Source organism: Leptodactylus fuscus, chromosome 5 (assembly GCF_031893055.1).
Source record: "Leptodactylus fuscus isolate aLepFus1 chromosome 5, aLepFus1.hap2, whole genome shotgun sequence".
Lineage (NCBI taxonomy): Eukaryota > Metazoa > Chordata > Amphibia > Anura > Leptodactylidae > Leptodactylus > Leptodactylus fuscus.
Genome location: NC_134269.1, coordinates 120,842,902 through 121,131,259, shown reverse-complemented (window position 1 = coordinate 121,131,259; position 288,358 = coordinate 120,842,902). Strand labels below are relative to the sequence as shown.

The 288,358-nt window shown below is 41.3% G+C and overlaps 6 protein-coding genes across 8 annotated transcripts in view; 2 read left to right on the top strand and 4 right to left on the bottom strand.

Annotated features, from left to right (window-relative positions):
• GRAMD4 (GRAM domain containing 4) overlaps positions 1–9,879 on the bottom strand; it is a 99,368-nt gene extending 89,489 nt beyond the window's left edge. The window contains 1 exon segment of the mRNA XM_075274158.1: positions 9,598–9,879. Coding sequence (XP_075130259.1) covers positions 9,598–9,626 — 29 coding nt within the window. The 5' untranslated portion in view covers positions 9,627–9,879.
• Positions 9,880–56,834: 46,955 nt separating this feature from the next.
• Positions 56,835–171,959, top strand: CELSR1 (cadherin EGF LAG seven-pass G-type receptor 1). Of its 2 annotated transcripts, none has more exons than XM_075274157.1 (35): positions 56,835–60,250; positions 106,678–107,316; positions 114,384–114,606; positions 115,815–115,930; positions 122,917–123,005; positions 141,660–141,817; positions 141,967–142,130; positions 142,967–143,092; positions 143,366–143,532; positions 144,434–144,619; positions 144,751–144,864; positions 145,145–145,319; positions 146,742–146,883; positions 147,039–147,159; positions 148,913–149,096; positions 149,874–149,975; positions 152,884–152,978; positions 153,905–154,114; positions 155,235–155,418; positions 158,135–158,278; positions 159,826–160,015; positions 160,931–161,098; positions 161,351–161,477; positions 161,929–162,129; positions 162,930–163,104; positions 163,942–164,054; positions 164,601–164,683; positions 165,179–165,305; positions 166,038–166,163; positions 166,686–166,822; positions 167,727–167,830; positions 167,989–168,156; positions 168,645–168,887; positions 170,212–170,476; positions 171,305–171,959. In XM_075274157.1, the coding sequence occupies exons 1-35, from the start codon at positions 56,905–56,907 to the stop codon at positions 171,312–171,314; spliced, it is 8,922 nt and encodes a 2,973-aa protein (XP_075130258.1). In that variant the 5' UTR covers positions 56,835–56,904; the 3' UTR covers positions 171,315–171,959. The 2 variants fall into 2 exon arrangements, with proteins under 2 accessions (XP_075130258.1, XP_075130256.1); XM_075274155.1 differs by having other exon boundaries at positions 171,272–171,959.
• Positions 171,960–181,347: 9,388 nt separating this feature from the next.
• Positions 181,348–198,635, bottom strand: TRMU (tRNA mitochondrial 2-thiouridylase). 2 transcript variants are annotated; one of them, XM_075276286.1, is made up of 11 exons: positions 198,488–198,635; positions 195,842–196,007; positions 195,554–195,660; positions 194,831–194,953; positions 194,553–194,725; positions 192,605–192,658; positions 192,454–192,520; positions 191,589–191,689; positions 189,987–190,131; positions 187,097–187,179; positions 181,348–181,763 (listed from the first exon to the last, which is right to left on the bottom strand). In XM_075276286.1, the coding sequence occupies exons 1-11, from the start codon at positions 198,567–198,569 to the stop codon at positions 181,629–181,631; spliced, it is 1,236 nt and encodes a 411-aa protein (XP_075132387.1). In that variant the 5' UTR covers positions 198,570–198,635; the 3' UTR covers positions 181,348–181,628. The 2 variants fall into 2 exon arrangements, with proteins under 2 accessions (XP_075132387.1, XP_075132385.1); XM_075276284.1 differs by having other exon boundaries at positions 192,454–192,658.
• An 18,506-nt stretch (positions 198,636–217,141) lies between these two features.
• On the bottom strand, positions 217,142–235,739 carry GTSE1 (G2 and S-phase expressed 1). Its single transcript, XM_075275866.1, has 11 exons — positions 235,724–235,739; positions 234,637–234,694; positions 233,888–234,548; positions 232,586–232,753; positions 227,305–227,446; positions 226,821–227,201; positions 226,650–226,722; positions 224,865–225,104; positions 223,193–223,370; positions 222,963–223,112; positions 217,142–217,231 (listed from the first exon to the last, which is right to left on the bottom strand). The coding sequence occupies exons 1-11, from the start codon at positions 235,737–235,739 to the stop codon at positions 217,142–217,144; spliced, it is 2,157 nt and encodes a 718-aa protein (XP_075131967.1).
• A 19,755-nt stretch (positions 235,740–255,494) lies between these two features.
• Positions 255,495–263,244, bottom strand: TPRKB (TP53RK binding protein). The gene is made up of 7 exons (XM_075276283.1): positions 263,170–263,244; positions 263,023–263,080; positions 262,127–262,216; positions 260,200–260,358; positions 259,431–259,553; positions 256,562–256,738; positions 255,495–255,629 (listed from the first exon to the last, which is right to left on the bottom strand). Exons 4-7 carry the CDS (start codon positions 260,338–260,340, stop codon positions 255,543–255,545), a joined length of 528 nt encoding a protein of 175 aa, XP_075132384.1. The 5' UTR covers positions 260,341–260,358; positions 262,127–262,216; positions 263,023–263,080; positions 263,170–263,244; the 3' UTR covers positions 255,495–255,542.
• Positions 263,245–265,451: 2,207 nt separating this feature from the next.
• On the top strand, positions 265,452–288,029 carry ALG10 (ALG10 alpha-1,2-glucosyltransferase). Its single transcript, XM_075274154.1, has 4 exons — positions 265,452–265,573; positions 272,686–272,871; positions 281,027–281,218; positions 282,683–288,029. The coding sequence occupies exons 2-4, from the start codon at positions 272,707–272,709 to the stop codon at positions 283,727–283,729; spliced, it is 1,404 nt and encodes a 467-aa protein (XP_075130255.1). The 5' UTR covers positions 265,452–265,573; positions 272,686–272,706; the 3' UTR covers positions 283,730–288,029.
• The last annotated feature ends 329 nt before the right edge of the window (positions 288,030–288,358 follow it).

Here is a 288,358-nt window from a genome sequence, read left to right as displayed (position 1 = left end):
GTAGCTTGTAATAATCCACAGTAGGGGATACATTATCCCATCTAGAACAATACGTTAATCATGGAATAAATATACCTGTGACCTCTACAAAGCACAATTATAACCTTGTTCAGTATCGCTGCTTCTGTCTCCATTCAGGAGTCTGTCTCTGAAAATTGGCAGTGAGAAGGCAGAAAGTGTTCAGGATGTAACAAAATATGGAGAAGATAATGCAACAGAAACCTGTATAAAATCTTCAGGCACAAAGCAACAGTGGCCCCTAAGGAATTTTAAAGATTTCAGAATGAAAAAAAACTTCTAACTATTTATAACATATAAAACTGAACACTAAGGAGAATCTTAAAGAACCACTTAAGGCTGGAGGCCCCACATTGAGGAATTGCAGCTATTTTTATTACAAATTTTGTCGCACTTTTGAATCCAAGTCGACAATGGCTAAAAAGTAATGGAAAATATATAGAAATTTCTTATACTTCTAACCTCCTGCTCAATTCACTCCTGGCTTTGGCTCAAAATAGCAAAACCTGCAGTAAAAAAAAGTTGTCTTTCCACAATGTGGGGTCTCAACCTAAAGCGGTTTTCAGGGCTGAAACAAATGCAGAAAGCAGCCAGAAGTAAACTACTCACACTGTGTGTGCTACCTTAGCCAAGTCACTGCTAAAAGCTGGCCACAACACAGAACAGAGGTATAGGCATCCAACTCAGCCACTGCCAATTGTATGTACCTCAAAATAGCATCACTAAAAACTTCCAACTCATCGTGCAAAAAACAGGTTACTATATGAATACATGGGGGAAAAAAGAATTATGGTTTTTGAGATGCAGCAATGAAAAACAAAAATTTCTCTGAAGTCCTGAGAGTGTACTGTGTACATTTACAGTGTCAGTGTCTGGAAAACCCTCTGGTTTCGGACAGTCCTGCCTAAAGCTAGGTTCACACTTGTGCTAGCAGACCAGAGAGCCCATCCGCTAAAACAGTGGTTATCTGCGGGCCCCATAGACTCCGATGCAGATATGATCCTAGCCTGACACTGGATGAGGAGGCAAGTATGACTTTGTAAACTTTCCAATTCCAGGGTCTAAATGTACAGAAAGTTTCAATTACTATTCTACTAAACTTTTTCATTACTTCCTTCTTTTTACATCATTAAAAGGATTTCCTGGCCATAAATAAAATTAAATTATCTATTCTAAGAATAGGCCATCAATATCAGGTTGGTGGGACCATGACACTCAACACCCATATCAGTCAGCAGTTGATACAGAGAATGGAGCACAAAGCAGATGGAGCCGTTCTCTTTGTAATGTTCAAACCAAGGTATTACAGAGCAGCTCTCATTCACTTCAATGGGAGCTAAGCTGCAGTGACTGCGTTTGGCCATTACACAGAGAACATAGCTGTCTGCTTCCTGCTCCAGTCTCTGTATCAGCTGCTAAGAACAGTTGATGGATGAAGGTATTGGGTGTCAGACCGCTACCAGTCTGATACTGATGACCTATTTTTAGCACAAGAAACCCTTTAATTAAAGAACACACTACAGCACCAAAGACAAGTGCAGTGATTCTTCTCAATCATCTGCCACATGATTTAGATTACCGACAAAGCAACGTTGAATTTTCACAAGACTGTGCTCTGAAAATATAAAAGAACCTTCTCAAAATAGTTTTAAATTATGTCTCAAATGTGATCAACACTATTCACACTAAATTACCTCTGATCCACGATTAACCAAAAAAACATGGATGACCTAAGAAACATTAGCAAAGGAGCTAGCACTCACCAAATGGGAAATTCCTTTGTTTTTATACTTTTAATAAACGGAAAAGAAAGTCCTGCATGCAAGGCTTCAGTTACAAAAGTAAACAAATATGTCGGAAGACAGCGTCCATCGTGTTGTTTATATTAGAGTCAATGGGAACAGATACAGATGGAGAGAGCTCAGCCCGTGTCAGTCACTCCGTGACCTTAATGAACTCACCAGCTACCAGTCTACATTTCATTTGGAAGATATATGTAAATAATCTATCTATTTGTTGGCTAAATGTATATACACAAGATTTTTGCCTGCTGAACTGACTGATCTCAAGCATTTGACTGACAATTGCTCATCTGCAAACCTACCAACAACATACGACTGACCAGAGACTAAAGTCTACCTAAATACAATTGGTTTTGAGGTTTTTTTTTTTACTTATTTCAGCCATTGTTTGACTATAATTGTATGCGACAGCCTGGCAGTCTGTTGGGTGATGGATCACAGGTATGCATATATAGGATGTTTGACCCAGCACTATGTAATTGGCAGTGGTTCCAAACATCTGTATAGAGACATGCACTAATGAACAGTAGACACCCACGAAGTTGCATCACGTCCTTAGACCCACTTGCTTTACTTCATCCAAGTCATCTGGAAAGACACTACATTTTTGGGGTCAATGACCTTTGCTGTTTCTGTGTTTGGGATAAATGACCATACAAACCATTCGCTAAACGATCAAGCCGCTGACCACGGACTGGCTAAAACCTTGTGTGTCCAGCGTATTTCACAAGATCTCACTCTATTTTAGCAATCACAAACCCCTACTTTTTGCCACGTTTCAGTGATTTACAGATTTCTAAATAAAAAGACCATTACCTGTGGTTGTTAGGGTATGCTTGCAACAGCTGGAGACCACAGCTCTATTACCAATCCTTCCTCTAGAACAGGGGTAGGGAACGTACGGCTCTCCAGCTGTTGCAAAACTACAACTCCCAGCATGCATACTGGATCTGCTGTTCTGGGAACTCCCATGAAAGTGAATGGAGCATGCTGGGAGTTGTAGTTTCACAGCAGCTGGAGAGCCAAAGGTTCCCTACCCCTGCTCTAGAGACTAGATGATTCAGACATACAAGGTCAGAACTCAGGGACACCCTTATATTTTTTATTAAAAGGAGTAAAGTCTATGGACCCAAGCAGTATGTATATCAAAACTACACACTAAATGAGGTACATCATCAACGCAACGGCTTCATTCAAGTCTATGAGACTGCCAAAGGGCTGAGCTGAGCACTGTACTCATCTATTTCCAGCAGTTCCAGAGTGCACAACCTGACACCTGATTCATTTGGGTCACACTGGCCCCAAGTTCCTTAGAAACTAATGTGTGACCAGGGGCTTGTGATCAGTGAGTGTTCCACTCCTACTAGTCATACAGTTATGCCCTATACTGTAGATATGGGATTACCTGTAATTATGGGAATAACTGTTTACTAACAGACCTGCTACATAACCTGGCTAAAGTCTTAGCTTAGCAGAAATACAGTACAGGCATTTCTTAAGGAGCCCCATTATGGCTCTGTACAAAACAAAGCTGTAAAACACCAACGTGCGTAACACTTTAGAGATATTTCCAGCTGTGGACATTCAATTTTTTAAAATCAATTTTGTTATAGTAAACGATTCAAAGATCCAAAGCTCAATGCCCATTCTAAAACTTGCACAAAATACATATAGTTTACTATATATTATCCTTCATAAAGTAGTGAAGAACTTTAAGGTTATTTAAGACTGGGATAAAATCCTATCTGCCATGAAAGATTATTAATTATTACTCTTATTATTATTATTGCAGTGCTGACCTTTAGAGATGAGCGAGTAGTATTCGATCAAATACCTCCCCGCCACAGGTATCCGTGTAAGCGGCCGAACACCAAGGGGTTAAGTGCATCGAATATTTGATGCGTTTAACCCCTTGGTGTTTGGCCGCTTACACGGATACCTGTGGCGGGGAGGTATTTGATCGAATACTACTCGCTCATCTCTATATAGTACATAGACGACTTCATTTGCCTCTCACCCGAATTGCGCCAAGCATTAGGTACAACTGAAAGGAATACTCCAGTAGTATACAGCACAGCTCTGTACAGACCTTTTCCCAATTTGATATTAATGATATATCCTAATGATAGGTCAATTAGTTTGATAGTACAATCACTAATGATAAAAGTCATAAATTTATGTATAGACTGAATTGTAGAAGCATCAGATTATTGATTTGGATGGATTCTGCTGCATCAGTATAACAAATCGTTTATCCACCCTTAGTAAAATGAAGCATACGTAGAATTAAAAATAAAATGGAAGACTAGGAAGGAACCCTGATACAGGTTATGTTTACATCTGCATCATAGGTTCTTTCTAAAGTCAAAGATGAAAAAAATCCAGCATGCAAGACTTTATCGTCTGGCAAAATAACATATGATCGACTGAGCCTATTATAGTCAATGGTGTCCATTACCATCTGTCCGTTTCTGTTATATGATGGAGCTATCCCCAGTGGGAATTCAGTTTTTCTTTTCCTATATGGAGCAGAAAAATGAAATTGTGACAGGAATGTGAGCAGCGCCTCAGACTTGATATGCTACATCATTACACTTTTACAAGGCATTTACACTATATATGCATACAATAATTATAAAATATATATATATATATATATATATATTTATTTATTTATTTTTCCTTTATTTATTATCAGTATGTGCTATACTAATAACACATACTAATAATAGTTAAAGGTGTACTTGGTCTGCATCTATCTTCTGGAACAAAGTCATTTATGATAAAAGTGGCGCAGGCGTTCTGTAAATACGGCCCTCAACCCTATCACTTATACTGCAATATATTGATACCAAAAAACTAGTACAAACACATTACAAAAAGTCTGCTCCACTGCTGTGGTAGTACACAGACAAATCTACACGTACAGAAATACATATTAATACACACAGTCTCTAATCCACGGCCTACAGAACAATCACCCACTTTGCTTGGTTCACCAGAGGAGCTTCTCTTTTCTGTCATTGTTGGAGCTTCTGCAGCACCCCCTACTGACTGCCTAAAGCCCTGCCCAAGTGAGTGCATCAGTGACTAGTGGAGAACTACACAGTCCAGTCACATTAATGTGACCACTTGTCAAAATCCAGAATAACCACTTTTCGCAGAGCGGACCGCTGTGAGACGTGCAGGAAGAGAGGGGATGTTGTGATGACAATCACTGGGATGTTGAGCCATACAGACTCCAGTGCTAGGTTACACGGTTGAGAATCCATGGCGCGAACAACCTGATCGAGGTGGTCCCACAGATTCTCGATTGGGTTCAAGTCTGGGGAATTTGCTGGCCAAGGGAGTACGGTAAACTCATCCTGGTGCTCCTCGAACCACGCACATACACTGCAAGCTTTATGACACGTCGCATTATCCTGCTGGTAGATGCCATTATCCTGAGGAAAAACAATTCGCATGTAGGGGTAAACATCGTCCGTAAGGATAGAGGTATACTTGTGTTGATCCACTGTGCCTTCCACAATGATGAGTGCACCCAGATGGCTGATGACACGTGCCTTCTGCAATTGGTTATTTAACGTTGACGTCAAAAGTAGGCGGTCACGGCCGGACCCGGTCTGACAGGTTTCCGTCTTCTGCATGCAGAAGACGGAAACCTCAGAACGGAGATCGAACGCTGGTGTGAACCCAGCGTCACTTCTACATCCGTTCTGCAATTGAATGCAGAGGAAGTGCACAGTGCTATGCTGTTTCTGTAACTCTCATTGAAGGAAAAAATGGTTAGGAAACAATTGCCTGTTTCTGTAATCTTGGCCTCCTCTGCAGTCAATCTCAGGGCTCGTTCACACCAGCGCCCGGGCTCCGTTCTCAGGTTTCCGTCTTCTGCCAACGGAAGACGGAAACCTGACAGACCGTGTCTGGCCGTGAGCGTTTTGTGCTCTCCACGCCTCAACAGTTTTTTTTAAACCAGACACAAAGTCGGACATGCAGGACTGTGTGTCTGGTAAAAAAAAAAAAAAGTTTAGCTGCGGAGAGCACAAAATGCTCACTGGCGCTCACGGTCTGTCAGGTTTCCATCTTCTGTCTGCAGAAGACGGAAACCTGTAAACGGAGACCGGGCGCTGGTGTGAACCCAGCGTCAGAAGGCCAGAAACCACCTGGACATTGTTTAAGGATTTATATTCCTAAAATTGGTGCGGGTCACAAGGGAAGGACCCCCATTTATCACAATTATGGTATATCCTGTGGACCTCTTAGACAAGAATAGCCTTTTAAGTTGGGCCTAGCTGAAAGGTGGCACCCTAGGAGGGTTCCTAACTAGGCCTACCCTACTCCCTGTCTAAAACATTCTCTTCTGTTTTTTCAAAAAGATGCTGCAATGATCCAGTAACTCCGGTAGATCTCCACACAGTGAAATCTAGGAATTTATGATAAATCGCCAAATAAGATATCAATATAGCAAAACAAAGATTAATTGTATTGTCATTTAAAAAAATGACCATTCGTCACCTCCTCTGATTGTGGCACATTTGAAATTTTTTTCTCAAGCGCTCTCAGTTCTGAATAATCAATGCTGTTACTTTTAGCACCCAATGGACTACATTTATTATTGTGCTTATAGCTGGTGTATCATGGTGCAACTATAGCACAATGTGTCACATCTAGCTTGTGCTAAAATTTTTCGACCTGCTGGATTCCTAGAAGAACGCACCAAAATCGTGTGTTATAATTCTTCAAAGTACCGTATATACTCGAGTATAAGCCGACCCGAATATAAGCCGACCCCCCTAATTTTACCACAAAAAACTGGGAAAACTTATTGACTCGAGTATAAGCCTAGGGGGGGGAATGCAGCAGCTACTGGAAAATTTCAAAAATTAAAATGGCCGGAGTTTTTGGGTGCAGTAGTTGCTTGGAAAGGGGAGGAGGTATTTTGGTTGTCTGTCTGCCCCTTCCCTGAGCTTCAGGACTGGGTTTTTTCTCCCCCCCCCACTTGGAATTCAGTCTGGCTGAATATAGGGTATCTGCAGTGCTTCTATAAACCCCTTCCCGACGGAACAGGAGCACTGCAGATCTCCTATATTCAGTAGACCGGGCACTTTCAGACACAGGGATACCTAATGTGTATGCGTTTCACAGTCATTTTCTACTTTTGTATGTATTCTAGGAAAAGGAGTGTTTTAGAACTTTTATGTTTTTAAAATCTTTTTTTTTTTTTTGCACTATTTTATGGGAGATTCTATACATTAATATTGTGGCTGATCATAGACCCTCCTTCCTTTAAAAAAAAAAAAAATTTTTTTTTTTTTTTGCTGACTCGAGTATAAGCCGAGGGGGGCTTTTTCAGCACAAAAACTGGGCTGAAAAATTCGGCTTATACTCGAGTATATACGGTAAGCCAAATAAAAGGGAGGTATAAACTTAGACTAGACAGTCTAAAGGTACAGCAGATTTATTAGCCAGCACCAGCCTCTGATAAATCTGGTGCATTTTCAGACTGCCCAAGTTTCCAGCATCTTGGTCAACATGTTAAACTAGACTCTATTATCTGGTGGTTGGTCCTGAGCAAGAAAAGAAAGGCAGGCACCACCGAGCTGACAAAAAGCAGACTAAGTAGAATATTGGGTGCTGAAACTAACACCAAATTTGCTCAGAAACAGTGCACCAGAATCAGTGGGTCAGCACCAATTGAAGGATATAAAGAGATGATGTTGGTGGTGAAAGGTAGCCTCTCAAGGAGTTGACAAACTCCTGTCTACATGCTTTATTAGTGTATATGGATGTTCTAGATGGGTGAAACTTACTTGGCACTCTGGCAGATCTAACACATCTACACATGACTGCAAGTCAATTATAACCAGTTTTGACAGAGGAAATGTAAGCCACAGTGCAGTTTTGCCCAGCAATCACATGATAACCAGTTGTCTGCCATAAAATATATAACAGTATATAGCCAGATGATTACAAAATATGCTAAATTATAAATTCAATATCCAAAAACATGCTGCATGTGCTGCTACAATTTATGCCAAGGTTAGTCTAAAAATGTTGTAGTTCAAGACCAGAGTCCCACGCAGTGGAAACGCCTGCGGTGGAAAAAACGTGGCATTTTACAGTCACAGCAAATTGGATGAGATTCTAGTGAATCCCATCCCCACTTTACAGAAAAATACATGTAGCGGACACACTGCCATTTCCAACACTATTGCGGTTTAGGAAATCGCAGCATGTCAATTATACCTACAGAAACGCCTGCTGTTTTCCTATATGTATAATTGAAACAGAAGATCTACAGGAGTATTCCTTTCTGTGCAAAGCTCTGCGATAAAGTGCAATCCATTGCCACTACGGTTTTTCCTGCACCACTTTTTAGCTGCAGGACAATATGTGGGGCCTTAACCTTAACCCATTTATACCTAGAGTTCCATTATTGGAACTGAAAAATCTATAACCTCCGGCATAAATAGGTTAAAGAGGTTTCAGAAAGACGGCAGCAAAAACTGACCTGCAGCTGTGTATTGGTCGCAACATGCAAACAGAGCGTAAACTGGCTTCTGTTCAATTGACCACTTGCTGAGAACTAATGAACGAACTGAACTCCACTCTTTTCCATACAATCCAGGGCCATGACAGAGAGGGGCAGAGGCATCTAATTTAGGTTTTAGATCATCAGATCGACACTGTCAAGCTTTACCAACACTGGAAAGTACACATCACAGGAAGAGAGCATGTGTCAAAATGCTTCACTAACAACCCACTCATTTCCTACCAGTCATAAAAGCCGGGACTTCACTACACCCCAAGACTTTCCCAGTCTAACAACAGGGGAGACAATGGACAGAAGACTAAATGCTGTGACCCAATAAGTTACATTAGAGGCCTGCCTTGTGCGGCATACATACACCTACAAAAGTAACAGATAAAAGACATGTTACACTAAAGATCAATTTACAGACAAACATTGCATAAACCTAAGACGTCTGTGCCCCCATACAAGGAGGAAATAAATTAACAGCTCGGCCTCTTCCTACACTTTGGAGTAGTAGATGTTATTGTAATGGATAACAAAGGGAAAACATGCCATACCCAATACAGATCAATCAGTACATCATGAAGGATCCGTCAGATTACTAAAACTGATCACACCCTCTAAAGTATGAAGCCTTGACACCAGTGTGAACTGAGCTGAAGACCTTTTAGGCCTAAAACTCTAGTGAAAGCTTAAACTTTCTACACAAGGTCTGCTCATACTAAAGCAGGGCTTGTGACTGTAGGTGTGGATGTGTAGGTCATCAATGAGTCCCAAGAGCTTGCAATCTGTCAGCAATGTATGAGCTAAAGCAATACAGTCAAGGCAGGAGAAGATGGCTTATAACAGATGACAGTAGCTGCTTTCACCAGTTTGTAGGTGTGGGCAGTCATGTAGCTACACATCCACACCTGGGTCAGTACAGGTGGGGTGCCGCTCCTGTGTGCCATCTCAGAGAATGGCACTTTGTTATAGAAGAGCAGGTACATGAGAACAAAGAGAGCCTGTCTCCATCTCCCCTTCCCCGCACCCTGAGGCACAGTATGGCCAGGGCTGGGGATGAGCTTGGAGCAGGTAACAAGTGTGCAGCATGTCAATTATTTAGAGCAGCACTATAGAGGTGAGAGCCAGGTGAGCGGATGTGTGCCATCACTACGTACACATCCATATGGAGGAGGAGGAGGAGGCACAGGGCACAACAGCCTCATCATTAACCCCTGCCTGCCGGCCAGCCGGCCTTACCCTGCTCCGACATCCGAGCAAACTTTCATCCAAGCAGCAGCTCCCGGTGCCCCCGGCACAGCGCGCAGCCCTCGTCTTCCCTCTATGTAGTGCGGATGTCTAGTGGCCGCATAGAGTCCTAGGATATGAGTGAGATGCGGTGTGTCGGCCCCCGCCTAGCACACGGACATGAGCCGCTTGCACTCTCCTTATCCCCCGCTCCTATTCCGCCACCTCCCTCTCTCTCAGCCGCTGGCCCCGCCACCTACTGACAGCGCCGGGCACAGACCCCGCTCTCCGGCTGCCTGTGCTGTGGTGACGTCACCGGAGCACGCAAACCAGCAGCGCCAGACACTCGGCCCCGCCCCCTGGCCGCTTCTTCTATTTTTAATGCCTGGCCGCTCCTCCTCCGTGTCCTGGACGCATACTTACTCACCGTTCACATGTACCGGTACTAAAATATAAAAAACAAAAAAAACTTTGCAAGTCTTCAGTAGGTGATACCTTTTTTAATGGCTAACTCATAATGACAGAATATGACGTTTCGAAGCTTTCCTCTGAGCTTCTTCTTCAGATATAACTAAAAAACACTTTCTAGAGGCTGCATATTTATGTACAACAGGACACAGGGCTAGGATTACAGGAGGGAGGGGGGGAAGAGGCTTATTACTATATACTTATAACAACAAACAATCAATTGCCAGATCCCCCAGTTCTTATCTTAATGGCTGTCTTAATGATGTGTATAAAAAGACATAAACCCAAGATCCAAGATCGGAGTTATTAAAATACAATACCAAACAGGAGAACACTCGGGTACCCCTGGTTGTCACATACAACCCCCACCTGGAGACGCTGAGAGGAATCACACGCAAATTACATCCACTACTGCAAAAAGACAACTGTCTAAAATCCATATTTTCTGACCCCCCTCTCCTATGCTACAGATAGCCACCAAACCTCAGGAATATGATTATTAGCAGCTCACTGTCACCTCCAACTAACAAAGGAACATTTCCATGTGGACAGAAGAGGTGCAAGACCTGCCCGCACATACTGACCACTGACAGGATAGAGATACCAAACTCTAACAAGGAATATAAAATCCCAGGTACGTTCACCTGTAACACACCTAATGTGGTGTATTTGATCATTTGCACCAAATGTTCCACTGAAAATCTGTATGTTGGAGAGACTGGTCAGAAACTCAGAATGAGAATTAATTCACATCGCCATACAATCAAACAACAGAGAACTGATCTTCCCGTGCCAAATCATTTTTGCCAGGAAGATCATAATATCACCAATGACATGAAAATCTTGATCTTAAAAGGGAACTTTAAATCAAGGAAACAGCGCCTGATTTATGAGTACAAGGACATGACCCTATTCCAGACGTTGGACAATGGGATGAACATCTCACGTGGGTTTATGTCTTTTTATACACATCATTAAGACAGCCATTAAGATAAGAACTGGGGGATCTGGCAATTGATTGTTTGTTGTTATAAGTATATAGTAATAAGCCTCTTCCCCCCTCCCTCCTGTAATCCTAGCCCTGTGTCCAGTTATAAATATGCAGCCTCTAGAAAGTGTTTTTTAGTTATATCTGAAGAAGAAGCTCAGAGGAAAGCTTCGAAACGTCATATTCTGTCATCATTATGAGTTAGCCATTAAAAAAGGTATCACCTACTGAAGACTTGCAAAGTTTTTTTTGTTTTTTATATTTTATAACCACTGGCTAACACGGTACCAAAACAAACATTTTCCATGTACCGGTACTGGCAGTCACAGCCTAGTCACTGGCTTCTTCCCGGTACCGCACGTGCCAGCTATCACATGCGTCTCATCCATTTGCCGCACAGTCTCCTGGACTGGAAGAATCTAAGTACAGATTTGTCTGCCTTGTATCCCCTGCATGTCCCTACGTCTGTGGCAGCAAACATTGGCACTCACCTGAAGATCACACTTGTTGGATACAGCTTGCTGCAAGACTCCAAAAATAACGATATTTTTCCTATAAAATGAGACAGAAACTGAAAAGAAGCTCCTCTCTCCGGGATAAATGTGAACAGCGTCATAAAGAGCCCTTTTGTGCATCTTTGCAGCTGCTATTCCCTCAAGTTACAATATTAGGCTAAGGAAGATAAATCTTGCTGCACACAAAAGGAGTATTGAAGGAATATAATGATTTATTTTACAATAGAACATACGCCATTGACACAATGCAAAATAATAGTTTTGAAAGGCAAACTAGATCAATCAGTATTGACATTTCGGTCACTAGACCTTCATCGGAATAGATCTAGTGGATAGCATTTCTTATGAGTGTGCGGTACCACATGTATGTAGAATATTAGGCTAAGGCCCCACATTGTGGAAATGCAGTATTTTTGGCTGCTGGAGAAGCACAGTAGAAAAGAACAATGTGTTTTACATTACCAGCAAAGTGAAGGAGATTTTCATTTCTTTTCTTCCGCATATTGTGGGGGAAAAGGTGGAGAAAAGCCGTGTTTTTGAAAATCACAGCATGTACAATTTAGCTGCAGAATCACAAGTGTATATTCTATAGCAGGGGTAGGCAATAGAGATGAGCGAGTAGTATTCGATCAAATACCTCCTCGCCATTGGTATTCGTGTAAGCGGACGAACACCAAGGGGTTAAGCTTACATGAACACCTATGGCAGGGAAGTTTTCAATCGAATACTACTCGCTCATCTCTAGTAGGCAACCTTCAGCACTCCAGATGTTGTTAAACTACAACTCCCAGCATCAACATACCTTGGAAGTGAATGGATCATGTTCGGAGTTGCAGTTTCACATCAGCTGGAGTGCCCAAGGTTGCTGAACCCTGCCCTATAAATTTAGACTAGGTTCACACCTACACCTGCTCTCTGTTCAGGTTTCCGTCCTCAAATCCACCTCTTAATTGTGGAGAGAAAAGTCCTGCAAGCACAACTTTTCTCTCTGCATTTTTCGTGTTGAAACCTGGCGGACCCCATTATAGTCCACAGGTAACCACTTTTTAAACAGATTAAGTTTCCATTCTTCGGGTCTTCAAGCAGACCAGAAGAACGGTACCCCAAGTGCCAGTGTGAACCTAGAATTATTAGAGGAAGAAAAAGCAGACCTCAAGGGAGGAAAACATAACAAAAACTCTACAGAATCAAACACAACGTGTTTTGGCTGCAATTTTTTCCTACAGCAGTGTCAAGAGTATTGCCTTACCAAGCTGCTTGGCACACCTGAAATCATCCTTCTTAGGGTCCATACACACAGAGTTTTTTGGAGCTGATTATGACACTGAATCCGTGTCAGAATCCACATAGGAAAAAAGCCTCCTATTGATTTCAATGGGTTCCTTTTTCTGCAGCGGAAAAAGAAACCCACTGAAGTCAATGGGAGGCTTTTTTTCCACGTGGATTCAGCGTCAAAATCAACACCAAAAATCTCTGTGTGAATGGACCCTAAACCTTCCACTCAAGTCCAGTGAGTGGACTGAGTTCTTAGGATAATATGAAACGAGCTTTAGAAATTTTATATATTTACTAGCTTTTACCTGCGACTTCGTCTGCGGTGATTTGAGAATTGGGCGGACACAGACGTGTGAAACTGTAAAAGTGCTTTAAAAAGTTTGGTGGGCTAGCAAATGTGATGTGATGTGTTATATTGTGTATGTAGTGATACAGACAATGTGATGTGTTGTATTGTGTATGTAGTGATACAGACTATGTGATGTGTTGTATTGTGTATGTAGTGATACAGGCAATGTGATGTGGTGTATTGTGTATGTAGTGATACAGACAATGTGATGTGTTGTATTGAGTATGTAGTGATACAGACAATGTGATGTGGTGTATTGTGTATGTGGTGATACAGACAATGTGATGTGGTGTATTGTGTATGTAGTGATACAGACAATGTGATGTGTTGTATTGTGTATGTAGTGATACATACAATGTGATGTGTTGTATTGTGTATGTAGTGATACAGACAATGTGATGTGTTGTATTGTGTTGTAGTGATACAGACAATGTGATGTGTTATATAGTGAAAAGCTATATGTAAATGTGAGTGAGTAGAGTGAGGGCTACTCCTGAGGTGACAGTAAGGAGTGTGCAGGCAGGTTGAGGCAGGAAATGCCAGGCAGTGTGTGTGAGTCTATAGCTGGGGCTAGGAGTCCTGCTTTTGTGAGTCTCCTGCTAGGAAGCCATGTTGTTTAGTGGCACCAAAAGTAGCCTGTGACTCAAACCTAAGGGAAAACTATGTTTGTGGAAAATTGCACGCAAATCCGTCCAGGCGTTTTAGCGTGATTGAGTAACAAACATACAAACTCACAAACATCCAAACACACAAACTTTCACATTTATATTTATAATATTAGTAGGATTAACCCGAGCAGCTTGGTACTAGCCACTAACATATACAGAAATACACATCAATGGATGGTCAAGTAAATACAGGTAAAAGCACAATACAGTACAGAAAATAATATGGGCCTAAAAGAGACAAACAAATACCAGAACAAATCTGTGGTCCAGTTCACTGAAGCCTGACTCCTAAGCCCCAAGGCGCTGGCTTAAGTCAACAGCATGACGTGTTGTACGTTTTCCTAGATCAGAACAAGTGTAGAGGGTCTTCTTGTGCAAAAGGAACACCACAGCTAACCCCTAGCTGCCTCCTTGCTGAGTGACACAGAATCTTGTTCTTCCTCTTCATAAAAGGTTAATGTCCAGGTAGTCCCTTCCTCTTCTCCCCATTGCAGGATCCTGAGATAGAGGGATGACTTCCTGGCTGGGGAAAGATGCGTGCCTGGGGTTCAACTGAGGATCATTAGCCCTCTCTCCCTCTATGGGCATCTGCTGTCTAGGGGCAATAAACTGGATGGCCAGAAAGGGCAATCTCCCATGGTATACACATAAAACCACTGAAGTAAATTAACCACCAATGTAAACACAACTTAAACACAACATTCCTAAAAGTATGTAAGACTAATATGAATAAGGAATAATACATTTCAAAGAAAGATATATAACTGAATGTGTCTCATCATCGCAAGACTGACCCCCACAATCACAGGCTTCAAGAAGGCCCTGAAGACTCACCTTTTCAGGAAGGTCTACAACCTCCAATAACACTATCACCGTACCGCCATCTGTACAGTCTCCCCCTCTTCTTCTGTCTCTACCCCCTTCCCTCATAGATTGTAATCCCTCGCAGACAGGGCCCTCTACCCCACTGTGCCAGCCGATCACTGTTAGTATTATATCTACCTGTATATTTTGTGTATTGTATGTAACCCCCAAATGTAAAGCACCATGGAATTAATGGTGCTATATAAATAAACAATAATAATAATGAAATTGCAAGCAGTTTTTAGCTATGTTTAGCTACATGGGTTCTTAGGCTTAATTGGTTCTGTGACAACCATTGTAAGGCGAAACCATTGTAACTTGAGACCATAATTCTATGGAAAATTAGTAATTGCTTACAACGACTCTAATATTTCATCAGAATTTCAAAAACTGAAGGTTAAGGATAAATAATCTGCTAATTTAACCCAGATATAGCAAATCCTTACAAATAAAAGTCAGAAATAGCTGCTGGAAGCTGTAAATTACTTTACTGATGCAACTTTGTAAGCGTGGATTCACTCCTGTGCCCGGTCTCCATTCGGGGATGGTTTCCCCCAATAGACTTGAAAAATGAGGAGAGAAAAGTCCTGCAAGCATTATAGTCTATCAGGTCCAAGCACAGGTGTGAACTTAAAGTAAGGGTTCTGAGAAGTATATACGGTGACCTAGATCTATTAATAGTGTAAAATTATAAAAAAAACACGAAAACTTGGTGATCTTCAGTAAATTAGACAGGCAGTCTGAAACTGTGCCCGATTTATCACAGTAGCTGATACTGGAAGATAAATCTGCTATATCTTTAGGCTGTCTAGTCTAAGTTTATAACATCTTTTCACTGGTTTATTTTGAGCTTTCTTTACTATTTAAGCCAGTCTATTTCTTATGCCAGAATCTAGTTCACACTGGGTTTTTTGGTCCGGAACCTGAGGCGGAGGCTGCCTCAGGCTCCAGACCAAAATACGGGTAGCTGCAACTGGATGCCGATGCAGTGCACCGGCATCCAATCGCGGCACTCCGCTCTGGATTAGGTCCAAATGAATGGGCCTAGTCAGGAGGAGGGAGTGTCTTCAGGCGGACGTTCAGCCGCAGCATCCGCCTGAAAAGTGAACATGTCTCTTCTTTTTTCCGGTAGCCAGAACAAACGGCTCGGGGAAAAAAGAACTGACCGGCTCCCATTGATTTCAATGGGAGACGTCTTTTTGGTCAGGATTTTGAAGCGGATACGGCCTCAAAATCCTGACCAAAAAACCCTGTGTGAACTTACCCTAAGCTAGTGCACTCAAAAAAATAACATGGAGCTACTCTAACCTGATGTTTAAAGGAGTATCTAATCCAGGAACAGGTGAAGAGAAATACAGAACATGTTGTACTGCACTACCGTATAGAGAGGTGTTACTAGTCAGCCAATCAGTGCATGTGTTTCACTACAACAGAGACTTTACCAGTGAAGTGAACGTGCTGATTTCTTGAAATCTCCAGCTAAGCATTGTATGTTGATTCTGGTTTCCAGTTACAGTGGTTAAGAAAAGTCCACTGTGTGTTGAAAATATTGTCTCTTAAGGAAATTGTAACTTGAGGGACCACTATATATGCATTTTTCCTGCACTGGAAGTCCTATAGAGAAGCCGTTACAAAAAGATTTGCTATGAATACAACACCTTACCCAAACCATGCTGCATTTATATATAAATAAAAAATGACAATGACCCCCTAAACCAAAATGCTGTGGACATAGACATAAAGATAAGGCTGGTAGATTATTTGAAAAATAACCGAAATCAAACATACACTAGGGTAACAGACGTGATTTTGGAAAGATACGGCCTCCAGAGCCAGCCTCATATCTTTATTGTTGCAGGCCAGCTCCTGATAACTCCGACAGCTGGAGACTTGTCATAGTAATATGATGTATTGCAGTCTATTGAGATGTGTCTTTGCTCGTTCTTATGTTTATCCCTTGAACAGTTCTTCTACACTTGAAAAAGGGTCAGTAAGACCCGAAATGCGTTGTGTTGTGAACCTCACTAAAGTTTTATGAAGCTATACTGAACATAATGGGTGAAGCGCAGTCCTATGTTTCTGGTCCTTTGCATGTATTGCAGTCTATGGCAATGCATTCAGGTTTCAAGTCCTCTAGTGGGGGGCTAATAAAATAGTAGTAAAACAAAAGTTTTAATAAATATATAAAAAAACAAAAAAATTCTAAATGTTCAAATCACCCCCTTTTTTGTAAAATACAAATAATACAAAAACATTACTGTAAAACACATACAAATTAGATATCCATGTGTCCAAAAACACCTGGTCTGCAAACTTATAAAATATTTCTCCCATACGGGTTTTTCACATCTTCCTGGCTCAGCAACTTTGCCGGCTGCCTCTTTCCTGAATTCAACATGCTGGGGACTGGTGGCTTGGACTGTTTGATGAATAGGACATTATGAAGTATCACAATAGATAAAGACTTTGCCTTTACCATGAGAGATTATTATGATTACTACAAATCTAATATAAATGCAGATCAACTTTGGATAGAACACTTGCCATGCTTCTACACAGATCAGAGCCAGTGTTATCTTTGTGTCTTTATCAGCAACCTTCAATTCACTGAACTGCTTGTTCTGATTGCAGAGCAACAAATAACAGAGAGAGAACTCAGCCCCCAATCACAGAGAGCAGTGACTCAGGTCATCTGTCCTGTTTTATCACATACAGGCCATGCACCATGGAAACATTGTGTAAACAATAGGAGCAATAATCTAACATAGCAGGCAAATAAAGCAGCATTGCTAAATTAATGTAATTAGCAAAATTCTTGAATTTACTTAAGCTAGCAGTATAGAGAGGATCCTTGATATAGGAATATGCCTTTAATAATAAATGTGAACCAAATCAGTGACTGGCACAGTGGCAGAACTGACCCTGCCTGTGGGGGTTTACAATATAGATTAGGGGCTGGAGACAACAGTATTTTAGTAGCAGCATAGTTGTTGTATGTTGTAGGCTCCTGAAATCTTGGGTTTACTCATATCATTCATTCTGTAAGCTATTGGCAGACTACTAAAAGGGGATGGCCACTTTCAGACCAATATTGAGAGACAAATGTTATGGTTTGTATAATAAAAAGTAGTACAATTTTCCAATATACTTTCTGTATCAATTCCTCACAGTTTTCTAGATCTCAGCCTGCTGTCATTCATTCTGCTTTGGTAACATCTCTGCCTGTACTGATCTCTGCGCCACCCTCTGCTCGCATGCTGCGGCGCAGGAGGCATGCACAGTTTGATAACTTGCTTAGAGTTTTTGGTTGCGTTATCTGAACACTGTCCTATTCCTTCACCACACCCGTCTCCGTCTACTCCACCACACCCGTCTCCTTCAGCTTCATTTCCTTCTGCTCCTCTAAGAGTTAAGTTTTGTTTTGCCCTGTGATTAACAGCCTGCCTTCCTATCAGGTTCAGGGCGGGTTCTTCCTCCCTATTTATTCTTGGTTCACATTCACATTGTTGCTTGTTATTGCCTCGTGCTTGCTGGCGATTTCTCTTGCTGTCTTGTTACTTGTATTCTTAATCCTGACCTTGGCTTTCCCTATTGACTATTCTTTTGGACTTCGATTTGGCACTGCATTGCTCTACTTTTACCAAACCCTGGCTAGCTGATCTCCCTTTGTTGTTGTTTGTCTTGTCTACGTATTGTGTGTCACATATATAGGAAGGGGTCATCTCCAAGTTGCCGCCTATTATACATAGGATAGGGCCTGGCAAGAGGAAGGGACAGTGGGGGGCTTCAGCTTAGGGCTCACTGTCTCTTGTGCCCCTTCCTCCAGGGTTCTCCAGCAGCTACTGGGGAATTGTCATCTACGCACTGGGGAACTGCTGTCTGCACTTCCCTATCAACTTACCTCTATTGGATATAACGCTGACCATGGTCATGTGATATACGGCCCATGGTCATGTGATGAGCACACAGGTGTACAGCTTGTTATAGTCACAGCACAGTGATCAGACATCTGCATGGTAATCAGCTGTGCACCTGTGTCCTCATCACATGACCATGGACCGTAAATCACATGACCATGGTCAGAGTTTTATCCACTAGAAGTAACAGAATGAAAGACAGCAAGCAGAGATCTAAAAAACCGTGAGGAATTGATACAGAAAGTATATTGGAAAATTGTATATCCTTTTATTGTACAAACAATAATGTTTGTTTCTCAATATTGGTCTGAAAGTGGCCAACCCCTTTAATGTGTTACTATACTATCCTGTGCCCACTGCAGTAATTCTGACATTCCCCTTAAGCCTAAAAGTTATTTTTGGAATATTCTCTTAGCTAAAGCTAATAGCAATATGTGAAGTACTTTTTGTACTGATGTTGTGAAGGTGGAGCTTCACGTTGCTTGTCAGAGCTTATTAAGACTTGACAGACTATTGTTCAATCCACCCACCAAAATGCAAATCCAATTTCTGAAGAATTCATGATAATGCCCATGATCTATGAGATGAAGAGATAAAAGTCCATGTTATCACTAGAAATTACAATATTATTAGAAATAAGTCCTTATTTTAATATTGAACCAAAGTGTTAGGCAGCTGACAATGGACATAAGATGTAGATACACATTAAAGGGGCTCTATCATTTGATTTTTGCTATTTTAAATAAACATATGCCTGAATAGCCTTTGAAAAGGCTATTCAGGTTCTGCTAATCGTTTGTTAAAAGACCACCCCGTTTTAATGAATTAACATTAAAACATATATGTAAATGAGTCCTACTGTGCATACTTTGTTCACGCCCTCCTCTCTTGGTTCTTCTCTGTAAGACCTCCTCCTGTTTTCTATTCACCACCTCCAACTGTCTTTATTCCCGGTGGTTTAGATCGAAAACTCACGCATGCGCAGTAGCGCTCCGGCGCCATTTTTGTGTGGAGAACAGCGTGACCGTACTGCACATGCGCAGCACACTTGCATCATTCTCAGGGGAACTGAGCATACTGAGAAGTCATAGGCTTCTTTATATCTGTTTTGGAATTGTTAGACCAAAAATCAAAGCAGAGTTTTGCAGCAGAAGAAGCCTGCTGATACTTTCATTTACATAGCCGCCTATGTACTCCCTGTGAAGCCATAATGGCTTCACTTCCAGGTGTACATACAGAGGAACTGAGCTACTGAGCATGCTCAGTATGCTCAGTTCCCCTGAAAATGAAGCAAGTGTGCTGCGCATGCGCAGTACAGTCGCGCCGTTCTCCACACAAAAATGGTGCCGGAGCGTGTGCAGTAGTAGTAGTAGTGTTGTGCACATACAAAGAAGTTCTACATCAATCTTATTGTAGCAAGTGAATGCTTGATATTCATTATACTGTATTGCATTACTAGTTCAATAGATTACTGAAATTATTTGTTCATAGTTGATAGTTTTAATAGTGTAAACATGTATATTAACATCCATTTTAGGCGTGGTGCACAAACGGAAACCTAATCCACATAAAAAAGCGGTTACCTTAGGAGACCCTCGCACCCCATGGACTATAATGGGGTCCGTGTGGTTTATCTTCGGTAAAAAATGTGAAGAGAAAAGCGATGCTTGCAGCGCTTTTCTCTCTGCATTCTTCATGCGGAAAGGGGAGCAGAATCCTCATAAAGAGACCAGAAGCAGATGTGAACTGAGTCTTATCCAGTAGCTATTGCTGTAAGTAATTATATTGAATAAGGGCTAGTTCACACGTGAGTATAAGGGGAGGTTTTTGACAGCGGATTTCGCGTCCAAAACCTCCCCTTATAATGGTGGTCTATGGAGACCGCCGGGCTTCTTTTCTCCGCTAGCGGTGGGCTGCTGCTAGCGGAGAAAAGAAGCAACATGCTCTTTCTTCAGGCGGAAGCCGCGCGGGCTGCGCCGCACGGCTTCCGCCCGGCTGCAGCACCCTCCATGTTGGCTCATTCATTTGAGCCGACAGCGGAGGTGAAAGCCACGACTGCGATGGTCGCGGCGGGCGGGTTTTGACAAGAGAGAGACGCGGCTCGCCGCGTCTCTCTCTGTGTCAAAACCCGCACGGGCAGTTCACGTGTGAACTAGCCCTAAGTAAGCCATTAGGCTATGGACACACAAGACATTGTCTCCTGCTTAGTTTTTCATTACTCATCCCATTCGCTTCATTGTAATGCAAATATCTCAGAATTGTCTATCATGATTATGTCAGCTAAAGGATGATGCATTTGATGCACAAAAGTACCAAACAAAACTCCATTAAAATGACTGTTGCTGTTGTAACAACCATTTCTATATACAGCAGTTTTGTATAACAAAAATCATACAACATTTAAAAAAAAAAAAACCTGATAGTCTTGTTATCTACAAATTCTTCATATTCTGTTTTCTGACTTCTGTCCTGAAGCTCTGTCTAATAGCTCAGAGAATGTAACAAGCCCATTAAAACGTTCGGCATATCTGACATAGAGGCAAGACATTCATTTAGCAATGCTTTGCATGAAGACCTTGTTATCTCCATTTCCCTACTGGCATTTTCCTGGCAAAGTTCAGCTCCAATATATTACTTTTTATAATGCAGAATCCTTTGTCAGAGGCAAGGGTGTATATACGCAACGCTTTCCTCTCACACTATATATTGGTAGATGCTCTTTGCCTGTAGGCTTTAAATGTTATATAACCCTAAATTAATCAATAAGTGTTCTGCTTACTATTAATTACGCTAATGATTTTTTATTGTATTGCAGGCTGTTTGTGGGAGACGGACATGGTGTGATCTTTTGTGTCATGTTATAGTGTAGTTTCTCTCTAGAGGTGCACTTACATAAACTGAATTGCTCTTACAAGTGGGCCCTGTACATACTGGACTCCTGTGCGGCTGTCTAAGTTTCTCATATGGCTCTATTAGTTAAGAAATTGCATGTCTGTATGTCTCTAAACTGACTGTGCACTTTAATGTTCATTTATTGTACCTAGCTTGCTCCTTAAAGAGGGTAAAATATTATTTTTCAACTAGGCCGGGGGGTGGGGGTGGGGGTAAAAATAATAAAAATACTCACACGTCCCTGGTGCTTTGGTGTCCTCCCAGTGCGGTCCAGTCCTACTGCTCAGCTGTCTTCTTTTGCGGACGTTCTCGCCTGCTGTGACGTCCTGGTCCCTTGCACTGAGGCAGTTGATTGGCTAATCAGTGGTCCAAGGGAGGTACCCAGGGAAATTACTGGAAAAGGACCGAAAATTCAGTTTTATGGTGAGTAATAAAGCATTATGAAATTTATATCACTGGAATATTCTATGTGTTCCATGGTATTCAAAGAGGTTGTCCAGGGACTGTTAGTTTAATTACCTGTCCCAGGCTATTGCAGCCGATAGACTAGGGGGTTCTGGCCACATCACAATCTCTGGATCATGTGATACGAAGCGGCCTTCAGCCTCTGAGGTCACACCTCCCCCTCCTCCACCAATCTCACTTAATTACCTGTGAGATCGGTGGAGGGAGCAGAGTTTAGGAGCAGCAGCAACGCATCGTGGTTCTTCCTGCAGTGCTTTAGACAGAAAGTTCACAGAGTTTTCCTCTGTGGACATTATGTTACAGTTACACCTATGGGGAAAGCATCTGCGATTCTGTAGGTATAATTGACATGCTGCGATTTCCAAAAACCACGCTGGTTTTCTACCACCTGACATAACTGTCTAAAATCTTTGACTAGGTCTTTTATGCTACAACAATTTTATGTAATTTAGAGCTAAAAAATTTTTTCTAAGGGTAAGTTCACTCAGAGTTTTTTGGTCAGGATTTTGAGGCGGATATGGCCTCAAAATCCTGACCAAAAAGACAGCTCCCATTGAACAAACCAGCTCCCAGAAAAAGAAGCGAGATGCTCATTCTTCAGGCTGTTTCGCCTCACGATTCGGCCTGAAGACACACCCTCCTCCGGACTACACCCATTCATTGGGCCTAATCCGGTGCGCGGCTGGATGATAGTGCAGTGCACCAGCTTTCAGTCGAGGCTACCCGGTTTTTGGTCCGGAACCTGAGGTGAACTTACCCTTACTTTGTAAGGAAACTGATCTACACCCTGCCTCAATATCACTATCACATTTAGAAGAAATATTATTTCCAGAAATACATTGCTGCAGTTACTTAAGGGTCTAGATTATGGCAAAGACGTCTTTATGCCTTTTTAAAAATTCAATCTCTTATCTCTGACTTCCCTACATGGACAACTGAGACAAAATACATCATTGCATGTTGACTGTTTGCAAATTTGAATCTTTTTATAAAACAAAAACAAAAAAATGTTGTGTTATCTGGGTTTTAGTAAAGTCTGAATACATTGATATGTTTCCTAAGAACATTTGATCATATTATTTCTTTTCTTCCACAGCATTTTTATTTCATTTCATTTCTGCATTACATGTTTACACAGCTGTTGATCTGTTGATATCGGCAGACTGAATTTACACTGCATTTTTTTACTGAAGAACTGTACATGATTTTTAATTGCAGTAATGAGTGACACATGCTACTATACATATACATCTATATGTTAACGTGCTACAAATTACCGCAATTAAAAAAACATGCGCAGTTCCTCAGCAAAAAAAAAAGCATAGATGTCTGTCAGTCAAATGCTCATTTGACTAACATCTATTGCTAATGAGGATAAGGCCACAGTAAAAGTATGCTGCAGGAAAAACCATGGAGGCAACGCATCCCAGTTTTTCCTGCAGCGCTTTTCACGGAAAGCTTCCTCTGCAGACTTTCTGCTTCTATTATATCTATAAAGAAACTGCCAACATTTCTGTAGCTATAATTCACATGCTGCGATGTACAAAACTACGATGTTTTTGGAAATCACAGCATTTCCGCTGCGTGCATTTTTCTGCAATGTGTATCCCATCCAGTGGTTTATGCTATGTGGGGCCCCAGCCGAAAGGGGTTTTCCGGGCAAAATAAATTATTTTTCAAAAAAGGTCTGTTAGAGCTATTAATGGGTTTTTAGCAGTGTTTTGAATGATTTCTGAGTTCTCTGGGAGTTCCTGAAATTCTCTGCATTTGTTTACATCTGCATCTTCCTGTTGTGTGCCTTTACTACATCCTCCGAATGCAAATGAGTTGAACACAATGATGGAGAAGGAAGCCGTCTCACTCCCTGATTCACCACTCTGCTCCTGTGTGCTCCAGCTCCAGGAGCTGTAGGTGCGATGTAATGACATGACTCACATTGCTCTTGCGGCTTCCTGAAGCCTCCAGGAATAGAAACTTCTAGAGACCAGCAAGGGAGCTAGGAGAGGTGAGTATCAATGTTTTGTTAAACTTTGGGGCAGATGGAGAGGGGACATTAAATGGAGATGTGAGATGAAGAGGGACATTAAACTCGGGGGGGAGGGCAAGTGGAGGGGGACATTAAACTGCAGAGGGACAGATAAAGAGGGACACTGAATTGGGGGGGGGGTCGCTGGAGAGGGACATTAAACTGGGAACAACTGGAGACGGACATTAACCTGGGTCATCTGGAGGAGGACATTGAACCATGGGGGAAGCTGGAAGGGAAAATTTATGTCCCCCTCTAGTCGCCAACAGTTTAAAGGGGTTGTCCAGTTTCAGACACACAGGTGCACAGCTCGTTACCAGGCAGATGTCTGATTACTGTGCTGTGACTAAGCTGTGCACCTGTGTGTCCATCACATGACCATGGTCAGACTTTTATCCACTAGAAGTAACAGAATGAATGACAGTATGCAGAGATCTAGAAAACTGTGAGGCATTGATACACAAAGTATATTGAGAAATGTTACAACTTTTTATTGTGCAAACAATAATATTGTCTCTCAATATTGGTCTGAAAATGGCCAAACCCTATAATGTTCCCCTCCAGCTGTCCCCAGTTTAATTTCACCCTCTTGCTGCTGCATAGATTAATGACCTCCTCTAGCTACCCCATAGATTAATGTCCCCAGTATAAACTGGGGCACCAAGAGAAGGACTCCACTAGAATGTGGAGGTATATAATGTTAGGGTGGCTGTAGGAGCATTATACTGTGTGGGGGCACAAAGAGAAATTAATGGTCAGGGTAGCATTTCTTACACCCACTTTCTCATGGGATTTTCCTGCATTGGTGTCGCACTTTCATCTATCGAACGTCATAAATTCAGGTTTATTTCTGGTGCTAGTTTTGCCTTGTTACTATTTGTGCATGTTGATTTATCTAATTATTATGACATTTACTTCAAATGTGATCTATTTATTACTGCATGTCATTTATATAACATTAGCCTATGTAGAATGTTCCATAGGTATTTAGGGGGGTGTGGTTCTAGAAGTATTGGTCGCGGTTTTGTGACCTTTACACTGTATGTTTACCTTTAAGTACCATATAATATGATATGATTGTTTGATATTTTGTAATAATAAATCTTAATAATTTTATATTACTTTTGGTTACCACATGTGTTTTTGGGTATTTATTTTACTATTGTACCTGATAAAGGGCTTTTTGTATGCCTATGTTTACTGTTGCACGTTTTTCTTGCTTATGACACAATGGTATGAATATTGAGGCTCCTAGAGCTCATACTGGTACTGTGAATTATGCCTTCTTGGTAGATCTATTACTCTGATATCTGGTCACTATGTTTTAAACTGGATGACATTATAATGATGTATATTAAAAGCTAAGTTTGCAAATTGCATTACCACGTACTTATCAGTCTTTAATGATGACCTTTCATGTCCTCTTCAACGTACAGTTTTGTATACTGGTGAAAACACCGTTGGCTTTCTTGGTATGTGCCCCGTTGCTGGAGATCTTGGTGCCATTAATTTCGGCACAGATACAGTTAGGGCCAGAAATATTTGGAAAGTGACACAATTTTCGCGAGTTGGGCTCTGCATGCCACCACATTGGTTTTGAAATGAAACCTCTACAACAGAATTCAAGTGCAGATTGTAACATTTAATTTGAAGGGTTGAACAAAAATATCTGATAGAAAATGTAGGAATTGTACACATTTCTTTACAAACACTCCACATTTTAGGAGCTCAAAAGTAAATGGACAAATAAACATAACCCAAACAAAATATTTTTATTTTCAATATTTTGTTGCGAATCCTTTGGAGGCAATCACTGCTTTAAGTCTGGAACCCATGGACATCACCAAACGCTGGGTTTCCTCCTTCTTAATGCTTTGCCAGGCCTTTACAGCCGCAGCCTTCAGGTCTTGCTTGTTTGTGGGTCTTTCCGCCTTAAGTCTGGATTTGAGCAAGTGAAATGCATGCTCAATTGGGTTAAGATCTGGTGATTGACTTGGCCATTGCAGAATGTTCCACTTTTTTGCACTCATGAACTCCTGGGTAGCTTTGGCTGTATGCTTGGGGTCATTGTCCATCTGTACTATGAAGCGCCGTCCAATCAACTTGGCAGCATTTGGCTGAATCTGGGCTGAAAGTATATCCCGGTACACTTCAGAATTCATCCAGCTACTCTTGTCTGCTGTTATGTCATCAATAAACACAAGTGACCCAGTGCCATTGAAAGCCATGCATGCCCATGCCATCACGTTGCCTCCACCATGTTTTACAGAGGATGTGGTGTGCCTTGGATCATGTGCCGTTCCCTTTCTTCTCCAAACTTTTTTCTTCCCATCATTCTGGTACAGGTTGATCTTTGTCTCATCTGTCCATAGAATACTTTTCCAGAACTGAGCTGGCTTCTTGAGGTGTTTTTCAGCAAATTTAACTCTGGCCTGTCTATTTTTGGAATTGATGAATGGTTTGCATCTAGATGTGAACCCTTTGTATTTACTTTCATGGAGTCTTCTCTTTACTGTTGACTTAGAGACAGATACACCTACTTCACTGAGAGTGTTCTGGACTTCAGTTGATGTTGTGAACGGGTTCTTCTTGACCAAAGAAAGTATGCGGCGATCATCCACCACTGTTGTCATCCGTGGACGCCCAGGCCTTTTTGAGTTCCCAAGCTCACCAGTCAATTCCTTTTTTCTTAGAATGTACCCGACTGTTGATTTTGCTACTCCAAGCATGTCTGCTATCTCTCTGATGGATTTTTTCTTTCTTTTCAGCCTCAGGATGTTCTGCTTCACCTCAATTGAGAGTTCATTTGACCGCATGTTGTCTGGTCACAGCAACAGCTTCCAAATGCAAAACCACACACCTGGAATCAACCCCAGACCTTTTAACTACTTCATTGATTACAGGTTTACGAGGGAGACGCCTTCAGAGTTAATTGCAGCCCTTAGAGTCCATTGTCCAATTACTTTTGGTCCCTTGAAAAAGAGGAGGCTATGCATTACAGAGCTATGATTCCTAAACCCTTTCTCCGATTTGGATGTGGAAACTCTCATATTGCAGCTGGGAGTGTGCACTTTCAGCCCATATTATATATATACACTCACCGGCCACTTTATTAGGTACACCTGTCCAACTGCTCGTTAACACTTAATTTCTAATCAGCCAATCACATGGCGGCAACTCAGTGTATTTAGGCATGTAGACATGGTCAAGACAATCTCCTGCAGTTCAAACCGAGCATCAGTATGGGGAAGAAAGGTGATTTGAGTGCCTTTGAACGTGGCATGGTTGTTGGTGCCAGAAGGGCTGGTCTGAGTATTTCAGAAACTGCTGATCTACTGGGATTTTCACGCACAACCATCTCTAGGGTTTACAGAGAATGGTCCGAAAAAGAAAAAACATCCAGTGAGCGGCAGTTCTGTGGGCGGAAATGCGTTGTTGATGCCAGAGGTCAGAGGAGAATGGCCAGACTGGTTCGAGCTGATAGAAAGGCAACAGTGACTCAAATAGCCACCCGTTACAACCAAGGTAGCCAGAAGAGCATCTCTGAACGCACAGTACGTCGAACTTTGAGGCAGATGGGCTACAGCAGCAGAAGACCACACCGGGTGCCACTCCTTTCAGCTAAGAACAGGAAACTGAGGCTACAATTTGCACAAGCTCATCGAAATTGGACAATTGAAGATTGGAAAAACGTTGCCTGGTCTGATGAGTCTCGATTTCTGCTGCGACATTCGGATGGTAGGGTCAGAATTTGGCGTCAACAACATGAAAGCATGGATCCATCCTGCCTTGTATCAACGGTTCAGGCTGGTGGTAGTGGTGTCATGGTGTGGGGAATATTTTCTTGGCACTCTTTGGGCCCCTTGGTACCAATTGAGCATCGTTGCAACGCCAAAGCTTACCTGAGTATTGTTGCTGACCATGTCCATCCCTTTATGACCACAATGTACCCAACATCTGATGGCTACTTTCAGCAGGATAATGCGCCATGTCATAAAGCTGGAATCATCTCAGACTGGTTTCTTGAACATGACAATGAGTTCACTGTACTCCAATGGCCTCCACAGTCACCAGATCTCAATCCAATAGAGCATCTTTGGGATGTGGTGGAACGGGAGATTCGCATCATGGATGTGCAGCCGACAAATCTGCGGCAACTGTGTGATGCCATCATGTCAATATGGACCAAAATCTCTGAGGAATGCTTCCAGCACCTTGTTGAATCTATGCCACGAAGAATTGAGGCAGTTCTGAAGGCAAAAGGGGGTCCAACCCGTTACTAGCATGGTGTACCTAATAAAGTGGCCGGTGAGTGTAATTGTATTTCTGAACATGTTTTAGTAAACAGATAAAATAACAAAACTTGTGTCACTGTCCAAATATTTCTGGCCCTAACTGTATCTCCCCCCAGTCAGAAGGGCAGGCCTTATAGCCTAGCACTATCTCTGGGGGGGTGATGAATGCCCCCCTCGACTGTACTCTAACATAGCTGTGTACTGTCAGAGGAGTTGTTCTTTACCACCCAGCGCAAAGACACTGAGCTGTAAGGTCCGTCCATCTGACAGCGGGGAGATAGTGGTGCTAAAATTTATGGTACCGTTATCTTTAGGACTGGAGAACATCCCATGAATTCTGAATTCAGCACATGGTCAACTATGTAGTGTCAGGGTCTGGGGTTGCTAGGTGGGGTGGCATAGACACACAAGTCCAGTTTCTTTAGTCCAAAACAAAGGAAGAGTTTTGTTTTCACTCAAAAATATAGTGTAGCAACTAAAGGAAACAATAGAAAAAAATAAATACCTGCCCGGCTAGGCTCTAACTAAACATAGAATAGGTTACCTCACCTAGAATAACAGGAATCCAAAAGCCAGTAGAATCATTCAGGACACAGCTCCAAAAAATATGACCTCTCTGTTTGCTCTCCAGCCTAACTCTGCCCCCAGTCTGTTGCTGGAGCTGGCTTCTTAAGCCTCCTTGATGAGGAGACTCTCTGCAGCTGAGTCACTGCCGTAACATCCCCAAAGTGTCGACTGGAGGGGGGTGGAATGACAGTTCCCACTACCAACTTACCTGTCATTCCTAAAAATCCAGCCCAATACTGAGCATTTTCCAAAATGCTCAGCAGACGAAAGTTGTCTACTGAGAACAAACATTCCTTCTGGAGTTTTCTCATCTCACCCACCTGAGTAGTCTGGGTGAGATGTACACCCCCTCCATTACCTGACCAGCCATCGGCTTACACTAGCTATACTGCACATTGGTGAGGGCATAAAAGCTCCTTTTTCAAACAACTGTGTGCACTGTCTGTGTTCTAGCCATGAAAAACACTGACCCATTCAAATATTCTTACTCACCTGGAGAAAAAAGGGAACACTGTGAGAATAATGTTCTTTGATTTCTTCAGTGCTTTTAACATCATACAGCCAGGGCTATTGAGGGACAAGCTGGCCCTTGTTGGAGTGTGCCACCACCTCTCCAACTGGATCCTAGACTACCTCACAAACCGACCTTAGTATGTGAAAGCCCAGGGCTGTGTGTCAGACACTGTGATCTGCAATATTGAGGCACCTCAAGACACAGTTCTTGCCCCTTTCCTCTTCACACTGTACACTGCAGATTTTAGGTGCAACTCATATAGCTGCTACAGGGAGTACAGAGAATTAAACTGGGATTTTGTAGAATTTGTCAGCGGAACCACCTCAGGTTACTGAGAAGAACGAGGAGATGGTGGTGGACCTTTGTGAGCAGAGATGTGCTCCAAAACCAGTGGTCATCCAGAAAACAGGCATTGAGATAGTCAACAGCTATAAGCACCTGGGTGTGCCAACTCTATAATAAGCTGGACTGGGTTGATCACCTGGATGTGTTGGATAGAAAGGGCCACAGCAGGCTCTACTTGCTTAGGAGGCTGAGGACCTTTGGAGTCCAGGGGGCACTTCTTTTTCAACTCTGTATTGGCATCAGCCATCTTCTTAGGTGTGGGGGAGTAACATACCAACCAGGGATAGGAATAGACTTGTGAGTTCCATACCGGAGAATATTATCCCATACATGAGACCATGATAGCACTGGGCAGTACTGTCAGTGACCGACTGCTTCACCCTAAGTGTGAGAAAGAGTGATATCAAAAGTCTTTCCTCCTGTGGTTAGGCTGTACAATTAACACCGGGCTAAGCGTAGATCACTCCATACAGAGAACTAAAAGATCCTGAAGTTCTGATATCCCTCCTACTATCTTCTTTCCTTTATCTTTTTATCTGTACCTACTGTCACTGTAATGCCTCTACTGTGGACCTTTTTGTATTTGTATGATTATTGTATTATCTATGCTGCTGTAACACACTGAATTTCCCCATGGAGGCACTATTAAAGGATTATCTTATTTTATCTTATATGGGCTGTGGGGATGGTAGCTCAGTGATGCGGACTCAACCAGTCAGAGACAGGGATGAGAATCTTGCAGCAAAAAACAGTTTATTTAAAAAACAGTAAAATAAATAAACCTTTACATTAGGCACAGGATAAGCAAAATAACATAAATCCTTAACTTCAGGCAAAAAGGAAAAACAAAACCTGCTTGTCTGAGCGCTAACTAAACAGAAAATACTAACTGTACATGTGGCTTACTACCAGCATCACGAACCAACCAAAACAACACTGTACTGTAACACAAGGCTCTTAGTGTTAGGACAGACCCAGCCACTTCCTCTCCTCCCAGGATCTGCCCTGAAGTGCAGGCTCAACAGCCTTTTATGGCCCAGTATCGAACCTATGACCCACACCTGGGCTGCAGCTTATTCAAGATCCGCCCTGGACCACACATATGTCAGGAATCTGGGGGAGATACCGTGACTCCAGCACTCTGCCTGTCACCTTCTCACAGGCCCCATAAAAACAACTGTGTATTTTAATGGTACTGTTTATGTGGCTGCTAGCTTGGAGTAAAACTCAGGACAAGTCATTGCTCATTGACAGGAAAGAACCATGGAGGTAAGGATGGCACAGGGATGTCATCTATGTGCTGTTCGCGCTGTTTACTCAGCTGTTTACTCAGCCGTTTACTGGCTACAAACACAAGTCTTAATTTCATACTGCATAAGTACTGCTTTTGTCTTATCTTTATACTGGATAATAAAAACTTTATAACTTACATAAGATCTGTTTTAGGGTGGTGACACACAGCATACCTGATATGGCAATAGCTGTACCCAGTCCTCAGATGGGGGTGCTTTCACTTTTAAGTAAGTGAAACACCAAATAATTTCAGCTGGATATCATTATCTGCTGTGTGGTAACAGTAAAATCGCATTATACTATCTTATGTCTGTGGACCAATAGGACATTATACAGTGTTGAAGTCAATGGGGGGGGGGTGCACTATATTGTGTTGGGGAACTAAGGTGACATCTAGAGATGAGCGAACAGTGTTCTATCGAACTCATGTTCGATCGGATATTAGGCTGTTCGGCATGTTCGAATCGAATCGAACACCGCGTGGTAAAGTGCGCCATTACTCGATTCCCCTCCCACCTTCCCTGGCGCCTTTTTTGCTCCAATAACAGCGCAGGGTAGGTGGGACAGGAACTACGACACCGGTGACGTTGAGAAAAGTAGGCAAAACCCATTGGCTGCCGAAAACATGTGACCTCTAATTTAAAAGAACAGCGCCGCCCAGGTTCGCGTCATTCTGAGCTTGCAATTCACCGAGGACGGAGGTTTCCGTCCAGCTAGCTAGGGCTTAGATTCTGGGTAGGCAGGGACAGGCTAGGATAGGAAGGAGAAGACAACCACAACAGCTCTTGTAAGAGCTAAATTCCAGGGAGAAGCTTGTCAGTGTAACGTGGCACTGACGGGCTCAATCGCCGCAACCCAGCTTTCCCAGGATCCTGAATGGAATACACTGTCAGTGTATTCCCGTATACCCGATATATACCCCGATACCCGTTCCAACGGTGTGCCCCCCCACCTTCACCCCAGAAATACCCTGCAAGTCCCCTAGCAATAGAATTGGGGCTATATACACCCACAATTTTTACTACTGGTATACAGTGCCATTGTCTGACTGGGAATTCAAAGAATATATTGGGGTTATAAATACCCTCATTTCTTGCTACTGCCATATAGTGCCAGTTTCTGACTGGTAATTCAAAGAATATATTGGGGTTACGTGCACCCACAATTTTTACTACTGGTATACAGTGCCATTGTCTGACTGGGAATTCAAAGAATATATTGGGAATACAAATACCCTCATTTCTTGCTACTGCCATATAGTGCCAGTGTCTGACTGGGAATTCAAAGAATATATTGGGGTTACGTGCACCCACAATTTTTACTACTGGTATACAGTGCCATTGTCTGACTGGGAATTCAAAGAATATATTGGGAATACAAATACCCTCATTTCTTGCTACTGCCATATAGTGCCAGTGTCTGACTGGGAATAAGAATATATTGGGGTTACGTGCACCCACAATTTTTACTACTGGTATACAGTGCCATTGTCTGACTGGGAATTCAAAGAATATATTGGGAATACAAATACCCTCATTTCTTGCTACTGCCATATAGTGCCAGTTTCTGACTGGTAATTCAAAGAATATATTGGGGTTACGTGCACCCACAATTTTTACTACTGGTATACAGTGCCAATTTCTAACTAGGAATTCAAAATGCGCAAGGCTCCCGGAAAGGGACGTGGACGAGGCCGTGGGCGAGGTCGGGGGAATGGTTCTGGGGAGCAAGGTAGCAGTGAAGCCACAGGGCGTCCCGTGCCTACTCCTGTGGGGCAGCAAGCATTGCGCCACTCCACAGTGCCAGGGTTGCTTGCCACATTAACTAAACTGCAGGGTACAAACCTTAGTAGGCCCGGAGAACCAGGAACAGGTCTTGCAATGGCTGTCAGAGAACGCTTACAGCACATTGTCCAGCAGCCAGTCAGACTCTGCCTCCTCTCCTCCTATTACCCAACAGTCTTGTCTTCCTTCCTCCCAAAATTCCGAAGCTTTACAGAACAATAACCCAAACTGTCCCTGCTCCCCAGAGCTGTTCTCCGCTCCTTTCATTGTCCCTCAACCTGCCTCTCCACGTCACGATTCCACGAACCTAACAGAGGAGCATCTGTGTCCAGATGCTCAAACACTAGAGTCTCCTCCATCTCCGTTCGATTTGGTGGTGGATGACCAGCAACCCACCCTCATCGACGATGATGTGACGCAGTTGCCGTCAGGGCATCCAGTTGACCGGCGCATTGTGCGGGAGGAGGAGATGAGACAGGAGTTGGAAGAGGAAGTGGTGGATGATGAGGACACTGACCCGACCTGGACAGGGGGGATGTCAAGCGGGGAAAGTAGTGTGGATGTTGAGGCAGGTGCAGCACCAAAAAGGGTAGCTAGAGGCAGAGGCAGAGGTCAGCAGCTTAGGCGAAGCCAGGCCACACCCGGAATCTCCCAAGATGTTCCAGTTCGTACCCAGCCCCGAAAAACTCCCACCTCGAGGGCACGTTTCTCGAAGGTGTGGAGTTTTTTCAAGGAATGCGCCGAGGACAGATATAGTGTTGTCTGCACAATTTGCCTCTCGAAATTGATTAGGGGCTCTGAGAAGAGCAACCTGTCCACCACTTCAATGCGCCGTCATTTGGAATCCAAGCACTGGAATCAGTGGCAGGCAGCAACGGCAGGACAAAGGCCGCCTGCCGTTCACGCCACTGCCACTGCCTCTGCCACTGCCTCTGCCTCTGCCACTGCCACTGCTGACTGTGCTGGCGATGCACTCCAGAGGACGAGCCAGGACACCACTTCATCTGCCTCCGCCACTTTGTTGACTTCTACCTCATCCTCCCCTGGTCCTGTCTTATCTCCTTCTCCTGCACCATCAAAGGCACCATCAGGCGTTTCTTTACAACAACCCACCATCTCTCAGACATTGGAGCGGCGGCAGAAATACACTGCTAACCACCCACACGCGCAAGCCTTGAACGCCAACATCGCTAAACTGCTGGCCCAGGAGATGTTGGCGTTCCGGCTTGTTGAAACTCCCGCCTTCCTGGACCTGATGGCAACTGCGGCACCTCGCTATGCCGTCCCTAGCCGTCACTACTTCTCCCGGTGTGCCGTCCCCGCCTTGCACCAGCACGTGTCACTCAACATCAGGCGGGCCCTTAGTTCCGCGCTTTGCACAAAGGTCCACTTGACCACCGACGCGTGGACAAGTGCATGCGGACAGGGACGCTACATTTCACTGACGGCACACTGGGTGAATGTAGTTGAGGCTGGGACTGCTTCCCAAACTGGCCCGGTGTACCTCGTCTCCCCGCCTAACATTCCTGGCAGGGACACGAGAAGAACACCCCCCTCCTCCTCCTCCTCTACCGCCTCCTCCTCCGCCACCGCCTCCTCCTCCGCCACCGCCTCCTCCTCCGCTGATAGATTGACCCCAGCTACGAGTTGGAAACGTTGCAGCACTGGCGTTGGTAGACGTCAGCAGGCTGTGCTGAAGCTGATCAGCTTGGGGGACAGACAGCACACTGCCTCCGAGGTGAGGGATGCCCTCCTCGATGAGACGGCAATATGGTTTGAGCCGCTGCACCTGGGCCCAGGCATGGTCGTTTGTGATAACGGCCGGAACCTGGTAGCAGCTCTGGAGCTTGCCGGACTCCAACATGTTCCATGCCTGGCCCACGTCTTCAACCTAGTGGTGCAACGTTTCCTAAAGAGCTACCCCAATGTTCCAGAGCTACTGGTGAAAGTGCGGCGCATGTGCGCCCACTTTCGCAAGTCGACAGTAGCCGCTGCTAGCTTAAAATCTCTCCAGCAACGCCTGCATGTGCCACAACACCGGCTTTTTGTGCGACGTCCCCACACGCTGGAACTCAACGTTTCAGATGTTTGAATAGAGTGGTTGAGCAGCAGAGACCTTTGATGGAATACCAGCTACAAAACCCTAGGTGCCACAAAGTCAGCTGCCTCAGTTTCACATCCATGAGTGGCCATGGATGAGAGACCTTTGTGACATCCTACGGGTCTTTGAGGAGTCCACAAGGAGGGTGAGCTCTGAGGATGCGATGGTGAGCCTTACAATCCCGCTCTTGTGTGTTCTGAGAGAATCCCTGATTGACATCAGGGATAACTCAGATCACACAGAGGAGTTAGGGATAGCATCCGATCCGTCACAGCTGGAGAGTAGGTCCACACATCTGTCCGCTTCACTGCGTTTAATGGAGGAGGAGGAGGAGGAGGAGGAGGAGGAAGAAGAGTTGTCCGATGATGTGATGGTGATACAGGAGGCTTCCGGGCAACTTCGAATCGTCCCATTGTTGCAGCGCGGATGGGTAGACATGGAGGATGAGGAGGAAATGGAGATTGAACTTTCCGGTGGGGCCAGAGGAGTCATGCCAACTAACACTGTGGCAGACATGGCTGAGTTCATGTTGGGGTGCTTTACAACCGACAAGCGTATTGTCAAAATCATGGAGGACAACCAGTACTGGATCTTTGCTATCCTTGACCCCCGGTATAAAAACAACATCTCGTCTTTTATTCCGGTAGAGGGGAGGGCCAATCGCATCAATGCTTGCCACAGGCAATTGGTGCAGAATATGATGGAGATGTTTCCAGCATGTGACGTTGGCGGCAGGGAGGGGCAGTTCCTCCAGTAGGCAACCAAGTTCTCACCGGTCCACACAAACGAGGGGCACACTGTCTAAGGTCTGGGACACCTTGATGGCACCCCATCGCCCAAAGTGCCGCCACGGAGGGTCCTAGTGTCACCAGGCGTGAGAAGTATAGGCGCATGTTGCGGGAATACCTTCCGACCACAGCCCTGTCCTCTCGACCCCTCTGCGCCCTACACGTATTGGGTGTCGAAGTTGGACCTGTGGCTTGAACTTGCCCTATATGCCTTGGAGGTGCTGTCCTGTCCTTCCGCCAGCGTCCTATCTGAGAGGGTGTTCAGTGCAGCCGGGTGGCATCATCACTGACAAGCGCACCCGTCTGTCAGCTGAGAGTGCCGACGGCTCACTTTGATAAAAATGAACCACCACTGGTAGAGCCGTCATTTTTGGGCCCACCTGTGTAAAGCACCCCAACATGAAACTCCATGTCTGTACTCAACCTCTCCAATTCCTCCGCATCCTCATACTCATCCACCATAAGCGTTGCACAATTCTGCTAATACTAGGCTCCCTCCACCCTGATTTCCCCCAACTCTGCTGGTTAGAGGCTCCCTCCACCCTGATTTCCACCAACTCTGCTGGTTAGAGGCTCCCTCCACATGAATTTGCCCAAACTGGGCTGTTTAGAGGCTCCCTCCACCATGAATTGGTCCAAACTGGGGTTTTTAGAGGCTCCCTCCACCATGAATTGGTCCAAACTGGGCTGTTTAGCGGCTCCCTCCACCATTAATTGGTCCAAACTGGGCTGGTTAGAGGCTCCCTCCACCATGAATTTGCCCAAACTGGGCTGTTTAGAGGCTCCCTCCACCATGAATTTGCCCAAACTGGGGTTTTTAGAGGCTCCCTCCACCATGAATTGGTCCAAACTTGGCTGTTTAGAGGCTCCCTCCACCATTAATTGGTCCAAACTGGGCTGGTTAGAGGCTCCCTCCACCATGAATTGGTCCAAACTGGGTTTTTTAGAGGCTCCTCCACCATGAATTGGTCCAAACTGGGGTTTTTAGAGGCTCCCTCCACCATGAATTGGTCCAAACTGGGCTGTTTAGCGGGCTCCTCCACCATTAATTGGTCAAACTGGGCTGGTTAGAGGCTCCCTCCACCATGAATTTGCCCAAACTGGCTGTTTTAGAGGCTCCCTCCACCATGAATTTGCCCAAACTGGGCTGGTTAGAGGCTCCCTCCACCATGAATTGGTCCAAACTGGGGTTTTTAGAGGCTCCCTCCACCCATGAATTGGTCCAAACTTGGCTGTTTAGAGGCTCCCTCCACCATTAATTGGTCCAAACTGGGCTGGTTAGAGGCTCCCTCCACCATGAATTGGTCCAAACTGGGTTTTTTAGAGGCTCCCTCCACCATGAATTTGCCCAAACTGGGCTGTTTAGAGGCTCCCTCCACCATGAATTGGTCCAAACTGGGCTGGTTAGAGGCTCCCTCCACCATTAATTGGTCCAAACTGGGCTGGTTAGAGGCTCCCTCCACCATGAATTTGCCCAAACTGGGCTGTTTAGAGGCTCCCTCCACCATGAATTTGCCCAAACTGGGCTGGTTAGAGGCTCCCTCCACCATGAATTGGTCCAAACTGGGGTTTTTAGAGGCTCCCTCCACCATGAATTGGTCCAAACTTGGCTGTTTAGAGGCTCCCTCCACCATTAATTGGTCCAAACTGGGCTGGTTAGAGGCTCCCTCCACCATGAATTGGTCCAAACTGGGTTTTTTAGAGGCTCCCTCCACCATGAATTTGCCCAAACTGGGCTGTTTAGAGGCTCCCTCCACCATGAATTGGTCCAAACTGGGCTGGTTAGAGGCTCCCTCCACCATGAATTTCCCAAAACTTGGCTGTTTAGAGGCTCCCTCCACCATTAATTGGTCCAAACTGGGCTGGTTAGAGGCTCCCTCCACCATGAATTTGCCCAAACTGGGCTGTTTAGAGGCTCCCTCCACCATGAATTGGTCCAAACTGGGTTTTTTAGAGGCTCCCTCCACCATGAATTGGTCCAAACTGGGCTGTTTAGAGGCTCCCTCCACCATGAATTTGCCCAAACTGGACTGGTTAGAGGCTCCCTCCACCATGAATTGGTCCAAACTGGGCTGGTTAGAGGCTCCCTCCACCATGAATTTGCCCAAACTGGGCTGTTTAGAGGCTCCCTCCACCATGAATTGGTCCAAACTGGGTTTTTTAGAGGCTCCCTCCACCATGAATTGGTCCAAACTGGGCTGTTTAGAGGCTCCCTCCACCATGAATTTGCCCAAACTGGGCTGGTTAGAGGCTCCCTCCACCATTAATTGGTGCAAACTGGGCTGGTTAGAGGCTCCCTCCACCATGAATTTGCCCAAACTGGGCTGTTTAGAGGCTCCCTCCACCATGAATTTGCCCAAACTGGGCTGTTTAGAGGCTCCCTCCACCATGAATTTGCCCAAACTGGGCTGGTTAGAGGCTCCCTCCACCATGAATTGGTCCAAACTGGGTTTTTTAGAGGCTCCCTCCACCATGAATTTGCCCAAACTGGGCTGGTTAGAGGCTCCCTCCACCATGAATTGGTCCAAACTGGGTTTTTTAGAGGCTCCCTCCACCATGAATTTGCCCAAACTGGGCTGGTTAGAGGCTCCCTCCACCATGAATTGGTCCAAACTGGGTTTTTTAGAGGCTCCCTCCACCATGAATTTGCCCACACTGGGCTGGTTAGAGGCTCCCTCCACCATGAATTGGTCCAAACTGAGGTTTTTAGAGGCTCCCTCCACCATGAATTTGCCCAAACTGGGGTGTTTAGAGGCTCCCTCCACCATGAATTTGCCCAAACTCTGCTGGTTAGAGGCTCAATCCACCCTGATTTTCAAAACAAATGTTGGTGCCAACCTCAACTTACTACAAGGGCCAAATTCACTGCTGGTGACAAGCTCTCCTCACTGCAAGTGCCAAATACACATGTTTCAAGGTGTTTTCCTACTGTCAGAGAGGTGGTATTGAGTGTGTAAAGTGTGTAGTTGTTAGGCTGTGATGTTGGGGTAATAGAGGGTCTTTGGTGTGTTAGATGCCCCCAGACATGCTTCCCCTGCTGTCCCAGTGTCATTCCAGAGGTGTTGGCATCATTTCCTGGGGTGTCATAGTGGACTTGGTGACCCTCCAGACACGGATTTGGGTTTCCCCCTTAACGAGTATCTGTTCCCCATAGACTATAATGGGGTTCGAAACCCATTCGAACACACGAACATTGAGCGGCTGTTCGAATCGAATTTCGAACCTCGAACATTTTAGTGTTCGCTCATCTCTAGTGACATCATATTCTGTAAGGACAGAATATTATACCATGTGCAGGCCAGTAAGGAGACAATACGCTGTACTGGGAACTAAAGTGGCATTATACTATGTGGGGAAACTAAAGAGGTTTCATCACTGTGTGTTACACAGAAGAGGGTGCTATTGCTGTATGGGTGTACAAAGGGACTGGGTTGGGAGGGGATCAGATGGGGTATAGGTAGGACTAAGCAGGATTAGAGGCACATCTAAACATATATAAATACTGAAGATGGTCATCTAATCTTCAGCTCTGACCTTTATCTTAGGACATATCCAAGTCTGTGGATGTTTGCTAAAAGTAGCTGAATTCACATGCACTGAACAGTTCTTAGAATAAGCATTTTATTTGCAGAAATGTTGTATCTCCATCACTTTAAGAGGTGAAACTTGAAGCTCTTGGGCTCTGATGCTAAATTTTTAACTGAGCCCTCCATCCAATTGCCAAGCTGTCACATGCTGCTGTATACAATGACTTCATTGTAGGGTGATTTCATTGTAGGAAGCATAAAAACTAAAACAGGGAAGTGTTCATTTACTTAATAAGATAACTCTGTCTGAGGTCATTTTATTATACGCTTATCATGAAATGTCATTGTACTTTCACAAACATTACTTTCTTGTATGAAACATGTTACACCGGCCCTATGTTTCAGGCCTACTTCTCATAACTTTGAAATCATAGAAAATGATTACAAAGTCCTACTTGCCCTGCCTTGACTTTAAATTCCAGTCAATACTATAAGTTATGCTTATGTATATTTGGAGCCTGTGTTGCAGATTCCATTGTGTCTGATTGAGAAATAATGCTGCATACAGGGATATTTTACTGTTTCAAAATGACAGAATCTTTTCGACAATACTGGAAATCAATAGTGTCCATTGGGTGCCATTTTGTCCATTGTGGGATGAATATGGAACTATGGCTTCTGTTGTTCAGGTCCGTAGGGCAACCCTAATAAAAGAGAGGTAGACCGTTAAAACTGTGGTAACACACATATTGACTATAATGGGGTCCATCAGGTGTTCATAGCTATAAAACTGAAAGCAGAGGGGGAAAAAGTTTTGCGTTCAAGACTTTTTCCTCCGCTGATTTTCGGTGGACATTCCAACAGGGTCTCCAATGCAGATGTGAATGTAGCCTTAACTATGGTTAAAATGTAATGTAATGAGAGCCTATCAACAAATTAATGCCAGGGCCCCACGTGACTGAAACACGGCATTTTACAGTTCCTGTAAAGTGGACTAGCGAATCCCATCTACACAGTGCAGAAAAATACCCGCCACGGTAATGCTGTGATTTTCAAAACCGTTGAGTTTTTGGAAATCGCAGCCTATCAATTATACCCACGGAAATGCTGGCAGTTTTTGTATAGGTATAATTGAAGAAGAAAGTCTGCTGTGAAAACTCTGCAGGCTTTCTGAGAAAAACACTGCAGGAAAAACGCAATGCGTTTCAGCCACAGTTTTTCCTACAGAGCTTTTTTGTGGCGTCCCACTATATTGGGCCTTAGCCTAAAATACAATTTATAACCATGTCAGAATGGGCTTTGCTCTATTTTCAGTGCCTATCACTTGTCCTGGAGGTTTCCCCGCAAATAATTTTGTTCAGAGCACTCAGCACTTGAGTAATAGATGTTCTGATAGTTGCCTAATAGCATTGCATTCCCAGCTAGATCAGACTTTATTGTGTAAAGTAGAAGATGAGACCAGTAATGAGTCAGCGATTGACAGATGCATGACATGAAAACACAAGGTCAGTGTACAATTACCTTTCCTTACTGGAGTTGGGAATTGAGGTGAGACAATAATATCCTTGGAAATTTCCAGCTCATGTATGACCCCTTGTTAACCCTTATATTGAGGAACAGGACTTTCCAACACACACATACACTCACCGGCCACTTTATTAGGTACACCTGTCCAACTGCTCGTTAACACTTAATTTCTAATCAGCCAATCACATGGCGGCAACTCAGTGCATTTAGGCATGTAGACATGGTCAAGACAATCTCCTGCAGTTCAAACCGAGCATCAGTATGGGGAAGAAAGGTGATTTGAGTGCCTTTGAACGTGGCATGGTTGTTGGTGCCAGAAAGGCTGGTCTGAGTATTTCAGAAACTGCTGATCTACTGGGATTTTCACGCACAACCATCTCTAGGGTTTACAGAGAATGGTCCGAAAAAGAAAAAACATCCAGTGAGCGGCAGTTCTGTGGGCAGAAATGCGTTGTTGATGCCAGAGGTCAGAGGAGAATGGCCAGACTGGTTCGAGCTGATAGAAAGGCAACAGTGACTCAAATAGCCACCCGTTACAACCAAGGTAGCCAGAAGAGCATCGCTGAATGCACAGTACGTCGAACTTTGAGGCAGATGGGCTACAGCAGCAGAAGACCACACCGGGTGCCACTCCTTTCAGCTAAGAACAGGAAACTGAGGCTACAATTTGCACAAGCTCATCGAAATTGGACAATTGAAGATTGGAAAAACGTTGCCTGGTCTGATGAGTCTCGATTTCTGCTGCGACATTCGGATGGTAGGGTCAGAATTTGGCGTCAACAACATGAAAGCATGGATCCATCCTGCCTTGTATCAACGGTTCAGGCTGGTGGTGGTGGTGTCATGGTGTGGGGAATATTTTCTTGGCACTCTTTGGGCCCCTTGGTACCAATTGAGCATCGTTGCAATGCCAAAGCCTACCTGAGTATTGTTGCTGACCATGTCCATCCCTTTATGACCACAATGTACCCAACATCTGATGGCTACTTTCAGCAGGATAATGCGCCATGTCATAAAGCTGGAATCATCTCAGACTGGTTTCTTGAACATGACAATGAGTTCACTGTACTCCAATGGCCTCCACAGTCACCAGATCTCAATCCAATAGAGCATCTTTGGGATGTGGTGGAAAGGGAGATTCGCATCATGGATGTGCAGCCGACAAATCTGCGGCAACTGTGTGATGCCATCATGTCAATATGGACCAAAATCTCTGAGGAATGCTTCCAGCACCTTGTTGAATCTATGCCACGAAGAATTGAGGCAGTTCTGAAGGTAAAAGGGGGTCCAACCCGTTACTAGCATGGTGTACCTAATAAAGTGGCCGGTGAGTGTATATTTACATGTATTAATAGCTGTTTTACCTGTTTATTATAGCATAATAAAACATCTGTCCGTCTGTCTGTCTATCTATCTATCTATCCATCCATATATTATGAACATTTATTTAACAGAAACTAGGCCAAAATGCAGAAGCAGAGTGTGAAAAATAACCTTAATTCTTCCCTCGGAACTAAGAGGATGAGTAGCAGTCAGGTACTGCAAAATTAAATAATTAATTGAGCATCAGCAAGTGTGACCACCATTATGTCCTCCTGCACACAACTGTATTCAGTCCTGCATGAACGCCCTATTTCCCAGACTGACCATGGTCTTGTGCATGGAACTCACTGCATAGTGAGATATGATGCAGTGAACTCCTGAATGGCCTGATCACTACTAGTACTAGATTTACAACATATCTCATTATGATGCAGTGTAGGCAGTTGGAGCCATCCATAAAGCTCAGGAATGCCAGTTGTACAGGAAAATGGCAGCCCATCCCCAAGGGTGGGAGTGGCAGTAGTACTTTAATATTAAGGAATAATTGGTCGGGCATGAGAAAGATATCACACAGCAGAGATCTTACCTGGGAGAGCCGACCAAAGAGCCAATTGAGGGGAAGGTGTGATTGAGCTGTCACAGACCTTTACATAAAGGTTGAACACAATGTCCCAAAAGGGTTTTATCATATCACATTCCTACCAGATATGTAGAAGGGTCCCTCTTTCAGATTCACAGTGATAACACCACTCCGAAACATCAGTGTAAAATTTGTGAAGGAAGTTTGGACAGCGGTACCAGCGGATCAGGGAGGGAGCAGGGAGAGGGCTTGCTCCAACATCTCTTCATGGGTTAAAACACTCTCCAATTCTGTAGGGTTGGAGGTCAGCAGTGAAGTCAGAAAGAACCGTTGCACGAGTTGGTTGTATTCTAGCCATGACAGGGGGTATCAGGGCACAAGGATTGAAATTGCTCAAAAGGAGGCAGCAGGGAGTTCCCAACAACATGATGAAGCCGCATATCGTCGCTGGCACACCGCTTCAAGAACTGGTGGACAGAGCAGCCCAATGAAAACATCAAGTTGTGGAAAAGGGGACTCAATGAGACCCTTGCAATGGAGCTCTGATGGATCACCTAGTCCCAGATAGTGAGAAAATTTTCCAAGGGAGGGAGGGAAGATAAGCTGACAGAAGGTCTGCCTCAATGGCCACCCACTGCTAGTCATGGTCTATTTAGCGCCAATCAAATAATCATTGACTTGCGCCTCCGTCACATTTGCATTATGTCAATGTCCTAAAGTTAATCCTGTTGTGTGCTGAGCCCCTTACTGCAGGTAGGTAAAGAGAGTGCAGTAGGTGAATGGGTAGGGTCTGGAACATGTACAATAGATGGGGGACAACATCCATTTTGAGGGCATTAATTTAACTGACACATGACAGCCAGAGGGTGTCATACTTTCTCAGATCCGCCAAGTTCAACTCTAATAGGGGGAGATAGTTAAATTGAGGCGGGGAGGGGGTCCGAGGGAACTTGGATTCCCAGGTAGTTAATTGATTTGAGCTTCCATCGGAAGGGAAAGTTGTTGGCTAAATGATCAACCTCATTTGATGGGAGTGTTATGTTAAGAGCCTCAGTTTTAGTCAGCTTGACCACCGCCCAACTGGATACCATGCACACTGGGGCAAGCCCACAGCGTGACTGTTAGGTGCTCGATTACAAGAGCATACAAGAGGGGGGGGGACAGGACACACCCCTGTCTGGTGCCATTTCAGACCAGGAAGGGCTTGGACCGAACTCCATTAGCTCTTACAGGCACTAATGGATCTTCATAAAGAAAGAAGATTTTTCCCAGAAAGCTGGGTCCCAAGCCTACCAGGCAAGTATGGCCCCCCAGGAACTCCCAGTGCATATGGTCAAAGACCTTTTCTGATAGCAGGAATAGCCATGCATCAGTGTAGAGCTTGGTGGACCACCGGTACAGTCTTGCAGATGTTCTCCCTAGCTTTGCAACCTTTGACAAATCCAACCTGGTCAGTATGGACCAGGGTAGGAATCAATGGGGAAATATGGTTGGCCAGCAACTTAAAAAACAGCTTATTGTCCACGTTGATGAGGGAAATCAGGCTGTAGCTCTTGCAACAGGTCGGGTCCTTTCCAGGTTACGGAATGACAGTGATAAGGAAAGAAAGAGATTGGTATATGAACGGAGTGTGTTTATTGAATACTTTTGTTGTGATGGCAATGAGCAAGTTGCAGAAACATTTTTAAAAGCAAGGGGTAAACCCATTCGAGCCAGTGGACTTCCCTGTCGGGAAGGACTGGATAACAGAGGCTATTTATTCCTCAGAGAACAGCTCTCACAAAAGGGAGAGACACCTACACTCAACACTGTGTAAGACATACCCCAGGAATACACAACAGATAGAATGTGTTATGGTAACTATTGTCAGGGTCTGGGGTTGCTAGGTGGGGTGGCATAGACACACAAGTCCAGTTTCTTTAGTCCAAAACAAAGGTAGCGTTTATTTTCACTCAAAAAGGTAGTGCAGCAACAAAACGAAATAATACAAAAATAAATGCCTGCCTGGCTAGGCTCTAACTAAACATAGAATAGGTTACTTCACCTAGAATAACAGAAATCCAAAAGCCAGTAGAATCATTCAGAACACAGCTCCAAAAAATATGACCTCTCTGTTTGGCTCACCAGCCAAACTCTGCCCCCAGTCTGCTGCTGGAGCTGGCTTCTTAAGCCTCCCTTGATGAGCAGACTCTCTGCAGCTGAGTTGCTGCTGGAACATCCCCAAAGTGTGGACTGGAGGGGGTGGAATGACAGGTCCCTCTACCAACCTACCTGCCATTCCTAAAACTCCAGCCCAATACTGAGCATTTACCAAAATGCTCAGCAGACGAAAGTTTTCTGCTGAGAACCAACATTCCTTCTGGAGTTTTCTCATCTCACTCACCTTAGTAGTCTGGGTGAGATGTACACCCCCTCCATTACCTGACCAGACATCGGCTTACACTACATAGAGCCAATGTAGAACAGTGAACAGATATTAGGATAGCACAAATCCACCCATGGCCAACATATAACATACTGAGGCTTTTTTTTCAGCGTGGAAAATTCTACACCATATTCCTCACCATTTTCCTCTGTTCGAATGGACCCTTATACATTTGATCTTTGCTTCTCAACAAAATCACAGTGGTACTATCGCTCCTCCTGTAGGCATTGGCATAGCTATAGGAGGTACAGCAATAGCTGTTTCTACTGTGCCCCTGGGCCTGAGGGGCCCTAATGGTTCATCTTTCACATAAAATATGAATATTTTAAATGGCATAAGTTTAAAAATGTCACTTTACAGATTTTGCACTGGGGCCAAGCAGCTTCAAGTTACACCCCTGCCTGTGCGTGCTGTGCTGCAGTGGTGTAAGTCGCCATATGACGTTGCACCAAGTACAGTAGGAAGCCAATGTACAGAGGTGACAGTGAAGTTGTTAGTGGGCTTATACACCTTTCTCAAAATGTATACAAAAGTATACCTTATCTTCATGTTCCACCTCCTGATGAAGGCATTGCGCCAAAACGCGCGTCGGGTCCTGGGTGGTGAGTGCCTGTCCCTGGTGGTCTGCTCTGTATTCTTACTATGGGTAAGCTCTTATTTGTGTAACATCTACATGGCTGTGTCCATTATGAATGTATGCACTAGTCCTTGATTTTAGTAGATACGCTGTGGTACCATATATGTGATCAATGGATACTTATCCATAGGATTGTTTGTAATACATGACAGGAGATTATATTATCATTAGCACGTGTCTTAAGCCCTTAGTGGACATGCTATGGTATCATGCATATGGACCTTTCACATATTTATAGAGCCTTGCTAACATCATTATATTATAGCTATATGTGCTTTTGTATTGTAGTAACTTAGCAGTACCCTCTGGGACTGTATTTCAGCTGGCATCTCACCGTACCCAGCTTTTTGTATCTGTACATTCCGTCTTTGACATTATCCAATTTCTTGTTGTATTTTGTATATTGTGATTCAATAAAAATTTGTGAATTTTTTAATCATTATACTATGTGTATTTGTGTCATAGTATATGTATACCAGATGTCCTGCTTACCCCTTTTGTTGCTTATCTTCATGTTGTAGATTTTGTTTTAAAGCATAGATCAGTGTAAAATATTTGTGAAAATGTATTTTGGTTTTGAACTATATACATGATTGTAAAAAACAAACAAACAATGAAATCATGTTTTGAAAGTAATACATGTACTTACAGTTGTCCACTTTCAGACCAATATTGAGAGTCAAATGTTATTACTTATATAATGAAGAATTGTACAATTTCCTAATATACTTTCTGTATCAGTTCCTCATGGTTTTCTAGGTCTTTGCTTGCTGTCATTCATTCTGCTTACTTCCATTGTACCTGTATGTTCATCACATAACCATGAACTGATTTTTATCTACTGGAAGTGGATTGGGAAATTGTAAAAATTTTCATTATGCAAACAATAACATTTGTCTTTTAATATTGGTCTGAAACTGGACAACTCCTTTAAGCTCTTTCGTAGGTTTCAACCTTTGCATTGCATAGATTGAAAACCGTGGGTGAAACTCACAGCAATAATTGACATGCTGTGGGTATAAAACCACTGTGCATTTGGTTGCAGAGCGTAGATGGGATTTGTAGATATCCCATCCATACTGCTGCTATCGCAAATGGTGAACCCTTAGTGCCCCAACAAAGTATAATGTCTCACTTAGTGCCTACACATAGTATATTGCCCCTTTTTGGCCTGCACTCATCATAATGTTCCCTATGTGCCACCACATATTATTTCATTATCTCCTCTAAGGCCCCTCAAGCTCCCACACAGCATATTGCCCCCTTATGCCCTTACAAAGTATAATGCCCACAGTATAATGTCCCATGTAGTGCTGCTTAGTGCCCCACCTCTTAAATCATACCGCCAGTTCTAAACAGCTATTCAAAAATAGTGCATTTGAATATAAGAAACTTGTAATATATCTTAGGGCTCCTTCACTTGTGGGCAAAGGTGGGGATTTTGACAGCGGATTTCGCTTCAAAATCCGCCCCTTTACAATGGTGGTCTATGCAGACCGCAAAGCTTCTTTTTTCCGCTAGCGGTGGGCTGCTGCTAGTGGAGAAAAGAAGCGACATGTCCTATCTTCAGGCGGAAGCCGCGGCGCGCTGGACCGCGGCTTCTGCCTAGCGGCAGCACCCTCCTCTATCAGCTCATTCATTTGAGCCGACATAGGAGGGGAAAGCCGCGACCGCGATGGTCGCGGCAGGCGGGTTTTGACCAGAGAGAGATGCGGCTCGCCGCGGCTCTCTCTGTGTCAAAACCCGCGCGGACGGGCAACGTGTAAACTAACCTTTAAGGAGATCAGTTTACTCTATCAATTATTAAGCTGTTTACATAAGATTCAGTGTTCAGCCTCACACATAGAACTTTATGGAGAAGGGAGGAGTGGAGTCTGGCTAGTTAATTGATTTATTGCCTCATTCTGTGCAATGGTAGCCTCTTATGTACAAGCATAGCAGTGTTAAAATAGCACAGAGTAGCAGAGTGTAGCTTCAGCAATTATTTGAGTGTCTTTTCTAGCAGGGTCTTACTCTTCACAGACTGATGTGTAAACAGTAACTTTACATAAAAAGTGAAGAAGAAAACATATTTCTTTAATAAGATATAATACAAAGGTTTGTACATTCACATATACTATTCTCTTATGCGAAGTTGTTTTTACCTGAAGGCACGCTTTAATAATTTTAGTATATCTCAGGTCAGCTATATACCATAAATTTCATAAATTTAAATCTACACCAGCTTGGGGCTGGTATAAATAATAAATAAACACTACCCACTTTCTGTACACTTCTAAGATAAGCGTGACATAAATAAGAAAAAAGTCTCAGTTTGTATGCCCATGCACCTGAAATTGCTACTTTTCACTTGTGTTCTATAAATCAGCTCCATCTTTTGCAATGTATTTACACCAGACAACTAGTATAAATACAACATACATTAGTAAATTTCCCCACACAGCTCTGATAAAAGTTGCTGTTACTTCTACCACTGACCCTAATAGAAGCAGTAAAAATCTCCTAACATTTGTACTCCCCATAGTGGCGGCTGCATGAAAATGCAGTGAATGTCAGGATGCAGGAAAAGATCATCTCTGTGCCCTCTCACCCCCACCATCCGCATAGCAGCTGCCTGGTCTCTCTACATCATTAGTATCCCACTCTTTCTTAAACCCTACTTCACCTTATACAAGGAGTATAAGAAGGAAGCAGTGGGTCCTCATGAAGAGATTAAGGGGAGAATGTTTTTTCAGGAGGAGCTAATGAATTCTGTTCTGGGACTCCATGAGTTCTGTGTACGCATTTGCCCAGGAAATCAACAGCACCCACCCCACCCCACAGGCCAAGTGCCAAAGCAAATGGCAGCCACCATGTAGCACCACACCATGTGAACAGATCTCTGAAAGTTTACCTTACTATTTGGTGTCAGTTGCCATGAACTGGCTAGTGGGCTCATATACCTTGATTAAAATGTGAACCTTGTGTACATTTTTGGATATAAGTTTTATGGAGGATAGCTATTTTTCTATTTAAGGATAGGTTCACACTAGCATTGGTCTCTTTGTTATTTGGGATCCCGATTCAATGTTTGCAAACTGATGAATTGTTTATTTATATGTACCAATAACCTACTTCCACCTTCCCTCCTAGAAGTCTATTCCTATGTGTCCCTCTGCAAATAAATATGCATCCTTCAGAAATTGTTTTTAGATATACCTGAAGAAGAAGCCAAGAGCTTTGAAACGTTGTAATCTGTCATCATTATTAGTTAGCCATTAAAAAAGGTATCAACTACTGAAGACTCTCAAGTTTTTTGTTTTTTTATATTTCCTACCCACTGGCTAACAAAAACAAACAGTTTCCTTGTGCTATAACTCATTGCATTCATCAAACCTCCAGTAGAGGGTGCCAAAGCTGTACTAATATACCGTTCAACTTTAGAACATTAAAGTGCACCTGTTACACAATGCATTTTAGTTTTGTTTCAGGATGAGTTCCAACGCATTCATCTTACTGCATTATCCTCCAAAAGAATGTTTCCAATTATTGCCGATTAGCATGATACACAAGAATTTACTTATGTATCATATTGTATAAAAGCAACATTTTAAATTTTTTTTATTATTAGTATTATCTTGTTTTTGACTAGCAAAATTATATTTACTCCATGTATAAATTAAAAATCTGCAATAAAAAAGTGACATTTTTAGGAGAATTTTAATCTGACTGTTAAGGGGTTCAGGGAAGTCTACCACCATCAAAATAGATCCTAAATCATTTATACCGTGTTTCCCCGAAAATAAGACAGTGTCTTATATTAAATTTTGGTTCTAAAGATATGCTAGGTCTTATTTTCAGGGGATGTCTTATTTTATTTTTGTGTGCTGCTGCCACCACTGCACTATGCTGAGATGTGCTTGCTGCACAAAGACTGTATGAAGAAAAACATTGCAGCTGGCTGAACGCTCTGTGCGGTGCTCTGTGTGCACAGGAAAGCCGACTGCTGCTGCTGCTGTGATACCGTATGTTGTATCCACTTTTCCTGCTGCTGTGCGATGAGCTGGGAGAGTGGTGCTTAGTGTATACACAGTGGGCATCTCCCAGCTCATCCTACAGCAGCAGGAACAGTGTATACAACGTATCACAGCAGCATCAGCAGCCGGCATACCTGTGCACACGGAACATCGCGCACAGTGTTCAGCCAGCTACAATCTTTGCGCAGAAAGATTATTATTATTGGGGGGTGTCTTACTTTCAGGGGGTGCCTTATATTAGGCAATTCAACAAAACCTCTGCTATGTCTTACTTTCAGAGGATGACTTATTTTCGGGGAAACAGGGTATGCTGTTGTAGTACAATGTGGTATAAAAAAAAACTATCTCAGAATAACTTTGGTGAGTTTAAAGTGTTACATAACTATTAACTATTACTGCCTAAAAAATGCTATAAATGGACAACACTCCAAAAATTATGAACAGGAGAAAAGTCCTGTAGACTTGGGACCGAAATATTGCAATGGAATAAATCTCCACCAATTTGATTCACATCTTTTTGCATTACTTACCTTGGCTCATATGCTGGATCATTAGGATTTGCACCCACCAGCCGAGTCAGGTTATTTTTTGGTGTTGCTCTGTACTTGGAATTTATTACTGCATAAAGTGACACTTTATGACACTTTTGACACTGAAGTATGACACATTTTAAAAAATTGGAATTCTGTCAGAAAGTCAAAAACTGGCTGTGGCGGGGAGGGGTTAAGGTTTAAAATAGGCCAGTCAATAAGGGGTTAAAAATACTAGAACAAATTTATTGTATACAGTACACCATGACACAAACGCAACATCACTGAAAATGTGTTTTCACTTGGACAGATAGCTTACTACGCGCCATTAGAACAGGAGAAGGCTAGAAGTGCTGTATCCTCCAGGTTACCATTAGGTGGTGATAGATGATACCAGCTAGTGACAGTGCTATGGGTGTGTTGGGAAACTCCTCCCTGGGGACGCTTCAGTGACTTACCATCACCATGGAGACAATAACTCGCACGCTTCATTCGGTGATCTCAACAATAGATTTAAACTGATGTAACAAAGTTTCTTTCAGTCCTGGGGAGCGCTCATTGGCTGTGACTGTAGCGGGAGGAGGACGCTCTGCCTGTCCCCTTTTAAAAAAAAAAAAACTTTTATGTCAGCTTCTTCATACAAAAGGGAAGAGAATATGGGGATAATATCACGACACTTCCCACTAACGACAAATGCAAACTCTTACTTTGTTGATTTTGTCAAAATAAGAATTCCCGAAGCTTAATAAAATTTTTAGCAATTTTTAACCAACCTTTCTAAGGAATAATAAACAAGTGACCGTATCCGATTATCACATAGTCATAAAAAATGGTTAAACTGGCCATGACTGCTAATAGTTAATCAGTAATGGCAAGTGAATAGCATCTCCCTGCCCCCACCCTATAGCAACCCCCCTCCCCTTTGTATCTGTGCATGAAGGCACACATGTGTGTAGCTACACATCTTGTACACAGAATACAACAAATAGTATTTATAAGGAATAAGAACTGGTCAATGCCTGCTCCCATGGTGTGTCCCCTGGGCTGAGGGCTATTCAGCCAGAGGAACAGGTGGGGCAGGCACTCTGTGTGTGGTGTGGGGGATGGAAACAAGAGGCCAAAAATACACCCAAGAAAGACCTGTAGTGCAGCATGCTAGGACATGGTTTACCTAACAACATGCATGGAGGTCATGTATGTGCTGTGTATGGCCACAACAGCTAAGGATAACTTGTACTATGTAATGCTCACAATTGTGTTGTGGTCATATAATGTAATAACCTGCTGTGTGGTGTGTTGGGACTTTGAATAACATGTTTCTGTAGTGGGTAGTGCATTTACTATCACATTAATTCCCATGGGAGGACCCCTGAATATTTTTTCTTTCCATGAAACTCGTAACTCTAAGAAGCTTAGTGAATGGGAAAGTAAAGCTTCTATAATTCCCTGTGCTATATTCTGGCTTTCCTGTGTTGACTGTTTTACCAAGTGTGTTAAAACATCTCAATGGGTTTCACATTACTTCTGTGAAAGTTCCCAGTCTTTATGGTGGATATTGTAGACTGACTACTGTGTATAGTCTAATGGTTTAGGGTCAAGGGACTTGTAGGCATAGTAAGATGATGGATATTATTAAGACAGTGTGTTGTGTGCATGCAGTGTATTAAGACTTGTATACATAGTCTGATAGTGCATGGTACTGGGAATACTGTGCGGCAAGACATACAAGAATTACTAATCTTAATAATCCTTGTGCATGTAGGTGCAACTACACTGAAATTTACGACAGTCAGGATTTCTGGTATAACTCACACCAGTTTTATGGTATGAGCCTAGATTCCCACAGCTCTCTAACCATTGTCTAAAAAATTGGTGAGAAGTGCCCAGGAGCTGAGATAAGACACATTTTTGGCCACATTCTTGAAATGGCCCAGAAACGGCATGATATTGTGTAGCGTATGTTGTTCAGGTGCAGTATGGTGCAGGATACAGGAACAGTATGCTATTTTGTGCTGTGTATAGTACTAGGTGTGATTGTGCAGGATACATGGACAGTATATCATGTGATGTATGTAGTACAGCTTGTTGTGTATGGTGTGATGATGCAAGATACAGGAACAGCATAATATTGTGTAGTACAAGTTGGCTATGGTGCAGGATACAGAAACAGTACAGTATAGTTTGTGTATGGTACAAGATACTGGGACTGTATAGTATTGTGTGGTATGTGTAGTACAATTTGAGTATGGTGAAGAATACATGGACAGTATGATATTGGGTGGTGTGTAGTACAGGATACAGGGACAGTATATTATGTAGTGTGTGTAGTATAGGTTAAGTATGATTTAAGATACAGGGACAGTACAGTATTGTGTAGTCTGTCTAGTAGATGTTTCCTGTACCATAGACAACCTGTACTACATACATTCAACAATTCTGTACTGTCCCAGTCTATTGTGCCATACACAAACTGTACTATACACACTACATAATACTGTACTGTCCTTGTATCCTGTACCATACACAATCTGTACTATAAGTTGTTAGGATAGGATGTTGATCCAGGGACTTGTCAATTTTGGAGTTGGTAAGGATTTTTTTCTCTTTGATGAGGCAATTGGCAAGAGTCTTATGGGGGATTAATTTCCCTTCCCCGGATCACACAATAGTGTGTACAGTATAAAAGCAGTATGGTAGATATGTCCTTCTAGTTCAACCTATAACCCTACCAAGTTGTTCCAGGGTAGGGCAAAAAAAAAAAAAAAACACACGAGACTTTCTTCAATTGACCCATCAGAGGATGTAATTCTTTACCAACTCCATTATGGCAAGTGGACGAAGTCCCAGGATCAATATACTATCCCAACAACCTTTAATACAGATTGTGTATGGTGCAAGATACAGGGACAGTACAGTATTATGTCATGTGTACTACAGGTTGTGTATGATATAAGATACAGGAGCAGTAGAGTATTGAGTAGTATGTGTGATACAGGTTTTGTATGGTACAGGATACAAGGACAGTATTGTGTAATACAAGTTGTGTATGGTATAGGCTATAGGGACAGTACAGTATTGTGTAGTACAGGTTGTGTATGATGCAGAATACAGGGGCAGTACAGAATTGTGTAATATGCGTGGTACAGGTTGTGAATGGTGCAGGATACAGGGGCAGTACAGTATTGTCTATTACAGGTTGGGTATGGTGTAGGATACTGGAGCAGTACTATATTGTGTAGTACAGGTTGTGTATGATGCAGCATACAGGAGCAGTACAGGATATATATGGTGTAGGATACAGGAGCAGTACAGTACAGGTTGTATATGATGCGGGATACAGGGGCAGAATTGTGTAATGTGTGTGGTACAGGTTGTGAATGGTGCAGGATACAGGGGCAGTACAGTATTGTTCAGTACAGGTTTGGTATGGTGTAGGATACTGGAGCAGTACAATATTGTGTTGTACAGGTTGTGTATGATGCAGGATACAGGAGCAGTACAGGATGTATATGGTGTAGGATACAGGAGCAGTACAGTACAGGTTGTATATGATGCAGAATACAGAGGCAGAATTGTGTAATGTGTGTGGTTCAGGTTGTGTATGGTGTAGGACACAGGTGCAGTAGAGGCTGTATATGGTGTAGGATACAGCAGCAGTACCGTACTGTGCAGTACAGGTTGTATATGGTGTAGGATACAGTAGCAGTACAGGTTGTGTATGGTGTAGGACACAGGTGCAGTAGAGGTTGTATATGGTGTAGGATACAGCAGCAGTACCGTACTGTGCAGCACAGGTTGTATATGGTGTAGGATACAGCAGCAGTACCGTACTGTGCAGTACAGGTTGTGTATGGTGTAGGACACAGGTGAAGTAGAGGTTGTATATGGTGTAGGATACAGCAGCAGTACCGTACTGTGCAGCACAGGTTGTATATGATGTAGGATACAGCAGCCATACCGTACTGTGCAGTACAGGTTGTGTATGGTGTAGGACACAGGTACAGTAGAGGCTGTATATGGTGTAGGATACAGCAGCAGGACCGTACTGTGCAGTAGAGGCTGTATATGGTGTAGGATACAGCAGCAGTGCCGTATTGTGCAGCACAGGTTGTATATGGTGTAGGATACAGGAGCAGTACCGTACTGTGCAGTAGAGGCTGTATATGGTGTAGTATACATGTGCAGTACAGGCTGTGTATGGTGTAGGATACAGCAGCAGTAGAGGCTGTATATGGTGTAGGATACAGCAGCAGTACCGTACTGTGCAGTACAGGTTGTATATGGTGTAGTACACAGGTGCAGTACAGGCTGTATATGGTGTAGGATACAGGAGCAGTAGAGGCTGTATATGGTGTAGGATACAGGTGCAGTACAGGTTGTATATGGTGTAGGACACAGGTGCAGTAGAGGCTGTATATGGTGTAGGATACAGGTGCAGTACAGGCTGTATATGGTGTAGGATACAGGTGCAGTACAGGCTGTATATGGTGTAGGATACAGGTGCAGTACAGGCTGTATATGGTGTAGGATACAGGTGCAGTACAGGCTGTATATGGTGTAGGATACAGCAGCAGGACCGTACTGTGCAGTACAGGTTGTGTATGGTGTAGGATACAGGTGCAGTAGAGGCTGTGTATGGTGTAGGATACAGCAGCAGGGCAGGTTGTGTATGGTGTAGGATACAGGTGCAGTACAGGTTGTATATGGTGTAGGATACAGGTGCAGTACAGGCTGTATATGGTGTAGGATACAGCAGCAGGACCGTACTGTGCAGTACAAACTGTGTATGGTGTAGGATACAGGTGCAGTACAGGTTGTATATGGTGTAGGATACAGGAGCAGTAGAGGCTGTATATGGTGTAGGATACAGGAGCAGTAGAGGCTGTATATGGTGTAGGATACAGGTGCAGTACAGGTTGTATATGGTGTAGGATACAGCAGCAGGACCGTACTGTGCAGTACAGGTTGTGTATGGTGTAGGATACAGGTGTAGTACAGGCTGTATATGGTGTAGAATACAGGTGCAGTACAGGCTGTATATGGTGTAGGATACAGCAGCAGTAGAGGTTGTATATGGTGTAGGATACAGGTGCAGTACAGGCTGTATATGGTTTAGGATACAGGACCGTAGTGTGCAGTACAGGCTGTATATGGTGTAGGATACAGGAGCAGTAGAGGCTGTATATGGTGTAGGATACAGGAGCAGTAGAGGCTGTATATGGTGTAGGATACAGGTGCAGTACAGGTTGTATATGGTGTAGGATACAGCAGCAGGACCGTACTGTGCAGTACAGGTTGTGTATGGTGTAGGATACAGGTGCAGTACAGGCTGTATATGGTGTAGGATACAGGTGCAGTACAGGCTGTATATGGTGTAGGATACAGCAGCAGTACAGGTTGTGTATGGTGTAGGATACAGGTGCAGTACAGGTTGTATATGGTGTAGGATACAGCAGCAGTACAGGTTGTGTATGGTGTAGGATACAGGTGCAGTACAGGCTGCATATGGTGTAGGATACAGCAGCAGGACCGTAGTGTGCAGTACAGGTTGTGTATGATGTAGGATACAGGTGCAGTACAGGTTGTGTATGGTGTAGGATACAGGTGCAGTACAGGCTGTATATGGTGTAGGATACAGGTGCAGTACAGGTTGTGTATGATGTAGGATACAGGTGCAGTACAGGTTGTGTATGGTGTAGGATACAGGTGCAGTAGAGACTGTATATGGTGTAAGATACAGGTGCAGTACAGGTTGTATATGGTGTAGGATACAGCAGCAGGACCGTAGTGTGCAGTACAGGTTGTGTATGGTGTAGGATACAGGTGCAGTACAGGTTGTATATGGTGTAGGATACAGCAGCAGTACAGGTTGTGTATGGTGTAGGATACAGGTGCAGTACAGGCTGCATATGGTGTAGGATACAGCAGCAGGACCGTAGTGTGCAGTACAGGTTGTGTATGATGTAGGACACAGGTGCAGTACAGGTTGTATATGGTGTAGGATACAGCAGCAGGACCGTACTGTGCAGTACAGGTTGTGTATGGTGTAGGATACAGGTGTAGTACAGGCTGTATATGGTGTAGAATACAGGTGCAGTACAGGCTGTATATGGTGTAGGATACAGCAGCAGTAGAGGTTGTATATGGTGTAGGATACAGGTGCAGTACAGGCTGTATATGGTTTAGGATACAGGACCGTAGTGTGCAGTACAGGCTGTATATGGTGTAGGATACAGGTGCAGTGCAGGCTGTATATGGTGTAGGATACAGGACCGTAGTGTGCAGTACAGGTTGGCCATGATGCAGGAGACAGGCACACGGTAATGTGACTGGTGTGCATGCAGTGATGGTGCAGACAGGCTGTAGTGTGAGCTGCATATTATGAGCCCCCTCCTCCTTTCCCGCACTGAGGTGACTGGGGGCTGCTGTGGGAAGCTCCCAGCAGGGCGGATAGATAGACAGAGCAGGTTTATGTTAATGAGATGTGCGAGGGGGGAGGAGGACAGAGGAGCGGCGCAGCCTGTGAGGGGGTGGGAGCCATTTTGGAATCACTCGTAAAGTTAACGTGGGACCTGTAGGTGAAGTTACCGAGAGTGCCCGGCATGCCGCCCCCCAGCCCGCGCTGACAGGAGAGCAGGAGATGTGGGCGCTGTGCTTATGTGTGCTCGGGCTGCTGCAGCCGGCGAACGGGCTGGATGTTCACCTTTATCCCGGCGCTGCGGTGAATGTGTCCCTGGGCTCGGACTGGACGTACCGGCTGCGGGGGGTGATGAGCGCCGATGTCCTGGAGACGGAGCAGGGGAGGCTGAGGCTGAGGAGCGGGGCACGATGTGAACGGCTCTCCCCGCTGTACGTGGAGCTGAGGTCCAGGAGCCGGAGGACGGTTCTCCACATCAGAATGGATGTGCAGGCACACGGGCAGCGCTGCCACCTTCAGCACCGGGCTGTGGACTTGGAGTACGAGGCGCTGCCGGGGATGTCTGGCTGTTTCCCGGAGCTTGTCACCCGGACTGAGGATCTGCTGAGGGCAGTGCTGGGGGTCTCTGACTGCAGGCTGCGGGACTCGCACTGTGCGGACTCTCCGGTGCACCTGGTGTGTCAGCCTGCTGCCTCCCCCCGGGCTCTCCTGGTGCGGGTCAGGCTAGTGTCGGGGGCAGAGGACCATCTGGGGGTATCTCATGGCCACAGGAGGCTGAAGAGGAGCATCAACAACAACCCGCAGTTCCAGCTGCACAACTACCAGGCTTCAGTACCCGAGAACGAAGCGGCCGGGACCCGGGTGACCTCGCTGCGGGCCACCGATCAGGACCAGGGCGATGCGGGCAGGGTGGAGTACTACATGGAGGCTCTTTTTGACAGCAGGTCTTCCGACTATTTCCACATTGATCCTGAGACCGGGACAGTGACCACCACCCAGCCACTGGACAGGGAGACCAAAGACACCCATGTATTTAAGGTGACCGCCACAGACTTTGGTTCTCCTAGGAGATCAGCCATCACCTACCTGACAGTGACAGTAAGTGACACTAATGACCACGTCCCAGTCTTTGAACAGTCGGAATACAGGGAGAACATTAGGGAAAACCTGGAAGTGGGCTATGAAGTGATGACCATCAGGGCCACAGATGGGGATGCCCCCTCTAATGCCAACATGCTCTACAGACTGGTCAATGCTGAAGGGGTGAATGAAGTTTTCGAGATAGACCCACGATCTGGGGTAGTGAGAACCAGAGGGCAAATAGACAGGGAGACTGTGGCCGACTACCAGCTCATAGTGGAGGCCAATGACCAGGGGAAGGACCCAGGCCCAAAAAGTGCCACCGCCACAGTGTACATCTATATAGAGGATGAGAATGACAACTACCCTCAGTTTACTGAGAAGCGATACGTAGTCCAAGTCCCTGAGAATGTCACTCCCAATACCAAAATCTTGCAGGTCCAGGCCACAGATAAGGACAAGGGTAATAATGCAATGGTCCACTACAGCATTGTGAGTGGCAACATCAAAGGCCAGTTCTACATCCATTCCTTTACTGGAGACATTGATGTTATATACCCACTGGATTTTGAGGCTGTCAGGGAATATTCCCTGAGGATAAAAGCACAGGATGGTGGCCGACCGCCATTAATCAACACAACTGGCATGGTATCAGTGCAAGTGGTAGACGTCAATGACAACGCCCCTATCTTTGTTAGCACTCCATTCCAGGCCACTGTCCTGGAGAACGTTCCCATAGGCTACTCTGTAGTTCACATCCAAGCTAATGATGCCGACTCTGGAGAAAACGCTCGCATACAATATAGTTTAACAGATACACCTCCTAACTTCCCATTTGTCATCAACAACAATACTGGCTGGATTACTGTATCTGCAGAGCTGGATAGGGAAACTGTGGAGTCCTATACTTTTGGAGTTGAGGCAAGAGATAATGGAGAACCAGTCATGAGTTCATCCGCCAGTGTGACCATAACAGTGCTGGATGTCAATGACAACAATCCCACCTTCACGGAGAAGGTGTACCAGCTTAGGCTGAATGAAGATGCTGCTGTGGGAAGCAGTGTCCTCACCATGACAGCCGTGGACAGGGATGTGAATAGTGTGGTGACCTATCAGATCACTAGTGGAAACACCAGGAACCGTTTTGCAATTACTAGCCAAAGTGGCGGTGGGCTGATCACTCTAGCCCTACCCTTGGATTACAAGCAGGAGAGGCAGTATGTGCTCACTGTCACAGCCTCTGATGGCACTCGTTCTGACACTGTTTTGGTCTTCATTAATGTCACTGATGCCAATACCCATAGACCAGTGTTTCAGAGCTCACATTACACAGTAAGCGTGAGTGAAGACAAACCTATAGGCACTTCCATAGTTACAATAAGTGCAACTGATGAAGACACAGGGGAAAATGCCAGAATAACATACATAATGGAGGATAACATACCCCAGTTTAAGATAGACCCTGATACTGGAACCATTACTTCACTGATAGAATTAGACTATGAGGATCAGGCATCTTATACCCTGGCTGTGACTGCTAAGGACAATGGTATTCCACAGAAATCTGACACCACATATGTAGAGATATTAATTCTAGATGCCAATGACAACATGCCCCAGTTTTTAAGGGACAGATACCAGGGTGCCGTGTTTGAGGATGTACCAGTTTCTACTAGTGTGCTTCAGATATCTGCCACTGACAGGGACTCTGGGATGAATGGGAGGGTCATGTATACATTTCAGGGAGGGGATGATGGAGATGGTGATTTTTACATTGAACCCACCTCTGGTATTATTAGGACAAATCGTCGTTTGGATAGGGAAAATGTACCTGTGTACAATCTCAAAGCGTATGCAGTAGACAGAGGGAACCCACCTCTGAAAGCCCCTGTGGACATCCAGGTTACTGTTTTAGATATCAATGACAACCCTCCAGTTTTCGAGAAAGATGAGCTGGATATATTCGTGGAGGAGAACAGTCCAGTGGGCTCAGTTGTGGCCAGGATAACTGCTACTGACCCAGACGAGGGAACCAATGCCCAGATCATGTACCAGATAGTTGAAGGTAATAATCCTGAGGTCTTCCAGCTAGATCTCTTCAATGGAGACCTGACAGCTCTGGTAGACCTGGACTATGAAGTGAAGACAGAATATGTCATTGTGGTTCAGGCCACATCAGCACCATTGGTTAGCAGGGCTACCGTCCACGTGAAATTGCTGGACAAGAATGACAATGACCCTGTCTTACAGGACTTTGAAATTATTTTTAACAACTATGTGACTAATAAATCCAACAGTTTTCCATCTGGAGTAATTGGCAAAATCCCGGCATATGACCCTGATGTGTCTGATACATTACATTACAGCTTTATTCAGGGCAATGAGTTAAATCTTCTCATCCTGGACCCATCCACTGGAGACCTGAAGCTCAGTAGAGACTTGGACAACAACAGACCCCTGGAAGCCCTGATGAGAGTGTCTGTTACTGGTGAGTCTGATATATGTATTATGGCCATTGCATGTAGGTTACAAGGCAATGTATATAATATTGTGTGTAACAGGTATAGCAGTTGGAGTTAGCCTGTAGGACTATGTGCTGAAGATTGACAACCTGTACTGTCTTGTCTGCAATTAGGACTGTGTCAACTAGTAGTCACAGGAGAAACCTTTTTCTCGAGTTATTTCGTGCTGTGCTGCCCCTTATCTCTCAGTTGGAGCCATGATAGCTTCTGCTTCTTGCTTGCAGCGTTTATTGGAGGCAGTGGTGAAGATGTGGATGTGTTTCCTGATGCCTTGCACATGTCTTTGCCTTGAGATAATATGGATTTTATTTTTTAATAGTGAATCAGGATGGGCACACGTGCTGTTGCTGATGGCTACACTCTCCCTACTGTAACTACTTTCATGGCTATAATGTAGCATAACACAGAAGTCGCCTTGACTTTAGTTTAATCTGCACCATTAACTCGAGATCAACTCATTCCTCAGCGATAATTTTCGATGTTTGGTGACAAGTGATCCATTTCAGCCTGAGCAGTCATCACTACATTTATTAGCTTAGTCACTGATCGGTATTAGCATATTCTAGAATTTTCCATTGGGCAATACATACATTGCATCGAAAAATCATGTGCTTCATAGCGCAGTATGTCTGTATGTATGTTTTCAGATAAGTCTTCTGGTTATATTTGATCAAAACTACAATTCCAGCAAGGGGTTTCTTGTAATCTGGATAAGGGATGCCCCGAAGACGGCAGCAGTGTGGGCTATCAGTACAGTAAGAATGGCAAACAGCCTGCAAACATCACCTGCTCATAGATGCATGAAATGGGGCAGGCAGAGCTGTCACACCAAGACTATTTAGAAGAGAAAGGGCTCCCTGGGAGTGAAATCCTTTTCAGGCGATTTGTCATTGTTGGGTATGATTGATGTGGAGGACACCTGACCGTATATGACATGATCTTATAATGAACGAGTGAATGACCCATAGAAGAGAAGTTGGATCCCATGCTTGAGTATACAGTGTGTTGCTAAGGCTTCTTTTAGCCTACACTTTTCAGTATACTGTATGGTATACATTTTTGTAACTGTATATTTTTTGCCTGGAAGCTTCAACATTCAATAGCAGCCTGTTGCTTTATTCCATACATTAAAAAAAAAATAACTAAAAAAAATCTATGAAAGGCTAAAGGCCCTAAAGGATTTTCTTTTAGCCTTTGTTGAATAATGCGGACCTGTGAATATGTTTAGCAAACTTTCTTAGCATACTGAATACTCAGTATGGTAGTATCTGCAGTATTAGGTACACACTTATTGTTGGTAATAAGTATACTTCATTACGTGAAGACACTTCTGCATTGCGCATGTCCAACCTAAGCTTAATACAGTATATACTTATTTAATATGTGTGTGTGTGTTACTGTGAGTTTTTATGCAAGTACATTTGTTTTAAGGTTTACATAGGAGTTTAGTTATACTGTTCTAACTGTATAATATAAGATCGGAGAAGATTTGCTCCTTCAGCTCCTCCGAGGAACCCTGCTTGCATCGCCATGTATGTTGATCTATATAGGTAGCTTGTGCTCGCTGCGGCATAGCTAAATGTAGATGTGTAAGCAAAGCCATCTCTTCCAATGGTCTGAATGATCAGATATTTTACAGCTTTATATTACAAAGTTTTATTAAAGGAGGTATTAGAGTAAATGAGATTATCCTTGTCTAGTTAACTAAATAAAATTGATTGACATGTAAGAACCATAGCAGATGTCTATAAGGTGTGTCGATTATATAAAAAATGCTAGGCCCTCGTGGCTACATGTGTATATCTCCATTTTTTTATTTGGGTACCTTTGGGGCACCAGAGGAAATTGTTGAGAGAGTTTTGTCTTGCTATAACAAATGAGCACTCAGAACCAAGGATGTGTAAGTTACACCTGCAGCTTGTGATCTGTACCCTGTCTGTCACCTCATGGGTCTAGTTGTGGATGGCCCATATAGGATCTTGGGGTGGGCCAGTCAAACCATGGTAACAGCTTCCACATTATAGTAGATATACGGTATACACTACCATGTACAAATGAGCCAGTATACTCGGCATGTATGTAGATGATGATGGATATTAGCAGAATCCATGTTATGTTTCCACCATGGTATAATTCATTACGTATTGTCTAAAAGGCCTGCTCTCAGGAGGGCGAGTAATGTTTGCGCTAGCAGACAGCATGCCTGTTACATTCTGCCCATAAACTTTCCCCTCTTATCTACAGACAGTGGACAGACACAGACTAAACAGAGCTACTGAAGGATTCCTGCTAGAGCCAGGATTGACATGTTAGGACAGATCGCATAGAACTAGTCTTTTGTATAATTGGATAAGGAAATTCGGGATCGCTTTACAGAGGTATCAGTCAAAACCAAGTTAATCACGAAACGCAATGCTTGCCTGTTGATTTTTTCCCTTCTCACACAATTGAGCATATTTTTCATGGGAAAAAGAGCTTTTGGCAAGCGTTGCACTCCTACAGTGAGAAGGCCTTTCTCTTAGCATGTACAATATACAATATAACTGCGAAGCCAACATCTCATTGAAAACAGACCCTAGATCCTTGACAGGGGTCCTTAGGAGCACAAACTATTCAACCTGCTGTCATGTTTTAGTCGCAAATAATTTTCTGTGCAAACAAGGCTCTGTAAATGTTATGGAATTCAACTTAAGGCGTGCCTAAACGTTCAGAAAACTTGAAATTTCTGTCAATGTTTGTGTCATTAATACATTTTGGGATACATTGTATTAACATTAACACGTTAGCTCCTTTGTATGAAATTCTGCTCTGAAATCCACTTTGTTCCTTGATTCTCTATTGGCATTAGAAATAATATTAGGGAGTATGGGTGTAATGCACGATATAATATTGATGACCTATAATAAGAAATGCCTCTGTATTAGACTGGACATAAATAGATCACATTATTTTATTTGTGCCAAGTGTGTTCCATGCTGTAGGAAAGTTGCTGTGTTTGTGTCGGGTCTACTTGGACTAGCAGAAGCCCAAAATGGACCTCTGCACTGTTGTAGAGACCAGTACTGTCACCTTACCTTTTTTGTGTTACAAACTCAATGAAAAACAAACAACAATGACCCCCAACACCACCACCACCGGAACAAATCAGTGACCCCATTCCTTCCTACCAACCAAGAGATACACAAGGATAAGAAATACCATTGCCTCAAGTCATTGACAATAGTAAAGAGAAGGAGGGATGAGGGCGCCGACGTGAGACACATGCCACATAGATATTATATAAGATCTAGTGGGTTACCAGCCCTCGAAGTATCCCACCTATGCCATCAAATGATTGTTTCAGATGTGCTGATGAAAGTCCCAGGGTGTCCACCTATGGATCATGTATCATTTTAAAATTCTTATCTGCCTTTCTTTTCTAATATACCTCCTTTTTGAGTGTAATAATATTGTTCATTCTAGCTCTATATTCCTGTATGGTTGGAGGGAGTGGCTGGATCCAACACTGGGCCCTTCACTTTCTTGCACTGTCACCTTTCTATTACAAAAGTGCTGTCATACATTTGTAATACCTATTAAACTGGCAGTATGCTTTACAAATATGATGTGCTTCATATCTAGTTCAAAAACTCGATTTCGGTATTATTTTTGTCATGGTGAAAATGGCTATGCATTATGGCTGATCAGTCCTGGCTGGGTTACTGCAGCATGAATAGCCAAATGAATATCCATGACGTATCACTTGTGAGGAACTAGTTCTTAGTGAACTAACAGGCTGTGTTCTCATGGCCGCCTCCATTGTCCCTGGGTCACATGGGCACTTAAAGATAATATGAAGGATACACCCATTTGCTATTGTTATTATGAAGCTCGGGCAGTATTTCACTAATGGGGGCAGGGTGTCTTGCACGCTCTCCTGTAAATTGCAGTATATGAAATAAAATCTTGTAGAAAGCCATAAATAATAGTTTCCTTTGGAAGTGGTTAGAAGTGCAAAAGTTGTTGAAAACTGTTATTAAATGTGATGTAAGACATGTATGTGGTAAATTACTATACAGCTCTTTCACGTTTTCATTAATAAATCTGACTCAGAGATTTTCCAGTCTTTTAAATAGTTTTTAAAGAGTTTTTCACAAGTTTGTGGTATCTACGAGAACAAGTCAAGAAAATGTGCAGTGCCCAGAGAATGCTGCATTGTGAGAAGAAAGCAATAAGTCCTGTGTACATGGTACATAATAATTTGCTGTAGAATTTAAAGGGAGTCTGTGAGCTGTTTTGAGAACAATAAATTGACGTCATGCTGTTAAGCATTTGGGGTATATCGGTAGTTTCCAAACCTGCACACAATTCACTTTCACCGGAGTCACTAAGCATCTCAATGGACCTCAGATTTCTTTGAACTTTGATTTTTACGGACAGAGATATGTTAATGGAGATTTGGACCCTAAACCCCAGCTGTTTGTGGCATGCCGGGGGCTTAGTGATCCCAAACCTTCCGATAGGTTTCCTTTAAAGTAACATGCCAACAGTACTTTTTTTTTTATCAAAATAACCACCCCATACTCTTCTATAAAACACTATATGTGAATCCAGCCTTTTTATACTGTTTGTAGAGCAGGATTTATGGGACAGGCTGGCTTGGAATGTCATGCAGAATGGATTTTACCATAAAGTTTAATACTTTCTTCTATAATTTCAGATATTTTTCACGTTTTCATAGTTCAGTTTTATGTGGATGATTTCTTTTAGTGCTATATGCATTTTGGAGCTTGACCGTGTTTCACGAGTGATCATAGGCTGTGTAGTGCCAATGGTGCAGCTGACTCAAGAGTCTTTCCTTCACAGTACTAATGTCTTAAGAAAGCCAATGGAGCTGTCATGATGAAATTCTAAACTTAGAGGCTAGTCACCTGGCAGATGAGTCATAGTAGTCATAAATAAAGAGCATCTTCATTCATTTTTCTTAAAACTTTAAGTATCTTATATATATATTATAGTTATATATTATATTATATAATATATAATATATATATATATAATATATACTTATATATATTATAGTTCAGCAACTACAAAATGGGTACCTTCACAGCTACCATGGTGGGTGTCTATCAGATTTCTGAATGTTAGTTCTGTTTAGGTATGCAGAGATGAGAACGCTTAGGAATGTATTGAGGTATGGATATGTGGAATACGTATGCAGAGATGAGATGGTTCAGGAATGTATTGAGGTATGGATATGTGGAATACGTATGCAGAGATGAGAACGCTTAGGAATGTATTGAGGTATGGATATGTGGAATACGTATGCAGAGATGAGATGGTTCAGGAATGTATTGAGGTATGGATATGTGGAATACGTATGCAGAGATGAGGAGGTTCAGGAATGTATTGAGGTATGGATATGTGGAATACGTATGCAGAGATGAGAACGCTTAGGAATGTATTGAGGTATGGATATGTGGAATACGTATGCAGAGATGAGAACGCTTAGGAATGTATTGAGGTATGGATATGTGGAATACGTATGCAGAGATGAGAACGCTTAGGAATGTATTGAGGTATGGATATGTGGAATACGTATGCAGAGATGAGAAGGTTGAGGAATGTATTGAGGTATGGATATGTGGAATACGTATGCAGAAATGAGAGGGTTGAGGAATGTATTGAGGTATGGATATGTGGAATACGTATGCAGAGATGAGAAGGTTGAGGAATGTATTGAGGTATGGATATGTGGAATACGTATGCAGAAATGAGAATGCTTAGGAATGTATTGAGGTATGGATATGTGGAATACGTATGCAGAGATGAGAACGCTTAGGAATGTATTGAGGTATGGATATGTGGAATACGTATGCAGAGATGAGAAGGTTGAGGAATGTATTGAGGTATGGATATGTGGAATACGTATGCAGAAATGAGAAGGTTGAGGAATGTATTGAGGTATGGATATGTGGAATACGTATGCAGAAATGAGAAGGTTGAGGAATGTATTGAGGTATGGATATGTGGAATACGTATGCAGAGATGAGAAGGTTGAGGAATGTATTGAGGTATGGATATGTGGAATACGTATGCAGAAATGAGAATGCTTAGGAATGTATTGAGGTATGGATATGTGGAATACGTATGCAGAGATGAGAACGCTTAGGAATGTATTGAGGTATGGATATGTGGAATACGTATGCAGAGATGAGAAGGTTGAGGAATGTATTGAGGTATGGATATGTGGAATACGTATGCAGAAATGAGAAGGTTGAGGAATGTATTGAGGTATGGATATGTGGAATACGTATGCAGAGATGAGGAGGTTGAGGAATGTATTGAGGTATGGATATGTGGAATACGTATGCAGAAATGAGAATGCTTAGGAATGTATTGAGGTATGGATATGTGGAATACGTATGCAGAAATGAGAAGGTTGAGGAATGTATTGAGGTATGGATATGTGGAATACGTATGCAGAGATGAGGAGGTTGAGGAATGTATTGAGGTATGGATATGTGGAATACGTATGCAGAAATGAGAAGGTTGAGGAATGTATTGAGGTATGGATATGTGGAATACGTATGCAGAAATGAGAAGGTTGAGGAATGTATTGAGGTATGGATATGTGGAATACGTATGCAGAGATGAGAAGGTTGAGGAATGTATTGAGGTATGGATATGTGGAATACGTATGCAGAAATGAGAATGCTTAGGAATGTATTGAGGTATGGATATGTGGAATACGTATGCAGAGATGAGAACGCTTAGGAATGTATTGAGGTATGGATATGTGGAATACGTATGCAGAGATGAGAAGGTTGAGGAATGTATTGAGGTATGGATATGTGGAATACGTATGCAGAAATGAGAAGGTTGAGGAATGTATTGAGGTATGGATATGTGGAATACGTATGCAGAAATGAGAGGGTTGAGGAATGTATTGAGGTATGGATATGTGGAATACGTATGCAGAGATGAGAAGGTTGAGGAATGTATTGAGGTATGGATATGTGGAATACGTATGCAGAGATGAGAAGGTTGAGGAATGTATTGAGGTATGGATATGTGGAATACGTATGCAGAGATGAGAAGGTTGAGGAATGTATTGAGGTATGGATATGTGGAATACGTATGCAGAAATGAGAAGGTTGAGGAATGTATTGAGGTATGGATATGTGGAATACGTATGCAGAGATGAGGAGGTTGAGGAATGTATTGAGGTATGGATATGTGGAATACGTATGCAGAAATGAGAATGCTTAGGAATGTATTGAGGTATGGATATGTGGAATACGTATGCAGAAATGAGAAGGTTGAGGAATGTATTGAGGTATGGATATGTGGAATACGTATGCAGAGATGAGGAGGTTGAGGAATGTATTGAGGTATGCATATGTGGAATACGTATGCAGAAATGAGAAGGTTGAGGAATGTATTGAGGTATGGATATGTGGAATACGTATGCAGAAATGAGAAGGTTGAGGAATGTATTGAGGTATGGATATGTGGAATACGTATGCAGAGATGAGAAGGTTGAGGAATGTATTGAGGTATGGATATGTGGAATACGTATGCAGAGATGAGAACGCTTAGGAATGTATTGAGGTATGGATATGTGGAATACGTATGCAGAGATGAGAACGCTTAGGAATGTATTGAGGTATGGATATGTGGAATACGTATGCAGAGATGAGGAGGTTCAGGAATGTATTGAGGTATGGATATGTGGAATACGTATGCAGAGATGAGAACGCTTAGGAATGTATTGAGGTATGGATATGTGGAATACGTATGCAGAGATGAGAACGCTTAGGAATGTATTGAGGTATGGATATGTGGAATACGTATGCAGAGATGAGAAGGTTGAGGAATGTATTGAGGTATGGATATGTGGAATACGTATGCAGAAATGAGAAGGTTGAGGAATGTATTGAGGTATGGATATGTGGAATACGTATGCAGAGATGAGAAGGTTGAGGAATGTATTGAGGTATGGATATGTGGAATACGTATGCAGAAATGAGAATGCTTAGGAATGTATTGAGGTATGGATATGTGGAATACGTATGCAGAGATGAGAACGCTTAGGAATGTATTGAGGTATGGATATGTGGAATACGTATGCAGAGATGAGAAGGTTGAGGAATGTATTGAGGTATGGATATGTGGAATACGTATGCAGAGATGAGAAGGTTGAGGAATGTATTGAGGTATGGATATGTGGAATACGTATGCAGAAATGAGAATGCTTAGGAATGTATTGAGGTATGGATATGTGGAATACGTATGCAGAGATGAGAACGCTTAGGAATGTATTGAGGTATGGATATGTGGAATACGTATGCAGAGATGAGAAGGTTGAGGAATGTATTGAGGTATGGATATGTGGAATACGTATGCAGAGATGAGGAGGTTGAGGAATGTATTGAGGTATGGATATGTGGAATACGTATGCAGAAATGAGAATGCTTAGGAATGTATTGAGGTATGGATATGTGGAATACGTATGCAGAAATGAGAGGGTTGAGGAATGTATTGAGGTATGGATATGTGGAATACGTATGCAGAGATGAGAACGCTTAGGAATGTATTGAGGTATGGATATGTGGAATACGTATGCAGAAATGAGAAGGTTGAGGAATGTATTGAGGTATGGATATGTGGAATACGTATGCAGAGATGAGAAGGTTGAGAAATGTATTGAGGTATGGATATGTGGAATACGTATGCAGAAATGAGAAGGTTGAGGAATGTATTGAGGTATGGATATGTGGAATACGTATGCAGAGATGAGAACGCTTAGGAATGTATTGAGGTATGGATATGTGGAATACGTATGCAGAGATGAGAAGGTTGAGGAATGTATTGAGGTATGGATATGTGGAATACGTATGCAGAGATGAGAAGGTTGAGGAATGTATTGAGGTATGGATATGTGGAATACGTATGCAGAAATGAGAATGCTTAGGAATGTATTGAGGTATGGATATGTGGAATACGTATGCAGAGATGAGAACGCTTAGGAATGTATTGAGGTATGGATATGTGGAATACGTATGCAGAGATGAGAAGGTTGAGGAATGTATTGAGGTATGGATATGTGGAATACGTATGCAGAAATGAGAAGGTTGAGGAATGTATTGAGGTATGGATATGTGGAATACGTATGCAGAGATGAGGAGGTTGAGGAATGTATTGAGGTATGGATATGTGGAATACGTATGCAGAAATGAGAATGCTTAGGAATGTATTGAGGTATGGATATGTGGAATACGTATGCAGAAATGAGAGGGTTGAGGAATGTATTGAGGTATGGATATGTGGAATACGTATGCAGAGATGAGGAGGTTGAGGAATGTATTGAGGTATGGATATGTGGAATACGTATGCAGAAATGAGAATGCTTAGGAATGTATTGAGGTATGGATATGTGGAATACGTATGCAGAGATGAGAACGCTTAGGAATGTATTGAGGTATGGATATGTGGAATACGTATGCAGAGATGAGAACGCTTAGGAATGTATTGAGGTATGGATATGTGGAATACGTATGCAGAGATGAGAACGCTTAGGAATGTATTGAGGTATGGATATGTGGAATACGTATGCAGAGATGAGAACGCTTAGGAATGTATTGAGGTATGGATATGTGGAATACGTATGCAGAAATGAGAAGGTTGAGGAATGTATTGAGGTATGGATATGTGGAATACGTATGCAGAGATGAGAACGCTTAGGAATGTATTGAGGTATGGATATGTGAAATACGTATGCAGAGATGAGGAGGTTCAGGAATGTATTGAGGTATGGATATGTGGAATACGTATGCAGAGATGAGAATGCTTAGGAATGTATTGAGGTATGGATATGTGGAATACGTATACAGAGATGAGAACGCTTAGGAATGTATTGAGGTATGGATATGTGGAATACGTATGCAGAAATGAGAATGCTTAGGAATGTATTGAGGTATGGATATGTGGAATACGTATGCAGAGATGAGAACGCTTAGGAATGTATTGAGGTATGGATATGTGGAATACGTATGCAGAAATGAGAATGCTTAGGAATGTATTGAGGTATGGATATGTGGAATACGTATGCAGAGATGAGAACGCTTAGGAATGTATTGAGGTATGGATATGTGGAATACGTATGCAGAGATGAGAACGCTTAGGAATGTATTGAGGTATGGATATGTGGAATACGTATGCAGAGATGAGAACGCTTAGGAATGTATTGAGGTATGGATATGTGGAATACGTATGCAGAAATGAGAAGGTTGAGGAATGTATTGAGGTATGGATATGTGGAATACGTATGCAGAGATGAGAACGCTTAGGAATGTATTGAGGTATGGATATGTGAAATACGTATGCAGAGATGAGGAGGTTCAGGAATGTATTGAGGTATGGATATGTGGAATACGTATGCAGAGATGAGAATGCTTAGGAATGTATTGAGGTATGGATATGTGGAATACGTATACAGAGATGAGAACGCTTAGGAATGTATTGAGGTATGGATATGTGGAATACAATTTTAAGGGTAATAGCAAAATCAGTTGGCTTTATATTTTGCAATGATATATTTATTTTTTTTTGTAGAAGAATTTGTTTCTCTCTCATACAGTATCCATTATTGTTGGCAATATATCCCCTTAATAGGGTGTGTGGGAACATGATTATTATGTCATTATTAAAGATATGATCAGCATTGAGCAAATCATCTGTCATATGATAGCTGGATGTGTTCACATGAAGCAGTGATCAGGATTGGCCATTTATGCATAGGGTCATTTGGGTTAATACTGCCATGTATAACTTAAGGCTTGCAGAAGCCATAATGATGGACTTGTTGGTTGTGAACACATGTAACTAAAAATGGGTGAATGTGAAAGATTTTAGTTCATATCAGATGCATATGTGCCTTGCATGAAAGCATGGACTGTATTAGAGAGAGGGATCATTTCTTTACTTTTGTCCATTTAGCAAGTGGAATGTAAAATGCCGGTCACTCCTGTAATTTAGGTGACAAGATGTCTGAATGTAGTAATCCCTTCAGCTATGGCCTAATTTCACCTGTGACCTTAAAACCAGCAAGTTCTTACGGGCCAGTCATGCTATATCCTCAGGACAAAACTGCCATGTAGATAAACATGTAGGAGACGACTGATGGACTTTTTATTGTGTAAAAGCAAAATGTACAGTTGGCGGTCCTTTTTATGGTTAGTAAATATGAATGGCCTCCATCTTTGCCTAGATCCTAGAAGACTGTGGTTGGAAGGAAAGGAGTTAGGGTAAATTCACACAGAGTAACGTGCCGCGTGATGTGGCACGTATACGCCGTGTGAGACTTTGCGGGCTGTATACGCTCTCATTGATTTCAATAGGAGCCGGGATCGTATACGTGGCGTTATTTTGCAGCCGCAAAATCACAGCTGCAAAATAACTCCGCGTATACGATCCCGGCTCCCATTGAAATCAATGGGATCGTAAACGGCCCGCAAAGTCTCACACGGCGTATACGTGCCACATTACGCGGCACGTTACTCCGTGTGAACTTACCCTTTAGAGGGCATTCTGTGTGTTGGTGGTAGGGTTTACTGACTGCTGCGTTGTGTGCAAATATGATAAAGCGATAGTAATACTAAATTATAGATGCCTATATCATGAACAAATAGTAGATCCTTATGTGGATTCTGAAGATTCATAGTGCTGTTACATTATGTTGTGTTCAGTCACTATATACATTCACACAAAGTCAGACTTTAATAAAGATAAGACCTGGTATTGTTATTTTCATGCTTTATGAATATACTCTATAGACCATGGAAGGGTTAAAATACCTTAATTGCCTCTGTATAGGGACTATGAGAATACCAGTTGTGTAGGGTATGAGAGCAATACTAATACTAAAGCTGCACTGTGTTGGCTGGATCAACAAGTTACCCTGCTACCATATTGCTTAGCCTTTGTTCAAATAACGTATTTTTTTGTAAAATCTGATGGAGAAATTCAGGATGGACCTGATATGCTACAGATCAGCAAGCAGATTAACCCCTTTTAATGAGGCTAATACCACACCATAGATTCTGCACAAAAGCCATTCAGTTAAGTGACTGTCACTTATTCAGGTGAATTTCAGATTGTACCACATAAACCAAAAAGCCGATTTCCTCTGAAATCAATCAGCCTTGGAATTCTCATAAAATTCAATGAAGTGTGTATATTGAAATCCATGTGAAGGTTTTGTTATGTATTTGTTTCCTTCTGTCAAAACATACTTCTGATAATATTTGACTTAAAGAGGACCTTTCACCACTTTTGGGCACATGCAGTGTTATATACTGCCGTAAAGCTGACAGTGCGCTGAGTTCAGCGCACTGACGGCTTCCCTGATCTGTGCCCGGTGTAAAGAGCTTACGGTGCCGGTACCGTAGTGCTCTATGGTCAGAAGGGCGTTTCTGACCATTAGCCAGAGACGTCCTTCTGCCTCGCGGCGCCAATCGCGCTGTGCTGTGGAGCGGGGAGGAAAGCCCCCTCCCTCTGCTCACACAGCTCGTCCATAGACGAATATTATCAGGAGCGGGAGGGGGCGTTCTTCCCCGCTCCACAGCACAGCGCGATTGGCGCCGCGAGGCAGAAGGACGTCTCTGGCTAATGGTCAGAAACGCCCTTCTGACCATAGAGCACTACGGTACCGGCACCGTAAGCTCTTTACACCGGGCACGGATCGGGAAAGCCGACAGTGCGCTGAACTCAGCGCACTGTCGGCTTTCTGGCAGTATATAACACTTCATGTGCCCAAAAGTGGTGAAAGGTCCTCTTTAAAGGCCTTATACTCACAAGTGGGAATAACAGGCATCACACATCTCCAATAAAATCAATGCAATCCTAAGGACCTATACACGTCAGGTTTTATTTTATACACTGTGTGAACGGCCCATCAGAAAACAGGACAGGTTCTATTTTGGCTGTGTTTCACAGATCATTGCTATACTCAGGCCTATGAAGATCTGTGAAAATGAATGCTACATGGATGCAAATCGGCCGTGAAAAATTACTGTTTTTTCACAGCTGATTTACATCATGAGCGTGTGAATATAGCTTAAGTGTAAGATAAGAGAAGCTTCACAGGGACACCCTCCATACAAATTCAGTGTCTATAGCATAGCCCTTCTAAATGCCCCTTGAAGTGCCAAGTAGACCAGAAGTGTGCCGCCAAGTGCAGTGGCTTTGTTAGGTCAGAGATTCGGGCAAGCATATGAATGACAGACAGGGACACAAATAGTATAAATATTCCGAATCTAACGTACTCTTATAAGGTCCATGAATAACGTGGAGAAATGAGTGCTGTACGCAAAGCTTCATGCATGACTTGTTGGCCCACACATACAAGAACAATGAAATATGACAGTTTCCTTAATCAACTTTATTAGAAATTGGCAAGTTGCATTGGCCTTGTGGACATGTTAGATTGCTGAATTTCAGTGTTGTTTCTTCATACACAAACATGTGCGCAGTGACCTGATTTCCTTTCCCTGGTGTTAGGACAGACCTGGGGACTGGAAAGGCTTTTACTGAGTTTCATGTAATCTCTTCATCTCTCCAAGTAAAAGCTTAAAGTTAAAGGGAATTCTAGCAGTTCTGTGCATCCGGCATAATATACCCTGTTGGATGCTGCAAAATAAAAAGTAATTGTAATAAATATATATATATATATATATATATATATATATATATATATATTATATTATGCTTTTTTTAATGACCGGTTAATCGGAAACAGCTTTCTGTAAAACTGACCCCCAAGCCATGTCTTAGGCCCAGTTCACATCTGTGCATGGGTTTCCGTTCTTGGGGTCTGCTTAGGGACCCCCAAATGGAAACCTATTCCGCATAAGAAAGTGTTTACCTTAGAAACCCATAGACTATAATGGCGTGCGTGTGGTTTCCACTTGGTTTCCACATGAAAAATGCGAAGAGAAAAGTGCTGCTTGCAAGGGATGGAATCCCCGAACGCAGATGTGAACCGGGTCTTAGCTCACCTCTGCCTACATTTATCATCAAATCCAGGCTCTCAGCAGCAGTCAGGTTTACAAAAAGGGCCAAGCTCACTGAGCTAAATCTTACTCTGTTTAACTTCTATGACAGTTACTGAAACATTGTAGCTCACTGAGTTTGGATGTTTCTATAAACCTTACCACTACTGATAGTGGGGCAAGACACAATGGGATTTGGGGGATCGGTTTTACAAATAAGTGGGGCTCGCATCTGTTAGATGTTTATGGTCTGTACTATAAACAGAACAGAAACCTTGTACTTTTTGCATTGTTACTTTGTTTTGTCTCTGATATCAGTAGTGTTGGATGTGAATGAATACTTCCAATGTTAAAATATTAATGCAATTAAAATCTGTATTTGCTAAATCTTATGTTGCTTTTTCTTGCTTAGCCTACATTCACATTTGTATCTGGGGTCCAGTCACAGATTCTGTCATGAATTCTGCTAAAAGTATGCAGCATATTTGTTTTTTGTTTTTTTTTTTCCCATAAAAATGATCCACTGGGATGGGAACAGTTTTCTATTTTTGTGGCAGAACAGAGCCCAGAAATACACGCAGAGATGTGATACAAACCTTATAACAAAGCCAAAAATCTCTACTATACACCTGTTATTTAAGGCAATATAGGACTAAACTATGATTTACACAGAAAACAATTAACTCTTTCTATGACCAGATTTAACCGTCTATATTACACCAGCACATTGCACAGTGATGTGCACAGACTTTATATCTTTTTATTGAAGGTCTTGTAAAGCAGTACAGAGTATTAGAGCGCAATTTACACATAAAAGTATGTTATGTTTGTCAAAGGGAATAAACCATTTCCCTGGTAAACTGGATGGGATTTGCTTTGATTTTGGTTGCAGGTTGTTCGGTCACATCACAGTTTCTCTTCTCTTGTGCTAGACAGGCTTATTGTGTACAGCCATGATAGGTAGCTGAGTTTATTCACTTTTGTTTCCCTCCTGGCACACCTTCTTAATAACTCTGCCAAGTCTGTTACTTAATCCCACTGAGAGCAGTGTCTCACAAGTACATTATCAAGCCAATGATTGAGGGAATGTCCGATATTTCATTCAACATCTCTGTATGCACTTGATGATTTCTGTGTATGGGCAGAGCATAGTATTGGCAAAGGCTTGGGTTAGATATCCTAACCTGCGAGAAAGCCTATGCTGGATCTAAATGCCAGTGACTTTACATGCCACTGGACTACTTTTTATGTTCATTTTATATACATTTGTTTGCACAGTGAGATATAGTATGATAACACTATACATTACTGTGTATATGAAGTTATTACTTTATGTTGTTAGGTAGACTGTAGGCAGTACATACATTGGAACAGCTTTTTTTGAGTTATTGACTCCGTGACCCCTAAATCCATTCCTCTTAAAGAGGACCTCTCATGTCCTCGGGCACATGCGGGTTTAGATACCAAAAGAAAGTTGACTGAATTCAGTGCACTGACAGCTTTCCCGTTATGTGCCATGAGGCAAGAGATATTGGTGCCATTACCAATCTCTGCCCACTATCAGAAGGGCGTTCCTGACAGTTTAGCCCGGCTGTGAGGACCGTCCCTCCCCCACCACCCTTCCTGACAGTACCCTTCTATAGCCCTGCACTGTCAGAAGAGGGTGTTCCTTACCGCCCAGCACTGACACTAAGCTGTGAAGTACGCCCCCACCCCCCTCCAGTACTAATCTATGGATGAGTTCAATCAGGGGGAACGTTCCTCACAGCTTAGCGTCATCGCTGGGTAGTAAGGAACACCCCCTCGGACAGTACAGAACTATGGACGAGTACTGTTGGAAAAGGGTAAGGGGGCGTTCCTCACAGCTCAGCTAGTCTATCAGGAATGCCCTTATAACGGCACTGATATCTTCAACTTCGGGGCACATAATGGGAAAGCCAATGGTGTGCTGAATTTAACGCACAGTCTGCTTTCTAGCGGTCTATAAATCTGCATGTGTCCTCTTTAAGGCTAAGCCCCACGTACGAAAACGCAGCTAAAGAAAAAACGCTGTGTAAGAAAATACATCATGCTTTTTTTCTGCAACATTTTTTCATTTTTTTTTCTTCCCATGTTAAACATATAGAGAAAACGCTTGTGAATCTGCAGTTAAATATAACATGCTGTGTTTTTTAAAAAAAAAATAAAAAAAATTTGTAGCTCTTTTTTTTCTACAATGTGTGGATGACGAAATCATTCACTTTGCTGATAGTGAGAAACTTTGAGTTTTTTGCCACTGCATTTCTGCAACATAGGGGCTTAGCTAAGGCTGAAGCCCCATGTGGTGTAAACGCAGCATTTTTACAATTCCTGCAAAGTGGATGGGATTCTAGTGAAATATAGCCACAGTGGAAATTATGCAATTGTGGTTTTGGAAATAGCAGCATGTCTATTATACCTATGGAGAAGCTGGCATTTTCCATATAGGTATAATTGCTGTAGAACGTCCACAGAGGAAAACTAAAAAAGCGCTGCCGGAAAAAACATGATGTATTTCCGCAGCACTTTTTGGCTGCGATTTCCTATGGGGGACCTTAGCCTAAAGGAATTTTCCTATTTATTTATTTTTTTTTACGCTGATGACCTATCCTCAGGAAAGGCTCTTGAGCAAGCACTGTGGCCTCTTCTTCAGCATTGTAGACAAAACCTACCAAAAAAATCTAAATGTTATAGGTTATTACCTACAACTTGTCCTCAACATGTAAAGCTAATTTTTTTCTGAATGAACTTAAAATGCTATCCGTATTCCACTTTGCCTTACTATTGTATTGGGTCAGCACAAAATTTGGGATCATGCCAATAGTATAAAAAGCCCCATAATAGGGTCCATATTATGTTGTTGCAGATGTATTGTGGCCTTAGAACGGCACATGAGTATGTTTTTATAAGTGTATTTCATATGCATGTATGTATCAGAAGCATATAAAATTCATGTGCAGTATTTTGGTTAGTAACTTTGGTCTGTACAATGATAGTACTATATACCTAAACTATAAATGTCACAAGGAGAAGTATGTTGTTATGTCACTATTGACAAGTAGCTCATTACATTGCTAAATAGAGAAAGCATTTACATATTTATATCCATAATCCATAAGACAGATCCATTCTCACAAAGGTAGGTAATCTTTTTTTTTTTTTGCCCCCAGACTGCTCCAAATGTATCCTGCTAAGTGACTACATTTGAGATTGACCTCCATCATAAAAAATGCATATGTTTCCTTTTATTGGTGTCTTATTGTGGTTGCTTTGAATAGTTTATCAATAAAGGTAAAAAAAAGAAATCAGGTATTTAGCCAATAATAATGCCAGATACAGTGCATGCCAAAAGAGGAGATTTTTGACATATACACCATAGTGTATTAATAATGACCCTTTTTGTAATATTGCCGATATAAACATGGTGTGAATTGTAGACTCATATTTCTTTGGAAACTGAGCAACTGAGAAGGCATGCAAATACCTAGGCTTATGTAAGAATATACTGTATATCCATCCGCATATTGTAGAAATGAGGCAGAGGTAAGGATGGAGATTCTCACATGCTAACATTACCAGCTAGCTGCCCTCTTTATCTCTGCTGTGACTGTGGCTCATTAAATCTTCAGGGTAATTTGACAGGCTGATTTGCTTTGGGAAAGCAATGTAGTCAATTATTAACCATCACCCAGCAATTTCTTACTTGCCCCTTTGACATTTCTAAAACTTCAGTGCATGCTGTGGATCTGTTATTTTAGGAATTCCTGCAAGAACCTACAAACTCTGAGTCTTGTTTGTGTGTGTGCTCTGGGATATAGTGGTTTTATACTTGTGTCAGGCGGCCATAGTTGTAGAGTTGCATTGTTTTCTGGACCTTTTGGTGCACAGCCTTGCAATCCTTAGTGGCTTAGTATAGGTAAACCTCTGTGGGCTTAACAGCCTGATACATTTTAGGCTTTATTCAGATCACATTTTTTTCATCTGTTTAATGGGTACAAAAAACTGATGAAGATGAGTGGCAATCAATGCTTAAAAAAAAAAAAAGGTTTTTTTTTTAAAAATTTTTAAGGACACAAAAACTCCTCAAACCATACTTTTGTATCTGTCCAAAAAATGGACAGCAACAAATCAATTTCCTATATCCAAATATTCCTTTCGTCTTCTGCACCATGGTAGACATGCATCACGGTTTTTCCTGCAAAGGCTTTTCACAGAAAGTCTGCAGAGTTTTCCTCTGTGGACTTTCTGCTTCAATTTTACCTATATGGAAAATGCTGAAGTTTCCTTAAGTATGATTGATATGCAACGTTTTTGGAAATCGCAGCATTTGCGCTGCAGGAATTTTTCTGCATTTTTGCTAGAATCCCATTCACTTTGTAGGGACTGTAAAACGCAGCGGTTTTTGTTTTGGCATTTCCGTTGGGGCCAAACTGTAGGGTTTACGCCATGTGGGTCCTTGGCCTTAGAAGTGCTTCTTGTCTTCTCTAGATAATAAGAAAAACATCTTTGGAAAATTAGAAGCAGTCCTACAAGGTATTGTTATCAGTTTCATACCGACTTTCCATAACCTTTATAGAATTTTATATTTCCAATAATTTTGGCTAAATCTGAAGTAAATTAAGGAATCTGTTTCTAATCGGTTTCATTTGTGGCTGTATTGAATAGAATTCATATAGTAAAGACTTTTGAGATTAGAAAGGCAATAAATAATATTATGTCATGATTTTTTTCTAGTCTTTTCATATCTATTGTATTCCTGTATCTTTGTGAAGAGATGTGGACATTATTATCATGAGCAGCACTAGGATGACGACTGTTCGCTGGTATTGTGGGTTCTTCACACCACTTTGGTAGAGTCTTTGCTCCTACTGGGTAAATAACACCAGGTGGTGAGGAAAGTGTAAGCCGGGGGATAATAAAGGGAGGAGGTTAGGCTTGTCATAGTTCTATAGTGAGCAGAGTACGATATGCAATCTGTCCAGAACCGGATTAAGACCCCATGGGGCGCTTGGCACAGCTGATAACACGACCGTGGGGCATGGCGTGATAATGAAACAAATCTGTTTCACGCTAAATTGTCTAGATCACAACATTTAACTTGGCTAAGGTACTGAATAAACCTAATACACTGAGAAGATGTACATTTGTTTGCTTTGGTGTAGTAGAAGTCAGAATTACATATTGGCTAGGTAAAAGTAACACACATTGAATAAATGCAAAATCATAAAATATCTCATTGTGGTGTACCATAATATGCCTAATGTCTCTACTATATTTTTTGTATGAAGGTCTGAGCCTTCTGTTTGCCTTTAAAGTGCCAGTTCAGTAGTTGTTATGCAGAGAGTGGTTCTTCTGGACTGGCAAGGAAGATGACATTTTTGGCGTAAGCTGGACCCTTCAGCTAATGGGGCAAGCAATGTATTTTCAGCTGTCTAGAGTGTCACTTTAAGCCATTTCTTTGGCCGGAGTGTTGGAGTTGAGCATTGCAGGGAAGCTGGAAGCCTAAGGTGTGACAGTCCCACACCAGTCGTGCCCCGGATGAATAGTTTTGTTAGGACTGCACCAGTTTGTTTGCTTTCTGTTACTGTGGACCTGGCACTGTATACTTATTTTCTTCATATCTCAAGTACCCTTCTTTGTCTTGAAGCATTAAACAATAACTTGAATGCATTATTACCTCACCTTCAGTATGAGCACGGCCGCTCCTTGCATGTTCTTGCAAACATTTCTAAGGATCATGGTTAAACAAAACCTGCAAAATAAATAATGGCTTCTGCAGTGACTTACTGTATATGCTGTCAGCCTACCGTGCTGTGACTGGTTTATGACATGAATGCTGAAGGTTTACCACATAGTGCTTTTCCATGACATGGGCCTCTCCATAATTTATTGTCCAATTCGCCAATATACATGTGTATAGTCATTTATCAGGGTTTATATTTGGAGATTTGTGGTGCAAGATGTAATCCCTGCATGAACTGGGATGGATCTATATGTTCTGCTCCTGTCATAGGTGAACTACAGCAGGACGTATCCAATAGGAACTAATTCCATAAGATTTGTGGTACTTGAAAAACAGGGGGTAACTTTTTTTCTTAACTCATCTGCTGTTCCAATGTTCCACTCCTCTGGGCTTTTGTCAGAATGAAAGCAATGACATCTTGACCATCATTCACATGACTGCACAGGCCATCACTGCTCTTTGTGACCCCAGAGACCACTGACTGCCTGAACAGTAATGCTGGGATGAAAGAACCTTTACAGGCCCCATGTTGTAGAAAAGCAGCTTTTTTTGCTGTGTTTTTTTGAGCCAAAGCCAGTAGAGAATTGAGCAGAAAGAAGAAGTATAACAGCTTCCTATATATCTCCCTTTACTTCTGTAAGCATTCTTGGCTCATAAAAAAAGAAAAAAAAAGTGTTTCTACACCATGGGGCATTAGCCTTAGTTAGGTTTTTTCTTTCTTTTACATACCTACACCTGTTCACCTACAGTTTAAAAAACAAACAAAACAAAAAACGGAAAACCCAATAACCTTGGGGACCCCTTCGTATTAATCCTTATGTAATCAGTTCTATGTAGTGCAGACAGGTTCATATTGCCCAATATTCACATTAAGAAACACCTAGCGTACCCAGGCTAGCATAAATCCATAGAAAATTCTTCCCTAATATGAAATCAGGAATCAATGAATTCTCCATGGTGTGCTACATACAGTATAGTTGGTAACGGAATTTCATTTATGGAGATGTAATGTAGTGCTACGCAAGACATCTGAACTAGTAATAGCAATTGTGTTGTGTCTAGTAATGCTTTTTATTCGTGGTTCTTTCTTACCCTATAGTAACATCAGAGGTCAAGTAAGACTAGGATGATGAAAAGAATGTCTTATACATCAATTATTACAGCAGCTGCCATACCAGATACAAGAGGGAAGATGTCTACAGCATATGTTTTACGGACATTAGTCTGCAGTAAGAATGGGGAAGCAGCTGCTTGCCCCACACTTACCAATAAATATTACATGAGCTTCCTGCCATTAATGATAAACCACAACCTAATCATTAATAGACTTTGTTGAGGCGCCCACCTTATATGCCTCGATTGATACGAGCACTTAAGTACTGTCATAATTTACCACTTCATTTTATGTAGAGGGCACTAGGGTATGCTACGGGGTCTAAGTGTTTTGTAGGTTCTTTTAGGATTCAGCCAGTTCAGGTTATCGACCACTCTGCAGTAGATTTTAGTTATTAGTAAAATTAAAAGGTGAAATTTACAATAACCGTACAGTATTATTGCAGCTTGTTCTACTGCAAAGTACTCCAAAATATGCTGTAGTGCTAATGTGTTCCTTATACGCATATCTACTGGTGGATTGTACTGCAGTACACAGCATACAGGAGGTAATTCCAGATAGGTTTCACATTTTCCTTGGCTGAACCTTTTATACTGTGTGAATAATGTGTGACGTCAAAAAAAAAAAAAATACACAATAGGGACAATTATGACAACAGATGGTTGTGAAGTTTCACATGACATTAAATATCAGTGCACGTAAGGCACAAGCTGCTGACTGATGTCTGTTTGTCAATGGAAAGTTAGCTGCGGATCACAGAATTCATGTTTAGCTGCACCCGGGGGAACTTTCTAGTTCAGTCTATCATGAAGAAACCATGAACAAAAACCATATGAATGTATAAAAAAAAAAATACAAATATTTATTAAAAATTGAAATAAATAACACATACAGAATAATAAAGGTGAGACATAACATCACACAAATAGAGAGATAGTCAAACTTCCACACTATACCACATTCTGCCAAATATGCACCACCCACAAAGCAATATGTGTGCAAACAGTAGTATAATAAGCTCAAAGCTTGCCCACAGACATGCTGGACTCATGGAAAACCCCAAGATAGAATCTGCAGCAAGAACCCACTTTCTACTTTCAGACCCATATTGAGAGACAAATGTTATAGTTTATTTAATAAAAAAGTTTCCAATGTTCTTTTGTGTGTCAATATTTATGGCTTTCTATATCAGAGTGCTATTATTCATTCTGCTTACAAAGTGTATAAAAATCAGTCCATGGTCATGTGATGGACACACAAGTGCACAACTTGTGGCACACATGTGAATAGATCCAAAGACATTTACTGGCTGAGGCCCCACGTTGTGATAATGCAGCTTTTTTTGTTGCAGATTTTGATTTTTTTTTTTAACCAATCCACTCCTGGCTTGGGAAAACTGCAACAACAAAAAAAGCTGTTTCTGCAACGTGGTGCCACAGCCATAAATAGCAGTAGCAAATCTTCCCATTTGTTTTAAACATTGCTAAGCACCAAGAGTAATCTAAAAAGAGTAGAACAATTGAAGAAATTTCAGATTTTTTTTCAGATGACATTGGCGTATGTCAACCATCTCTAAAAGATGATGGTGTGGCTTTTTTTTTTTTTTTTGCTGAATTCTTTTGAATGAAACACATAGAAAATACAGTAATAAAAATGCAAGTGCATACTACATCTTAAGATTGTCCCATTACAGACCATGGATATGTTTGGGGCATACAGTGGAAACATTTCCCATACTGCAAAGGCATTAAACAAGTTTCCACATATGTTTCTTGTGGAAATTGGCCAACCAGCAGGTGCCTGGCTACATAAAAGCCATCAGTACCTATGAACGTTTATAATACCAAAATGGAAGTATATCCCCAAATATTGATTTTACAGAACAATAATGAAGACCTCATTGTAATTCTTTCTATCCTTTAGTGGGCATTTCTGCACTGAGTATGAATTTTTTCTCTAGCCACCACTGGTAGTGAAGTATCACCGCAGTGAGGTGGCCTGCTGTCAAGTGGGTGGTGGTGGGACAGAGGAGGCGTGGGGTGTGATACTGAATACTTGCAGTTCTAAGCCTCGCCCCTCTGTCTAAGACCATTTGACAGTAGACAGCCTTATTAGAGAGCCAAATTTTACTGCACTGATTGTTCAGGAAAGGTGGGAACTAAAGAAAAATGACAAGTACTCCAGAATTCGTGGAACCGTGCCTATTAACAAATGCAAATTACTGGAGTATGTGGAGGTGATGAAAGGTCCTCTTTGAATCATTTTCTTTTATGCTCATTTGCCTTTCCCAAGTATTTCCCTTTTCCACAGAAGATCTGATGTGAATGCCAGAGACACATCCTGTTAATTTATGGTTTTCTTTACAAATCCAATATATGAGGTGCAAGTATAAGTTCTCCGTCTTGTAAGTTGATAACCTATAATAAATCAAACCTCTCAAGGACATGTTAGGAGCAGCATGAGATTTTCTAGGGTGTGCTGCATCTAAAATAAGTTGGCTCGGGGTACAGCTTTCATAGATATGAGTCAGAGCATGTCACGCTGAAATATGTGGAAATAGAAAGTAAACTTCTGTCAGGAAAATGCTTTAGGACAAAGGACGGTTTTATTTAGTGAGCAAGCAAATAGGGAACTACACCTACATTAGACCCTGAGCCCCTGCAACGCCTCCAGCAACTACTCAGGTGTTACATACTGTATAGTCTTTCTTTCTGAAAATGGGAATTTTTCAACAAATTTCAAAAATTACTCTAATAACATTAATTTTCTCTTTTAGATTGGTGGCCACCAGCCCTGCTTCATGTAGGATTGCTCCTGGCAAGATGGCCATCAGTCGTAGGCTTGGAACTAAACTAATAAATATGTACCAGGATTCTTGTGTTATTTGCACCAAAAATGTTTTACACCCCATTTTGTACGTGTTTTAGACATTTTATGTACTTCATATAACATGTGGGTGGGGCTTGTTGAAAAGGGGTTATGGCTTAACCCCTACCCGACATCCGCAGTAATAGCTTTTTCACTGTATGTCGGGCCTTAGCCTGTAAGTTGCATCATAATTTCAGCCATTGTATCAAATTTTTGCACCAAATTTTGTTTGGAACTAAACCACGTAACAAGTTGTGTAAAGTTAGACCTGACTTAGCCTGTAAAAGGCAACCGTATAAAACAAAAAACGCAAGGTTAGAATAATTAAAGAGGAACTGTCGTCAGGTACAAAATAATAAATGCCATACAATTTGCTTAATATTTTTGCAATCTGTCCACCCATGCAGATACGCCCACCAGAAGGTTATTTGGCAACTAGCTCTTATTTTCCTGAAATTGCACCAAAATTTGGTCAGAACTGAAGCCTTTTAATAAGTGGTGTAAAGTGAGAGCAAACAGTGTAGAAATGCAGCAGATCATCAAAGAACATTTGACACTTATGATCTGGTTCACGTTAAGACTAGTGATGAGCGAGTACTGTTTGGATCAGCCGATCCGAACAGCACGCTCGCATAGAAATGAATGGACGTAGCCGGCACGCGGGGGGTTAAGCGACCGGCCGACGTCAAAGAGGAAGTACCAGGTGCATCCATTCATTTCTATGGAGCGTGCTGTTCGGATCGGCTGATCCGAACAGTACTCGCTCATCTCTAGTTAAGACTGTCCAGTTGAAATTTTCACTGTCGAAAAGTTACACAGTATTAGTTTATATGGCCCTGTGTGGGTGTTTTTTTTTTTTTGGTAAGGCTATTGAGAAGTAGGGCCGGGAGAGCCAAGTGTTTCTTTACCCGGTGATTGTTCGTGTCCCAGTGGTCACAGTTGTCAGCAGATTTTTATGTTTCTTCTTAAACAAGTGAAGTTCTCATGGTTTTTATTTGTCTTAGTTGTCATTTATTAATAGGAAGGAATGAGAGTTCAAGCTCTGTGTGACTAGAATATTGACTGCACACGTATCACGCTTTACTTAAGAGTCTGGATCCTGTCAGACAGTTCACCTCCATCTGGCCACACCTGTTATTATTCTCTGCTTTCTCTTTATCATTTTATTTGACCTCTGGCATTGCATATTCTCTTTTACTAAAGTCATAAATATAAGATATATTACTTTAAGATGCATGACATGTATTACTTAAAATAACATGGCTGATGTACTGCTTCAGGCTGGATTCACACCAGCACTCTCTTTCCGTATGGGGATTCCGCCCCCATTGCACTTAAAAAATGCAGAGAGAAAAGTAGGACTTTTCACTCTGCAATTTTCAGGTGGAAACCCAGCAGACCCCATTATAGTCTATGGGGTCCCCAGGTTAACCGCTTTTTAAACAGATTGGGTAAGCGGATACAATACTAAGGAGGTTGTCTGTTAAATTCTTAGTCTATTTCAGGTGTACTAAGCTTTTTGCGGGAATTTTTACTATGATTTTATTTGGATTAAATGGAGATTGTTTTTGGATATGTAATATCTACAAGGCATTCAAGATTTCACATAGTGCTAGTGCAAACAAACCTTATCTCTCTACATCTGAAACCCATTTCATTACCTTTTCATGGTCCTAAGTATGTGTAAGGAGTGTCATTTCATAGAATAACTAGAACTTAAAATCAGAATTGCAAAACAAAACCTATTGCCATATGTTTGCCCACCACAAACTAAAAAGGTAAGTTTATAGTACTTAGATACAACCTATCCATACAAAACACCTGAGCAATTTGGCTTTTCTATTTCTTAAATCTGTCCACCCATTCAGAAGATATGGCCCCTAGATGGTTATATGCAAACTAGCCTTTATTCACCAAGTAGGCCGTTCTTTTTTTCAAATAGAAAATAATATGTCACCACCCACTTGTATAATCAGAACTAAATTGCACATAACCTTCCAGGGGTCATATCTATGGGATGGGTAAGAGGATTTTTACCAAAAAAAAATAGCCAACTTGCTCAGGGGCACAGTGAGAATCAAATGATATATAGCATTTAGTATTCTGCTGTACTTGGTACCCCCCCCCCAAGTATAGTGTATTTATTAGACTGAGTTTTTCATCTTGCTTTAGTGACCATATATAGAAATCTGTTAGATTTTTGAAGTGTGTTAGCCTTGGAAAGTGGTCAGGACCCTTATAAGATTTCAGTGGGATGGAATGAAGTAATAGTGTAATATCTTTTCTGGTGCTGGATTCCACAAGTTTCATTGCTATTCCCCTTCACTCTCTTGTCTGAGGGGCTTGCTGCAGGTACTGGATTCAGTATTAAGCAGGTCCACTTCTGTGTCAACTTGAATATTACAGCTCTATGGGTAAGGTGTGCTCAGTTTTTTCTTACATCAATATACTTCCTATAGCTACTCCATTTTGAAGAGTCTCTAGTATTTCTACTACAGTAGGACACATAGAAGCATGGATATTACTATTGCTATATGTTGCTTTTGCAGGTGTAAACCTGTAAATAATTGCCCGAACCTGCTGCGTATGATGTGCCAAGCCTACATGGTTGTGCATATCATTACATTAGAAACATAATGTGTGAACCAAAGCATAGAGGCTGGCAGCTTGGGATCTTCCAGTGTATAAATAGGGTGCAGATTGCCAAACGTGTAACCTCATCCATTATCTTCTTGTCACTAATGCTTTTAAGTTGGGTTTTGGCAGAATTTTGAAACATGCCCTTTCAAAAGACAATGGTTGTCTGGGTTAGAAAAAAGTGTTGGTGTAATAAAAGGGTCACCATAGTGACTGAAATCTTCACAAAAGCATTTCACAGTAAATGCAGCCTGCAAGATTTACCTTTGTAGTCCCTTTCTGAGCAGCAGACCCTTTAAATCGACGAGCCCATGTTATTGTGTTAATGCAGATTTCTGTCACCAGCAAATCAATGGTGCTAGGGAACGCTGCTTGTGCATCAATGGCCATTTTAATTACACTTAACATGAAGACCCCAAGAGAAATGAAGGCCCAGTTTCTGCTGGGCAAAGAGGTTTTCTTTTTTCTTTGATAGGAAAACCCAACATACTGCTTAAGATAGTTTTATCTACGATTAAAAACTATATTTTATATGATTGCAATAGTGATAGTGGTCATATTAAACGGATTATCCCAAATAGAAATTTCTTTTTAAGTACAAACTGTATCCTGTTACTGTAATCCCTTGCAGTCATAGGCTATATACTTCATGTGCAGTTACTATTGCAGGGATGGGGGGTAGGGTTGGTAGTATGAATAGTCAACCATGGATGTGACCAAGCTGTCAAATGAAAGCCACTGTTACATAGCGACTCTCCATTCTACCACTGGGACCCCATTTATGACATAATAGGTAACACAGTTACTCAGAGAGGTGAAAAGTCTGTAAAATGTTCTGAATTTATTAAATGAGTTTTCCATGAACATAACCAGATTTCAATTTGTAGACAATTAAAAGTTAAACATTTGTAGACAATTAAAATTAAATATGAATAAAATTTTGTGAAGTTTTAAAGATTTTCTTTAACCACCTTAGTAGTAAATGAAGAATTTTTCTATGGTCTGTAACTTTTCAGTAGCCCAGTCATGATTTCTTATTGTGGATAGGCTATTGGGCAATAAGATAATATGTCCACAATAAGGAAATCATGGCTGCCTTCCTGACAATTCCTAGACCATAGAAACTTTCTGCATTCATGGTTGTTTCCATTGGCAACCGATCAAGACAAAAGACTCCGCTGTTTGGATAAAAAGTTTAAAATTCTGCAAATTTTTAACTTAAATTTGTCTACAATTTTAAATCTGGATAAATTCATGGGAAAATCCCTTTAAGAGGAGCATCTGCTGTTAGTCTGTGGGCCAGAAAGTTACGATTTGTTCATATATGCTGCATGTTTTGTAGTGTAAATTATAGGACATCTGTTGGACCACAGCTGGCTCCTCCCTCCCACAAGTCCTGACCCCCTTTTTTCAGAAAAGTACCACAAGCAGGGGTAAAATGGCAAAAGTTACAAATTTATGTGCAAAACGTTTCATGCAAAAATTGCAAGTTTGACACCAGAAAAGTAGCACAGAGGGCTTGGTAATTTCCTCCCAGTATCTCTGTGTGTAACATGTTCATGTTCTATGTAACCCCTGGAATTCTTGCTGCAATATCCACATAAAGATAAATATAAAGATAAATTTGCATATTTGTATTTCAATGGATGAGCTATTTTATGGTTTTAATATTTTTCTATGATTTTGTGTTTAAGCAATAGCGCAGGAAGAAGTTTTCAGATCTTATTTATGTTGTATTTTTTTTTTGTTACCCTATATGATTTCATTACATACCATTTCATGAATGCCTCTTACAGGCTAAGGCCCCACATTGCAGGAACACAGTGAAAACAGTGCTGCATTTTACAGTACCAGTTTAGTGATTGAGATTCTGGCTAATCCCATGCACACATTGTGGGGAAAAAAACTGTTGCAGAAAAAAACCCAGCATGTTAAATTTAGCTGTGGAAACGCAAGGGAAGAAAGAATTGGAGCAAAAACTCAATGAAAAATACACTCCTAAAAAATGCAATTTTTTTAACTTTTTTTTTTCAACAGCATTTTTTTTAGCTGTCGTTCGCTGCATAGGGTCTTAGCTACAGTCACCTGGATTGCTTTCCTAAGAAACTGGCCTTTGTGTCTGTGTACAAGTGGGATCTTGACAGAGAGGGTACTGAATATAAACTTATTGCTTGGGGTAAATCTGCGGAATATGTCACTAATAGATATGTGTCTACTTAAGGGATTGTCTAACTCACATTTTATTAAGTAGGCGCCTATAGAATTCCCATTTTCGGCTTGTCCCATAGAATGATGAGATAATTGTACAGGCTGATAATAGCAGTTTCGCTCATCTGTCATAAGCATTGCACACTTTGTCAAGAATAAAGCTGCATTCCCCACATCAGTCATTGTGGTGTTCCTGGGAATGGAGAGAAGCGGTGAAGAATTACTTTTAACAGATTTAGTTGCTTTTATTATCGTGTTCTGTGGCTGGAAGTGTACGGTTACAAATTGTACAATCCACTGCTGGTACTGGGCATTTCAGGAATACTACTGACGTCATCTGTGTCCAGCTAGAACCACCATTAGACATGTTTCCTTTTAGCACCAGAAACTTGCATGGACTCATCCATGTGATCTTCTTGCATTGATCTCTTCTCTCCTGGTCGGACTTTTACTTGCCTTTGTCCCTTTGTCTCCACCCACCCATCAATTGGTATGCATAGTCTGATTTGTGCAATTGTTAAAGTGGTATTGAGATTAAAGTTGGTAATAAAAGTAGCCTGAACAGGATCCTTTCTATAAAAGAGGTGCTAATCTCACTATAAATAGCACTCTACAAAAGGCCACCAGTTGTGTCTCTAGCGCCTGAGCTTTCTCACCAGGAGTTCAAGTATTACACTTTAACCATTTTCTTTTCTGCCATAATAAAGCTATAACAGATAATTGGCTTTCTTTCTTTGTCAGCTCCCAGTACCTGGCCCGCTATTGTGAAGGCCGATATTCTGGAAATTAATTGGGCTACTTGGTTGTATTGTAGTTAATAATTGAGGATTATAAGTCGTCTGCAATGTGACCTTTCGGATCTGGATCATATTTCTGACTATGGCAGTAACCTACTATAGGAATAAACCCTGAGTCTGCATTGTTTATTGTTTTCTGGGATCCCATTTTACTTGCTCACTGAGTCAGTCACCGGTGTTTTTTCTGTGTGATCTTAACTGCTTAAGTGTAGCTTTGGGTTAGAGACGCTATTGGGGTATATTTACATGAGTCATATTGTAACTGCTATTTTCTCCAAAAATCCACAAAAATGACTGTAGTAAGTATACCTTAGTATAATGACATAATCTTCATGGCAAACAGACTCCACGTAGCTGCCAGGCATACCGGCATTGCAATACAGGGAAAAGATCATATTGGTCTATCCTGTAAAGCTAGAGAAATCCAGTAACTGACTCCATGTTATGGAATTGCTAGTTATGCAGTTTCCCATTATAATCATTGAAGTGATTGTAACCTGGAGCTGTACTGTAAGGCTGAACTGAAGTTTGACTTTGTGGTATTGTCTTGCTATTGGTCTTGTAATATATATTTTTTTTTTCTGGTAACCCCCTTCCCCCCAACCTTCATTTTAGTGCTTGTTCACACTACTGTACTGTACACTATATATATTTTTTTTTTTTTTACAGCTGCTTGTACACCTGAGGGTGGATCCCTAGTAGATTTTATATGGTCATGTGAATAGATACTATATCTACAATGGGGCTTGTAAAAAAAAAACAAAAAAAAAAAACTAGCACACAGCTGAGAAACCCTGTGAATAAGATCTTACTTTTGTAGTCAAATCTCATTCACACATTTAACTCATTAGAAAATAAAGTGTTTCATTCCACAATGGACCAGCCTTCATATTTTCCTCTAAGCTTTAAGGCTAAGTCCCCATGAAGCAAAACACCTCAAAAAATGCTGCAAAAAAAAACTGCAGTGGAAACACATTGTTTTTTTCCACAGTGTTTTTTATTGTGTTTTTGCAGAGTTTTCCTTTGCAGACTTTCTGCCCTTATTATACCTATACGGAAAACGCCGGTATTTCCGCAAGTATAATTCGCATGCTGCAATTTTCATAAACGCAACGGTTTTTCAAGTCGCAGCTTTTCCGATTTTTTTTTTTTCTCTGCTATGTGTGGATTGGACTAGACAGAATTCTATTCACTGTACAATGTGGGGCTTTAGCCCTAATACCGGTATGCAGCAGTGGTGCAGCTTTGTGCTGTACTGTAATGCAGTAACCTTAGCCTAAAAGTATCCATACAGCGAGCACGGCAGTCCATCTAAGGCTAAGGCCCCACGCAGCAAACCATACTTTTGTATCTGTCCAAAAAAAGGACAGCAATAAATCTATTTTTCCTATATCCAAATATTCCTTTCTTCAGCTAAGGCCCCACGTGTCGTCCCACAGCAAAAAAGCGTTGCGGGAACAACCGCGGTGGCAACGCATCGTGGTTCTTCCTGCAGTGCTTTAAACAGAAAATTCGTCAAGGTTTCTTCTGTGACTTTTTGTTTCAATTACACCTATGGGGAAATCACTGACGTTTCCGTAGGCATAATTGACATGCTGCGATTTTCAAAACCATGCTGTTTTTGGAAATTGCTGCATGTCCACAGCGTGGTTTTGACCGCAAAGTGGGCATGGTATTCGCTAGATTCCCATCCACTTTGCTCTGCTTGTAAATCGCCAGAATTTTTTCTGTGGCATTTACACCATACGGGGACCTGGCCTAAAAGTATCCCAGTCAAGACTTGAGTAAAGAAAATTAAGAACACACCCACACTACATTGGGAAGGGAGTTAGAAGGACTAGATTCTGATCAGAAAGTTATATTAGTTAAGTGTTTCATGTTATGTTCTGGTTCACCTCTGATGTCTGTCACTGTATAGGTATACAGGGAAATTATTGCCTTTTGTATCCCATTGTTTATTCTATTTACTACTTTTATTTTTTTGTAGATATATGGGGTAAACACAGTGTATACATACAAAAACTGCTCCAATACAGCAGTTCAGACGTTACTGTATTAGCTCTATAACTACATAAGAGATATAGAATGAGCTTGATAGTTGTAGTAGAGGCTTTTTCATTTATTCACTGCTTAGTTCTGAAGGAATGCCAATGTTTTCATAGATGAATGTGCGTTTACAAGGTTTTCTTCTAAGATTATCAAAATAAGCTTGATTTCATCAGTCAGAAGTAACCACAATGTTACATTATGTCTACTATGTATGCCTAGGGGTCATATAATAAGGAAGATCTCAAGCAGCACTAAACTTAATAGCATCTACTGACTGGGATGGAAACGTTGTTATTGCTGCAAAACTTTAACTAGACGTCTTCATCTAGGATTATAAAAGCATAATAAAGCTGGTAAAAATGACAAGAGTTGAGTTTAATTGAAATATAATATTTCCATTTAAATTGTGAAACTGCTTTGGTAGATTTGTTCAATTTCTGCAATTTTACGACTCATATGAATGAGACATGTAGAAATTCATATGCTAGCTGCAGAAACAAAATTTACATTATGATGTATGGAAAAGATTTTCAGTTCAAACTCCGTTGCAAAATTCCCATGGAGTGTACTCATACGTTTCAGGTGGATTGCATTTTTTTTGTATAGTATAATGACAAATTTTGATAAGTGGAAGTGAACAGTCAGTGATGTCTCTCCATTGGCCTGTTGTATGAGCTCACTGGAAGCAGATATATCAGTAACACAATGGCAACTTTCATCAATGTATCAGCTAGAAATGGGCGATCCTCTGAAGATTTGTTTAGTTTCAGGTTCAGATGGTTCGACCCAAAGACCAATATTGGGTTGAACAAGTTCAAATAGAATCAGAAGTGAAATCATTATACTCTGAGGTCTCTTCAGCCCCCAGAATATAATAGGTGGAGGCCCAGGGGAGGTGTAAAAAATAAACCGTTATACTCACCTTCCCTCACCACCTCTTGGCCTCTTTGTATGGTCCACGGCGCTCTCCAGTTCATCTTCTGCGTGATGTCATGTGCCAGGGGTCAACACTGAGGCCTGTGTTTAGGCCCCAAGCGGTCACATAGGGCGCCACAAGTGTCATGAGGTGGTGAACCTGAAACTTTTGGAATATTCAGGTCTATAATCCTTCTCATTATGAATCTGTTCACCCATATCTAGTATTTGCATATTTTTGCATGTTTTTGTCAATTGATCCAATGATGTTGACACAAAAAGCAACAAAATACAATAAAATAATAATTCCAACAACAGATTACTTTTCTCAAATATCCACAGGTAAGCTAATATATATGCGAGTAGCTTCACTGTTCCCAGGAAATGAACAGCATCAGCTTTGTTACTCTTTCTTATGGCAATAAGCAAGTATGCTTAGCTAGTCCTAGTATCCATGTTTATAGGGAGCCAATTTAGCTAGCAAGTATGGTGAGGCATCTATTTCAGGCTAGGTTCACACTTGCATCGGACTCTCTGTTGCCTAGGACCGTGGGAGGACCCTGCACCCGCCAACCCCATAGAGGAGTCTCTGACAGGTGTCTCTCAGGTTTCCGCCATTTTTATGCTGAAATCGGTGGTGGGAAAAGTCTTCCATGCAGTCTCCTACACTGACTCCGACACAGATGTTAAGCTAGCCTTATACAGCCCCTTGTATTTGCATTCCAATCTATACTGTCTAGCAATCTGTTGTCACCTGGTCACAGACAGGTTGTTCTGTACAAAAAGACTCCTATGTCTTATTATAGGAATGTGCTCAGTCCCCTCAAAAATGTTACTGTGCAGAGGATTTTACTTTTCATGAGTTTCTAGTAGCTTTCCATATAGAATATAGATTGGGGGCAAACTAGCCCTTAACAGGGGCCTCTGGACCAGAAAGGCTTTCTTATTTACCTTACAGGAGTTACACTTTAAATTAATATATTCTTCACACTTCAAGAAATTGGCATTTAGTAATGGAAAACAATGGCGTCTGCAGTGTAATAAGCGTAGAGAACACTTTCTTGTGTAATGGCTTTTTTTTCTTCTATGTCTGGCTGTAAGACATAAATCCTTGCAGATTACTCAGAGTAAAAATGCCTCCCGTGCTTTTATCTTCAGCCTCTTGCCAGTAATATTGATTAACCAGCCCGACTGGTTCAGGAGGCGTTTACGCATTGAATACAGCTATGACCCCCCACATAGTCACATTCAAATAACCTACAGGGCTTATTTTTATGGTGTTGACCAAAATAATTTTAGGTGGTTATCCAGGCAAAAAATATGATGCAGGCAAAAACAAATTCTATAAGCAGATTTGTGGCCTTCTGTTATTTTTTGACAAAACTCTCATAACCCAGACACTTTTCTAATAAGTTTATATTACTGATACCCAATTATGTAATTGCTTTAAGTACAGTGAATGGGCCTTATGTATACTCAACACCAAAATGGGATTTCTTGGGAGAAGGGTGGGGTTGGTTTCCCAGGTGGGTTTTAAGGTTCAGTTGAAACATCATCAAGGTATGTTTGGGGTTAGCAGTGAAGGTGGAAAACTGAAATAAGAGCTGTAGCCATGCTGAGGATTAAGATTTGAAAGGATACCATGCTGGGGAGTAGGAACGACAGGGATAACATCATGAGTTCCCATGCTGGGAACCAGGTATGAGAGGAGCTATGCTGGGGACCAAGACTTAGCAAAATGCCATGCTGTGGATTGAGAATGATGCGGCCATCTTGAACTAGGAAATGCTTAGGTCACCATGAAAGAGTAGGGGATCCCTATGGTTGTATGTGGATTTTTCCAGTACCATGGTTGTTTTAGGATTTTAAAATCGATCTTGAAAAGTCAAGATCGGCTCAACCCTAGTAAGGAGATAGAAAGACACAAGAGGTAAGAAGGCATGCTTGGTACAATGGTCCAGGAATCTTTGAATAAATAAGGTCAGATAACGGAAGCTGTATGAGCCAGTCACCATGAAGTGCAGGATAACCTCAGGATGGTGGTGACAGATTGAATATACTTAGGGGAGTTAGTCTTCCTTTAAAGGAGTACTGTCTCCATGACACATCTCCTTCACTGTATGTCATCATGTACACATGAAGTAATGTATCAGAGATAAGTAGCAAAGGCATTTCAGCAGCTCTGTGAACACCATCCTGTACCCACAGGATTCCGGTTAATAACAATATATGTAAAGTGCTGCGGAATATGATGGCACTGTATAAGTAAGCAAAAGAAAAAAAATAATGTTCTAGGGAAATGCAGGAGATGCAGGAGATATTCATAGGTAGACAACTACGTGTAGGGATGTGTTTTTTGGTATTTGGAGTTTATTTATGTTGATGGTTGATATATTCCTATATATGGAGCTGTTTTTAAGCTTATTGTATGGAAAGCAGACTCGATCTGAATATTTTTTACTGATCAAACTTTTCATTAGTTCTCCGTTATGCTTGAGCAGTTGCAGCTTTTAGTGCCGGCCTCCCCGATATACTTTGGACATGAAAGAGACCACAATAGACTGACTTTGATAACTCAAGTATTAATGTTTTCCACTTACTCCATACACATGAGATGACGATAGATATCTGTCCTCTGGCATTGGCTTATTTCCCAGGTGGAACATTTTAACATTCAGTATTCTTTAATTCCTTTTTCTCCAAATGGACAACATGGAGACAGGAAACTGGCAAGTTCTGTTATCTAAAGTTTATGATCAACTTCACAACCATCTTCCACTAAATCTCACAGAATGGAAGTAACCTTGTGACTACTTGTACCCAAATCTCTTAATGGGGTGTTTACATTATGTAGTTGTGAACAACAAGTGGAATCCAATCATCTAATTTTCATCGATAAGGATACAGATTGCATACAATATTTATAGATACATGTGCCAACCTAGAATTGTTCCATATTTGTCTCAGGTGTGAACTTCTCTTTAGTTGTGCTCATTTTAATTTCATTGTTCAAACACTAAGTCATCTCTGGTTTCATGTGTTTATAATGTTCTCCTATCTTAGTTGATAAAAGATTATCTGGTGTGGACAATTGAGATAAGGTGTGGAGACTATTTACCCAGCCAGCATTCTGGAGGAGTGACATACTGAAAGTCAAACTCTGAAAGTACAGGAAGTGGGATACTATGAGCTATCACAAAGTCATTTTTGCTGCAGGTGTTGGGGTATTGTAAGTAGAGGAATAAAGTGGTGTCTACTAGGCCAGGTATCAGATAAAAGAATGAAAGATTTTGTAAGGTCTTCGGACACACACAACTGCATACTTTTGTTCTTGACTTGCAAACAATGCAGTAAAGTTTTATCTAATCCCACTGAATGGTAACATTTTTAAACTTGTTAGTTATAGTTAAATGTATTGTGGGGAGGGCAGCTCAGTAGCAGCAATGGCGTGGACCCAACCAGTCAGAGAAAGGGACACAGTATTTGGTGCAACAGGTTTATTTAGAAAAAAAACCCAGCAAAATAAATAAACCTTCACTTCACGTACAGAATAAGTAAAATAAAACACGGTCTTAACTTCAGGCAAAAACGTTAAACAAAGCCCTACTCGTCCGAACACCAACTAAACAATATGAAGCTAACTATATGTGTGTCTTACTACCAACCACAAACAAACAAAATAGCACAATACAGTCTCACCAGACTCTTAGGATTTGCAGGACAGACTCAGGCAGCTCCTCTCACTCCCGGGATCTGCCCGGAGTGCAGATTCTGCAACCTTTTATAGCCCAGTAACTAGCCCAGGACCCACACTTGGGGTTGAGGCCTACTCAGAACTTGCACTGGACCACACATATGTCAGAAACCTGGGGGAGATTTACTCCAGCAATATGCCTGTCACCTTCTTACAGTATACACAGGTCAACCACATGTGACAGACAGGTGACAATTCTATAGATTTGGTAACTAATAAAGGTTATAGAAGTATAGTACATATAGAAAAGTAGAGTCCAATGTAATGGCATATTATGTATAAAATGTTTTTTTCCCAGGGCAATGCTAAAACTAGGACTATCTGAGACCTACAAGTGATAGAAACCAAGGTTAACCAGTTTCATTGATAGCCTATCCTTGATTCCCATCCATACAATGCAGAAAAATACGTACAGCGGAATTGCTGAGATTTCCAAATCCATTGTGTTTTTGGAAGTCACAGCATGCCAATTATACCTATCAAAATCCCGGCGGTTTCCCTATAGGCATAATTGAAGCAAAAGTCCGCAGAGGAAAACTCAGTGGACTTTCTGTAAAAAGCCTTGCAGGAAAAATCGCAATGTGTTTCCACTGCGGTATTTCCCATAGCGCTTTTTGGCTGCAGCCCATTATGTAGTACTTTAGCCTTAGGTTGCTGAAAAAAAAACTGATCTATATGATGCTTGGCACATTTATTATGTGTTTTAGGCTAAGACCTTATGTAGCGAAATGCAGCTAAATCGTAGTGGGAAAAAAAATATCATCTTTTTTCCTTTTTCTATTTAAATCTATAGGGAAAATACATGCTCTAGATTCAGACCAAAATTCTGACGCAGAGTAATCCACCTAAGGCCGGGTTCATACAGGGTTTTTGGTCTGGATTTTGATGCGGAATCCACGTCAAAATCTGGCTGAAAAAAAAAACGCCTCCCATTGAATTCAGTGGGTTCCTTTTTATGCGAGCGGTTTGTTCTCGTTCGCAGAAAAAAGAAGCAACATGCCATTTCTTCAAGCGGATTCCACGGCTGATTCAGCCGTGGACATCTGCCTCACGACTCTCCCGACTAGGCCCATTCATTTGGGCCTAATCCGGAGCAGAATGGTGCGACTATGTAAAATGAATAAATAAAAAAAAGTCATAAAAGCTTGTAAGAAGGCAATTTATGGTTATTTTTACAAGCCAGAAAAAAACACAAAGTTTATGGTAAAAATGTGGTGTTTGCTACTATTGTGACATACACAGTTTCAGAACTTTTACAAACCTAACGCTTAAGTTACAGTGGTCTATATCTAGGTGAAAATCTTATTTGCTGTAGAAGTTCCGAGACCGGTAACTGTAGGTTTCTGTAAGGTGATATGCAGTTGTGCCTTTTATGACTTCCCATCCTCCAAGTTTACCAAGTGAAATGAAAGTAGAGGGATTGTAACCTATCACTTTTACGGCTCTTGGGAGTTTTCCCCAGTGGCTATTTTCTTTAGTTACTTGTTATTAGGAATGTGCCCGGCCAGGTTGCCTTATTTCCCCCATGTTCTTATCTCTTCTAGTCTGATAAGAATAGGAGGTGTTTACATGAGCAGGGAAGGTAAGACATAATTGGCAATGCTTCACATTCTTCACAAATCTCCCTGTGAGCTTCTGTGATCCCAAAGCTGTGTTCTCTATCACACAGATACCCGCTTGATATAGAGAACTAGTTACGTTGGCATGTAGCTAGTATTGGTTCTGTTTCTTTAAATAAAATTGTGATGAGATGATCTGGTAATGTGCGCTTGAGTGACACCTCTGCCGCCGGTGGCCATTCCCTGTCATACCCTTTGCCAAAACTGTTTTTATGCTATTTCAATGTGACAAGTTAACAAAGTGTAACAGTAACAACATCTGAAACTGTGGGAAAGTCAACATGTATAACAATGTGGAAATATTATTATTACTACAAAATTGTCCTTTAAATACAAGACTAAACAAAATGAGTACTGTATCAGGCGCTGTAAATACAGGCATATTGTGGGATCTACAGGCGCACAAGGTCAGATTGTAGACATCATTTACCCACCTGTCCCATTCAGAGGAGCACTAACAAAATCGGTGCTTCTTTCTTGTGTAGGTTCTACCTGTCAGGATAGAGAGGCCTCTGCACCCTTTCATGACAATGTCCTAGACTCTCCTTCACCCCCTCACTAAGCCATGTGGCTGGTCTTTATGGCACAGTTTTTACGCTCTTGGTTTCATCAGTTCATGGGTATAGATGACAATCGCACTGAATGCTAACATTGTCAAACTTGTACTAGTTAAATGTATATACAGGTCAGTGACACGTGGCAGACAGGCGACAATTCCATAGATATGATAAGTAATAAAGGTTATAGACGTATAGTACATATAGGAGAGTTGAGTCCAGTGTAATGGTATTTTACCTATAAAATGTTTTTTTTCCCAGGGAAATGCTAAAGCGGTGACTATCTGAGACCTAAGAATGACCTTGAAGCTGGTTCTCTAAGACACTGCACCCTGACTTGGACAAACTCTGGCTGTATAAACAGTGAAAGTAAACACATGAAACACCTGCAGGTGGCTTTTACATGCTTACCTGTGCTTGTACTAATAACACAAACACCTTGCTTTCTGTCAGTGTTTTAGAGGTGCAGCTGCATCCATTCTATAACTTTACTGTCAACGAGGGGTTAAAAATGGCTATGATGGTCAATGTTTATTTTTAATGCCAGACATTGTCTGACCTTACTGAGCTCTGGTGACTTAGTGGGTGACTTGGTGAGGAACCCCTAGTATGCACATCTTATAATAATGCATTATGAGAACAGTATGGGGGAAGTACACTTGTGAAACTATATACAGATACAGCTACATTTGAATATAATAATTCTTCTATAGATAATATTTTTCTTCCTTATACTTGTACCCATATTGGAGGACTAGAATGACAATTATATTGTCCAAATAGTCACACTAAAAACAAACAACTATCCCTCTGTATATGTATCCAATATGTATCCTTCATTGTGTATTGCCTAAGTTCTATGACTTCACTAGACTACTGGGATAGTGACATGTAACTTTATCCCATACGCTATGTCCTGCCCCTAGATTTCAAATAATGCATTTTCCTCAGCGAGTTCTCTAGTCAGCGTTTCCTCAGTAAGTGCTTGTCTACAGGTGCCTGTAACTTTGTACCGGTTTTTCTTCCTTCAGGGCCAGACTTTAGTGAAGGGCGTGTGGAGAAGTGGCGGTTACAGGCACAGAGCGGGGTGGGGTTCAGTTCCATTTAAACATAAACTGTGGACACGTCAGAATATCAATTCTTTAATGTTCTTTGTACTTTTTTTCTCAGTTTGAAAGCTGCAAATTCTTTCTTCCATTATTGGCTTTGGCATATTTCTCTGTAGTGTTTCTTACCATTACAATTGTATCACTGCAGTCAGCGTATAACACCCTGTATAGTGTAGATATCATTATTATCAATATAGTATCTGTCTTTATTGTCAAGAGGTGGGAATATCGCTTTAACTCTCATACATGAATGAAGATCCCTGTTTGCAGGAGGTTTTTGGTGGAGATGGGTAGGCATCTAGCTGTTAGGATTTCTCTGCAGCCAAGGAAACCTATTGCATTGCACTTGACATTTCATCGTGTTGCGTGTAGTTTTGTAGAACGTGTGGGCATGCCTTTCTTAGTGGAGCTTTACCAAATGACTAATATCTTGAACTGATTAAACTTGTTGCAATCTTTTCATTTACGAGCCAGAACCATCCAGAAATTCCCATCTTTGCCTTGTGAATCTATCAGCAGCTGTTATATGACAGCCTGTATTCTAGGGCACATTGACAATTGTGTTCTGTTAACCATAAGTATTATAATCTAGGCTGAGGTCTGCTGATACGTTCTCAAGTCACCATTTTGGAACTGAAATTCTCTGCATCCTTACATATCAATGATTAAAGTGAACATGCCACTAAAGGAGGCCGCTCCAATCCTTTCTTGTTAGGAGGATTACTGTGATCATACCTCAGAAAATGCAGTGCATACTTCTCATAACATGGCATTTCTCTGACCTTTTGCCCTTTCTCTGTTGCTTGTCATTTTCGTCAGGGCTTTACCTATGGTTATTTACATATGAAGATAGCGTGCAGTGCTCACTACTTTCCTTGTAGTCTTGGCCATGTGTATTACTGGGCTCTTTGCTTTATGGTTTTTTTGCTATGCTGCTATTTTTTTTCTATTTTCTATTTGTTCTTTATTGGCCTTAAAGAAGCACTCCAGCAAAAACTATTTTTCCAACTCTTGCACCTTTCACCTGATATTCACTTTCCAGGCTTCATTCATTTATACTACCTTCATATCCCTGCACTCCAATTTCTTGGCGTTGGAACCAATTTTGTCTGGAGTCAGAGTCGAATAAAGTTACCAACTCCGGCTTTAATTGTTAATGCCCTATAAGTCAGTAAATACATAGCTTATTTCATATTTACTTTTCATAGGAATTCAATCACTGTCTTTTTAATGAAGTCCAGGATTTTTAATGCTTTGACTGACCAGGGCTGTGAGCAGGTTGTGAAGGAGTTGGAGTCAGTGTCAGGGGGTGGAAAAATAGAAGTTAGAGGTCGGCACCCAGCAAATCTGGTCAAGTACCCGGGCCCCATGCTCCTGGACGGCCCACTTGCATGCCGGGTGATGACTGCTTCACTTTATACTTTGGTCTTTCAGGCAGTATTAATTGCAGAACATTTCGGGCAACTATGCAATTAAAACTGTATGGGCAGCCAAACTTCCCCTGCACCTCTCACTCTTTGCTGCTGAATCCTCAGTTACATGGCTGTTCTTGACTGCTCCTGTATAGCCACATCCTTGCCACTCTTTGAGAGCTGCCATTTTGTGTTATCATCTGTGTCATCTGATCTCAAATCGACATGAAGACAATATGAGATAGGGGTGAACCAGCAGTGATCTGTAAGAGGATGAGTGGGGGGGGCACCTGCAAGTGAATTTGAGAAGGGATTAAAGCGGCAGTGCCTCACAGTAGCACCATCAGTGCCTTAGAGGCCCCAGCTGGTGCACCCCTTTCTCATATCTCGCTGTAGGTCCCCTTCCCCATCACTTCAGAGACCCCTGTTGCTGCACCCCTTCCTCAGAAACCTAAATCTTCCCATGCACGTGTAATAATCATATGTCTACAGTCTGTGTATGGCCAGCATTAGATTCAACCAAGAACCAAGCTTCCCAAGTATTATTGAGGAGGAGTAGCACATGGTTTAAAAAAAAGAAATATAATAATAGTTCTATATATAAATATATATAACGTATTAACAGATGAAACTATGAGGTACTACTTCTAAATCCATTTATGTGCTCGTAGATGAGGCAGGATTCCATATCTTTGTGGTTGGCTGTGGAAAGATGTAATAATGCACCCATGAGGTTTTTTGTTGCTGGAACGTAGGTACATTTAGGCCACTTTCACCAGTTAAAGAGGGAAAAGGGGCAATTGGCAGTAGCAGTGTCTGTCCGTGAGACACTTGGTCTCTTGAAGGGTACAAAGGGATACATAGGCTTTTTTATTAAAGCTGATTTCAATTGATTTTCAGTGCACACACCGGAGGGGGGAGTCAAAATCTCCCTTTGGGCTCCAAATACCTTGTCCTGGGTCACTGGGTGTATTAGTAAATAATTAGTTTTCTATCTAAGCATAGTTGTGACGCCACCCAAAACCTGTGTAACTATATCTGGGACTAGATCAACATTGGCTGCAGGCAGTGGAATACCAAGAGATGTGTTCAGATAATTCCTGTATGAGTCTTTTCCCTGCCACATGCTGTACATACAGTAGGTTTTTCTCATAAAGACGACCTTTCAGCACCTCCACCAACCCCAGCTCATGCATCCTTCAAAAGCTGCCACTCCACTGATTTCTATGCATTTGGCACTTTTTCTTTAGCCCCCACTGATCTGAGAATTAGCACCCGTTTTGCTACTTAGGCTCCATACTGTCAGTTGTGTGGTCCTGAGATGGAGAAGACAGCCTAGAACCCCCCACCTGACAGCAGCAAGCCGAATTAGCATATTGGGTGCTGAAACAGTAGGTGCTGGAAGTAAACTACCAACAGCACCCGGATCAGTGAAGGATATGGAGAGTTGGAGTTGCCGGAGGTGGTGAAAGGTCTCTTTAAATAAATAATACCCCACTTTGGCTACCTTTGTGTTTCTCCCTAACCACCCAGCTTGTCAGGTAAATGAGATATACATAACTATCTTTTCCAGGTATACAGCAGTGACCACCCACAAACCATTAAAGTGAGATTTACTGTTTTTATGTACACATAAGATTGGTGACTGCTGTTGAGTTGGCTTTTATGTTTCCTTCTTTGATCTCCTCCCTACATAGTTTAGCAGAACTCAGGTTAATAAGCACTCACCACTCATAAGTGCTTCTCTGTATTCACCGATCTAACAACTGTGAGTGGTCTACCTGCAGCTCTAGATGATGTGCCTGAAAGCATGTGCTCCATTTTATAGCAACATATTGCTACTATTGCTCTTGTGTCACCGGTCAGTCCACCTGTAGGTCACCAGTCTATAATGTGCACTGCATGTACTGTTTGGCCACAACTATGGGAGGAATTCTACTAGTGACAACTGTGTGATTTACAGGAGGGAAACAATACAGCTATAGCGACAGGTGTTCAGGGGTTAATGTGGGTGACCCATATAGTTTGGAGTAGCAGCTGCAATTCCATCAGAATTAAGTCAATGCACTGTGTAGAAGTTCAACAACTTACCAACATAACAATGTAATGTAACATATCAAATATTTAGTATTTTTATATTCACTCTCTCAGTAGTATGGGGTGGATTTGTAAGTTCAGTAGTCTAAATGATGGGAAAAGTAAATGGCTACTGATATGTAAAGGTGACCTTACTATTTAGAATAATGTCGTTCAAACCCACCAATTTCTGTTGGACTGACCAGCCGTCTAATGTAACTAGGGGTATCCCGACTTTCCCCTGATGGCAGAATGTGCTTTCAGCAGCTATCTTAAAGGGAAGGCAGAAAAAGCTGAAAAGATTGGTGTATAATTTTGTCGGAAAATATTCAGTACAGTCTTTTATCCTTTGAAATTTCTTCCCTTTCCATGCTGAGAAGTCAAAGAGGTGGGCTGATCAGTGATTGACAGCTATCTCTGTGTGCACGGTTGTAGAGGGGAGGCTGTTAGTCACTGATAGGACCATCTCCTTGTCTTCTCAACATGGAAACATTAAAGTTAGGCTCCCTTCTCCCCCCTACCACTAAACTATTCATTCATCCACTCAGGTCCTCCTGCTCTATAAAATGATGCCTGCAGATTGGACCGGTTCACTTTAGGTCCATGCCCAGTTTACGAGCAAGGAAATCCTCCATTATTCTATTCCTCACCTTCCTCTTCAAGCTGTAGAGCTGTCAGGGCTACGTCTATGAAAATGGGTCCTCTCTTCATTTGATGTTATATCTTAGGTTTTTATTAGAAAGTGAATCTTGTTACTTAGCTATATTACCAGGAGTTTATCTCCATCAAGCAAACTATGAAATGTTTATAGCTGGATTTAGGCAGTGACATGACAGCAGTCACATCTTATTTTAATGGAGCCTAAACTTACATATTATTTGCTTCATAAAATATTCATTAAAGATTTTTTTTTTACATTAATCCCTTTGCTGTCAAATTCGCCTGTAGTGCAAAACACATTATGGTTTGTTGACAGATGTTCGGTGCACACACACAGCTTGCCATTCCTTACATTTTTATTTGACATTTTAGCACCTATGTAGTGTTAGTCGAACAATGACCCCGTGTCACCCACTTCATAATGATTCTCTCGGATAATAGCTCTTAGTATTCACTAAAAATATAAGTATGGACATCTTTGAGTAACTATAAAGACACATATACAAGCCTTAAGGGCTGATCTCCCATTTTTACTTGAGGTCCTACAATCACAAGATCTTGGGAATGTTTCTTGCCTCCTTTGTGAGGATCCTAATATCTTAAGTCATGATCTGCCCGATCCGTCCCTAGAGATTTCAGGGTCCAGCTTGATTGTATTTATGGAAAGGGCTGGTTGACAAGTGCAGTTTTTAGAGGCAATGATGGTTTCACGATCCTGAATAAATTGGAGACCCCAGTATTATTACATTAGAGCCTAGGTGACATTTTGAGAGGAGGGCGTTTCTTTCTTCTACATACATGTATTATATGGCAGTAATTGTAATGTTGTTATATCCACATTTGTATGAGCTAAAACCCATCTATACTTATTTTATTTGCATGTACATTTATTACTTTTATTACTTAGTTGGATTAACCTCAGTCCAGATTCAGTACCAGAGATTGTACAGTGACCCCAGACACTACTCTGGAAAAAGATGATCTGTGATGTACAGCTGACAACAATCTCAGTGTTTCATATCTCTGAAAACAGGAAACACATTTTTCTATTGATTGAAGTGCTTATGTGTGGTTCCAGTGGCAATAGTCCAAAACTAATGTCACTTTCCCTTCCATGTGTCTAATATGATGTCACTAATGCCATGAGCTAATTCAAACAATACATGTTTATAGATTTGCTCTATTCCTAATGTCGTCGTACACCTGCTGGGTTTGCACAGAGATAGCTGCCGTCTGTACACTAAATGGATGTGTAAGGTGTGGCAGGGTCTGCTAGATTATCTGGATTTATATTTTTTCAGCCAGCATGACAAAACTTTGTAATAAACAGAAGTACACAAATCTAATGGCATGAAATATGATTTTAAAAAGTGATTTATCTTTATCTAGTGGAATATTAGATGTTTGCTACCATGCTGGAGCCTAGGCTGTGTTGTCTAACCAGACCACCATGGCGAGATTCTGCTCTCAGAAATAATGACTATATTTTTCAGGTTATTTTTCTGATATTGCCTTATAAATTCTATACTTAATGGAGTTTCCTAGGTCTTTTATGTTCATACTGTATCCTTAGGATAGGTCAGCACCCTGGACCCCCATATATCAGTTGGCCTCTGAGGCCCCAGCATTTGGGTGAGCGCCGCAGCCTCCTTGCTGAATACCAAGCTCAGCATCATAAATATTGGGTTGTGTTTCATATTGATTATTCACTTGAATGGGAATAAGCTGCTGTTGCACTATGTGACCAATGAAAGTGACATCATCAGCACAGGGAAGAGGGTGCGGTGCAAGTGTGTGAACGTAGCCTCTTCAAACAGCTGATCCAGAGGGCGTTGGACCCCACCAATTACATCTAAGGATAGGTCACCTATATAAGTCCTGAAATATCCCTTTAAGGCATTGTCCGCTATGGAAAATTGTTTATATAGAAGGGTCCTTGAAAAATAAGCTGATCTCAGGAATTTACAATATTGTTTAGGGAAACCTAACAGAAAGTATAATCCCCTTGCAGAGAAAATTAAAATACAGGAGGTCAGATGAAAACTGCACTCTATAATATGACTTCTAGTCCTCATCTGTAGGTAAAACATGAAGCATTATTTGTAGGGGATATTGACTGACTGTCTATTTTATTATGTTTGAAGAATCATATTATTTATGGTGTCTCTTTTTATCATGAACCTTTAGCCATATGAGCTGATTATATTTTTGGCTGCTCTATGTACATATTGCTTTCTGTATATGACCAGCTTTATAGACTTCAGACAGATCTGCTTTAGTAATAATAATATATTTTATTTATACCTGTACCTAAAGGGGAAACGCAAGCGTTTGAAATCGTAGCATGTCCGCTGTGGATATTTTTTTAACCAAAATCCCATCCACTTTGCTGGTTACTGTAAAACACAGCAAATTTTTGACATTCGCGCTACGTTGGGCCTTAGCTTTAAAGCCATTGTCTAGTATTTAAAAAAATAAAATCAAAGAAAAAACCCCAAAACGTATGCCTTGTTCCAGAAACAACACTGCAACTGCCTAGGATTGTGTCTTGTATTGCAGCTTTGGTCTGAAAGTGGTTGTTTTTCAGTACCATACATAACCTGTGGACAGGTGTGGCACTGTTCCTTGACAACAGCTTTAAGTCTCTGTGATATTGTGTATTCTTCTATTTTAAGAAGGGATTTCATTCAGAGTTCTTATTGATCAATAGAAAATCTTGACATATTTTGTTTTCCTGCCTTTAGATCCTTACGTTTATACAAAGTTTATGGAACTATGTATACCATAATATTGATCTGATGTTGTTTTCTCTTTTTTATAGATGGGGTCCACAGTGTTACCGCTCACTGCACATTACGGGTTACTATCATCACAGATGACATGTTGACCAACAGTATCACAGTCCGGCTGGAGAACATGTCTCAGGAGAAGTTTCTGTCTCCACTTCTTTCTCTGTTTGTGGAAGGAGTGGCCACTGTGTTGTCTACTACTAAGGAGGGGATCTTTGTATTTAATATTCAGAATGATACAGATGTCAGCTCCAACATACTCAATGTGACCTTTTCCGCCTTACTTCCTGGTGGGGTCAGAAATAAATTCTTCCATTCTGAAGATCTCCAGGAACAAATCTACCTAAACAGGACCCTCCTCACAATGATCTCCACTCAGAGGGTCTTGCCTTTTGATGATAACATTTGTTTGAGAGAACCTTGTGAAAATTACATGAAGTGCGTGTCTGTGTTAAAATTTGACAGCTCTGCGCCTTTCATAAGCTCCAATACAGTACTTTTCCGCCCTATTCATCCGATCAATGGATTGCGTTGCCGATGTCCTCCTGGATTTACTGGGGATTACTGTGAAACCGAAATTGATCTCTGTTACTCCAATCCTTGTGGAAAGAATGGATTGTGTCGAAGCAGGGAAGGTGGCTACTCTTGTGAATGCAATGAAGAGTTTACAGGTATGACCATTTATTACAGTAGCTGGATTACTCGACTTAGCTTCCTACTTGTACATATATATTTCTACATATCAAGAGAATTAACAAGCTGGTACATCAATAAGATTAGTTGTGCATGTTACTTTAAGGTCATTGGTTAAACCTTTTTCTGTTGTAAGATGGGCTGAATTGTAAAATATCGCTAAACTTAGAAATTAAAGTTCTAAAAAATAGAAGACTCCTTTTTATGAGCCCACCGGGACTATAAGGTCCCTAAACCAAAACCTGGTTGTAGCCATATTTTGGCCAAGTGGTTAATGGTAATGCGTTTTAACTTTGATACATTCTTTTAAGCTGTCTGTATTTTAGGCCCCGGTTTGCCAGTAGCTGCCATGACTCATTATGCTGAACCAGTCAGGTGTCCATGTTGATAGCCATTGAGCTGGTGATAAGTGGTTGCCAAACATATCTCTAGTGATTAAGAAACATAAGTAAATACAATATGTCTGACTAGAAGCGGATGTTAGCGGACTGTCTGCCTGCCCCTGTCACCAATTATCTAAAGTATAATTCAGGTTTGTGCCCTGCTTCTTCGTCTTTGATCTATAGACAGCAAGCTTAGAAAAATAAAGGGGTGGAAGGGGTAGCAAATTAATGTCTTCAGAAAAATATGTAGATGAGTTTTTAGCTTCATGTTATGGCATGAGAAGAATAATGGCTACTAATATAAATACTCAGTTTATTCATTTAGTAGCTTAAATGCACCTTTGGAGTTGCACTATTTGCGTAATATGGTCTCTTGTACATAGTGGGGGGATTTAGGAAATCCCTTAAGCCATAAAAGTGGACATTTTTATGCCTGCCTCGCCACTTTTCTGAAAGTTGATTGACGACATATGTATCAACATTTGCAGCACGAAAGTGGCATACATGTTGTCAGAATCTACAGCAATCCTGAGTCTGCCATAGATTTTCTAGGGTCAAGGGCTCTGGGAGAAAGCACCTAATTCATGTAAGTCAAACCTCATCATGAGTGAGGGGGCATTCACACTTGCGCCCATGTCAACCCTGTGTCATTCCTCTGGGTTTCCGTCTTAAGCCCGAGGGAAAATGGACAGGGGATGGCTTCCTGGCGGTCAGTTTTAAAACCCATTCATTTGAATGGATTTTAAAAGCAAACCACCGGTGTCCTTTCAGCCTCTCCGTGGGGAAACCGTTTTTTTTTGGCCAGACACAAATTCCTGCGTGTCCGACTTTGTATCCTTCCAAAAACACACGGTTTCCCCGTGGAGAGGCTGCAGGTGGACACCAGCGGTTTGCTTTTAAAATCCATTCAAATAAATGGGTTTTAAAACTGACCGCCATGAAGCCATCCCCTGTCCAGTTTCCCCAGGACATAGGACGGAAACCTTGTGGAATGACACAGGGCGGTCAAGGGAGCAAGTGTGAACTTCCTCTTAAGTACTCCTTGTGCTGGGACAATAGACATCAAGACTGGCATAAAATACGCTGGTACAACCATCCAGTGTTTTCTAAAATGTATCTTATGTACCAAGTGTTGGAGGTTGAGTCAGACCCAGACCCATTTTGCATCCCTAAATAGGCCATGCTAGGATTATCCCTCACATGCTGTATTCAGCCATTGCTCTGTCTGCACAAAGAAGAAGACACTCATATTGTCTTATGGATGTACTTGTGCTGCTGGATAAAGTTGAGTCTTCCAATATCCTGCTGTATGCTGTGAAGTAGTTGATGTACTCTGAAAGGAAACCGGATCAGTGTTGTCTTGAGTTAAGAAGAGCTCGCCTCATTAATATTAATTAAAAACCACAACAAAACCAGCAGCTTGTCCCAGCACCTTTCTCTTTTAAGGACAGTGTAGTTTGTGCGTCCTGTCTTGTGTATCTACGTTTTGCAGTCAGTATGTTACTTTAGAGCTTGTTTAAATCTTCTTGTTGGGGGAAGCCCCCGTGGTGACACTCGGTTCCTTTGTTAAAAAATAATCTTTGGTGTGAATTTTAGGCCCCTTAACGTTGTGTTTTAACAGTTGTGTTATCTGGGTAGCTGTGAGCTGCGGTCACTTGCTGCATGTTAATGTGAACTATTGTTCAGGCTGTGAATGAACTTGCAGTTGAATAATCCTGTTGGTGTGGTAATGCTGGATGGAATGTAGAGTCAGCCCGGGACTCGCCTTTCATATTGCCCTTTCAACAGACAGCATTTTGGAAATATGTTACTGCAAAATGTTACAATCTGTCATCCTTCTGATAAGAGTTACTAAGGACTGATGATGGAGAGTGCAACAGAGATGGTGTTCAGCGCACAAATCACAGTGGTAACCATGCTTAAAAAATCCCTGAACCATTTCCTTTGGAGGATAATCGTGGTCTAATGTCATGGTTCTTCCTCCCAATTCTTTGAAGGTCCTTGAAGGCCTACAGCAATTATCAGTAATTTATACATGATGAAAGTTTCCTTATCGTGAGAGTCTTCTGTTACCTACACAAAGGTAACTGATCCACAAGGTGCATTTTTGTGGTAATTTGACAGTAGGGTCATTAAGATTTTGCTCTGTTTTTCTAAATTATAATTCAGAAGGTAATAACTGCAGTTCATCATTGAAAGGGGTTATCCGGCCTTTGGAAACTGATGGGCTAGCCTTACAGGCTGCGGCACTTGGGTGACTAGTGAAGCCTTGATATTATTTACATTGGTCCAGGAACTTTTGGTACTGCAGATCGCCATATGTAGCAGCAGTGCAGAGTATTGCAGCATTATCCCATTTAAGATAATACGCTGGACCACTGGTACTAAAAGCTTAGCATTCTGCAGTACAGTGTCCAGACTAAAGAGGCCACAGTGTTTGACTGAGTGCTGCACTTCTTTAACCAACTGGCAATAGGGTGCAAGTGTTGAACCCAGTGATCTAGGATTGATGGTCTATACTAAGCATTGGCCATTCATTTTAAAAGGATAGATAACCCCTTCACTAATATATATTCATATGGTATTGTGTAGTTTGCAATGCCAACACAAACAGAGCAGAACAGAGTAAAGTTTTGTAAAGTTTTGTAATTGTTCTTTGGTCATGTGTTTTGATCAACAGTTTGTTTCTTAAAGGAGTATTCAACGAACATAACCATATTTATAGACTTTAAAAGTTAGACATTTTTGCAAATATAAGTAATTAAACATTTTAGGCCGGGGCCCCACATGGTATAGACCACAGCGTGTCCTTCAGCAAAAAAAACGATGCAAAGTGGCTTTGCTGTGACGTTAATCGCTGTGGTTTTTTTCTGCGGCATTTCCGCCGCATGCAAGCAACGCAAAAGACAGTCACACCACTATGATGATTTGAGAAAGTCTTTAAAATTCTGCAAAATTTTCAATTGCTCATATTTGTAAAAATGTTTCATTTTTAACTGTCTAAAAATTTAGACATAATTATGTTCATAGAAAAAGCCCTTTAATCCCTGTGATAAGGTCTTGTTCACTTGTAGATTTAAGGGCGGATTCATTTCCTCCGGCCTTTCATAAACCGGAAATGACTGTGCCATTTTTCACTGTTGTATAAATAAGCCCTTTGCCTATGTCAGCGATTTAGAAAGGAGTCGGACTGTGGTTAGAAGGAGTCACCAAGAAAGTTTTACCTAGCGCCTGGGTTCATCTGGCTAGCTTCTAAGCCACCAATATTTTGCATTCTCTATATGCTTAGCACATTTTTTCACATGTGTTTTGGCACTAGTAAGACATGTTTGCTTTTTGACATGGTAGTTAAGCTATTCAGGAGCAATTTGTGGTGTAATGTACAGTAATTAAACCATGTCCGCTTGTTGTAGAGACGTTACCTGAGGATGTTTACTTGTGGTGGTTGTGCCACCTGTTGTCGCAGATTCCCATGTCTTAAGGGATAAGTCTGCCAGTGTTCATCTGTCAGAGACTACACGAAAGTGCTGCCAGGTACACTATGACAGTACGTCTGGGATGACTTTTAAATAATGGTTATATCCTTATTTTGTCCCCTGCTTCATCAGCATCATAAGACAATAGTGCTAGTGACTGACAATCCATCAATATGAGGAATGGGATATCCGAGCGCCCAGCCTGGGACTGATAAGTGTTACTATAGTGAAGGGGTTTTGTTTTCCAGCTTCCTATTTGTAAAGAGGACATCTTGTCCTATCATTTTCCTTTATTTTCTCATTGGGCCTGAGGGCTCCTTCTAGTAAAGAGATTTGTCATTGTTGGTCTGAGCTACTCTCTCCAGTCATGTCGTCTAATGGCCTGTATATCACCAGGAAGGAAAACATTGCATTACTTTTTCCGTCAATTCCCAAAATGATATTTCAGGTTTCTATGCCAAGATTTGATGGTTTAGTTTAGATTATACTAGTTAAAATGACTTGTATGGTGCACGTTACATTTTTGTTTTGATAGGCTTTATGTTCTTGTAACTTAGGTACTAATCAATCAGGATGAAAGAGAACCGGTCAAAATGGAGAACTCTTTGTTACATGCCCTATCTGAGAAAAGTACATGATAGAGAGATAACAGCTGAGCTCTGTGATGTATGGGTCTGTGTGATTTGGAGCAGGATCTCTGAATAAATCCTGACAGGACTCCTAAGAGACTCAGTGAGAGTCCTGCTTACCCCATCCACTCCTGATAATTGATAGTTCCATATCATATAGACTTAAGGCTCGTTCACATCTGCGCCCAGTCTCCGTTCTGCAGGATTCCGTTTCCTGCACAAAACAGAGGCAGGAGACAGAAACCTGCAGGACTCTTTCTCACCCATTCATTTGAATGGGTTTGAAAGATGTGCGGCGGTGAGCGTTTTATGCTCTCTGCCGCGAAACCAGGTTTTTTTTAAATCGGACACAGAGTCGGACATGCAGTACTCTGTGTCCGATTAAAAAAAAAACGGTTTCGCAGCGGAGAGCATAAAATGCTCACAGGTGCTCACGGCCGGACCCGGTCTGTGGTTTCCGTCTTCTTGCATGCAGAAGATGGAAACCACAGAATGGAGACCCGAACGCTAGTGTGAACCTAGCGTTACAGATACAGTCCTATGAAAAAGTTTGGGCACCCCTATTAATCTTAATCATTTTTAGTTCTAAATATTTTGGTGTTTATAACAGCCATTTCAGTTTGATATATCTAATAACTGATGGACACAGTAATATTTCAGGATTGAAATGAGGTTTATTGTACTAACAGAAAATGTGCAATATGCATTAAACCAAAATTTGACCGGTGCAAAAGTATGGGCACCTCAACAGAAAAGTGACATTAATATTTAGTAGATCCTCCTTTTGCAAAGATAACAGCCTCTAGTCGCTTCCTGTAGCTTTTAATCAGTTCCTGGATCCTGGATAAAGGTATTTTGGACAAACAATTCAAGTTCAGTTAAGTTAGATGGTCGCCGAGCATGGACAGCCCGCTTCAAATCATCCCACAGATGTTCAATGATATTCAGGTCTGGGGACTGGGATGGCCATTCCAGAACATTGTAATTGTTCCTCTGCATGAATGCCTGAGGATTTGGAGCGGTGTTTTGGATCATTGTCTTGCTGAAATATCCATCCCCGGCGTAACTTCAACTTCGTCACTGATTCTTGAACATTATTCTCAAGAATCTGCTGATACTGAGTGGAATCCATGCGACCCTCAACTTTAACAAGATTCCCGATGCCGGCATTGGCCACACAGCCCAAAGCATGATGGAACCTCCACCAAATTTCACAGTGGGTAGCATGTGTTTTTCTTGGAATGCTGTTTCTTTTTGGACGCCATGCATAACGCCTTTTTTTTATAACCAAACAACTCAATTTTTGTTTCCAAAATGAAGCTGCCTTGTCCAAATGTGCTTTTTCATACCTCAGGCAACTCTATTTGTGGCGTACGTGCAGAAACGGCTTCTTTCTCATCACTCTCCCATACAGCTTCTATTTGTGCAAAGTGCGCTGTATAGTTGACCGATGCACAGTGACACCATCTGCAGCAAGATGATGCTGCAGCTCTTTGGAGGTGGTCTGTGGATTGTCCTTGACTGTTCTCACCATTCTTCTTCTCTGCCTTTCTGATATTTTTCTTGGCCTGCCACTTCTGGGCTTAACAAGAACTGTCCCTGTGGTCTTCCATTTCCTTACTATGTTCCTCACAGTGGAAACTGACAGGTTAAATCTCTGAGACAACTTTTTGTATCCTTCCCCTGAACAACTATGTTGAACAATCTTTGTTTTCAGATCATTTGAGAGTTGTTTTGAGTAGCCCATGATGCCACTCTTCAGAGGAGATTCAAATAGGAGATCAACTTGCAATTGGCCACCTTAAATACCTTTTCTTATGATTGGATACATCTGGCTATGAAGTTCAAAGCTCACTGAGGTTACAAAACCAATTTTGTGCTTCAGTAAGTCAGTAAAAAGTAGTTAGGGGAATTCAAATCAATAAAATGATAAGGGTGCCCATACTTTTGCACCGGTCAAATTTTGGTTTAATGCATATTGCACATTTTCTGTTAGTACAATAAACCTCATTTCAATCCTGAAATATTACTGTGTCCATCAGTTATTAGAGATATCAAACTGAAATGGCTGTTGCAAACACCAAAATATTTAGAACAAAAAATGATTAAGATTAATAGGGGTGCCCAAACTTTTTCATAGGACTGTACATGGTGTTGTATGTAAATGTATACATACTCCTGAATATATTGGTGGGCAGTATCTCCAGTAATGCCTTGCGGTGGGAAGGGACTCTTCTCAATGCATGTTTTGCCAGATACGAGCTTTGTCAGGAGGTTTTTATATGCATTGTATATGGTGTATGCATTACTTATGGATTAATGAAATGATTTATTTTTTCTGACATTGTGGGTATTCTTGTAGGCTAAATATTCACCTTTTCTTACATTATATTTTTTAATGTTTTCAATCCTCCTGCGGGCTTTCTCTCTAATCCGCTAATTGTTTATTTGGTTTCTATATTATAATGCAGATCTGGTAGAGCACTCATAAGGACAAAAGCAAATGTTGAGATTTATGTTCAGTCCTAAAATATTGACTTCTCTTTCTGTTTCTCAGGAGACCACTGTGAAGTCAGCTCAAGGTCTGGACGCTGTGTCCCAGGGGTTTGCAAGAATGGCGGCACCTGCATTAACCTACTTATTGGAGGATTTAGGTGCAATTGTCCCCCTGGAGAATTTGAGAAACCATACTGTGAAATGACCACTAGAAGCTTCCCCCCACAGTCTTTTGTTACTTTCAAAGGATTACGCCAACGCTTTCATTTCACAGTCTCTCTTATGTAAGTTTACAGTATTAGGAGTATTAGGCAAATGGAAGTAAATGAGGATTAAATGGATGGAGAATACATGTGATGGGGATTTCTACTAAATAAGATTTTTTATTCATGCATGTATAGTTCATGATACAAATGAAAAGGTAATAAGCATGTGTTGTACTGTAGCAGCCCGAACTCCGGATTCTGGAGTGTTCTTACAACTAGTTCCCACAATCTATTTGTAGGGTGCTCCTTTAGTCCAGTGGCACAAAATGCTCATTGTAATCGGTGAGTGTCCATGGTATTCACTATTACACTGTGGTCTTAAAAACTGAACTGGATATGCTTTAGCTAGTAACTAAAACATTTGTATTCACTGGATTGGCTACTGTTTATCATTAAGGTATATTCACACATCAGATTTGTTATCTGAAGTATCTCAATGAAGCAGTGCCTAATTCCATGTTATAGTCGTCAAAACCACCCAGTTAAAATGATTGGAACTAATCATTTAAAGGGAGAGGCCACTACTCACCTGTCCCGTGACATCAGTTTAAAGCAATGGCAGCTTCATTTGTCTGTATACAGGAACCAGACCCGTCCTGTTTGTGCTAGGGGACCACTGCAGCCAATCCCATACCTCAGCAGTGACCTCTTGAATGCTGTGATGTGCTTTTTGTGAAGAGGCGACTGCTAAGGCATGTGCCTAGCTGTAGTGGTCACCTGGCAAAAACAACCTGGGGACTTGTATATGGATGAACAGAGCTGCCAGTGCTGGAAACTGGAATAGAGGAGTTCTGGTTACAAACATGATACAAATATGACTTGGACAAATCCTTTAAGTAAGTTACACAATGATTGTGACAAGCAAGAAACTGTAAGACAACTAACAAGGGCTTGTAAAGCCTAGTTCAGTGTAAAACAACAATAGTAAGACTGCCTCACATTATCCCTCATTGCTCTGCAGCACTTTGTATAGCATTTGTGGCCTATGGATTTCTATGAAGAGAAATACTAGCTTGCTTTTACATTTGAGCATGTCATATTCTTATGAGCAGCCTAGCTTCCAAAGTTCACATCACGTAAATGTAGGCTGGTATCATCAGTAACTGCATGGTGATTTTTAGTAATGGAGGTTTCTGCTCTTATGGGGTTTCTTTTTGTTTTTGGTTGACTTTTGACCCCTTCCTCCGTCATTGAATGTAAAGAATGTGGTGGCTTTTGTATTTCAGGTTTGCTACCAGGGAACGGAATGCACTGATACTTTACAATGGCCGGTTTAATGAAAAGCATGACTTCATTGCCCTAGAAATTATTGAGGAGCAGATCCAACTTACTTTCTCAGCAGGTGAGTTATGGCCTTTACGGAAACCATTCTGCATTACAAAATGGACCATTTTCTTTAAACCATCCGGAATATTTATTACATTGCTTTTTATTGCAATACCAATAGAATCCTCAATATGGTCAAATAAAGCAATGATGTTATCAATTTGCTTTTCACTTAGGACCAGTTACAGTATATCTGTTTAAGGCAATTTAAATGTCTAGCTGCCTTTCCTCATAAAGAGGTCACAAATAGGTTTGGGAGGTTGTCTAGGAGTACGCACTGCAGGTCCAGAATGAATATGTTGGATCACTGTGGTGCTCTGGAAACCAAGGGGGTCACCCACTATGACAGAGAAGTGTCGATGGTGCATATTGATAACTTTCTTCCCCATGCATTTCTCAGGGAAGGATGACCACCAGTCTCCAGCGCTGGTGCAAGGAATTTTAGGTAACTGCTTTTCTTTCTATTTTTATTATATATATATATATATATATATATATATATATATATATATATAATCTTTATTTATTTATTTATTTATTTAATAAACCAGTGTTTTTAATGTAGAGGCGATGAAAAACCATCAAGAGAAATTATGGAGAAATTTATTAATTGTATGTACTATTTGCAGTTCCATATTGTGACTATGAGTGGCTTATAGCATACAACATAAATTTATATCATAACTGTATAAGAAAATATTCCAGAATTGTTAATAATATCTAAATTAATATTTTGTGGCTTGTAATCATTGCACGGTCATCTTGCTCTAAAGTCCAAGGTTCTGCATGGTATACAATAGAAGGCATGTCTCTTATAGTCTACACATATTAATAACTAATGATGACAGATTAAGTCTTTCATCACTGTACAAATAAGTATTCACTTCCTTATTAGGCCGAAATTCAGTTCCACATGTAAATGACCAATAAAGGTCAGCTAACTGCTGCACAAGTCAGACTATTATCACCGGATTAAGCTACTTTACCATAGCACCCTTCAGGGACAATTAGCAGGAGATTAGGTTGTAACAACAATCCTGTAACCCACCTAAGCATCAGGACAGCTACACCCCGTCACCCTAACATAGGTAAGGAATTAGAAACGAACCTAATCGAAAACTGGCTTATTTTATTCAATTAGTTGCAATCCTGTGGTATTGCAACTTTTTTTTAAGTTTGATGCTTATCTATTGCACATTTTGAGAGGTGGTTAACGCCTAGGTGAAAATCCTGTGGTGTTTCAAATTTTTTAAACACAATTTGGATATATTGTGCTTTTTAAGAGGTTTATCCCAGGGTCGTGGTCAAGTGATTTTGCATCTAGAAATACAAAATTTGCAATAGGCGCAGTTGATGAATACAACTAATTTCTCAACACTATGCAGGCCATGCCCACTTCTTATGAGTAATACAAAATATTACTAGACGGACACAAATCTGCATGAAAATAGCTTGAGGGGTTGAGGAATATGGCTGATAGAAAGTATCAAAATAATTTTTTCTTATCTCCTCCCAGTTACAAATGAAATTTGTCGCAAACAATATCATTTTTTATGGCAATCATTTGATGAATTCCCCCAATGTTCTGCTTTTGCTTGTGATAATTGTACTACTTGTATACTTCACATACATAATAGTGTCATGTTATGGAATACAAGAAGGCTGATGAGTCTTGAGAGTGGTAAAATAGCAATTGGAATATTATGTTCTTTTATACATTTTATTGTGTGTTTGCCATTTGACTATATACATTTATATTGTGGTGTATGCCTACAAAATGTTTAGCCAATATTGGAACTGAAAAATTGTCTTATAGAATAATTCTGTCTGCTTGATAATACCGATGAAGCAGCAGCCAAGTGTATAAATACTAAAGACACCGTAGTCCATGACTAGAAGAGGCTTTGGTACAAGCCAGTGCTAGACCCTTAGACTACAGGCATTGTCTGACTGTCCAGTGCTTCTTTCTCTATGATGAGCAGAGTCAGCCTGATTGTCATTCTGGTAAGGAGAGGTTTTCCACAAGCATTTGGTCTGTTTTACAATACAGAGTGGAATATTCTGACTTAACACCAGTTAGGGGCCCAAATACAATTTTTGTTTTCCTCCTTTTATGCCTCTTTGGGTAAAACACTGTACAACAAAATCCTTCTAGGTATGAAGGTAATTAGTAAAACCTATTTTTATATTTTTTTCTTTCATTTTTGTAAGCTGTAAATAAATTACGGGTGACCTTATTTTCAGTTTAGTCAACAATTAACACAGCGATATTACCCAGCTTGGGGCTTTTTTTTATTTTTTTTTTAAGAATATCGCAAACGCCAAACACTCTACAATTTTCAGTACTGCTTGTATTAACCTCTGTCATAATATTTAGACATATTTTGTGCTACATGCCGCCCCTGGATATAACGTAATTGCATGTAACCTTGCTATGAAGTTATAATTACAGAGCTTGCCTCTTACGTTCGGCATTACTGCGTGTCACGGCAAAGCCGTCTGCACTCAATTTTTATTTTTAACTTGCGTTCTGTGGTGTTTTATATTATTCGAATCCTACGAGTCTTGCGGATATTCTCCTTTTTCTGCAATTAGTTGAGATTAACTAAGATTTGTAACAATTCTTGAAAATACGGGCACTGCCATATTGTAGTAAAATGTTTTGCCTCATACTTTATGGGCGGTTTAACATGCAGAAGCTTGTTTCTGGTTTTACTAGACCCTAGGGATAATATGACACATTTATTTATCTATTGCTGGTTGAAGATTAATTTATTGGCTTTCAAGTCTAAACCAAGACTCCCAATGTCTTCTGGGAATTAGTTGAAAGCTTGTTACCATAAAGGGTGTGTGAGAATCAGTTTGACTGCATTGTTACAGGATCCTGTATCTGATAGAAGTTATTTCTATAGATCTATGGAGTTTGTGGTTGGGAGTTTATGTGGGAGGTGCAAAGTCACAACGTGAAAGGGCCTGGCTGCAAACCTGTAAGAAGTTGGAAAACAAGGTGGAGAAAAAGTCAACTGTTACGAAAGTTACACTCCGGAGAATCGGGAACTCTTGAAAAACCCTTCCAATATCATGCGTACATTGTTCTGTCACTTCCTGAACAATGACGGCTCCTTTTACTATGACGCTAATAAAATGTATCTGTGGTTTATACAGCCTTCCTGCATACTGTTCTCATCAACTTACCTAAGCCACAAAATAATACTGCTTCCAGAACTTTGGTGGGACAAAAGCCTCCAAGTCTGAAACCTTCAGACTACCTGACTAAGTTTGTAGGAGACTATATATATATATATATATATATATATATAATACTCCAGTATTCAATAAGTATATGAAGATGTTCCCTGTTGTCAGCCGTTTCAGGCTGACTGTTCTTGAAGGAGATTAATGGCTGAAGAATGTACTTTCCTCTACCCGATATCGCTTTGTTGTTATATCCTCCATTATCAGCCTTTTAAGTAACCTTAACTGAGCATGCTGTCCTATCAGTCTGCAGTATGCTATAGAACTGGAGCAAAACTGGAGCAAACTGATGTTTAGTTTAGTGGGAAAGTATTCAGTATCATTTCTATTTTATTCACCCAAACCTCTCCTCATTTTTATCTCAGGTTTTACCACCATCTCTGTATGAATATATGTGCATAGAAATAGTATTCAGTGACTATACAGTCCTATGAAAAAGTTTGGGCACCCCTATTAATCTTAATCATTTTTAGTTCTAAATATTTTGGTGTTTATAACAGCCATTTCAGTTTGATATATCTAATAACTGATGGACACAGTAATATTTCAGGATTGAAATAAGGTTTATTGTACTAACAGAAAATGCGCAATATGCATTAAACCAAAATTTGACCGGTGCAAAAGTATGGGCACCTCAACAGAAAAGTGACATTAATATTTAGTACATCCTCCTTTTGCAAAGATAACATCCTCTAGTCGCTTCCTGTAGCTTTGAATCAGTTCCTGGATCCTGGATAAAGGTATTTTGGACAAACAATTCAAGTTCAGTTAAGTTAGATGGTCGCCGAGCATGGACAGCCCGTTTCAAATCATCCCACAGATGTTCAATGATATTCAGGTCTGGGGACTGGGATGGCCATTCCAGAACATTGTAATTGTTCCTCTGCATGAATGCCTGAGGATTTGGAGCGGTGTTTTGGATCATTGTCTTGCTGAAATATCCATCCCCGGCGTAACTTCAACTTCGTCACTGATTCTTGAACATTATTCTCAAGAATCTGCTGATACTGAGTGGAATCCATGCGACCCTCAACTTTAACAAGATTCCTGATGCCGGCATTGGCCACACAGCCCCAAAGCATGATGGAACCTCCACCAAATTTTACAGTGGGTAGCATGTGTTTTTCTTGGAATGCTGTTTCTTTTTGGACGCCATGCATAACGCCTTTTTTTTTATAACCAAACAACTCAATTTTTGTTTCCAAAATGAAGCTGCCTTGTCCAAATGTGCTTTTTCATACCTCAGGCAACTCTATTTGTGGCGTACGGCAGAAACGGCTTCTTTCTCATCACTCTCCCATACAGCTTCTATTTGTGCAAAGTGCGCTGTATAGTTGACCGATGCACAGTGACACCATCTGCAGCAAGATGATGCTGCAGCTCTTTGGAGGTGGTCTGTGGATTGTCCTTGACTGTTCTCACCATTCTTCTTCTCTGCCTTTCTGATATTTTTCTTGGCCTGCCACTTCTGGGCTTAACAAGAACTGTCCCTGTGGTCTTCCATTTCCTTACTATGTTCCTCACAGTGGAAACTGACAGGTTAAATCTCTGAGACAGCTTTTTGTATCCTTCCGCTGAACAACTATGTTGAACAATCTTTGTTTTCAGATCATTTGAGAGTTGTTTTGAGTAGCCCATGATGCCACTCTTCAGAGGAGATTCAAATAGTAGAACAACTTGCAATTGGCCACCTTAAATACCTTTTCTCATGATTGGATACACCTGGCTATGAAGTTCAAAGCTCACTGAGGTTACAAAACCAATTTTGTGCTTCAGTAAGTCAGTAAAAAGTAGTTAGGAGTATTCAAATCAATAAAATGATAAGGGTGCCCATACTTTTGCACCGGTCAAATTTTGGTTTAATGCATATTGCGCATTTTCTGTTAGTACAATAAACCTCATTTCAATCCTGAAATATTACTGTGTCCATCAGTTATTAGATATATCAAACTGAAATGGCTGTTGCAAACACCAAAATATTTAGAACTAAAAATGATTAAGATTAATAGGGGTGCCCAAACTTTTTCATAGGACTGTATACTACTGCCCACTGGATTACACTTGGAATAGAGTATTACTTAAGTAATGAATTATTAGTTATGACATATCTTTTTCTATAAAGCTATATATCAGTTTGCTCTCCTCCTCACCCTCTTCTCTGTAACATGGCTCCTACATATCATGTAGGAGCCATGTTTTGGAAATAGCTCCCTGTAGGTCAGTGCATGTTTTTCCCCAAAAAATTTTGGTGTCTTTTTTAATAGCCAGTTTGGAATAAGTCCTTTAAAAGGAAATGGGTCCCATCCGAAGACAGCTGCTTTGAGGTTGTAGCCTCTCATCAGTACCGGATAGTGTACTGATTATGTGAGAGGTCTAGACATCCGGCTGCCTGTTATGCAAAGATGAGAGGCAATTACCTCGAAAGAACTATCTGCGGATGGGTCCCTCTTTCTTTTGGAAGAGTTATTCTGGCAAGTTTCTCTTTTCCACCAAAGAGATCATATTTGCATATTCGTTACCCAGAATTCCTAGCATGGCATGCATAGTCTAATAAGTAATTTTACCAACAGTGCATAGTAACATAGTAACTATTCAGTGTTTCCATACAACATGGTGATGTAAGAGCCCGTCTAGTCCATTATCTAAGTGTGTCAATGCTTTTCTCATTGAAGTGTTTATCATCTAAAATCTGAGTGATCTGAAGCTGAATGTGTTTGACTTTCAGAAAGCCTTGCCTTTATTTACCCGGTTTTCTAAGGTTCTGTGAATATTTGTATTGTGGTAGTTGTTCACCTGCAGAGCATACTGTTAAGCTGTTTGATTTGGGTAATATCTCCTGGGCATATTCAGCACACGCTAGGAACATTTCTTTCTTTTTTCCTGTTCCTGTAACCCTTTTTCCAGCAGTTGCCTCCTCTGCAGAGGAATGCCGAACATTGTTTTAGGGCAGATTTACTTAAGGTATTCTGTTCATCTGCATATCATTTTAGTGACCAGTATAGACATGTGCATGGGGGTGGCAGAGGTAGTCCATATGTGCTTTGTGTTAAATATTTTATTATCTTTTTTTAATGCAGATTGTGAGCCGCATATAGGCTGCAGTGCTAACCACTGAGCCACCATGTTGTGCCCTGTTAAATACATTTTTGTAGTATCTCTGAGCATTGAAGCCTGATGTCAGAAGTTACCACCGTTCAGAACCTAATAAACTTCACATGTGGGTCTGTCATTATACAAGTTAATTCTCAGAAATTAGTCATTGAATCATCCTTAAGGCTAAGGCCCCACGTAGCACTTTTCACAGGATGTCTGCAGAGGTTTCTTCTGCAGATTTTCTGCTTCAATTATACCTATAATACCGCCAATGTTTCCGTAGGTATAATTGACATGCTGTCTTGCAGGGAATGTAAAATGCTGCAGTTTTTGCCACAGCATTTAAACCACGTGGTGCCCTGGCCTTACAGAATTAACAATTCATAGCAACTATCTGGAATGAAGAATATATATGTTTTCTATAGCAACCTGCAAAGCTGTTTTCTCTACCTCATGTACCTGCTTTGTGTAGAAAATAAGACGTTTTAATGGAAAAAAGAATTCTGTAATAGTGCCTGTTGCCATTTTCTGTGACTTAACAGTACTGCAGTTAACAATGAATCATAAATAGACATTGTGTAAAGAAAGACATTTTATGTGAAAATTGTGTGTTAGGGTTTTAATTTTAAACTGCAAATTGCTTAATTTTGGCAGGCGAGAGCACTACTACGGTCAGCCCATACATAGAAGGAGGAGTGAGTGATGGACAATGGCATTCTGTGCAAGTACAATACTACAACAAGGTAGGAAACCCTGCTTTATATGTGGTCGTAAATCAAACCTAGTAAGTATAATTTAAAGGGAGTCTGTCACCATGAAAATGCAGTACAATCTTCAGGCATCATGTTCTAGTTTGTGGGAAAATAATTATTATGTATAGCTTTTGTTCTTTCTATACTTAGAAACAGTCATTTAGATGTGTGGCAGTTCTACTTACTGACTGACAGCCCCACGTGTAAGATTGTACGTCGTGTATATCTGGAAGTCACTGATAGGACTTTACTCATGACCAGATGACGGCTTCTAAGCAAAGAAACAACAAAGACAGAAATGAATGAATCATGTTATACAGAATCTTTCTCAACAATACAGAAAAATCTATTTGAGGCCACCAGCCAAAATTGCATGAAAAAAGTTGTCTTCTAGGTGGGTGGTCTTATGTTTAATATGAAAAACTGAAAATTAGTGACAAGAAAATAGGTCTGGGTCAGAGGGGCTCTTCTCAAAGAGGTGGTCTTTTGCAGAGGTTTCCCTGTATTGTATTTCAGTATACTCTGCTCCACCTCTCTGCTGTGTAACTGCAGAATGGACTTTATTCTCTATGTGACAGCTCCCCTTTAAAGGTGAGTATTGGTTTTCATTTTAAGAGAGATGTGTTTCAGGTTCTTTGTTACTGAAAATCCAAAATAATTCTTATTATCAGATGAGTATATGACGTTCATGGTGGTATTTTGGTAATGGTTGCACTTCATCATCATAAATACAGTGAAATTCCTTTAATTTGTCCATTATCTAAAAGTTACAGTAATTTATTTTGTGTTGACATATTATTTTAGGTTTGGTTTCTTAATGTTCTGTGACTAATAATCTGGAATATTTTATAATCTCACTCCTCTCAGGTCCTTTTCATGTAGGATTAAAGGGATTATATTCTATTTTGTTTTTAATGATTCTTCTTCCTGGAATGCTTTTCATAGGTTTCCAGGGCTTAAAAAAAGATATCTGTATTAACTGATTTAGTTATATTTTTGTATGGTATTGTGGTTTTATAACCTGGTTTATGAAAGTAGATGATAAAACAGGCAATCTCTTGGCAGACTACATACATACATACATTTATCTTTCTTAATCTAAGTAGCTAGGATGCATATACATGATGTAAAAAGTGTTGTCAAGGAAAGTTATTTTTTTAATATGATTGGTTGTAAAAAGCCAAGACCTTGCTGAACCTGCTGGCATACTGAAGTGTCTCGAAAATTTGTCTGGTTTTTGACACACAGGAAAGGTTGATGGTGGCTGTGCGTTTCGTTTCATGCTGAACAATAAGCTGAAAGCTAAGGACTGGGATGATGCGGGAAAGGTGAACAAAAGGTGTGCCAGGGCTCGTAAATAGGCCGCTCAGGTTTCACTGGCGTATTAACTAGGCATTGCCTGTGTATAGTGTTACTCCTGTACATATGGAGAGAGCTGGTAATGTTTCTGGAATGTTCGGTCCCTAGTGTTTAATTGACATTTTTTCTTGTTCTATTTTCCTCCAGGTCAGTGGGCTGCAGTCCCAAGTGATTTGAGTACAACCCCTAGTAGCAGGTCTTTGTACTGTGCGCTATATTAAACCACAATAGCCTTTGAAAATGAGCTTTTGCTAATTCTTCAGAATATTTTTTAATTAGTGCAAGTTAAGTAAGTTTCACTGGCGGTCACTGGTCCTTGACTTTAGGTACTTTTTATTCATTGCCACACAGTAGTGTATCTGTTGTTTCAGGTGACTTTGTAGGATAAACTGTTATATGTGTATGTGGACATGAGAAGTAACATTATTTCCAGTCATTACGTATATGAATTCTATTTTGCCTTTTGTTACTTACACTAGAGTCACACTTGCGTTGGCCTGTCCCTTGATCTAGTCCTTCAGAGGACTACAACAATGGACAGACAGACCGCTGTATTAGCAGTTACACACGGAGCCTGGGGACCCCTTTGACTATAATATGATCCATCTGGTGTCCTTTGTTTTAAACCTGAAACTGGCAAAAGAAAAAGTCCGCTTTTTTCATCCATCAATTCCAGGTGGACATTCAAACAGAAACTCCAGTACTGATGTGAACTAAATCTTAAAGGGCAGTACAATTATTTATTATGGTATACATGTCGGGAGAGGTGACAGGTCTCAGTTTTTTAACATGAGTTATAATAAACCAGACAGACTGAGGCCCGGTTCACATCTGCGTTCGGGTTTCTGTTCATGGAGTTCGCTTTGGGATCCCCCAAGCGGAAACCTTATCCACATAAAAAACTGGTTACCTTAGGAAACCAGTGGACCCCCTAGACTGAACCCCTAGTGGTTTCCGCACAAAACATGCGGTGCGAAAAGTCTTTACTCTCTGCACATTTCATGTGGATATGGGAACGACTGGGCAGAATGCAGATGTGAACTGGGCCTGAGCTGATGCCCACCTTGATTCACGCCCTGCTGCACCCTGTGTCTTAAAAAAGGGCAAGTAGGGTGGAAAAGCTACAAAGTGAGGCCTTGTTGGGGCAAATGTGAGCCATGCACCAGAAATGTGCCACTACCATGACAATTTTCTTGAGTATGTGTTATATTAAATCTTCCTCATTGTCTAGTAAAAATAACACAGCATTGACTAAGTGAAGCTTTAGGCTACAATGTCCCTGAAGAAATACTTGATTTTGCATCCTGCACTTTCTTTCTATGCCTCATAAATGGAGGAAATTGGTTTTTTTTTTTTTGGTTTTTTTTTACTTTTACACTTTCTATTCACAGCTTTTCAGTTGTGAGGGCACTGTCTCTGCCTATTGACTTTTGAGGGACAAATGCAGCCATGAACCATGAAAGCCTTTTTTAAAGGAATATCCCATTTGTCTCTTAGCAACTTTATCCACAAAATGAGGTCATTGTAACTTGTCTCATCCTATGAGAGCTTGCTGCTGTAAAGCCATCTTATTCTCAGTGTGGACTGTGTTATAAAGTGAAGAGGGAACTGCAATGGGAAATAAAGTGCTTTATTCAATGTTGCTTTGAAGCATGTTCCTTATACTGCATGTGAGACAATAGTTGTGTGTTGAACATGCAGATTTATAGAGCCCAGGGATCTGCTGGGTCTCCACTCTTAGCTTCTACTATCAATGGAGCTGTCTCAAGGTAGGCTTCTGGGTTACAACTCCTTGGATGGTGTCTATTTCCGCTAAGAGACATTAGTTATTACAATATGCTGCTTAGGACGAATACACACATAGTGTTATCATATCGGTGGGCAATTACTGCACCAGAAATACAAGAGTTTTACCTCAAATTGTTGCAGTACTTTTCTGCAGTTATTGGCTGCTGAACTGTTTTCACGGGTGAAATATATTTTTTAAAACATGCCTACCTATAAAAAAAAACATATGGCCAAAAACTGCTTGGCAAAGTCAAGGTATGTCACAATGATAACATGTGTATGCTACCTCTACATGTGAACCCATTTTGGCTGCCGTCATTAGAAAACCAAGATCAGTGTGGTTTTTGGGCACATCCCAAGCGCATGTCATCCGGTTTGTGTCCAGAACCCATTTTTCAGTGACAGTTTACAGCAAACAGTAATATAGTTTATTTCTGCCCTGTACTACCACCTGTATACACTGTTAGGTATGTTCAGTAACTAAATAGTCTATAGCAGTTCTTCTCAAGCCATTACACAAAAGAAAAAAAAATAGTTTGATATTTTGGACATACCGGTAGTTGACCTGTCCAGCCTGCAGGCCATAGATCATGTTTTACCCTTGAAGGTTCATGTATGACCACTGCACAAATGTGTTTCTTGTCTCAATGCGTATCATTATGTAATGTGTCTTTCACCTGTCATAAATAATCTACAAAAACTTACAAATGTGACCATTTTTACTCTTTCACATGTTCTCAGATTTGCAAAGAAATGTGGCACGACAAGACCATCTATTTAAGAAAATAAATACAGGGAATAAATATAAGACAGTGATATGTATGTAACGTGTAATACTTAAAGGGAATGTGTCGCCAGAAAATGATCAATTTTTTAATCAAGTTTTTTTATTAAAAATATTTCTAAATTACTTTTGGTGAGGTTCTTCAAAAAATGTTCATATTTTCTATATTTGAAAAAATAAATAAATTATGCAGTTCTGACTCTGGCTGCTAAGCCAAATAATGTACTGACACTTCCTGTTTTCTGTAGGTGATTTCTTTGCAGCTGCCACCTCACTTGGCACCTTATGATCACATCTATCATGTACAGTCCTATGAAAAAGTTTGGGCACCCCTATTAATCTTAATCATTTTTAGTTCTAAATATTTTGGTATTTGCAACAGCCATTTCAGTTTGATATATCTAATAACTGATGGACACAGTAATATTTCAGGATTGAAATGAGGTTTATTGTACTAACAGAAAATGCGCAATATGCATTAAACCAAAATTTGACCGGTGCAAAAGTATGGGCACCTCAACAGAAAAGTGACATTAATATTTAGTACATCCTCCTTTTGCAAAGATAACAGTCTCTAGTCGCTTCCTGTAGCTTTTAATCAGTTCCTGGATCCTGGATAAAGGTATTTTGGACAAACAATTCAAGTTCAGTTAAGTTAGATGGTCGCCGAGCATGGACAGCCCGCTTCAAATCATCCCACAGATGTTCAATGATATTCAGGTCTGGGGACTGGGATGGCCATTCCAGAACATTGTAATTGTTCCTCTGCATGAATGCCTGAGGATTTGGAGCGGTGTTTTGGATCATTGTCTTGCTGAAATATCCATCCCCGGCGTAACTTCAACTTCGTCACTGATTCTTGAACATTATTCTCAAGAATCTGCTGATACTGAGTGGAATCCATGCGACCCTCAACTTTAACAAGATTCCCGATGACGGCATTGGCCACACAGCCCCAAAGCATGATGGAACCTCCACCAAATTTCACAGTGGGTAGCATGTGTTTTTCTTGGAATGCTGTTTCTTTTTGGACGCCATGCATAACGCCTTTTTTTTTATAACCAAACAACTCAATTTTTGTTTCCAAAATGAAGCTGCCTTGTCCAAATGTGCTTTTTCATACCTCAGGCAACTCTATTTGTGGCGTACGTGCAGAAACGGCTTCTTTCTCATCACTCTCCCATACAGCTTCTATTTGTGCAAAGTGCGCTGTATTGTTGACCGATGCACAGTGACACCATCTGCAGCAAGATGATGCTGCAGCTCTTTGGAGGTGGTCTGTGGATTGTCCTTGACTGTTCTCACCATTCTTCTTCTCTGCCTTTCTGATATTTTTCTTGGCCTGCCACTTCTGGGCTTAACAAGAACTGTCCCTGTGGTCTTCCATTTCCTTACTATGTTCCTCACAGTGGAAACTGACAGGTTAAATCTCTGAGACAACTTTTTGTATCCTTCCCCTGAACAACTATGTTGAACAATCTTTGTTTTCAGATCATTTGAGAGTTGTTTTGAGTAGCCCATGATGCCACTCTTCAGAGGAGATTCAAATAGGAGATCAACTTGCAATTGGCCACCTTAAATACCTTTTCTTATGATTGGATACATCTGGCTATGAAGTTCAAAGCTCACTGAGGTTACAAAACCAATTTTGTGCTTCAGTAAGTCAGTAAAAAGTAGTTAGGGGAATTCAAATCAATAAAATGATAAGGGTGCCCATACTTTTGCACCGGTCAAATTTTGGTTTAATGCATATTGCACATTTTCTGTTAGTACAATAAACCTCATTTCAATCCTGAAATATTACTGTGTCCATCAGTTATTAGATATATCAAACTGAAATGGCTGTTGCAAACACCAAAATATTTAGAACAAAAAATGATTAAGATTAATAGGGGTGCCCAAACTTTTTCATAGGACTGTATATGTAGATAAGACACAGAATCTACCAGTCACAATAGGAGATTTTACAGCTTATCCACTCCCCTCTCTGCACAATGACCTCTGCAGAGGTCACACAGCATGCCTAGAGAACTCTCCCAAAGAAGTCAATAGAGTCTGCTTAATATCATTGTTTCTATGCCTTATGGTTCATCTCCAGAAGAGAGGATATCACAAACTAGGCTTAGTGACAAGACTTGGATTTGCAAGATTTTTAGGATTTTTGGGAAGTTAATAATAACATCACCAAAAATTCTTAAAAGTATGATTAATATAAAAATGGGATTTAAACTATAGGTAATTTCCTGGCAACACTTTCCCTTTATCACCTTATCCTTTTACTTTTTTCTTTCTATTATTATGCATGATATTGATCTATTGTTATGGTAAATCTTTAGCCAATACATTACATCACAGGGTTTTTGAAAAGAAGACAATCCTGTTAGGCACAGTAGGGGTCTGACTGGGGTCACTGGGCTATATGTAATGGTTTTCACTCTATAAGCTCTGAATTTCATATAAACAAAATATTACATATGATCTTTTTCCATATTTTATGTGTATATAGATAAAATATCATCTTGTTTGTGAATCATATCAACTATAAAATGAAAAATAAAAGGAAAAATAAATGTAATAAATTTCTCTAGTACAAAGCCAGTGATGCAGTAAAGTGGACAATGAGCTGACCAATTGCATGTAATTCATTGACCTGAATCCTAAGAGGCTTCAGATGTTTAATTCACTTTTCTACTCAAATGCCTACTGGGTTATTGTGTGCACCAGGCATATGCACTACAAAGGAGACCTGTGCGGGCTCTCTCGGGGTGACTTCCTGAGACCACTAATGACACTGCCTTCGCTCATTGCTCTTTGTACACATGCAAATAGCACAGGACATATGAGCCTCTCTATAGGAATACAATGACAGTACTAATTTTTATGCTGATCCAATTGATTAAAAATTCAGCGACACAGCCCAGCGGTTCAGAGACAGATTGCACATAGAAAAGCTCTACATATGTGTTAGTTTTCAGGTGATCCAGCACTATGAATAGTGAGAAGATGCTGGAATGATAGACTGTTATGATAACAGGTGTCTAGCTAGCAGTTTTGCACGTCCATCTTTTCATGTATTTCTCTATTCCTGGATGGTTGCATAGACAAAATTGGTTGAGAGGAATGTCAAATTTTCCTAGTTAATAATTTTCATATTAATTTTCAAGGATTGCTATCTATTGTATGTTGTGGGAAAAGCAGCTCAGGAGAAGCAATGGTGCAGACCAAATCAGTCAGAGACAGGGACACAATGTCAGGTGCGAACAGGTTTATTTAGAAAAAACAGCAAAATATATAAACCTTCACGTCAGGTACAAAAATAAGTCAAATAAAATACTGCCTTAACTTCAGGCAAAAGGCAAAACAAAACTCCTGCTCGTCTGAGCTCTAACTAGTACAGAATTAGGCTAACTATATGTGTGACTTACTTCCGGCCACACAAACAAAGAAAACAGTAAAGTTAATTCTCACCAGACTCTCCGTATTCCTGGACAGACCCAGGCGCCTCCTCTCGCTCCGAGGACCTGCCCTGAAGTGCAGGCTCTTCAGCCTTTTATGACCCAGTAACGGACCTAGGACCCACACCTGGGCTGAGGCATACTCAAGACCTGCCCTGGACCACACACAGGTCAAAAACCTGGGGCTGATCTATCCGGACACCAGCGCTCTGCTTGTCATCCTTTCACAATGTACAGTAGCAATATTCAGATGTCCTCAGATGCACCATACACTTAAGGCTACAACTCCCTTCATGCTGCTGTTAATAATCAGACACCTTCTACCATTTACCATTTTAAATGCACCATCTAAGGACAGTTATGATGACATTTATTCTGGTGACTCCCTTTGGTTCCAATATTGACTCTTTCTGGTTATAGATTACAAAAATTACAGGTGTCACTGTTTTCTACTGATCCACGGTGAACATGGCAGGATGCCTTTATCAACAGTGATCAATTTGTAATAATTTTGTATTGCAGTTCTTTGTCTACAATATTAAAGAAAATATAGAAAACAATTTCTTTTTGAAGATATCCTGATTCTACATAAAAATCTAAGATGGTGACAGAGGTGTTTGGTTATATCTGCAGGAGTTAAAAGGGCTGTAGCACAGTGTATTGGCTGTAGGATGCCTTGTGTTTTTAGAGCAACAAATACATGCGTAGAAACATAATCCAGAATACCTCCATTGTGCAATAATTAAGGGTATGTTCACACTTGGCAGATACACCAAAGATTTTCCATTCAGATTGTGAAAACCTCATCTGCACACTACATGAAATTGATAACGGCATGGCAATTTACGTAGTGTACATATCGGGAAATCTGTTGCAGGCTCCATATGTCTTGTATTTTATTTCTGTACCATTTACATCTAATGTGGACATACCCTTAAAGTAGAAGTAATGACAATTACTATTGTTACTAAGACATCATCTACATTTTCAGCAGGCAGCTATACAAAACAGGCGTTAAGATATTTTCTGTCAAATCTGATCATATAAGTACGTGTCTGCGGCTGCTTTTGAGTGATATATGTGACCTTGAAATTGATTTCTCATGTAGGAACTCCTTTGCATTTCCTTCTACTGATCAGCATAGTGATAGTCTCTATATGATAAGAGACATTATTATTCTGCTACAGATGCTATGTGGATTGCAGGGCAGCTGAAGTCCAAAGGACCTGTAGAAGACAGCAGGAGTGGGGTGACAGACGCTTCTTCCTGCCAGTGTCTTTTCACTGTTTAGATTTCAGATTCGTTTGGCAATTTATCATTATAACCAGCTGCCATCCTTATATGGTGCAGTCGGTTTCTTGAGTTATTCTGAATACTATGTGAGAATTCCTTACATAGGCACTTGGCTCTCAGACAGCCCCACAAGCATATAGCAAATACCAGGCTAATGTCATTAGATCACAGCACTGTGTAATCTGTTTGTCAGATGATTAAACATTTTTCGAGTTTTGGGTAAAGATCAAAAAGCACTTTTGCTCTGTTTTCAGGTATAACACTAATAGTGGCAAAGTATATATCTAAATATACTATGTAAGATACTATGTAACTATAAAATGTGCTAAGAAAGAGATCTTAGACTGTGAGGTTGATATCACCACAACTGGGGAAGGTAATGGGGACGTGGTGACCAAACTGTCAGGAAGGGGAGAACTATGATGTGAAAAACGTGTGCTGTAGGGAGCACATTATATAAGAAGCAGGGAGACATTGTCACAGAACACAGAAGAGAAGAATATGGGAAGTGGGGGGGGGGCAGCATGTGGATGAATCTGAGGTCATGTGGTATTCCAATATCTGCAGGCAGAGATCTCCTCTTTACACAACAATCCATTCTAGAAAAAAAGAAGTCTGAGCGTCATTGTGGAATTACTGAAGAAGGTGAAAGCAGGATTAGGAAAGACACTGCAAGTAGACAAATGTTACTATTAAGGGAATGGTCTTTCAGACAATATAATGAGTCAAAGAAAAATAATCATTGTGCCCCTATTAACTACAGCTGATCATACTGATCGCTGGTGGTCCTACAGAGATGAGATATACTCTATAACGCCTAGGCATTTTTAAGCCTGTGTTGCAATCCTTTCCTAACTACAATAACTGCAATCACATCAGCACCCACTGCACCAATAATTCTATTTTTTCTGTCTGTCTTAGGGATTTACCTTTAGATTTTTAGCTTTGGTGTTGTCATAACAAGCTAGAATAACAATGAGACAAAACATCACCCTGTAGTCTACATGAACACTGTGAATTAAATACAACCTAGCAGGCAAACACATGCCTTGGTTTTTGCCTTGTTTGAAGTTAATTACCTCTGAACAATTTATAGCGTGCAAAAGTATCATTTTTTTTCTTCTCAAGATCAACAGGTCTGTGACACCTTAGATGACAGGTCTCACTAGGCCCTCAATACAAATATAGCTGAGGATGACAGCTAGCCTACACCTTAGTGTAACACGCTACAATTGTTTTATAGCGATCATACCCATCGATGTCGGTCTGTCGGTCTGTCCAATTCTAATATTAAGACTTTTTCCCTTTTTACATAACCACATCACCCTTGCTAAAGTCTATATAGAATACACAAGAAGCAAAAGATGAAGGACCATGGACTGATTTTTATCCACTTACTAGAAGTAAGCAGAATGAGTGACAGCAAGCATAGATCTAGAAAACCATGAGGAATCGATACAGAAAGTATATTGGAAATTTTTCATTATTTAACCAATAACATCTGTCTCTCAAAGTTTGTCTAGAACGGAGCAGCTCCTTTATCTGCCTGGAGCGATGTTTTCACCAGTAAAGCTGACCATACATATCACATGCATTTTTCGATTTAGGTTTTTGACTCCCCACATCCAAAAACCATAACTTTTTTTTTTCGTTGAAAGAGCCGCATAGAAAAAAAAAATGATTTACAAAATAAAAATGTTAAAGCAAATTGAACAACAGCAAGGGGAGATCCAAAAAAAAACAGAGAATTTGATACAGAAAATATATTGGAAAATTGTATAACTTTTCATTATACAAACAATAACATTTGTCTCTCTATATTGTGTGAAACTGAACAATCCTTTTCAGGATTTATTTATTGACAATGAAATGGCCTCAAATGTATTATATCCATCCTTTGTTATGTCTTCTGAAATCATGGATTTACCGTTTCATGTGTTTTTCACGACAGTCACTGTAGCATAGAAAGACAATGTCTATTGCATTACAGTTTCATATGTATAGCTCTGTGTTTCCATATACATTAGGTCTATTGACTTTCTGCTAACATGCTTCCTGGGCTATGATTCCTTTCTATAGAAAGGGCAGTCATGTCTATTAAGTAGAACTTCTAGTGTGCAGTAAGAGTAACATCATTTAAGTGGGTTCAAAGAGTTGCGAGTATGAAAGTATATGGCAAGCTGTGCATTCTGTGGTATCACATGTGCGTGTTTTACTGATGAGTTTATGTAGATTTGGAAGCATTCCAGGTTTGGGGTTCTTACATGTATGTCCTAGACCTTTGGCTGCTCAGCAAGCTGAAACACAGCTAAGCCAGATGAGCGCTCCGAGGGGGTAATTCAATACATAGAGAAGCTACTCGTTGCTGCGCCTCCCAGTAACTCATTGGGAGTTTTCTGCCAATCACATCTGATCATCGGGGATTGTAAGAAAGTAAGTCAAAGGCCGTCACCTGCGACTAACTTGTTGTTGACAAGCACATCAGTCATATTAAATATTTCTCTGATAAGTCACTTTGCTAAATTCCATTTTGACAAATTGGCCAGGTTCTATTTTTTTTTACTGCAGATACAGCGAAGGACAAAGTAGGCCACCTTTATCATTGTCTTGTAGTATGTGAGTGATTTGCTGGTCATGCCTTCAGGTAGATTACATACCAGTGATGTTCTTATGGATAACTTGCATCTCCCAGTATCAATTTTCACTTTTTACCCGAAGATTAAACATTTTGTAGCTTTTGCTGATTAAACATGATTTAAGAAGACAATAATACAAAGTCAGGACAACAACTGTGTAGCAACCTGCGTATAGGAGCCATACCTGAAAGGGTCACAGCGTCCCCTTTCTCCCCTTAATAAGGTAATGATGGCAGTTTCTTGTGAATTTGTGGATAATTTTGCAGTTATAATGCTATATAAAAGTGCAAAATAATATTTGCCCCTTAAAAAAAACAACTCCTGGTGCTGTCGTCTGCTGAAAAGTATTTTTGTGACATTTAGCTATATGGGAGTTATCTTGGTCACCTTCACTTTATCACCTGCTGGATGATAGTAGCAAAGCTTTAGGGTTCTCATAGGTAGCAGTTACCCCTTACACCTAGAGGAACTATAGGTTACCTAAGAAAACAAGAACATGATGTGCCAGTTGCCGGTGGAGTGAGGGCCTAGCCTTACAGGCTAATAACATAACGGTGCAATAAAGCTATATACATTGTATCATGTACAGCAGAAAGTATAGCTGTGACTTCTTATTTATTGGGTATAGATTTCACATTTGGTCTATATCAAGCTTGAAAAATCACCCGTGAGGTGCGAAACGATTGTCGGTTTTACATCTAGCATGGATCTCTCCTGCTTTAATGCTTTTATTCGAAGATGCAATAAACTAACAAGTTTTTAGTACACCTTGGATAAATGCCACCCACTTTTATCTTTTGCTTGTTTATAGATTTCACATTCACTAGTAGTCCTTATAATTGCCCATAAAGTGTTCCATATTGAAACAAATTAGGATACTCAGTCTGTACGTGCCAGTCTTCATCCAGAAGATTAGGAAGGTCAAAGCTATTAAATTGATACTGTTGAGCTGTGCATGGACCAGCAGGAGGATGGATATACTGTACCTGGTATTAGGAGGAATATTTTCTAATCTTCATATATCCAATTATCAGCAAGTAATGCTGGATTCTTGTATAGCTTAAACATACGGTCTGTTTTATGTCACAGACTTCTACACTGCCAAAGTTAGTTACAAATTCTTCGCACAATGTGTTTTATTGTTGAACTGCATTTGTGTGGTGTAAAATATTTTTGTATATATAAAAAAAGGGTTAATGTATTTTAGCATCTAAAATCACATAAAAGGTAATAAGGTCTTGTGAGCAATGAAGCAGGAAGGGAATGCCTTAGAAATGAGTTTCCCTCATGCTATCTATTGGATTGTTGGGCTGAGGCCAACAGGTTAATGAAATTATTCTCCAGGGATGATTGGACAACTAATAAGCAGATTGTCTTAACTCTGGAGACAGGACGGATCTCCACACTTCTGTGTCCTGCCTGCCAAGTATCCCGCTCGTCTTCCTGTTCTATTATCAACTACAAAGTTTTTTGAATTCATATACAGACTATGGAAAACTAAACATTTTATTTTAGCATTACTACCACATTTCTGTATTATAACAAGTGATACAGTGACCCCCCCCTTCATTCAGATTTTCTGACTTGTATTCCGTTAAAATAAATATTCCTCAGCTCTGAGATTCGCCTTTAGTGTATTTGTAATAATAATAGGTGAACAAATTGCCTGATTGAGGCAGATTTCCTAATCTTCCACATTTACCACATTGGCTGATGCTCAGAACAAATCTTACTGCTTTACCAACTCAGTAACTTTGTACATTCTCTTGTATATAAAATGATTAATGATGTAATAAGATTGTATAGGAGTAATGGATCATCAGAGAATCCAAACAACACACATTAGACCTGGCTCTACGTTGCAGAAAAGCGGCCTTTTTGGTTGCAGATTTTGCTGTGGTTTTTTTAGCCAAATGAAGAAGGGGCTATAGAAGGAATGGGAAATATATAGGAAGTCCTTATACTTCTACCTTCTGCTGAACCCACTCCTGGCTTGGCTTAGAAAGAACACTGCAACATTTGCAACAAAAAAAAGCAGCTTTATATAGGGTCTTTATAAACATTAATAAGTCTCCTTTATTAGTGGGTATAAAAGTAAAGATATTCCATTTACCTCTGTCCTCATTCACTTCAGTGTTAATAAATAGAAGCTTCTTACCATCCTCTTTCCGTGAATGTTTTTATACCATGTTAGAGTATGTTAACATATTCAATCGTGGGTTAGATGAATCGTAGGACATTTAGTTTACTGCATGTGACCAATTGTAGATCTGGTACTAATCCCCTGTACAGAGGAATTCAGCCTGACTGTACTACACATGGCTGCTTGACCTGACACCTCTTTTTCATCATAACATAAACTTGTTTGGCCATTTCCATTTTCCTGGCAGAACTATTCTAATTTTACATCCTGTTTATACAGACAACAAGTGAACTTTATACTAGAACTAATAATGTCATGTCATTTTTGGCCAGTAGTGGTCTATTCCTATAGGTTTTATTAAAAACAACAAAAATACTGGTGGCATCACTGGCTCAGTATGACGCTAGTGAATGTCTATTAACTGAATAAATATTTTAGTGGAGATTTCTAATTGTACTCAAAACCACATATTAACCTAATATCCTTTGTTTTATCAGTCACATACTATTTTTCAGCACCTCTTTGTGTCTATTGTTACAACAGTAATATGTACGTGCAATGCTCTGTGAGCTAAACATAGTCTGCAGGTTTTTTACACTTTACCTAGCCTGTTTTATTGTAAGCTCTCAAGTATATTAGAAAGCAGCATTCCCCATTATGGAATGAATAAGCTTCAATTTACATAAAACTGGAAAATCTTATTAAATGCAATAATAATCCGTGAAGCGAATTTGTTTTGTTGTGACCATGCTTTATGTTAAGCAGTTTATTTTACACCTTTCCTACAAGAATGCCAAATCTCCCTGTACAGAGGAAGAAAACAATTACCTGAACACTTTGCTCTGTATTACCTGAAATGCAGGTAGGGGCAGCACAGAAACTACAGAGCGTGACTATTAGAGAGGTCCTGTTCCTCCTAGTCATGTACTATAAAAGGAGATCATTGTTCCCTGTACATTTCATTCATGTGCCTGGTACTGCTACTTGTTCTATCAAGGCAGAGCTTAGACACTCAGTGGCAGTAATCCACACACAAACATATATATGTGTGTGTGTGTGTGTGTGTGTGTGTGTGTGTGTGTGTATCTCCCTATATTATAAAAATGAATTTCTGTCTGTCTGTCTGTCTGTCTGTGCTCTAATACGAACCAAACGACTGGACTGATCTTCACCAAATTTGGTACAGAGATACTTCAGATATCCGGGAAGGTTTAAGACAAGACTCCAACTCGCTCGGACGTACCGTTGCTGAGATACAGCATTCCAAACACAATGCCACCCCCCCCCCTTAGCCAGTACAAACCTGCAAGTCTTTCACTCATATTCCAACTGCAATACACATGGTCACTCCACATACACAACCCAACACTGATATCCAAACTGAGATACATGCATCAGAGGATTAGATACACAGATCAGCACACAGTATCACACGCCAGAGGATTAGATACATGCGTCTGCACACAGTCCCACAAACCAGAGGATTAAATACGCGCTTCTGCACACAGTTCCACATGCCGAAGGATTAGATACACGTGTCTGCACAAAGTACCACACGCCGGGGGATTGGATACATGCGTCTGCACACAGTACCACATGCCAAAAGATTGGATACACGCATCTGCACATAGTTCCACACACCAGAGCATAAGATATGCACATCTGCACAGAGTACCACATGCCGTAGGATTAGATACGTGCATCTACACACAGTTGCACATGTCGTAGGATTAGATACGTGCATCTACACACAGTTCCACATGCCGTAGGATTAGATACGCGCCTCTTCACACAATACCACACAGGGGAGGATTAGATACGTGTGTCTGCACACAGTACCACACTTTGGAGGATTAGATACATGCCTCTGCACACAGTACCACAAGCCAGAGAATTACATACACGTCTCAGCACACAGTACCATACAGGGAGGATTAGATACACGCGTCTGCACACACTACCACATGCCGTAGGATTAGATACGCGCGTCTACACACAGTTCCACATGCCGTAGGATTAGATACGCACCTCTTCACACAATACCACACAGGGGAGGATTAGATACGTGTGTCTGCACACAGTACCACACTTTGGAGGATTAGATACATTCCTCTGCACACAGTACCACAAGCCAGAGAATTACATACATGTCTCAGCACACAGTACCACACGGGGGAGGATTAGATAAGCACATCTGTACACAGTACCACATGCCAGAGGATTAGATATGTGCATCTGCACACAGTACCACACAGGGGAGGATCAGATACGCGCATCTGCACACAATACCACATGCCAGAGGATTAGATACGCGCATCTGCACACAGTACCACACGCCAGAGGATTAGATACGCGCGTCTGCACACAGTACCACATGCCGTAGGATTAGATATATGCCTCTTCACACAATACCACACAGGGGAGGATTAGATACATGTGTTTGCATACAGTACCACACTTTGGAGGATTAGATACATGCCTCTGCACACAGTACCACAAGCCAGAGAATTATATATGCGTCTCAGCACACAGTACCACACATAGAGGATTAGATACACGCGTCTGCACACAGTACCACATGCTGTAGGATTAGATACGCGCATCTACACACAGTTCCACATGCCGTAGGATTAGATACGCACCTCTTCACACAGTACCACACAGGGGAGGATTAGATACGTGTGTCTGCATACAGTACCACACTTTGGAGGATTAGATACATGCCTCTGCACACAGTACCACACGCCAAAGGATTAGATACGCGCGTCTACACACAGTTCCACATGTCGTAGGATTAGATATGTGACTCTTCACACAATACCACACAGGGAAGGATTAGATACGTGTGTCTGCATACAGTACCACACTTTGGAGGATTAGATACAAGCCTCTGCACACAGTACCACAAGCCAGAGAATTAGATACCCGTCTCAATACACAGTACCACACGCAAGAGGATTAGATACGCGCATCTCCACACAGTACCACATGCCGTAGGATTAGATACGCGCGTCTACACACAGTTCCACTCGCCGTAGGATTAGATACACGCCTCATCACACAATACCACACAGGAGAGGATTAGCTACGCACATCTGCACACAGTTCCACACACCAGAGGATTAGATAAGCACGTGTGCACACAGTACCACATGTCGTAGGATTAGATACGCACGTCTGCTTACAGTTCCACATGTCAGACGATTAGATACGCACATCTTCACACAGTTGTACACGCCATAGGATTACATACACACGTCTGCATACAGTACCACATACTGTCGGATTAGATACGTGCGTCTACACACAGTTCCACATGCCGTAGGATTAGATACGCGCCTCTTCACACAATACCACACAGGGGAGGATTAGATACGTGCGTCTGAACACAGTACCACACTTTGGAGGATTAGATACATGCCTCTGCACACAGTACCACATGCCAGATAATTAGATACGCGTCTCAGCACACAGTACCACACGGGGGAGGATTAGATACGTGCATCTGCACACAGTACCACATGCCAGAGGATTAGATACACCTGTCTGCACACAGTACCACACTCCAGAGGATTAGATACACGCGTCTGCACATAGTACCACATGCCGTAAGATTAGATATGCACGTCTGCACACAGTTTCACTTACCGGGGGATTAGATACGTGCCTCTTCACACAATGCCACACGGGGAAGGATTAGATACACACATCTGCACACAGTACCACACGCCGGAGGATTAGATATGTGCATCTGCACACAGTACCACACCTACAAGGATTAGATACTTGAGTCTAAACACAGTACTACACGGGGAAGGATTAGATACAGCTTTACTCCAGGTATCCATAACAACTGATCACAGGTTTTTCACTGATATCCAAAATGAGATACACATAATCACATGACGCTTATGGACATACACACAAACCACATACAAAATACATCAGTGCAAAATTGGACATTTCTTATGGGGCCACTACACAAACATAAAATGTAATATACCCGTGCGAAGCCGGGTCCTCCCTCTAGTATATATATATATATGAATCCATGTATTTAATATACCTCCGACCTGGTTTTAGTTCACTTGAATCTTACTGCTTAGTTTGTGCTACCATGAGATTAATGTCACCGTACTCAATGTGAAAGCTAGTTTTTAGCATTCTTACGTAAGGTCTACGCACCTATTTCCGTCATTGTGAAACGTAAATAATACAGTAAGAAGCAGGCATGCATAGGGATCCATAATGTCTTATCAATAGTCACACAATGGAGGTGTCTGGTGAAAATACAAATTGCTTTGTATCTCATGCTATAAAGAATATAAATAAATAATAATAATAAAGACAGTGGACAAGCATTGCAGCGAGAAGATGAGTTTCTGGAGCTGATATGATACTTGCTAGCTGTAGGTCAGCCTTGAAATGCAATATTGCATCTTTTGTTGGTAGTTTCAATATACAAACCCTCCAGTCCGACCTGCTGCTCTGCTGAATCTCTACCCCAGTCTGATCTCTCTTGAACATTTCCTTGGTGTTCTGTAAAATTTGTAATAGTGAAAAGTAAAAAATTGATGTCTATTACAATTATAGTTAAATTCTATTTTCAGTACGTCTTATTTTTGTGCATGTAAATGATGACATATTGGCATATTTGGCATATATACATTCAAGTGTCACTATTAGGAAAGTTGTGGTAATCTGTCCCTGGAGACTATCATATTATTTTTAGCTGTCGTAAATAATGATACTGTGATAGTCACATCTATAAAGCACTGTCCCTGGTCTTTAAAGTGTGACATATAGGTGGCTCACTAACTGTCATGGCTGCTGAGCCACCAGCGGCACATATAAAACTTGCTTTACAGAGACGATAACATCAGCGTAAATCCAACAATTGCACTGAAAGAAACAGTGTATTACTGGCCGGTACTTACCTAAGAAAACATTGTCCACACCCAGTTTAACAGCTACAGGAGCCAAGTTAGTTAGTTAGTTAAACTATACTTAGCCATGCTTGGGTCAAATGTTGATATAGACAATGTATTGTAATATTTAAATACAAATGACTTGTATTTTGCATAAGTTTTCTCCTATCCTACATTGTACTGTATATTGTAGTGTAGTTGAAGGTATAATTTACAACTTGTCATGCAGTGTAACTAATATGAGTGTATTTTCTTCAAGCCCAATATTGGAAGGCTGGGTATTCCTCATGGTCCATCCGGAGAGAAGGTGGCTGTAGTGACTGTAGATGACTGTGACACTGCTGTAGCTATAAGGTTTGGGAACGTTATCAAGAACTACACATGTGCTGCCCAGGGGACCCAAAGTGGGTCCAAGAAGTAAGTTAATATTTTTATTGGTCAAGTATTTACCATAATCCATAATACTTTAGTATTGGTCAGTGACAAATGTATCATTGTAAAACATTTTCTTAATGGGATGAATAAGTTGCCATGTTTGTAATGTACAACTTGTTTTTTTTTTCAAGGTCTCTTGACTTAACTGGGCCACTTTTGCTAGGAGGCGTTCCGGATTTGCCTGAAGACTTCCCTGTACAGAACAGACAGTTCATTGGCTGCATGAGGAATTTAACAATAGACAGTAGACCCATAGACATGGCTAGTTTTATAGCCAACAATGGCACTTTACCAGGTACTTAATTGTTGGTGCAAGGTTTTGAATTCTGTTAAATTGGTTTTAGGGGACGTTCACACTACCACCGCTGTCCGCCCTGGGGATTCTGTCCTAAACCCCGGGGAAACTGAACAGGGGACAGCTTGCCAGTGTTTTGAGCATTTTTCAGTTGGGCAGCGGGCACCTGGAACATGTTCCCTTGGTTTTTGTTGGTCGAGGGCACCACAACAGGGACCTTTAAAGCATAGCTAAACTTTTTGGCAACTTTTCATTTTCTGGCAGTATTTGTGTTACTAATACATTTTGTAATATACTTTATTAACAAATTTTGTCTCCTTTCTGTGAAATCCTGCATTTTTTCACTTTGCTTTACTTCTGTATTGAGAACTGTTTCTGCCTCTCACTGAATATTACTAGAGATGAGCGAGTAGTGTTCGTTCGAATATCGAATCCTATTATAGTCTATGGGAAAAAACGTGAATGTTGTTCCGGTTTCCATGGAAACCAAAGTTCGACACCTTGGATCCTCCAAGTTCCGGAAGTAGCAGGATGAGGAGCACAAGGAGGTTTTTGCATTGAATTCAATGGATTTTTCCCGTGTGGCATTCGACCGATACGAGTATTCGATCGAATAGTCGTATTCGATCGAATACTACTCGCTCATCTCTAAATATTACTATGTATGGCGTATGGGGCTGTGTAACATGTAGAGAAAATGAGGGTATTCTTAAATGACTTATTGGCTACACCTGGCTAGTGCAGGCTGTGCTGCATTAATATGGCTCTTTGTTTCATTCAGCTGATATAAATATCACCTCTTATTAATGGCTCGATCTTCCTCACTTCATTCAAAGGTTGTTCTGCAAAGCGTAACTTTTGTGATAACAATATATGTCAGAACCAGGGGACCTGTGTTAATAAATGGAACACCTACTACTGTGACTGTCCTTTGCATTATGGAGGGAAAAACTGTGAGCAAGGTATGTTCAAGTATTACTACCATTACCACAAGGGTTAGTCTAAAATGTATATAGTGGTTTTAGTGTATTTAGAGCAGTCTCATTGTTGTTATTTTATGTTATTTAAATCCCTTGCATAGAAGAAAAAAATCCATTACGAACTCAACTTTTTTTTAAAGTAATTTAGTCTCCTGGTATCATGGTATTGTATCTCTGTAGACAACATGGTTAATAAAAACATAGTAATTAAATTTTGGTTGATTGAATTGTCTAATGTCTAATAATGTGTTTCAGTTATGCCTTTTCCACAACACTTCCAAGGGGATGGAATAGTAATATGGACAGAGTTGGATGTTACCGTGTCTGTGCCGTGGTTCATTGGGATAATGTTTAGAACGCGTCAACCTAGTGGCATGTTGATGCAGGCAAATGCTGGGTCTTCAACAAAGATTAACATCCAGGTGAGTATCCAAATATTGCTGTGTAAGTGAAGAGCAAGGCCTAGTAATAAGCAGCACAAGATACAATTAATTCCACATCCAGCTTTGGGTGTGGGGACGTCAGCATTACTGCGAATATTAACAGATTTATTCCAGTTCTCAGTTTTATCCAGCTCTATCTAAATGTCTTGACAGAATGAGAAATGTAACTTACATAAAATCATTAACCACAAGCATTTATCTGTTCATAATGGATAGTAGAAACATTAGTAAGTCTGTTAATGGATGTGCTTCTTTATGGAATACATGATGAGAAAACCCCCATGATACCACCATGTGTTGGCATACTTCCAGTTCTAAAAACACCTCTGGACGCATTTGCTTAATACTTTTTGCCTGGAAATCTCTGCGATCTTGGTGTGAAAAGTGCAGTGGTGGGAAAAACTATGATACCTTGCTGCTGTGGTTTTTCCCGCATTGTTTTTTGCTGCAGCTCACTACGTCAGCCTTAGCCTTAAACAGTTTTTCTGAGTCTAAGATATAGATGATATACCTAATATCCTTATAATCTGTCATAAATATTGATGGGGTTCCACTCCCAGCTTTCCCACTGATCAACGATGTTTGAAGAGACCAAAGCTGTGGCCTCTTCTCTACTCACCAAGCACAGCGTCATACATTGTATAGCATCTGTGTTTGGTATTGCAGCTCAACTCCATTCACTTGAAGGGGACTGGCCTTCAGAAAGGCCATATGACCAATAAACATGACATCAAATGGCCTGTGAAGTGGAAAGAGTACTTACCAGACTGCTGCTGTCAGTTTGATCAACAGATCTATAGGGGTCTATTAAAAGAAATCCAATAATACATAGCTATAGGAATGACACTAGTTGTGACATAATTTCATATTTTTTCAACAGATATTGAACAACTATCTGGATTTTGAAGTATACAGTGGCTTCAGTCTTGTAGCCAGTATGAAGATCCAGCAGATGAGGGTCAGTGATGGTGAATGGCATCACCTTCTCATAGAGCTGAAGAGTTCCAAGGATGGGAAGGACATCAAGTATTTGGCTATCATGTATCTGGACTATGGAGTTTATCAGGTAAAAAAATATTTATTCATTATGCATAAATTTTGCTTCACATTTTGTCTTCTTTTTTACAAAAGAACACAACATTTTCTATTTGCTCATACTGCTATTTGCTCATACTGCTTATCTCTTTGTATTGACAGAATTCTGTGGAAATTGGCAATGATCTGCCAGGCTTGAAACTGAAGGCCATCTTTGTGGGTGGTTTGTCTGGCACAGACGGCCATGTAACACAGGGGTTCACTGGCTGCATGAAGGTATTTTTACAAGTAGTACTAATAGCTGTATTAAATAATTCTGCTCCATTACTACAGTGTATAGTAAAACAATTCTGCATTCACTGGTGTGATGTTATTCTCAGTGTTGTGTTGCCTTTTGAAAGGATCAGAATACTTCATTTGCATTAAGACAAACCCAAAAACTTTTTTTTTTGCACCCTTCCTAATTAACATTACCATCACGAGTCACTGCATCACATGAAATCATCATTGTCATATCATGACCAATGACATAAAACTTATTTTTAATATACTCTAGGGAGTGAGAATGGGAGAAACATCAACAAATATAGCAACCCTCAACATGAACAAAGCTGAGCTTGTCAATGTGGAAAGTGGCTGTGAAGTGGACAATCCTTGTGATGCCAATCCGTGTCCATACAACAGCGATTGCAATGATGAGTGGGATAGCTATTCCTGTAACTGTGAGCCAGGTAAGACTAGCTTTTTATGCAAAAAGTAAAATATAACTGTATGAATGTTTTTCAGAAAAGCTGTTAATAAATGGCAGAGAAAAATGTTCTTTTGAAGGTTTGTCTCATGAAGAACCTCTTTTTAAATAGAATCCAGTGCAGTGACAAGCTGATCACAAAAAGTCCGGCTTCTGTAACCTCTGGTGATCTGCTTCCATCAGAGGAAACCACATACGGCCACAAGCAACTATGTAATACATGAAGGTCAAGGTCCTCTGTTTTCTACGTAGCAGAGTGTAACAGCAGCAATTATTTGAATTTCCTTTCTATCCCCCCTCCCCTCTTCATAGACTAATATGGAGAAAGCATGATTTGTGCGGAAACCACGTGGACCCCATTATATTCTATGGGGTCCGTGTGATTTCTTAGCTAACCATTTTTTAATGCGTTCCGGGAGTCCACAAGAGGACTCCCTGAACGGAATACCAAACACAGATGTGAATCAAGCGTAAGACCAGCATATTGCATATTGGTTTTAATGACCACTTTGCCTGCAGATGATTCTCTTAATTCATGATGAAGCACATGTTTTGTCATGAATTAGGGAATCCATCTTATTGTTGTAGTCTGTTCACGCCCCTTCCATCCCATTTTGAGAAAAGTGGTGAGGCCAGCACAAACTTAGCACTTGCAACTATTTTAGTAACACGTGGAATTAAAAAGCAATATACTGCAGGTTTGTAACTATCTTCTGAGAATACTAGTGGTGTAAAATTGAAAATGAATTCCGCCCAATGTGTCTAATTCATAATGACATAAGATGGCTGAGGTTCTAACAACTATATCTAGCGCTGTATGCTTTTTAACCCTAACTGGTAATAAAAACATAATCATTTAGTCTAATTGTTATGCTGCAGATAGTAGTAAGTGATCATATATAAGCATTGATTACTGATCTACATGTGTAGTATGCACTGTGCCATATTCATTCACCAGGGTGGATGTGAAGCTCATTCCTCGTTTTCAGCTCAGTTAAACTAGTGATTGTAAATGGACAATTGAACTGTCACGTTTAAAAAAATAAAAAAATAAAAATGCCAATTTCAAGGCAGAGATTCTGAAAGATTATCTGACAAAGAACTCCATTATAGGGAAGATCTTAACATATGAGGAAGATAAGGATTTGTTGTATCCTAGCAAAATATCTGTGTGTGTAAATGGTCAAATAACAACAATTTCAATATCTGTTGGCCAAAAATTACCTGATTGGACAATAATTGCCTAAATATCTGTACTAAGTGTAATGGTTGGCCATCTCGCACAGCTCTATAAAATATATATATGGCATTATCCAGTAATTCATCTAGTCTCTTGAAAGGTTTCTGCCTCTGACATGGCACCTGCCCAGCAGCACGTGTAACTGAATCCTGTACTTCCCTCTAGGGTTCTTTGGGAAAGACTGTGTAGATGTGTGCACCTTGAACCCCTGTGAGCATGTCTCCACTTGTGCTCGAAAGCCAAGCTCTTCTCATGGATACACATGTGAATGTGGAACAAGCTACTATGGACAGTACTGTGAGAACAAGTAAGGGAAAGGTTACTGCTGTCTGTCTTATTCCTGCCAAGTTTGCTTTCTTCAAACTGAGCAGTCAACACATTTTGCACTGTAGTTCTTCTGCATTGTCATATTTGCTTTTTTCAGTGTTTAGATTTGGACTGACATTTTATTTCGAATTTTAGAGTTGATTTGCCCTGTCCTAGAGGCTGGTGGGGTAATCCTATCTGTGGGCCCTGTAACTGTGATGTTAGTAAAGGTTTTGACCCCGATTGTAATAAGACAAATGGAGAGTGTCGATGCAAGGTAAGGATGTGTTATAATCTTTTCCACATATTACTGTACACCTTTTTGTATTTACTCCAAATGTGTTTATAGATACAGTACTGTGCAAAAATTTAGGCTGGTGTGGAAAAAATTGCAGTAAAGTAAGAATGCTTTAAACATTTGCACAGTTTTTGAAAGAAACCCAGCAGAGAGGTTGTTTTAAATATCTTGAAGAAGTAAGCCCAGATCTTCTGTGGATGTAGACCTCCTCGAATCCTGTCTCTGCATGTAATCCCAGACAGACTGGATGATATTGAGCTCAGGGCTTTGTGGGGGCCATATCATCACCTCCAGGGCTCCTTGTTATTTTTATTTTGAAGATAGTCAATAATTATTTATTAATTATTTTCTGTATGTTTGGGGTTGTTGTCCTGCTGCAGAAAACATTTAAAGCCAACCAGACAACCTTGATGATATTGCATGAAGGATCAGTATCTTCCTGTATTCTCCAGCATAAATCCTGATCAAATCCCAACTCCATTGCTGAAATGCAGCCTTAGATTTGCAAGGTACCTCCTCCATGCTTCACTGCTGCCTTCAGACACTCAATATGGTATCACCCTCTGCCATTTGGTGAACAAACTGCCTTAATTCATATCCAGATGTTTCACATTTTGACAAAACAGTCTACCTGTTGCCATATTTCTACACCCAGTTCTTTTGTATGCATAGTTGAGTTGTTTGACCTTGTTTCCAGGTCAAGGGTATGTTTATTTGGCCTCAATCCTTCCAAGAACACCACTTCTGGAATAATAAATGAGTGTAGCTGGTGCCCCTAACTTCTACCAATTCTAAAGGCATTGCAGGTCATCTTCTGATTTCTTAGGCAATTAAACATCATGTGTCTTTCATTTGCTGCACTAACTTTCCTTGGTAGATTACTGTCTGAAGTTCTCAGATTGCCCATTTCTTGATGCCAAAATTTGGCTGTAACAGAAGGCAGTTTCTACCATCGGGGGTTATCTAAATGGCTCAATATGTATTCTGAAGCAAGGCAATGACCACAAACGTACAGCCAATGTAACTAAAAACTGTCTTCATCATAAAGAAGACTAAGTATTCCTGGAAGTGATACTGTGCAAGCGGCCATTTTCTTGTGGCCGGCGGCCATGCGCAGTCGGCTTTGCCCTAGGCCCGAGGTCTAGAAGTATGAAGCCAACCCCTTGATGAAGATGCAAAGAAGACCCATTCCTGAAGAAGATGGAGGTGGCACTGGAGAGTTCTCTCGCAGCATTGGGGATGCCCCCAGTGCTGTTTGAGGGCTGGGCCCCCAGTGCTGCAAGAGAACTCATTTGCATACTGACAAAAACCGGATTACATACCAAATGGTGGCCTGGAGACGACGTCTAAAGGTAGGAGACAAATACCCTTTCTTAAGGCTATTCCTACAAAAAAAAAATGACTTTTAAAGATAGGATCCCTTTAACATCAAGTTTGTCTGGGATTACATGAAGAAACAGAAGGGTCTGAGCAGGCCTATATCCACAGAAGGTCTTTGCTACCTCTCCAAGATGTTTGCAACAACCTCCCTGCTGTTCCTCATTTGATCATATTTTGTAGGCAAATTTGATTTAATTTAATTTTCTTCTTTTGTGCATTCATTTTGTACTGTGTTAATAGTCAAAAATAGAGTAACACTTTTTTTTGAAAGCATTCAGACACTGTGACAAGCACAATAAAAAAGGATCAGATAAAATTCCTGTTTCAACTCGTTTTTTTCTTCTTTTTACAGGAAAATTACTACAGGCCACAAAACAGTGACACTTGTTATCCATGTGACTGTTTCCCTTCAGGGGCATATGAGCGTGGTTGTGACATGGAAACAGGACAGTGCCCATGCAAACCTGGCGTTATAGGGCGCCAATGTAACCGATGTGACAACCCTTTTGCTGAGGTCACTAATAATGGCTGTGAAGGTATTGTATTCTATCATGTCTATATTGTGTAGATATCAAGTTAACTCCCCGCGTTATGCTTTGTTATTTGGTGAGCTATATGCACACAGCTTATAGTGACTTTCCTCTATAACATTTTATGTGAATGTACTCTGAGATCCAAGAATAAACATTGACCAATTTGGTAGGTCATGTCATAGGGGTGTAGAATGTGTAGCACTGTTTACGAGCCCAGGCTTTTCTATTATGGATTGCTTTATGATTAAATGTGTAGTGTGGGGACAATTTGTAGTTTGCACATATACACACTGTCAGTGGTGCTTATTTCCAACATACATACAGTAGTTTTCCATAGGGATTTCTGTATTCCTGTGTAATAATCTCACGAGAGGAAACCATGTGTGTTTCCATGAGCGGCGTTCCTACTGATTCTGTGGGTTTTGTTATTTTAAGCCCTTTTTGGCTGGTGATGAGTCAGCAGTGAGCAGCTGCACAGTCTATGACACTTTTATTATTCTTGGCTCATGAACAGTGGAGGGTGACAAGAAATTAAATGTTATTGAGCATTTACAGAACGGCTGTCTGCCTTAGGATAGTCTTTCCCTATTGTGGTTGTGTATAATAATAATAATACAAGTGTGTACACCACATGGTTATCTTTCTTTACATTGCTGACATTTCCTTATTCTCTTCTGTTTCTGAAGATGTGATAACTTTATTACATGAGGGCAAAGGTGCTGCTATATCACAGACATAAGATGTGAATCATGTGTATTTGTTTTCTCTTTTTTATTGCAGTGATTTATAATGCATGCCCCAAAGCATTTGAGGCCGGAATCTGGTGGCCACAGACCAAGTTTGGTCAACCAGCTGCTGTGCCTTGTCCCAAGGGATCTGTTGGTAAGTGTAGCTACCTGTTTGAAGTATGAAATAAAATGAACATTTCATGGAGACAAAACAATCTTTCATCATAACTTGATGCAGAAAAGTAGGTAACTGAAGTGTTTTACCCAGTACATTGCTTTATGTATCTTACTCTGTTTGCCTGATATGGATAAATAAGTCTCCTCAGTATTTACAGCTGACTGCCCAGGTTACAGACAAGGGCTACAAAATGTTCTTGTTCCGTGCCTCTGTTATAGCTGTATGTAAATCCAGAGATAACTATGCAGTTTACAACAAGGCTTGTTGCTGGACATGGCTGAAAAGTAGGAAGAAATGAAGACAAGAGGGTAGCTGAAGTCCTGAGACAGCAAAACTGCTAAGGCCCCACGTTGCGGAAACGCAGCTTCTTATAGTGCAGATTTTTTGCGTTTTTTTGAGCCAAAGCCAGGAGTGACTACAAAATGAATGGGAAATATACAGGAAGTTCTTTTACTCCTCCCTTTTGCTCAATCCAGCCCTGACTTTGGCTAAAAAAACAAAACAAAATCTGTAACAAAAAAAGCTGCATTTCGGCAACATGGTGCCACAGCCTTAAGATTAAAAGCAAAATGCACTGAGCTGTTGCTGTGTGTAGCATAGGTGATAAATGTATAATTGGTAGAGACCCCACCTGGACCACCACGGTCACTACAACGCACATCCTGAACCCCTCATTTCTGAGGAATTTCAATGGAGTGGTGGTCACATGAGCACTGGTACGCTATTGAAAAGCTGTGCAAATGGCAATAGGTATTGAAATGGGGCAACAGGGAACTGAATGCTTTTAAAGGTTGTAAATGCCGCCACTATGGTAAACACAACAATGTCAGATATATAAAAGAACAGCCCATCTTGGTGTTGCATTTTACCTATTACAAGTCAGCCCCTCTCTAGTTTCCAATTGTGTCACCTTGTTGCCATGTCTTATTATAGGATTATCTCTACATTAATGTTCCTAAGTAACATTGTTACTGAAATTTCCTTTGTAAATCAGATCATTATGCATTTTTGAAGAGCAGTGGCACAGTAAAACATATGTGCAGCAGACACTATAATTCCTCATAATTACAGAAGGCGTTTTTCCCATCCATTGCCTGCATTGGCAGGATAGTGCACAGTAGGCATGACAAGCTAGACACTAAATTATTTACTCACTGAGTCATACCCTGCACACCTCAGACCATTCATTTCCTTAGAGATGCAGAAAGTACAATCGCAATGTAATTATTGGGAAAATTCTTTATTATAAGGAATTGGTTACACAATATGCTGTATTCTTAAGGAGAGTAAAATGGTGCAGTTTTCTGTCGATCTTTACATATTCTAAAATATCTAAGTATGGTATTGATATGTAAGGCTGGGTATTTGGACGTTAGTCCCTATTTCTGATATATAATGAGAGCTGTCAGTTTAGGTGCCATGAAAAGACTGTCATTATATTACTGCCTGAGGACAATCTGTACAGAGTAACCAGTAATATAAAATAACCAGCCATACCAGAATGCTCTAGGTCTATACTCTGACTTGACAGACGTTTGATAAATTCCACCAGCTCAGTGTCAGAAACACTTTTTTTTGCGCCATCCTACTGCCAGAGGCACTTCTCCTGCGCAAATACACGGCTTCCATCTGTTTGTATCTTCTCACTGCGGGCTTGGTCTGGTCTCCAGGAGGCTGGACTGTGGCCACGTTGTTTATTATATTGGCTCATAAAGGAATACCTTTTGCCCTCCAAGAATCAGAGTCTGACGAAGGTCCAAGAGACTGAAAACGTTTACTGGCTTTACTAGCTTTATCAATAAAATTTTCCTGTTTGACACTGCAAAAGACGTGAAGTTTCTCTTTACATAGAAACATCCATCCAATTATCCTGATGTAAATCACCATACAGCTGACCGTAACATACACATTTATGTGGCAGCTTTGTTATTTACTAGTATGTTTTATGTTCAAAGTGCGTCATTTCTTATAATAAAATATATCACTAACTTCATGCTAAGCTCCTATATACACAATCTGCATGTCACAAAGCCAAATGCTGTGGTTTCTTCTTGTAGTATTTCATTTGGGTCACACTTTATGTATTTGATGAGTATTAAGATTCTATTCGTAAATCCTCATCAAATCCACAAACACTGTATCAAATACATGTGATTGTGATTCACACTATCAATAGGCATATGCATGACATAAGGCTATGAGCCAGATGTTCAGCTATGGGTGTTCCACCTCACGCTACCACTCACAAAGGGTGTCATGGTGTACAGGCTGGAATGGAGCTCTGTCCTCTTCATTGAGGAGTCCTGCTTTTGTCTTGAATACAATATTAGCTAGAGATTCGTCTGGAGACCATCTCAGCAATGTCCCTTCATAAGGGAATGTCATACCGGTCCTACTCCTGAGATTATGGTGGGGGGTGGCATAATGTTATAATATTTATAATAATTGTCGGACCATTCCAGCCTTCATTTCAGGTACACCAACAGCTTGGTGTTACATTGAAAGGGATACAGCCATTTCTCCAAAGTGTCTGTGAATTTAGCATGGCATAACATAACACATTGATAGCATGCCAAGACATGTAAGAGCGTGTATTTCTGCGCATGACACTCATACCTGATACTGAATAAATTAAGCTGTTTTGACTATTTTGTTTCCACTTTTATATCATTTACATATTGCTATTTTATCTTTTGATCCAGTGATTTCCATAATTTTATAGTTCCATAGTTTTCCTTCTTGGTATTGCAGTTTCAATGTTGAGGTGTGTCAAATATTATCAGTCTGCTTTTCTGATGAATATTAGCATGTCTGCGGTGAGGTACCATGTTGTATAAAGTTTCTTCCTATGGTTTTGTTTAGCTTCTGTATTTGTTTCCTGTAGGGAATGCGATCCGGCACTGTAGTGAGGAAAAAGGCTGGCTTCCTCCCGAACTGTTCAACTGCACCACACTGACCTTCTTGGAACTAAAAACCCTGGTAAGAGCATTACTAAGCTGTCCGAACACCACTTCCATTTTAACATCCCTTTCCACACTCCCTCTTGCAAGCATACAATTCAAGGGTAAGCTGCATCAGATTGCACAGAAATGCTGCTAAAAAAATGGACCCTATTGTTTGTTTGCTACAAGAAGAGGTCTTGGAGTGTATTCTACTTTAACATGCAATTTGCTAATATACTATTGGCTGTGCTACAAAGCAGTCCAGCTACTAACAGATGTACAGATGTTTGGATTTCACTGGTACTGGATGCCTGCTTGTGCCTTAAATATGTTGAATTCTTTAGTATTTGCGATCTACATTATTTCTTTGCTATTTTAATTTGGATACAACTATGAAATACTATTTCCGTTGCATGTTCTTTAGCGATTTCTTGGGATTTGGTTGTTTCTAGCTGCATGTGGTGTTGGATGCCCCTGGTTATATGTAGGGTCAGCTTTAGCCTGGGTACTGCTCAATAATAGATATTCTTGTAAAGTGACTCTTATTCTCTTGCTGACAGCCTGAAGTCTGTGTACTCAGCTCTACAAACACACTTGGTTGAGATGAATGTCAGGAATCCTGTGTATGTCTTATGCCCCTGGTATACCTTTCCTATTAATTGCACAACACCATAACACTCTATGCTATGCTTAGAAGTATTTGTGCAGTAAGTGCCAACAATGGGTAGTTTTGTGCACAACTCTCAGCTAAATAGCATAAACGTAACATAAACTTGTTAATGAGCTGACCATGGCCTTTACTGTAAATTATTGTTGTTGTGTATCATAGCTTGTGTGTTTTTATATACAAAAAATATAGATTGTAAGCTAAATAATAAAAAATAATAATTATTATAACTATTCGATTACTATATACTATAACTATTGCTATAATTATTACCAAAACCTTACATTGCCTTACAGAATGAAAAGCTTCACCGAAATGAGACTACCTTGGATGGTGTCAAGTCCATAGAGATTGCTAGAGTCCTGCAGAACGCAACCAACCATACAAAGTCTTTCTATGGGAATGACATCAGAACTAGTTATCAGATGCTAGTGAGGGTGTTGCAATATGAAAGCCAACAGCAAGGCTTTGACTTGGCTGCAACCAGAGATGTGGAATTTAATGAGGTACGCCATCCTGTTGTGTATAGCAATATATAGTATTGCAAAGCTAAACTGTTCCATTCTGTGTGTGTGTTTACTTTATTGAATTCTATATTGTTATATTATGTGATTGGTGACAGTATGCATATTGGTCCTTATAAACAATATATAGAGTTGATGACTGCACAATGTGCAAAATGTCATTTTATGTGCTTTAAAATATTTACAAGATTAAACAAATGATAACATCAAATATAAATATAATGAAAAGTTATTCTTGTAAATAAGTGACTGCGGACTATTCAGATGTAGACAAGATGTATTCAGTATAGTAAAGTTAAAGATTCTATTTTGGAAGTAGATAGTCTTCTGAATATATTCTTTCACAATAGCTATATCTTATGATTATACCGTATTTTGGAACAACCACTGACTTCACATCAGAGTTTCTGAAGAAAGTAATTGTACAAAACACACTAAGGATTTATGGTAACCAAACTCTTTATGAACAGTAAATAATGGGACATGCCAGTCAGATATAAGGTAGATTGTTGACTGACAATATCTAAAGATCATCAGCGTTCCTTGAAGACAGGTTAATATGTCTGCTGCCTGGGGCTCTAAGCCTCTTTCACTCTTCTCAGAGTTTTGGAAGCCGAGTCCTAATTTCTTAACAGCGTTGAGATTTGAAGCCAAAGGAGTGTTGGGTTTCTAGTTTAATAATTACCGTAATCTCTGAACTTGGCTAAGAATTACCACTGAAAAGCTGCCTTAAGGGATTATTGGTAAGTAATGCAATTTGCAACCCCAAAGTCCATTATGAGAGAGACAAAACCACAGCAAGGCTCAGTTCTTTATCATGGTGTTACCAAATGTACCAAACCTCAAATTACCTACTTGTGACGGGATACAGGGGTGTATATCCTCCAGGCTTTACCCTCTGTCCTTAGCTGTTATTTGGCGGGGGGAGTGGTAACTGATCCGCTCACACACTTTCTGGCAGAGCAGTTCAGCAGCCCAAGCGCCTTTTTGTTGTGTTTTTTCCCCAAATGTCTATTTCATATTCAGTGCCAGAATACCATGGTAAATGCGTTTTCTTGTTGGCTTTGTAATATTAATGTCACACTAATACTTCATTTTACAGAATGTTATCCATGCAGGCAGCATAATATTAGACCACAGTAACAAAGAGCATTGGGATCAGATCCAGAGAACAGAAGGGGGCACAGCACACCTGCTGAAACATTATGAAGAATATGCTAACAACATGGCACGCAACATGAAAAAGACTTATATGAAGCCCTTTGTCATTGTTACTAAAAATATTAGTGAGTATTACACTGGTATAAAAACCCTAAGTAAAACAATATCCTGTGAATTGTGTTGCTTATTGAAATTTTCACTCCACCAAATCTGTTACCCACTGTAAACTTCCTTCTGGTATAAATTCTCCTCCATTCATCCGGTAAATACTATATCATTTTATGTATGATCTGAATGTATAATGCAAGTTACCATTCAGGAAAATGACTGAGACTCTAGAAACTGCATAAATCTCAGAACATGAGTGTCAGTCATACTAAATGATTTTTACTATTTTCTGGTGACTCAAAAACATCTTAAGCGCTTAGTTGGGAATTAAAGGAAGGGAGTGTTTGGCAGCACATTATACACACTGAAGATTAAGTCATGCCTCTGAGTTATGTATTAGTAATGTTTGGCCTAGTTGCACGTTAAAGGGGTTGTCTATGAACATGAAATTTTGTTTAAAGTTTTGCAAATATAAATTTATTAACCATATTATTGTGCTTAAATGGGCACTGTTGTTCCAACAAGCAATTGTAAGAAACTGTGTAATATATCTTATCAGAGAGAATTGCTCCTTATCAAACTGTTCCTTGCTCCCCTTCCTTATTTAGTTTCACTGCCACATTACACTGCTCCAGACAACTACATTGTCTGCAGCAATTGGAGGACCAAAACATGACTTTACTTGTGGATTGCTTGTCTAGAGATACATGTTCAACTGCAATTTGACTGTGAATTGGGAGTGCTGAGTTTCTTCTGAACTATAGAGCAGACACACATGGCAGCTTATCCCCAAAAGTCAAATGAAAAGCAACCTGTAGCATTGTCCCATATTCAGACCCCTCTCCTAGTCCCGAAATATCCACTTCATTGATGTTTCCAACACAGATGGTGAGCTTCCTCATGGACTTTGTGTCAGTGATGTGCTTGAAGGGGACAGACTGTCTTGCTCCATTCATTAAAGTGGTTGTCCATGTTTTTTTTTATGGCCTATCCTTATTTTACTGGTGGGGGAACCAACAGCCAGCCCACTACAAGCATGTCACCGACACATAGTGGAACAGAAAGTTCTGCTGAAACAAACAGTGACTGTTCTGAAACCAGAGAAGGGTATTCAGAGAGTCTGAATTAGGACATTGCTGTGGATTTCATAATTAAAGTGCATTATTGAATTTCATAACAACAACTTTCATCCAAATAACTTTTTATGTCCCTAGACAACCCCTTAATGTTATTCACAGGCTGCATGCACACGGAGTTACGCCGGGTTTGAAAAAAAATACTTATTCACAGCCGTACACGCGAGCACTGCGGACAGCTCCCGAACACTTCCCATTCACTTCAATGGGAGCGCTCGTAACGCCGGCGTTCCGAGCGCTCCCATTGAAGTGAATGGGAAGTGTTCGGGAGCTGTCCACTGCGCTCGCGTGTACAGCTGTGAATGAGTATTTTTACAAGCCCGGCATAACTCCGTGTGCATGCAGCCTTAGAAAAAGCATGTATTTACTTTTCTTGTGCAGTGTAAAAACAAAAATGGAATCTGAGTACCGTATTTTCCGGACTATAAGGCGCACATAAAAACCTACGATTTCCTCAGAAATCGTAAGTGCGGCTTATAGTCCGGTGCGGCTTATATATGGATGGAAGCGGCGGCAAAGACTGCGTGCCGCTTCCATACATACATAAAAGGCACCGTAAGGGTGCATTCACACTACTGAACGCCGGCGTGTATCACAGCCGTACACGCCGGCGTTACAGCAGGGCTGCCGGACACTTCCTATTCATTTCTATGGGAGCAGGCATGCGAGCGCTCCCCATAGAAATGAATGGACAGACACTTCCCATTCATTTCTATGGGAGCCGGCATGCGAGCGCTCCCTATAGAAATGAATGGAAAAAAGCAGTCCATTTATTTCTATGTGGAGCGCTCGCATGTCGGCTCCCATAGAAATGAATGGGAAGTGTCCGGCAGCCCTGCTGTCACGCCGGCCTGAAACAGAACGTGAAACTTACCCAGCGGTGCAGGGCGGGCGGGCGGGCATTCAGGCCTCCTCTGCCTCCGATGTTCCGTCCTTCTCCTCCGGCGCTCGCTGATAATGGCCGGGGCGCATGCGCAATATCATAATGCTTCTACTGCGCATGTGCCCTGGCCATTATCAGCTTGCGAGCTCCGGAGGAGGACGGAACATCGGAGGACGGAACATCGGAGGAAGAGGAGGCCTGAATGCCCGCCCACCCTACACCGCTCGGTAAGTTTCACATTCTGTTTCAGGCTTTTATTTTAAAACGGGGGGGGGGGGTGTTAGTTTAACCTAACGTTTACGGTTGGGCTCTATCAGCATGATTTTGCTGATAGAGCCCCTCCTCGCCTGCCGAGCGCTTCCAATAGAAGCGGCTGGCACGCGGGGGGTTAAGCGGCCGCTGGCAAAGTCTGCCTGCCGCCGCTTTCAATAAGATATAATGCGCACCGGACTGCAGCTTATAGTCCGGTGCGCCTTATATATGAACCGAGACGGACTATAAGGCGCTCATGGGCAATGCGGCTTATAGTCCAGTGCGCCTTATAGTCCGTAAAATACGGTAGTTTCTTAGCGAGACATGGTCACATACTATCTTTTCTGAGAATCACTGGAGGAACATTGAAAATGAAATAATAAAAATAATCTTCCATTAAGACATTTTGTTTGCAGCAGGAATGTAATCCAAACCTTTAAGTCTCTGTCTTCTTTCCTACAGTCATTGCTGTAGACATATTTGACAAGGCGAATTTCAGTGGAGCCAAAGTCCCCCAGTTTAATGAGATATATGAAGATTATCCTAAAGACTTGCAGTCATCAGTTGTGTTTCCTGATACTTTGTTTAAGCCCCCTGAAAGAAAAGGTAAAATTACAGTCCTTTTTCATTCATCTTTGTTAATACCCGGACTTAGCTGTATTAGACAACATTCACATATATATTTCGTGACAACTGCTGCAATATAATCTAGTTATTTTTCTGTATATTATATGCTTTTTGTGTGTCATTTAAGTTGATGTTTATTGATGATGCATGGAGTTAAATCGATATAAACAACTTCCTGTCAATACTCATTGCTGGAATTTCCAACATTATTTTGTGACAGTTTACTAAATCACCTTAAAATCCAAAATGTATGCATCAATGGGTCCACAAGTGACACAATTTATTACCTGTGATTTTAACCCATCTCTGTCAGTTTTCTGGCGTAGATGTGGCTCATTTTTGGCACACAGCCGTTTTTTGCAGACTCTGCTCACCACTTTTTATGAAAGTGGGTGGAATGGACACCAAGGTGGGCCAAGGACGCCTCCACCACACAAAATTAGTATAATATACGCCAGAAAACTTGCATGCATTATACCTGAATTATTAAGAGGCCAGGGAACCGATTAAAACTGGCATACGATTAGCCAGTCTTAACAGATTCCCTTAAGGTCCCATGTTGCAAAATGCTGCTAAAAACCCTGCAGGAAACAAAACACAGCAAAATGTGTTGCATGTGTTTCTGAAGCATTTGTCATTGAATTCTTGCTGTTTTTTCATTTGCTTTCAAATTTATAAGGAAAACCCTTGCAATTCCATGCCTAATTTTAACATGCTAAGTTTTTCATGCATGTGTTTCACGGCTCTTTATTTCCTTCAATGTGTGGATGAGATTAACTAAAATCTCATTCACTTTGCTGGTACTGTAAAATGCAGCATTTTTTTTCAGCTGCGTTTCACAGCATTCAAAAAATTTCGTTTCCACAACATGGGGCGTAAGGCTAAAAAAAAATGCAGCGGAAACGTATTGTTTATTGTTGCTGCATTTTTCTTTGCGGATTTTCTTCCCATATTAAATCTGTTGGGAAAACTCAAGCATTTCGGCAGGTGAAATTGACATGTTGTGTTTTTAAAAACAAATTTCACTTTTCCGCAGCTGTTTTTTTTCCTCAGTTTGTGCATGGGAATAGCCAGAATCGCATTCACTTTGCTGGTTTCTGCCCTTTTTTGACAGCAGGAAAAATATTTCTTTCTGCAATGTGTGGCCTTAGCCTAAAGGGAGTTTCCAAGATGAGCTGTTAATTTTTGAGGTTGAATGAAGTAGATATATATATATATATATATATATATATATATATATATATATATATATATATATATATACAGGCTTAGGCTAGGTGGAGAAATGTGGAGAAAAAAGTTGTACTCTAATAAACAGTTGTTATAGATGACCTCAGTGGCAACATCACAGTTTTATTAGTAGCTGAAAGATTTCATTGGGGAATTTTATTGTTTTTTCAGCTGACCTGTTTATGGATTGTAACATTTTATTCTCTGTGTACAGCCTGAAATAAGGTTTGACGGTTACATAATTACATTGTAATAAACCAGGTTGTTACATTCCAACTATTTGTTTTCCTGTGCAGCTTTGCCCACTGTCAAGCCTCCGAACCAGAAGTCTTCCATCAGTGATGAGGAATATGACTCCCGGCTCTCTAAACGCAAAAAGAGGCAACCAGATCTGTCAAATCAGCACGCTGTTGCTATGGTGATAGTGTATCGGTCATTGGGGCAGCTCTTACCAGAAAGCTATGACCCTGATCGGAGGAGCTTAAGGTACTTTAGGAATGACTCCTAGGCAAGATCCCAATACAGCCCTTCATGTACATGTATTCTATTATTGTCATGCAATCGTCTAGCTCTTTCTGTGTAAAGAACAAAGTATACTAGAAAATTGGTGTACGATTGTGAGCCAAATGAAATCTTTACATAGACCACTTCTTGCTGTAGCCATCGCTTTCTTGCAACAAATTCAGAAAGCTTTTGGTTCACTTTACACAATTTACAATAAAAATAGCATTGAGAAGAAATGTACACCTATGCTTAGCTGGACAGTTCCTTGAAGAATTGTGGCTTTTAAGCTGGCCATGTGTATTAGACATTGGTGAGTCAAAATAGGCTAAATCAATTTTTAAAAAAAATAAAAAATTGTCTGCCAAAACATATCTGAAGTATTGGAAATTTTGACTGTTGGTTGGCCAACAATAAGTGTATGGCATGAACGATCATTTGCCATTTTGCTCAGACTCATTTATTTTTTAAACTACTCAGTCCCCCAGTTGATTGGTCGCAGTGTGTATCTGGCTTGTATAGTTAGCTTATGGCTTCGCTTACATCTGCTTTGGAGTTTCCATCTACAAAGGACACCATAACCCTGTGCCAGATGCATCATGCATCGGACATCAACAGCGCACAGTGGGACCCAATTGTCTGTTTTATCTGTCAAACATGGCATTAATCTATGACTGACCCACCTAAGATAAATAAATATAAGTTTATGAAGTCCACAATCTTTTCTATAAAAATTAAATAAATAGTACACATTATCAAAAGTATTAACTGGGAATTTACTAAAGAGTTTTGCATGTATCCTTGGTTTTTCTTTTTCCTGAAATAGGATGTTACCAGCAATTTAGCAAATCATTGGTAGAAATTATATTAATTGGTTCTTTCATTCTCTTTCCTTCCCAGGGTTCCTAACCGACCAATTATTAACACACCCATTGTAAGTGCTTCCGTGCATAATGAAGGGGAACCACTACCATCTCAACTGGACAAGCCTATAATACTGGAGTATACAATGTTAGAAACTGAGGAGAGGACAAAACCTGTATGTGTATTTTGGAACCATTCCATCTTGTAAGTATTTAATATCCTTAAAGGGAACCCGTCGCCATGAAAATGCTTTGAAATCATCATGTTATAGAGCAGAAGGAGTTGAGCAGATTGATATTTAGGTTGAGTCCAGTGGGCGGTCCTAACAATGATTAGATTACTTTTTCGTGGTGACAGGTGCCCTTTAAGTATCTATCATTTATAGACTGGACCCATACCCAAAGCATCCTTTCCGAATTCTCAGATTAGACAACATTTCTATTCTTTTCCAAACAGAGCTGGAGGCACAGGAGGATGGTCCTCCAAGGGCTGTGAACTGGTCTTCAGGAATAAAAGCCACGTTACCTGCCAATGCAATCATATGACTAGTTTTGCTGTGCTGATGGACATTTCCAAGCGAGAGGTAATCTGCAGAAATGAAATTTTATTGAAAGAAGACATATAGTCAAATTTAGATCAGGCAACATGACAGTCAAAATTGTACATAGAGGACATAAATTAGTCAAGCATACATGACTTTCAGTATAAAAAGAAATAACATGGAGGAAAACCAGAAAAACATGGAGTGAAGATGGAAGGGGTGCAGATCATATTTGGTGAGCAGGCGTATGTAATAGGCTAGCATGTTCAGGAAACGTCAGATGCACCTGTAATACAGCCTTATAAAGGAACCAAATACTTATTGCCAAAAACTGTATTGAATTCTGTCATGTAATAGCTGGAAAACCTTTCTTAAAATATTCTTTGTATGTACTGAGCCATATTGTCAAAACCAGTTTTTTGTCTATGGTATGTATTTCATTGGCTTGGTCACATACTTACTTGAAGTGACCTGTGGTTTGTCTCCATAACAGAACGGTGAGGTGCTTCCTCTGAAGATCATTACATACACCTCTGTGTCTGTCTCACTGGCAGCCTTGCTGTTGACTTTCATCTTGCTAGTGATCATCAGAACATTACGATCCAACATCCACAATATCCACAAAAACCTAGTGGCTGCCCTCTTCTTTTCTGAGCTCATCTTTCTCATTGGCATCAACCAGACTGAAAATCCAGTAAGTGAAGTATTTTCATGTGAGTTGTGTTGTACTGCTTAATGGATGATCTCATTTTGTGAAAGATTATGTGTTCTATATGAAGAGTTTATTTCATTTGCATAGTTATTTCATTGTATATGTACTACCAGTATACAGTCTTCTATTCCCAGCAGCTTCCCATACCTGAGTTAGTTAATATTGGATATTTCACATCTAGCCCTGGTACCGTCAGGCATCCCTGGCATTGTGGTACCTGATTAATCATCTGAGTACCTGCACTTGATCTACTGCCTGACACGTCATGCACTGGTAAACCCAAGACAGTGCAGGAATGCTGGAGCTGAAATAATTCATGACTGCTTGGCTCACAGCCTGATTTATTGCCTCTGTTAGCAAACAATACTGTTTGAGGGAGCGGCCATAAACCCCCTTACAAAAGGTCTTAGGTGATTAATAACATTAATGCTCCATACGAGTTTACTTTGTAACTTTACTAGCAATGGCATCATCATCATTTGAGGTCCTAGCTGAAGAAATGGTGGAAAAACAGATTTTCCATCGCACTGAACTGTAAGCAAATATTAATACTGGAAAGATGCCCGTTCTGCCAGTCCTTTGCAGTCACAGGTTTATGATTTTACATGGTGTTCCAGTATTGGGTCCTGTCACTGTGAATGTCCCTAGAACAAGATGGTGGTAGTTCTGATCTGTCTCATGGGTATAATATGCACTGCTTAGTCTTAGATTTACCGTAAACATGTAGCTTGAGAATTTTTGCCCCAACAATGTTATTTACTGTATTTTTCTCTCTGATACAGTTTGTATGTACTGTGATTGCCATCCTTCTGCATTACTTCTACATGAGCACCTTTGCTTGGATGTTTGTGGAAGGGCTTCACATTTACCGTATGTTGACTGAAGTGAGAAACATCGACACTGGCCATATGCGCTTCTACTATGTGGTGGGGTATGGGATACCAGCCATTATTACAGGTATGTTGCCTCTCGCTACAGAGAGCATATTGCACGTTTTGTTTAATATTTTGTCATATAGCAAGCATTTTTAATATTTTGGTTACATTATTGGAGAACTATCCATTGTTTCTTATCACATCTGAGGTCTGTAATACCTGTGTTAACTGCAGTTGCTCTGGCTTATTAGTAATATCTTTCTTTGTACAATAACTCCTGGTTAGCCATGGATTTCTTACATAGGTAACAATAGTTGTGAGCCTTCATGGGACTATATACACAATTTCTTCTGCTGCTTATAAGAGTGTCTTATATATTGGTTCAGTGGCTGGGAACATTGACTTAGGATTTACCTAATTCTGTAAGTTGCTGAGTGATGGAGAACTGCAGTGTCAGATCATCTTTGTCCTGAGAGTGCCCCGGGGTAGAATCATAGAACTTACTGGAATGTTTTCACATCATCAGGGCATAGAGTATTATTATTATTGGAGGTTTTACGTCTTTTTGTGCTAACACGTACCTACAGTGTTTAGTTTGCAATAGTAGAATGTGGAACCTGTTTTACACTGTATATAACAATAAAACACAGAGCAGAGAAACAGCAGGAATTTATAAAGTAAAAATAATGTATAGACGGAACGGTAGATAGGGCAACAAAACAGGCATACATAACTCATATCTTCTTTGGTCTAATTTGTTATATATATAGTTTTATTATAATTTCAATTCTTTTGCTATAAGCTCAAGTATGTACTCTCCCTTGGGTAACACAGCTGAATAAATGTCTCACATGTCATAATGCATCTCTTTAAACTTAATCTTATACGGGAGTAAATTTTCTTATGCTTCACATCTCAGGGCTTGCTGTTGGTCTGGATCCTCAGGGCTATGGAAACCCTGATTTCTGCTGGCTCTCGGTACATGACACCCTAATCTGGAGTTTTGCAGGCCCCATCGCTGTTGTGGTTGCTGTAAGTATAAGAATAAGTTGCAAAAAATAACCAGTTTTAGTGCTGAGGCTGCCATGTGCTTATCATGGTGACCAACATATATTTAAGATAGTTTATTACCTTTCTTAATACATCTTTAAAGCCCAACATTCTTCCCGACCCCTGCATGATAGGCTTGGCCACTTATGCATGGTGAAGAGGAGAGGTTGCTTCCCTGAGAACTAGAGGATTCCTTGTTGAAAGTATTTCTTTACCCTGACATTTGTAGGACAGTCGGGAAATAGCTGGCTGGTCCTGCCAAGTAGATTGGATATAACATTCAGTATGCATTATACTATATAGGGTATATGAATCTTTATGCATCTTGCATGAATCTGTATGAACTCTAAGTCCTTTACTAGCAATTTTATCAAATGGTGTGAAACTGTGTCAGTAGAGAATAGCACTTTATTGGGACATAAAATGTGGTTTTATAGTGATGTATATGAAGGCTGTACATTACCCTGTGATATGAATGATAAGCGTACATTTCATTGACATTGAGTTACCATGATGTTTTGTTTACAGATAAATACAGTCATCTTTGTACTAGCTGTGAAGACGTCATGTGGACGGAGACAACGACGGGTGTTTGAGAAAACTGGAGTCTTGTAAGTTTGAAGATAAATTTTAACTGATTCTTTTTATGCAATTTATGCCGTTTTTAGCAGACACTACTGGCTGGTATTTGCTTTAACAGGATTTTCCACAAATGACCTTTATGACATATTCAGAGGAAATTCCATAAATGTGTGATAGATACTGGTCTCAGCTTTAGGACCTGCACCTATCTTTAAAATGACCCCCCCAAGCTTCCATCCTCGGCTTAGGTCTTCGTAACTCCCCATATAAGAGAATGCGAGTTATAGAAATAACATAGTGCGCTGTCCTATACTACTTCTGTAACTCCTTCACTTTACAGAAACTTCCGTTTCTGTGAAGCCCGACCATTGAGGACAGTTTACTAATGAGATTGTGGATATGCTATAAATGTCTTTTGTGGAAAAAAACTTGAAATATGTCATAAGTAACAGCTACAAGGGACAAGGTTTCAGTGCATTTCATTGCTAAAGATACCATATTAATGAGAAAATTAATATTCCTAGATCAACACTGAGAACAGCTTTCCTTCTGCTGCTTCTGATCAGTGCCACATGGTTACTGGGACTCATGGCTGTCAACAGCGATGTGATGACATTTCACTACTTGTTTGCCATCTTCAGCTGTATGCAGGTATTGTGTTAAACTAATATTTTTCATCTCTGCAAAAATGACTCATTCTCTCCCACATCTTACAATTCTGTGTTCTGTATTACTCTTTAGATAGTTTGTTCAGCCACAAGCCAAGCTGCCCCAAACTTTTAGACTAGCTAGTTCACGTCCATATGTATCTATCCCCTCATACTACCAGATATTAGATAACCTTTCTACCCATCCTGAGTTGCTGCTTTCTGTTTATGTCATCTGTTTTTGTAACATTGCTAGATAGTGAATGATAAAGGAATTACTTTGGTTCAATCAGAGCCTCCATCTGTCCCTACTAGGCCATGCCACAGGCTTTGCCAGACCGCTCCTCTTACATTCCTTGGGCTTATTGCACATTGCATCCATAGATCTACTGTCCTTTATGACTTATTGTATCAAAAGGAAGAACGGCTCTCAAAACATTACCTGAAGATCTTCAGAATGTTATGTGCAAGAAGACAAGTCTGAAGTCTCTGTAATGCCAGTATCTAAATAAAATGTAACTGATACCTTAAAAATGGACTATATTACTTAATATCTATTAAGATTCTTTAATGGCCAAAGTAGTCTTGTGAGTTCATGTTAAGCCTGGAACAAGAAAGCTGGTAAACCAAAGAATTAAAATGTGTGTTTTATTGTGTGTGTGGTGCTATCGTACAGAAACCTTTAATAAAAGTCTTCTATCATTTATTATATTTTTTTCCCTTTTTTCCACTGCAGGGACTGTTCATTTTCTTTTTCCATTGTGTATTTAACAAAGAAGTCAGAAAGCAGTTAAAGAATACATTTACAGGAAACAAATACCTTGCAGACGAAAGTACAACAACCAGAGCCACATTATTAACTGTAAGTCATTTCCCTGATGTCTCGCTACTGCCCTCTGTAGGTGCCACTAAGAATATTGGTGGGCATTCATAGAAAGTCCGATTTCAGTAAAAAGCTCCTATTTGTGCTATCAGTTTGCAGACCTACATTAGTTGCATACATGAATATTATACATAATAGGAAAAAATGAAGTCACAATAAAATAACATGCGCACATTGAAGAGTTATCATTAGAAAAGTATTTTTCATTATAATATGTTACATATTATATTTTTCTACTTGGTTGCCAGGTATACTGTAAAAATTGCAGATATTTTTTCCAGAACTCCAAAAACTCTGCAATCACAAAACAAGTCTGTCATATTCTAAAACAGAGATTAGTGCTGGTAGCTTTGTCAAAAATGGCTCCCAGATGTCCCTTACTAACAGTTAGGGGCTCCTCAGCAATTATATATATCATGTAGTTGGATTTTATTAGTAAAACATTAGAAAAAAAACAGGAAAATATTAATGACAATATAATAATTGTTTTGTCATTTGTAGCGGACGCTTAATTATAATAACACCTACATGGATGAATCCAACATGTACAGAACCGGCATTGGAGAGTCCACAGTCTCTTTGGAGAGCACCGTCAGGTCAGCCAAGAGCCACAATAGCTACCTTGCTTATATCCTCAGGTAATGCGGTGGCGGGTGCATGGCGCTTGGCTTGTGTCTTTTCAATAACTGCTAGAAAATTTAGCTATTGTATTAAAGTGGAATGAATGACAATAGGGAGCCAGGTCTTTACTCTACAGGCTGCATGCTGGGCTCTGTCTGCTTCACTCTGGGACCATGCAATTGAGGTCTGGGGTTATTCTACTTGTACTACAAACACGCCAATTTAGATTCACTTTCATCTTACCCAGAGTGGTCAATTTATTGGACCCTTCACACAAATTATACATTTAATATGTATTCAGATTCATTGCATGGATCTTTTTTTTTGTTTTTGAAGTGGATGTGACTTCTGTTTTTAGACTTATCCAAATTAATACTGTACAAACATGTGCTATAGTAAATTTGGATCAATCTGCTTATTTACTTGTATCGGAATACGTATCCATTGCCTTAAAGAAAACTGTATCCTGATGACACTGTTATCTATTTTGGCTGTTTGTCCGTAACTAAAAACCGATTTTTTTTTCTTTTTTGCTAAATCTAGATGATTAGGTCCCAAATGTAAAATAAAAATACAGCTACTAACCTTCTTTACATGTATTGCAAAATAAATTCTGCTTTCTGCATGGCTATCTTCCTCTATAGCACAAAATACAGATTTTGCCTTGTATGGTAGATTAACACATATTACTATGTATATGAATATGATAATAAATTATGTTCTCCTTGGCTGGATTGGGCGTGGCTTGCATGCTGGTAAGCTGAATTGACAATTGTGGCAGAGAATTTCCATATATATTTGATATGTAATAGAAGTTTTCTTCTGCTTACTGCTTGTCATAAGTAGTGCAGAAAATGGCAGGTCACGCGCTCTGTGTGTAAGCCACATTTTAATGTATTCTGCAATGGTTACTAAATACAGGGATGAAGCAGCTCAGAAGCTTAGCTTGTCTTCAGGCCAGACCCGTGCCGGTGTAACAGAAGTTGATGGTGCCCTTTTCCACCGCAACCGCGCACATTCCCATGGTGAGGAATCTGGTGCATCATTATTATTGTATATATTCTATTAATATTATCTACATTTTCATGTACTCTTGTTCTAGCTAAATTTTGAGAATCTTTTACGATAGTCTTATAAGGACGTTACTACCAGTAGTAACCATTGCTGTTTTCTCCTTCTATAGGGCAGGACTCTGACTCGGACAGTGAGCTTTCCTTGGATGAGCATAGCAGCTCTTATGCTTCATCCCGTTCTTCTGACAGTGAAGATGAGGATATTGAAACAGAGCAACAGTGGAAACCAACCAGCCCTAAAAATAATGAGCGGGGACCAGTTCATAGCACCCCAAAAGGTAAGAGTATGATATCTCAACACTTTCTAAGCACTGTTAGTACACTTTTAATACATTACAACCTCACTGTACAAAACAGGCATCGAAGTCCTGAAAATAAAACATTATAGTGGGAGAATTATACTTTTTCAGAAAATAATAAAAAACTACTTAATCTTATTTCTATAAGCAATTCCTCAATGGAAAATAAGTTGCAGAGTTTGCATATAGCACCCAATCAGATCATTTCTTTCATTTTCTAATGTAATTGGTTTTGTCCTAATACATGAGGTCTTGGGGGGTGTTTACACGTTCAGGTTTTTTGATGCAGTTTTTAAGACCTAAACCCGGAGCATATTGTAACAGCAGAAGTGCAATCTGTCCTCTGTGTGTCCTCTCTCATGATCCACATCTGGTTTTGGCTTCAAAAGCTGCATCCGAAAACCTGACTGTGGGAACACAGCCTAATATATTTACATAACAAATTCTTATCTTGCTTCTCTGTGCAGTGGATTCTGTACCAAATCATGTTAAACCCTACTGGCCTGCTGACTGTGTGACCGCCAGTGACAGTGAAGATCAGGATGGCAAATGCAAGTTGAAAGTGGAAACAAAAGTAAATGTAGAACTGCACAATGAGAACAAGGTCAATCACTGTGGAGATGCCCCTCATGATAAGGAGAACGAAGCTCAGAACAAGGATGGCAAGCTTATCAGCACCCAAAACAATCAGCAGCCGGAGCTCAGGAAAGGTAAAGCTGACCCCTACTGTAATGTCCTTTCATTGTACTGATCATTGGGTACAAAAAGTGGGATTCACATAGATCAAGTACAAGGGCTGAGGCCCTCATTGATTGATTGTACATTTTTTTTATCAAAAGCGGAAAGACTCCATATCCATATACGCAGCTGGCCTAGGCCTGGTACTGCAGCCTGTCTCATATTATGGGGGACAAATGCAAACTATTCAGATATGTTCCATTTTACACCCAAAAGGATGACTTTAACATTTCTGAATGCAGTTAAAGGGGTTGTTCAGGTTCTCCAAAAAAAATAGGCAGGAGCAGAGAATGTTGTAAAATATTAAATACACTTATACTTATACGTCCTCTCTACTGTGGTTTCAAGCACTGCCCTCTGGTCCTCAGCACTGGAATCTGTTTATATGGCTGCAAATATTGCCATATCTATTATTTTACAACATTCCCGGCACCAGTCCAAGTATCTGAGGACATTGACAATGTTAACTCTTCGATAGTTTTGCGTATGGTGAAAACATATCTCCCTTTTCTGACTTCTTCAGTCTTGTCAAGCTTATAATGTGGTTCCAAGAGATATAAAAATCTGCACGTAACATTTGTAACTAGAAGTTCAGAGCTTTTCACGGCATCATTGAGCATACTCAGCATCAGGATAGGTAGACCTGGAACATGGAATGAGCTCTTTGGGTCAGATGAGACCACTGTCTACTAAGGAGTTAATATATAGGAATGATTCTGTAATAATGAATGTAACCAATAACATAGCTGCTGTATATGACAATGATGTATGTGTTCTTTATAGTCGTCCTGCCCATTATATTTACCTAATGAGTCAAGTTTACTCAGGAGAACAAAAGGCTTACATGAGTTACTCTTCCTGTGTCACCCACGGTCCCTTCTCAAGTTTATTCTGGAGGCTTTGAGGCAAAGTACAACAGGACAAGTTGTGTGGTAGCCGGGGCATAGTGCAGTAAAGGGGCACATATATGCTCCTTATAGTAAAAGAGGTGGCCATGTTCTGTAATGTTACAATAGAGAATTCATATGACTGGCAGAAGGCGCACAGTTTCTATTTAAAGAAAAAAAATTCTAGTTGTAAAAGAAAACCGCAATAAGTTCTAAACAATAGCTTGTCTTCTTCAGTCAATGCCACAAAGTGCACCCAGGAATTTAGAGATTTTCCATACTCTAGCACTGTGTATGTGGCCACTACAGTAACACCACAGCCAATAAACCACCACATAAACACTCCAGTCAGATCATAATATGTTTTCATGCCTACCCTGTTCACTAACATTTACAATACCTTTAATAGGAATTCTAAAAAACAAGGTCACATACCCGCCACCTTTGACCGACAAGAATATGAAAAATCGTCTACGTGAGAAATTGGCAGACTATAATCAAAGTACGATCTCCTCAAGGACTTCCTCTGTATGTTCAAATGATGGCGTCCGTCCAGTAACAGACAATGCCATTAGCCTCAAAAATTCCCGGAGAGACCATTCTCGAGAACAGCTCAATGGCATAGCAATGAGTGTGCAAGTGGCACCTACAAATGGTGAAACCTCAGATTCTGAGTAAGTATGCTTAAATATGGCGCTATATCAGATATGTGGAACACTGTGCTATACAACTGGGATGTGGAAACTTGGTGAAATATCTCTGAAAATAGATTACTTCTAAATATGGGGTTTTAGGTGAGTTTGATGCATGAGAGGATCGGAAATACCAAAGCCTACGTTGTAGCATAGTGCTAACCACAGTAATAAGACTAAGTACGGAAGTGTCTCAATAATTGTCTTGCCCTAGACATGAGCCATATTTGCAGGGATGGTAAGCGTAGCACTGGTTATCCAAGTGCTAGACCTGTCATGAGTAGATGACGGCATGTTTAGGGAAGCATGCACTTAGTTATGTACCCTCCACCTTCACCACTTCATGGGTGTTAAAAAACAATACTAATAACATATTACACTGTAAAAACAAATATAACCACATTGTTAATGTAGGTTATATTTCCATTTACCTGTAGTCCACCGGATTTCCTGCTTATCCTATGTACTGACAAACTAATTGAGACAATCTGCCCTGTTTGTATCCATGTATAGGATAATAATTCTGGTTTTCTGGAGCAGAAAGTTGGTTTTTGACACAACAAATCTTTTCTAAATCGATACAAATTCTTACAATAAGTAGATCTCCTCTGCTGACTTTTGCATGGGAACAAAATTGGTGACAGGGGTATATTTGCATGCTTTTTCTGAGACTACTACTCCTTCCTTGGACATTTGCATAACCAACAGACTAACATCACATATGTATGAAGTTCCTATCTAACCCTAACCCTGCATGATGCCTTCTTTCATAAACAGCGGCAGTAATGAAACTTCAATTTGAATCATCAGGAAACTGTGAAGGCTGGTAGTGATCGGGAAACCTCATCCCAAGCTTGTGATGCCCTCAACACCTGGGATAACACAGAAAAACGCAAGTGTCATGGTCGAGGATATATTGTTGCTAATGCAATTACCTAATATGGCAGACTTGTGACTGCTTCCTAATATACATACATATCGGAAAGGCTGTGCTGTCAGCACCCAGTGCCAAATGTGTGACAATAAGCAAGGTTCCATAGCCCCAGATGAAAAGGACATCGCAGTAGAGACTGGCGGATTCCGAGAGCCATACATTGCAGAGGAGACTGCTTTGTGGTGCAGTCTAAGCTATCGACTCTTGAACTGATGTAAATACAATGGGACTACTATGTTGAAATCGGCATTCTACAGACGGCCCTTTTCTCGCAGGGGGGGGCCGTCACCGCTGATTTGCTTGTGTTCTGTCACAATGTGACCTTCCAGCCTGCTGAACAATATGCACCGGAATATGATACCAAGTGCCCTTCATTCATTTCACCACATTATAATGTGTCTTAAAATCTCACCCGATGTAAAAATCTATAACATTGACTGTAGATATTTTTATATTTTGTATGAAGGCTTTAAAAAGCTCTTTTTGTAAATTTCACACTAGAACTAGTTTGTTTCTTTGATACTCTGAGACCTGCTGATGACAGATATTTTTATATTAAGATTGCACAACGTTACTTGAATTTTAACATTTTATTTTTCGGAAAATTTGTCATTTTTTTATTTTAATGTGGAAATTTTAGTGGTGATTAATTTACAAACCTGTGCCCTACATCAAGACAAAAATCATTGAATTGTGCTGCCAAGTAATTGTTATCCTTGTCATTACTGTCACTTCACAAAGCCTTCTGTTGTCTTTGTTGGACTTTGAGGCCTTCTACAAAAATCCATCCAGTTGTGAACCTTTTTAGAGCTTCCTTTCATGTCATTGTACAGCTGAAATATGCCTTCCACCATAAAAAAGCCACAAAACGTGGTGGTTCATCGTACCTGAAATCCTCATGTACTAGAATACTTTACAGATTGTATTGTGAGAATGGGAGCCGTGGCCGAGTACGCTTTGTGTCCCTACACAATACTGGCTGCTCTAGTCCTTTAAAAGAACTTTTTTTTTATACACCTTGTGATTCGATGTCCAATAATTGAATGTATATTTTTATACTACGACATCCGTTTATTTTGGAATGAGCAATGTAGCTTTTTTTACTTTTATTTCCTAAAGGTAGCCATTTTGTACTAGGCAGAAGATCTCACACACTCAGGTTGGCGTAAAGGGAGTTGTATGTGCTAAAACTTTCTACTGTGCACCCTGTTAAAAGGTGTTCCTTCAAATCTGCTGTAGGGAACCACTGTTTATAAAGGTCTATGTTATACAGTATATAGCCATAGCCATGCAGTAAGTCACACAAGCTCCTAAAAAAAGATGATAAAGGTACAATCGCCCATAGCACTATCTACTCTCTTCCATTTTCAGTTGAGAGTTGGACTTATCATTCCTGGTGTTGTATTGTATACAGGAGGGCTCCTTCTTTAGCTGCTGTTATGCAGGTAGCCATACGGTTGGGAAGACATAGACAAGATTTTTTATTAATATATACACATGACGTGCAAAAGGATAACAATGTTATGAACTCTTGAGGCTCCATATCTCACCATCCACTACAGCTTCGGACCTGACACTACCATCATTTTATAGACAATCATCTTGGCTATCTCATACTATTTAGCACATGATTTGATATGCACATTCTTGGGATGTAACGGTCTTGTTGCTGTTTTGCTCTTACAAATCTAAATTTAAATTTTTATTATTTTGTAAATCCACCTTTGGCTTTCTACACTGCCTGAATTCTTCTGGACGTGCTCTCAATCTGATTCAAGCAAGTCTCAGCTGAAACCTGATCCCAGGTCTCTTCTACATGTTCCCAATGTTGGTGCATACTGATCAACTCACTTGGGTATGAATATAGCTTTTTCTTCAACTCTACCCACAAGTGTTCGATTGGGTTGTGGTCTGGGGACTGTGGAGGCCAATCCAACACCTCTACTTCATTGTCATTGAACCATTTCTTTGCTAATCTCAACGTATCCTTTGTGTTGTTGTCCTGATGGAACACTATGTCATCCTTTTCATACCCATAGTGCTCGAGTGTACGAAGTAACTCATCTTGTAGGATACTCACAGATAGCTCAGCATTGAGACCACCATCAATCCCGGCAAAGTATAAAATGGCGTTGGCTGTGAAACATTCCCATATCATCAGGTTTCCTCTACCAAACTTGACAGTTCCTTCAATGTCTGCATCTGTTAGCCCTCCTTTCCCTTGTTTCTTCCAGACCCATTAGAGCAAAGTGTATTGACTTTAGTCTCATCGCTCCAAAGCACCTATTTCTAATGTTCTGCCGTCCATTTTTCGTACTTTTTTTGCAAACTGGAGCCGACAATACTTTTGGTGATATTGAAGCTTTTAGGGAATGAGAGAACAGGTTGTAATTTGGAGTATACAAGAAGAAAAAGATTTTTCCACCACCAGTAGCAAAACTGTAAGAATGCAGTTACATGACAAGAATCTGCATAACTAATCATATGCTAAATAGCTACAAGTCACATTTACATATGAAATAGCCAAGATGATTGTCTATAAAATGATGGTAGTCTCATGTTAGAAGCTGGAGTGGATGGTGAGATATGGAGCCTGAAAGTCAAAAGTTTAGAACGTTGTTACCCTTTTGCATGCATTTATATTTCTTGTTTTTATGGCAAGGAGAGACAAGATAGGATTAAAGAATAATGTGATTTACAGAGGAATTCCTGCTATTTAATTTCTTCTTATGTATTTTCTACATGTTATATCTTTGCTCAGGGATGACTTTCAATGCAGGGTGTACATTATAAAGTTTTAGCACTTTAACCTTATGCTGGGGTACCCATTCACAGTGTGGCCCAGTTGCAATAGCCGTATGCAAATTGTCACTTGACTGTACATGTTTCTGTAAATTAAACTATGGCATGTATAGGTGCCACCCAGTTATCATGTGTATTACTGCAGCTGGGCAGCCTTAAAGGGGTTTTCCCAAAATCCCAGCTTATACACTATATTATACAGTATAGGTTATAAGTGTGTGATAGCTGGAAATTTGGGACCACTTATCCATTCAAACGGGAGACACAGGACTCTTATTTTCATGATCAGTGGGAGTCCCAGCGACCATACTTTATTCTGGGAACCCTAATATAGAATATTTTGTGTTATCAGTACATGTCTTGTGGTACGGCAGTAGATGTATAGCATTGTGTATAGCATGAACAGTACCATTTGGCCCCTTTAAATTGTAGATCTAGTGCACAGTGGTACTGTCACTGTGTGTATATTTTGACCAGAAAGCCTAGACCTCTGGTGGCTTTATTGAACTGCTCTTAGATCATCATAGGACTCTATGCTAATTCTGTTACGTCTGGTTTAGTAGAATCACTGGAAGTCTAGGTGCTGCACCCATAATATGAATGTCTTAAAGTGGCCTTAGTAATTCAGCAGGTTAGCTCAGTGAAAGTATTTCCCGTGGCATAGCCAAGTGCATGTGAGGTTTGCACATTAGTATAACACAACTGCTACACACATAGGTGTTTGGTGTAATCGAAGTGCCTTAGAACAAGTCACTAACTTACCTTTTGCTCTTACATGTTTTGTTGCCGGATTTTTACCCGTTTTAGAGCCCACTTTGATTTTATTTTCTAAATGTCCATTTAAGAATACTTTATACTGTTTCTGTCTTCATCAGTGCATACAGATGTTAGCGGGAACTTCTGCAACATAATATCTTATCATAGAAGACAATAAAAAGTCATTGAAATATTTTTTTTCCAATGATTTTCCATTGTATTTTATTTCATGCTGTAGAAGTTTAAGTTCCCGCCAACTCTGCTACATCTGCATAGCGGCTATTACCGGTATGCAGTATCCATGTACACAGGTCCATTGCAGAGAAATCTTGTAGAATGTACATTGCATCCATGCTCGAAAAGGCAAATAAGTGTTAAATATTGGCAAGGTGGTTTTTTTTATTTTTAAAACTATTTTTATGACAAATACTAGACACTGGATTTTTTACATGTATATTTATTGATGTACAAAACACTGGAAAAAACTGAACTGATAAGATGGAATGGTAAATTAAAATGTTGAACCAGTCCCTGTTTCCTGACCGATTATTAATGTACTATAGAATATGGCCATGAGAAGTGCTAGAAGGTAATTGAACGTCTATAGTTCTTACATGGAATAAGCTTAAAGTGGCTGAAGACTGACAATGTACAAAGAGGAAGTCATAAACTTTAAACAGTGTTCCCAATTTTACCAGGACAGTCATGTACTCGACCCCGTAGCTGGGTTTAACAATCCATATCCCACTCAAACAAGTGGTCCCTATAGTGTGAGGGCTATTATTTTTAAGTTGTACTTTTTACAGTAGGATCATACTAACATCACCTCATCGTTGTTCTGGTCCGTCGGAGGACCAGAACCAGAACAAACCACTAAAATTGCAGTAACACATGGAGTCCGATGGACCGCGTTGACTATAATGGGTCCGTTGGCTGTCCAACCTTTTAAAACTGAAGGATTTTTTTTCTTCTGCCGATTTCTTTGGTGGACAATGCAATGGCGACTTTGGCACTATTTGGAGTACATAATATTGGTAAACTGACAATATATATATATATATATATATATATATATATATATATAAATTTTGACATTGTGATTCCAGATTTGATGTTTTTTTTTTACTGTATCTAAGAAATACTGTAACATTTTAATGGCTATAACTGGACGCAGCGGTAGCCATTGTGATGGTTTTTGCCACGACTGCAGTGTATTGCTCCTGCAGTATCTTCCTGTGAAGCTCCTTTTTATTAAGTCTTAATAAAATTTATACAACAGCAGTCCTGGAAGCCTTCACTAGGTATCCGGCTGCCATGACAACAGAGGAGGGGGCTCCCTCCTAACTGCTCAGATGCCATGGTCGCTAAAGGGTTAGCTGCATGAAATTGAAGTAATACCAAGTGCTGCAGGTGGGGGTCTAGTGCCACAGGCCCATGGATGGGGCAGAGCGTTAGCCTGCTGCATACACTCCCTTCTGATGTACATATGCAGTGGCTGTCAGGAAAAGCTTATTAAATAATCAATATTTTATCAAACCAGTTCTTCAATGGGTGATATGGTCCGGCATATGGCAGCACACAGTGCCTTGTCTTCTCTAAAGGGTATACAGTAGTTAATGTATGACGAAATAGGGTTGTCTCTGCACTACGTGCATGTATTTCTGCAAGCTACATCTATATTCATGGATATCTGCAGAAATATCTGCTACAAATCTGATGCATGTGAATAGAGCCTATTATGACACTATAGAGACTCTGCATGGTGCCATGTTTATGTACACAGCACTGGCGTATGAGCTCTTAATATTAGAAACGGATGAAGAATAAATATATCCATATACATACAAGGTACTGGATACAACACTGCAATAACAGAAGATCACAAATACCCTTAGGTTGTGATGCAGGTAAGTGAACTGCTTTTTACACTGCTTGACCCTGTTAGAATGAAATTCGTATGATCCAGGTTGACCTGGAGGCTTCTTATTCAACCCAGGGTGTGGAGAACAAATATCACAGGGATTAAGTAGAATAATACATGTGAATGGGTCCTGTCAGCTGTGCTATTTGCATATGCTTTATCAGTCAGCTATTGCAGAAATAGGAGAAGATTCTGGAATTTCTGGACAGATAGAACTCGCACCATTTCTACATTTCCGAGTTTTCCTTAAACTCTTTTTTGTATTTTATATGCTGGCAATAAAGCAGACATTCATTTGTAATAGAACGTGAAATCCACACATGGTTACAAGACACGACTGAAACTTTATCAGCCGGATCAGGTTTCCAAACTATTGACTCGGGCTCGACATGCACACAACGGTTTCTTTGCTAGACGAGAATTTCCTGTGCGTTATTGGCGGAGATATCTATTGTGCACATTCACAAAGCTTGCACACTCATGTGTACATGACCTAAAAATGTCCAACACAAAGTAGGTATTATGTAAAATAAAGTAGTCAAGGAATGTTTTATGTTATTCACATTGTGCATACCACACTATTTAATACTATCATTTAGGTTGATCCCTTTTCCTTTGTGTAAAAGAGGGACAGTCACAGCAGTTTCACATATCCATTGCCAAACTTTATTTTATTTAAAATACTGATTTTTTTGATTTTTTTTATAGAGAAAGCTGGCTGCAATACATAGAAACAACTATTATGATGTCTTTGTGCTACATGTAATATTCTGAAATATTATAATTTAGAATCTATCCCATAATCTATTATCTTTCTCTAGAAAAGATTATAAATCATTTCACGATCTTCCCCAATTTAGTCTTGTTTGTTGGAGACAGTATATTGCCTTACAGGAAAGCTTAAAGGGATTCGGTCATTAGAATCCCTTTATTCAGTACTACCACGTCAGAATAGCCTTAAGAAAGGCTATTGTGCAAATGACTCTTCAGACAGCACAGAGGCCATCCCCTGTGCTGTCTGAAGACTCTCCAGCGACACCCTCCATCTTATTCTCGAGAACGCCTCTTCTTTGCATCTTCATCCGAAATCACTAACTGTGCAAATCTGTCGGCCGAACAGGCAATCGTGTAAGAGGCCACAGGGAAAAAAAAAAAGCCGACTGACGTGCACAGTCGGCGCTTTTGGATGAAGACGCGGAGAAGAGGTGGTATCGAGAAGAAGATGGAGGGTGTATATACAGTATATTGCCTTAAGGAATGCTGTCACATCCATGTTCCCACAGCGACCAAGTTTCGTCATTCTTTTAATACAGACGCAGTCTGCAAGCTGGCGCACTTAGAATAAGATACAGAGCTCATGACCCTATCAAATACACTGTCTACCAATAAGTATTTGGACACCCAGTAAAGTTCTGCAGAGATGGAGTTATGGTCTGTGGGTGTTTCTCCTGGTATGGATTGGGACTCTTCGTCCCAGTGCATGGTAAACTCAACACCAACGCCTATTGTACTATTTTAGATTACAGTGCCGTCTTACGCGCTACACATTGAAATCAATGGGTTAAAAAACCTCCCATTGATTTCAGTGTGTAGCACGCGTAAGACGGCACCCATTGAAGTCAATGGGATTCTGTTTTACAGCGCTCACTCTGACACGTGTTTACGTGTCAGAATGAGCGGCGCCTTACTCCGTGTGAATGCAGCCTATGGGCTCGTGCACACAGGTAACGCGAGCGTATTTTAGCATAATACACGTGTATATAATACACGTGAAAAAATAAGACTCCCATTGACTTCAATGAAATCTTTTACACATGTAAAAAAAATGCACCAAAAAACGTGACACGTTTTTTACACGTGTAAAAGATTTCATTGAAGTCAGTGGGAGTGTTATTTTTACACGTGTATTCTATACACGTGTATTATGCTAAAATACACTCGCGTTAACTCCATGTGCACGAGCCCTAACTGTTGTAAATATGTCAATTTTCTTGCGTCTTTTTGTTTCTGCTTTCTGAGCATGTGCAGAAAAATAGACAGTATAATGAATACACGCCCGTTACCCAAAGACTTTAATGTTAAAAAATAACGGATGCTTGACATCAGTCATGAAACCAGGTTTTTTTTTTAACAGACACAAAAGTCCTGCATATGATGGATTGGGTGTATAATGGGCACAAGATTAAATACTCTTGAAGTGTATGAAAATGTTAGCGGATTTGTGACAGTTCAGCTAGCGTCCATTGCTGAAATCTTGTAACAGACAATAATACCAGACACTACTGATGGTCACCAGCGGTAGTGTGAACGACCACTTAGTTAGCATATTAAGGGCCATAGTAATAGTATGGAAATATGCCAAGCAGTAAATAGAGCAGCCAGAGGAGTCAGAATACCTGTGAGATGATTGCAAGAGAGGATCAAGGCATATGGGAAAAAGCAATATCTCCGTCGGTAGGAAAGCGCTGCAGTGTGCGCGCATGTCTGGGATTAAATAGCACATGTGTGGGGAATGCCGAGAATATCTTACTTTTTTCCTATTTGACCCAATTCAGACACCGTGTCCCTATTCATTCCCCATTTTCGTTCACTAATAGACCCACTTCCAGTCTGCACGTGTACAGGGCACCACATTCTCGGTGTTCTTCACAGGAGTTATATAATCCCAGTGCTGAATATTAGTGAATAAATGTACTATTTTATGGCATAGATATATGTGTACAAAGTCTCTATACCAGTGAATATTATGGGTTTAGACCCTACTTTGTTACACTAATCCGAGTGTACCTCCTGCGTCATTTGGAGCATTCTGATAGTCTCTGACACCACCGGCCGCCATACACTCATCTGCCTCTGTCTCAGCTTTCCATAACATGGTAACCTAGAGACACAGCGGTGATCTTTAAATGCTGGAGACGTTTTCTAGCACCAGCATCACTGGTGACTCACTTCTCAGGCCGGTCACATTCACTACGCTCTGATACGAATTATGGCAAACATACTTACCTGTGTTTGTGTGTATATCAGCGGAGAGTTATATATAGTGAGTGAGACAGAGCAGGAGTTATCCTGGATGCTGTGATTATGGGACATCCTGCAAAGTCTGGGAGTGTATAGCATTCCAGCAATGACACGTGCTAGATAGTTGTCATCCGAGGATTTATGTCATAACAACACTGCAACAAGGTATCACTTTGGACACTAACATACAATTATGTGACCATTTAGTAGATCTGTTTGGCTGGAATTCTTTTTTTTTTTATTAGTAATATAGTACTGACTAATTGTATCTCCACACTTTGTAGATTGTAATATATATTATTTATTATGTCACTCGATATATAGTGGAAGGGAGGTGATATTATATAAATGAGGGGTTCCAATACACCTCCCTATCTCATTATGTATCATTTATATTTTACATGCTGTAGATTTTAGTGAGTTATTAAAAGTGAAGTCTTAAAATATTCTCATTCCCTTAAAAAAATAAATAAATAAGTCCTTAAAATGGTAAAATGAGGTTACCTTTTTTTTTTTTAACTAGATGTGTCCACAATATTCAATGTATAATTAATCTGCTTGAATAAACACTAAAATATAATATCTTTATTCATTTAATTATAAATATAAAAGCATCAGCTGAACAGCCAATGTATCACATTGAAAGCAAAAGGTAAAAAAGCCTCCCATTGAGTTCAATGGGTAGCGCGTGTTAGAACGAACCCATTGTTTACGTGTCAGAATGAGTGGCGCGTTACTCCGTGTGAAAGCAGCCTTTAGAGACCCATAGAGTAAACGAACAAAGTGGACTACATGTTTGCCATGAATCTCCCTGCCACAAAATGGCTTCATTACCAAGTTGAGGTAGTCAAAGGACCTGAGCTCCAACATCACAAGATCAACCATATCTACAAGGTAAAACAGGCCCGCCCTAGACCACACAATAAATATAATGGGTGACCGACCTACAGGCAAAAGTGGGTTAAATAGGATAGAGACCATTGAGGAGCATTTTAAAGTCAAAGCAAACAAGGACTGACACAGAGACCAAGTAGTTCTAGTGACAGGAATGGAGACAAGCAAGGGGGGGGACAAGCAAGGGAAGGAGGGGGGGGGACAAGCAAGGGAAGGAGGGGGGGGGGGACAAACCCACAGCAACGTGTGGGGATGCATAGGTGCAAATGACAGTTTCCCTTTTTCTACCCATTTAGTATAGGCAGGTAAACCTACCCAAAACAGGCTACAATGCAGGTGGGTTGCCTAATCATGCTGAAGATGCTAAATGAGTCTCACTTGATCATTTGCCTCAACAGCAATATCAGATAAAAAAAAAATGGAAATAATGGATGAAATCTAAACACTTTTCTTGCCTTTTTGTTTGTCTGACCCACAGACTAGTCTGAAAAACTAACACGTAAAAACATATAGACAAAACTAAGCGAGTTATGCAAAACCATTTATATTGAGTCTTAAGTTAAAAAAATAAAATTGTAACCATATCACCTTTGGAAAGGTATTCTCTCCGAGATGTACAGGTCCATAGACTGTGGAAAACAATCCCTGATTGTGTATGGAAGACCTCAGAGGTAGGATGCCAGTCAAAGTCTGTCAGAACTTGCCCCGTAATTACCACAGAGACAGTGTGTGCTTTCCTTCTTCCATAATTTGCTGACTCGGGTTTCACGGAATTCTTCCAATTGGCCAAGAAGAAGATGCACGAGTCAGGTTAATGGATCTTTAGCAGTCTCTGCTGATTTCATTCTCTCTTGGCCCATCTGTAATGTGTGCAGTGAAGGTCCCAGCCTCACAATTTTACCACTTCCAAGGCATTCCTCTCCTTTGTAGAAAACCGCATACTGGAAAAAAAGCAAAATAAACAGGAATTATATCACTGAAAACTTGTATCAAACAAACAACTGTTCCCAAGCACACAGCGGAATGACTTAAAGACAAAGTGAAGAGGAGTTCCCTGGAGACAATAGGTGCTTTTATTTTAATATGACGTCACAATACTTTTTAGGATACCTTTAAAATACACAACAGCTTCATATAAATGTGCTCCACTGATCAGTCTTAGGTTTGGAGAAATGAATGGTAAAACTAATATAAATGATGAACGCTGACGGAAAATATTCAGTCTATAGCCATCAATATTCACTGCAATGATTTCTTCTGTTATGTTGGTTTACTTCTCAGACAGAAGATAAAATTGTGCCTGCCAGACCTGATCTTCTATTGAGACATAACTATGACAGAAGGAGAAGAAAGCTTCCATCTTGTTTTACCTCCAGTAGTAAAGAATAGATGTAACTAGGGTTTAGCGATTAATCAAATTAATTTAATAAAATTTGCCAACTGAGGTTCTCGCTGTTCTGTTTGTGCACAAAATCATTAAAGGGGCTCTATCAGCAAAATCATGCTGATCGAGCCCCACATATGCGTGAATAGCCTTTAAAAAGGCTATTCAGGCACCGTAAAAATTATATTAAACTACCCCCCCTCCCTTTTAAAATAATAATCTAAAAAAGAATGTGCTCTACTTACGCATCGTGCACGCTGGGTGGGCATTCAGCGTGTGTCTTCATCTTCATCCACGCCTCTTCTTCCTCTGATGTCCTCCGGTCCCGTCTTCCTCCGGCGCTCGCGAGCGGAAACTGATATATAAAAAATGGCCTGGGCGCTTGCGCAGTAGGATGCGGCTGCTACTGCGCAGGCGCCCAGGCCATTTTTTTTATATCAGTGTCCGCTCGCGAGCGCCAGAGGAGGACGGGACCTGAGGACATCGGAGGAAGAAGAGGCAGGGATGAAGAAGACAGCGCACCCTGAATGCCCGCCCAGCGTGCACGATCCGTAAGTAGATAATATTCTTTTTTAGGGTATTATTTTAAAATGGAGGGGGGGGGGGTAGTTTAATATAACATTTACGGTGCCTGAATAGCCTTTTTAAAGGCTATTCACGCATATGTGGGGCTCTATCAGATAGAGCCCCTTTAAAACCCTGAAGCCCTGTCCCCACAGCAGTGTTGTGCTGCTGATATCCAAGGGGTTCAGTTGTCTGAGCCCTGCCCATATATCTTCATCAATGTGTGGGTACAGTTTTTTTTTCACCCCACAGTTTCTGGCACTGCCCCGAGAACGTAGTAGCTGTCCCCAGTTCTGTACATAGCTCCTCATCTTACAATCCAATGTATAACACACCCGAAGGATGCAGTTTGTCCCTGTTGTGGCCGTGTCACAAACTATCATTGTGACATGGCCGCAGCCAGTGCCACTTAAATCATAGGAACAGGTCCACAGGTTGGGTGCTGTACTGCTGTTCCTGGCAGCAGGTGGTGATTTTAACTCTATTTGCATACTTAGGATGATAAAGAAGCTGAATACAATGGTGGAGCACAGAGCTGACACCTGAGACAGGGAGGCACGATGAATGCTGAGCCAGAGACTCCATGGAGAAAGTTAGGAGACTACAACCTTTAATTTGTAGGTGATATATTTATTGAATTCTCACAGAGGGGGCATCATGTGAAGGCTACTTGAAGGGATACTATAGTGTCTGGGATACTTGAGGGGCCATTAAATTATGCAAGGGAAGGCCCTCTGAATGGGACCCACTAATGTGTAAAAATGGCCCCGGCCACAGTGAAACCCATGATGCCCCCAAACGCGGGTAAAACCATGCATTTGGAGATACTAAAGTCTTGGGAAGGGATGACGTGTTGCAGTCAGGAGAGATAGTGGTCAGCCAAATGTGACAAAGGGAACTTTTTAATGCAATAACAAATGCATTCCTGCACTAGTCCCCATAAATGTACATTTTGCAGATGGATAAACATGAAGCCACATACTATACCAAGGCAATAGAGTGGATATAAAGCCATAAACATACCATGTTTATGCTGCATAATTTAAAAGGATGGAATTCAGAGTAATACACATGTTCAGGGGATTATTACTAGATTCCACAGTATGTATATACACTTATCCATAGAAACTATTCATTACTTTATTGAACCCATCATTTTATATAAATGCAGCAAGCTCAGGTCAATGACCTGGCACCTGAAGGAGTCTGAGATATTTCCTGCTAGTTTCCTCCTCCTTCTACCAGCTATGATTTTTCACTGTAGTCAATCATAATCATAAGCCCAAAGGGTTAAAATGTGAGTCTTCAGAGTCTCATTTATGAAAGAAGTCAGGGAATGTATAACTCTGAGCAACCAGAAGGCCAGGTCTTTTGGAGATTCACTGATCAGCTTCTCTTGGTTCAGTAAAGATTGCTTTTTCTCATTCTACAATGCGCAGCCAGGCAGGGTAAGCCATGGAATAGGCAATGTTAAGATCTCTAAGGCAACATTTTATCGCCACAATCAAAGCCCACTTCCTCTATTGCTCCACCAAGAAGTCTGGTAATACCATGAAGGTAGCATTGGCATGATGCAAGCAGGATCTATGGCATACAATTTGTTGCATCAATCCCAGTCTTTTCAGTTCAGCAACTTTAGCAGCAGAAATCTCGAACAGCCCCAGGAATGGGTGGTCTAGGCTGCACTCCGTGTGGTCACGTAACAGTATATGCAGTAGAAGGTGGTGCATCTGGGAATTGGTCTCTGAACCTTTTTTTTTTCTAGAAAAATCAGTGGGGTTCGAGTCCTCAACTGACTCAAGCATGTAGATTATGTGTACATCATTCCAATAAACCTGATTTTTGCAATCACTGTATTTTTGTTATTAGAGATACACTTTACGCTCCTGAGCTGCCACATGATTGGGAAGGGAGTAACCATGTCTTCTATTGTTAAAATCCAGGGTTCTGTCGTAGACGCAATCATATAGATTGTGAAAATCTTGCTGCAGTAGGTTCAAAAGGTTTATCTTCATGTTATCTATCTTTCCTGCATGAGAAGTGGTACTAGCTCCAATAGCCACTAGAAGTTCAAGATATATATATATACGCAGCTTCATAATATGTATCACAGGAATATTCCAACTGACTGAAGAAGAGAATCTCCTCTTTCATATGACACCAAAAGCAAGTTTGTAAGTTTTATAATGTCTGAGAAATAACTATTTGAGGCCTTCCCTCATTTTATGCAGTCTTGCACTCCATTATGTCTTATTCTACCGCGCATGCGTGTGTCACGTGACCGTGAAGTCACACAATTTATGAATACTTACCTGCAGCCCAGTCCCTTAAGCATACTGTCATTTGTCTTGTGATATTTGGCCGTTTCCGGTTTTGAATCTTCCATGAGCTCCTCATTACAGCGCTCTTCATGACAGGTAAGGTGCTCATTATTTCAATCTTTACACCTGAAAGTTTTATAACTCCATTGGCTAGTCATATATTTAAATATTTGGAAACCTGTATGTCAAATCATCCCTTGACAAGGCCCCAGAAAGGGCAAAATGCATGTCAGGTATTTGTGCTGATCCCACCTCTCTCTGGTATGGTAATGTAGTGTACTGATATACATTCGTGTTCATTTCTGTGATGAAACAACATCTAAAGAATGTAGATTCTAAAAGGGTGGCCACTTCCAGAGTCCAAAATGAGAAAGTTATGCCAAGATACAGAAACAATACATCACCATATACCGTAACTTGGTCCTTGATATTCAGGAGCCTTAGAAAAACCAAGTGATATTCTCCAGAGAAACTGCACTAGTAGGTATATTGTATGTTGTCCTTCAACTCTTGCAGAAACAAATATAGGAAAAAGCAGCTCAATAGTACAAGCTGACAGATGGTGAGATCTTCTGGCTTTAGATTTACTGCTGCTTTTTATTTTAAAGGGAAAATGCTGTTCCTTAAACAACATTTGAGTGTACATGAGACTGTGCCAAGAAATAATGTTAAAGAGGCAGATCAATGACGAGCAGCATTAAATATGTATTCTTGAGTTGGACTTATTTTGGGCAATTATAGGTTCTCTTATTACAATGCGTTTGTTAGGTGATTAGTGAATGGCCTGGTAAACTACATTGGTAATGTCTCACATTACACGGCACTGAATGGTTACCTAGGTTCTCCCACATATACACAGAAGAGAAATCATTGGGTACAGTTAACTCACCCCTGTACAAACTCACAGATCTGTGCGTTTACAGTACAGCATTAGGCGGACAGATGCCAGGCGCTTTTTCATTCCGAGAAAATCAGCCTGCTGCCCACTCATGATGGAAGGCACTTATTGTAAAGATGCACTTTAATGCAATTTCTTAAAAAAAATATTCCAAATGGTGACCAAGTGAAATATATTGTTTCCTAGTAATGGGTATTACTAAAATATTCTGCTTCTAACATTTGGTAGACATATTGTCAGTATGTGACATTCCTTCAGATCATCTATAACCATGGTTACAGTAGTCACTAATGAGCATCAGATATGCACAGCATGTCAGCCATATGGCCCAGTCTTCCGTTTATGGGCAGCAGCCCTACTGTGTTAGTACATTTGTTTTATTTCATTTGTACAAAAGTGTTTTATGATTTTCCTATGGGGTTTATGGCTTTAGATAATCATACCTGCCTTGCTGGAAGATTCCACCTGCCCCAGGGGAGACAAAGAGCATGTACAGGTGTATGTCATATGCAAGAATGGATCCATACCCAAATTGTTTCAGAGTTCCTTTCACATTGATGAGTGGACACAGAGTATGCCATGAAAAAAAAAATTCCCCAGACCATAATGCTGTCTTCTACCAGTGTGTTCTTTTAGGTTGCAGGGTGCTTGTTTCTCCCCCTCCCCATTCAATGAAAATGTGACGCATTAGATAAGGCAAACCTTTCCCAATCAGTGATGGTCCAATTCCAAAAAAGCCGTGTACACTGAAGCCATATCTCGATGGACCTGCAGTGACCATTCATCTGTTTTCGGGCAAAAACACAGTAGGGTCTGCTGAACTGTTGTTTTAGACACTTCTGGTAGCCCCCTGTGCCTCAGAGATGTAAGCTACTGAGCAATTGTATTGACTGTACAGAACAAATCTTACATGGCTACTAAGGATGTAATTCCAATGGCACACTGATAGGGAATTTATATTGTGAGACCTATAGGAGAGCGCGACTGATAATGCCTACAAAAAACTGCAGAATATGATGGAAGTAGGTAAGAAAGCAAAATAAAATAATTAATTATTATTAATAATAATAACAGCCATTTAACAAATTAAAGTACTTAGTTTCTTACCTGGCCAGGTGTAAGAGCTCTTATTGGTTTCACTAATGTTGCCCAAACTGTGCCATCCTGGTTTAAGGTTAGTACACATGGCACTGAAATTGTAATTACAATTGGTTAGAAAATATAACACTTATACTATATTACACAAGTACAATATTTTGTTATTTTCTCTCCCCCCCCCCATATCTTGGGTGCAGAAAACATTACAGACGTGTAATGGAGACACAAATAGAGCAATGCAAAAGTCAGTCATTGAAGGTTATGAAGCTTTGCTATTTCCATAGCATTCATTAAGTCTTCCATCCTATATCATGCCCATGGCAATTATAACTTTACTTCACCCTGTGAACAATGTAACCATTGAAAAATAAAGTCTGAGACATTATTTCTAAGCTAGGCAACAAGACGTGACAGGCAGCGCATTTCTCGGGGATTAAAGAACACTGTGGGTGCATTACATCAAGGAACAAGTCCAACAGCATAATGCACAAACTTCCCAAGAGCTCATATAATCACACAGACATGCCAGCCAAAGATATTCTGTAAGACCGTAGAAGAAATACAATTACTGAGAAGAAATATAGACCATCCCAGGGAGGCTGTATAACCAGACAGAAAGCTACTCCTGAGTACCTATTATATATTCATACATAGCACGAGAAGCAGCCAAGGTCTAACAACAGACCACGAAAAAAAACAAAACCTAAATATTTTGCAAAATGGATCATTGAGCTGTTTTACGCAAAGTTCTGCAGGTCTTTAGTAATAAAGTCATGAGTTCCAGCAACCAAAGCTTGGCTTCAGCTAAATTCCACTTATACTTAAAGGGGTTTTCCAGCTTCCAAAAATAGGCTGCAAATATATCCTCAGCAGTGCTAAATACTCCCTGTTCCCTTGTGCAGCCTTTGCTTGGCTTTATTTTACTTGCTGCTGTCACTACAGTATCACTGTTATTTACATGCAGTAAATCTATGGACAGACTACAATTCTCATGATTCATCTGCCTGCTCTCACTCTCTGTGTACTCTCCATTCTCATTCTCCATGTGTGCAAATTCCTTCCCTGCTGCATGGTCTGTTCTGTGACACAGTGTCTGTCTTGTGTCTCACTTCTTCAGTCCCATACAGAATCTCCTCTACATATTTGACTAGGCAATAAATCACCCCCATGAGTGACTTATGTTGTCAGCGTTTGCTAGCTGAACTGCTCCTGGGTGGGTTGGGGACTGGGGTAGTAAAGTCACAGCTTAAATAAGGCTTTAAAACTAACATTTTCCCCAGCATTTCTTTGTTGAATTTTTTTTCAGCGTTTTTCTCTACCTTTTTCCTTCCCCAATTAAATTTATAGGGAAACCACTTGAGTTGCCACAGCTAAAATCAACAACGCACATGTTTTTGAAAAAGCAGTTTTTCCTCTATGTGTGGATGAAATTAACCAAATTACTTTGCTGGTATTGTAAGATGCAGATTTTTTTTATTTTTTTTTTTTTTTGCAGCATCCCAAAATAAGAGGACTTAGACTCCCTTTAAAATAAACTTTAGCCTATCATTGGCTATAGCTATTTTCAAATAAGCATATCTTTACATAGCCTTTACAGCTGATCCCTCCTTCTACACCTCTTCACTGCGTCCTTCAGAGCAGCTAGACACATACAGTGCAATTAAAATTGCGCACATGTGCTGTATGTGAGTAGCTTCTCTGGAAGCAGTGAAGAGCTGTAGGAGGAGGGATCACCTGTAAAGAAGGGGGCAGTGAGAATCGGGGAAGGCTGATGATGCTGCAGTGCTCAGGGAACAGCAAGAAAGCTTCTGGTACTCCGTGCAAGATAATTTGCATATCAAGACAAGCGGGCTAATTCAAAAACGGTGACGCCAATTAATTAATAAAAGGTATGTCTAGAATAGCCTTTCTAAAGGCTATACAAAGATATGCTTAGTTAAAAATCACTCTAGCCAATGATAGACTCCATTTAAATGAAGCCAAGCTTTGATGTTGGAACGCACTATTGTTTTCCATGTACATTCACCTGATCTCAGCCTAGAACGCTCCTCGTTCCACTTTAGTATATGCCAAGTCTATTACCTGTTTTTTATGATTCTATACTCTGGTGCCGGTGACATGCGATTGCCAAAAGCTCAAAGCAAGTGCTAACAGCAACAGGGAGAATATGCAACTTTGCTTTAGTCCCCTTATTCTTAGGTTAGTTCTCATCCGAGCCCTAAGCACACCAGCTCGATTGCTGGACCTCTAGAAAACATCTATACTTAACACAAGTGCTTGCTTCTATATTAAAGAGGCCTGAAACGTACACATAGAATATTTTACAGACTGAACAACAATACTCTGATTTTTCAAGCAGAATAAACACCTGCATTTTCATTTATGGCATTTGAGCGCTGTATACAGTGATCAAGAAGGCAGGGGAGGTAATAAATCTTCCCTGCCATCTCTGTGGGAGCTCTGGCTGAAGTTACAGCCGGCTCCCAGCTTCAGTAGCTGCACAATCTCCGTGCAGCTGCTGTGTTCTCACTGGACATACCAGTACGTCCTGTCAGAACTAGGCAAACACTTCCCGGACGTATATAGTCTATGGGAGGTCCAGAAGTGGTTAACAGACTAATGTTTACACTATCTAAAGCCGTCCTGTGTGAACAGTATGTAATTAAGTCATGTTTTTCATCTGTTGTATGCAAGCAAAAATGTTTCCATTCATTGCATGCAAGCAGCTAAAACTATGTTGACTTATGGTAAAACACACCATGCAGGATCTTCAACTATAACTGTACCACAATAAGATAAGCTGTAAATGATCACAACAGAAGAGACAATTCCTCTATAAATAAATTTGATAAATTTGCAAAATTTTGGCACTAATTTCAGTGTTCTATGGCAAAAGTACCTAGTGCCATCTGGTGTTGAAACCTAAAATGACATTCCATCATCTTGCGGTGCACCAGCTCTGCAGGAGGCTCCTCTGAAATCCAGTGCATTCTGTCAGTCCGTAGTAAGTCTCTGAACAAGGCTGGATGATCTGTACATGGGGCCTACAGAGCAGAACAGTCAATTGTTGTCAAAGTGCTGGTTAGTTTATATTTAGTGCTAAACATTCCAGAAGACAGAAATTGTTGGTAACACAACTTTTCTTCCTAGAAGCTCATGTGAAAAACCAGACATTTTATTTAAGATTTTTACAAAAAGCTCACTTTAAAGGGGCTTTCTAATGTACTGATCAATAGTAAGAGGAACACTGGGAGAATTCATTAAGATTGTTGTTTTAATCAAGTAGAGGAAACGATGGCACACAAGAGAGATGGGTTGAAAGCACAAATGTAGTTTATTTGGGGGGGGGGGGCAGCACAGTGGCACTATAGCCTTGCAGCACTGGAGTCCTGGGTTCAAATCCCGCCAAGGACAACATCTGCAAGGAGTTTCTATGTTCTCCCTGTGTTTGTGTGGATTTCCTCACAAACACCAAAGACATACTGATGGGAAAATGTACATAGTGAGCCCTATATGGCCCTATATGGCTCGCAATCTATATTAAAGAAAAAAAATGTACTTTATTTGCTCATCAGGGCAAGGAATGTAGATAGAAAATTGTCCATTGACTACACTTCAGACATAAAAGTTTTCAGATCAAATTGATGTTTTGGTCTCAACAAACCTTTTTCCAAACCAGATCTGTGTGTAATGATGACTCCAAACACAAATCTAGCTTGAAAAGGGTCCACTACCAACAAAAAAAAGTCACCAATTTGATCTGTAAACAATTATTTATCTTCTGTGTGCCATGGTTTCCTCTACATGTACAGTGGGTTAGGGAACTCTACAACGCAGCACCACCGACAAAAGTGTGCGGCGCCATTGTCTTTCTACTGTATGATTTTTTAATCAAGACTTTAAAAGTCAGGAGCATCTTACGCTAATGGGGAAGTTGATTAAGTGGCTCTGGCCACTTAATAATTTAGGCACACTCCAGTGCACCACAACTAAAGTCTATGAGGAACCAGTGTCGTTTTTAGTATAATTTATGCCACCTTCCTGGATGAGATACAGTATATTTGTCGGTCCAAGGAATCCCTGCTCTGCTGGCTTTCATATAAAATTGTGAGCATATAACACATCTCTGGCTCCTTCAGTTTGTAGTGTAGACAGGGTTCTGTCTTGCTAAGTGTCTGGTCACTTACAGCTACATAGAGAATTGAAATGCTATTGAGGACTCATTCGTATGCACCTTGCTCCTGTATTATGTCATATGCCATGATTTTGCCACCTTATAGGGACGTCTTTTGCATGTTTGAACACAATATATATGCCATTACATAAAGTTGTAAGAAATCCAATTTAACCCTAATGTGCATATCTTTCTATTCAATAAGCACACTTTTTGTGTAGCATAAGATCCTAAAATCTTTTCAAGATATTAGTAATTTTTGCATCCCATTTTGTGATTTAGCATTACGCAGCTGTAACTGAAAAAATAAATAACTAACACACTCACCACAAAAACGTCACCTGTGGCGACATCTTTATCAACCACAAACCATGCATCTCGCAGGCCACCTATCCTTGCTCTTTGTCCCAAAGTGAACAAAAACCAACCTGAAAAGAAGAGAGTTACTGTTCGCTTGAGAGACAGATCAGTTAGTGTGTGAGCAACCCTATAGATCAGTTGTTCATGAAGGCCACAGCATTCACACAAATTCTGTGGAGGCTTCACTGCTTACCAAGCACAGTACTGTATGTTGTATAATGGTTGTGCTTGGTATTACAACACATACTCCTTTCTATTGAATGGGACTGAGCTGCGAACAGGTCATGTGACTGGTGAAAGTGTGGCCACTAGCCTGTAGGGCAAAAGCAGCTCTCACCCAATTACAGCTGATTTTTTGATCAGCTGATCAGTGAAGGTATCTGGCGTGGGATCCATGCCAAACTCATGACCTTTGGAAAATATTACAGCTCTACATGCTATACTGAATACAGTGTATGGGGCATACTATCAGTGGCAATGTGCTTAAAGCATTTCTAATAGGAACTTTACAGTCTGTTGTCTATTAAAAGAATGTTTTATAGGTTAATCATATTATTACAAAAAATGTTCACTAATCTCTCAAACTCCCCCACCCCCCTTACCCGACACCAATAGCAAGTAAGTTACACTTTTAGGCCCTGCTGTCATTCCATAATAAGCCACATTATTAATGCAATGGTAAAAGAAACTTTGACTAATGAGGTATGCCCACGGGTGTTAAATCCATTGGTTTCCATTTTTTGGTACATTGATATATTTACAAAATCTTAAATAAAGAGTTAAAGAAAAAAAAAACATTTTTTTGTTTGTTTAAGAAGGAAGAAAAAAATACCTTTGTGTGTGCCTAAGATTTTACCATCTTCAATTGAAACAAAGTTTCCAGGGTGGGGCTCTAAATACTTGTAAAAGAAGAATAACAGTTGACATAAGGTGATAAACCCCACACAACATACTAGTTTCAGTAATAACCTGCAAAAACTGACCTCAAGGATGAACTTTTCAAAATTTCTCTCACCAATGAAGCATATCCCCATGCTCTATAACAAGTAAATACAAACATACTAGAATTAATGGCAATCAGCATAAATGACAATAAAATAAGTTATTACTTAAAAAAAAACAACATCTCCTAATCTAACTGGACCTAAATATAAGAGCAGCACAGAGACACAAAGATTGCAGGGGCTATAAGGGGCATATAAGTATTCTTAGCATATCTGTCATTCTATTGAAATTATGTTATCCTTAAAGAGCACCTGTCAAACATAAATACTTAATGCTATACATAATTTAAAGAGGTTGTCCAGTATAATTTTTTTTTTTTTTTTTTTTAGATTAGGCTGAGGAAAGTGAAAAAAATAAAACCATACTCTGATGCCTCTCAGGGCACACCGTCTTGCTACTCTGCTGTCTTCCTTGCTAGAAGTCACATTCCATGTTCCTTACTCTAGGCTGCCGATTGGCCTCAGTGGTCACATAACCAACAGCCTAAGGAAAGGACATAGAACATGTCGGCGGGGACTTCTGCTAGGAAACAGCAGAGTTACAGGATGGGACCGCCCCTGAGAGGCGCTGGGGACAGGAGAGTATGGGGTTTTTGGGGTTTACCACACCTTCCCTGTCGAGGAAATATATCCTGGACAACTCCTTTAAAAGCCAGTGTGTCTCTGAAAAATTAGGCATTGTATTTTAAGCTGAAAAATAACAAAAACAAACAACCATACCCAAGGTAGGTATAAAACATTAATTTTATTAGCATCCAAAAATAAAATGAATCATAAGGACACACATAAATAACATATTACAAAAAACATTTGTAAAGATAGAAAAAAGCCTGGTGGCGCACACCTCAGGACACAATAGTAGAAGTAGAACTTTAAATGGTTAGGATAACGCGTTTCGTGGGATATACTCCTTCGTCAGATCCAAAGATACTGGTAGTCTAGAGCTAGATGTGCTCCTGTAATCAGACTTTGCAACCTAGAACAACCTGTCCAGTTTCATCGGGGCTATGTTCATGGTTGTTGGTGCGGCATTTATTGTCATGTATTATTAAGCCATGGTTGTTACTGGAGAGTGGAGTGCGCTGTATAGGCACAATCTTGTATCTCTCCAGGCAATCTATCCGGAGTACTCAATAGCTGGGTTATTTATTCATTTATTATATGCACCTTACCCATGACAACATTCATTCTATGTAACAGTGTATCCCTATCTACATCATTTTGGCTTGCTGGCACTTTATACCGAATGGTTTCCCTTCTTATATATATGTTTTTTGTAATATGTTATTTATAAGTGTCTTTATGATTCATTTTATTTTTGGATACTAATAAAATTAATGTTTTATACCTACCTTGGGTATGGTTGTTTGTTTTTGTTATTTTTCATTTACGTCCCATACCTGATTATGCATTATTGGCCTCTATATGTGTTCATTTATTTTAAGCTGTCCAACTGTTCAAAAGATACAGCAACTAATACAGTCTTGAGAAATACAAAATGTTTCCATCCACTTGGAGAATCAAGCTAGTTTGTATATAAGCTTCCAGGGGCCATAGCTTTTGAATGGTTGGACAGATTGCAGAAAAGTAAAACAACAAAGTGTTCATCAGGAATGAAATATTTTGTAGTTGGTGATAGATTCCCTTTAAGGCCCCGTTCACACGGGGCAAGAGGGGGCAGATTTTGGGGCGGAATCCACATCATAATTTGCCCCCTCACAATGGTTGTCAGTGGAAAAAAGAAACGAGCTGCCATTTCTTCAGGCGGATTCCGTGGCTGAATCAGCCACGGTGTCCACCTTGCGACAGCACCCTCTGGCTTAGGCCCATTCATTTGGGCCTAATCCGGAGCGGAAAGCTGCGACAGAATATGCACATGCATATTCACGTCTGAATTAGCCCTAACATTTGCACTTAAAGTCCTCACCTCCTTTCTCTTTAGCACATGATGAAATCCTGCTTCAGCTGCAATTTTCTTTACAAAGTCCTTTGTCAAACCTCCAAGTGGAAATAAGGTTTTTCTTAATGCATGCTGTGATATCTGACTGAGGAAGAAAGTCTGGTCCTTGAAGTGGTCAGCAGCTTGAAGAAGCTTTACATCTATGTAATTGATAATGAACAACAGTACATGAAAGCTGGTACATGTCAATGACAATTATGTCTATACCCAAAGAGCATTTAGTCTAACAATGTTTATCCACATACTGTTTCTTATGTCAAATCTGTTCCTAAAAAGGCTTTGAGGTCTCTTTAAATATTGGTGCTGAAATATTTCTTCATCCTCGTGTGATGTTCTTGCATAATGTCCAGTGGCTATGGCATCAGCTCCTGTGACAGTAAAGAAAAAAAAAAGGACAATTATTCACTGAAACCTATTTTGTACTTAACAGAATCATAACTGGTAGTTTTGTTCAGAAATAACTGATCATACAAAAAAAAGACAGCACCTGGAAATGTCACAGTTTTTATTTTGTTTTGTCAAGTATCCTTTTGGTAAAGCTTTTCAATAAAAGTACAGGAGTACAGAAGAGAAAAGGGGATTGATGGGAGGAGAGTACAACACTGACTTGAAAATATGTTCTCTTGGTCATGGAAGTTACATGATCAACAGCTTGCTTTACTCATCACCTATCTAGTGATAGCTTTTAAGGGATCAAAGAATACATAAGTAAGTATAGTTGTGAAAGATCAGACACCGATTGGTCCACAGACAGCAGATAAACTTAGTGTTGACCAGCTCATATTCTTAAAACATATTTAACATATGTTCATCCGCACTGATCCTTTAATCATTAACACATACTACAGAAACAACCCCGCAGAGATGTATTGAGGTAATTTTATATTAGCAAAGATTGCAGCAAGAAATCTGTCATGTGTGAATATTTCCTTACATGTTATCACAGTTGGTTATGCACAGGGTCTTACCTAAGTTATTAATAGCATAGTTTAGGAAGTGGTTAAATTTAATATGCTTGTTGCACAATACATCGGGATTCGGGGTTCTTCCCTTTTCATATTCATTCAGGAAATAACTAAAAAAAACAAACAAACAAAACAAGCAAAGGCCAATAAATACAGAGAGTAAATGAGTTTAACAAATATTCATAGGGAGAAGCATAAAATGTAAAAAAACAAAAACAAAACAAAAACAAACCCACACTCCTGTTCAGCACCCCCATTCCCCTTCCCACATACCCATGACACCCCACTTACCTAAACACCTCAAGCCAGTATTCCTTTACATACGACACCTGGTGGAAGGGGATATCCAGCGTCCGGCAGACTTTATAGGCATCTTCACAGTCCTTCTCTCCACTGCAGGCACCATACTCATCCACCATATCCCAATTGTTCATAAAGACACCAGTCACCTGATAACCTAAGAACACAGTGTGACAGAACTGTAGAAATGCATTGGTAACATCAGATTCTGGAGCATAATGTTATGTGTATTGCCATCAGCAGAAAATAAAAGAAGGAATCCACCAAGTAAACATCAGGACTCGTATGAAAACTAATGCAGCAGATGCTCATAGGAAACTGAAGTGATCACTTCTAGTTTAAACTTGAGAGATGAATCTGGTCATGATGAAGAACTTCTGTACTTGGTCTACTCACATATCAGCAGCAGAGAACTTATACACTGGAGTACATTTACTAACACCATTTAAATGGTTGGACAGTTTTAAAAAGCAACAGATTTATCACAGTGACTAGTTACGCAGCAGATTTATCATCCAACATCACACAGCCTATTCTAACTTTACAGAAAAAAAAAAAGACTATATTACACTTGCTGTACACTTTGATATGCAGGGCATTTTACATGAATGGTGATCAGACTAAACACATCGGTAGCAGGTAATATTCAGCAGAAAACTCAATGAGGCGACCTGAAGCGACCGCTTCAGGCGGCGCTATGCCAGGGCCCCAGGGAGGGCGGCATTTATTCTTACCTAGGCCAGTCCTGGACTGGCTTAGCACTGAGCGGTGGATTGGGGAGGCCGCTGTAGCAGCGCTACTCCAGCGGCCTCCCCTCACACTCAGGCAGAGAGCAGGTCCTCTCCCTGCCTGTGAACGCCGCTAAGCCCCGCCCCCTTCGCTTTGCCCTGCCACCTTCGCTCCGCCACGCCCCCTCTGCTCCAACCCCTCCTCCCGGGGTGGGGGGGCTTTCTGTCGTCCGCCTCGGGCGGCGAAAAGGGCAGGTTCACCCCTGATCAGAGCTTAAAAAAACATACCTATTTATTTCAATCCATTAAAAATATATTATGAATATGTCCAAAGGTTACATCTCTATTTGTGTTTCAAACAGTCATAGAAGAACTGGACATAAAAATCTAAATATATACCAAACTTGATTCCAACCACTTGCACACACCTTTAGTCTGTAACCTTAGACATATTCCTTTAGGCTGCAGAAATGCAGAGATTTCTCGTTGCAGATTATTTTGCGTTTTTTTGTTTTTTGGGGTTTTTTTAAGCCAAAGTCAGCAGTGGATGTAACAGAAGGGAAACGTCTAACGGCTAGTTCACACAGTTTTTTGGCAGCGGATTTTGACTTCAATGGGAGCCGCTCGCTTTTTTTCTTGGAAAAAAAGAAGCGAGATGCCCTATCTTGCTGTGGATTCCGTGGCACGAGACTCCCTCCTGATTAGATCCATTCATTCGGGCCTAAATTGGAGCGGAATGCCGTGACGGGATGTCAGTGCACTGCATCGGCATTCCATCGTAGATAGCTGCACGGTATGTTCACACGCGGAATCCATTTTCTGCCGTGTGAACATACCCTAAAAGCTTCCTTTATATTTTCCCATTCCTTTTCAAGCCACTCCTGACTCTGGCTCAAAAAAAACAAACAAAAAACACATAAAACACACAGCAAAACATGAAACAACAAAAAAATGCTGCATTTCCACAACTTGGTACCTTAGCCATGGCCCCACATTGAGTAGATTATACCTATGGAAACACTGGCATTTTAACTATAGGTGTAATTGAAGTAGAAAGCCCACAGAGAAAAATTCCGTGGACTCTCTGTGAAAAGTGAAGCAAGAAAAACCGCAATGCATTTCAGCCGAGGTTTTTCCCATAGCTTTTTGACTGCGGCTCGCTACATGGGGCCTTATCCTAAAATTTTTATCTTTTTTTTAATGGACTGAAATAAACATGGATGTTTTTAAATCCTCCCTGCCATATATATATATATTTCTCTCCACCTTCCAAAACCCAGAGCTTTCTTATTTTTCCGTTTCACAGAGCCTTATAAGGATTTAACTTTCTGCGGGACAAGCTGTACTTTGTAAGGGTACCATGTAATATTCAGTATGATGTACTGAGAATATGGAAAAAAAACCAAAAAAAACGGATGGGGCAGATTTAGAGAAAACTGCGTTTGTGTGACTTTTTAAAGACCTTAATTTATATTCTAATTAACCCTTAGAGCAGTGGTATGTGTAACAAGGGAGAATGCCCTAAAGTCCCCAGATATAGTCACTGCTCTCCCCACCACAGGTGCCAACCTTACTTTACAAGTGCAATGAGTGCTTCCATCTGTACCAATATAGATGCCCACTGCAGTTACAGGCATGGTGAAACATGGCTTTGGCCGAGACAATAATTCCATTCAATGCCATAAGACCATGTCCCTCACTGTGTGACTCTGCTGGGCACACTGACTACTGCTCATTTAATATATGCATTAGATATACCCAGGGGTGTAAAGTGGAGGGTTTCATGCATAAGTATAGAAGAACCCTCCATTGACTACCCGCCATATACACAGCCCCACAGAATGCCACCTTATAAACACACTGTATAATGGAGGAGCTCCGAGCAGCAGCAGCAGCCCTGGGTCCTCACCTCTGTTCCGCAGCAGCAGAGCGCTCACAGCGCTGTCCACCCCACCTGACATGGCGCACACAACGTGCCGCACCGCTTGCATGTCTCCCGTACGGTCTGCACCTCTCAAGGAAAGTCACGCCGGTCCCTGCAGCTGACAAGTGGTGCAGAACTCATAAAGGCCCGGCCGGGAACCCATCTCTGAGGAAAAGTTCCCACGGATCAGCAGCGACATCCAGTGTAAGGTCAGCAGCTACCGCTAGATGGCGCCGCCTCCATTCACATTTCAGTGTAAATTGAAGATATAATGTAGCCGCAACCATTATGTATGTGAACAAGGGCTCACAATGTGTCAGATTCATCAAATAAATAAACTAATTATACAATTTATTAGGACGAGGAAATTCCAGGACTTTATTCACGTTGGTCTTCACGTACAAAAGACCCACAATGTGGTACGTGCTCTCAGTATCGCCAGACTGCTCATTGTTAATGGTTAGGGCTTGGTTTACACAGCGCTTATTTACTGCAGAACTGGAGGCTTTTTTTTTTTTTTTTTTTTTTGGGGGGGGGGGGGGGGGGGATGGGGGGGCTGTTAACCTGGTCCTGTAGGACTTTGTGTCCAGTTAAAAATAAAAAACACATTTCCCTGCAGACAGGTCACAGGCGGCCACTTTTACAAATTCCATTCAAGTCAATGGATTTTTAAACTGACCGCGAGGTTTTCGTCTCCTGTCCAGTTTCGCTGGGGCTGAAGACGGAAACCGGCGGAATGCACAAACCGGACCCCGGGCGCAAGTGTGAGATCCCTCTTAATCATCGCAAAATTTAACCTTAATACTGTGTGGCTCCACAATTGTGGACAGTTACAGGCTCACAAAATACAGTTGTGTGAATGGGGCTTTACCGAGCTGTCAATAATACAAACAACTGTATTGGAAGGTAAAAGGTCTCTGCATTTGGTACTTTTGAACAATTAACATTCAATATTTACATAGCACAGGATTTTTTATTTTTTTTTTTAACCCTGCGCCTGCCTAGAGTGTGGCTGCATGTGTTTACAGCTGCTGAAACTAAACTGATCTTTCTCTATCCCGTCCTTTTTTTGTTCACTTTTTTCTATTACTATAAGGAGTATTAGTATAAGAACTTACCATGGGCTGGAATTTGATGCAGAAACTCTTATAAAGAAATCCTTTTTGAGCCTTTTTGTCTGAAGCATGCCTCCACACAGACAAGGAAGACTGGTTTACACTAAGGAGACACTATTACACCTTAGAAGCATGCTGCAGGACAAGCTGGACAAGCATGCTCTTACCATCCCCCACGAACTAATAAGGAGACTTAGAAAACGCAGAAAACGCGGAAAACGAGCCGGCATACTGAGACGCGAAGGAAGAAAACGCAAAAAGCATGTGATCCCGTCCATCATTATGGGGAATGTGAGATCAATTGTGAATAAGATGGATGAACTGACAGCACTGACCAGACATCAACAGGAGTTTCGTGAGTGCAGTATGATGCTGTTTACAGAGACTTGGCTTACTGAAATCACTCCGGACATACTTGCCTCCGTGGAGGGCTTCAAACTTCTTCGGGCGGACAGAACACTGGAGAGCGGTAAGCGAATAGGCGGAGGAATTGCAATATTTGTCAATGAGAGATGGTGTAATCCAGGACATATTGTGGTTAAGAAACAATTGTGTGGAAAGGATATTGAACTGCTAGCCGTGGGCATGAGACCTTTTTACCTGCCAAGGGAACTATCACATGTTATTGTACTAGCTGCCTATGTCCCCCCCTCTGCTAAAGCTGACGCTGCCTGTGAAGTCCTCCATGCTGTTGTGAGTGAGCTGCAATCATCTCACCCCCATGCCCTGCTCCTAGTGTCTGGAGACTTCAACCATGTCTCAGCATCCACTCTACCAGGCTTCACACAGTATGTAACCTGCCATACAAGAGACAACGAGACGCTGGACTTGCTCTTTGCCAATGTAAGGGATGCATATAACTCATCTGCCCTACCACCCCTAGGCAGAACAGATCACAACCTGGTACATCTGCGACCCACATACATTCCACTGGTGCGCAGAGAACCGGCGGTTACCCGTACCGTGAAGATTTGGTCAGAGGGAAGTGTCGAGTCTCTAAGGGACTGCTTTGATATAACTTTATGGGAAGTGTTTCAAGACTCATTTCCAGAGGACATTGAGGGACTCACACATTGCATAACGGACTACATTAATTTCTGTGTGGACAGCACGGTACCAACTAGGAAGGTGAGGTGTTTCTCCAATAACAAACCATGGATTAACTCTGAGATTAAAACTCTCCTCAAGCAAAAAAAGAGAATTTTTAGGTCTGGGGACAAAGATGGCCTGGGGGGCGGTTCAGAAACAGCTGAGACAGTTGATCAGGGAAGGGAAAGCCAACTACAGACGGAAGATGGAGCTACAGATGGGGGAGGGTAGAATCTCTGAGGTGTGGGACAGCCTTAAGGCAATTTCAGGACACAAGGAAAAGACAAGGCACCGAACAGTAGGGGACAGGAAGTGGCTTAACGAGCTTAATCTATTCTTCAATAGATTCGACTCCAAGCAAATGCTCCCTCCACCAGCATGTCAGCTAACCGCCCTCCCCTCACACACCAAGACCCAAGACCCAACCCCCACCGACCTGCGGTCAACTGCAATCTGACTATCTGATCCTGCAGGAGTCTCAGGTGTGTAAGGAAATGAAGAATATTAGAGCGAACAAAGCGGGGGGACCTGATGGTATAAGCGCAAGAGTTCTTAAAATGTGCAGTGACCAGCTGTGTGGTATTATAACGCACATGTACAATATGAGCCTGAAGCTGGGGGTGGTACCTCAACTGTGGAAAACATCTTGCGTGGTACCAGTCCCAAAGAAACCCAACCCGATGGGCTACAATGACTACCGACCTGTAGCACTGACATCACACCTAATGAAGGTCCTAGAGAGACTAGTCCTGACACACCTACGCCCCCTAGTGAGCTCCGCTCTGGACCCCCTCCAGTTTGCCTACCGGCCAGGCATTGGGGTAGATGACGCCATCATCCACCTTCTTCACAGAGCTCTCTCTCACCTGGAGAAACCCGGGAACACTGTGAGAAAAATGTTCTTTGATTTCTCCAGTGCGTTCAACACCATTCAGCCAGGGCTACTGAGGGAGAAGCTGAACCTTGGTGGTGTGGACCATCACCTGTCCAACTGGATCCTAGACTACCTGACAAACCGCCCTCAGTATGTGAGAGCCCAGGACTATGTGTCTGACACTGTGATCTGTAGTACGGGGGCACCTCAAGGTACAGTTCTTGCCCCATTCCTCTTCACACTGTACACTGCTGACTTCAGGCACAACTCATCCAGCTGTTACTTACAGAAGTACTCCGATGACTCTGCTATAGTCGGCCTTATCACTGATGGCGATGATAGGGAATACAGAGACTTAAACCGGGATTTTGTTGAATGGTGCCAGCAGAACCAGCTCAGGATTAATGCTGGGAAGACCAAGGAGATGGTGGTGGACTTTAGTAAACGGAGAGGTGCTCCGACCCCGGTGGAGATCCAAGGAACATGTATTGAGATAGTCAGGACCTATAAGTACCTGGGCGTGCTCCTCAATAATAAACTAGACTGGGCTGATCACCTGGAGGCGCTGCACAGAAAGGGCCACAGCAGACTCTACCTGCTCAGGAGGCTGAGGGCCTTCGGAGTCCAGGGGACACTTCTTAGGGCCTTCTTCAACTCTGTGGTTGCCTCAGCCATCTTTTTCGGTGTGGCCTGCTGGGGAAGCTGTATATCAACCAGGGACAGAAATAGACTTGACAGGCTGATCAGGAGGGCCAGCTCTGTCCTGGGGAGCCCCTTGGACCCAGTACAGGTGGTGGGTGACAGAAGGATACTGTCTGTGGTGACCTCCATGCGGGGGAACAAATCCCACCCCATGTATGGGACCCTGATGGGACTTGGCAGCACTGTAAGCGACCGTCTGCTTCACCCCAAGTGTGAGAAGGAGCGCTATCGCAGGTCCTTCCTTCCAACCGCGACCAGGCTGTATAATCTACATCAGACCAAACGAAGAGCTCTCCGCACAGAGAACTAATGATTATGAGGATGACCATGAGGTCTTCCTCTTTCTCTTCTGTTTTTCCTTAGCTGCCATGGACTCCTAGTATATCTTCTCTTCTCAGCTTATCTGTGTCTACGTCTGTAACATATTACTCTGTATTATCCTGTATCTGTATTACTATGCTGCTGTAACACGCTGAAATTTCCCCAAGGTGGGACTATTAAAGGATTATCTTATCTTATCTGCTTTATAGTGACAATGTTATTACAGCCTGTAATATGGTTTCACTTGTCTGCTATAAAACATACAGTATAACAGTGATGAGGCCCCCACACAGTACAATGCATTCCACAGGAAGACCCCACTTCTTACCCAGAGACATAAAAAAAAAAAGCCAGGCTGGAGTTTGCCAAAACTTACGTGAGAAAGCGAAAAACATTTTGGAAGAATGTTTTCTGGTCAGATGAGACAAAAGTAGAGCTTTTTGGGAAAAGGCATCAACATAGAGTTTACAGGAAAAAAGAGGCCTTCAAAGAACAGAACACGGTCCCTACAGTCAAACATGGCGGAGGTTCCCTGATATTTTGGGGTTGCTTTGCTGCCTCTGGCACTGCACTGCTTGACCGTGGGCATGGCATTATGAAGTCTGAAGACTACCAACAAATTTTGCAGCATAATGTAGGGCCCAGTGTGAGAAAGCTGGGTCTCCCTCAGAGGTCATGGGTAGAGATGAGCGAACAGTGTTCTATCGAACTCATGTTCGATCGGATATTAGGCTGTTCAGCATGTTCGAATCGAATCGAACACCGCGTGGTAAAGTGCGCCATTACTCGATTCCCCTCCCACCTTCCCTGGCGCCTTTTTTGCTCCAATAACAGCGCTGGGTAGGTGGGACAGGAACTACGACACCGGTGACGTTGAAAAAAGTAGGCAAAACCCATTGGCTGCCGAAAACATGTGACCTCTAATTTAAAAGAACAGCGACGCCCAGCTTCGCGTCATTCTGAGCTTGCAATTCACCGAGGACGGAGGTTTCCGTCCAGCTAGCTAGGGCTTAGATTCTGGGTAGGCAGGGACAGGCTAGGATAGGAAGGAGAAGACAACCAACAGCTCTTGTAAGAGCTAAATTCCAGGGAGAAGCTTGTCAGTGTAACGTGGCACTGATGGGCTCAATCGCCGCAACCCAGCTTTCCCAGGATCCTGAATGGAATACACTGTCAGTGTATTCCCGTATACCCGATATATACCCCGATACCCGTTCCAACGGTGTGCCCCCCCACCTTCACCCCAGAAATACCCTGCAAGTCCCCTAGCAATAGAATTGGGGCTATATACACCCACAATTTTTACTACTGGTATACAGTGCCATTGTCTGACTGGGAATTCAAAGAATATATTGGGAATACAAATACCCTCATTTCTTGCTACTGCCATATAGTGCCAGTTTCTGACTGGTAATTCAAAGAATATATTGGGGTTACGTGCACCCACAATTTTTACTACTGGTATACAGTGCCATTGTCTGACTGGGAATTCAAAGAATATATTGGGAATACAAATACCCTCATTTCTTGCTACTGCCATATAGTGCCAGTGTCTGACTGGGAATTCAAAGAATATATTGGGGTTACGTGCACCCACAATTTTTACTACTGGTATACAGTGCCATTGTCTGACTGGGAATTCAAAGAGTATATTGGGAATACAAATACCCTCATTTCTTGCTACTGCCATATAGTGCCAGTTTCTGACTGGGAATTCAAAGAATATATTGGGGTTACGTGCACCCACAATTTTTACTACTGGTATACAGTGCCATTGTCTGACTGGGAATTCAAAGAATATATTGGGGTTATAAATACCCTCATTTCTTGCTACTGCCATATAGTGCCAGTTTCTGACTGGTAATTCAAAGAATATATTGGGGTTACGTGCACCCACAATTTTTACTACTGGTATACAGTGCCATTGTCTGACTGGGAATTCAAAGAGTATATTGGGAATACAAATACCCTCATTTCTTGCTACTGCCATATAGTGCCAGTTTCTGACTGGGAATTCAAAGAATATATTGGGGTTACGTGCACCCACAATTTTTACTACTGGTATACAGTGCCATTGTCTGACTGGGAATTCAAAGAATATATTGGGGTTATAAATACCCTCATTTCTTGCTACTGCCATATAGTGCCAGTTTCTGACTGGTAATTCAAAGAATATATTGGGGTTACGTGCACCCACAATTTTTACTACTGGTATACAGTGCCATTGTCTGACTGGGAATTCAAAGAATATATTGGGGTTATAAATACCCTCATTTCTTGCTACTGCCATATAGTGCCAGTTTCTGACTGGTAATTCAAAGAATATATTGGGGTTACGTGCACCCACAATTTTTACTACTGGTATACAGTGCCATTGTCTGACTGGGAATTCAAAGAGTATATTGGGAATACAAATACCCTCATTTCTTGCTACTGCCATATAGTGCCAGTTTCTGACTGGGAATTCAAAGAATATATTGGGGTTACGTGCACCCACAATTTTTACTACTGGTATACAGTGCCATTGTCTGACTGGGAATTCAAAGAATATATTGGGGTTATAAATACCCTCATTTCTTGCTACTGCCATATAGTGCCAGTTTCTGACTGGTAATTCAAAGAATATATTGGGGTTACGTGCACCCACAATTTTTACTACTGGTATACAGTGCCATTGTCTGACTGGGAATTCAAAGAGTATATTGGGAATACAAATACCCTCATTTCTTGCTACTGCCATATAGTGCCAGTTTCTGACTGGGAATTCAAAGAATATATTGGGGTTACGTGCACCCACAATTTTTACTACTGGTATACAGTGCCATTGTCTGACTGGGAATTCAAAGAATATATTGGGGTTATAAATACCCTCATTTCTTGCTACTGCCATATAGTGCCAGTTTCTGACTGGGAATTCAAAGAATATATTGGGGTTACGTGCACCCACAATTTTTACTACTGGTATACAGTGCCATTGTCTGACTGGGAATTCAAAGAGTATATTGGGAATACAAATACCCTCATTTCTTGCTACTGCCATATAGTGCCAGTTTCTGACTGGGAATTCAAAGAATATATTGGGGTTACGTGCACCCACAATTTTTACTACTGGTATACAGTGCCATTGTCTGACTGGGAATTCAAAGAATATATTGGGGTTATAAATACCCTCATTTCTTGCTACTGCCATATAGTGCCAGTTTCTGACTGGTAATTCAAAGAATATATTGGGGTTACGTGCACCCACAATTTTTACTACTGGTATACAGTGCCATTGTCTGACTGGGAATTCAAAGAATATATTGGGGTTATAAATACCCTCATTTCTTGCTACTGCCATATAGTGCCAGTTTCTGACTGGTAATTCAAAGAATATATTGGGGTTACGTGCACCCACAATTTTTACTACTGGTATACAGTGCCATTGTCTGACTGGGAATTCAAAGAGTATATTGGGAATACAAATACCCTCATTTCTTGCTACTGCCATATAGTGCCAGTTTCTGACTGGGAATTCAAAGAATATATTGGGGTTACGTGCACCCACAATTTTTACTACTGGTATACAGTGCCATTGTCTGACTGGGAATTCAAAGAATATATTGGGGTTATAAATACCCTCATTTCTTGCTACTGCCATATAGTGCCAGTTTCTGACTGGGAATTCAAAGAATATATTGGGGTTACGTGCACCCACAATTTTTACTACTGGTATACAGTGCCATTGTCTGACTGGGAATTCAAAGAATATATTGGGGTTATAAATACCCTCATTTCTTGCTACTGCCATATAGTGCCAGTTTCTGACTGGTAATTCAAAGAATATATTGGGGTTACGTGCACCCACAATTTTTACTACTGGTATACAGTGCCATTGTCTGACTGGGAATTCAAAGAATATATTGGGGTTATAAATACCCTCATTTCTTGCTACTGCCATATAGTGCCAGTTTCTGACTGGGAATTCAAAGAATATATTGGGGTTACGTGCACCCACAATTTTTACTACTGGTATACAGTGCCATTGTCTGACTGGGAATTCAAAGAGTATATTGGGAATACAAATACCCTCATTTCTTGCTACTGCCATATAGTGCCAGTTTCTGACTGGGAATTCAAAGAATATATTGGGGTTACGTGCACCCACAATTTTTACTACTGGTATACAGTGCCATTGTCTGACTGGGAATTCAAAGAATATATTGGGGTTATAAATACCCTCATTTCTTGCTACTGCCATATAGTGCCAGTTTCTGACTGGGAATTCAAAGAATATATTGGGGTTACGTGCACCCACAATTTTTACTACTGGTATACAGTGCCATTGTCTGACTGGGAATTCAAAGAGTATATTGGGAATACAAATACCCTCATTTCTTGCTACTGCCATATAGTGCCAGTTTCTGACTGGGAATTCAAAGAATATATTGGGGTTACGTGCACCCACAATTGTTACTACTGGTATACAGTGCCATTGTCTGACTGGGAATTCAAAGAATATATTGGGGTTATAAATACCCTCATTTCTTGCTACTGCCATATAGTGCCAGTTTCTGACTGGTAATTCAAAGAATATATTGGGGTTACGTGCACCCACAATTTTTACTACTGGTATACAGTGCCATTGTCTGACTGGGAATTCAAAGAGTATATTGGGAATACAAATACCCTCATTTCTTGCTACTGCCATATAGTGCCAGTTTCTGACTGGTAATTCAAAGAATATATTGGGGTTACGTGCACCCACAATTTTTACTACTGGTATACAGTGCCAATTTCTAACTAGGAATTCAAAATGCGCAAGGCTCCCGGAAAGGGACGTGGACGAGGCCGTGGGCGAGGTCGGGGGAATGGTTCTGGGGAGCAAGGTAGCAGTGAAGCCACAGGGCGTCCCGTGCCTACTCCTGTGGGGCAGCAAGCATTGCGCCACTCCACAGTGCCAGGGTTGCTTGCCACATTAACTAAACTGCAGGGTACAAACCTTAGTAGGCCCGAGAACCAGGAACAGGTCTTGCAATGGCTGTCAGAGAACGCTTACAGCACATTGTCCAGCAGCCAGTCAGACTCTGCCTCCTCTCCTCCTATTACCCAACAGTCTTGTCTTCCTTCCTCCCAAAATTCCGAAGCTTTACAGAACAATAACCCAAACTGTCCCTGCTCCCCAGAGCTGTTCTCCGCTCCTTTCATTGTCCCTCAACCTGCCTCTCCACGTCACGATTCCACGAACCTAACAGAGGAGCATCTGTATCCAGATGCTCAAACACTAGAGTCTCCTCCATCTCCGTTCGATTTGGTGGTGGATGACCAGCAACCCACCCTCATCGACGATGATGTGACGCAGTTGCCGTCAGGGCATCCAGTTGACCGGCGCATTGTGCGGGAGGAGGAGATGAGACAGGAGTTGGAAGAGGAAGTGGTGGATGATGAGGACACTGACCCGACCTGGACAGGGGGGATGTCAAGCGGGGAAAGTAGTGTGGATGTTGAGGCAGGTGCAGCACCAAAAAGGGTAGCTAGAGGCAGAGGTCAGCAGCTTAGGCGAAGCCAGGCCACACCCGGAATCTCCCAAGATGTTCCAGTTCGTACCCAGCCCCGAAAAACTCCCACCTCGAGGGCACGTTTCTCGAAGGTGTGGAGTTTTTTCAAGGAATGCGCCGAGGACAGATATAGTGTTGTCTGCACAATTTGCCTCTCGAAATTGATTAGGGGCTCTGAGAAGAGCAACCTGTCCACCACTTCAATGCGCCGTCATTTGGAATCCAAGCACTGGAATCAGTGGCAGGCAGCAACGGCAGGACAAAGGCCGCCTGCCGTTCACGCCACTGCCACTGCCTCTGCCTCTGCCACTGCCACTGCTGACTGTGCTGGCGATGCACTCCAGAGGACGAGCCAGGACACCACTTCATCTGCCTCCGCCACTTTGTTGACTTCTACCTCATCCTCCCCTGGTCCTGTCTTATCTCCTTCTCCTGCACCATCAAAGGCACCATCAGGCGTTTCTTTACAACAACCCACCATCTCTCAGACATTAGAGCGGCGGCAGAAATACACTGCTAACCACCCACACGCGCAAGCCTTGAACGCCAACATCGCTAAACTGCTGGCCCAGGAGATGTTGGCGTTCCGGCTTGTTGAAACTCCCGCCTTCCTGGACCTGATGGCAACTGCGGCACCTCGCTATGCCGTCCCTAGCCGTCACTACTTCTCCCGGTGTGCCGTCCCCGCCTTGCACCAGCACGTGTCACTCAACATCAGGCGGGCCCTTAGTTCCGCGCTTTGCACAAAGGTCCACTTGACCACCGACGCGTGGACAAGTGCATGCGGACAGGGACGCTACATTTCACTGACGGCACACTGGGTGAATGTAGTTGAGGCTGGGACTGCTTCCCAAACTGGCCCGGTGTACCTCGTCTCCCCGCCTAACATTCCTGGCAGGGACACGAGAAGAACACCCCCCTCCTCCTCCTCCTCTACCGCCTCCTCCTCCGCCACCGCCTCCTCCTCCGCCACCGCCTCCTCCTCCGCTGTTAGATTGACCCCAGCTACGAGTTGGAAACGTTGCAGCACTGGCGTTGGTAGACGTCAGCAGGCTGTGCTGAAGCTGATCAGCTTGGGGGACAGACAGCACACTGCCTCCGAGGTGAGGGATGCCCTCCTCGATGAGACGGCAATATGGTTTGAGCCGCTGCACCTGGGCCCAGGCATGGTCGTTTGTGATAACGGCCGGAACCTGGTAGCAGCTCTGGAGCTTGCCGGACTCCAACATGTTCCATGCCTGGCCCACGTCTTCAACCTAGTGGTGCAACGTTTCCTAAAGAGCTACCCCAATGTTCCAGAGCTACTGGTGAAAGTGCGGCGCATGTGCGCCCACTTTCGCAAGTCGACAGTAGCCGCTGCTAGCTTAAAATCTCTCCAGCAACGCCTGCATGTGCCACAACACCGGCTTTTGTGCGACGTCCCCACACGCTGGAACTCAACGTTTCAGATGTTGAATAGAGTGGTTGAGCAGCAGAGACCTTTGATGGAATACCAGCTACAAAACCCTAGGGTGCCACAAAGTCAGCTGCCTCAGTTTCACATCCATGAGTGGCCATGGATGAGAGACCTTTGTGACATCCTACGGGTCTTTGAGGAGTCCACAAGGAGGGTGAGCTCTGAGGATGCGATGGTGAGCCTTACAATCCCGCTCTTGTGTGTTCTGAGAGAATCCCTGATTGACATCAGGGATAACTCAGATCACACAGAGGAGTTAGGGATAGCATCTGATCCGTCACAGCTGGAGAGTAGGTCCACACATCTGTCCGCTTCACTGCGTTTAATGGAGGAGGAGGAGGAGGAGGAGGAGGAAGAAGAGTTGTCCGATGATGTGATGGTGATACAGGAGGCTTCCGGGCAACTTCGAATCGTCCCATTGTTGCAGCGCGGATGGGTAGACATGGAGGATGAGGAGGAAATGGAGATTGAACTTTCCGGTGGAGCCAGAGGAGTCATGCCAACTAACACTGTGGCAGACATGGCTGAGTTCATGTTGGGGTGCTTTACAACCGACAAGCGTATTGTCAAAATCATGGAGGACAACCAGTACTGGATCTTTGCTATCCTTGACCCCCGGTATAAAAACAACATCTCGTCTTTTATTCCGGTAGAGGGGAGGGCCAATCGCATCAATGCTTGCCACAGGCAATTGGTGCAGAATATGATGGAGATGTTTCCAGCATGTGACGTTGGCGGCAGGGAGGGCAGTTCCTCCAGTAGGCAACCAAGTTCTCACCGGTCCACACAAACGAGGGGCACACTGTCTAAGGTCTGGGACACCTTGATGGCACCCCCTCGCCAAAGTGCCGCCACGGAGGGTCCTAGTGTCACCAGGCGTGAGAAGTATAGGCGCATGTTGCGGGAATACCTTTCCGACCACAGCCCTGTCCTCTCCGACCCCTCTGCGCCCTACACGTATTGGGTGTCGAAGTTGGACCTGTGGCTTGAACTTGCCCTATATGCCTTGGAGGTGCTGTCCTGTCCTGCCGCCAGCGTCCTATCTGAGAGGGTGTTCAGTGCAGCCGGTGGCATCATCACTGACAAGCGCACCCGTCTGTCAGCTGAGAGTGCCGACCGGCTCACTTTGATAAAAATGAACCACCACTGGGTAGAGCCGTCATTTTTGTGCCCACCTGTGTAAAGCACCCCAACATGAAACTCCATGTCTGTACTCAACCTCTCCAATTCCTCCGCATCCTCATACTCATCCACCATAAGCGTTGCACAATTCTGCTAATACTAGGCTCCCTCCACCCTGATTTCCCCCAACTCTGCTGGTTAGAGGCTCCCTCCACCCTGATTTCCACCAACTCTGCTGGTTAGAGGCTCCCTCCACCATGAATTTGCCCAAACTGGGCTGTTTAGAGGCTCCCTCCACCATGAATTGGTCCAAACTGGGGTTTTTAGAGGCTCCCTCCACCATGAATTGGTCCAAACTGGGCTGGTTAGAGGCTCCCTCCACCATGAATTTCCCAAAACTTGGCTGTTTAGAGGCTCCCTCCACCATGAATTTGCCCAAACTGGGCTGTTTAGAGGCTCCCTCCACCATGAATTGGTCCAAACTGGGCTGGTTAGAGGCTCCCTCCACCATGAATTTCCCAAAACTTGGCTGTTTAGAGGCTCCCTCCACCATTAATTGGTCCAAACTGGGCTGGTTAGAGGCTCCCTCCACCATGAATTTGCCCAAACTGGGGTGGTTAGAGGCTCCCTCCACCATTAATTGGTCCAAACTGGGCTGGTTAGAGGCTCCCTCCACCATGAATTTCCCAAAACTTGGCTGTTTAGAGGCTCCCTCCACCATTAATTGGTCCAAACTGGGCTGGTTAGAGGCTCCCTCCACCATGAATTTGCCCAAACTGGGCTGTTTAGAGGCTCCCTCCACCATGAATTTGCCCAAACTGGGCTGTTTAGAGGCTCCCTCCACCATGAATTGGTCCAAACTGGGCTGGTTAGAGGCTCCCTCCACCATGAATTTCCCAAAACTTGGCTGTTTAGAGGCTCCCTCCACCATTAATTGGTCCAAACTGGGCTGGTTAGAGGCTCCCTCCACCATGAATTTGCCCAAACTGGGGTGGTTAGAGGCTCCCTCCACCATTAATTGGTCCAAACTGGGCTGGTTAGAGGCTCCCTCCACAATTAATTGGTCCAAACTGGGCTAATTAGAGGCTCCCTCCACCATGAATTGGTCCAAACTGGGTTTTTTAGAGGCTCCCTCCACCATGAATTTCCCAAAACTTGGCTGTTTAGAGGCTCCCTCCACCATGAATTGGTCCAAACTGGGCTGGTTAGAGGCTCCCTCCACCACGAATTTCCCAAAACTTGGCTGTTTAGAGGCTCCCTCCACCATTAATTGGTCCAAACTGGGCTGGTTAGAGGCTCCCTCCACCATGAATTTGCCCAAACTGGGCTGTTTAGAGGCTCCCTCCACCATGAATTGGTCCAAACTGGGGTGGTTAGAGGCTCCCTCCACCATGAATTGGTCCAAACTGGGCTGGTTAGAGGCTCCCTCCACCATGAATTTCCCAAAACTTGGCTGTTTAGAGGCTCCCTCCACCATTAATTGGTCCAAACTGGGCTGGTTAGAGGCTCCCTCCACCATTAATTGGTCCAAACTGGGCTGGTTAGAGGCTCCCTCCACCATTAATTGGTCCAAACTGGGCTGGTTAGAGGCTCCCTCCACCATGAATTTCCCAAAACTTGGCTGTTTAGAGGCTCCCTCCACCATTAATTGGTCCAAACTGGGCTGGTTAGAGGCTCCCTCCACCATGAATTTGCCCAAACTGGGCTGTTTAGAGGCTCCCTCCACCATGAATTTGCCCAAACTGGGCTGTTTAGAGGCTCCCTCCACCATGAATTGGTCCAAACTGGGCTGGTTAGAGGCTCCCTCCACCATGAATTTCCCAAAACTTGGCTGTTTAGAGGCTCCCTCCACCATTAATTGGTCCAAACTGGGCTGGTTAGAGGCTCCCTCCACCATTAATTGGTCCAAACTGGGCTGGTTAGAGGCTCCCTCCACCATTAATTGGTCCAAACTGGGCTGGTTAGAGGCTCCCTCCACCATGAATTTCCCAAAACTTGGCTGTTTAGAGGCTCCCTCCACCATTAATTGGTCCAAACTGGGCTGGTTAGAGGCTCCCTCCACCATGAATTTGCCCAAACTGGGCTGTTTAGAGGCTCCCTCCACCATGAATTTGCCCAAACTGGGCTGTTTAGAGGCTCCCTCCACCATGAATTGGTCCAAACTGGGCTGGTTAGAGGCTCCCTCCACCATGAATTTCCCAAAACTTGGCTGTTTAGAGGCTCCCTCCACCATTAATTGGTCCAAACTGGGCTGGTTAGAGGCTCCCTCCACCATGAATTTGCCCAAACTGGGCTGTTTAGAGGCTCCCTCCACCATGAATTTGCCCAAACTGGGATGTTTAGAGGCTCCCTCCACCATGAATTGGTCCAAACTGGGCTGGTTAGAGGCTCCCTCCACCATGAATTTCCCAAAACTTGGCTGTTTAGAGGCTCCCTCCACCATTAATTGGTCCAAACTGGGCTGGTTAGAGGCTCCCTCCACCATGAATTTGCCCAAACTGGGCTGTTTAGAGGCTCCCTCCACCATGAATTTGCCCAAACTGGGCTGTTTAGAGGCTCCCTCCACCATGAATTGGTCCAAACTGGGCTGGTTAGAGGCTCCCTCCACCATGAATTTCCCAAAACTTGGCTGTTTAGAGGCTCCCTCCACCATTAATTGGTCCAAACTGGGCTGGTTAGAGGCTCCCTCCACCATTAATTGGTCCAAACTGGGCTGGTTAGAGGCTCCCTCCACAATTAATTGGTCCAAACTGGGCTAATTAGAGGCTCCCTCCACCATGAATTGGTCCAAACTGGGTTTTTTAGAGGCTCCCTCCACCATGAATTTGCCCAAACTGGGCTGTTTAGAGGCTCCCTCCACCATGAATTGGTCCAAACTGGGCTGGTTAGAGGCTCCCTCCACCATGAATTGGTCCAAACTGGGCTGGTTAGAGGCTCCCTCCACCATGAATTTCCCAAAACTTGGCTGTTTAGAGGCTCCCTCCACCATTAATTGGTCCAAACTGGGCTGGTTAGAGGCTCCCTCCACCATGAATTGGTCCAAACTGGGGTTTTTAGAGGCTCCCTCCACCATGAATTGGTCCAAACTGGGGTTTTTAGAGTCTCCCTCCACCATGAATTGGTCCAAACTGGGGTTTTTAGAGTCTCCCTCCACCATGAATTGGTCCAAACTGGGGTTTTTAGAGGCTCCCTCCACCATGAATTTGCCCAAACTCTGCTGGTTAGAGGCTCAATCCACCCTGATTTTCAAAACAAATGTTGGTGCCAACCTCAACTTACTACAAGGGCCAAATTCACTGCTGGTGACAAGCTCTCCTCACTGCAAGTGCCAAATACACATGTTTCAAGGTGTTTTCCTACTGTCAGAGAGGTGGTATTGAGTGTGTAAAGTGTGTAGTTGTTAGGCTGTGATGTTGGGGTAATAGAGGGTCTTTGGTGTGTTAGATGCCCCCAGACATGCTTCCCCTGCTGTCCCAGTGTCATTCCAGAGGTGTTGGCATCATTTCCTGGGGTGTCATAGTGGACTTGGTGACCCTCCAGACACGGATTTGGGTTTCCCCCTTAACGAGTATCTGTTCCCCATAGACTATAATGGGGTTCGAAACCCGTTCGAACACACGAACATTGAGCGGCTGTTCGAATCGAATTTCGAACCTCGAACATTTTAGTGTTCGCTCATCTCTAGTCATGGGTCTTCCAGCAGGACAATAACCCAAAACACACTTCAAAAACCACTAGAAAATGGTTTGAGAGAAAGCACTGGAGACTTCTAAAGTGGCCAGCAATGAGTCCAGACCTGAATCCCATAGAACACCTGTGGAGAGATCTCTTGATGGCAGTTTGGAGAAGGCACTCTTCAAATCTCAGGGACCTGGAGCAGTTTGCCAAAGAGGAATGGTCTAAAATTCCAGCAGAGCATTGTAAGAAACTCATTGATGGTTACCGGAAGCGGTTGTTCGCAGTTATTTTGTCTAAAGGTTGTGCTACCAAGTATTAGGCTGAGGGTGCCAATACTTTTGTCTGGCCCATTTTTGGAGTTTTGTGTAAAATGATCAATGATTTGACTTTTTTTTTCTTTCATTCTCTTTTTTCATTGCAGGCAAAATAAATGAAGATATTAATACAAAAGAGTTTGTGCTTGCAATCATTTTCTGGAAGAAACTGAGTATTATCTGACAGAACTGCAGGGGTGCCAATACTTTTGGCCAACACTGTATAACTGTTTCAAGTGACTCTCCCCATACCCTCATTTTCTGTACTAGATAGCCCATACACAGTTAGGGTCCGTTCACAAGATGTAATGCGCCGTTGATTCTGACACGTAAACTTGTTTCAGAGTCAGCGCTGCAAAACAGAATCCCATTGACTTCAATGGGTTTGGTCTTACACACGCTACCCATTGAACTCAATGGAAAGCTTTTTTACCTATTGCTTTCAATGTGATACGCGTGTATCAAATTGAAAGCAATAGGTAAAAAAGCCTCTCATTGATTTCAATGGGTAGCGCACATATGCCGGCACCCATATAAATCAATGGGATCTGTTTTATCGACGCTCATTCTGAACGAGTTTACGTTCAGAGTGAGCGGAGCGTTTACTGCGTGTGAAGGCTACCTTAGTGCGTGTGACACATTGAAATCAATGGGAGGCTTTTTAACCCATTTATTTCAATGTGTTACGTGTGCTAAACAGAACCCATTGAAGTCAAGGGGATTCTGTTTTGCAGCGCTGACTGACACGAGTTTGCATGTCAGAATCAAAGGCATGTTACATCATGTGAACGGACCCTTACATTCAGTGAGAGACAAGAAAAGCTCTCGCTACAGAAGCAGGGAAAGAGCGAAAAAAATACAGGTATTCACAGAAAGGAGTATTAAAGTATATTACAAAATGTATTAATGACAGATACTGTCAGAAAATCATAAATCCGAAGGTTTAGTTACATGAAGTATTTCTGCTGGATATTACATTGATGATCTAAGGCTTATGGTCAATGTATGATGGTTGGTAGAAAAAAGGTCATACATATCTGTCTAACATTCCCCTTAATACTATTTCTATAATAGATGGAAAAAATTTTTTTTTTATATAATAAGTCTTTAATTATACAACATTTACACAGAATCAAGTACTGATCATTTCTTTACATTCCATTCTTTTAACATGTACAACATACATAAAACATCTAAAAGGTACCTTATGTTCAGAGACATACTTTTAGAACAATTTTTTTCTTTTTTTTTTTTTCCCCATGTGTACTACAAGTCTATATTGACAGTCAGAGGACCTGGTGTATTTAGTAAATTCCAGAATTCCCTGTGAAGTTACATTTCTGGAGCATCAAGAGAGAGTGGTGTTATACTTCCTGGAAATGCATGAATAAATTGTCCACTGGGTTTGCACCGATTGGACCAAGTAGAACTGTCACAGCCCACTGACAAGGATTTTACATCAATTTCCAGGAAGATCTGCACAATGCAGCATGCTAGCACCAGAATGCTCCAGAAAGGTTACATTGCCCGTGACATTACCAATAACTAAAACAGACCCATCAGGAGTAGTGACAAGTCCACTGTAAGCTGGAGCCCCAGCAGCAAAAACTGCAGAATTTTACAGTCCCTGCTAAATGGATAGGATTCTAGCAAGTCCTATCCACACACTGCAGAAAAATACCTGCAGCGGAAATGCTGATTTCCAAAACAGTCGCGGTTTTGGAAATTGCAGCATGTCAATTATAACTACAGAAATGCTGGCGGTTTCCCTATAGTTATAACTAAAGCAGAGTACGCAGAGCAAAACTCTGCGGACTCTGAAAAGCACTATGGTTTTTCCCACAGTGCTTTTCAGTGCCCACTTCTTGGGGCCTTAGTCTTAAAGTGATTTATCAATACAATGTCAATGTAGCACAAGCTTAGATTGTTCTGAGTTAGAAGTATATTTACCATATCTGTATATTATTTTTTAATGCAACGGGTGATGCAGGAGAATCTTACAGATGCGTTTTGTATAAGGGACATCTAATGTCTGAGCCATGACAGTTTAAATACAAGTAGTTAGTAAAAGTTTACATTTACAACCAAAATGGGATCTTAAACTGCAGATTTAGCAGAGAAACTAAGTTTCTGCAAACTGTTTAAACTACAGCAGCATGGTATCTTAGCACAAAAGACCATAAAACCAATGAAAAAAAAAAACCTCAAAGACTTTTCATTGGTTTTGCTACTTTCTCTTATAAGATACCTTGCTGCGGCTCTTCAGATTAACTCTGCTACATCGGCATATGAAATCAGTAAATTGTCAGTTGCATTGTACTGGAGAAATAACTCGCAAATCCACGTCCTTATGGGCAATATCTCAGTTTACTCATTTTTGCACAAAGTATTTATGGACCAATCCAATAGTCTTCCGACAGAGATGACAGCTTTAGAACTTTAACAGAGGAGAATCATAGTCAATATTTTCTTTGTCCCCTGTAGGACTCAGCTTAATAAGTGGTGAGCTCAGATCAATCAGCTGGAAAGAGAAAAAAAGAAAAAGGTTATACAACATCTAGTCATGAAGAATCCTTTATAGCCCTTCAGTGATTCACGTTATAGGCCATAGGTTATAAGTAGGTGATCAATATTAAGTTTAACAAGGGTCCAACATCTGACATCCACACCACTTGGTAATTTCAAGAGGCTATGGCACTTGGAGACTAAAGCACAAATACTATGTGATGAAGACGCTCGTGTCCAATTCAGCCCCATTTATTTGAATGAGACAGAGCTGAAGCATGGCCACGTCCAGAATGTGGAAAATGGTCCATGTGTGGGAAGTATCTCCTGGACTGAAGTCTACCATGTGTGTAGGAGTCACTACATAATAGTCCATTATGATGCTGTGAGCTCCCGAACTGGCCAATTGCTACAGCAATGAACGGAAAGCAATATGACGCAGTGACTCCTATGCACACTGCCAAGCACAGCCCAGTCCACACATGGTCTGTTTTCCATAGATAGAACGAGGCATGTGATAGGGCCCTTAAACTTGCCATCACTGGTGTGAAAATGTATGATTACTCACACACACTTTGATCTGATAATGAAGTCCCTATAATCATACATTAAAAACAGGGTAAATCTTTTAGTGCTATTTGACAGTTAAGTCTATACATGGAGCCATTAAATTAGTTCAACAATCATATACGACTAATTATATGTCTCTATGACTAGTCAGGAACTTTATGAGAGTGGCAAGGTAACCATCTCAATAAATAGTATAAAGTTCTAATATATTTTGGATGCAACAAGGTGGTATCCATTAATTAATTATTGCAGAGAACCCATTCCCAGTCTAGTGCTGCTAACAACTGTATTGTATGCATCAGTCAGGGAAATCCTCCATGAGCTAAACATTACTCCTACAAATAGCGTCAATAAGTTTTATATACTTTAGAAGCAGCTTTTGTTTCCCTTCTGTGAAATCTTTGTTTTAACCCCTTCCCGCCGATGGCACTTTTTGACTTCCTGACCAAGCTCGATTTTTCAAAACTGACATGTGTCACTTTATGTGGCAATAACTTTGGAACGCTTTAACTTACCAAAGTGATTTTAAGATTGTTTTTTCGTAACACATTGTACTTCATGTTAGTGGTAAATTTTGGTTCATAGGTTTTGTGTTTAATTATAAAAAAATTGGAAATTTGGTGGAAATTTTGAAAAATATGCATTTTATAAAGTTTGAAATGATGTGCATTACATACAGATAGTCAGACCGCCAAAATTATATCATAAATCTCAGGTCCCAGATCTCTGCTTTATGTCGGCATCAAACTTTAGTCACCCTTTTAATTTTTACGGACATTATAAGATTTACAAGTGAAACAACAATATTCAAAATTTTCAAGAAATTTCCAAAACCCATTTTTTAAACAGCCTAATCCAGTTATGAAGGGGTTTTGAAAGACCCTTGTATTAAAGCCCCCCATAAATCACCCCATTTTCAAAACTGCACCCCTTATATAAGCCAAAACAACATATACTTAGTAATTTAACCCTATAAGTGCTTAACAAAATGGAGGTGAAATTTTCAAATTTGAATTTATTTTACTAATATTTTCGTTTAGCCCTAGAATTTGCACATTCACAAGGGGTTAAAGGAGAAAACGCATCCCACAATTTGTTAGGCAAGTTCTCCCGACTACCATAGTACCCCACTTGTGGGTGTAAACTAATATATGGACGCTCAGCGAGACGCAGAAGGGAAGGCGCGACAAAGAGCTTTTAGAGGGCAGAGCTTGCTGTGATCATTTTCAGGAACCATGTCGCATTTACAAAGCCCTTGAGGTGTCAAACAGTGGAAACCTCTAGAAAGTGACCCCATTTTGAAAACCGCACCCCTCAAAGAATTTATCAAGTGATGTAGTCAGCATTAATAACCCCAAAGTGAATATGTAAGCTGTGCGGAGTAAATTGGGTACACTAAATCCCATTCTATTTTCCCACTAGCTCCTATGACATGGACAGGGAAGAGGGGCATTCTGGGGGATCAGCGCTGCTGTATTATCTCTCATAAGCTCTAAATATGGGGGGTCCCCTGAAAACGCTCGCACCGCTTACACATTTCCTTCTAGTCTTCTAGTCGCAGCCACTTATGTCCTAATGATTTGGCGACTTTTGGGGTTTTTGTCTTCACATTGTACAAGCTAGATTTTTATTTTTATCTTCTGGCAATGTGGCCATATGAGGGCTTGGTGTTTGCGGTATTAGATGTACTTTTCAATGCCACCATTTTGGGGCCTGTAACTTATTGACTACATTTTATTAACTCTTTCTGGGTGGGATGTAAAAGGAAACATCAATTCTAGCATTGCTTTTTAGCATTTTTTTTTTCCCGTGCAGCGTACAGCATACAGTCCTATGAAAAAGTTTGGGCACCCCTATTAATCTTAATCATTTTTAGTTCTAAATATTTTGGTGTTTTCAACAGCCATTTCAGTTTGATATATCTAATAACTGATGGACACAGTAATATTTCAGGATTGAAATGAGGTTTATTGTACATCCTCCTTTTGCAAAGATAACAGCCTCTAGTCGCTTCCTGTAGCTTTTAATCAGTTCCTGGATCCTGGATAAAGGTATTTTGGACAAACAATTCAAGTTCAGTTAAGTTAGATGGTCGCCGAGCATGGACAGCCCGCTTCAAATCATCCCACAGATGTTCAATGATATTCAGGTCTGGGGACTGGGATGGCCATTCCAGAACATTGTAATTGTTCCTCTGCATGAATGCCTGAGGATTTGGAGCGGTGTTTTGGATCATTGTCTTGCTGAAATATCCATCCCCGGCGTAACTTCAACTTCGTCACTGAGTCTTGAACATTATTCTCAAGAATCTGCTGATACTGAGTGGAATCCATGCGACCCTCAACTTTAACAAGATTCCCGATGCCGGCATTGGCCACACAGCCCCAAAGCATGATGGAACCTCCACCAAATTTTACAGTGGGTAGCATGTGTTTTTCTTGGAATGCTGTTTCTTTTTGGACGCCATGCATAACGCCTTTTTTTATAACCAAACAACTCAATTTTTGTTTCCAAAATGAAGCTGCCTTGTCCAAATGTGCTTTTGCATACCTCAGGCAACTCTATTTGTGGCGTACGTGCAGAAACGGCTTCTTTCTCATCACTCTCCCATACAGCTTCTATTTGTGCAAAGTGCGCTGTATAGTTGACCGATGCACAGTGACACCATCTGCAGCAAGATGATGCTGCAGCTCTTTGGAGGTGGTCTGTGGATTGTCCTTGACTGTTCTCACCATTCTTCTTCTCTGCCTTTCTGATATTTTTCTTGGCCTGCCACTTCTGGGCTTAACAAGAACTGTCCCTGTGGTCTTCCATTTCCTTACTATGTTCCTCACAGTGGAAACTGACAGGTTAAATCTCTGAGACAACGTTTTGTATCCTTCCCCTGAACAACTATGTTGAACAATCTTTGTTTTCAGATCATTTGAGAGCGGGCTGTCCATGTTCGGCGACCATCAAACTTAACTGAACTTGAATTGTTTTGTAGAAAGAAATGGTCCAAAATACCTTCATCCAGGAACTGATTAAAAGCTACAGGAAGCGACTAGAGGCTGTTATCTTTGCAAAAGGAGGATGTACTAAATATTAATGTCACTTTTCTGTTGAGGTGCCCATATTTTTTGCACCGGTCAAATTTTGGTTTAATGCATATTGCGCATTTTCTGTTAGTACAATAAACCTCATTTCAATCCTGAAATATTACTGTGTCCATCAGTTATTAGATATATCAAACTGAAATGGCTGTTGCAAACACCAAAATATTTAGAACTAAAAATGATTAATAGGGGTGCCCATACTTTTTCATAGGACTGTAAGTAACATGTTACCTTTATTCTGCGGGTCGGTACGGTTACGGCGATACCTCATTTATATGATTTTTTAATGCGTTGCTATTTGTGCAGAATAGAATTCAATTCAGGGAAAAAAAATCTATTGTTTTTGCATCGCCATCTTCTGAAAGGCATAACGTTTTTATTTTTCGCTAGACAGAGCTGGTTGAGGGCTTATTTTTTGCGGGAACACCTTTTTATTGGTACCATTTTGGTTTTCATCTGACCATTTGATTACTTTTTATTGAACATTTTGTAAGAGAAAGGTGGTGAATAATCATTATTTTGTGCGGTTTTCTACGTTTTTTTTTTACGACATTCGCCGTTCGGGTTAAATAATGTTTTAATTTTATTGTTCAGGTTATTACGGACGCGGCGATACCAAATATGTAATGTTTTCTTCTATTTTTCTTTATTTTACATAAAACATTTTATATGGGGAAAAAGGGATTTTTGGGGCTTTATTTATTTATAATTTATTTTAAACTTATTTAAACTTTTTTATTTTGACTTTTTTTTTTTTTCACTTTTTTTTTCTGTCCCCATGGGGGATTGAAGCAGTGATCGGCTGATCACTGCTTCAATAAAGATACGCTGCAATACACGTGTTACACGTGTATTGCAGAGTATAGGAAGCTGTCAGCCTGTGTAGACGCACAGGCTGACAGCTTCATTTATGGCAGGATCGGCCAGGCGCGAGGACGGGGTAAGTGAAGGGGCAGACCCGGGGTCACTGATCAGACCCCGGGCTGCCCCCTACGAACACCGGCACCCCCCGAAACCGGCGCAGGGGGTGCCGATCGGCACCATATGACACTGTAACCCCGGAGGTGCCGGTGGTCATGTTGATCACCGGCATCTCAGGGGTTAACACCCGCGATCGGACCCGGTTCCGACCGCGGGTGTTACGGGGCATTGTCAGCCGTATATTAAGGCTGACACCCGCTGTGCATGGTGCGCACACAGTTTCTGTGTGCGCACCATGCATCCGCAGTAATAGTACGGCGGTTTGCGGGAAGCCCTTCCCTGCAGCGCCGTACTATTACGGCGAATGTCGGGAAGGGGTTAAAGAGGACCTTTCACCATTTTGCCCACAGGCAGTTCTATATACTGCCGGAAAGCTGACAGTGCGCTGAATTCAGCGCACTGTCTGCTTTCCCGATCTGTGCCCTGGGTTAAGAGCTATCGGTCCCGGTACCATAGCTCTTTACAGTCAGAAGGGCGTTCCTGACAGTGTCAGGAACGTCTTTCTCCACATCAGTGCCTATCGCGCTGTACTGTGTGAGCGGGGAGGAACACCCCCCTCCCCTCATGATAATACTCCTCTATGGACAAGCACTGTGAGCAGAGGGAGGGGGCGTTCCAGTAGTTTATAGAACTGCCTGTGCCCAAACCCATGAAGGGTCCTCTTTAAGGCTATTCCGACATTGTACCTAGGAAATAAAAAAAAAAAAAAAAAAAAAAAAAAAAATTGTCTGAGTGATAGGATCCCTTTAATAAAATAGAGAATGAAGCATTTTTATTTGATATGTTACGGTGTTTCTCAAATGTACTATTTTTTCGTGAAAAGTTGTTAACTGGAGTTCTTTGGCTATTGGACTAATGTTAGAAGTGTATTAACTATGTAACTAGATGCCACATTGTTTAGCACAATATGATTTATTATAGCCATTATTTTCCAGCAGGAGCCATAAAGGAATTTCCTGAGCAGATCAAAGTAGTTACTAGTGCCAACAAAGCAGGGAAATTACATTTAACTCATGAAATGAAGTCTTTCTACCCACAGCATTTCCATTTAAAGGAACTGGAAAGTAATCTGGAGCCAACAAACTGACTAAGCAATCTTACCTGTCCAATATTGGCTGGCTTGAGAGGTACAAGTCTCTTGTTAAATTCTGGGGTGTTGGAAAGGTCAATAAGAGGTTGGCTCTCAGTGTCAGATGATGGCTTTCTCACTTTCATATTTGCTTTGTCCACCTCAATGTCAATCAACAAAACCTACATAAATAAATACATACATTTAACCAAAATGCAGGAATGGACAAAAATCATACATATATAAGTGTTGAAAATGTTACCTCTGATGGTTTTTCATTTACGGTCTGTTTCTCCTCACTTGGTGCCACAATTTCAGGTTTGCTTTCTGGAGAAAAGTTTAAGGAGCAGCAGATTGTAGAAGCAGCAGCATGGTCTTCCTCAATAGGAGAGCATGGACTTTTAGCAACTTCAGTCTTCTCCAGTTCAGATTCTGCAGACCTAGAAACAAGTTTTATCTTGTATATCTTTATATGGTAGTAAGTAAAAACATGTCAGCTGCTGAAGTACAGTATAAAGTGTGATATTATTTATTTATTTATTTTTGTCAGGGTCTGGGGTTGCTAGGTGGGGTGGCATAGACACAAAAGTCCAGTTTCTTTAGTCCAAAACAAAGGTAGAATTTATTTTCAGTCTAAAAGGTAGTGCAGCAACAAAAGGAAACAATACAAAAATAAATCCCTGCCCGGCTAGGCTCTAACTAAACATAGAATAGGTTACCTCACCTAAAATAACAGAAATCCAAAAGCCAGTAGAATCATTCAGGACACAACTCCAAAAATATGACCTCTCTGTTTGCTCTCCAGCCAAGCTCTGCCCCCAGTCTGCTGCTGGAGCTGGCTTCTTAAGCCTCCCTTGATGAGCAGGCTCTCTGCAGCTGAGTCACTGCCGAAACATCCCCAAAGTGTGGACTGGAGGGGGGGTGGAATGACAGGTCCCACTACCAACCTACCTGCCATTCCTAAAAATCCAGCCCAATACTGAGCATTTACCAAAATGCTCAGCAGACAAAAGTTGTCTTCTGAGAACAAACATTCCTTCTGGAGTTTTCTCATCTCACCCACCTTAGTAGTCTGGGTAAGATGTACACCCCCATTGCATGCAAATATCAAGCAGCAGGTTCTAAACCCTCAACCATATGGTACCATATCCCATCTACACTGCACAGAGTCTTCACATCCACCTCTTCAAGGTGCCCCTTCATTGGATCCGCAATGTGGAGGAAATCCAGGGCATGCCTTTGGAATACGTACAAGTCCTTCATTTAAGCTTGGATGACATGGATCCTTTTCCAAAGCGTGCAGGACTCTAGAGATCTTGTTAGCTGAGCTGTACTCTATGAACTTTGCCACCAACGGCAGGGCCACTGGACCCCCCCCTTCACACACACACACACACACACACACACTTTGCTTGTTCTCTGTGCAACACCCCCTTCCAACCAACTAACTTCTTGCTTCTACATCTACCTCTCATGGAGTATTAATATGAGTGAGCGTCTCACACCTTGTCATGCTGATTGTTCTTGCCCTCCATTTGGTTTGTTTGCCAGCTTGCGATTGTTTGGGCATCGCTTTTCTAGTGTTTATATTTTTTTTCCTCACTTTTAAACAATATAAAGGATTTTTTTAAACCTGGTGCTTTACAAGTGGGTGGGAATGTGGAAAGCGTTGCACCTGTCTTGGCACATATCTCCCCACTGTTGGAAAGGCAGATCTTATAGCTCGAGTCATCGCTAGGCTGTGATGAATTCAGTGCATTGCCTGCTTTCTAGTGGTATGCAATACCACACATCTGATGACATGAAAGGTCTTTAATGACTGGTTCTGCCCTATTAATAACTGCCTTTTCAAACTTTTATATATTAGAATAAAAAAAAAAAATATATAGAAAACAAAGAATAGATTTAGATATATAGAAATTTTATCCATTTACCCAGCAGAAAACTTTATCACAGATCTGGTGGATGCTTGGACATCTGTTACCGGTCTCAAAGAAGAAATGGGCCTTGGGATAGTTCTTGGTGTTACAAGTCCAGATGTTCTGCGGCTGACAGGTGTTGGCAGGGAAGACACCTGTTTTGAGTTCGGAGTAGCAGATATACTCCTAAATGCTATATTAGAATTGGTTGCGATTCCTTTTGTTGCTCCCAATGGAGTGCTTTGAGCAATGCCACTAGAGAAAGTAAAAAATAAAAGTTTATTTCTACTGGCTGGTTTAGGGCGGGTTCACACCTGTGCCCGTCTCCACTTTGAGGGTTTCTGTCTTCTGCCCGAGAAAGTGGACAGGAGACGGAAAACTGGCAGTCAGTTTTCAAACTCTTTCAAGTGAATGGGATTGCAAAGTGACCGCCCGTGAGTGTTGAGTCTCTCTGTGGCGAAACAGTTTTTTTTTTTTTTTTTTTAACTGGACACAAATTCCTGCATGTTTGACTGTGTCCAGCTTAAAAAACATCTGGGCAGAAGACGGAAACTGACAGGATTGGCTAAAGCGGACACAGGCGCAGGTGTATATATCTGCATGAGCAAGAATACAGTGGGTGTACACCAGGGGTAGGGAACCTTCGGCTCTCCAGCTGCTGTGAAACTACAACTCCCATCATGCTCCATTCACTTCCATGGGAGTTCCAAGAACAGCAGAGACAGTATGCATGCTGGGAGTTGTAGTCTTGCAACAGGTGGAGAGCCGTACGTTCCCTACCCCTGGTGTACACCATTGATGGCCCAATAGTGCTGAAAAACATAGCTGTCAAAAAGGCACTCAACTTATAACTTATTTCTATGTTATCTGGATAGATGGGAACCCCAGAAGTAGAACACCAATAGTATCCAAAATTACTAGCATTTTTTTTTTTAATTAAAAAAATAATAATAATAATCCCATAAAGTCTCTATGATGCCATCTATCAGTTTTAACAGATTTGCTCTTGTACCCCTCTTTCCCAGACTGGTAGCAAACATCAATTATACGGATTTCTTAATTTTGTATTGTTATAAGATTATGTAATGTATTGCCATTTGGTTTCATATTTTTGTATTCCATATATTTTAATCAGTTTATTAAGATTTGTGGTTAGTCTCAAGAACTGGGTGTCTTAAAATTTTTTGGGAGTTTTCCACCTGTGCACTCAACAGTTCAATTAATAGAGTGGCTCTTTTGTTATTAGATGGGAAATCTCCTTTAGGCTAAGGCCCCACGGGAACGCATTGCGGTTCTTTCCGCTGCGCTTTTAAAGAGAAGGTTCGCAGAGTTTTGCTCTGCGGACTCTCTTAACATTATATCTACGGGAAAGCCGCTGGTGTTTCCGTAGATAATTGACATGCTGCGATTTGCAAAGCCGCAACGGCTTTGCAAATTGCAGCATGTCCGTGCTGCGATCTTTGCCGCAAAGTGGGGATGAGATTCACATGAATCCCATCCACTTTGCATGCACTGTACAACGCTGCGATTTTTCCCGCAGCATCTCTGCTGCGGGCAAATCGCGGCGTTTCCGGTCCGTGGGGCCCCAGCCTTAAAGTTTTATTGCAGCTTTTAGGTGTGGAACAGTCTATTTTTGGGGCCCTCATACCTTGAATGTTGCACAGCCTCATACATTTGTAAATTATGGCAGTCATATATGTTCTAATTTTCTTGAGAAAGCTCTGAACTGATATATTCACAATAATCCAATTTTAAATTGTTAATGCGTGCATTTTGTCTTACATCTCAGCCTCATATTACCTTCCGATTTCACCACAAGACAGTAACCGTGTTGGTTTAATAGACTTTCCTATAGCCCGATCAGGTGACAATCCTACATAAAAATATGCATTCAAGATTATTGATCAAGAGACTTAAAGAAAAACAAAAAAATAATGCATCTCAGACATGAGATTATAAGGAAGTCCTTACCTTCCTGCTTTTGTGGAAGCTTTAGTCTATTTGTTGGGGTAGGCATTACCCTTGCCTGAGGTTTGGCAATTGTTCCTTTTACAGCACTTTCAGTTTTAGTTGGTGGAGGCAATCTTTGCAAATTAGGTGCAGATGTTTGTCTATGAATCTTGCCAGATGGAGTATGTTGTTGGGTAATAGACACTGAAGCAGGTTTATTACCAAAAGGTTTTGCTTCTGTACCTGGCTTTAGATTACTTCTAGATAAGTCAGTGGGGTTTTTCAGAGATGATCCCAAGCCACCAATAGGGCGGACAAGTGCAAGGCGGTTTGTGTTTGGCTTTAGTCGTGAACTGGTGACTAACGTGTTCACTGAGGTGTTGATAGATGAATTGAGCTTAGCTGAAAAGCAAAAGAATCATATCTAAATTCTTAGCAAACCCAGAGAGCACTGTGCAACAAACATGACTGGCACTTCCAATACACATTGTGAAATGCTACTTACCAGTAACTGCAGGTGGAGAGAAGGACAGGCTGGAGTTAAGACTAGCATTCATGCTAGAATGGGAGGATGAGGAGGAGGAGGTGTTCCTTCTTACACCCACTGTTGTTGATGGTGTTTTGAACTGTGCTTTGCTTAATCCAAGCTGGAAGAATAAAAATGGCAGGTCCATGATGTGGTAATATACAAAGCTAGTTATAACACCACTCCTACTTGAATAAAATCAGAGAAAAGGTAGAAAGGACCAAATAAATGTAAAAAATGGACTTAACATAATATAAATAAAAAAAAACAGTGTATAAATATCACATTAAAAAAAAAAAACAACTCACCGGGTAAGGACAAATTAGGTGCTACAATAGCACAAGAGGGATAACTATACAAGTGTATCGCCATATCAACGTACTGTCCTCTCAAACAAAACATAGTGAGTGTAATGTTCCCACAAAGCAAGATAAATGGCAGCAACCACAGTGGAGAAGATAAATGCACAAAAACTGCTGGGGATATACAAATGGCCAACACCATGTAGCATTGGTGGTATAATGTGACTGCATCCGATGCCAGCTAGCTAATATGCGAACCACGCGTATGTATGTATGTATGTATGTATGTATGTATGTATGTATGTATGTATGTATGTATATATATATATATATATATATATATATACATACACACACACACACACACACACACACACACAGTCCTATGAAAAAGTTTGGGCACCCCTATTAATCTTAATCATTTTTAGTTCTAAATATTTTGGTGTTTGCAGCAGCTATTTCAGTTTGATATATCTAATAACTGATGGACACAGTAATATTTCAGGATTGAAATGAGGTTTATTGTACTAACAGAAAATGCGCAATATGCATTAAACCAAAATTTGACCGGTGCAAAAATATGGGCACCTCAACAGAAAAGTGACATTAATATTTAGTACATCCTCCTTTTGCAAAGATAACAGCCTCTAGTTGCTTCCTGTAGCTTTTAATCAGTTCCTGGATCCTGGATGAAGGTATTTTGGACCATTTCTTTCTACAAAACAATTCAAGTTCAGTTAAGTTTGATGGTCGCCGAACATGGACAGCCCGCTCTCAAATGATCTGAAAACAAAGATTGTTCAACATAGTTGTTCAGGGGAAGGATACAAAAAGTTGTCGTCTCAGAGATTTAACCTGTCAGTTTCCACTGTGAGGAACATAGTAAGGAAATGGAAGACCACAGGGACAGTTCTTGTTAAGCCCAGAAGTGGCAGGCCAAGAAAAATATCAGAAAGGCAGAGAAGAAGAATGGTGAGAACAGTCAAGGACAATCCACAGACCACCTCCAAAGAGCTGCAGCATCATCTTGCTGCAGATGGTGTCACTGTGCATCGGTCAACTATACAGCGCACTTTGCACAAGGAGAAGCTGTATGGGAGAGTGATGAGAAAGAAGCCGTTTTTGCACGTACGCCACAAATAGAGTTGCCTGAGGTATGCAAAAGCACATTTGGAGAAGCCAACTTCATTTTGGAAACAAAGATTGAGTTGTTTGGTTATAAAAAAAGGCGTTATGCATGGCGTCCAAAAAGAAACAGCATTCCAAGAAAAACACTTGCTACCCACTGTAAAATTTGGTGGAGGTTCCATCATGCTTTGGGGCTGTGTGGCCAATGCCGGCACCGGGAATCTTGTTAAAGTTGAGGGTCGCATGGATTCCACTCAGTATCAGCAGATTCTTGAGAATAATGTTCAAGACTCAGTGACGAAGTTGAAGTTACGCCGGGGATGGATATTTCAGCAAGACAATGATCCAAAACACCGCTCCAAATCCTCAGGCATTCATGCAGAGGAACAATTACAATGTTCTGGAATGGCCATCCCAGTCCCCAGACCTGAATATCATTGAACATCTGTGGGATGATTTGAAGCGGGCTGTCCATGCTCGGCGACCATCTAACTTAACTGAACTTGAATTGTTTGTCCAAAATACCTTCATCCAGGATCCAGGAACTGATTAAAAGCTACAGGAAGCGACTAGAGGCTGTTATCTTTGCAAAAGGAGGATCTACTAAATATTAATGTCACTTTTCTGTTGAGGTGCCCATACTTTTGCACCGGTCAAATTTTGGTTTAATGCATATTGCACATTTTCTGTTAGTACAATAAACCTCATTTCAATCCTGAAATATTACTGTGTCCATCAGTTATTAGATATATCAAACTGAAATGGCTGTTGCAAATACCAAAATATTTAGAACTAAAAATGATTAAGATTAATAGGGGTGCCCAAACTTTTTCATAGGACTAATATATATATATATATATATATATATATATATATATATATATATATATATATCTATCTCAATCACACCTTTCCCAGCTGACACAGAATTGCCCAATCACCAGGTGACACACATGGCCTGGGCTGCTCCCCAGAGCATCCGCTTCACTCAAGCCACATCCACAAGTTGTTGTCTTGATCGCTTGCAAGTGGCTACGACCAAGAATGCGAGACTTTTCTAAGGCCAGAAAATCAGCTATGATTTCCTTAGAGTGTCTCGGATAGCTTTTGATACATGTAGTGTGCCACCGCTTGATAATCCAGCTACAATAAGAAAGTCATAACTGGGTTCCTGGCAAATTCCAGACCATAAAAAGTTTCTGCGTTTGTGGTCGTATCTATTGGCAACCAAATCAAGACAACAGACTGTCACCACTAAGATAATTAAGTGTAATCTGATTTTATTAAACTTTTCTATTAAAGGTACATAGCACAATAAAGAGGGCTTTATGCCCATAGAATGACAGTAAGACCCAAATACAGCCATTAAGCATAACATAACCAAGTCAAAATAAATGCTAAAAGCATGTCAAACAAAGAACATAAACCAGAGAGAGGTGGGAAAAGACCAAAGAGCACAAAACACAAACGAAACACGAGGCGAGCGGGAAGACGAGACAGACAGGACACAAGGGGAAAAGGGAGGGCTGCAAAGAAGCAGGGCCCAGGGGAGCCAGGGCCGAGCAGTGGACAAAATGAAGGCTCAGCCAAACAAGGCAGAGATCTCAGGGGACTCCTGAAACACAACCCACGGCCGCCAGAGGGCTTCAAACTTGGACGGATCAGGACAGTCCGCCGCGACCAGGCCCTCCATTCTCCTGATAAGGTGGAATTCCTAAAGCCACTCCAGCAGGGAAGGAGCTGCAGAGCTACACCAGTGCCGAGAGATAACAGTCCTGGCAGCTGTGAGGAAGTGGCGCAGAAGGTCTCTTTCCACCACGGAGAGCTTGTCTGGTATGAGGGAAAGAAGAGCACCCACAAACCTTCACATAAGGAGAACACAGACCCAGAATGGCTGGATCTCCCCCACACTCTCACCAAATATGGAAGAAGGAACCCAAGGCAAAACCACAGCGCCAACAGAGATCCGAAACTGCGGGGTAAAACTTATGAAGGAGGGTCAGACAATGGTAGCAGGGGGTCAAGATCTTGAAATTCATCTCCTGTGCGCTACAAGGCAGCGGCAGTTTGCGAAACAGGAGAAAGCAGCGGGCCTAATCAGCAGCAGATAGAGAAACACCCAAGTCTGTGTCCCAGGACCGAGTGGGGGGGGGGGGGGGGGGACAGCGGCAGCCATCAGGAGAAGGTCATACAGAAATGAGTGGGTGTAGGGTGAAGTCTCAGGCTGCATAAGGGCAATTTCCAGGGCAGTTGGGGGGGGGTTAGTAGAGAGGAGGGACTGGAGGGAGAACCTACACCAGAAAGCTACCGGCTGGTGATACTCTACACCAAGAGGATTAGTGAAACTCTTTAAAACTCTGAAGAATTTTTCACTACTTATGTTTGCAAAACTTTTTATCTACAAATATAGATATGATTATGCTCATGGGAATACCCCTTTATGGAGCCCTCCTCCTCCTGCTTATTCACCGCCTCCATAGTCTGCGGTTTCTATTGAAATCACGCTCATGCGCAGTAGCGCTCCCTCAGGCTCGCTACTGCGCACGCTCCAGCACCATTTTCCCATAGAGAACATTGTGAGCTGGAGCATGCGCAGTAGCATGCCGGAGGGAGCGCTACTGCGCACGCGCGTGATTTCAATAGAAGCCACCGACGATGGAGGCAGTGAATAAGCAGGAGGAGGCGTGATTGGAGGCACAAGGAAGAGCAGTGGGCATCCAGGAGTTATGACGCTAAGGGGTGCACGGAATGCCCACTGTGCATGATCGAGCTTATTTGCATATTGACTTCCACGGTAATTAACAAAAAGGGGGTGGAGGTGGGGGTGTCTTTTTACAAACTATTAGCAGCACCTAAATAGCCTTTTCAAAAGCTATTCAGGCATATCTTTAGCTCATAACCCGTAAATCTGGATCTGGTGATAGAGCCCCTTTAAATATTGTAGTGCACATTTTTGGTAACTAACATTTTAATTCACAGCCCTTATGAGGTGACCGAGCCCAGGAAGTGGCATATAACATTAATTAGCATTTGTTATATTAACCTAACCAACCCTTTTTCAGTGCTGAGACTATCCAACTAATAAGGGAACAGGACTGGCTACAGATGGTTGCTACAACAGCCCTGATGCTATATTTTCAGCTGAGGAGTGCCAGATAAAGTGGTGACATTCACCCAGATGCTGCATTATGTTACAGCATCTACGAGTGTCACGTGATACACTAAATAGTGGTATTATTGGCTGCTAACTTGGGAAGGGGCATAGGTATGTTTGGATAGAGGGATATAAATTTGCCCTTGCATAGCAGCTTATGGCATAACACTCAAGCAAGAACTACCACCCTGTTAAGTCTATTGTCCAATTTTATAAACTTTTATTCAACAAAGCTAAAAGATTGTGGTTTTAAGGGCTAGAAAATTCATTGTTTACTGTGGACATTGCTCACTGTGACACTGAAAAGGATCCCTTTTTGTTTTAAGAAAGGCTACTCAAGCTGGTACTTCTGCCTTGTCCTGTAAGGATATGTAATGGCAGTTACACGTCACCTGAACAAGTCACAGGTTTGTCAAGGTTTTGCATAGACAATGCCCTGGCACCAGTTGCAGACACTGGAATTCTGTTTTTCTTTTCTTCTACATTTGTAAGACATACTACCACTGTATTCACTATAAATCTCATTAAATAAAATAGTTACAAATGTGAGGATTTTTTCCCTTTTAAATGAAGCATGGATTCCATATGCAATTCTGCCCTGAGATTTGAGTAGCACAGTTATTAAAAAAAATAAAATTTATAAGTGCAAAACAAAAGTTCTAGGACGAGCATTTACCTTATTTGGCACAGGTAGGGTCCTTTTGCTTGGTCCCACAATGCTGGTATTGAAGGAAGAATCACTGACATCAGATGCAATACTGGATTTATCAGATAGCAAGTCTTCAGTGGAGCCCATACTGCTCAGATTTTTCTTTCTAGCAGGACTAGTCTTAACTGCTTTGGGCTGAGAAAAAAAGAAATACAAAAATCACATATTCAATAAAAACATGGCTGAAATTTTGACAGAAAGTTCCTGTTTCACTGCTTGTGCAGAGGATAGTATACTTCGCCATGACTAACCACACAGGTCCTACAGATCCTGTTTGCACATCCCCACCATCACCGTGTTTATAGTCAATGGACTGACCAAGCCTGATGAATATGCCAAACACTCGGCTATCTTAGAACTCTCTCAAGTCAGCCACACACACTATTTCTCAGATGAATTAGCCCACTGGTCATTTTCAGCTTGAGAACAGCATGCAGATGCTGTATACATTTTTGTTTGCAGCTGGTGACAGACTTTATGATAAAAACCAAACACAGCCGTTTTCAGCTGTCATTCAATAATACCAGTATTAGGCAAGATTGCTCACTTTTGGGTAACAATTAGCCAAGTTATGCAGACTCTCTAGCCTCCACTGTTCCCAAATAACAAGCACAGTTTTGTTGTCCAATGTGCTATTTAAGCTCTGTAGTGTGAAAAGGGCAGTGTCAGACAGGGAGAAGTGATGCAGCACTCACAACCTTTACCTGGCTCCTGCCCGACACTGCCCTCTTAACAGTACAGAGTCAGTCACCTAAACTAATAGCACTGATGAGGGCTAGAGGAAGAGAAAGCAGGGGATGGGGGAGGACTTAATTACCCTTCCCCCTCCCCAAACTAAAAATATCAGAAACAAGAAAAGCTGACGCTCTGTTCACATCTGCCCTTGCCACTGTAAGCAGATTCCGTTCCCCTCTCTAAATTAAACATGTGGAGAGAAAAGTGCTGCAAGAAGTGTTTTTCTCTCTGTATTTTCCACCCTTTTTGAGCAGAAACCACACAGACCCCCATTATAGTCTATGCGGTCCGTGGAATTCCTAAGATAACCGCTTTTTTTTATGCGGATTAGGTTTCCACTTGGAGGGTCCCCAAGCAGACCCCCAGAATGGAAACCCCATTAGTAGATGTGAACCAAGCTTAGTTTCTACTAGATGGGGCTTCAGCCTGAATGTTTAACATTAGAAGGTCTCTAAGATCTTTGCAATTTGACAGCAAATCAGAAGTCATGAGGTTCTACAAAGAAATCAAGAAAACAGTCATTGTGATGGATACCTTCTCCACAGCTAACCGGTTGTTTTTTGTAAGTACAGCAGGTGCCTTCATAGGTTGTAGTTTGCTTACAGATTTACCACTGGTTGCTGACAGACCACCACTTTTTACTTGAGGAGCTTTAGTTTTCTGTGCAAGTGGGGACGATGAGTGACTTTTCACCAGTTTTGGTACCTTGAGGGGACTAGAGAGATTCTGTGATTCGGGGCCACATAAGCTTTCAGTTTTTTTGTTAGGGGCAAGTCTCTGCTGAACGGAGGGGGGAAGCTGGTGGAAAGGGCTATCCTGTATGCAATAGGTCTCTCTCTTAATGGCAACTGGAGTTTTAGTGACTTCATTAAATGAATCAAAGAGATTTAGTTTAGACTTTGACTCCTGAACAAATGTCTCCACAGATGGGTTTGGTACAGTCTGTGCAGGTTCCTCTTTCTTCTGGTCGTCATTAGCAAAACATTCCAGTTGTAGGGCAAGTAAATGTGCTTCTTTAAAGATTTCTACAAATTTATCACCACTCAGGGGACTCCAGGCCAACCGGTCAGTGGTTAGAGGAGAGACGCTTTCCTCAGAACTCGGACTCTTTAAAACAGCTGTAATACATTTCTCTTTATGTCCCACTGGCCCGATGAACACTTCATCATCACAGTCTTCATTGTCCTCTTTCGCACTATTGGAAAAACAAACCAATATCACTACAGTCCATAATCTAGATCAGAGAAATAATTAAAAAAAAGTGTGTGTGGGGAGGGGGTTACCTTGTAGGAGACAGAGATATATCAAAATCAAATTTTTCATCAGTCAAAAGGGTAAAACCTAAAAAAAAGATCATAAAACATTAAATACAAACTGAAACATTTTAGATTTAAAAAAAGAGTTGTCCAAGATTTTTTTTTTTTTTTTTTTATGTGGTCTGACAGAGGGTAGGGGGACTATAGGCAGTATAAAAAAAAAAAAAAAAAAAAAAGAGTGTAGTTATACATGAGTCCCCCTGCGAACTTCCGGTTGACGCATGCGCAATGGAAGGGCGGCAAGAAAACTTCCGGTTCCTTAGTGAATTAACCAGGGCTGGGTATGTACTTCAGGGTATGGTCCTCGGGTTACAACGAGCCTGCTGCAGAACCTCATTTTCTGAATGCTATACAGTGTATAGCATTCGGCAAATGAAGGCTGATTGTGTAGCAGGCTCGTCCTTGCTACGAGCAGGTAAGTATGCTGTTACCAGTTGAGTTTTTTTCATTGAAATGAATAGACCAGCGTTGATTGGCCAGTGATTTGGCCAATCAACGCTGGTTCAGCCAGAAGCTCGTCTGAGGAGGCGGAGTCTAACATCGGACTATTCATTCCAATGAGAAAAACTCTTGCCTGCCCGTAGCAAGGACGTGCCTGCTGCAGAATCAGTGTTCATTTGCCGAATGCTATACATATATATAGCATTCGGCAAATGAATATATATACTGTATAGCATTCAGCAAATGAGGTTCTGCAGCAGGCTCGTCGTAACCACGAAACAGTATGCCTATACCCCTGCTAGACATGGCAAACTCTCAAAACCGGAAAGAGATCTTCGACCGGAAATAGGAAGGGCGGGACATAATCCTTTGTTGTTGTTGTCAAAGGGGGACTCATGTATAGGGAGTAGGCCAAGAGGCAGAAGAGGAGCAGGGTGACATCTTGACAGAACAGAAGGGCAGAACTTGAGACAGTGGTCACATGGTACTTCTCAACAGTATATGCATGAGCACCTGAAACAGGATAAGGAAAGACACTGCGTAAACTATTTAGGGGATGGTCTAGCAGACAATAAAAGATTTTTTTTTTTAAATGAAATATCTTCCTTCTTACCATTACCGGCATCCATTATGGAAGACTTCCCGATATATACCACCTAGACAAATAATAATACAGCATGAAATACACCAATAATAAAAATACATCTGTATTGTTTCTATACTCAAAAGGAGTCGGTCAACAAAATCCAGCTGATCGTTTAGGGTCACCGGAATCAGTCAGCGGGGATAGACATATGCTGGATTCTGTTGACAGACTCCCTTTAAGGTTATGTTCATACAGTTTTTGCACACTGAAAAAATCTGCATCAGGGATTATGAAACTGGGATTTTTTTTTTTTTTTTTAACTCAAGCACACTATATGGTCTTAGTAGTCACAAGGACCTGTGCCGGAACAAGTCCCAGGGTGCAGATAGACCGGCCCACAGTAGGGCACACCAGACAATAGGAGTTCTCTCCAGTTTGGAGGTAAAATGTCAGGATTCCCTATGAAAATAAACTGCGGTTTACTACAGGACACCAACTACAGTCACACGCATGTGGAAACTACAACTTGCAGTAAAGTTCGTCTGACTTACTAACACTTATTTAGCTATAGAATACAAGCAGTCTGCAACCAGCTCACAAGTCAGTCACCAGCTTCTGCTGCAGTCTAAGGCCAGCAGGGCTTCATTGATGGCGACAGCCATGTCGCAGCGACTTTAAGCCACCTCTCACACTGACAGTCGTTACATACGGCACTATCCATTCTAGCCCGACGTGATCTGTACACTACATAACCCCGCACCTGTAAACCTGAGCGCTCAGCATGGAAGGTCAGCAGCGAACAGAGCTCAGCTCGAGGCTGCCAGACACCGGAACCGGCGGTGAGGGGACTCGGACAATACTCTGCCCCGGCTCGTATCACTGCTCAAACGGCTGCACGATTCAAACCTCCCTCTGATCTCAGAAGAATCCACGCGAGGAGTAACAGAAGCTCGTGATTGGTTGGTTTAAAGCGTGGTCACGGGTAGACGTGCAGCACGTACTGCAATGCCTGCTGGGAAATGTAGTTTATTCCTATGAAGGACTTCTATTATTGACAACTGTAGCTATAGCTGATGGCTGGATATCACATGTTCCTGTATGGCTTGTTGAGCTCGGCTTCTACAGGCTTTCTATAACACAGCGATGAACTTGATCCTTTAGCACCATTGTTGTGGATGAATGGATGTAATCTGTATACTTAGAGAATACATTGGGACAAGTCCTTGGGTGTCTCTAGATTCCTCATACTGGTACATAACGTACAATCCACCACTTATGGGCTTCCCATATGCATTATTTAATTATTTTTTTTTTTATAAATGCAGTAATTCCTTTGTACTACACGAATTTGGGGACAGCTGGAGGTGAAGATTAAAGGGGTTGTCCCATCACAAGGATCCTATCTATACTGCTTGTTACTGTGAATGTAAGACTTTTCCTAAATACACTGCTTCTGCAAAACTGCTTTGTTTGTCCACTATCTTACTTTATTCATTTTTTTTTTTTTTTTTGGACACATCCCTTGACTTATCTGGTCATAAGTCAAGTGATGTATCTGCTGCTCTCAGGGGGGAGGGAGGAGGGGCTAAGTGCACGGGAGCAAGCCTGGAGGGGGGGGGGGGTAGTCTACCCTTTGGGGGGAAGGGGCCGCCAATACAGACCCGGCATCCACTGTAATAGAGAGGCGGATGCCGGGGAGGGTTAGACACCGGCACAGATGCCTGCTACATCGCTATGCTCCTGCCCTGCATGAAGTCAGCAGCTGCAGGAGCGATGCTGCTATTCCGGGGGGAGGGGGGGCGGAGGAGTGGAATAACAGCATCTCGCCGCTGGCTTTGCATATGTAACCGCACCCACCAATGACGCAACAAAGCAGGAAGACAGAAGATTTTACAGCAACGAAGACTGGTGAGTATGCGACGTAGGAATACCCCTTTAAACTGTGGGGGTAGCTGAAGAGGCACATTATACTGGAAGGACAACCGGAAGGGACATTATAATGTGGGGATATACTGTACCTTGTTACAGACATTATACTGTGTGGGAACACAAAAAGTAAATGAATGGTCAGAGACAAAGTGGAAGCGTGTGGGGATAAATTTGCCTTGGCACACACAGCTCATAGCACGTTCTATCTCTGTTTTTGTCCTTTGGAAGTTAGGAGGCCACTGAGAGGCATTTTATTATTATTATTTATTTATTTATATATCACCATTAATTCCATGGTGCTTTACATTTGGGGATTTACATACAATACACAAAATATACAGGTAGATATAATGCTAACAATGACCGACTGGCACAGTGGGGTAGAGGGCCCTGCCCGTGAGGGTTTACAATCTATGAGGGAAGGGGGGTAGAGACAGAAGGAGAGGGAGGAGACAGTTCAGACGGCAGTGCGGTGATAGTGTTATTGGAGGTTGTAGGCCTTCCTGAATCGGTGAGTCTTCAGGGCCTTCTTGAATCCTGTGATTGTGGGGATCAGTCTTATGTGTCTTGGTAAGGAGTTCCAGAGTATGGGGGATGCACGGGAGAAATCTTGGAGGCGGTTCTGTGAGGAGCAGATGAGAGAAGAGCGGAGTAGGAGGTCATTGGAGGATCTGAGGTTACGTGTGGGCAGGTAGCGGGAGATTAGTTCAGAGATATATGTAGGGGTCAGGTTGTGGATGGCTTTGTATGTTAACATTAATAGCTTGAACTCAATTCACTGGGCTATAGGTAGCCAGTGGAGGGACTGGCAGAGGGGAGCAGCCGATGAAGATCGGGGGTGAGGTGAATTAAGCGGGCAGCGCAGTTTAAGGTGGACTGGAGGGGGCGAGGGTGTTTGCTGGGAGTCCATGGAGAAGGGTCTTACAGTAGTCTAAGCGGGAGATTATGAGGGCATGGACGAGCATCTTGGTAGTTTCAGGGGTGAGGAAGGAGTGGATTCGATGGATGTTCTTGAGCTGGAGGCGGCAGGAGTTGTTGAGGGTTTGAACGTGTGAGTTGAAGGATAGGTCGGAGTCCAGGGAAACCCCAAGACATCGTGCTGTGGGACAGGGGAAAGTGGGGTTCCATTAAAGGGGTATTCCCACGTCACATACTCACCAGTCTTCGTTGCTGTAAAATCTTCTGTCTTCCGGCTTTGTTGTGTCATTGGTGGGCGGGGTCACATATGCAAAGCCAAGCGGCGAGATGCCACTGGCCATGCGTGCACGCTCATAGACCAGTCTAGCCTTCACAATGCGAATACAGACCCAACATCCGCCTCTCTCTATTACAGCGGATGCCGGGTCTGTATTCGCATTGTGAAGGCTAGACTGGTCTATGAGCGTGCACGCAGAGCCAGCGGCATCTCGCCGCTTGGCTTTGCATATGTGAATACAGACCCGGCATCCGCTGTAATAGAGAGGCGGATGCTGGGGAGTGTAGACGCCAGCACAGATGCCAGCAACATCGCTATACTTCTGCCCTGCATGAAGCCAGCAGCGACAGAAGTGATGCTGTTATTCCGCTCCTCCCCCCCCCCTCCAGGCTTGCTCCCGTGCACTTAGCCCCTCCTTCCTCCCCCCTCAGAGCAGCAGATACATCACTTGACTTATGACCAGATAAGTCAAGGGATGTGTCAAAAAAAAATGAATAAAGTAAGATAGTGGACAAACAAAGCAGTTTTGCTGAAGCAGTGTATTTAGGAAAAGTCTTACATTCACATTAACAAACAGTATAGATAGGATCCTTGTGATGGGACAACCCCTTTAACTTTGATAGATGGGTCAGGTGGAGGGGCCATACGGGGTGGGGTGAAAATGATGAACTCCATGTTCAGTTTGAGAAAGCGGGAAGAGAGGAAGGAGGCTACAGCCGCTAAACAATCTGGAACTCTGGCCAGCAGGGAGGTAATGTCTGGTCCAGAGATGTATATTTGGGTGTCGTCGGCATAGCAATGGTATTGAAAACCATGAGATTCTATGAGTTGGCCCAGGCCAAGGGTGTAGATGGAGAACAGGAGGGGTCCTAGAACAGAGCCTTGGGGGACACCTACGGAGAGAGGGCGTGGTGAGGAGGTGGTGTATGAGTGGGAGATGCTGAATGTGCGGTTGGTGAGGTATGACGAGATCCAGAAAAGGGCCAGGTCTGAGATGCCAAGGGATTAGAGAATTTCTAACAGGAGAGAGTGGTCAACTGTGTCAAGGGCAGAGGAGAGGTCAAGGAGGAGGAGGACAGAGTAATGACGCTTGGCTTTGGCAGTTAGAAGGTCATTGGTGACTTTTGTTAGGGCAGTTTCAGTGGAGTGGGATATTTATATGCAGCCAGGGGTGAACCTGCTCCTTTTGCCGCCCGAGGCGAAGTACAGAAAGCCGCCCCCCCCCCTGTCGGGAGGAGGGGGCGGAGCGGGGGCGTGGCTTAGCGGAGGGGGCGTGGTGACTCGAAGGGGGCAGGGCTTAGCGCCATTCGCCAGCAGAGAGCAGGCCCGGAGACTGCCTGCGCTCTGCCTGAGCGTGAGGGGAGGCTGCTGGAGCAGCGCTGCTCCAGTGGCCTCCCCAAACCACCGCTCCGTGCTAAGCCAGTCCAGGACAGCTTGTCCTGGACTGGCTTAGGTTAGCAAAAATGCCGCCCTCCCTGAGGCCCTGGCATAGCGCCGCCTGAAGTGCTCGCTTCAGGTCGCCTCATGAGAGGTGCGGCACTGTGTGCAGCTGCATAATATATATGATAATAGATATAAATATCCCTATCCTAACTGCATATTTAACCAGTGACATCTATGGAATTTTTATATAGATAGCAGCAATCTCCTCTTTGATTTAACGCCAAAAACAAGTTTTGCCATGTCTCACTTGCAGAGTAATAATACAATGAAATCCCTCCAAAAGTTACCTCATTTTGGAAACAACACCCTTATACCCTATCAAGGAGTATAGTGAGCATTTCACCCCACAACTGTTTTATAGATTTTATAAACGTTTTGACATGTAAATGAAAATTTACTAAAACCTCAAAGTTTTAATTTTCACAAGGGGTTAAAGGAGAAAAAGCACTACACATTCTGTTAAACAATTGCTCAAGAACACGGTAATATCCCATATGTGATAAGTAATTTACTGTATGGGTACATGGTGGGTCTCGCAATGGAAAGAGTGCTACTTGGTTTTTGGAGAGCAGATTTTGCTGGAATAGTTTTCAGGCATTATGTCACATTTGCAGAGCCCCTAGAGTAACAGTACATTGGAAACCCCCAATTGCTATTTGGGCACACAGCAGGGTTCAGAAGGGAAGGAGCACTGTGCTTTTAGAAAGTTTTAGAGGGAAGAAGGGGAAGTGGAGGTGCCCATGAGTAGGAATGGGGATGAGAAAATTAATAGGGCCTACAGTTGTAAATGCTATAGTTACATATTACAGCCCAGACTTAATAGAGCTGACCCAAAAAACAACATGATCTAAGGAAAATAAGTAGCAAGCAATCATCCCCTGTAAATTCTGACCTACATATCATTTTTAAGCTCCCAATGGTACAGTCACTTTAAGTTAGCAACCTAATCAATCAGGGTGGGTTCACTCTACTGTTAATGTCCGTTGCTGTCATCTGTCATAAGATGACAGCAATGGACAATAACTGTAGCAGAGTAACAGACACAGATGGAGTCTCCTCCATCTGTGTCCATTTCCATTGACATTAATGTAAGGATATGTTGAAATTGGTGCTGTAGATTCTAATGCAATGTTTAACTGAAAATCGGCAGAGGAAAATGTCCTGCATGGAGGACTTCCACCCGTTTCAATGTTATAATGACGGACATTATATTCAGTCCACTGGACTTTTTGTGTTACTGCTATTTTAGCAGTCCGCCTCTCCATTGTTCGGAACCTACCATAAACAACATGATGGACACTTTCTTCTGTAATGTTTCCTTTCTTTTGTAACGGAAGAAAATGTCCTGTATGCAAGAATTTTATTTCTTTCAGAACAGTAAAAAAATATAATGGAAGAAAGCGTCTGTCATGTTTTTTTTTTTTTTACACTAGGATGAATGCAGATGGAGGAGGGGGTTCCATCTGATCTGTCATTTAATTTCCATTGTTCTCATTCTGTGATGGATGACAGTAACAGATATTAACAATGGTAATGTGACCACACCTTTTGGCTGGTGCCCCAAGTTGCGAAAACTGTGTGATTTGGCCACGATCAAAACGCTACAACAAAAATGGTGCGCTTTACATTACCTGAATAGTACGAAGAAGGCAATAGACGGCACTCGAGGTCACAGCAGAATTTATTGGTAAAAAGGTGCACATTACCTGAATAGTGGATGGGAATCCCATCCATGCATTGCAGAAAAAAAATCCATGGTGGAAAAGCTGCAATTTGAAAAAACTGCTCTTTTCTATGTTATCTTAGTATTCCAACCTGTAATTGGCAGATTAAAGGGATTCTACCATTAAAAAACTTTTTTTTCTAGGTAACATGTCGGAATAGCCTTTAGAAAGGTTATTCGTCTCTTACCTTTGGAAGTGCTCTCCGCTGCGCCGTTCATTCGAAATACCGGTTTGTACCGTTATGCTAATTAGTTCTCTCGCAGCGATGGGGGCGTCCCCAGCACAGAAAATACGATGGGGGCGTCCCCATTGCTGCTCGAAAACCAGCTCCAGCGCTGACTCTATCTTCTTCTGCATCCTCCCCTTCCTTCTTTGGCTTGACGTCGGACGCCTGCGCAGTACACTCTGTTTGGTGAACTTCGCTGAACGTACTGCGCATGCCTGCGGCCATAGTGCCGACACCACAATTTTGCGCATGCGCAGTACGTTCGGTGAAGTTCGCCGAACAGAGCGTACTGCGTAGGCGTCCGACGTCAGGCCGAAGAAGGAAGGGGAGGATGCAGAAGAAGACAGAGGCGGCGCTGGAGTCGGTTTTCGAGCAGCAATGGGGACGCCCCCATCGCATTTCCTGTGCTGGGGCCCGCCCCCATCGCTGCGAGAGAACTAATTAGCATACCGGTACAAACCGTTATTTCGAACGGCGCGGCGGAAATCACTTCCAAAGGTAGGAGACGAATAGCCTTTCTAAAGGCTAATCCGACGTGTTACCTAGAAAAAAAAAGTTTTTTAATGGTAGAATCCCTTTAATGAATTTGGGATTTATAACTTGCTGTTTGTCCTTGTCCGTTCAAGTAGTGACACATAGTAAAGTAATGCTATAACATGCGCAGGACCTTGATGCACAACAGCCATTCTACTTCAGTTATTAGTATACAATAACCCTGGTAGGCTGTAGTGTATAGTAGCACCTCTCATCCAGATACTTATTACATCCAATGAAGGCGACACCTTTCACTCGTGCATGTATTAAAGGGGTATTCCCACGTCGCATACTCACCAGTCTTCGTTGCTGTAAAATCTTCTGTCTTCCTGCTTTGTTGCCTCATTGGTGGGTGGGGTTACATATGCAAAGCCAGCGGCGAGATGCCGCTGGCCCTGCGTGCACGCTCATAGATGGTGAGACCAGTCTAGCCTTCACAATGCGAATACAGACCCGGCATTCGCTGTAATAGAGAGGCGGATGCCGGGGAGTGTAGACGCCGGCACAGGTGCTTGCAACATCGCTATGCTCCTGCCCTGCATGAAGCCAGCAGCGGCAGGAGCGGAATAGCAGCATCGCTCCTGCCGCTGCTGGCTTCATGCAGGGCAGGAGCATAGCGATGTTGCAGGCATCTGTGTCGGCATCTACACTCCCTGGCATCCGCCTCTCTATTACAGCGGATGCTGGGTCTGTATTGGCGGCCCCTTCCCCCCCCCCAAAGGGTAAACTACCCCCCCCCCCTCCAGGCTCGCTCCCGTGCACTTAGCCCCTCCTCCCTCCCCCCTCAGAGCAGCAGATACATCACTTGACTTATGACTAGATAAGTCAAGGGATGTGTCAAAAAAAAAAATGAATAAAGTAAGATAGTGGACAAACAAAGCAGTTTTGCTGAAGCAGTGTATTTAGGAAAAGTCTTACATTCACATTAACAAGCAGTATAGATAGGATCCTTGTGATGGGACAACCCCTTTAAGTTGTGTCTTTTTGGCTGAAAGTAAAATATCTCTGAATGTGTATGGAACATTTCATGTACAAGTGCTCTAAGTCAGCTTTGTAAGTGTTCGATTCAATATTTCAATGTACAACCTTTCTTTACATGGTAATAATATGTCCATTGTCCTGTTTATAGCAATAAAAGGCATCTGGCAGGTTGATTGGAATTGTAGTGAGATCATTCTTTGCTTATTCAGGGAACATTTCTCTCCAGCAGCTGCGAAGACAACACATGACAGCATCAGTCATAGCTTTATGGGCACCACTTGTAGCCAGCGATTTTAGTTGGGAGTGTCCTAACTTTACAGGAGGCTGTGTTTATTGCACATGCAGGACTAGATAAAGTTAAAACTGGTGGGCTGGGGAAAAGACAAAAGACTGCTCTGGAAATAAACCAGTCTAAACACAAGCAAGGACACAGGAAGATGCTAAATCAAGTATATGTGATCTCAAAGGCACACACTCTCAAGTCATTGAAAGAGTCTCTTCACACACAACTTTGAGAAGTAGAGGAAAAAAAAAATCAGCTGTCACATCCTCCACAGAGTCAAGATGAATTCCTCGAGACGGTAAGAAATATCAATAATTCTGGTTAAATCTTGTACCATGATCTATCTATCTATCTACACACATTATTATTATATTTACCACAACTACAATTAGTATTTTATTTTATTACTAGGAAAATATAAGCAGTAGAAATTTTGTAGGAAACATCAACATGCTTCCAATAAGCACCTAAAGGTTACAGAGGTGACTTGGTCTGTTGGCACCATCATAGATTGCAGTTAGGCTGTCTTTACAGTGGTTTTATTGAAGAACTGTTTTTTTGTTTGTTTGTTTTTTACTTGCAGTAATGCCTAGAACACATTTCTATGCATTTCAACCATATCCTAATGGAAATTAAATTGAAAACCTTTTCATTTATTATTCATTGACTTACAGCTTAAATGCATAGTAAAAATGTTGTCCTCCACTGAAATTCATAAGACAGGTTACACTACAATCAAAAAAGCAAAACAAAACGGAAAAGCATAGTGTAAACATAACCTCAGTGTATTGTTCCTCAATTCTGTGTGTGTGCGTGTATGTATGTATATATATATATTTATTGCAAGGCTATAAGGCGTTCTCCTTATGGTTCGATGTTCTGTGTGCTTTATGCATGTCCTGAATTTATTAAAGATAAATGGAGACAGGAAATATTTGGATGCCCATTCTCACTATTGGTGGGGACCCAGCTACTGTGCATATCTGATAGGAAAAACCCATATTTAAACTAAATTGCATGTTGAAGTTTTAGTTTTTCCTCAATGATGGTTCATATACAATCGACCAATTATGGATATATAGTAACTAAATTGCATCTTTCATTCACTAATGAAAATACATTATTTTTCCTTTCATCAGAATACACTCTCTCCGGGCTCACAGACAGAGGATTCCTCTAACATATGCGGATACCTGGCAAAATCAGTCCTGCAGCTGCACAGATCAATGGTGCATCGATGAACTAGCCACATATCTATTAATTACCATGATTATTTTAATTGCACTATTGGGAGCTTGGGCAAGAAAGGACGAGTATATGTAGCGGTCTCGTGGATAATACATCTGACATGGTAGCACCTTTTATCCAGCAAGATGCATTTCTGAAATCTTCAAACTGGCTTTTCTTGTGGAAGACAAATGACATTATCTTCAAAGTTTTATTTGAAGGATATTTATTATGCGGAGAAGGTGCAGTGCTAAGTACTAGTTTGCTGGATACAAATGAAATCATGTTTACAACATCCTCTATAGCTAGCACTGGGAAGCTGCATTTGTACAATGACATGTATAAAGAATAGCTATAGAACGCTTCGGAATTAGACCCCATAAAATATGATGAGCAATGTGCTTAGAAAAAAGTAACCAGCACTTGTATGTTATGCTTGTGTGACCTAATTCCACTGTAAATCATAAAAAGTACATTGTTCATGCTAAGTTGTTGTATTGAACTTTCTCATATTTCTATTATACCAGCTACATATTTATCAGTTTGTATAATTCCAAGCCATTGCAAGAGACAGTATAGAGAAAATGATTCTTTACTGTCCTCATGTAAAGGGAAAGGATGGCAATGGCTGCACATGTACCAGCTGTGAGGTGTGTGGTAGTAATCCGAGAATGGGGTAATGTAGTGTTGGTGACATATGGGTGTATTTGTGGCTCCCTTTGGTGCAGTGTTGTCGCTAGACTAAAACCTGTTGATTGAATTGTAAAATAAACTGCCTATTGTTAACAGGAGCACAGCAGATTTTACTACAGTACAAGTAGTTCTGCACTTGAAATAAAATTGGTCAATGGATTTAATATGTAGAAATTGACGCTACTTTTTATCTCCTTTCTTGCTCTTTTAGCAGCTCCATTAATGTAAATATGTGAGGATATGTATAACTGTGCTTGAGAACATCTTTGGATTTTCTCGCAGTATGTGTATCATTAATACATTTTGTAATATACTTTATTAAAGTTTGTCTCCTGAAATACTGCATGTTTTCATTCCCTTGAAAACTGTTTCCTGCTTCTCATTTTCTGGTTGTGTATAGAGCTATGTGAAGTGAAGATGGGGTAGGGGAGGGTCACTGCAGATGGGCAAGATCTTGGGCATTATATATTGTAGAAACTTGCTTTTTGATGTCATATAAAAGAGGAGGAAGGATGCAGTTTTACATGGAAGATTGACAGAGATATCATTGGTTGAAAACACAGATTTATATGCAGCTGCACTTATATGAAAAATGAGAATCTCCTCTTTGATAGGACACCAAAAGCAAGCTTCTATGATTTATAATGCCCCCAATAGTCGTTTGAAGGGATCCTCTCCAACCTAATTTTCTTTTCACTTCACACAGCCCCCTACTCTGTACACTATGAGAAAAGGAGAAGCAGAGAACAGCTCTCAATAAAGAAAAAGAAAAAAAAAATGTTTTAAGTTAAATTTCTGATAGTATTTTCTGTGATAGATTTGGTTCATCTCACTAGATGTTGGATACTTCTCAAATCTCCCCTATTTTGCTTACACTAGGTGTTATCATGAAAACACCAACAGATTAAGGAGGACCTGTCACCAAGTACAAGATGCTAAATTCATGACATCATTTGATCCTCACTGTGCCCCTGATCAATTTGTACATTTTTTTTTTCTTACATCCGTCCACCTATTCAAGAGTTATGTCCCCTGAAAGGTTTGCATTTCTCGGAGAAAATAAAAGGCTATGGCCCACAGAGCTAGTTTACAGATAGGAAACAATATGAACACCAAATTGTTCAGGGGTAAATTGGCAATGAAACTATACATGGAAAATAGCTAAAAGGTCCTCTGTAAAGCCTCATACACATGACTGTGTGCAGCTTGGACTGTATAAGATTATTCCCATATCTGCAAATTGCTACTGAGACAGGAATAACTGGTCCCTGTCCCAACCCCCAAGTCCAGAATCTACAGGAACAGCTGTGCAGTGCTGCCCTATGTTGTTTCCATAACTGGCATAGAGCAGAATGGGATTTACGGAAACAGCATAGCTGGGAAGCAGCTATAGCCCTTTGCCAAAAACACAATATAATCTAAATCTCCAGAAATTAAAGCAGATGATTTACATGAGCAGTGTCCAAAGCTTCTAGAATTAGTAGAAGAATATACTGATAAAAATTATCATTCAGAAGGATGATATTGAGGTGCACATTTGGGTACGGGGTACAAAGCCACTGCCTCCTCAGAAATGTCACATTTTTTTTTATTAACACTGTCGTGCGATATGAAATGTCTAGGTCTTTCCCATTGATCTAAATTGGGCTTGCATAACCATGCATATGATGCAGAAGTAATCCCAGTCAGATGAATGGAGTGAATTTCCATTTGTAGAAACTAGGGGATAATTTATTAAAGGGATCTTATCATTAAAACTCAATTTTTTTTTTCACTAACGCGTCGGAATAACCTTAAGAAAGGTTATTCTTCTCCTACCTGTAGGTGTCTTCTCCGCGCCGCAGTTCGGTATAAATCCCGGTTTTCGTCAGTATGCAAATGAGTTCTCTTGCAGCACTGGGGGCAGGCCCCAGCACTCAAACAGCACTGGGGCCGTCCCAAATGCTGCGAGAAAACTCTCCACCATTGCCTCTATCTTCTTCAGGAATTTCCTCTTATGCGCCTTCTTCCGGCGCAGGCTTCCAACTTCTAGGCCACAGGCCTAGGGCAAAGCTGACTGCGCATGCCCGCCGGCCACAAGAAAATGGCCGTTTATACAGTATTGTGTCTGAGAAATTAAAGCTATAATGTGTTCCATCTGCTCCATTGCTTATACTGCACTAGGAAAATGAATTAAGTGACAGAAAAAAGAATACAAATACATTACAACCATTCTACATGTTATGTGTTGCCTACAGCTTCTTTAGTGTTTATGAACACTGCAGATTGACTTTCAAACATGTATTTTGCATTTCAGTCACTACTTTGTCGATTTTTTTTCATATTTCCACTTGACAACATTTTCTGAAATATGGTTTGGTGCACTGAACGTTTTCTAATAAATACTTGTCCAGCTATTTTATTGTTTGTCATCTTATTATTTGGATGTTTTTGCACACCTTAAATTTTACAGCATCCTGCTTCAATCTCTGTCTCCTACTGAAAACAATGATAGGCAGATTCAAAGGAGATTGGCACGGTATTTGAAGCAGAATTCGCCTCCAAATCTAGTGGTCCTGTCTGCATTACTCAGAAATCGTTCTCCAAGTCACATAAACCTATTGATCATAAAACTTTCTTCCATCTCAAATCATATCCTGCTCTCAGATAACATGACATTTACACTTTAATAGAGAAGTCACGACGAATTTTCAGACCAAATGTCTTCTATTGCTTCTGTTCTGCTTTTCCTGGCAGGAAAATACACATAAAACTCATTGCATCAAATCTTTCTGTTTCCTTTCCCCTCTTTGCATTCCCAACAGCCATTGTTCTTCACCCCTTAAGTCACAGTTACATCAGGAGTGGCTACAGAACATAGAAGTGATCTTTCTATAGGCCACAGGTTATTTTCAGCCAATGGCTCTCTGCTCCACCCTAGTTTTCAATTGAAAGTTGAATAATGACTATGGTCCCAGAGTGCAGGGGAGATTAGCCTCCTCTCCCCAAAGAAGGGCCCCATAGCAGACAATTTGGGAAACATTTGGAAATAAAATATCAGTGAGTGCCTTATTTACTTATAAGACGAACAGAGAAAGTTAACCTCCTCAAATCTATCTCTATGAAGGGAATTTGGTGCTCATATAAAAAAAAAAATAAAAAAAAAATTTTGGCTTACAAATACTGATGCAAAATACTGAAGCTATGTTCACACCTTCACTCAGTCTCTGTTCGGGGCTTCCACCCCCGAATCTGCTTAAAAAAATAGAGAGAAAAGCCCTGCAAGCAGGCCTTTTCTCTTCGCATTTTTCTGCCTTTTTTGGGCGGAAACCTGACAGACCCTATTATAGTTTATGGGGTCTGCAGGTTTCCACGGGTAACAAGCTTTTTAAGTGGACTAGGTGTCCGTTCATTGGATCCCCAAGTGGACCTGATGAACAGAAACCCAGTACTTCAGCGTGTAATAGAACTATGGCAATGACAAGCCTGGGAGCCTTCAATAGGCTCCCGACTGTCATGGCAACTGATTGACTGTGGTACCTGCGCACTTTAGATGCTGCGGATGCCCTTAACCATGGCATCTAAAGTGTTAACAGCTTTGTGTGTCGGCACAAATTGCAGTTGTTAGCAATGGGAACTGGCTGTATTATACAGCGGGCATCCACCGTGTATGGAGAGAGCTCAGCTTCTGAGCACTCTCCGTAGATCCCCAAGAGTCCAATGACATACTTTTTACGTTCTTGGTCGTTAAGGGGTCAATTTTTTTTTCCAAGGTAAATTTAGACATTGCATATTTGCAATGCAGATTACACACGACAAATCCGACACACTGGTGCAATTATAGGGGGCGCAGCTGCCACTGGGCCCAGAAGCCAAGGGTGCCCAAAGTTCAATATTATTACACTACAGCTGGATAAACTTCTTTGATCTCTTTTCTGATTTCTTTTGATGGATGGTAGTCTGTCCATTTTAAATTTGCTTTCTGATAAGCTGGAGTGAGAAGATTTATGATGCATAGCCTTCTACTGTCTGGGAAAGGTGAAACTTAACTATTTCATGCCAAAAATATCAGTTGGTCAGCAGCATATAGTCAAGGTGAGGATGTGGCACAAAAGGAGGCATGATTACTATAAGTGTGTGTTGGGGGGGGAGGGGGGTGATGGACAAATAGGTAATAGGAATTAAGGGAAACTTGATGTCCTCTCTAATTGTAACTCATTAGTTTTCCTGTCCCAGACCACCATAGAGAATTTATCTTCACACAACAAGTTAGCACTTCTTCCTGTCTGTGGCACCAACAGTATATACAGTATATTGACGTTTGTCATGTACCATCTAGTATACTACCTGCAGTCTATATCATGTGTCATTCCCAAGTCGCTAGGACCTAATCTGTACAATGAAAGAGATCATGATACTTACACTAACAGAGCTATATAATAATCACTGAGATCCATAAGACTGATGGAAGCAAAGGGAACAAAAGAAATTATACTGCTGAGACATGAGACACAAGGATGACCAAAGCTGCCAACGGCATCACTTTGTAGCAATGAAATAAATTATATAGATCACTCATCATCCCATGGGTTTTCTTATAGCATAATTGCAGTATTAGCTCTCCCAATCTAAACAGTGGAATCACTGAATAAAACTACGCACTACAGTAAAGTTCAATAGAATGAGCTAATGTTAATGCATTCACACAAAAACGTGGCGTCCTTTACGCATTACAATTTCTTATTAATACATCTTGTTTATATAAAAGTAAGAGAACATTTGTTAGCATGTTCAAAAAAGGATGTGTATAAAACATACCTGCAAAAGCACGTTACTGCAGGCTACCAAAATAGTGTCAAGAACCGTGCCAATACATTTCTTGAAATGTTCCATGCTCTGTTGTGTTGTCAGCAAATCTAAACATACCTTTGATTTTCCATGATGATGAGCCAACACTACAACAAGGAATGGTTAGTCTCACACACACAAAAGCTCTGCTTAAAAATTCACTGTTCAAGTCAACATGTTTTCGCAGTCACTTTTAATTTGCCCCCACCAGAAGAGACTGAAGAGCAGCTGGATGATCAGTGTTGGATAAGTCATGGATAAGAATTTATTTGCTTTTATTTTTCCCATTTAATTTAAACAACAAATTCTACATATTACTACTTATGGAATACTTTTCAACTACATAAGAAAAGCACATTCATCCATATGCCTAACAAAAGAGAAGGAAGAAGGTGGAAGATACTCATATTTATCTCACATGCTGTCCATTTCCTTCTGATCCTCCTTGAGATGATTCTACTCCTTCATTGGAGTCCAGCTGTCTTTAATTAAACTGATTGGACTTGATTAGGAAAGGCTCACAACTGTCTATATAAGGGCCTGTTCAAACGGGCACAGAGGGGGCGGATTATGGCGCGTAATCCACCCCCTCACAATGGTGGTCTATGGAGACGGCTAGAGGAAAAAAGAGGCGAGAGGCCCTTTCTTCAGGCAGACTCCGCGGCCGCAGCAGCAATTTCCAGAGTCGGCCTATTCATTTGAGCCTACTCCAGAGGGAAAAGCCGCAACTGTCGGAAGTCACGACAGTCGTGGTGGGTGGATTTTGGCCTGAGAGTGACGCGGCTCCCCGCGTCACTCTCGGTGCCGAAATCCGCCCTTCCGCCCCCTGTGTGAACTAAGCTTAAGACCTCACAGCTCACAGTGCATGTCAGAGCAAATGAGATTCATGAGGTCAAAGGAACTGTCCAAGGAGCTCAGAGACAGAATTGTGGCAAGGCACAGATCTGGCCAAGGTTACAAAAGAATTTCTGCAGCACTCAAGGTTCCTTAGATCACAGTGGCCTCCATAATCCTTAAATGGAAAAAGTTTGGACGACCATAACTGTTCCTAGACCTGGCCGTCCACCCAAACTGAGCAATTGTGGGAGAAGAGCCTTGGTGAGAGAGGTAAAGAAGAACCAAAAGATCACTGTGGCTGAGCTCCAGAGATGCAGTAGGGAGATGGGGGAAAGTTCCACAAAGCCAACTATCACTGCTGCCCTCCACCTTTCGGGGCTATAAGGCAGATTGGCCCGAAGGAAGCCTCTCCTCAGTGCAAGACATATGAAAGCCTGTATAGAGTTTGCCAAAAAACACATGAAGGACTCCCAGACTATGAGAAATAAGATTCTCTGCAGCTCTGCTCTAATTACTCAAACTGGAGCAGAAAAATGCGTTTACAATGATTTTTTTCTGTAAACCGTTTCACTATTTACTACACTGATATGCTGTATGTATTTTGTGATGCTTCAATAAAAACCATTGATTGAATCAAGAGAAAAAAGATATTTGGCAAAAAAAAAAAAATAAAAATTATGTACATATATATCAAATCCAGCAACTGATGCTGGGTTCACACCAGTGTCTGGACTCTGTTTTCAGGACGGAAACCTGTCATGCCGAGTCCGGCCGTGAGCGCCGGGGAACGTTTTGCGTTCTCTGTGGCGAAACCATTTTTTTTTTTTTAAAACCAGAGATACAGAGTACTGCATGTCCGACTGTGTCTGGTTTAAAAAAAAAAACGGTTTCGCCGCAGAGAGCATAAAACGCTCCCCAGCCGGACACTTTTCAAACCCATTCAAATGAATGGGTTTGAAAGATGGCGGCAGGTTTCCGTCTTCTGCCCTGTTTTGTGCAGGAAACGGAAACCTGCAGAACGGAGTTCCGGGTGCAGATTGAACGAGCCCTGATAATTTGAGGTCCAAGCACCTCACAGTCATTGAATCAACCATGAACTCCTGTGTAAACCAAACTACACCGCTTTACAAATATTATGCAATTGATAATTTTCTCCGATTTTAATAAATGGCTGATGCAAATGACAGTCAGTATAATGTTCATATCTTTATCTGTTAGAACATAAATGTAATTTTATTGGTCAAATCTTCCAATGATAACTTTTTTTCATATATATATAAAAATAAATAAATCTAAATACACAGTTTCATATTATTATTCACAAAAGAAATTCTATTGTATAGGTTGTTAAGAACTGAAAATGGTCATTTGTTGATGCTGCAGCATTAAGAGGTCACATTTACTGAGATCAAAAGCTATTCCAGTCAAAAACCTCTTAACAGGCCATGTTACATATTAACATAGGACTCCTTCTATGAAATCGCCTTCACAATTCTTGCATCCATTGAGCTTGTGAGTTTTTGCATAGTTTCTGCTTGAATTTCTTTCCAGGGTGTCAAAATAGGCTCCCAGCTTTATAGATCTTTTGCTTGAGGACACTCCAAAACTTCTCAATAGGGTTAAAGTCACACCAAGAGTTTCTCTCCTTTTATGCCCATGGCAGCTAATGACTCAGAGGTATTCTTTGCTGTGTGAGATGCATTGTCATGCATGAAGAGGAATTTGATACTGAAGGCACGGTTCTTATTGTACCATGGCAGAAAGAGGACAGTCAGAAACTCTATACACTTTGCAGAAGTCATTTTCACACCTTCAGGAACCCTAAAGAGGTCTAACAGCTCTCATCCCAAGACTCTGGTCCAAAACATGAGATGAATTAACACTGTGTAGTGATTTGTTGTGCAGCATAGTATTGCAGCGCCCCCTATGTAATAAACATGCTACCTTTAAAATAAATTAAAAAATAAATAAATTCCATAGTAAAATGTAACTATGGACACAATGAAAATACGGTTCCCTGAATGAATCTGAGATCTTCTCAAGTTAGGGTTTTAGAGTACTACTCAATAGCATTGTGCTTCTGCAAGTATTAATACATGGGTTTCCACATAAAACTATAATGAAGGTCACATATTCACTAAACGGGAGACACTGGATGTATTCCAAAAGTAAAGTCTAAAACACAGCCTAGCTATCTTGTGAGTGCCCAGATATGAATCATTGTGACACCTGTTTAGCTTCAGCCACATATTAATTATGAATGCATACACAAAGCCATCTCAGCTGACACTGAAAAGATTACTGTTGTTTACAAAGATGGTACTTGTGTTTACTGAAAAAGCATATGGGAATATGCCAGTCTCAGAAGCAGATGACATTGCTTTTTTGTCACCACGTCAATTTGTGAATCACAGCGAATCTAAAATTTCTACAGTCCAGAGGAACTTCCCAATCTTAAAGTCTTAAAGGGCTTGGCCAGTTTCATAACAATATTGAGAGACAAATATTACTGTTTGTATATTTAAAAGTTATACAAATTTCTAATATACTTTCTGTATCAATTCCTCATGGTTTTCTAGATCTCTGCTTGCTGTCATTCATTCTGTTACTTCTAGTGGTTAAAGGGAGTCTATCATTGGCTATAGTGATTTTTAACTAAACATATATTTGCATAATCTTTAGAAAGGTTATTCTAGACATATCTTTTATTCATTAATCCTCTCAGCATTTTTGACTTAGTCCCCTTTTATTCATATGCTAATTAGCCACCACAGACCACCAGCAGTCTCTGTGATGTTCCCTGAGCACTGCTTGTGTGATATCTGTAAAGAAGGGGGAGGTGAGAGCAGGGAAAGTGGATGATGATGATGACACATCATCAGCCTTCCCTGCTCTCACCTCCCCCTTCTATACACATATCACACAAGCAGTGCTCAAGGAACAACACAGAGACTTCCGATGCTCCGTCGTGGCTAATTAGCATATCAATTAAAGAGAACTAATTCAAAAATGGCTGAGAGGATTAATGAATAAAAGGAATGTCTAGAATAACCTTTCTAAAGGCTATGCAAATATATACTTAGTTAAAAATCACTGTAGCCAATGATAGATTCCCTTTTAAAATTCTGACCATGATCATGTGATTTATTGGTCCATGGTCAGGTGATAGACACACAGGTGCACGGCTCGTTACCAGGCAGATATCTGATTACTGTGCTGTGACTGTAACGAGCAGTGCACCTGTGTGTACATCACATGACCATGGGCCGTATATCACATGACCATGGACGGATTTTTATCCACTAATAGGTAATTAGAATGAATGAAAACAAGCGGAGATCTAAAAATCGTGTGGAATTGATACAAAAAGTATACTGGAAAATTGTACAACTTTTTATTATACAAACAATAACGTTGGTCTCACAATATTGGTCTAAAAGTGGACAATCCCTTTAATTAAGTCTTTTCTTTCCAGTGTTTACAATATAATTTTCCAGTTCCAACTTTTAAGCTATGGCCCCACTTTGCGGAAAAGCATCTTTTTTTATGCAAATTTTGCTGCAGTTAATTGAGCCAAAACCAGAAGAGGATTGAGCAGAAGGTAGAAGTACTTCCATTCTTGGCTCTGGCTCAAAAAATCCCAGTAAAATTTGCAACAAAAAAAAATAAAATCTGTATCTCCACATTGTAGGGCCTCAGCCTTACAGTAGTATAAAACTATCCGACGATTGCAAAAGTGGTTTCAGTACTATAGGTATAACATTAACAGCTCTATGTTCTCTTTTCTGGATGTATAGTCAACTCTAGTTGTTTGCATTCAAGAACCTGAACATGAACAGTTTGCCAAGCTTAGGGCCACAGACTCAAATAAATGGATGACGAGATAATCAAGAAATGTATATTAAGAAAGTAATAACATTTATTTACAGATTGTTATATGTTGCTCTTCATAAGACGTCTTTAACAGCCATTCTGCAAATGACGGCATCCAATATAGAGCCAACTTTTTCCTCTTGAGTTGTAATTTTATACACCTGGAAGTGAAACAAAAAAAAAACACATCATAAAAATGTGTAAAATATGAATACATTTATTAATGCTTCACAGTTATTTTACAAATGGTCTAGAATTTTCCATGTAATCCATGATTTATCTTTATTTTTTGGAACATAAGTAAAAGTGTCTGAAAAGTAACAACAAATACATTAGGGCTCTAATCATACAGGCCTCTCTCTCTCATGACCATTTTTCAAATAGTAAAAAGGTAAATGGGTTATCCACTTTCTAATATTGATGGCCATCACTATTAGATCTGAAGGGGTTCAACAGTTGAAACCCAGCAGATCAGCTGTTCCAGGGCAACGCAGGATATGCAAACATTACAAAATGTATTAGCAGGCTTTGGTACTGCAGCGCATCCCTATTAAAGCCCAAGGACAGGCCATCAATATCAGAAAGTGCATAACCCCCTTAATTCAGCAGAGATGGGAGCCTTAGTAGATAACAGTACAATGCCATAGATATACCTTAATATCATACATAACATATTCAGAATTAAAGCAGTATATTACCAACAATTCACTGCATGGAAAATGAGTGGACTGATCACAGAGATTAGAGAAGCCAAAGCAGTAGTGATCTGCGGGATTCTCCATCAGTCACCCAAGCTGAGGGCTAAGGTTGCAGAAATGCTGCATATTTAGATTTTTAACCAAAGCCAACATTGGATTTCACAGGAATGGGAAATGTTAAGGCAACACTTCCAGTTCTTGCTCCCGTTACATCTATTCTTGTCTTTGGCTAAAAACAAAACACAAATGTGCTGTAATCTATGCTAAGGGACAGGCTGCAGTTTAACAATTATCTCAAAGAAAAGATCACAATACATAAAGGATTTAGGATTCTAACAAAAAGCAAGCAGTGCATTAAAGAACCCGAGAAGTAAAGGTCTGATGGCTTTGGGTACCTTTTTCACTTTTGCATAGTCTGTCAGCTGTGACAGATCTGCTAGAGGAACCTGCTGGCCTTCAACATGAGGGATTATTTCTCGCGAACTCATAGCTCTAGTCCCATCGTCAGTCAAAACAACAAGAACTCCAGAATCACTGTCTGACAGCCCAAACCTTTTAAAAGCTTCCGAAATCTAAACGGAAAAGACATTCATTTAGTGAGGCTTCTTTTTTTAAAGACATATTTTGTTTATACAGTTTCATTTCCTCAAGTAGAATAAGAAACATACGTTCTGGAATACCCACAAAACATAGTATTTTACAGCAGAAATGGAACGTCACTGATATTTGTTTTACTAAAAGACCTCAAGTGACTTTACTAAATGCAAGTTAAAAGGAGTATTCCCAACTCAGACATTTATACTACATCAGCAGCATTTGGCTCTTTATACAACTCCCAAAGACTTCAATAGGTCAGATCCAAGAAACTTTTGTTTTGCTGAATGCAATGTGAGTCTAGTGGCTGCCGTGCAAGAGTTCACATCCTCTGACTTTTTGATTTTCATACATCCAGTCATTGGTGTTGCTGCAGTTGTTTTGTGTAGCTTTCCCAGTTCCAAAGATATTAGTGCTTTTATATTTGGTTACAAATAGAAGTATATACTATCAAATGTCTCCACTGCCCATGATTCCATTATGGAGGAGCAGTTTAGTCATTTTATCCCATTTGCCTAAAGGGATTCTACCACTAAATAGCTATTTTTTCTGGTTTAGACGTCGGAATAGCCTTTAGAAAGGCTATTCATCTCTTACCTTTAGACGTGGTCTCCGCGGAGCCATTTCTTAGAAATCCCGTTTTTTACCGGTATGCTAATGAGTTCTCTCGCAGCAATGGGCGGCGGGCCCCAGCGCTCAAACGGCGATGGTGGCGTCCTCACTGCTGCCCGAGAACTCTCTCCAGCGACGCCTCCTTCTTCAGCTGGGTCCTCCACTTCTCCGTCGTCTTCCTTCTGCGTCAGCTCTGACGCCTGCTCAGTCGGCTCTGTCAGCGAGACACTAGTAGAGCCGACTGCGCATGTTGCCCGGTGGCCATATTTTTGAGGCCGCAATTGCGCGCACGCAGTATGCTCCTCGAAGTCTTTGCCAAACAGAGCGTACTGCACATGCACAGTAAGGTCTGTACAGACCCTCCGAAGCCTGGATGACTTCACTCAGTGAACTGTACAGACCTCCGACGTTTCTAGGGAACGGCACCGCGGAGTCCACGTCTAAAGGTAAGAGACGAATGGCCTTTCTAAAGGCTATTCCGACATCTAAAGCAGAAAAAATAGCTATTTAGTGGTAGAATCCCTTTAAAGCATACCTCACCTAGTTGGCGAGGCGAAGGTACTAAGATATCTTCCATAGACAGCATAACAAGAGATTTGCCCCCTCTCTCACGCAGAATATAATAGATATATTAAACAGCATGGATGTAAATAATGCATTTTGGGTGACATATAAACTTGCGGTTTAAACGCATTAACCTCTCTCCCTGTGTCTCTCCATAGACTTCTGAAGGCACATGCAATTTGATACTTCAGTGAGCTGACAGTCTATCAATGGAGATTAAGATGGATTCAGCAGATATTTTAAAGAGATACCGTATTTTTCGGACTATAAGACGCACCCAGGTTTTAGAGGAGAAAAATAGGGAAAAAAAATTTTCAGGCAAAAAAATGGTAAAATATTTAATATATGGGAGTTGTAGTTTTGGAACAGCTGCAAGGCCACATTGACAGGTGACCCTGCAGCTGTACGGGGATGTATAGGGCGTTTTTTTTGTGGGGCCAGGTGTAGACCGGGCATTTTCAGACACAGGGATACCTAATGTATATGTTTCACAGTAATGTTATACTTTTATATGTATTCTAGGGAAAGGAGGTGAACTTTTATTTATTTTATTTTTTATTATATTTTTTTTTAAGTGTTTATTTTTTTTTTTTACTATTTTAATATCCCCCGCCTAGGGGGCTTGAACCTGCAATCATTTGATTGCAAGTCCCATAGACGGCAATACAAGTGTATTGCGGTCTATGGGAGATTCTATACATTACTATCGCGGAGGGTCATAGACCAGCCGCGATAGTAATATATATCTATGACAGGCCTGGGAGCCTTCATTAGGCTCCCGGCTGTCATCGGAACAGGTCGGCTCCTGCGGCCTCGCCGTGCAGGAGCCGGCCTGCATCACTAAAGGTATGAGGCCGGGGGGGGGGGGCTAACTGACTACCGGGACCTGTGGAGGAGGAGTGGGTTTGCAGCATGGCCGCGCTACTGCCACCGCTGGTTTTCTTCAGCGGCAGTAGCGCGGCAATCCGCAGGCCCCGGCAGCTAAGACAGACCCCGGCATCTGCTGTAATAGACCGGCGGATGCCGGGGAGTGTCTTAGCTGCCGGGGCCTGCAGTATTGTCACACTCCTGCCGCTGAAGAAAACCAGCGGTGGCAGTAGCGCGGCAATCTGCAGGCCCCGGCAGCTAAGACACTCCCCGGCATCCGCCGGTCTATTACAGCAGATGCCGGGGACTGTCTTAGCTGCCGGGGCCTGCGGATTGCCGCGCTACTGCCGCTGAAGAAAACCAGCGGTGGCAGTAGCGCGGCCATGCTGCAAACCCACATTCAGACTATAAGACGCACCCTCATTTTCCTCCGAAATTTTTGGGGAAAAAAGTGCGTCTTATAGTCCAAAAAATACGGTAGTTTACAAGGGAGCTGTAGATGGAAAAGAGCCTGCTGAAATGGAGAAAGTGGCATTTTTCTCAGATAAGATATATCTGAAACTTCCTGTACTATTGATTTATATAAAGTTTGTTGAGAAATCAGTTACCATTTAAATATATACTTGCATTGTTAGTTGGGGACAGGTTGAATATAATCTCCGAATTGAGAGTTCTAGTTTTCATTTTTCCCAATAACTGTAAATGGATTGCTTTATTCACTGCCACAAGAACCTGAAGAGGATCCGCAATCTGGAGCAATAAAAACAAAACACGTTATGCCAATAAATACTTCAATACGATAAACAAGTAGAGTCTAATTTGCTGAAAAACTGGAATATGACTTCCCCCTCTGAAAAGCAAAGAATGTATCATGTATTTCAGTTTCTTTTTTTTTAATTTATTGTGGGGAAACTAAAATATTCTTTAGAAATGTGCCTCGCATGTCATAAACCACATTTCTTAATTTTAGACACACTGTGACTTAGAAGGAGTAGCTTGTACCAAAATTTGTCACTGCAACATACAGTATATTGTTATATGTTTTCAACTGTATGGAATAAAATCTGCAGTGCTAATGCATACAGTGGTATGAAATATAAAACAAAAGTATAATCTATCTATTTATCTATCTATACACACACACACACACACTATGTATTTTTAACATATGAGAACCTGGCATTGTACATCCATTTAGTGACATAGGAGGCATCCTTTGGGTAATCCTTCTGAGGTAACTGCAAACACAGGTGCATAAATGTCTTTCTTTATAGCACATTAGAGAAGGTTTATAGCATTCCCTAATAGACACAAATACTCATCTTTCCCAGTATACATAGCAAAAGTTAACAAGCGCCTGAATTCAGATTTATATGGATTTAATGGAGATGCTTACCATTGCAGGGTTCAGTAATGCACCCTCAATTGAGCCATCCATTGCCTTTTTTCTGAGCTGAGACGCATTCTTTACATTATTAAACAAAAGAATAGTCACTTTAAATTGTGGGAATAATTCAAGTTGATATGTAGTATCCATTTTCCCTTGACAGGCTCCCTGAAGAGTAAGGATAGATGGTACAAAAATATTTAAAGTACAATATATGTTATCAAATGAAGGCAGTTTTTACATTATGTAATAGAAAATAACTTACATTGTCTAACCATTTAAATCAGATGTTTGCAGCTCTTCCCTCCATCAGCCTTAGTTCCCCTCTAAATGTCTGATCAGCAAGGATCAATGAGGTCAGGGGGACCCTGGAACCTGGATTCCAGTGGAGGTGATAGTTGGCTGCATATTAGAAGTGACTCAAGTCTGTGACAGATATGAAATGGCTGTTTCATATCTGATGTCTGATACACTGAATGGGCTGAGCCATGAAAACAAGCACCAATACTCCACTACCACCAGCTTGAGCTGTTATCACATGGCAGGAAAGTGTTCATTGATTCTTGAGCAACAGAAATCTGGATTCATCTGACCAATTGAAGATTTTCCAAAGTTCAGTGACCAAATTTTTGCTGTCTTGCTCACCTGTTTCTATTAGGCTAGGGCTACACTGAGACTTTCTATAGTGCTACTATTGGATTTTAACTAGTGAGTGACAGGTGCAGTTCACCATATTGTGCACAACTCATTTATATGCACTATAACTGTAGCTAAATAGTTAAAATGATTTAGCAGTGCTACAAAAAAAAGAAAAAAAAAAAAAAGAAATCAGAGTAGCCGTAAATATTAGTCCCCTACCTGCCCACTACCCTAACTGTTTTTAGTATATTGTACATTCAATTCTATGGCCCCATACACACGTCTGTAGATTTTACTGGTGTAAGTCCAGACCATATAAACTATCTGCAAATTATGGAGCAGGTCCTATGACTGTCCAAATCTGCGGCACAGACTCACAGGTACAAATGCACAGGATCACATAAGTCTCCTTGTGCATCCTGTGATTGCAGATGACAGACTGTTTTCTCTTCAACACAACAATCATGGTACACTCATGAAATCTTTGCACGTAAACACCCCCCCACACACACACACACCCCCAGCACAAAGTTGAGGGTTTTTGAGTTCCTGGCCCCAGGAATCATTCAGATAAACAGTTTTCCTATTCCAATGTGGAAATCACACTAATGTTATTCCATGGAAAATTTCACACTTATTCACTAGGCAGTGAAAAACAATGAGAGTAATTATTCTATTAACGTGTGTTTTTTCCAAGGCTGTGAAGATAGAATCAAGACCAATTTTGTATGGAGTCAGAAAGAAGTTACTCCAAAATAAAATTATTATTCTTTTTTAATTGTAGCCATTCTAGGCGTTGGCTCAAAATGTGCAAAAAAAATCTCCAATAAAAAAAGCTGTATTTCCGCAATGGGGATTCAGCCTTAAAGAGGTTGTTTAGAGAAGAATTCTCTATTAGACAATTGAAGGTGAAAAAAAATTAAAGCATACTTGCCCATCTCTGGTGCTGCAGTGTCTTCCCAGCACTGTCCTGTTGCTCCGGTGTAAGTCCCCGCAACACTGTGACGTCTCGGGTCCTTTTACTTAGGCCGCTGATTGGCCTCAATGATCAAGTGTGGCGGAGACTTCCACCAAAAGTAAACATTGGACCAGCAGATCAGACCACACTGGGAGACACCAATGCACTGGGGACAGGTGAGTATGGTTTACTGAATTTCACCTTCCTTAGCCTAATAGAAAAAAAAGTTTATCCTGCACAACCTCTTTAATATATTTAATAACTAATCACTTCATATTGAAGCAACAGTTCGTAACTTTCTCCAACTAATACATGCAGATGAATCCTGCTAGTACATACCTCCTAACTGTCCTGGATTCCGTGATACAGTCCCAGTTTTCTGGTGCTATCGCAGGCAACGAGAGGTATGTCCAAGCTTCAACTCTGCGTCTAAAGAATGCAGAAAGAGCTGAGTACAAAGGTTACAAAGGTGATGGGCGTTATCATTCACCCTCTGTCCATGATGCCAGCCGTTTGGATGCAACAACGGCAAGGTAGCGACATCACTACATAGTGCCCGTTGCTCCCAATTCATCAGCAACTGACACCACAGGAGACTACTTGGGAACGGACAAGGTGGATATTTATTTTTTTGGAGATTTTACTGTGTTGGGGCCACAATTAGGAGAGGGAGGGAGAATGTATTCATTCCATGTGGGGGCCACAATGGGGGAGGAGATGTGTTTATACTGTGTGGGGGCATTGGACAGTGTTCGGGCCACCAAAGGGGCAATACACTGTGCAGGGGTACAATGGGATTGTGGGGGTTAGAGACATGGCTTAAGAGGACACACAGATTTTATGCCTCTTTTAGGCCCAGTTCACATCTGCATTCAGGCCATTCCATTCTCCTCTCCGCATGAAAAATGCGGAGAGAAAAATCCTGCAAGCAGCACTTTTGTCTCCACATTTTTCATGCGGAAACCACACGGACCCCATTATAGTCTATGGAGTCCTTGGGTTTCCTAAGGTAACTGCTTCTTTATGCGGATTACGTTTTCGTTGGGGGATCCCCAAGCAGACTCCCAAACGGAAACCCATGCACAGATGTGGAGCGAACCTTAGTCCTCTGAAAGTTAGGAGGTAAATGTACTAAGGCGCAGCCCAATTTCTAGTAAATATCACACACATATCAGCTAGGCAGCAAACACCAAATACAATAAACCTAAGCTGGATACATAAAGATGTATACTGACCAGAAATGGGATAGAAACAGCCCAACACAGGCTCACTTCATCCAGGAGACACAACCATCTGTGGAATTGATAGCACTAGTTGTCACTATCACAGAAGGGCAGAATAAGCATTAGACCAATCCTGAAATAACATGCTGAGACACAAACCTGCTCAGGGGAGAGCCTGAAGACTGGACGTGCTCGGCAGTGATCCAATCACCCTGCAACATGCACGGTCACATGGTGTGTCACATGGGTTATCATGTGACCGCATTCTGTCATCTGACGCTGCAATGTGGGAAGTCAGGCATATCGTGCTGAACCATGTCAGCTGCAATACTACATTCACCACTAGATGGAGGCAAAGTACACACAACAATAAAGGCACTAACCATACAAATAAAATAATCCTTTAATAGTCCTACATTGGGGAAATTTCAGCATGTTACAGCAGCATAGTAATACCGATACAGGATAATACACAGTAATATATTACAGGCGTAGGCACACATATGCTGAGAAGAGAAGATATACTAGGAGTCCATAGCAGCTAAGGAAAAACGGAAGAGAAAGAGGAAGACCTCATGGTCATCGTCATAATCATTAGTTCTCTGTGCGGAGTGATCTTCGCTTGGTCTGATGTAGATTATACAGCCTGGTCGCGGTTGGAAGGAAGGACTTGTGATAGCGCTCCTTCTCACACTTGGGGTGAAGCAGACGGTCACTTACAATGCTGCCAAGTCCCATCAGGGTCCCATACATGGGGTGGGATTTGTTCTTCCGCATGGAGGTCACCACAGACAGTATCCTTCTGTCACCCACAACCTGTACTGGGTCCAGGGGGCTCCCCAGGACAGAGCTGGCCCTCCTGATCAGCCTGTCAAGTCTATTTCTGTCCCTGGTTGATATAATGCTCCCCCAGCAGGCCACACCGAAAAAGATGGCTGAGGCAACCACAGAATTGAAGAAGGCCCTAAGAAGTGTCCCCTGGACTCCGAAGGCCCTCAGCCTCCTGAGCAGGTAGAGCCTGCTGTGGCCCTTTCTGTGCAGCGCCTCCAGGTGATCAGCCAGTACAAGGTGATCAGTACAAGTGCAGGGCACACCCCAAATGTGTATAGTGACCCCAAGATAGGTGACAAAATAACACAGCAATGAGAAAAGGTGCATATACATTAATTGCATTATTATGCCTTCCAGTGACATACTGTGCGATAAGTGATTATAGTACTAAAAAAGGTTGCAGGTTGGGAAAATTGCTTTAACAACTTCCCACTACACAAAGTGACAATTTTCAGTGTCGCAATAGTACGGAAACTCAGCTTTTTTTGTTGAAGATTTTGTTGCATTTTTTTAAGCCAAAGACAATAATAACGTTTTCTGTGATTGTTTTTTTTATAGTAATGCTTAAGTGCATAATTCAGCGCACTGACGGTAAAGATCTATCCGTGCCGATACCGTAGACCTTCACCGTCAGAATGGCGTTCCTGACAGGCGTTCTTCCCCGCTCTCACAGTACAGCTCTATAGGCGCTTCCTCACAGCAGCGCCTATAGCGCTGTACTGTGAGTGCGTGGAGGAACGCCTCCTCCCTCTCCTCACAGTACTCATCTTGACTGACTGTCAGGAACGCCCTTCTGATGGTGAAGAGCTATGGTACTGGCACCGATAGCTCTTCACCTGGGACACAGATCGTGAAAGCCGACAGTGCACTGAATTCAGCACACTGTCGGCTTTCTAGCAGTATATAAAACTGCATGTGCCCCAGGCGGTGAAAGGTCCTCTTTAATTGTTTATTATTATTTATTGTTATTATTATTATTATTGATTTTTTTTATATAGTTGTTAGTGTAACATTTGACATAATTATTGAGATTTTTTATTGTTATCATAACGTCTTCTAGCAATGTGGGGCTTTAGCTTTATGCATTTTTTGACTCTCGCAGCTAGCCCCAGGTTTCGGATATATACAATACAGTTGAGACCTGGAAGCCATATAGCATGCTGAGATCCTGTGCCTACTACAGATCTGCTCCGTACTATTGCGACACTGAAAATGATATGCTCAGCACAATGCCACTTTGTGGAGTGGGAAGTTGTTAAAGCAATTTTCCCAACCTGTAATTTTTTTTAGTACTATAATCATTTATCGAAGAGTATGTTGCTGGAAGACATATTAATGTAATTAATGTATATGCACCTTATTCTCATTGCTGTGTTATTTTGTCACCTATCTTGGGGTCACTATACACATGTGTGCCCTGCACTTGTACTGATATGACTATGTATTTGTATGGAGTTAGTGCCTGCTTTATATTGTTGTGTGTACTTTGCCTCCATCTAGTGGTGAATGTAGTATTGCAGCTGACATGGTTCAGCATGATATGCCTGACTTCCCACATTGCAGCGTCAGATGACAGAATGCGGTCATATGATAACCCATGTGACACACCATGTGACCGTGTCCACCATATTGCTGTGTTGCTGCAGCTTGTAAACTTTGTGCATGTTGCTGGGTGACTGGATCACTGCCGAGCACGTCCGATCTTCATGCGTTCTGGCTCTTCCCTGACCAGGTTTGTGTCTCAGTATGTTACTTCAGGATTAATGGCGACACTCCAGCGCTTTTATATAGAGAGCTATTCCCACTAGTCATGGAAGTATAGCTATAACATCTTCTATAGGCGATCCTGTCCCCCATGTCCTACCGCAGAGCTGATACTGTAGTCAGGACCTGCCACTGTGACTATGAGGTGATCACATAGCACTGGGTGGGTGGCCTGATGGTGGTGGGGTCTGTATGAGAATAGAGGTAGGACACAAGGGGGTGAGGTGACATGGGAGCTCTTTGGCTGCAGAGACACCTCCTGCTGCTTTAAAATAACTAGATTATTACCTGCTGGAATAACCCCTACTTACTTACCGATCCCCTCTCCTACTCACAGCTGTCTTCACTTCTCTTCTGCCCTCCAGGAGGCAATTCCTTGAGCTTTGTAGATGTAAAACAAACAGTTAATATGTATAGTTTATAGTGGAATATACACAAATCCCACATATATAGTCCTGTAGTAAATAGCTTGTGCTTTGTAGATGAGAAATGAACAGGTTATATGTGTAGTGTACAGTGACATCAATACATATTCCACATATACAGACCTGTAGTACATTTCCTAGACATGTGTAGGTCCTAGTTATGTTTAGGTTATGTAATATTTCCACATCTACAAAGCACAGGGAATGTACTACATGCCTGCATATGTGACCACAAGAAACTGATCCTTGTCATAATATTTATAGCAATTAATAACATTGATCATTCTTTTTCTTTATGCTTTTTTAGAATGTGTTATTACTAATAAGAGGGATGATCTTTCACACAATATGATTCAGGGGAAAAAAAAATCACCATTTTAAGGAAGTCTGTCACCTCCTACAAGCCTATTCAATTGTCACCTCCAGTTACAAATTACAGTGATAAACAACATACCTTTATGTTATGTCACTTTTCTAGATTTGGACAAAAACTATTTAAGGCTACAGCCCCATTTAGTGAGCTGCAGCCAAAAAGTGCTGTGGAAAAAACTGCAGCAGACACACATCATATTTTTTGTTGTCCATGGTGCTTTTCACAGAAAGTCTGCAGTTTTCCTCTGCACACTTACTGCTTATACAGAATATATATGTATACAGAAAACACCAGCATTTCCACAGGTATAATTAACATGCTGCAATTTGTAGAAATGCTTGCGTTTGCACAAGCCATTACAAAGAGAAATTTGACCCACAAACTCTCCCGGAAAAAACACCTGACCGTCTCCCATTGATTTCAATGGGAGCCGTCTTTTTGGTCAGGATTTTAAGGTGGATACGGCCTCAAAATCCTGACCAAAAACTCTGCGTGAACTTAGCCTAAGGGTAAGTTCACAGAGCATAAAGTAAAGAGGAATACTACAGGGATGCAGCAAGAACAGTGCAGGCAATTCGGGAAGTGGGTATTCTGTAAATGTAGAGGCAACACGCCATATCGCCAAAATACAATGTCTGAGGAGAATGAGCATGGGCAAAAAATGTAAAGAAGTATTTTGATTACATTAGCACAACACCAACACTTTGGTGAGACTGATGTAGTTGGAGGGCACCCTACACCATTTAGATAAATGTTTATAGACATTTTGTATTCTACTTCTAATCGATGACTTGAGTGATTTTGTAATATCTAATATGTGGTTATCTCTACTTGTACTGTTTGTTTATGGGAAAAATTATGCAAGACCCCATGCACATAACCAAGTTGGGGCAGATTTTGCAGCGAAATGCAGTCGGTTGACACTCTGAGTGATATATGAGAGTCAAAAATTAAAGTAGAGATAACCAATGCTAGTGCCCAGTTAATAAACAAAAATTGGAGATAGGTAGGTAACTATCAGGGACGTATTTAAAATTTCACTTTTATTGATATGTATTAAAAGCTATACTTAGTACAAGACAACATAACAAAAATGTGGTATAAAATACCCCAAAATTCACAAAGGTAATGATTATGTGCAACCACCTAGCCTGTGGGGGAGTGGGACACACCGTCCTCCACAATCGTTTATTTACCCCACTATTGTTACACTTCTTATCTTTGTTGTGGATAATAGGTTAAAGAGCAGGGCTGGAAAAACGTGTGCTATAGCCGCCTTTGTTATCTATAGAGTACTGGCTTGCAAATAACTCCACTGCTATAGATTTTTCCTTCCCATAAGCTGGAGCTACAGTTAATAATTCACTTTGTTAAAACACTGAAGCTCTCTGCTGTGCAATAAAACGCCTACAAAAGAGGACTTGTTAGCAGGCTGGTATACAGAGTAACCGGATAGTAACACCTATCTAAGGCTAAAGTAGTTATCCGAGTAGAGCTGCTCTGCTGCTGATAAAGCTGCTCTGCTGCTGATAAATCACATGCAGCTCAGACAGCTCAATTCCCCTTGCCTGCTTTAGGGCTAAAACAATAGCCAAGATTATCTTAATCTTTGCCTGACATGGCGTTTCAACATACTAACACTCTCCCTGTCAGCATGAATCATCAGAGGCTTTTGTTGTGCACAGGAGATTAACTGACCACTATCTAAATCACATTAGCGTCTTATGATATGACCATACTACCATAGCTGTAACCATAACTATTACCACCCTACACCACCATCCAAGATCTTAAAAGGTTGTAAATAGGGTAAATCACCAAGCATAAAATCCCACATATGGAAATGGTAAACTGAACCCAAGTTTAAATAAAACAGGCAAACGAGATTCCATCATTAAGACCCCACGGTTTCACAGTCTTTAACGTAAAGGTCCATCTAGCCTCCCGCTGCAGGAGCTTTTTATCAAAATCTCCCCCCCCAAGGAGATGGATGGACCAGTTCCACTCCCTGGAATTTTACAATGGACACATCTCCACCGTGTTTCTCACATATATGACGTGCCAAAGGGGTGTCTTCGCCTCTAGAGATATCATTTATGTGCTCACGAATCCTTCTGCGGAACTTGCGAATGGTTTTACCCACATATTGCGTTCCGCAGGCGGAGCAGCTGGCCAGATAAATAACTCCTCATGTCTTACAATTTATGAAATTTTTATTAGTATATTCCATATTTGTCGAATTACTCCTAAAGGTCTTGTCAGGTACGATTGTTGCGCATGCCCGACAGGATCCGCAGGAAAAAGTCCCCACCAGACCCTGAGCATGCCTCCCTAGCCAGTTATTATTTACAAGGGGTGCTAGATGACTCTTCACCAATCTGTCCTTAAGGTTAGGACTCCTCCTATATGTGACAAGTGGATAGTCATTAATCTGGGGACCAATGTCTGGGTCTGATTTAAGAATTTCCCAAGTGTTTTTTAAAACATCCACCACTTCTCGATTTGCGGAATCGAATGTTGCGATAATTCGCATATCTGCCGTTTTATCCCTTTCCACTGGTTTGAGCAGAGATGTTCTGTCACGTAACAGGGCATCTTGGTAAGCTTTGCGCAGAACCCCATCCGGGTACCCCCTGCATTGGAATCTCCTACGTAGATCGCTGGCTGCCACTTCATAGTCTGCTACATTTGTGCAGTTTCTGCACAACCGCAAAAATTGGCCCTTTGGAATTCCGCGGCGCAGTGGGAGGGGACGGCAACTCTGCCAGTTTAACAGGGAATTGGTAGATGTTTCCTTCCTGTAGATCGTGGTCCCCAATCTACCCGATGCTGACTTAAAGATAGTGAGATCTAAAAAGGTGATTGAGTGCTCCTTGATCTCTGAGGTAAAAAATAAACCCAGATGGTTAACATTAAGCTCTCTCACAAACTCCCCAAATCCTCTCTTGTTCCTCCCCAGACCAACAGAACATCATCGATGTATCTGACCCAAAATAAAATTGATGATGCCCACCTTTCCATTTCATCACCAAAGACCACCTCCCTCTCCCACCAGCCCAGGTACAGATTAGCATAGGCCGGGGCACATGGGCTCCCCATGGCCACACCCCTGAGCTGGTGGAAGAAGAGGCGGTCAAAAAGAAAAGTGTTACGGGTCAGAACGAACTGAAGGAGATCCACTATTAGAGAGTTATGGGCAGAGAAAAACGTACCTCTGGATCGTAGAAAGCCCTCCACAGCTCCACACCCCGTGTCATGGGGTATGGAGCTGTAGAGGGCCTCCACATCCAAACTAGCCAGGAATGCCTCAGGTGGCACCACCAGATCTTCTAATCTACGCAAAACATCAGTGGTGTCTTGTACGTATGAGGGCAAGGCTAAAACAAAGGGTCTGAGAATCTCATCAATGTAATACGAAATATTCTGAGTGACGCTATTACGCAGTGTCTGTACTATTAGTCAAAAAACCTGCCATAACCAAAACACCTACTGGTAATTAAATTCAAAAATTAAAGTAGAGATAACCAATGCTACGTGCCCAGTTAATAAACAAAAATTGGAAATAGGTAGGTAACTATTAGGAGTTAATTCGACAAATATGGAATATACTAATAAAAATTTCATAAATTGTAAGACACGAGGAGTTATTTATCTGGCCAGCTGCTCCGCCTGCGGAACGCAATACGTGGGTAAAACCATTCGCGAGTTCCGCAGAAGGATTCGTGAGCACATAAATGATATCTCTAGAGGCGAAGACACCCCTTTGGCACGTCATATATGTGAGAAACACGGTGGAGATATGTCCATTGTAAAATTCCAGGGAGTGGAACTGGTCCATCCATCTCCTCGGGGGGGGGGGGGGGGGAGATTTTGATAAAAAGCTCCTGCAGCGGGAGGCTAGATGGACTTTTACGTTAAAGACTGTTAAACCGTGGGGTCTTAATGATGGAATCTCGTTTGCCTGTTTTATTTAAACTTGGGTTCAGTTTACCATTTCCATATGTGGGATTTTATGCTTGTGAATTTACCCTATTTACAACCTTTTAAGATCTTGGATGGTGGTGTAGGGTGGTAATAGTTATGGTTACAGCTATGGTAGTATGGTTCTATAGTTCTTGGTAGGGGTTATGCATGAGGTGTAGTCATCTGTTTTCCCTGTGCAGTATCCCCGTGTAGCTGGTACCAGGATGCTGTGCTGAGTGAGTCCCCCTCTGGGAGGGGATCCCAGTGTTCTGTCATATAGTCATGGTGTTTTATATATTCATCAGGTCATATACTCACCTGTATAGACATTTCCTTTGTAACAATTGTGTATTTGAACTGCAGGGGGGCGGAGTTGGGGAGTTATTATGAATGGTCTTTCTGGCAGTTCTCATCTAGCTGATGTCATTGAATGTGCAGGGAGCTCGGGGCGGAGTCGGCCTTACTGAGTAAGGACACACCTCCGGCTTCTGAGTGGTGCTCGCCTGCACATGTGCAGTAAAGACAACGTCACATGCCGGCCGTCAGAACTATTGGTCTGGTTTGCACACGCTGATTGGTTATAGCGTCTGCTAGGGGGTGTGGCTTTGCACATTTAAACTCAGCATTCTCCCGCGCCCCCCTATGGCTAAACATCAATGCCATGGGGGAAACAGGAGTCATATCATAAGACGCTAATGTGATTTAGATAGTGGTCAGTTAATCTCCTGTGCACAACAAAAGCCTCTGATGATTCATGCTGACAGGGAGAGCGTTAGTATGTTGAAACGTCGCGTCAGGCAAAGATTAAGATAATCTCGGCTATTGTTTTAGCTCTAAAGCAGGCAAGGGGAATTGAGCTGTCTGAGCTGCATGTGATTTATCAGCAGCAGAGCAGCTTTATCAGCAGCAGAGCAGCTCTACCCAGATAACTACTTTAGCCTTAGATAGGTGTTACTATCCGGTTACTCTGTATACCAGCCTGCTAACAAGTCCTCTTTTGTAGGCGTTTTATTGCACAGCAGAGAGCTTCAGTGTTTTAACAAAATGAATTATTAACTGTAGCTCCAGCTTATGGGAAGGAAAAATCTATAGCAGTGGAGTTATTTGCCAGCCAGTACTCTATAGATAACAAAGGCGGCTATAGCACACGTTTTTCCAGCCCTGCTCTTTAACCCATTATCCACAACAAAGATAAGAAGTGTAACAATAGTGGGGTAAATAAACGATTGTGGAGGACGGTGTGTCCCACTCCACCACAGGCTAGGTGGTTGCACATAATCATTACCTTTGTGAATTTTGGGGTATTTTATACCACATTTTTGTTATGTTGTCTTGTACTAAGTATAGCTTTTAATACATATCAATAAAAGTGAAATTTTAAATACGTCCCTGATAGTTACCTACCTATCTCCAATATTTTTTATTTATTTATTTTTTTATATATGAGAGTCAGCTGAATGTATTTCGTTATGCACTTACCTCTATGGGGCTTCCAATCCGTTCTTTATTGATGAAATGGAGCAGGCTAGTACCTGCTTTATTTTCTGGAACAGAATGGACCATCGGACTCCCCCTCTTAGGGCACACACGGACGTGTGCATGAAGCCTAAATTTGGTAAAACACTTTAAATCAGGTAGATTGAGGTCAACTTTGTATTATTTTGTGATGATCCAAATAAATAATTCCTGACATCTTTCCAAACACAAAAGCGTTTCTTACTAATATTAAAAGGGATTTCCGATGAATGACAATGGTCCTGTGACCCCTATCATTATCCTATTATTCTTTGAGTAGAGAGATGTGATGCATAGGGACAGCATTCACCATTACATGGAGTCTGTCATCAGTAAATTGGGTAGAAGCTTAATTACAGAACCTTGTAGAGGTGAATTTACAGTTCACAAATATATCGCTATTATTATTTTTTTTTGTATATTATCATTTTATTCATCTAAGGCGTTCCTTAGTTTGCCTGGGCTTCAGTGTTAGCTCTAGATTACTGGGCAAAGCTCTTTTTTTCTTCATTTACATATAAATAAAACATACAAATGGAGCTCCAAAGCTGAACAACAAAGACATGTTTGGAAACTGCAGAATCACCTCTACAATGTATTGTGTGAGTCCATCCTGAAAGCCGCAGGTATGGATATGGGCATCTTGTTTGCCTACTTCTTTTTCTGTGCTTTGTATTAATTGGTTCCAGAGGTAAAATATTAATACAGTAGAGTAAACTGGTTACTGTTTCCTCCTCAGCTGTTGGTTCCATTAATCTTTCTACATTTCTTTACAATTATTATTTTTTTCTTATTATTTTGCAGGGATTTAGTACTGAGGGAAACATGGACAAGTTGGAAGGTTACTATTTCTCCGCTCTGTTCAGTGGATGTTTTCTGCTGTCCAGTTTACTGTTTTCTAAAGTGACCCGAGAGCAGCGGGATCCATATATGGATGAAATTTTCCACATTCCCCAAGCACAGCAGTATTGTCAAGGGAACTTTAAGCAGGTAACCATAGCCGATAACTACATGCAAGTTCTTTGTCTTGTAGATGTTTTTCTTAAGGTGGCTATACACATTAAATACCTTTAAAGTACCATTGGTTGATGGTTGAAGAGTATTTGAATACTAGGATTAAACATCAGAACCATGCCACTATCCAGGATAGGATGGAAGTGTCTCAAGTGATCTGGTCTCCTACTTTATTGCTCACCAGTTATAGAAGACTGTCTGAAATTGGTCTGGGTCAACACCATGTCATGTCTTGTCTTCCCGTCCATGTTTACAAGTCCAACCATTACTCCATTGTGTTTGACACCCTCAGAAACATAAAGGGTAAGACATGAGATATGTAAAATGTAACTTAGCTGGGATAATATAGGTTCTGTGAAGTATTCTCAAGGTCAGTTCCATAAGGATCACCTGCCAGCTTTGCTGATGAAAGTACAACAGTTTTGCCATTGGGCCAAAGTCATTGTGGTCTCCTAATCTCTCTTCCAGGCTGCCAGAAGGTCCAATTTAACAGAGGTCAGTTAAGTGTTTAACACAATATAAATTAATGAGATTGAGCCTTCATCGACTGCCATGTAAAGACAAAGCCTTATAAAGTTCATAGGCTGGATTGGAGTTGCATTCGGTGGTATTGCTCACAAGAAATGAAAGATCTGAAGAGGCCGGAAGGCTTTGGGTGAGGAGGCACATTGACATGGATTAAATACTTGACACTCTTGTCAAGAGAAAATGTTTAAGGACCCTGAATTTAGCGTTCCTCCACCAAGCAAAGTTCTCTAAGAAGAGACCAGGTGGGAAAAGGGGGTTGCAGAAGTGGGGGAGTAGGGGCAAGAAAGGGTTCTACAGATTGTACTGGAATCTCGTTTTCCACCACAACTGCAACATGTAACCAGTGACCTTGGCTAGGTGGTAGATTGTGAGGTCCAGAGCAGGGCTGCTGCTACCAGAGTTAACTCCAGTGACACCCATTGTAGGAAATCTGTTGCATTATGGACAGCACAGATTTGGGACAGTCTAACTACGATATAATACTTCAGCAAAAACAAAATAAAATTCCTGCTCGTCTGAGCAACTAACTAAACAGAACAGATAACCTAACTATACATGTAGCAAATTGAAGTAGTCTCAGCACGCCGGATGATTCGTTTTTTTAAAAAAAACAAAAACGAATCATCCGGCGTGCTGAGACTACTTCAATTTGCTGCTTCTATTGTGTCTGTACCGGACATGACGTCCCGGGCATCCGGATGACTACAAGCACCTACTACTCCTGAATAAACAGTAAGAGACATTTATCATTTTTGTAATACAGGCGGAGACAATTTTTTCTTCTTTGCATATATAACTATACATGTGTCTTACTTCCAGCCACACGAACAAAACAGGCGCAGTGTCTCACCGTACTCAGGGTTACAGGACAGATCCATACACCTTCTTTCACCACATGGAGCTGCACTGCAATGCAAGACCTGCAGCCTTTTTCTGGCCCAGTAATGAGCCCATGATCTACACCTGGGCTGAGACCAACTCCAGATCCGCCCTGGTCCACAGATATGTCAGAAAACTGGGGCTGACCTGTGTTGCCCCAGGAGGTAGTACCTTAGGGATTCCAGGGCCCACTTAATGGCTAAGCACTCCCTCTCCACAATGCTATAATTTCTTTCAGGTGGTGTAAGCTTCCTACTCAGGTATTTGACTGGGTGCTCTTCACCACCCACCTCTTGGGACAGCACTGCACCTAACCCCACATCAGGGACGTCAGTTTGAACCACTAACTCTCTTGGTAAAGTCAGGTGTGACCAAAACCAGCTGTTTACAGAGGATTAACTTCAACTCTTGGAATGCCCCCTCAGCCTCTTCACTCCATTTGACCATGACAGAACTAGTCCCCTCAGTTAGGTCTGTCAGCGGAGCTGCAATAGTAGCAAAATTTGGGATGAACCTGCGGTAATAGCCCATCATTCCCAGGAAAGCCCCTTTTATTTAAAGAGGACCTTTCACCATATCTGGGCACAGGCAGTGTTATATACTGCCAGAAAGCTGACAGTGCGCTGAATTCAGCGCACTGTCGGCTTTCCCGATCCGTGCCCGGTGTAAAGTGCTATCGGTCCCGGTACCGTAGCGCTTTACAGTCAGAAGGGCGTTTCTGACCATTAGCCAGAGACGTCCTTCTGCCTCGCGGCGCCAATCGCGCTGTGCTGTGGAGCGGGGAGGAACGCCCCCTCCCCTCCTGATAATGCTCGTCTATGGACAAGCTGTGTGAGCAGAGGGAGGGGGCGTTCCTCCCGGCTCCACAGCACAGCGCGATTGGCGCCGCGAGGCAGAAGGACGTCTCTGGCTAATGGTCAGAAACGCCCTTCTGACCATAGAAGAGCTACGGTACCGGGCCGTAAGCTCTTCACACCGGGCACAGATCGGGAAAGCCGACAGTGCGCTGAACTCAGCGCACTGTCAGCTTTCTGGCAGTATATAGAACTGCATGTGCCCGGATATGGTGAAAGGTCCTCTTTAAGGGCCGAGGCCAATTTTGAATGGCCTCCACTTTAACCTGGGGTTTTATCACCCCCTCTTACAATTACATACCCAAGGTATCTGGCCTCTTCCAGACCCAAAGCACACTTTTTTGGGTTGGCTGTTAAACCGGCTGCTCTGAAGAAATTTGGTAAGTGAAATTTGGCAACTCAACTTTTGGCAAGTGATTTTCCCAGTCCGTACTAAAGATAAACGTATCATTCAGGTAGGCTGAAGAATACCTTCCATGGATATACAATTTGTACATTTCTCAATTGCATATCAGGTCACGTTATATACAGTACATGATAGCATACAGCACATGTAATGTACAATATATAGGTTGCACAACTAGGATGTTAAAAACTTGAATATCAGAATGCACTTACAGCTTTGTGAATGAAAACACTGGAAAAATAACAGGAGCATCTAAACATTTTTCAAATATACATGGAAGGGATTTAACAACATTTAGATTTTGTGCTATAGAGCAAGTTACAAGGCCGATTAGGGGTGGCAATTGATAATATAAATTGTACAGACGGGAGCCTTATTGGATTTTTGAGTTCAGTACTAGGTATCCTTTGGGTATGAACTTTAAAATAGACTTATCATATATTTATTAATTATTGTTATATTTCTTTAGCCCAGTTTAGTATGTTGCAATTATTCCAGTTACAGTATTCACAATAACTAATTTATTTTTGCATTAGTTATATTATGTTTTTTTCAGTTATAGCTGAGTTTTCCATTTATTTTTTAATTTTTTTTTTTTAGTCCTTTAATTTTGATATTCATGATTTGAGGTCTGTCCAATCTGTATTATTTATTTGTCATTAGATGATGTTATGAATATATTCAATTGGCATCAAGCCCATTCACGCATGTGCATAAGGCTTTTTTAGCTAAATTGTGTCATATATAGCAGTAGGATAATGATGTTTTGAGGTTCGTCCAATCTGGATCATCTAATTGCTATCACATGGTGTAACCAACATTTTAAATAGCATTTAGCCGGATAGCGTATGCGCAGAACATTCTGTGTTTGAACAACGTCAGGTATAATGAGTGGATGGCGATGGTTTAAATTTTGTCTAATCTGAACCATCCACTTGCTATCACGTGATGTTATGACTATATCCAATCTGTATTCAGCTGGAGCACGCATGCTTAGTTTTTTTTTTGGTTTTTTTTTTTATGCCCTTAGCAGCCATGCTGTTTGTGGGCATCGGTTATTATCAATTATGTTGGAGCTGATCTCTTGTAGGTGCGTGTTATTCTTCGGGCGACCACCTTTATTATGGGCAGAATACGATTGGGATACTTCCCTTGAATCTTATATGAGGTCACCTTTACTGGGCATGACTATGTTTTTTCAAGCCAGTGGATTGTTAGCTACAATGTTCAAATAAGCAGCATCTCTCCAGGTACAGTGTATAATGTTATGTACAATATGAAAGATGTAAACATTTATATTATGATGATCAGGATTATGTCTTTTTATTTTTTCTGTGTAGAACTTAGACGCTTAAGCCAATACCATTAATGAGTTAATTGTATTTTCTATTTACAAGAATGCAGGGAGTTTGTGTTTTTTTTAGCTATGACTAAGGGGATTTACTCCCCGAAATGCATAGGATAATTCCTTCTTCCTGCATATCATGGAATAGGTTGTGTCATGATTTTTTTTATTCATATTTTTCCTAGGTGTTCATATTGAATAAAAGTTAAGTTTTATTAGTATCTCGGAGCTGTCAGAGTGCTGGATTTTTAGCCATCTTTCAAATAGATGCGTCTGTGTACCGGTTTGACAGAAAAATGAGTCTGGTGGCTGCATTCAGGACAGATTGTAGAGAGGAGAATTTAGTAAGAGGAAGCCCAATTAGAAGAAAATTGCAATAGTGAAGACAAGAGAGAGAATCCTGGATCATAGAATCATAGAGCAGCCTGCAAAAGAAAATCATTGCAGACAGGCCGGAGAGCCTTTACAAGCTTGCTCCAGGTGCCGACGATCACCAGCAAATGGCACCTTGTTCAGCTTTGACTAAGGCGCCAGAAGGGTTAATGCCCATGATTGGTATGGGCACCGACCATGGGCATTAGTGCATGGTCACAGCAAAAACAAATTTCTCCGGCAACTCTCCGATGATAAAATATAACTTTTAATCAGAAAACATCATAAAATGACAAAAAATTTGATGTCGATCATAAAATAAAGAAAAAAAAAATTTGTAAACCCCCTAAAAAACGCAGACGCGTTGCGGAACCATGAGGAAGGAACGATGGTTCCGCAACGCGTCTGCGTTTTTTAGGGGGTTTACAAATTTTTTTTTTTCTTTATTTTATGATCGACATCAAATTTTTTGTCATTTTATGATGTTTTCTGATTAAAAGTTATATTTTATCATCGGAGAGTTGCCGGAGAAATTTGTTTTTGCTGTGGAGATATTACACTCAAGGAATAGAGTGTGTTGCCGTGCACCCCGAAGAATTTAACCATTGAAAACCCGATGTCTGATATCAACCTGTGGGTGAGCTGAACCTTTTTGTACCTTTTTTTTATTAGTGCATGGTGTCTGCTGTATGATACAGCAGACACCAGGAGGCTATGGTGGCCGCCCAACTCCCGGGTGGCTGCCATAGTTAAACACCCAGTATCGGCCGTATGGCGGATGTCGGGAAGGGGTTAAGCCATCTGGCTCATATACTACATTGTAATGTTGCACTTGTCTTTTATTCCATTATTAAAGGGGTTGTCCAAGATAATATAGATTTTTTTTTTTTTTTTTTTTTGTTACGCCAGGGGAGGTAAAATAAAAAAAGAAAAAACCCTCCTGTCCCTGCCACTCCAGTGTCTCCCAGCACAGTCCAGTCCTGCTGCTCCATTGTTTGCTTCTGGCAGAAGTCCTCACCGCTCATGATTGCTAAGGCCGTTCAGCAGCCTAAGGGAAGACAGCTGGAATGTCGCAGATGGCAAGTACTTTCACTGCAAGAAAACATCGAAACAGCAGGACTGGATAGTGCTAGGAGGTATCAGTCTTGGGGACGGGTGAGTATGGTGCGTATTTTTTATTCTTTCATGTTCTGTTCCACCTCAAAATGGTCTCCAAACTCCTGTTGCTGAACTTACCCAAAGGTTTCTCATTGTGATTCAAAAATGTTGAAACCTTAGAAATGTACTATTTGTGCTTTGTCACACTTTAATCAATCAATGTTTGTAAAAGTTTCATTCGTATTGGGCAAAAGTCTCACTGGGGGATTCCACAGCATGAAGAGCCTGCGATAAATGTTTGTCCTATTATATCTGAACCGGTGACGTGATAGAACATACCGCCAATCTCAGTATGGAATTGGAGTCCTATGGAAGTGCAGTAGATGCCTCACGAGAAGTGGGAGCCCAGTTATGACTCCATAGAAAACAGCCCCTCATACTTCCACTTAATAATTGTAGCCCGGAGTTACACTTCAAGAACAAAGCAGCTTCTTGTACAGTTCATAAATATGTATAAATAATAAATGGCTGTCAATTAATATGAGATGAGCTATTGTGACAAGAGAAATGCTGCATCAATGGCGAGTACCCAGGGCATAGACAGTAGAGTGAAGATGTAATACACTGTTCTGACAAATACCATATATTCAGCCTAATTCTCAGGCCTGCAGCACCCGGCGCCCACACAGTTGCTGTTTTATACACTGACTGGTAAGTGCGTGACTGTGATTTAATCATTTTAGACACATTAATGCGAACAATTTCTGTTTGTGGATTTCTGTAAAGCTTTCCCCTGTAAGATGAATATTTATGAATGTAGAGGCATGTGAGAGGTATAGTTTTCCTGCCTAGACATTGGTACTGACTTTGTGTTGATATATTTTTTTTAGACCTCCCTGCTTGTATTCAGTGTTTTGTTTTGTGTTAAAGCTTTTGCTGTCTTTCTGTTTAGAGATCTATCAAATATTGTAGTCCGGTATGAAAAGCCATCCAAAGGAAGTAAATAAGATGAGCGCTGGGAGGCTCAGTAGCACTTAAGTTTTTTTATGTACCTTTCTGGGACAACCCAGTAACACAAAATATGCTTAGTCTTCATCATTCTGTTTCTGATGCTGATTTCACTTCAGTGCTGACCTACTGGTAGGTTTAAAGGGATGTCCGAGATCACAATTTAAGGTGGATTATGAATATTAGATTGGGGATCTAGTACTGTGCACCCCTCTGTTCACCCATTTGAAGAAGCCGAGGTGCTCTGACAGGTGCTGCATCATCCTCTTCACTGTTTTCATTGGTCCATATACTGTACACTAAATACCAGCTGGTTGGGGTTTTGCAGTATCATCACATTCATTTGAAGGGGATAAAAAGCAGCAACCTTCTATAAATATTTTGATCTCAGAAAACATGGTGATGTTGTTTTGACCGATTCATTACAGACCGCTAGTGCTGATAAGATTTTTTTTATCTTATTTTCTTGTTTATCTCAGTAGGATCAGGGTGTCACTAGAGTTACGTATTATAGGGAAAGGTTCCAGTCTGGGTCATAAGCTATTTAGGGCGATGACCTCAAGATAGGTAACTAGGGCAAATCCAGGGCTGTTATTTAGGGTCAAATAGGTACAGGTATTGATCCACACCATATTGGTTCCTGGTACCCAGTTATATTCCAGAATGATTGGTACTTGTGATACCACCATAACGGATCCTATGCACTGGATCTGCACATGGTAAGACATAATGGCTTTTGTTTTACTATTATGCTGGTTATTGAAGGACGCTGTGCCTTTAAGAATTGGTTTGATGATTGAAGATTATGTGCAGATATGTTTGGCCGTTTTATTGTGTACTAATTTTGGATGTATAATTGTAGAATCATTTTTACACACTGTTCTCAAAACATTTTATATGCATTATTTTTTAAAAGTTACGCTTTAGTATATTTGTATCACATTTTTGTATTTTTTTTTTGGTTTTGGACTTTGTCTTCACCATTACCCCACACTCAAAGTGTCTGCTAGATTTCCAGGAAGTTTGTGAAAAGCCTAAGAACTACTGTTAGGGGGCATTCACACTACCGTCATTGTCCGACAGCTAGTGTCCGATGCTAATGTCCGTGCAAAATCTTGCGCTGACATTAGCATCGGACACTAGCTGTGTCCGTTACATTTTGCATTATTTTAAATGAGACATCATGCAGTGTCCTTTACTGTCCTTAAGTGTCCGTTTACATAAGATGTCCGATTTTTCAAGCAGACAGCTAAATCCTACATGTAGGATTTTGCGCGGACAGTAGCATCAGACACTAGCTGTCGGACACTGAAGCTTATGTGAACCCTGCTTTACTTGCTATGTTAATTTTCTTTCAGGGCCGATCAGCAGTATGAAGTAAATAATGTGCTTGTATCTTTCACAATATTGGAAACCCCAGTTCCCTATGAGAATACATTATATTCATATTGCTGAGACCCTGGCATTCTCCTCTAACAGAGTCTGAAAGTTATAATTACAGTCTTTAGATATTCCTCAAAAGTTTGTGGACATTTAGCATGAAGATAAATCTGTGTTTATATCGCCCTTCAGAGATTTCTATTCTGTTTATTCATTTTTGTTCTCTAATTAAAGTTGTGTCCATTATTTTCTTGCTCCCAGTGGGATCCGATGATCACAACTCTGCCTGGCCTGTATCTGACATCTGTCGGCATAGTGAAGCCTGCCGCCTGGCTCTTTGGATGGAGTGATAATGTTGTTTGCTCGTCTGGAATGCTGAGATTTATTAACCTTCTTTTCAGCCTTGGCAACCTGTATATGTTCTATTTAATTCTTTGCAGGATCCACACAAAGGTATCTATGAACTTCCATTTCTATAATGTTGATTTATTTTTTTAGACATGACTTCATGATGTACATGCATGTGCAAACTATTGGTACCTACTGTATATAAATGTTAATATCCCTATCAACTAGATATGAGATTTAGTCTTCCAGAAGTATTATCAGTGTCTTGAGGGCCAGTCACAAATTGCTAAAATTCATTTGATTTCCCCTGATCAATTTGGCGTGTTTAATAAATAAATCTGTCCACGTGATAAAGCTATTGGTCGTTTTTATGTAAATTTGCTGTTGTTCGCCAAGTGGACACGGACCTTTTGTTTTTTATCTCTGGGATCAAAGGTTGCCACCCACTAGGAGAATAATATCTGTTTTACATATAACTTACCTGGTCAATGTCAAATTGCTCAGGGGCGCAGCGGCAGTCAAATAAGGTAGGTAATTTCGCATTTTGTGCTTGATGATAAAACCCTTAGAAGGTGTCTAGCTGAGCTCGCCTTTTAGAGATCCTTAGTAAATTTCCCATTTGCACCAATCATTAGTAGCGCTGTAAATTAAAGCAACTGTTCAGGGGTGGCTGACGAAGATGTAAAATCAAAAAACGAAACAACCCCCCCCCCCAAAAAAAAAAAAAACAAAAAAAAAAACGCATCTGTTCCTGATGCTCCGTTGTCCTTAGCACAAGATGAAAAGGACACTTTGCTAGAGGTTCACATAACCACTGAGGCAGATGAGGCATGTGCACATATTGCTCACTAATAAGGGGGCGATTTTTCATGTAAATTGCACTGACCTAGAAAAAGAAGCCAATTCTTTGTTCGGGCTTGAGCATTGTTGTTCTGCTCTCTGACCTCAGAGCAATGTAAGATCAACGCCCACTGCACAGGAGACGGTACAGAAATGAGCAGGAACGTGGTTTCAGCAACAAGTGCTGTGCTCAGGGACTTAGAGGAATAGCCCCAAATACACCAACTGTCTAATTTACATATTTCATCAAAATTTACTTTCTTCACAGCACTGACACACATGAGAAAAGTAATTAACACCAACTTAGCATTCAGGCAGTTTAATAGGGTTGGAGGAGACAGAGGTGTAACTTCAAGCTACTGGGTCCTAATGCAGAGTTTGTAATGGGGCTTACACTTACAACTGGCTATCTATAACACTGGTTTTCTCTTATGTTGTAGAAAGGCCTTGGGCCCCTCAGGCTTTAGGTCCCAGTAACAATTATTCTATTTATGGCCCTGTGGATAGATGGTAGGCTTCCTGTAAGATGCAGAACTGTGCACCGAATTGTATCAAAATTCGGTGGACAGTTCTGGTGTAAATCTAAGGACTAAGGGGGTATAAACTTAGATTAATCCGTCTAAAGATACATCATATTTATAATCCAGCATCAGCCTCTGTGAAATATACCTGTTTTGTGAGGTAGCAATCTGGTTGTCGTTGTATTATTTTATTTTTTCTTTCCCCTAGGTCTCAGCGTTGAGAAGAATCCTGTACACCTTCACCTTATACTTGTTCCCCACTCTTTATTTTTTTACATTTCTGTATTACACAGACCCTGGTTCAACTTTTTTTGTTCTGTTTTCTTACTTGATGTGCTTGTATGGAAATCACAAAAGTGCCGCTCTTCTTGGGTTTTGCAGTGTATGCTTTCGGCAGACAAACATAATTTGGATAGTCTTTTGTGCTGGGAACATTATTGCAGAAAAGGTGATGGATGCATGGAGGACACAGCTGAAGAAGAATGATGAGAAGCCTTCCTCTAAGAAAACATCCTTAAAGATTGTGGACGCTGTGAAATTTCTCATCCACTATTTGCTGAGCCCCCTAAACATACTGACCTTGGTCCTACTAACATGGCCATACATCATCTTAGTGTTGTGTTTTCTTGGGTTTATAGTAGTGAATGGTGGGATTGTAGTAGGGGACAAAAGCAATCATGAAGCATGCCTCCATTTTCCCCAGTTATTTTACTTCTTTGCTTTCACCTTGGTCTTTTCCTTCCCTGTTTTTGTCTCGGTGCAGAAGATATCGGACTTCATTCGATCAGTATGGAAACATCCCCTTCAGTATGGAGGTTTAGCCTGTATATCTGTATTACTTATTTGGAAGTTTACATATGTTCATCAGTATCTGCTTGCGGATAACCGCCACTACCCTTTCTATGTCTGGAAGAAAATATTCCAGAGACATGAATTGGTAAAATATGCATTAGTTCCTGGATATCTTTTTGCGGCTTGGAGTTTTGTGGATGCTGTGAAGACCAAGTCTGCGTTGTGGCTACTGCTGTTTTCTGTTTGCACATTATTTGCCACAGTTCCTCAGAAATTGCTGGAATTTCGATACTTTATCCTGCCGTACCTCGTCTTCAGACTAAATGCGCCAGTCCCTTCTACAAGTAAACTGCTACTGGAGTTGGCCCTATATGTCACTGTCAACATATTAACATTTTACTTGTTTCTGAATAAGACTTTTCACTGGCCAGATAGTGAAGAAACTCAGAGGTTTATGTGGTGAGAAGAAGGGTGATGGGAAATCCCACATGGTTTGGTTTGGGTTTAACACATTGAGTACGCAATAAGACTGTTCTTTCTCTATATTCTTGCAGGGAATTTCAGGTTTGTTATAGTGAATCAAAAAAACTTGGACTTGAAGGGAACAAAAACTTTTTTTTTTAAAGAAAACATTTATTATTAAAGTTTATTTTCCAGAATCAGAAGAAAGGTATAGAGGATCTGTCTGTTCTCCTGACGTCTCTGTTTTAGTATATACTTGTATTTCACAGGAAATGTATTTTCTTTTTGGCAAACTCTGGGTTGTATTGTTCCTCCTGGAAATGTATGAAGACGTTTGACAAATAGGTGTTGTAACTAACAAGGAAAATATGTAGGATACTCGGCTATGTAGTTCTTGTAGAGTTATGACATAAACTGTAAAATAAAGACAAACTGAAATATATCTATTGAGTATGCCCTAAAAACACTGGTTTTATGACCAGCTAGGAATTCCGTACCTAAAAACAATGTGTCTGGCCGATGTATTAGGACTTTGTATAGGAAAGGAGTTGTGTTGAGGAGCTTGTTCTCAGTATAGCACTTGCAGAGAACATTTGATTGGATGGGGTCCTGAGTGTCAGACCTCCCCCGAATGACTTATCTTAAGGATAGGTCAGCAATATTGTTTGCCTTGAAAACTCATTTAACACCTGTTTATCTACTTGGTCATATAATTCCAAGAGGAATAACAGAGAAATTCTATTAATAATACAGTTATTATATCATAGGGAGCCAAAGTACTTACTAAAGCAGATATGTCGGCAGTGGTGACAGATTTCTGCACTAATAGTAATTGTAGGTCATTTTACAGATGTGTAGAATGTATTTTTTCAGTGAGTAATAGTCTAAGGCATGTAATTGAAGTGGTTTTTGTTTCTTATCTATGAGGGGTATGTAAACTTGACCAACCTCTAATCACTAGATGTGTGTTCCAATTTTGTTTTCATTGGAAAAGCCATTAAGGGTTAGTTCAACACAGAGTTTTTTTGCAGGTGGATTTTGACGTGGAATCCGCCTCAAAACCCCCCTGCATAAATGGCTCCCATTGACTTCAATGGGAGCCACTCGCTTTTTTTTTTCCTGCTAGCTAGTAGCGGAATAAAGAAGCGAGGTGCCCCATCTTGCCGTGGATTCCACAGCTGATTCAGCCGTGGCGTCCACCGCTAGAGTCATGCACCTGTTTAGGCCCATTCATTCGGTTTAATCAGGAGCGGGATGCTGCGATGAAATGTAGATGCGGCATTGGCATCCAGTTGCAGCTAGGCACGCGGAAAGTTCACATGGCGGAAAAGGTTTCCACGATCTTTTCCTCCGTGTGAACATATCCTAAGATTGTCATATGGCATTTCATTTCTGTGATTATTCAGAAAGGCCCTACTCCTGCTACAGTATTCTAAACAAGATATCGTGATGCTTCACAAATGTGACAGTCCACTTCCAGCAATTCCCTATGCACTTCACAGTGCTAGTATTCTCGAGCACATACATCATAACAGGACAGTTTTTAATATACATTTTATAGTTTAAAGGGAATCTGTGTAGGTGGCTTGGTTACAACATTCCCTATCCTGCCCCTAAGCTTTCTTCTGAGTAAAGCTAAACTTATATTCTTTTAAATCCTGAGCTGTATGTGAATAGAGCTGTAAGTAGTGGTGGGCGCGGAGACCTGCATCAGCTAGACCTCTGTAACCGCTCTTGGTCACGCCCTGTGACGTGTGATTGACATGTCTTTAGTTGACATCAGACTTTAGTCTGTGCTTTGTCTTCTGTTTCTACCTTCTGTGGTCTTCCCCTTCCCTAGTGTGGCCGACCTCTGAATAATATCCTAGATGGATCTGAAAAATCCTTTAATTGTACTTGGTTTAGGATTCTGGAAGTATGTTTAGCGGAACATAGAATTATTTTTGTGAATTAGAAGGCCCTTTGGTAATTAGAATTTTTCTCTCTTGCTGACATTATTTTCGGTGGAGCACTAGGTGGCAGACTTTCCATGTGGATATATATGCTGTAGTTTTATTTGGCTGTAAACATTCCTCTGAATCTGGTGTATAGAAATACAATGTATTCTCTTGTTTTATGGACTGTGGATATGTAAATATATATTTTTATATCAATAAAATGTTTACACCTGGCACATAGTTAAATCTTCTTTTTGTGAGTCACGGTAACATCTACATTTCAGTTTACCTCCCCCGTATTTAGCGGTGTTGTCTGTATTAAGAGAGTGGCAAGCCGTGTGCATTGGCATTTTTTTTCTTCTTGTTTGCCTGTTTCAGATCTGCAGTAATGTATAAACAGCATTTGATGGAAATGTTTAATTTTGCAAAACACATAGGCAAAGGAGTCCTGGATGTCAGGTTGGCATCCTGGTGACAGAAATCAGACAGCTTGGACGCAGGAAGGAAGTAATTGCATCTGTAATAGTCTGGATGTGGCTGAGCACAACCTTCACTGACATCCTTGATGCTGTGTTTGGAGCGAGCACTCGTCAAGCTGAGAGATTGAATCCTCTTATTCTAAAGGGCACTGACATGTAAAGCAGTTTGGAGTGAGTGAAATGTTGTTCAGGACTGGAAGATGAGCTGACAAGTGTACTGGGAGAAATGTCAGATATATTGTGTCACTTAACACTTTCTTTAGGAAGCGAGGAGCCATAATCTATATCTTGCTAATCGACCTCTCGACTAGATTAAAACTTTGTTTGCTTTGTGTAACACTCTAAGACCCTGCAAGTGTCCCTAAAATCCAATTTGACCATCCTGTACTGCAAAAACATAATGGGTATTTTAAACTTAGTTCACACGCAATTCCGCGTGTGCATATTCCGACGCGACTTTCCATTCCGTACTAGGCCCAAATGAATGGGCCTAGTCCGGAGCGTGATGCCGCGAGGCGGACACCACGGCTGAATCAGCCACGAATTCCACCTGAAGAAAGGGCAGCTTGTTTCTTTTTTCCGCTAGTGTCAACATGCCGCTAGCGGAAAAAGAATGCTAGCAGTCTACCTAGACCACAATTGTGAGGGGGCAGATTATGACATGGATTCCGCGCCAAAATCCGCACCATGTGAACGGGGCCTTAATGACAAACCCACATTTTAATCCCACTGGTGCTATGAATGCAAGTACCCATTGGGTGGTCCCTGAGTCTCTTCACTGAACACTTCCACACTATTCCTTATTGCTCTTGAGGGATACCTCTAGATTTTTCCTGATTTTGACACTACAGCTGAGAGGTTGGGACAGTGTACATGAAGGGGTTGCCCACAAGACACTTGTGGTTTTAGTACCAGAGGAATTAAAACCTGGATTCATACGACCTGTATAATCATGGACATCTAGTGCAGACTTGTAGAGTAAAAACTGCTGACAGACTCCCTTTTAAAGTTCTCTAGTGTGGAAAAAATAAATAAAACAAATGTTTTTTTTCACACCCCTTTTTGTTTTATGTCTTCTACATCCACATTGTGGGTCGCACATTCTGATGCATATATACAAAACGTGCCATCATATTAGGTAATTTTTTTTAAGTATTTTTGCTATGTGAACATTCTATCCATTTTTGGTTCTTTTAGTGGCAGTCGGATTTTGAGGGTGAACAGATTTAGTGTAATGAAGGACAAGATATTTCAGATGCTTAAAGGGTATTCCCATGAACATAACTATTTAAAAATTTGTAGCTAGATAAAAGTTGAACATTTTTGCAAATATAAGCAATTAAACTTTTTGTAGAGTTTTAAAGATTTTCTCTATATATCTTGTGAGTACAGTTTGTTTTCTTGATCGGTTGCCAATGGATACGACCATGAATACAGGAACTTTCTAAGGTCAGAAAATCAGCCATAATTTCCCTATTGTGGTTGGGATATCTTCTGATACATGTAGTGTCCCTGTCTGATAACGTAGCTAGAATAAGAAAATGGCTGAGATCCTGATAAGTCTCAGACCATAGAAAGTTTTTGCATTTGTGTCATATCCATTGGCAACTGATCAAGAGAAAACATGTCACCACTAAGATGGTTAAAGAAAATCTTTAAAACTCTGCAGAATTTTTAATAACTTATATTTGCTTTTATATTAACTTTTAATTCTCTACAAGTATAGATATGATTATGTTCATGGGAATACTCCTTTAAAGAGTTGGCTTCTGTGTGACTGAAATGTCCCCATTATGTATACTGTTTGGGCTTTTTCTAATATTGGTGTATTATGTTCTATGGCCATTTATTACAATTTCTTGATTTATTTTTTTTGCTTTTTATATATGATCCACATTAGTAACCTTTTTATGTGAGGTTATATTAAAATGTTTCAGTAAAATAAATTAAGGTGTTGACATTAAAAGCAGTCTCTCGAGTTTTTTAAGGATGCATTTATTGACTTGAGTGGTTCCATTGACTGTATAGGTGTTCAGCTAGTCTAAGTTTTCTGTTCTTATACTGCAGTGCCATCCAGGCATGCAATAGACTAAATATCCTTACATTATTTGATCTCACTCTGTATTTATTGTCATTTTTTTAGTACAAATAGAAGAAAGTAATGAGTAAAAAACTAAACCAAGAATGAAGTCATGACAAGGGTTGCTAACATTT

Coding starts and splice junctions, on each gene's coding strand:
- CELSR1 (XM_075274155.1), top strand. CDS start 56,905: ATGTGGGCGCTGTGCTTATGTGTGCTCGGGCTGCTGCAGCCGGCGAAC. Junction 161,099..161,350: donor TTTTGGAACCATTCCATCTT/GTAAGTATTTAA, acceptor TTTTCCAAACAG/AGCTGGAGGCACAGGAGGAT. Junction 163,105..163,941: donor GATACCAGCCATTATTACAG/GTATGTTGCCTC, acceptor TTCACATCTCAG/GGCTTGCTGTTGGTCTGGAT.
- TRMU (XM_075276284.1), bottom strand. CDS start 198,569: ATGCAAGCGGTGCGGCACGTTGTGTGCGCCATGTCAGGTGGGGTGGAC. Junction 194,726..194,830: donor CAGATTTGACATAAGAAACA/GTATGTGGATAA, acceptor TCAATTACATAG/ATGTAAAGCTTCTTCAAGCT. Junction 191,690..192,453: donor AATCTTAGGCACACACAAAG/GTATTTTTTTCT, acceptor TCTTCTTTTCAG/GTTGGTTTTTGTTCACTTTG.
- GTSE1 (XM_075275866.1), bottom strand. Junction 232,754..233,887: donor ACCGGTTAGCTGTGGAGAAG/GTATCCATCACA, acceptor TTTTTTTCTCAG/CCCAAAGCAGTTAAGACTAG. Junction 217,232..222,962: donor AGCCAGCCAATATTGGACAG/GTAAGATTGCTT, acceptor TTCTCTTTCCAG/CTGATTGATCTGAGCTCACC.
- TPRKB (XM_075276283.1), bottom strand. CDS start 260,340: ATGGATACTACATATCAACTTGAATTATTCCCACAATTTAAAGTGACT. Junction 259,554..260,199: donor CATTACTGAACCCTGCAATG/GTAAGCATCTCC, acceptor TTATTGCTCCAG/ATTGCGGATCCTCTTCAGGT. Junction 255,630..256,561: donor ACTATGCAAAAGTGAAAAAG/GTACCCAAAGCC, acceptor TTTCACTTCCAG/GTGTATAAAATTACAACTCA.
- ALG10 (XM_075274154.1), top strand. CDS start 272,707: ATGGACAAGTTGGAAGGTTACTATTTCTCCGCTCTGTTCAGTGGATGT. Junction 272,872..281,026: donor GTCAAGGGAACTTTAAGCAG/GTAACCATAGCC, acceptor TCTTGCTCCCAG/TGGGATCCGATGATCACAAC. Junction 281,219..282,682: donor TTTGCAGGATCCACACAAAG/GTATCTATGAAC, acceptor TCTTTCCCCTAG/GTCTCAGCGTTGAGAAGAAT.